At 39.7% G+C, this 286,963-nt stretch overlaps 7 protein-coding genes and 1 long non-coding RNA gene across 15 annotated transcripts in view; 4 read left to right on the top strand and 4 right to left on the bottom strand.

Annotated features, from left to right (window-relative positions):
- The window catches only part of LOC121317895 (protein FAM180A-like), a 64,005-nt gene extending 51,645 nt beyond the window's left edge, over positions 1-12,360 (top strand). The window contains exon 4 of the mRNA XM_041253987.1: positions 11,513-12,360. Coding sequence (XP_041109921.1) covers positions 11,513-11,536 — 24 coding nt within the window. The 3' untranslated portion in view covers positions 11,537-12,360. The remainder of the gene's footprint in view (positions 1-11,512) is intronic.
- Positions 12,361-37,608: 25,248 nt separating this feature from the next.
- Positions 37,609-80,593, bottom strand: LOC121317845 (solute carrier family 23 member 1-like). The gene is made up of 12 exons (XM_041253947.1): positions 80,573-80,593; positions 78,742-78,885; positions 77,265-77,422; positions 68,201-68,360; positions 64,868-65,049; positions 64,157-64,277; positions 57,443-57,599; positions 51,743-51,996; positions 50,946-51,110; positions 39,737-39,845; positions 38,754-38,849; positions 37,609-37,859 (listed from the first exon to the last, which is right to left on the bottom strand). The coding sequence occupies exons 1-12, from the start codon at positions 80,591-80,593 to the stop codon at positions 37,609-37,611; spliced, it is 1,818 nt and encodes a 605-aa protein (XP_041109881.1).
- Positions 80,594-98,245: 17,652 nt separating this feature from the next.
- On the bottom strand, positions 98,246-163,032 carry nup205 (nucleoporin 205). 3 transcript variants are annotated; one of them, XM_041255474.1, is made up of 43 exons: positions 162,787-163,032; positions 160,974-161,116; positions 159,607-159,778; positions 158,952-159,096; positions 156,937-157,096; positions 155,795-156,023; positions 153,198-153,362; positions 152,641-152,816; positions 151,888-152,004; positions 150,717-150,857; positions 150,326-150,476; positions 149,859-150,064; positions 148,700-148,882; positions 147,998-148,048; positions 145,598-145,807; positions 144,891-144,990; positions 143,748-143,885; positions 140,784-140,973; positions 139,543-139,663; positions 138,829-138,910; positions 137,909-138,073; positions 137,144-137,268; positions 134,941-135,055; positions 134,268-134,417; positions 132,724-132,798; positions 130,970-131,127; positions 130,182-130,262; positions 127,647-127,838; positions 114,842-115,049; positions 114,069-114,167; positions 113,099-113,247; positions 111,832-112,023; positions 111,410-111,531; positions 109,581-109,719; positions 108,958-109,084; positions 106,779-106,855; positions 106,039-106,170; positions 104,916-105,042; positions 104,076-104,242; positions 103,023-103,152; positions 102,061-102,189; positions 101,593-101,669; positions 98,246-99,396 (listed from the first exon to the last, which is right to left on the bottom strand). In XM_041255474.1, exons 1-43 carry the CDS (start codon positions 162,812-162,814, stop codon positions 99,244-99,246), a joined length of 5,997 nt encoding a protein of 1,998 aa, XP_041111408.1. In that variant the 5' UTR covers positions 162,815-163,032; the 3' UTR covers positions 98,246-99,243. The 3 variants fall into 3 exon arrangements, with proteins under 3 accessions (XP_041111408.1, XP_041111409.1, XP_041111407.1); XM_041255475.1 differs by having other exon boundaries at positions 109,581-109,722; positions 149,859-150,061; XM_041255473.1 differs by having other exon boundaries at positions 98,247-99,396; positions 109,581-109,722.
- A 265-nt stretch (positions 163,033-163,297) lies between these two features.
- On the top strand, positions 163,298-186,922 carry agk (acylglycerol kinase). Its single transcript, XM_041255482.1, has 15 exons — positions 163,298-163,569; positions 163,981-164,020; positions 167,739-167,818; positions 168,344-168,419; positions 169,474-169,566; positions 171,075-171,107; positions 174,961-175,055; positions 176,285-176,354; positions 176,768-176,847; positions 177,353-177,410; positions 181,250-181,394; positions 182,626-182,723; positions 183,948-184,018; positions 184,117-184,201; positions 184,827-186,922. Exons 1-15 carry the CDS (start codon positions 163,460-163,462, stop codon positions 184,950-184,952), a joined length of 1,260 nt encoding a protein of 419 aa, XP_041111416.1. The 5' UTR covers positions 163,298-163,459; the 3' UTR covers positions 184,953-186,922.
- A 97-nt stretch (positions 186,923-187,019) lies between these two features.
- LOC121318613 (DENN domain-containing protein 11-like) lies at positions 187,020-215,432 on the bottom strand. 2 transcript variants are annotated; one of them, XM_041255480.1, is made up of 9 exons: positions 214,836-215,432; positions 204,372-204,471; positions 203,955-204,113; positions 201,638-201,791; positions 201,051-201,189; positions 200,226-200,357; positions 196,655-196,805; positions 189,729-189,797; positions 187,020-189,083 (listed from the first exon to the last, which is right to left on the bottom strand). In XM_041255480.1, the coding sequence occupies exons 1-9, from the start codon at positions 215,314-215,316 to the stop codon at positions 188,888-188,890; spliced, it is 1,581 nt and encodes a 526-aa protein (XP_041111414.1). In that variant the 5' UTR covers positions 215,317-215,432; the 3' UTR covers positions 187,020-188,887. The 2 variants fall into 2 exon arrangements, with proteins under 2 accessions (XP_041111414.1, XP_041111415.1); XM_041255481.1 differs by having other exon boundaries at positions 188,926-189,083; positions 189,729-189,793.
- On the top strand, positions 215,370-228,668 carry wee2 (WEE2 oocyte meiosis inhibiting kinase). Of its 3 annotated transcripts, none has more exons than XM_041255476.1 (12): positions 215,370-215,457; positions 216,997-217,358; positions 218,953-219,155; positions 219,654-219,702; positions 222,094-222,266; positions 222,699-222,820; positions 223,632-223,778; positions 224,176-224,289; positions 224,417-224,502; positions 224,841-225,011; positions 225,590-225,735; positions 227,783-228,668. In XM_041255476.1, exons 2-12 carry the CDS (start codon positions 217,014-217,016, stop codon positions 227,943-227,945), a joined length of 1,719 nt encoding a protein of 572 aa, XP_041111410.1. In that variant the 5' UTR covers positions 215,370-215,457; positions 216,997-217,013; the 3' UTR covers positions 227,946-228,668. The 3 variants fall into 3 exon arrangements, with proteins under 3 accessions (XP_041111410.1, XP_041111413.1, XP_041111412.1); XM_041255479.1 differs by lacking the exon at positions 215,370-215,457 and adding an exon at positions 215,493-215,748; XM_041255478.1 differs by lacking the exon at positions 215,370-215,457 and adding an exon at positions 215,786-215,997.
- Positions 228,669-235,334: 6,666 nt separating this feature from the next.
- Positions 235,335-260,768, top strand: LOC121318609. 3 transcript variants are annotated; one of them, XR_005950625.1, is made up of 6 exons: positions 235,335-236,054; positions 243,715-243,794; positions 244,998-245,313; positions 251,042-251,175; positions 254,802-255,023; positions 260,683-260,768. It is a non-coding gene; the product is annotated as an uncharacterized LOC121318609 (long non-coding RNA). The 3 variants fall into 3 exon arrangements; XR_005950623.1 differs by lacking the exon at positions 243,715-243,794 and having other exon boundaries at positions 235,563-236,054; XR_005950624.1 differs by lacking the exon at positions 235,335-236,054 and having other exon boundaries at positions 243,527-243,794.
- A 5,932-nt stretch (positions 260,769-266,700) lies between these two features.
- Positions 266,701-286,963, bottom strand: part of LOC121318608 (bcl-2-like protein 13) — a 42,063-nt gene continuing 21,800 nt past the window's right edge. Inside the window, exons 5-7 of the mRNA XM_041255472.1 lie at positions 284,090-284,159; positions 281,699-281,842; positions 266,701-268,706 (exon numbers count right to left, since the gene is read on the bottom strand). Of these exons, the coding sequence (XP_041111406.1) occupies positions 267,783-268,706; positions 281,699-281,842; positions 284,090-284,159 (1,138 nt within the window). The 3' untranslated portion in view covers positions 266,701-267,782. The remainder of the gene's footprint in view (positions 268,707-281,698; positions 281,843-284,089; positions 284,160-286,963) is intronic.

Raw genomic sequence — 286,963 nt, 5'->3', positions numbered from 1 at the left:
GTACTATTGGGAGGATCTCATCCAGCCCAGGGGATTTGTTTATTTTAAGATCTCCTAGTCCCTTTAACACTTCTGCCTCGGTTATGCTAAAGTTATTTAAAACTGGATAGGAACAGGTTGACATGTGGGGCATGTTGTCCATATCCTCCTTGTGAAGACTTGTGAAAAGTAATAATTTAATATATTTGCTATTTCTTTCCTTCGTCAATGATTTTGCCATTTGTATCTCTTAGACATATAACCTCCTCTTTGAATGTTCTCTTGCTGTTGTAATATTGGAAAAAATATTTTGGAATTGGTTTTAGCCCCCTTAGCAATGTTCATTTCTATCTCTCTCTTGGCCTTTCAAACTTCCTTTTTGACTTGCATTTGCAGTTCCGTGTACTCTTTCTGTGTACTTTGTTTTTGTTCCCTTTTTTCACACACTGGCTGTAAAGTACGCTTTTGCGGAATTTTTTTGTTTAATCTGTTCTATATTTTTTTTAATTGATATATTAAACCATTCTGGCAATTTAGTTTTAGATTTAGATTTGTCCACTTTTAGGTTGTAATTGTTTTGTGCCTCTAGTACTACATTTTTAAAAAATAGCCATCCTTTTTCCGTGGATGTTTTCTCTATTTTACTCCAATCTACTTCTGTTAGTCTTTATTTCATACCTTCATAATTTCCCTTTCTAAAATTGTAAACCTTAGCTTTAGTCATTACTTTTTGATTTTTAAAAAGCACTTAAAATGAGACCATGTTGTGGTCTGAGTTTGCTAGTGGTTCTCTGACCTGTTTTAGTTATTCTGTCTTCATTATTTGAAATGACTAAATCAAGGCATGCCTCCCTCCTATTCAGTGCCTTGACAAATTGCATTAGGAAGCAGTCATTTGTCATTTCCACCATTTAAATTTCATCCGTCGTGCTACCCATTGGATTTTCCCATTTCATATGGGGGAAGTTGAAATCCCCCGTTAGTATGGCTTCTCCTTTGCTGCACGCATTTTTAATGTCATTGTATAACAGATTATTTTGCTCGCCGTCTGAATCTGGAGGTCTATAGCATGCTCCTATTATTATGCCCTTTGAATTTTTGTCTGTTATTCTGACCCGTATATTGACAGATTTAACACCTGGGCTTCAAGACGATGGTTGTTGTTTTATGACGTACAGATTAACTGCCTGTGCCTCAGAGATTGCGGGTATTCCTAGTATAAGCGCTATTCCCCTCATTTTCAGACCTGCCAAGTCTTCACAATGCACCTATCACATTCAGAATACTATTAATGTCCCCAGCCTTGACAACTTAATTCAGACAACGATGTTTCAGCAACACCTATCACATATTAATTACTTCTTAGTGCAGTAGCTTCAAGTTCTAAAATTTTGTTTCTGATACTTCTAGCATTTAGATAAACACATTTAATGGTTTTCTTACCTGAGTTGTTGTTCTTGTTTTGATGTGGTCTCCTTTCTGTTTTTTTGTTGATTTCTCCCCCCTTCCTTTCTAGTTTAAATGCTTCTGAACCTGCTCGAGGATCTTTTCTCCAAGTAGACTGGTTCCCTTTTTATTTAAGTGCAGTCCGTCCCGTCTATACAGATATTCCTTGTTGTAGAATGTGGTCCAATGATCAAGATAGGTGAAGCCTTCCTGTGTGCACCATGTCTTCAGCCATGCATTTAGATTAATTATTTCCAGCTGTCCATATGGTCCTTTGCAAGGTGCCGGTAGTATACCAGAAAATACCACAGTTTTGGTCTTCTCTTTTAATTACCTTTCTAGCTCTCTGAATTTGTTTTGCAGGGATTTTGGTCTGTCTCTTCCAATGGGGGGGGGGGGGTTGTTTGTACCAATGTGGACACTACTACCGGGTCGTCTCCTGTTCGTTTTAGGAGCCTGTCCACGTTCTCAGTGATGCGTGTGACGGAGGCTTCTGGAAGGCAGCACACTGTTGTAGTAAAGGGGTCCAAACTGTGAACTGAACTTGCTGTGTTTCTCAACATGGAGTCCCCAACAACAACAATGTTGTAGAGGTGAAATCATTGGGATCCTTATACAGGAATGGGTGGGTTAACCAGGCCATGTTGTAGAGGTGAAATCATTGGGATTCTTATACAGAAACATATGACTTAACTAGACCATATTGTACAGGTGAAATCATTGGGGATAAAAAAAGGGATGAGTTAACCAGGCCATGTTCTAGAGGTGAAATCATTGGGATCCTTATAAAAAAAGGGATGAGTTCACCAGGCCATGTTCTAGAGGTGAAATCATTGGGATCTTTATAAAAAAAGGGATGAGTTAACCAGGCCATGTTCTAGAGGTGAAATCATTGGGATCCTTATACAGAAAGGGATGAGTTAACCACATCATGTTGTAGAGGTGAAATCATTAGGTATTAGGGATGGGACGGTATGAAATTTGCATGGTATGACGACCGTTAAAAAAAAATACTGTGGTAATCTTAATATTGAGAGGAATGGTAGTTCCTCGTACAAGTTAGAAAAACTTGTTTGAAACTACCGTGAGTCTCTATACAGCTCCAAGAGTTTTGCTGTTTTCATCATGTTGCAGCGGCAAAACTAAATCACTTAGAATTACCATCTGTATTAGTACCAAAAGTCTGAAACTTTCTTACATCAAATGTGAAAAAAAAAAACACCTCTTTTACCAAATAAGGGTCAACTCTAATAAAATTGATTGTTACTGTGGTTTTGAACAACTGTCTGCTCACATTCTAGAACTGCTATATTTCCTGTTGGAGATTTCTGGCTTTCAGTTTGGAAACTAGGAAAGTGTAAGGGTGTTTGGTAGAATGTAGTGCTCTGGGCAGAGCCACCTATGGAGTGCCATACTCAGAGCCAGTTTTCTACATAGGTTAATGTGTAGCTGAGGATGCTGGGAGTGAGAAATATGGTAGGGGAAAGCTGAATTATTATCGTTGTGTTTCATTATTAGTTATTGTTAAGTTCCAATATTGTTAAATGCATTACCTTGTAACTGTTATTACCCTTCCGGTGTTATTTGTGTAATATGTGGATGTCACCTTGAGAGGCAGAGTAGTGCTCTAGGGTGGGGAAGGGCTGTCTGTGTCTATGTGGGTTTGTGTGTGGATGGTGCTGATTTGCTGTAGCCGCATAATAAACTGCATTAAATGCAAGATCTTTTGTGTGTGTCTCCAATAATTCTCGTGCTCTCTACAGTATTATAAATGTATAAATCAATTAAGAAATAGTAACTAGAAAAGTACACATCGTAGTTATTGATTTGGCTGATGCGTTTATCCATAGCAATTGACATGTATATACCTATGTAAAAAGTACAAGTTTTATGTAAAAATATATATATATATATTATTAAGAGGAATGGTAGTTCCTCATACAAGTTAGAAAAACTTGTCGGAAACTGTCGAGATTTAGTTATACAACGAGATACTAGAGATCCATTGCTTGCAGCATCTGTGGAGTTTATTTATTTATTTATTTATTTATTTATTTAAGTTATATGATTATTTGCAAATGTTTTGTGTTGTTATGTAAAGTATAGGTTACATAGACTGATTCCAGTAAGCAGTATCATTTTGTTAGGTTTTATTTTAGAATTATTCAAAGGGCAATTTTGCTGTAAAGTTCTAAATAAAATTAAGAAATAATTATCAGGGACAGATGCAAGTTGGAGACAGTCTAAACAAGTGAAGCTCTGAATGTAATTGTTCTTCCAATGGTAAGGCTTACTGTGGGTATCAGTGCACTGAATAGGTTAGTGGAATTTTATGTGTTTATGTCTCATTGACTGTAACCAAATGTAAACCTGTGACTCCCTGTTTCTGCGCTGAACCAAAACACACACATACAAATAAATTGTTTATTTGTTGTTAACTCCTCGATTTTTATATTAGGTAAGCCACTTAATAATCAAAGTAACAGGGTTAAGTTTAATAAATAATAAATAGAATAACACACCTGATGTCATATTATAGGTTTAACAGTAAAGAAAATATTGGCACAGACAAGGAGGAGTTATCTCATTGAATTCGAAGACACTTTATCATTATTATTGTTTGGTACTGAAAACATGCGTACATTTCAAGCTTTGCATATGGTTCGTATCAAATTAGCTTTATACAGGGCTTATTTGTATCTGAATATCTCATAGGGAGATCAAAGCAACCCACAAACACATATGAGTGAGTCGATGGGGCTGACGGACCACTTTAAGAGTGCAGAAAACATATACCATGTTCACAGCGCTGTATGTTGCATAAATGTAGAATTGTATAAGAACAATAACTGCAGGCAGATGGACACACGCACGCACGGATGATGTTTCTCACATTTTTCTATGGCACAAATGCAGCTCCACAATCAGGAATATATATATATATATATATATATATAATATATATATATATATATATATATATATATATAAAAGTTTTAGATGCAAAACGTGATATATGCTATTTGCACCAAAACTGAGCTAAAAGTAGGATCATTCATCAGTGCCTACTTTCTGATGTTCAGTGTCATTTGTACTCAAAACACTATATACACCACGTTAAATACAACTCAAATGATCGTTTCTTTCCATAACTCATTATACACCAGACTTAGTGTGAAGTCATTTTACAAAATTGTGGAGATTTATACTTGGTTATAACCCTGACTGAAGATGTTTTTAGCAAAGGGGGTCGGTTGTATTAATGAGGTCAAACAATAGGTCACGTTTTACTAATAATTTTACAACTAATAAACAAACAATTACCATAATGAACACTATCGTACTATGTTGCTTAAAACATAATAACACAATATTCATAATAAAGTTGAGTTCTTATTTATAAACAGTAACACGTTTAAAGCTTGGGACTCCCTGTCTGTAGCTTGGTGTTGTTTACGTTATCTTCAGCATATTTTAAGTGATTGAAAGCTGAAATTACTTTTTTAAAAACACACTTTTCTTATACCAATACAGTATTGGTAAGCGATAATTAGTTTGTTTGAAAACCAGCCTTTAATCACTGATAATAGGTGCACAGGCGGCAATTCCCTGAATGCTGCGGGGCTCAAGCACCAATGGGAGAAAATAAGGTTCTGCACAGTGCAAATAAATCACCTTTTCTGTCAAATTATAGTGTGAAGCAGAACTGTTATTGCAGCATTTAAAAATATAAAATCCATTTATACAAACACTCACAGCTTTCTAGAAAAGATCTGTGTTTCCCTTGTTTTTCTTTTGTATTTGTTTTGCTCTCATTAGTAAATATAGTAGATACAGTGTCCATCAATTCTGGCAGATTCTACTGTACTTGAAGTGGTTTCCTCCAACTGCTAATTAAAAAAATAGCCACCTAGCTATTTCATCCCGAGGGCTCAACCTGCGTCATGCCTACTGTAGATGCCTGTAACCAGATCCAGACCGTCGTGCTTCATTATATGCCTGGAGAGGACATTCATCTTATGGACTGTGGATTGCCCTTGTAACTTCCAGAGAAATGTGCTGAAAAAAATGAAGGTTGAATGCAGTCGTACTGCTGGACTGGAAACTACCATACGAGTCAAAATAGCCTGCAAACTGCAAACTGGCTGCAAACTGGTGCTTTGCAAGAACATTGACATTGCCAGTGGTCTCATCAATGGGGCATTAGGGAAGCTTCAAGCTGTTTCTTACTATCTGTAAAACATAAGTATGGTCAAAACCATAACCATCTCATTTAACAATGGAGTCACCCATAACTTTGAATGTTTGAAATCATGGACAGGGTCTACATTGTTAGAGAGCAGTTCTCAGTCATTGGTGCTCATTCAATCACCATTCACAAATGTCAGGGTAAGACTCTAAAAACAGTTAGGATGGGTCCTAGTAACTCCATTTCCTCCAATGGACAAAGTTTCGTTGCACTTTCCAGAGTTAAATCCTTAAGTGGTGTCCACCTTATCAACTTTTTGCTCTTTGTTTGACTTGAAGTGACTGAGACACACACACACTGAGAAACACACACACTACAACACACAGTCTCAATGTGTGTGTCTCAGTGTGTGTGAGTCTCAGTCACTTCAAGTCAAACAAAGAGCATTTCAAGTGGAGTGATAAAGTGGAGCCAAGCAATCAAAAAAAGGCACCAAGTCAGAAGCAAGAATTGTGTGAATCTTGGGCCCCAGCATCTTTCCAATTGTGCCTGTTTGCTTGATGCTTAACAAGACTGGCCTAATTGCGAAAACGAACGACATTTTATCATTATACCATGATGCGGTGAACAACCTTGTCAACGCTACATTAAATAAATAAATTAATTATTTAAACAAACTAAATCTGTGATAAGTGATGAATAATTTTACAATAAAGTTAATGTTAATCAATTACATTAAACTGACTGTTGATAATATAGACAAATGTAAACAGACCACGTTCAAAATGTGTTCTGTGCTGCAAGGTTGGAGAAGGCATTTCTAAAAGCTGCACGTGACGTCAGAAAGTCAGCAGCCAAGAGTAGCAAGCTCTGGGTAACAGAACGCAGCAATTGAAGCGTGTATTCTGTGTCGTTGACAGTTTCTTTCAAAACCATCAAAATAGAGTATCAGTTCACAAAAAGATGTTCCTCAGACACTTTGCTAAGGCTGCAAGTACCGTTGCTTGATTTAGAAGAAGCGTGTTTCCTGTTGAAAAAACTGCTGTATAAAGGAATTACGATAATCGGTGTAGAATAAAAGGAACAGTATTAATACCGTAATGTACCTAAACCACGGTAAATCAAAAAACCGGTATACCAACCCATCCCTTCTTGATGCACAAAGTCCATTTTTCTTCTTCCTGGTCTTGCCTTGCTGTGAGCATTGCAGAAGTAAAGCTCCTTCATTGCACTAATGGAGTACTTTGTCAGACACTATAAGCAGACCACTAATAGTCTACCACATGGTTAAACCATGCAATAATGTACCAGAATGCACCATTTTAATCACTTTTTTTTTTTTCAAAAAAGTTCCACTGGGACCCTCCCACATAAACTTGAGGAAGGGGCAGTACCTAGACCTCCATATGCCTTTGGGTGGATGTGGGAGATTATATGAAGAAGAGCTGCAGTAAATTTAAACTGTCTGGTCTGTAAATCTTAATAAAGCTCTGGGACCCATAGTGTTGTGTTCTTCCTTCATTTTCATTTCACTGTTTGTACATTTTGTACTTCCTATTTGGTTAGGGTTAAGGGCATTGGTTTTCCACTTTCTCTTATTAAAATGTAGTTTGTTTATTTCGGAGTGTTATTATCAGGTTGAATAACACTGACAGGTATTTTTCAAACTTATATAGACATGATACTAGCTTATGTATTCCAAATATGACAGCGAAAAGACCTTTTGTTTAAATGTATGCGGGCAGACGAAAGCCGTCCACTATTTAATATTATGTTGATTCAGCAGGGAGAGGGTTAACTCTCTCCCTGCCTTCACATGTGGAATGCAGGTGGTCAGGGGATAAATTGCCTCATTAGCTCCTGACCACCTGCTATATAAGGTCTCGCTCTCCGTGTGCGAGTCTGAGTTGGAGAGAGGTGTGTTGCATGTAAACTGCAAAGAAACAAAATGATTTCTATTTACTAAACCACCCTGAAGGTACTCAAATCCTTTGTTTGTTTGTGTTTGTTTGTTTATTTTGGCCTGCAAGCCATTTTCTTTTGTATAAGTTATGTGTTAAATGAATATACTGCACAGCCACACAGTTTTGCAATGCAGTCCGGTGTTTGTATTCTGCTTCCTGGCCTGACGTCATCCATCTCAAATCAACCTGTTACACAACTTAACAGCAGATTGGAGGCTCCCCTCACAGCTCTGCCATGTGAACAACCCCTGCTATTCACCAGGCCTACAGAAAGATTGCCCATTGTAACAAATGATATTGTGGTTTTGTGATATGAAATAATATCCACAGGGACAGTGTGAGACCACCAAATCCTGAGTCCACTGTTCCTCCCAGACTACTCGGAAAGCATCATTTAAGGGTCTATATATATCTATCTATCTATCTATCTATCTATCTATCTATCTATCTATCTATATATATAAAAAGCACCTCGTGTGTGTTTAATTGACCTGAAGCATCTTTGTAGCACCGGTATTTCAATTTTCTACAAAGTTTATGATTTTAAATAATATGTTTATTACCCTTAAAAATTAGTACTTTTGGAGAAATTACGAAGCTCACAGGAGCAAGAAGTGAATGTCTCTCTGTGACAAGACTAGTGATGACGTCAGACATGGAAGAAACACAGTGCTGTGAGGTGAAATGTGAATTGTGCTGTTGCGCACTTTAATAAATGAAAAAAATAAAAGGTTTAAACAAAAACAGCACAAAGCACTTGAGGCCAAAATAAACAGACAAACAAAATGGACTAACAGACAGACAAACAAACAAACACTGTGAGTCTAAACAAATAAGTATCGTGTTGGTCCTTCAAGCACAAAATAGCAATGGTTAATTATTAGTTTACGTTATCTTTCTCTCCTCTCATCCATTCTTTACTCACCAAACACCCAACCCTGAGCGAGTGAAATGTGCATCTATATATACTGTTGTGCTGGGATTCAGTTATTAATTATTCATTTGAATCCCAGCATGTGAACTAATTTTGCAATCCCGTGCTCACATATTATTACGTACTTTAAATGCATGTGAAGTGAAGTGCAATCCCTGTGCCTAAATACGCTATATATTTTAAATCACTCGTGCTACACAGACCCATTTATATCCCGTGCAGCAATATGATGAACAGGGTGATGATATTATTACACCACATTCTGCCCTATTAAATGATATGAAAGTAATCCCCTCCAATTTTTTAGTTACATTTGATGTCACCGGTTTGTTTACAAACATACCAAATACAGGTATTGACTTGGCTAATTTCTATTTAAAAATAAAATATGGTCGAGCACAAAAGATCAATTTGTGATGTACATTAATTCTGTAAATAGTAATTTAATATGTAAATGTGAATTTGATCTAGATAGGATACAGTTTTTTGGATCTCGAAAGGGGAGAATAAACCCTTCAAACTGCTGTATTCAACAAACCAATGGATCGGAATTCATTGCTTTTAGCAAAAAGTCAACATCTTCATTTGCTTATAAGAAATATACAAGTCAATTATTAAGAGTAATAAGGAATTGTGGTACAGAATTACAATTTAAGATTAAATTGGATGAAATGTACTCTAAATTTATCACCTTAAAGAATCAATGTACAAAGCCAAATAATGTGATCAGAAAATACAAACAGTAATTCAATTATGTGTTTCACCTCTGAATTGAATTATTTGTCTAATGACATGAAGGGGTAGTTTTAAAATACTAGCAGATATTAAGAAGTGACACATCTCTGAATTCAATAATAGAAGAACAACCTTATTTTGCCTTCAAAAGTAAAAAGAATATTAGGGGCAGATTGGTTCATTCATTCAGTCCAAAACTGGACAAAACCACTACATGGTTATCTAATCCTCCAGATGGTAATTTTAAATGTGGGTGGTGTGTTCAAACACAATAAATGCCAAAACTTTTAAACATCCAAGATCAGGCAAAAAGAAAATTAAGGGCTTTATTAACTCTAATACTACAGGAGTAATTTATATGCTAACTTGTCCATGCAGACTGGTCTATATACTGTAGGTCAAACGAAAAGAATCCTGAAAGTAAGGATCTCTGAACATAAAGCAGCTATCAGGAATCAAAATCAAGACTATGCAATAGCTAAACCCTGTAAAACAGCTGGTCATGGATCATCCCCACACTCTATGATTTGTGGGGGTGGAGAAAGTTACTTTACCAACTCGAGATGGCAATCTAATACATTTATTATTATGGAGAGCAGCATATTGTGTATTTGCCCTCCAAACTTCAGAACCCATTGGTCTCAATGAAGGAATCAATCTGTGCCCTCTAATTTGAAATTTCTTATGTACAAAATTACTGTAGGATGGCTTATAGGGAGTAGTTTCTGTATTTTGTTTTCCAATATGAAATTTATAATAGGTTCAGTATATTGGTATGTCTCAACAGTATTTTTTTAATGTTGACATAATTATGAATATTGTATTTTAAATGTTGTTGGGCATGCCTAGGATAATGGATTGATTTTCATAATGATGTAAATTTAATTAATTATATTGTTTCATTCCTCAGTGGTGCAAACATCATATGAAGTATTTTTTTCTTTCAATCCCCCCCCATCAGTTTGCTTGCCTTGGCTTCCGACAGTCTGTTACTGCTTTACCATCTTGGTCATTTCAGCCCAGCAGTATTTTCTGGGTTAAAGCATGTTACCAGCTGAATGAATGTCATTCAATACGGGGAGCGGTTGACTGGTTATTGACAGGAAAGAAGCCAGGGGAAGGGGTGGGGACAATTTTTCCTTCCAGGGGAAGTTTCCCTCCAAATGCAAAGTGGTTAAAAGCACAGTTCATTTTATAATCATCTATTTTGTTAGCGACAATTGTTGGCATGGGTACAGGACAGTTACCTAACTGTCTTTGCTGGTGTTCCCTGCCTGAATCATTTATTTCCTTTACAGAAGTTAAACTTTTGCGGTCCTATGTCAGACCAGATCCAACATTACAATTTTCCCTTTCCAATCCGACACATCAAAAAGATGTAAAGCACAGGTCTGTAGTCGTTTTTTTCTCCGGAAAAAGCAGAGAACCTTTCAATGGCCGAGTGAGACCGATAGGAGCTGAATGAAGCCGGAAAAAAGGGTGTATCTGAGCAATACACATAACCTCTGCACGACAGAGATAACATGGTCATAAACAAAAGAGATAGCTGCTTCTGCACCACTGACATTTGCAGAGCTTTTTGAGATGTTATACTAATAAAATAATGACTTGGATCACATTATTGAGGAGTTTGGTGATAAAACAAGTGATCAGGAGAGGATTTATCAGTATGCACGTCTGTAAAGTAGTATGTAAAAAATGCAGCAAACAAGGGGTGGGGCTTGGCTGGAGAAGCAGTACTGATGGCCTTTTGCTATGCAGGGCCTTTTAAACCTGTTTTACTCTGACAAAATATATATTTAAACAGAGTGTGTGAAAATAAATTGGACCTGATGCGCCTGACAAGCGCTGAATAAATGGATTGCTAAGGGTTAATAATGGTATGTGCTTCCTCTAAAAAGGATGTACTGTCTTCATGGCTCTATCACCCTGGAACTCATTCAGATAATGATTTGCTTTTGTTTTCAGATACTTTTGGCTGGCCTTGAGATGGATAAGACTCACAGTAAAGTCTTAGTTAAAGATGAAGAGCTGTCTTCACTCAGAAAAACCAAGAAACTGGAGGTGATCTGGGAAGACGTGACCCCCAAAAAGATTACCGATATACGGCGTCTGACCTATAACCTCTCACAACACAAGGGGATGCTATGCAAGGAAGAGTTTGAGCGGACTGTTCTGACAATTGTTTATACAGCGTACAAGCTAGCACAGGTCACAGGGCACCAGAAAGAGGTTTGGGCCGAGTCCTTTGTAAACCTCTATAAGGCCATAAAAGACGACCTGTTATAAAGGGAAAAATATGACAACGGACCCAGAGGGGCTTTCTCGAGATTCTATTGTTTATTGTTGAGTGCCTATCCTAATAAAACAAAGTACAGTATAATTAGGGCTTTAACTTTTTGGGTTTTACTTTCCAAATCTCTACCTCCCTTTAAATGTTAATTGGTCATTGTTAAGCCTAATATGCATCCTAATATATACGCCATACTGGGTATTTTATGCTGAACAGAAAATCTGTCAGTACAGCTCTGTTAAACGAGTGGAAATAACAAAAGCACAATGATAAACTAGGCAACTGCAAGAATTAAATGTAATCAGCGATGAGCAATTAATGCCACATGTGTCTGAAATAAAAATGCATCAGGTTCAGTCAATATATGAAGGTAAAAACAAGTGGCAGTAGTAATGAACAGCTTTTTCTGAGTTTAATTAGGAAACAGAATCATCTCAAAAGAAGTCTAAAGGGTCATGTGATCAAAAATAAAACCCAGAAACCTCAAGCCCCAAGTATGATGTATTTCAATAATAACCTAAAGTTGATTGTATTTCAATTAATTGTTGCTGTCATTTAAAAAGACAATACATGTTTTTCATTAAAATAAATGCACTTCTCCTTCACTCAACACTGAATTGATTTTAGCTAACAAAATATTTTAATAAATTGTACCAGTTGTGCACTTCCATTAACTACATAAGTCTGATATTGTGTGTGCAGTGCTGAATGAAACACAAGTTATGTATCTTTATTTTAAAACATTATAACAGGTACTACCAGCCTACCCAGATGGCGCTTAGCCAATTGTGTGCCGCCCCCTAGGAATCCCTGTCATGTTCGGTAACGACAGCCTGGATTCGAACCTGCGATCTCCATGCTATAGGGTACATTCTGCACTCCACACGGAGTGCCTTTACTGGACGCACCACTCGGGAGCCCCATGTATTTGTAATGCATACATTAAATTGCATTGCTAACTCCTCTGAACAAGATAGGCTGCTTACTGGCTGTACATCAAGATATAGTGGAAGATGATCCTCCCAAAAAGACCCTGCAGATTGAGCTGTGGCTTGACCACCTGGATTACTTTGATGATGTGAGCAGCTGTCAATTTAGCAGAAGCACAATTACTCACCTTTGGGGAGAAAGAGAACATAACTGAAGAGAAACTGCTAGAAAGAAAGCTGTTCCTGTATAATGAAAGTTATAAACTCACTGCATGATTTGGATTTGATGTTAGCGAGTTTTTCCAGGTTAAAAAAATATATATATATATTTTTCGTTCCTACATTGATCATGTGCAAAAAGCTAGTACTGGACTTTATATTTTTCATAGGCTTCCATCTACTGACAGAAGCAGCTCAAGTCATTTTAAAGTAAATTAGTCCCCCAACATGTATGTTTACTATTTACAGTTACGCCCAAAAGGGTTGCATCAGTGTATATAATGAATACATTTTGCTTCATAAAGTCAAATGAAAGCTGATGAATAATGTTATGTTAACATTGAATTAAATAACTGCTTTTTAGTTTTTCAATGAAAAACTGACATTTAAAACTTTGACGTTTCAAAATCTCTGTATATATATATTTTTTTGCTATATCGTTTTGTAGTTTTTTGATTACACGATGTTCATATAGTTTACTTTTATTTGTATTATGTCTCAATCCTAAAATTCTTGGTGGTGCAAAATGTTTGGCCATAGCTGCTGAAAATACACATTTGTGTCAAATGGAATTAGTTCAAGAAGTTATATTTTACAGAGATGCCAAGGGTTGACTATCACAAACAGTGAGACTTCCAGGAAAAAAAGAGTAAGAGTAGTTCCAGCTGGTGTCCTGTGCCATTGCTTAAGGCACCCAGTTGTCCAGGTTTTTAATCCAACCAGCATATAACAGCTTATTTTAAAATGTACACTGCTAAATATTGAATATGAAACACTTATTTTCACATCCATATTAATGATTACAAATAACTATGACTACAATAATAATAATAATAAATATTTATACGAAGTCGTCATATTAAATCTTTTCATCTGAACTGGTAAACAGTAAATAAACTAGCCAGGTGGCAACCCTAGCAGCATACCAGATTCAAGCTTACTATTCTCTGCCAATATACAGTGGTTAAAATACTGATTCAATCAATCTACCTGTGTTAAAAAAACAGATTTTGGAGTGATGACAGAAGGGGGAATGTCCTGATAAAAATATCAATGCAAGGGGAGGGGGTCACAAAGTGTATTATCTACAGTTCCCCTTGTTAAGTTTACAATTCAAGCAATCTTGTAACGATCACTCTGTACAACTGAGAAGCAGTTTACTGTCCTCCCTAAGGAGAAACGACCGGCTCAATATCTATAACTAAGTCAGCAAGAGTGACAGACAGCAAAAGCAGGGACCTCAGAGGTGTCAATTTCACAAACGGTTTATTGTTGTAAACTATAATGTAATAAATGAAATATAAGGACAACAGCTTATTGCAGAGAACAGTTAGTGGAAGGTACAGGTGAGTAAGAAAGTAGTGAATTAAACAAACATCCAAACTAACACTAAAGCGAAATGAATGCGGTGTCCGGTGGGCCTCCAATAAACCCACACACACACACAAACACCACACCAACACAAAACCAACACACCGACAGGCAAAAAAGAGACAAAGGTGAATGAATAAGTATATGGGGAAAAGAATTCCAGAGACAGTATTGATGGCAATGGATGAATAAATTAATAAATTAAATTCTGGCCTAACAAGTCCAGTGAAGTAATGCAGATGAAATCCAAAGTAACAAAAGAACAAAACCAAAATTCCAGTAACCAAAGTATCAAAGGAAAGTAGAAAAAACCAGCTAAGGAATAATCTCACCAACAAATAAAGAATTCCCAAATAGAGTCTTGTACTGATGATGGTGGATGAAGGTTGATGAAAAAATAACGATCGTTGAAAATGGTGAGTCTGTTGAGTAGTTCCGAGTTGAGTGGTGAACAGCGGTTTGGAAAATATCAGGAGGATCAGGAACAAAATGGAGACTGAACACACTACCAAAAAACAAACCCTAAACAGACCTTGAACAGCAATTAAACTTAAACAAGTAACAGTGTAAACAAAAATAAAGGTTTAGACAAAGTACAAGCTTTTGAAAAGAGTAAATGGATGCACCAGTAATTATCTAAAATAGTTACACTGACTTAATTAAGTAATATGCTGTTTGTTTGGAAATGGATTCCTAAATAGAAAATTGAATCCTCCTTGGCCTAGCCAGCCAGCTTTAATACTAGTACTGGCTTCCAAGGAGCTCTGAGATTGGAGGAGTAGATATCTGAATGAGCCAATGGGGGGAGAGGATGAACAGAGGGTGATAGCAAGTAACTATGGGAAAATGAGTTTAACCTGGCCAGGCTACTGTCCCTAATTAAAGGGACAGGTGGGTGAAACTTACACCCACTTCATGGAGCAAGTGAATTGCTAAAATCTATAGCATATGAATACTGTTTACAAAAGAATGGCACTTAGAGTAGATAGTGAATTTTTACATGATTACTTTTAAACTATAGTGTCTACACAAACCACAACCAAGTGTGAGAAGTGTATGCTGCTCAGAAATCCCAAATTAACTCACCGTTGAGCACATGTACGTAGGCCTCCTTGTAACACTGTACACCCTTGGAAACATGCTTTTGCCCAAAGATTTGGTTTTAATATAAGTTTCCACTGTTGAAAATGTTAATTCTGGCACAAGACAGATTGCTATGACTAACATTAGCCACCATGATTACTTTGATTTTAACCCTACTAGCCTTGTTCTGGATTTGGCTCATGAATATTCATGAGACAAAATGAAGAGTGGCCTATGAGGCCCCAGGTGTTTTGTTGTCTCTTGCAGTGCCTGAGTAAAAAGATTTTACATTTTTATTATATATACAGTGCCTTGCAAAAGTATTCAGACCCCTGACCAATTCTCTCATATTACCGAATTACAAATGGTGCACTGAAATTTCATTCTGTTTGATATTTTATTTTTAAACAGTGAAACTCAGAATCAATTATTGTAAGGTGACATTGATTTTATGTTGGGAAATATTTTTAAGAAAAATAAAAAACTGAAATATCTTGCTTGCATAAGTATTCAACCCCTGTGCTGTGGAAGCTCCCAGTTTGCACCGATGAAAGAAATTGCCCTAACAAGGAAACAATTACCTTACCATTGGCCTCCACCTGTGAACCATTAAAGTTGCTGTCACATTTTCTGGATAAAAACCCCACTGTTGAAGGATCATTGGTAAGGCTGTGAATCTGAAGGAAAATGAAGACCAAAGAGCATTCTACAGAAGTTAGAGATAAAGTAATACCAATACAAACCAACACACCGACAGGCAAAAGAGACAAAGGTGAATGAATAAGTATATGGGGAAAACAATTCCAGAGACAGTCTTGATGGCAATGGATGATAAATTAAATTCAGGCCTAACAAGTCTAGTGAAGTAATGCAGATGAAATCCAAAGTAACAAAAGAACAAAACTTTTGTTTTGTTACTTTATCTCTAACTTCTGTAAAATGCTCTTTGGTCTTCATGTTCCTTCAGATTCACAGCCTTACCAATGATCCTTGATAGTCCTTGCTGTGTTATATAGGTAGGTAATTATGAACACAGAAGAATCACGAAAATAGCAATCACCAAAGAAAGAAAGAAAGAAAGAAAAAAGCATTTACATTGTGTAATTGTTTTTGGTCAGCTATATAGGCTTTAGATACATAACAGCAAAGCTGTTTTAAACACATAAAATGCAAAACATGTTTCTTTGTTTACATATTATTCTGATACAACATGTACATTGAGAGGTTTGATGCCTTATGGAGTGCCGGTCATCCTGAAGTACACTTTTGAATGCAGAAAATGATCTTTCTGCGTCAACACTATTTACTGGTACTGGCAAGCACCTGACAGCAATTCCAGTAAGTCGGGAATCTTGTTTCCATGTTCTTGCAGAACTGGTAAAAGTTGTCGCACTTCATTTCACTGACAATTTCTTGGTAAGCACGATATTCATGGTGTGCAACACCAACATTAGAATGGCCTGAACACTTCCTTCTGAGCTATGCTTGATTCGGGTCAAAGACCCGACAGCCATTAAAAAATGCAGCTGCAAGTTGACAGAGTTACCTTGTCTTCCTGTTATTTAGTAACTAAGCAATAAATATAAAAACTGCAAGATTGTGGATCTTAATGATCAATAATGCCGCGACTATCATTGCTTATTTTACATGCAACGATATACAGAAGTGTGCATCTTTACATCATTTCGTTTAGCTGCTTGTTTTTACACACACATAAAATGCTGTTCTCAACCACAAATATTAAGATTGTTGATGCACCACAACATTAAGTCAAAGTAGTCAGTGATACTGTATATAGTTTTTTAATGTATACTGTGAAATTGCTACTGTGCTGCATTGAAAAAGAAAATATTAATAAGAAACATCTGCTACAAATCAAGGATTACTGTATATCACGGTACCTCTTCCATTCCGAGTGCAGGCTATCGTACCATTAAAAAAAAAAGAAGTAATTCGCCACACTTTAGGCCTGCTTTTTAGTCACATATATGGACATGCAAAGGCGCCTTAAACCACATTTGCAAATTGAGGGAATACAGTAACAATTAAAATAATATAAACATAATATAATAATATAAACATAATTTTTTGGCCCCTAACCTCTCACTCGCGTGCACTTCCCCTAACCTCTCACTCGCGTGCACTGCCCCTAACCTCTCATTCGTGTGCACTGCCCCTAACCTCTCACTCGCGTGCACTTCCCCTAACCTCTCACTCGCGTGCACTGCCCCTAGCCTCTCACTCGCGTGCACTTCCCCTAACCTCTCACTCGCGTGCACTGCCCCTAGCCTCTCACTCGCGTGCACTTCCCCTAACCTCTCACTCATGTCCAGCACCCCTGTGTGTGCAATTTATTTTCATTTTCGTTTAAACTGAATACTCTATATTTCGGACCACCTGTCTGCCTCCAGACATGTCCCATTTGCATCGTTAGCATATAGGTTTCTCATTTAAATACTGAATAGTTATTCCGCCACCTTTATGTAAATTGCACCCATTCCACCTGTCGGAAAACACATCTAAACACATTACTGGCCGGTAAAATAACCAGGTAGTCGTTTTATAGTTATTAAATATTGCACAGTATTTTTATGGCCGGAAATTACCGCCATCTTTGGCCCATCATATGTTAAAATGAAAATACATGAAATTTGCTAGAAATTCTATCAGAGCTGCACATTTGAGACCTATGTCAGACGAGTCAGAAGTTTTGATTTTGGGTTCTCTGCAAAAACTGGAGTATTTCAATTCTCTAAAACCAGAGTTGAGTGATTTCACTTTTTTAATTTTTTATTTAGTAGTCAGCAATTTGTTTTTGTATTTTCTCCCAATTGAAAATATCCATTTATTATTTAAGCTTGGCTCACCGCTACTGCTCCTGCACTGACTTGCTATTAGGTCTTGTTTTTCATGGCCTGATTCTGAGAAGCTAAGTCATGCTTTTGTCTCATCTACATTCAATTACTGCAATGCTCTTTTTGTTGGGTTACCAGACCATGCCTTTTCATGGTTACAGCTTGTTCAAAATGCAGCGGTGTGATGCTTCGTAAAAAATAAAAATTAAAAAAAAGAAGTGACCACATAACTCCCAGTTGATATTTGATATGCCTAGTCAATTAATCTTTTTTAATCAAGATTAAAAACTGACTTTATTTGACTAGCATTGTACACACATTTTTAAATGTGCTCGCTCCTCTTCTCTTTTATGTAAGATTTATGTTTTTTATTGTTATTTTGATTCATTTTACTATAACTTGTTCATGTTTTTAATTGTTTTAATTAATTGTATTGTAACTTGTTTTTATTGACTTGTAAAATGCCTTGAGATACTGCAGTATGAAAGCCGCTACATAAATAAATAAACATACTTCTGCAGCAGCAGGTAAGATAACTGTAATCACTTTAGAGACTCAAAGGCCTCGTACACATACACTGCGGTTAGCGCGACAACCGTATTAACAAACTGCACTCACTGTGGCTGTTTGTTGTACACGCACACGCCTTTCCTATTTAAATTAATAACTGAACTCCATCACATGACATTTGTTAGGCTTGTGTGGCAGCAGCATGGTGTTTTTGTTTAGAAGAAAGTACAGTTTGTAATCGATCAAAAGCTGATCAAGCGAGATATGTTCTTTTCTGCAAAATCAGCAGAGAAGCTGATTTGCTTTTTCTGCATTGCTAAATACAGTAGCGACAATCTGCAGTACCATGACAGTAGATAGAAACATTTCCAACCAGAAGGCTAATGGGAATGACTTGAGTGGTTTCTAAATGACTGCATTAAAGATTTATACATGTCTAAGGAGTCGTATATGTCATGTACTGAGACCATTCCTGGAGTGCTAAAATACACAGATGAGATGTTCGGTATTGGTGGACTCCTTCCTCAGATCAAACATTTATTCATTTTTTGGTCTCTTCTTCGGAGCAAGTGAGTCCCCGGTCGGTAGCCATGTTTATCACACAGAAATGTGTGTTTGTTAGTTTTATATTAAATACAAACAGCTGGTGATAACGAATGGTAAAGTGTACTATAGAGCAAGGTACGTTTTTTTTTTTTTTAATGAAAAAGCAAAAGATAAAAAGACAATTATACGCTGACTGCACATTTTTTACATTGAAGTGCAACTAGTCTTGACACTGTAAGTAACCCTTAAGTACACCTTTGTAAATTTGTTTTGCAAAGGTATTATTATTACTATTATTTATTATTATTATTATTATTATTATTATTATTATTATTATTATTATTAGAGATGTTCCTGGTGTGAATGCATTATTTTAGTTCTGCTATATATTTTCTAGAATCTTTTCAAACTACTCTATATAACTAATAAGATGAATGGTTGGATTGTTTTAACTTGACCAAAGTTAAATAAGTTTATAGCTACAGGTGAAATTTTGATATAGGTAGCAAAATTTGACGCTAATACATGTCACATTTTGCTACCGGTGTGGTGTTATTTTGACGAAGTAGCAAAAATTGATGTTACACCAGTAACTTTTTTATTTTATAATTAGGATTTGAGTGCAGATTTCTGCATTTGTGTAAGTTCAGTATTTAAGTTACTGTTAGGTCTTAAACTTTATTAGTGAAATATATATGTATATATTTTTTAAGTTAGTAATTAAAAATATCTAGTAGTCTATGTGTTAATGCTGATTGTGCTGTTTGTTCAGTAATTTGTTCACAGTGTGTGTTCATAAAACTTTATTCAAAGCCTCCTTCATGGCTTTGTAGAGAAGAGAGCACTGTCCTGTTGTTACTGTGATATGCTGAAATAAATTAACCAGGCTGCATCCAGTTGTTTGATTTTGACTAGTTGTTATTGTGGTTACTGTATTGCCACCGGCAGCAAACACTATTTTAGATTATTTTATTTATTTTATTTTGTTTTACTTTATTTGCTATACTAAATTTAAATAGATAGATTGCATCCCTGCAAGAAAACCCTCGAGTCGTCTCGACTCCCTGCTCAAAAGATTCGCCTCAACTCGAGTCTCGGCCCAAAAGTCTCCACTTGACTCGACTAAGAGTCTTTATGATAAAATAAAGAACACAATCAGTTTTGTTTTCAATAACCTCAGCCCTTCTTCTGATGCGCACAAGCCTCTTTATGAGTGAGAGGAACATGTGCCAACAGAGAAGGTATTCCTTTTCAATTCGAAGATGACCGCCAAATTGAATACCTTTGGTTATGCCTGCTTGTCAGGTATTCGCTGAGCATTTTATATCAAAGCAGCCGATAGGCCCCTCCACAAAGTGACGTCCTCTGTCCCGCCTCACCGAGGTAATAAATAGTAATTACATAGTCGGTCTCTTTTGCCTTTCACAGTCAGGTAGGTAAGGTGGTGAGTATTACTCTAACCCTTTCACAGTCAGGTAGGTAAGGTGGTGAGTATTACTCTAACCCTTTCACAGTCAGGTAGGTAAGGTGGTGAGTATTACTCTAACCCTTTCACAGTCAGGTAGGTAAGGCGGTGAGTATTACTCTAACCCTTTCACAGTCAGGTAGGTAAGGTGGTGAGTATTACTCTAACCCTTTTTTCCAGTTGTGATTGACTCTTCAGAGCTCCTTCTTTGAGTTTATGTGAGTTCCCTTGCAATTAATTGCTGGAAGTAGGCTTGCCACTTCCCAGGAATCAAAAACTCAGCAACTGAAGGCTGAGCTAATAACGCAACTGCGTTTCATTTAAAAAAAAAAAACCTTTCTTCATCAACCTACATCGCTTGGCGATTGTAGCCTGCTTTCTAACCTCTGCAGCTTGCTGCACATTCCTCAGTACACCCTGTCGTTGTGTGCAACCTAGAGCCCCTACAGGCCACCGATTACTATTAATTTTACTGTTGAAAGGTCTCCATAATTTTTATAAGACATTAAGTGTTATTAAGTTAAGTGTTAGACTTTAGGTGTCAGATTTGCACATACTCATATATATATATATATATATATATATATATATATATATATATATATATATATATATATATATATATATATATATATATAGAGATTTCTTCAAGAATTTGAGGACTTTCAGGAGGGTAATTTCTACGATGAGCTGAGGACATGAACAGGAATGTTTCGGACTCCTGTAAGTGGATTGTTCATGCATGGGGCTTGCAGCGTATCCAGATGACTTTTAATAATCAAGATGCCCACACAGACTCATTCCATTTGAAGTTTTAACAAAACAGGGTATCAGTACTTCTTAAGTTTATTAAATGCTTAAAATGGAGTAGTTACAGACTACTCCAATCCCAACTGACAGGCAATCTGGGCGATCCAGTGCCTCAACACGTATAATAGCATTAATATTTTAATATGTTTGTGGTTATAACATGTTTTGCCCTTAAGCTATGTATGCATAGAGCTAAAAACGCCCACCGCTAAATTATAGAACATCCAATATATATCACTCTCCACAACTAAAACATAAATTATATACTGTGGCAGGAAATGGCATTGCGGTGACCCAGATCAGAAGGAGGAACAACAAAAACGAAAGGTACAGTGCAGTGGCGCGTGGGCTGTTTATTAAAGAAAAAATAAACAAAATATTTAAACAAAAACAAACACTTGCTCACAGAGCAAAATAAAAGGTTTGAAATAAAATAAATCTCGAACACAAATAATGAATTAAGGTCCTTATATTCTTTTAAATTTAGTTTCTCCTCTCTCACTTCTCGTTCGCTCTCGTTCCTCCTCTGAACACCCACCCCGAGTGCAGAGAGCTGCAGGTATTTATACAGGTGACCATCTCCCGATTAACAACAAATTAGTCACTTAACTAATTCGGGAGATGGCCACATTCTGCACAAGTTTCATAATGTGGATGGGGCTTCCCATCCATGCTGCAAAACAATAACAAAACTAAAGCACAGCTATGCTGTCATAAAAAATAATAAACAAACAAAACACAAGGCGGTTCGCCGTCATCTATAAACAAAAATCTAAAACAATAAACAAATACAAAATAACACAGGGGTGGAGGGGGAGACCTCATTCTAAAAATAAACAAAAAATACAAATAAACAGCAGTGCTTTCCTACTGCCCTGCCACATATACCTTATAGCAATACATTAGTATAAAAGAGATATAGATTCAAAATAGTTCTTACCTTCCAAAATATCTATGGAAGTGTAGAATATAATGTAAGGACAGAAACTGTCTTCAAAGGCAAAGACTTCTAAACACGACACCAACAGCAATCAGCTTGATCAGAGATCTTCAGAGGATGGATCACATCAGCTTGTAGTTAGCAGGTTGAATGATACTTGACTAGGATTTTACCTCGGTTATTATAAAGTTTCTGCGTCTCTTTTTATGTCAGAAGTCATAATTAAATCTGAAACATTAATATGCCTTGACAGCTCATGTCCTTCAAGTGAATAACATTTTCAAACACATCTAGTAACTCTAATGGACCATCATCCCATAATCCACCTGATCACAGCATGCAAGTATAGAAGAATACATATAAAGAGATGTGTTTAATAAATAACACCTATTTTGGTTTAATTATTTAACATCAAAATACATCCTCCTTATTAGGTTGGCTTTATTACATGTATAGATATGGTTTAACAATTAACTAAAATATATTGGATAGAGGTTGGTAGAAGGTTCATATTAAACTTCTAAGCCTGCAATTATATATCCAATTATTTTCACTTAAATTCAGTCTATCAAGAAAATATAACAGTCCCATTTTAGCTATTCAATGCTTTAAACTAAACGTGACCTCTCTCTGTTCTTACAAAAATCCCGTTCATTCAAGTTTCACCTGCTTTTCTGCCAAGGTCATTCATCATTAATAGAAGATTCTTCTGTAAGAAGACGTATGGCATTCTTACTAAATGTAAATATGGACCTATGTTATTGCTCCCCCTCACTTGTTTTACCAGGTCTTCATTAATTTCTATGATTTAATGAAGCTATAGACAGTTCATCATATACTCCCTTTCATGTACCAGAAGGTATTTCTTAAAAAGATCAGACATCATAGAAACTTTTGACGTAAAACTGTTGACCAGTAAGTCAAGCTTCAACTGACAAGAGCCTGGTATTGTTTCGTTTCAAGCATAGATAAGGTTAACAAATTAATTACATTATCTTTAGCAGATCCTATTATATGCCTGACACAGACTGGTACCATTATGCTTTGAATGAAGTTTTTAATTTCTGCCAGGAAAGAGGAAATGTTTATTGTTACAGACAGCCATTGATTTATGTTATGTTATGTAAACAATATTTGTACTTTGCCCTCGGTACTTGGTGCTCGGTGCTTTGGTGCCACCGTGTCTAGGTCTCGACGCCCGCAGTACCCTCGGGTCCTCTGTGCCTCAGAGCTTCAGTAGACTCGTTGCCTTGGTCCTTCGGCATCCTCGGTTCCTTGAGAGCTACACGCCTCAGTGCTTCGACGCCTCAAGGCCTTTTGAGCCCTGTGCAGCAGCTCCCTTGGTGCCACACTGCCCCAGAGCCTCGGTACCTCAGTGATTCGGCGTCCTCGGTGCTTTGAGAGCTACACGCCTCAGTGCCTCTGTGCTTTGATGCCTCAAGGCCTTTTGAGCCCCACGCTTCGGCGCCCTTGGAGGCTTCGGTGCCCCGAAGCTCCACAATCTCGGTGCCTCTGTGCTATTACATCCTTCGTATCTTGAGAGCTACATGTCTCGACACCTCAAGGTTTTTCAAGCCTGTGCTGCGGTGCCTTCAGTGGCACGCTGCCCAAGAGCTTCGGTACCTCAGCGCTTCGGTGTCTCGAGGACTCCACACCTCGGCACTTCGACGCTTTGAGGTTTTTTGAGCTCCGCGCATTGCATCCTTGGTGGCCTCAGTGCCTCGGTGCTTCGACACCCTCGGCACTCTGAGGACTGCACGCCTCAGCGCTTCAACTCTTCAAGGTCTTTCTGGCCTTCCACTACAGTACCCTCGAGACCCTCAGGCCCCTGGTGCTCCATAGCCTCAGTAACTCTTTGTTTTGACACCCTCATGCCTCAAGGACTCATCACCTTGGCACGTCAACGCCACTCTAGATATCCTTCGTGCAGAAGAAAGAGAGCTAGAAACACAGACCAGATGAGGCATATTGCTGAGTTAAAGGGGCAAAATGACCCAGATGCTCAAGCACTTAAGCAGGCAGCAAGTCCCCCCTGTGCCTACCCCAACTCCACCAACGCCTGCCCCAGAGCATACGCCAGTGGTTGCTACAGAGGATGAGCAACAGGACGAGATGATGAGCAAAGAGGAACAGGATGCACTCTCCATAGCGGCTTCCTGGGATGAAGAGTCCTTCTTGCGAACGGAGACTCAGGACCCAGACCTGATTCAGGTAACAGCCCACAGCTCAGAGCTCGCCTCGGAACCTGACATTCCAGCGCCCTTGAACTTGGTTCGGGTACTGATGGAAATGGCCACAACTTCCTCCATGTACCCTGGAAGGCAAGTTCTGAGCAGCACAGGTCTGTTTTCAGATAAGCGCAGACTTCGATCCCCCAGCCCCTTCCGGCGTTTCCGGACTTCCTAGAGGAGGTCAAATCCTCTTCGCAGCACCCGGCCTCAGCACCCAGCATGTCCAATAGTGTAGCCGTACTCACCTCAATAGAAGGAGCGGAGGCTGTAGGGCTGGTACAGTTCCTGCCGATAGACCCCACCATACTAGCCCCCAGTAGGAGGCCTGTCTAAGGATACTGCATGCCCTAACAGCCAATGCAGGATCATGGAAGCCCACCTTAAGTAGGTTTACACAGCTAAAGCACAAGTAGTGCATCTGGTGAACACAGGAGGCCTCTTAATGGTCTACCTTGATAGTATGCTGTGCTCCGTAACCCTCCCCGAGCCGCTAGCTTCAGAGCTACGCGCAGTTTCAGGCACTCTGGCTCTGGCTGTCCCAAACGAGGGTCCCAGATGCAGACAAGTCTGCATTATTAGATGCGCCTATCTCCACTGGCCACATCTTTGGACCAGCGGTACAGGAGATCTTATAATGCTCTCACAGAGAGCGAGAGGCGTCCTGGCAGGTAGCTGCGATGCTCCCCTCCCAGGCCTCTGAAAGGGCAAGGGTGAGGCATTGGCGTCCCGCAGTTACCACGGTAACCTGGACTATACCGATCCCTACTGCACTATGGAGCAACCTGAGGCACCGCCTTCAGGCCTCCATGGCAAGAAGTGAGCAACAAATACGAGGGAACGCTGGACGTGGGGCTTCAGCGCACCAGCGCCCAAGGAGGCAGTTCCAGCGGAACCACTCCAGGCAGCCTCCAAGACAGCATCCTCCCCAGCCTCAGCAGACCCAGCTGGGCTAGGGCCTCAAACCAACCATTTGCACAACACCATCTGCACTACTGACACAGTTGCACCTCAGACTCAAAGACAGGGGTTCTACTCAAGGTATTTCTTGGTGCCAAAAAAGGACGGCCACCTTCATCCCAACCTAGACCTGAGACACCTCAATGGGTTCCTGAGGGAGAGGAAGTTCCAGGTGATTACACATCATCACATCCTCCAGTCTGTCCGGCCGGTTGACTGATTTACAACAGTGGACCTGAAGGACACGGATCTTCATGTTCCTATCCGTCCAGGAAATACCTCTGCCTTTCAGGGGAGCATCTTCGAGTTCTCCGTGCTGCCATTCAGCCTCTTCTTAGCCCCCTGCATGTTTTCAAAGTGCATTGATGCCATCCTAGCTCCATTGCGGCTGCAGGGCATCAGGGTGATGAATTACCTGGATGACTGGTTGATTTGTTCCCAGTCCCAGGAAGGAGCAGTGGCCCACACAGTAATTGTGACGATGCATCTGTTGAGGCTGGATCTCACCCTCAACAATGCAACAAGCCAATTAACACAGGTGTAGAGTATGGTCTATTTGGGTCTGCGGCTGGATTCCCTTGCAATGCGAGCCTACCTGTCGGATGACAGGGTAGCTGGTATTCACAACTGCCTGGCCCTATTTCAACCATGGTCCACAGTGTAATTACTGTTGTGTCAGAAATTACTAAGTCTGATGGCCGCAGTGTCCTCAGCCAATCACCTGAGGTTACTTCACATGCACCCGCTTCAAGCGTGGCTCAATGCCTTTCAGTTACACCCCAAGTGCGACAGACACCGTCAGCTGACAGTGTCTCATCTGTGCTGGAAAGCGCTATGCTGGTGAAGGCAAGCCACACACCTGAGCAAAGGCGTAAGGATGGGATTCATTTGCAACCATCAAGTGCTGATGACAGACACATCCAACTCCGGTTAGGGGGCGGTCTGTGCAGGAAGAGGAGTCCGCTGATTCTGTCGGGCCACTGGACATCCCCGCACATAAACGCACTAGAGCTGAGAGCAGTCCACCTTGCGCTCAAACATTTTCTCCTTGTGCTCCGCAACAAACATGTCCTTGTCCACACGGATCTCCAGGGAGGGTCCTCAGCCGTCAGAATGGCAACTGCACCCTCAGGTGGTGCAGCGCATTTAGGAATGCTTTGGGGAAGCACAGGTCGATCTCTATGCCACGGCAGAAATGACCCATTGCCCTCTGTTGTTCTCTCTCCGCAGCTGCAGAGGTCCATGCTTGGCCCCAAGTGCCTTGATATGCTTTCCCGCCTATACCGCTGCTCCCTGCTTTCCTCAAGAAGATCAGGAGAGAGACAGCACGATAGTCCTCCTGGTGGTTCTCAAATGGCCCAGGAGAACCTGCTTTTTGAAGCTCTGCCAGCTGCTGCAAGGCCAGCCCTGGGAGATCCCGCTGCGCATGGATCCCCTCAGTCAGGCAAAAGGCACACTCTAGCACCTAGAACCGGGCAGACTTCAACTGTGGGTCTGGCCCCTGAGTGGAACCATCTGTCCACCCTAGAGCTCTCAGACGCAGTAGTGAGAACACTGCAGAAAGCTAGGGCTTCTTCCACAAGAGCGATGTATGTTGTGGAAATATTTTAAAAACTGGTGAATGACCGAAGGCCATGATTCCGTGTATTGGCCTATAGCAGTTATTTTACAGATTCTGCAAGATCTACAAGAGGCGGGTAAATCTCCCTCTACATTGAAAGTGTAACTAGCAGTCATATCTGCTTGCCATGTTCTGCAGTGACTATTTATTATCTCCTATCGGCAGCTTTGATATAAAATGCTCAGCGATTACCTGACAAGCAGGCATATCCCAAAAGTATTTAATTTGGCGGTCAGCTTGTTTTATTGATTTTAGAAAAGCCTTCTATTCAATCTGGCACAAAGGACTATTTTATAAGTGCCTTCAAAGTGGTGTAGGGGGTAAAGTCTATGATGTTATCAAGTCAATGTACTCAGACAACAAATGCAGAGTGAAAATTGGCAACATAAGAACAGAATTCTTCACACTTGTGGAGTGAGACAGAGCTGCATTCTGAGCCCAACACTGTATAACATCTACATCAATGGGTTGGCTACAGGGTTGCAGCCCCTTGCCTCACCCTACATGACACTGAAATAAAATTCCTGCTCCATGCAGATGACCTGGTCCTGCTGTCGCCACTAAACAGAGGCTACAGCCAGCCTGGCACTGCTAGAGCAGTACTGTCAGACCTGGGCCCTGAGAGTAAATTTGAAAAAGACCAAAATTATGATCTTCCAAAAGAAACCAGATCTAAGGGAAACAGGTACAACTTCACCTTGGGGAATAATACCCTGGAGCACTGCTCCAGCTACACATACCTGGGTCTCACAATTAGTGCATCAAACACACTTAGCCTGGCTATAAGATAAATGAAAGAAAAAGCATGCAGGACATTCTATGCCGTAAAATAATTCATCCACTTCTACTGTGTGGTAGTGAAATCTAGGGACCAATCCTCAAAACAAAAAACTATGAAAAATGCCCAACAGAGATACTACACATGGAATTCTGCAAAAATATATATTGCAAGTCCACAGAAACGCCCCAAATAATGCGTGCCAAGCTGAACCGGGGGTTTTCCCCGTAATAATCCCCATCCAGAATAGAGCAGCCACATTCTGGGCCAATCTGAATCAGGCCAACCCATAGAGCCACCTGATGAGTAACAAGCTTTCCCCAGACAGAACCCCACTGCATTACCACACTACAATGAGACCAGGGACACTGTGCACAATAAAACAACAACCTGGAAACAAATTGACACAACTCTAAAAAATAAATACATTGAAAATTGGAAAAATTATATTATATCACAAAACAAATTAGAATGCTATTGAGCCCTAAACAGAAAATTTCAATTGGCAGATTATCTAATCAAAATTAAAAACACTAAAGAAGGACAAACGTTAAGAAAGTACAGACTCGGTGACCACAGTCTGGCCATCGAAACCGGCCGACAAAGTCCTGGGCAGCCAGAAAGCACAGACTGTGCCTCCACTGTGAATCAGGGGAGTTATTACCAGAGATGCACTTCCTGCTGTCCTGCTCCAAATACACAGAAATAAGGGAGAAATATATCCCAGAATTCATGAGTCTCCTGCCAAATTGCACAATTGTTACTAATACTGAAAAAATAACAATACTGCTAGGAGCCAGTGCAGAGTGCCACAAACTGAGGGACTGTGGGGAGAACTAATGTATACTCCTGAATATTGTTGTGTTCTAATAGAATATAAATGGTTATGTTTCTAATATAGGAAGGGGGGGTTGTTATATTCCTCATTAAGGGGGGGGGTTGTTTAGCTAATGTATACATGGGGGGGTGTTACTATGTATAAAACCTTATTGTGTTTCTATGGGTTATTTTTTTATTGTTTGTTTGTTTATCACACACTATTGCTTTGGCAATATCCATGTCATGCCAATAAAGCAGATTTGAATTGAATTGAATTGAATTGAGAAGAGCAGCAATATGGAAGGCCATCTGGGTCAAAAACGAATGCTGGTTAGTACACCTTTCAAATAAATGACACGTAGTACTGCGATACACTGCTCATTCTATTGTGTTAACTACACATACTGTTTGTACTACACCTACAAATTTGGGCCAATCAGTTCTTTTGAAATGAAAGAAAGCCAATGAATTTAAATAACGTAGCATGTGTATTAAACGATCCAACGAAAAGTTACCTATTCTTAAAAGTTATTTCAAAATATGTTCCCTTTCAATTTGAATGACAACCATTACCGAATGGGAAGAGCCTCTCTGACCGTCAATCACTGAGCACATGTACAAAAGCTGCCCTATCAGAGCCCTGCTGTGAGGGGGACGTCCTCACAGTAGCATATCGCCATTTTCTTTCGAAAACAGAGGTCAGCTGGGGACACGACCTCAAAGGGAAATAGTTGTCATTCTCTTTTCAGGGAACCAGGGTTATGGTAATAACCTAACGTTCCCTTTCAATTCGAATGACAACCATTACGGAATGGGAAAGCTGTACAAAAGCTGTCGTGACTCCAAATTACCGACAGTACAGCCCCACAGCGATAGCAACAGAGCCCACATGACGCCTAAGGGCATGCCGCCTGCAAAACTCTAGAGCCCGGTTTGTAACATCAACACGGTAAAAACGCACAAATGTCTGACTACCTGTCTATGTAGCAGCATTGCATAGCTCACCCAAGGAGGTGCCATGAAGGAAAGCCCACGAAGTTGCCTGGCCCCTGGTAGAGTGGGCCGTAATGTCCCCTGGTAACAGGGAGTGCATCTGTTCATACGCCAAGCGTATCACATCTGTCACCCAGTGCGCTAGACGTTACTAAGATAGGGCCTGACCTCTACAGCGGGACCGTTAGCAGACAAACAGCTGGTTGGACTGTGTCCAGGACGCCGTCCTATCCAAATAACAGCGCAGAGCCCGAACTGGGCATAGCGTGTGTTGTCTACAGCCCTCCTCTGACTCATGCGGGGGAGGTCTGAAAGTTTCCAAAACCACTGATTGGTCGATATGGAATGAGGATATCACCTTTGGCAAAAAGGATGGATTTGTTCTTAATGTTACCGGCGAGTCACTTCCAGTGAAAGCCATACATGTGTCATCAATGGACAGTGCATGAAACTTGCTTACTCGTCTGGCAAACGTAATGGCTATTAAAAATGCCACTTTCAAAGAAACAGGGCGCATTTCTGCTGATGCCATGGGCTCAAATGGGGAAAACATAAGGGCCCGCAGTACCAGTTCTAGATCCCACTTGGGGACCATACTTTTCATGGGAGAACGAAGCCTCCGAGTCCCTTTAAGAAATTGCATTGCCAGGAAATGTGCCACAGGGGACACCGAGTCAGTCTTGTCATGGCACACTGATATTGCTGCCAGGTATACCTTCAAAGTGGATGCTAATTTTCCTGCATCAAACAAGTGTTGAAAGAAGGTTAATCTTGTCTCAATTGGGCAAGTCACATGATCGTGCCCTTTGGCAAGGCAACAGTCTTGGAAAACTTTCCATTTCTATGAGTACTGGGCTCTAGTGCACAGCGCCCTAGCAGACTGTAGTGTTTCTACTACTGCATCTGGCAAACCTCGTCTAAATAGACGGCTCCTTTCAACGGCCAGACCCAGAGTTGGAGCTGGGCTGGGTTCGGGTGCCATAATAGCCCCTCCACTTGGCTCTGGAGGTCCTTGAGCAGCGAGAGCTGCCACGGCTTATCCGACAACATGTTGGAGAGAAGAGCAAACCAGGGGCATCTCAGCCATCTGGGTGCAACCAGCAAAACCTGTGCTCTCTCCACCCTGATCCTTTCTAATGTCAGGGGTAGTAATGGTGAATGCACAGAATAGTTCCTGTGGCCAGGGGTGAGCTAGCGCATCTACTCCCAGGGGGCCCCTGTCTCTCTCCATGGAGAACCATAGGGGGCAGTGAGTGGACTCGGCTGTGGTAAGAGGGTGTGCCAGTCAAAACCTCTCCCAAATCTGTTTCACCACTTGAGGATGCAGCCTCCACTCCGAGCTGTCTGGCGCTCCTCTGGACAGGAGGTCTGCTGCCTTGTTGTCCACACCGGAGAGGTGAACTGCCCTGATGGAATTCAAGTTTCTGTGCGTCCAGGACAGGAGTCTGTGCGCTGTATGGTAAAGGCCTGGTTAGCGCAGGCCGCCTTGGTGATTTATGTAGGCTACCACTGTGGTGTTGTCCGTCCAGACCAGCACATGTTTGTGCGCTAATTGCTAGCGAAAATGGGATAACGCCAGGCTCACTGCTTGCAGCTCTTGTGCATTTATGTGCACTTGCTGCCAATGTCCCTTCCACTGACCTCTTATTCCTATCCCGTTCCAGACCGCTCCCCAGCCCAGGCTGGAGGTGTCTGTAATGATAACTTCCCTTCTGTGAGGGGAGCCGAGGGGAGATCCGAGGAGCAGATTGCCGGGACGGAGCCACCACTCCAATGTATTCCGGCATTGTAGGGACACTCTCACCAGCCGGTACCGATCTCGGACCAGGTGCACCTTGAGAGTATTCACCCAGGCTTGAAGCGGGCGCATTCTCTGTAGCCCTAGTGGAAGGATTCTCGAGGTGGCTGCCATCAGCCCCAATAACCTTTGGTATACTTTGACCTGTAGGAGAGCATCTGAATAGGGAGAGTGTGGTCTCCAACAACCGAATCCTGTCTTCCGACAGTGAGGCAAGCATGCTCACAGAGTTCAGTTTGAATGCAGGAACACTGTGGACTGAGACGGTACAAAATTGTTCTTCTGTTGATGTATTGAGAGCCCTAACTTTGCCACATGATCTATGACCTGTTTTGTGTGCACCTCTGCGCGTGATTTTGACAGCGCGCAATCCAACCAGTCATCCAGATAGTTTAGGATCCGAATACCCCGCAGCCCGAGTGGAGCCAGTGCTTCATCCATGCAATTTGAAAATGTGCGCGGCACCAGCAAGAGACCAAATGGCAGCATGCAGAATTCATACGCGTTGCCTTGAAAGGCGAAGCGCAGATATTTTCTGTGCACGGGATGGATCGGGACATGAAAATAGGTGTCTTGCAGGTCGATCGATGTGAACCAGTCGCCCAGTTGGACGGACTGGAGGATACGCTGTGCTGTGAACATGTTGAACTTCCTCTGTTTGAGGACCAAGTTTAGGACCCTGATGTCCATAATTGGTCTGAAACCACCCTCCCATTTGGGCACCAGGAGGTACCTGGAGTAAAAGCCGTTGACAGCATCATTTGGACTTACCAAGCATACAGCATTCTTCCTTCAAAGATTGGCGATCTCCTGTTGAAGGAGTATCACCCTCACTGGTTTGACGGTGGTGAGGAGCACACCATTGAAGAGTGGCAGACCTATGCGGAATTGTAGAGCGAATTAGTGTCTCATAGACGATAGCACCCAGGAGTCTTGGGTGCAGCCTTGCCATCAGTCGTTGCCATTGGTCAGTCCGGTTGTGGGGGGGGGTTTGGTGGCAGCCGAGGGGCCCCTCTGGGGCGGTCTCCCTTGGGCTTGGGAGGGGGCGGGTCTTTCTTAGGCCCCGGCCTCAGTCTCCAGCCGGAGAACTTGTTACCCATGGCCTGCGGTGGTCCCCTGCCGCTGCCCCTGCCTCTGCTTGCTTGTCTACTCTAGGGTGGAGGGCGGTGTTCAGACCCTTTTACCCCATCAGGCTGTGCATACCACCTTGGGCGCTGACTGTAAGTCAGAAGGCGTGAGAACTTTGAAGCGACCTCAGTGGCTGCCCCGGTGTAATGGGGGCATCCAGCAGCGCCACCTTCTCGCTCTCTATGACCTTGGCTTGAGTCAGCCACAAATGCCAGCAAGTGGCCACCATCGCCGCCAGTGACCTCCCTGATGCCTGACCTAACTCTCCTATTAGGTCAGTCATCGCCTTAGCCACCGCATGGAGCTCCCCTGTGTCTGCCTCTGTGGCCAGCCTCCAGGGCAGCTTTTGTATATATGCACGGTCAGAGAAGCTCTTCTCATTCGGTAATGGTTGTCATTCGAATTGAAAGGGAATTACCTATTCTTAAAAGCGGTCTCAAAACATACGTTTTTAAATTTGCCTTTCCAATTGTTTAGCTTCTGTTCGTACAGTGTTTTTATATGCCTTTTCATTTCCTGTGGTATTTTTTTTTATTTTTTTTTTAATTTGTCACCGGAAAACTTTAAATAATCGCCGGGTCTTTTTTAAACGGCGAGTTATGAATAATAACCCAATGCGCGCTACACTGGATGTGGTCTTTTTAGTGGATTTTATTGTTTTTATTATTATTAATTGTGGTAGATGCAATTCAGTTTTTCAAAGTTTTGAATACCCTTTACTTTGGCTTTATATTTTGGGGGTGTACAACGCAGTGGTATTTAGTTATAAAATAAAACTGTTACTTAGTACCCACTGACACCTTTTAACTATGTTGCTGGAAAGTTGCAATTTAGTTATGTTAATGCTGTAAGGTTTTATGTTAGTGGCTTCTCCATGACTGCATCTGAACTATTTGACGATGTTAATGATGTTATATAATATTCGGCGGGTCCTGGCAAATATTGTAAAGAAATGCCCCCGTCACTCTACAAAATAGAAGAAGAAGAAGAAGAAGAAGAAGAAGAAGAACTAGAACTAGAACTGCCAGCCAGTTTTACGGCTCCCAAGCCCCAGTATCAGTACCCGTCTAAGTGTGTTTAATTCTCAATGTGCCAAGTTTAAAATCAGCAACTTCAACAGTTCCCCCGAATGATTTTGAATTTTTTTTTCCAAAAATGCGTGGGGGGGGGGGGGGTTTAACCCACAAATGCCATTTTTAAAATGTAAGTCTTACCGACACAGGCACGATGGTTTTCAAGTTTGGAGTTAATCAAGTGAACCATTTTTAAACGGAAGCAGTTTTAAATATAAGAAGAAAATGTAGGAGTGGCAGCTATATTGTTCCCAAGAAGGTTTTATCGGAAAATGCGTCACGGCGCCAATTGCAAGGACGCAGCTCCAAAAAAAAAAACCAGCATCTGACAGCCAATGTATCCAGCTTGTTACCTGCCAAGTCAGAACCTGATCAGTCACACAGCTTCGAAGCAGGAGCAGTTTAAAGTTTTGGGGAAAAAAAAAAAAACCTATAACAATAGCAATAGGGTTCCCAGCCTTTGGCTTGGAAGCCTAATAATAATAGATTGTGATGACTCCTACTATTTTTGACAGTAAAGCAGAGACTGAGAGATATCAATTATTAACAGATGTATTATACTTGATAATAAACAAGGTCCCTGTCTGGGCCAGGACCACGCCACGTAAAATAACAAATGCCAAACCTCAATGAGACTGGCTGCACTCAGCAAATGTATGCTTGCAACGCACAAGAAAATGCCTCACTGCCATATTTGCAATATTCTTTATTTATTATTCTTGCGTAAACGATACACCAAAGTTTATTGGCTTCTGTGATAATTACGTTGTGAATAAGAAGCGATTACAACCGAATACGTTGTCATGACAAGATACTAATTTAAAATGACTAGACACCAACATAGGAAATACAGAGCTCGTGTCATTTTTTTTTTAAACACATGTCCAAATGAGTACGTGTAGCGAATATTTGAAACGTGTACTATACCATGCGTTTTTGACCCAGATGGCTTTCCATATATATATGATCAACGCGTGAAGAAGATTGTGATTATACAACGCGTCCTAAAAACAATGGGAAAATCCAAAAGGGCCATAATGTTAAAATCCAACGCGTAGTGAAATATATGCTACGCGTAGCACAACGAGCCAATGGGGGAATAGTGTCGTTTAGATGGCGTTTGGGAAACGCTGATCTAGAGTACCAGCGGCCGTCGAGTTTGCAATAACTATGGAGCAGACAGGGAGAAAAATAAGCAGCCTGCATCCTGCCAGCACTGAGAAATACCAGACTAAATAAACAAGATGACTAAAACAACTGGAATAATTGTGTGTGGATATCGAACTCCCTGGAGTGTTTTATTGCTTTCTTAGAATATGCAGCTATTTCCCTGAAAACACTTGACAAAAAGTTGCTGCTGCTTCCTAGCCCTAATCACTTAATTTATTTCAGTTTTTTGTTGAATAAAGGATGATGTAATGGGAATTTTTTAATTAGTTATGGGCATTTCAATTCCATTTGTTCAGTACAAACAGTATGGGCATAAGTGTGGTTGGGCAAGAAAAGTTATTTGTTCTAGAATGTCACATCTTATGCAGTATTTCTTCAATTAGGAATATTTAAGGCTTGTGAAGTTCTAGATATTGTGTATAGAAACTGCTATTGTTTCTACCATTTGTCTGTGCCATTATTTATATAAACAACATTGTCATTAAAAAGTTTTTTTGGGGGAAAAAGCCATCTTTGCCTGAGGAGAATGCTCAAGACTTTGCATGCAACCTTGCAAACCAAAAACCAAATTGGCACTTAATTAATACAGTTTTTTTGGAACAGTTTGTTATTTTTGGGAACCAACATATATTTTTATAAAATGGCCTGACAAAATAGGGAAATTGACATATATTGGTGAATTTTAATCTTATTACAGTTGCACTGTTGCATTTATATTTATTTTTATATATAGTGTCCAATGTAAGAGACAATGCCACTGCCGGCAAAAACAGTCAACACAGTTGTGTTTTCTTTTACAAGATAGCTGCCTAGTGGGTCACAAACTCATTGTACTGAGCTTACAGCCAAGATATGTACAGTGTGTGTGTGTGTGTGTGTGTGTGTGTGTGTGTATATATATATATATATATATATATATATATATATATATATATATATATATATATATATATATATAAAGATGAATAGGCTCCGATGTGTTTTCCAAATTATGTAATAAATAAAGTACTACATTTTTTTTTTTTTTTTTAATCATTTAAACCTTTTGTGGAAAACACTGCAGTTATACCTCGTGTCAAACTTAGAAATAGAGTGTCTTAGGAGAAAAGGATGTTTGAAAAACAATATATTTTGTTGGCAGAAAGACACAGACATTAATCCACTGGAATGAACAAAAGTGGTACTTTTTGAAGACAAGAAAGCATGATGAAAGGCTTCTTTGCTACACTGTGTGTCTGGAATACTAATTTAAGGTTGTGAGCATGGTAAGTGATTTTTTCTAACCCTAAATACACAATGCATGGGCCATAGCTGTTCAGTGTTATTTTAGGTAGTACCCTACTGCCCCCTAGAGGGAACTCTAGAGGGAGCAGTTTGACTTCAGTAGCAACAGTACCAGTAACAGCCTTCCAATGCTGCAGAAACAATGTTGATAAAGAAGTGAGGCCTAGTAGCTTAGAACTGGGAGAAAATGTGTATACAGCAAGTTGCGGACTGGGTATGTAGGTCAATACACACTGCACTAAAATAAAGGTTGTTTCTGCACTATCATTAATTTAACTCCTGCCACAGCTGTAAATTCAAAATTACCAGGATGATAAAAAATGTTGTACAGAATAGTATAGAATAAGAATTGGAATTGAATTATTTAATCACACTTTGGTATGCTATTTTTAAATCACATGCTGAAATATAAGAGTGACATATAGATGGATGATGATGTACCAACACTTTACACCCACAATCTGCTACTCTCAACAACTTGTGTTAAATAATGTTAATTCCAAATTTTAAACAAGTTGATTAGCAGGTCTCCGGACATATGGGGGAATAAAAGGTGTTACATACACCATGTACATATGCCTGCCTCTACTAAATCCTCATCGCAGGGAGAACATAACACTAAGCTGAACTTTCTAGCTTATGAAAACTACAGTAGCTAATTTACACATTGAAATTACACTTACAATAGAGTATAATAACATATATGCAATTTGCTTTTTTAAAACCAAAATGGGTAAAACTGCCAATAAATAAGGTTTATTTAGAGATAGTTAGATATTGTAAGTTCCTTAAATCAAAGGCACTTAGTTGAAGTCTGAATACAGACCACTGCACTGAAAATTCCAGAGCTGACAGACTCATAACTGTACTGGACACTTGAGCTGCCTGATCCTGTGCAATAGATTACTGCTAGTCGGAGTTTAGTGGATGATGGAGTTTGAACATGGATAAGAGTCCTTGATTTACAAAACTGAAACTCATTCCTGAGGCTAGCTATTCACTGGGTAAACTGAAATCTACGGTCAACCTGTTTTAGTGCAGATGCCATACCATGATTAGTAATTTCTCATTGTCCAGTATGATTAATTAACTGCTTCTCTAGTGGTAAGTAATCACGTATTTTTTACATAATTCATTTTTCCAGAAACTGAAATGTAGTAGTAATTTGTCAGATATTTTTGGAATATAATGTTATTTTGTTCTCTGCAAGATTCAATTGAAGTTATTAAAGTTAGAAAAGGGGGTCTGTTTCAGTAAATGCAAAATATTTGAACCTGTTCCAGAAGTATTGCAATTTTATAATTTTCAAGTGGATGTGCTAAAGTTCTGCAAGTTGGAATTTAAGCAGTTATTAAGACACACTGGACAATTAATCATTATTGCAGGCAGTTTCATACACCACAGATGGTCCACTTTTCTAAAATAGTTGAGAGATACTGATCTACCAAACAAATCCAGCATCATTTTCATGTTAAGCGGATACAGCGTCTATAGCCGAGTATCTCTGTTTGGTAGTGCCTGGCCAGTCTTCTCCATGATTGTGTCCTCGTTGTTTCCTACATTGCCACTGCCAGTCCCAGCTGGTTTGGGGCAGAAGGGTATATACTGAACCCAAGATTCAGTGCAGAAGCACGACCCGATCCCAAAGGGCAAGCTGTACACCTCCTCACTCTCCAGAGTCTTGCCAGACTGCTGCTGCGCTTCCTTCCAGACGAGGATGCCACGCTCCTTCCTTGACCCTGAAACCAAGTGCAGAGAGAGCTTTCAGAAGCACACTGTCAAGAGTACCTCCGGTGGTCTGGGTCCATCAACTGGGTTCAGCTTCAGGATCAGTTCGAGGCCAAGGAAGACACAGACGCGTGTTGTTCCAGTGAAATAAGCTTACTTGCATTATTGTAGTTCCCAGTATAAAACAGCATGTTATACATAACTTTGGTTCCCAGTTTTCAACTTTTATTCGGAAACGTTCACCAGGAGAAAGATAATTTGTCTTCTAAACATCGCATTGTATTCGGTTCATGTTCCCTCCTGCAACAAAGCTGGTGATTGAAATGAGTGGTGTGTTGTGGGAACAGAAAACCTGCAGTGTTTGCGGGAGGGATTCTGATATGGATACACTGGAGATATTTTAATTTCCTCCTGGTGACCGTCCTGAGTAAATGTTGAGAAATATTTGCCATTTGATTTATGACCCATGATGTGCGATTAATAATTTCTGAAAAGTCCACAACATGTTTAAAAATATAACACAGCAATATAGACAACACAGGACACAGCAATGGTAACATAATGCAATTATTGTAAACTTTGCAGGATGTTCTGTAATACTTTAATAGAACAAAATGTTCACTTAACACACTAACATTATGCCGAATTTCAACAGGAATAAAAGGGTAGTTAATTTAATTTGGAAATGACTGCCCTGTTTACAATGTCTCTAAGTTTTTTTTCTCTAACAGCTTCAAATAAATTGCCATTAAAAAATCAAATTCACCTTTACCATAATGTGTGCATGAGATCTAATATATGATAATAATATAAATTAGGTAAGGATGACTGGAATTAACTGGATCATCCACTGAAAGACTTGTCCTTTTTAATGTTTTTAAAAAGCAATATAACTGCCTGCTCACCTGGAATAGTGTTATCCAGGACAAAGCCAAAGAAGCCGCCCACAAACATACTGGTCGTCAGCAGAACCCGAAGCACCTGATCCAGCTCTGTCACACCTGCACGGTGACAGAGGAATGCATTGGAAACCATGGAAACAAGATTAATCAAAATTGAACTTTTCAAATAATAGATATAAGGCTTGGGCCAGCAATGGCCTGGGTGGTTACTTTTCATGAGGAATATCTGAGAACTAAAATCTGAGAACTCAAATATATGACTTGTTTTTTGTTAGAGATTTGCAATAGATCTGTAACATAACTTTAATAATTTTACTATCAGCAGGTATCTACATGGTGACTAAAAGGGTCCCAGAACTTGAGTTGAATTTGAAAAACACCAGTGTGGCAATCTTTAAATCTTGAGGTTAATTTTACTTTGCTGGCTATAATCATCAAATACCCATCTCTTTGGAGTCCACACTCATTTTATCGTGCCTGCAAAATCAAAGTACAGAAAAAACAAAAATGTGTGCATGCCGTCTGATATCAGCATCGAACTCCACACTTCAGAAAGATCCTGAAAGCTGAAGCAACAACTTTTAGTATATCCAGGATTTACACATTACAGGTAAATAACCACTATGTTTAAAAAGCAACAAATTAATTATCATTTTATAAAATGAAGGTGCTGTTTTAAATAATTTAATTGCTTCACATAATTTCAAATGGTGTTTCATTCTTCAGAAGTATGAAGGGGCAATATTAAAATGTAGTTGTAACCATTGCCACTGCCTTTGTGGGATGGGTTGCTTAATACAAGTCTGCCTTATTTTGAAGATGGGGTGATTATCCATTCAGAGATAATATAATACATAGTCAACAAAGAGTGTGATTGGGAATAAATAGGTGTGACATCACTCCTGCACCTGTTTCCACTCAGCCACTTTGCCACAATAGGCAATAGAGGTACACTGAAAACAGCTGACATGCCCACCACCCCCTACCTGTCACAATGGCCCCAGGGTGCTTAAATACCCAATTGGGAATCGCCAGCCCAGTGAACATGGAGAATCCAAATATAAAGATATTCCGGGATGAGTTCATATCAGTACACTGAATGAAAAACAAATGCAAATATGTTATTTGTCAAACATATCCTGTTAAAAGATTCTAAAGATTAAGAAATGAAACAATATCCACTATAAGGATTAATTACGGGTTGAGTCACAGTTTGCCCTGATCATGGTGGAACAGGGCAGAGGTTGGGCACAAACTGATCACCCCACCTTCCGCAAGCGAGCATCTTAACAGAATCCGTCACTGCCCATTACAATGACATAGACTCCACAAGGTGCTGGAATGTGTCTGGAGGGATGTTCATCTTTTCAGTCATTAATATTTCACACAATTGCTGTTAGTAACAGGATTGTAAGGTGCTGTTCAAGTTTATCCCAATTCTGTTATGTGGGTGCGTGCGTGGTCTTGAAAGTAGCCATCACGGTACAGGAGCCGCATTGTTGGGTAAACTACAGCATTTGTTTGGCCTTCCAGAGTAATCAAGGGACCCTGGGTATACCAGAAGAACATTCCTAACAGTGGGGAAATGCCACATCCATTTGGGTAGACATAACAAAAGCACTGAGATAGAGAGATAAATAGAGATAGATCGACAGACAGACAGACAGACAGACAGCCAGATAGATAGATAGATAGATAGATAGATAGATAGATAGATAGATAGATACTTTTTGAAAAAACTTTAACAATTAAATAGAATACACACAATCAATATTTATAAAAACAGATATTATGAAATCAATTCAGATCCACCCAAGGTGAACAAAACAATACATAAAATACTGTGGACACATAAAAATTCACATCACAGATACTCCTCCAGATCACCATCGTTAACAGCACACAACACACTGTCTACACACCAGACTTCCTCAAACATTGCTATGTTATGCATTGCTTTATAGAAATTAAAATCCAATCTAACCCGTGTTAATACAAGCATTCTAAAAATAACAAAAGGATCAGTATTTAAAACGTCATTCATTTTGTTTTTCCTGCTCTTTAAAATTGCTAATTTGGCCTGTCCAATAATAAAATTCACCAGCTGGATTGAGTACTTTCTCTTTTTACAATATGTAAAACCAAAAATAAAAACCACCTCAGAGAACACAAAACCCAATCCAGCAAGCAATTCCTTCAGAGCAGCAAACAAAGGTTTTAATCTGGTGCAGAACACAAAACAATGATAAACAAACAAACAGTCTCCCTCTGTGAGCAAAATGGACAGGAATCGTTCACCTCGGGGTTTATGATGCTCACAAAGGAGTAAACGGCAATGATGGTGTGTAAGATCCTCCACTGCAGATCCCCCGATCTTTTTGGCAGTGGTGGCTTATACAGGGTTCTCCAAGCTGGCACTATCTGTTCCGCCACCCCCAGCCTCTCTCTCCAGTGTGTGTCTGGTAGTGCCCTGAGCTGTTGCTGGTATCGACCCTTTACATACACCCTATACAGCTGTTTCCCCTCTACTGTGCACAGAGGGAGATCTCTCAGACCCTCTACAGTCAGTAAACCCTGCTCATCAGAAGCCTGACCGATCGCTGGGGACACTAACAGTGATGGAAAGGGGGAATCAGTGTGCGGAACTCTCTGATCCCTGAACAGCTGTCTCAAGAGCTCCAGCCCCTCACCGGGGAGAGCAGCACGCACCTGGGTGAGGAAACGCTCAGCAGTGCGGACAGACCGCATCCCCAGAGCCGACGCTAACCACTGAGGAGTCACGCCCGGGCTGTATGTAAACTCCAGCATCACAGCCTGAACCTGTTTTACTAATGACTGTGGGGGCTCCAAGCAGATGAACCTGTGCCACAAGCTAGATGCCACCAAGTTATTAATAATGAGTACCCTACCTCTATAGGAGATCTGGGGAAGCAGCCATTTCCACCGCTGTAACCTGCCTTTCACCTTCTCCACCATCCCCTCCCAATTCCTCTGCACTGTGCTGTCATCCCCGAGATGGACACCCAGATAAAGGAGCCTGCCCCTGCTCCACTGCAAACCAGCAGGTAAAATTGGAGGACGACAACCCCTCCAGTCACCCAGAAGCACTGCACTACTCTTATCCCAGTTTACTTTAGCAGATGACAGCTTCTCAAACAGTCTTTGACAGGTGCCTACACTGTCAACATCAGTTTGGTTGTTAACAAATACAGCAATGTCATCTGCATAAGCTGTTACCTTCACTGGTTTACCGGGACACTGAGGAATGGACAGTCCAGTCAATACCCTCCTCAGCTCATTTATAAGAGGCTCTATTGCTAAAGCATAGAGCATACCAGACATGGAACACCCCTGTCTAATACCTCTCTGAACAGGGAAAGGGACGCTTAAGCCACCATTGATTTTCAATAGACCGGAAACGTCACCATAGAGCAGCTGAACCTTCTCTAAGAAACCGGTCCCAAACCCAAAAGCTTTTAGTACCCTCCACAGATAGAGGTGATCTACCCGGTCAAAAGCCTTTTCCTGATCCAACGACACTACACCTGCATTGAAACCAAAAAGCTTGGAGGCTGCCAGTATATCTCGAATTAGAAAGATATTATCGAAAATGGATCTGTCTGGAACGCAGTATGTTTGGTCTCCTTGCACCACTCACCCTATCACAGTCCTGAGGCGGTTTGCGAGGGCTCTAGAAAGGATTTTATAATCGGCACAGAGCAACGACACAGGTCTCCAGTTTTTAATACTACACAAATCTCCCTTTTTAGGGAGGAGAGTGATGACCGCTCTTCTGCAGCAGAGACCAGAACTTTTTATAAAACTCCACTGGGAGGCCATCAAGTCCAGGTGTCTTTCCATTGTTCAGCCCCTGCAGGGCATCAGAGAGTTCAGAGAGTGTCAGAGGACTTTCCAGCCCCTTGGCTTCCTCCTCAGACAGCTGAGGGAGGTCCTGCAACAAACGCTGTGATTCCCCAGTTTCCTCCACCGCCTCTGCTATATACAGGTCCTTATAAAAACCCACAGCCAGCTTCCGGATCTCTGCGTGCTCCCTGAGCTCCTGCCCAGCCGCTGTCCTCAGGCAATGAATCACTTTGCTCTGTGCGCTCTTCTTCTCCAGCCCAAAGAAATAGTGAGTGGGTGCATCCATCTCCACTAAGCTCTGGAACCGCGATCTCACCAGAGCCCCCTGCACCTTTACGTCCAGCAGATCCGCCAACCCCCTTTTTTTACATTTCAGGCCCTCAATCAGCCTTTCATTTGGGCTGGACTCCAGAGCTCTCTGGAGCTGTAGGATGTCCTCCTCCAGCTCTCTCATGGTTTTATTTAAGCTCTTTGTGACGTTTCTAGTATACTGCTGACAAAAAGATCGAGTCTGCACCTTCCCTACATCCCACCATTGCCGCAACGAGGAGAAGTCTCTTTTTTTACATCTCCATCTCTTCCCAAAAAAATTAAAAACTTTCCTAAAATGCTCATCATTAATCAAAGCAGTATTAAAATGCCAGTATGCACTTTGTATTCTCAGAGAGGGGAGCAACACACTTACAGAAACTAAATTGTGATCTGACAGGCTTGTGGAGCTGATAAAACAAGATTTAAAAATGTTTAAATTATGTTTAACAGTGTAAAACCGGTCCAATCTAGCCATAGAAACATCAGTGCCATGTGTTTTGACCCATGTGTATTGCCTATCCTTTGCATTAATGTTTCTCCACACATCAACTAGTTCCATATAGTTTTCAATCCTAACCAGTTCCCTGGCAGACTGGGGATGTGGCTCAATGTGATTCCGGTCTAATCTACTATCAGCTGTGCAATTAAAATCCCCACCTAAAACTAACCCCTCATCAGTTTTACATTCAACCAACATACATTCAAGCCTCTGGAGGAAGCTTACTCTCTCCATACCATCTGTAGGTGCATAAACATTACGTTTAAACGTTTCCTGAGCAGACACGATTTGCTTTAAACCTCGTACTGAGCTCAGAAACAAATCAATATCGGGAAAAAAATCCTCAACATCAATTCCCCTTCACCCTTTCGTCTGCTCCAGGAAATCTTTGATGCTTTGCACACTGTACCCTCCCCGGGGTTTATACGCGCCCAGCGATTGCGATGCTTGCGAGGAGTCAGTGAGACTGCCTTCATCCTCACTGTCTCCAGCGGGATTGTCTGTCACTGTGCTGACAGCCTGCGCGCTGCTCGGCTCTGCAGCGCTCCCAGGCTCCATACCAACACTACTGCCATCAGACGAAATGCTGCGTTTTTTTGTGACAGCACTGTCCTCCATTTTGCTCACCCTTTTTTTCCCCGGCAGTCTAAAAGCCTCACTATCCTCTGTGAACTTTACCCCTTCTACCTGTATTTGAACATCACCCCACACACTAGCAACCGTCTCTGTGTCCATTTGCTCACCCTCTCCCTCCATTCCGTGACTTTCTATGCTCTCACTTTCTTTTGCGTTATCTTGTGCTTTGGTTTGGCTTTCCGCCCCCACTACAGCATCACTGCCTGCCTCCTGGGGCTCAGCTGCCACCCCGTCACTAGCCTGCTCTCCCTCCGTGCTGCCCGCAGGTACTGATCCGCCATCGAGCCCAGCACCGGCCGGTCCTGCTTTCTGCTTATCAGCAGTCTCGTCTCCCTTACTCCTATCCCGCTCCCCATTCTCTTTCTCGGGACAGTTTTTCACCAGGTGTCCTTCAGTCCCACATCTGAAACACTCCATCGAGTCAGAGGTTGCATAAATAACATAATCACTGCCATCCACCTTAAACTTAAGCGTGATGTTAAGAGCTTCATCGATGTTTTTAAGAATCATAAACAACTGCCTTCTGAACGACATAACATGTTTGAAATGTGGTGACTTGCAGCCTAAAGGGATTCTCTTCAGCCCGGACATGAGCTGCCCATATCTAGCCAGCTCCCTCTCTATCACTTCATTTTTCAGGAACAGGGGAACATTAGAAAGGGTGATTCTCCTAGCTGGGACAGCTAAAGGAATTACTGGAAGAAAAGTATTATTAACAACAATCCCCTTTTCTACAACCATAGACACTAGCTCCACTGTACCTAAAAAAACCACAATCGAGCCGCTCATGCGAGAAGCCGATTTTACGTTTTCACAACCGACTACCTCCCCAGTAGCGAGCACACATTCCTCCAAAGGGATAAACCCCTCGGCGGAAACTTTAACTCCGTGTCGGCGGGTTAACTTTTCAAAAGAAAGAAAAAAAAAAAAGAGGAAAAGACCGACAAGCCTGCCAGCAGCGCTCACGCACACACCACCACTCCACACCGCACTCACTCCGCCAGGCAAAACAAGTCGAGATAGATAGATAGATAGATAGATAGATAGATAGATATTTTATTTAAAAAAAATCTGTATTATCATAAATAATTATACATTAAAACGAACAATTCAATAACAATACAATATTGAACATATTTGCACAAACACTTATACATTGACTGTTATATTTTTATTTATTTTTTATTATTTATTATTATTATTATTATTATTATTATTATTATTATTATTATTATTTATTATATTATTATTAAAAACTCACACCTTCATAATTAAACTTCTTTCTTCCACTACACACACCACTTCACCAACAGCCCAGACTGTTACTAATTTATAATACAGAAAATCAATTCGCACTCTGCAAGCCACCAACACTTTAAACACAGATATTACATCAGCAGTCAGTACATTGGTCAGTTTGTTTTTTCTGCTTTTTAAAATGGCTAATTTAGCTTGACCAATAAGAAAGTTAGCCAATTTAACTATAGACTTATTCCCCTTAGAAAAATTAACCCCATATATGAAAACAACATGGGAGAAATTAATTCCTAAACAATTGACAATTAACAATTGCCTTGGACAGAACAAAAAACTATGAAATACAGTTTCTCTCTGCTGACAAAAAACACACTTATCATCTGCCTCTGACTGGATAATACTGAGAAACGAGTTCACAGCAACAATGGTGTGCAGAACTCTCCACTGGAGATCACCTGCTCTTTTCTGGATTGGTGGATTATACAGGTTATTCCAGGCAGGTTTAACAGAACCTTCAACACCCAATCTCTCCCTCCAGTGCATATCTGGGACATCTTTCAACAGTTTAAAGTTCCTAATCTTAGCACACAGCCTGTACAATGCTTTCTTTTCTATTGCTCTAAATTGCAGGCTGTAGAATGCTCCAAACTGTAAAAGGTGTCCCTGGGAGTCAGCATCCTGATCGATAGCAGGTCTAACCTGAAGCTTAAAAACCTCTGGCTCTAAACTCTGAGAACTGTCCCCTTTGAAAAATTGACTCACAGCCTTTATGCCCTCAGTAGACAAGGCTGCCCACAGCTGTATTAAAAAACCCTTTCTCATCCTAACAAATCTCATTCCCAGCTCAGATGCTAACCGCAGGGCTTTTCCAAGCTCGCTTTTTAAGATCCACTTGCTGCACAATTTTTATCAATCCTTTAGTAGCTAATAAACACTTAAAACTATTTGACTCTAAAATTGGGCATTTCAAATATTATATATTATAGATTATATACCAATGGCTCTTCTAAGAGCCAATACAACCCCACACACCTAAAATCTCGTTTTACTCTAAATAGCATCCAGTCATTCAGCAGCTCGCTATAAAAATCAGGTAAAACAGACAAGTCCAACGGTGCAGTATTCAATAAAAACACCTGTCTGTCTAAACCCAACTTCCCCACCTGTTAGAGAAAAAAAAAGCCAGCGCTCTCCAGGGGAGAGATTCAGGAGCATACAGCAACCTCTGTAGAGAAAGCAGTCTAAATGGCCAGCCTTCTCACAACATCAACCAAGCCCTGCCCTCCCTCTTCAACAGGCAAAAACAGCACACTCTGCTTTATCCAGTGCAATCCATCCCAGAAAAAATCTACTATCACTCTGTGAATCTCTTTTAATAACAACACTGGGGGGTCTACACATCTTACTCTGTGCAATAACATGGAGGTTACTAGGTTGTTAATCACTAAAACTCTACCTCTATTGGATAGTTTAGTGAGGAGCCATCTCCAGCTCTGCAATCTACTTTTGACCTTATCTAACACCCCATCCCAGTTCTCTTTAGCCACCGCTTCCCCTCCCAAGAATACTCTCAGGTATCTAGAAACTGCTTGACTTTCCCAATCTTCCCAATCACCTAATAAAAATGCACTGCTTTTTGACCAGTTTGTCTTTGCAGAGGACACTTCTCCAAACAATGTCAAGCAATCATTTAATGTTTGTACATCTTTTTTTACCAAACATCATCAGCATGGGCCACCACTTTTATAGGCTCCATTGGTACATTTGGAATGGACAAGCCAGATAACAAAAGCCTTAATTTGTGGAGTAATGGTTCAATTGAGAGTGAATATAGCATCCCAGACATGGAACAACCATGGTGAATTCCCCTCTGCACCTGAATAGGAGAGCTAAGCACACCACTAATTTTAAGTGTACTAAAAACATTACTGTAGAGTAACTGAATTTTGCCCAAAAAAGTGGGCCCAAAACTAAAAGCCTTAACTACATTAAATACATATTTATGATCTACATGATCAAAGGCTTTCTCCTGATCTAAAGAAATTAGACCAGCTTTAAAACCCAAGAGCTTGGAGGCTGCTATTAGATCACAAAACAGAAAAATATTATAAAATATTGATCTGCCGGGGACACAGTACATTTGATCGAAATGCACCACACAATTCATCACTTTGACCAATCTATTCGCCAAAGTTTTTGATAAAATTTTGTAATCTGTACAAAGGAGACTTATTGGACACCAGTTCTTTATATTACATAAGTCTCCTTGCTTTGGTAGCAAAGTCATTTCTGCACGTCGACAGCTCAAAGGCAGTTCCTCTTCTGCAATACTCTCAAGTACCACTTCAAACAAGTCTTTTCCGACTGCAGACCAGAAAGTCTTATAGAATTCCACCGGTATAGCATCAATCCCTGGTGCTTTACCATTGTTCAATCCCATAAGAGCATCAGAGAACTCCTGGAAAGTTAACTCTCTCTCCAACTGGTCCTTCTCTTCTTCAGGAACTTGGACCAGACCTTCTAGGAACTGCTGAGTTTTACCAGACTTGTCCCCAGCCTCTGCCGTGAACAAGTCAGAGTAAAAACCCATACTGTACTCCTGGATGACCTCAGGTTCACTCAGTAGTTGTCCTTGATCCATCCGTAAACAATAAATAAGTTTACTCTGAGCAGTTTTCTTTTACAAAGCAAAGAAGTATCGGGAGGGAGCATCCATTTGAGACAAATTAAGGAACCTGGCGCGCACTAATGCTCCTTGTACTCGTGTATCCAGCAGATCAGATCAGCTCTATGGAGTTCATTGATGTCCTCCTCCAGCTCTCTCATTGCTAAACTAATACTCTTAGTAATATTTTTAGTATACTGTTGGCAAAGTAGTTTAATCTGAACCTTAGAGACATCCCACCATAGCCTTAAAGATGAAACATTGCATTGTTGCCTTCTCCATCGTTCCCATAAAAAAAAAACATTTAATAAAATGAGTATCATTTAAAAGCTTTGTGTTTAAATGCTAATATGAAGTGTACACACATGCAGAAGGGATAAGCATGTTCAAATTAACCAAGCTGTGGTCAGAGAAACCAGTAGGCTATATATCACAGGTAGTAAATACATTTAAATGATGCTTAAAAACATAAAACCTAGTGAACTATGTCCAGCACTCCCTTTCACCCAAGTATATTGGCGAGCATCAGGTTTCATCAATCTCCACACATCCTCTAGATCATGGTCTCTTAAGACAGAGACCAGCTCACTGATTGACCTTGGATGGGGTTCAGAGCCATTCCTATCAACCTTGTTATCTACTGTACAATTAAAATCCCCACCCAATAAAACCACATCCTCGGGCTGACACTGTGCCAGTACTTTATTCAGAGTTTGGAAGAATAACACTCTCTCTTTCTCCCATCATTTGGAGCATAAACATTTAGAAAGACAAGAGTCTTACTACAAATACTGACCTGGACTTTTAATAGCCGCCCTTGAACCTCTTCACTCACAATGAAAGAGTCCGGTTTAAAATCCTTAGAAAATAAAATCGCGACTCCTGCACTGAAATTAGTGCCATGGCTCAGTATAACTTCCCCCTCCCATTGTTTAAACCAGTCTGTCTTATTGTTTTCATCTGTATGTGTTTCTTGAAGCATGGAAACTTTTAATTTTCTTCTGCATTAAATATTCAAAAACTTCTGTTCTCTTTCCTACATCTCTCCCTATATTAATGTTTAAAGTACACCAAATTAAAAGTCTGCATAATAGGAGTAAAAGAGAAAATAAACACAACAAACCAATAGACAGAAAAAGAGAAACTTGTGCACATCTAAACATTTTTACTAGATTTAAAAGAACCACACACTTTGCTCATTAAATTCTGCAATCGGTCTCGTTCTTTTTTCTCAATTCCTATAACTGACGTGTTGCGCATCAATTGCTGCGCAGAACTTACAAATCATTTCATGTCAGGAAAGTGATCAACTACACCAACATTTCTTTTACTTTTAATTAGCTCCAGAAAATTACGAATACTTTCATTACTGTACCCGCCTCTCGCGGACTGACTAGCGGACACTTCACAAGTTACTGAGGAGTCAGTATCGCTCTCACTCACATCATTATCAGCGTCTCTGCTGTCTTCCACTTCCAATGCACTCTGAGTCGCTGAGAGATTGGCAGCACTGCTAACACCAACAGAGGCCGCGTCTCTCTTCACAGATAAACTATTCCCAGAGTCATCACAATGAGAGACTATAGTTTCCGAGCACACACTGTGTTTCGCTGAATTAATCTCCTTAGTTTTTATTTTCCTCTTTTTCCCAGGCATTTTAAAATCAATATGTGCATTAATAACCTACCCACTCTCCTCCACTTCTTCCTCTGATCATATCTCTGCACTGTTATTATCCCTTTTCAGATTTCTTTCTATTTTCTCAGTATCTGTATTTTTAACCGTTCTGGTACGTGTTTTGGAAACATTCGAATCATCAACAGCCTCATTAAGACACCCCAATTCTTCCACAACATTATCAGTTTCTTGAACTCTTTGAACTGTCGGCTCCCTTTCTTTTTCAGCGACACTCTGCAGCTGCAAATACGGATCCCCCAGTCTCTCCCAAACCAGGCACAATTGCAGTATTCTGAGCTGCAGCGTCGGTTGCCTTACTCGCAGGCACCTCCCTACTCTCAGTCTGTTCACCAGTTTCTCCCCTTTCATTGTCGTGGTCCTCATTGTTTTCACAGTTGTTTGCAGCGAGCCCCTCACGCCCACGAGTGAAACATTTAAAAATTCTGCTGAGGCAAAGATTACATAATCAGCGCCATCAACACGAAGCCTGAAAGCTACATTTAGTTCATTGTTACTATTATTTAGAAGTACCTGTCTCCTGAATGAAACAACATGTTTTAATTCAGATTCTTTACAGCCCAAAGAAACCATGGACATATCTGACATTATCTGTCCGTGCCGGCTTAGTTCTTTTAATATCAGATCATTTTTTAAATATGGGGGAACATTGGAAAAAGTAACTTCTTTAGCAGGGATCGCAAAAAGCAAAACAGAAAATAACACTCCACTAATTACTAATCCCTGCTGCACTAACTTTTGAACTAATTCCTCATTACTGAGGAAAACCACTACAGCTTTATTCATCCTTGAAGCCGACTTAATGTTTCCACACCCAACTACTTTTCCGAGTTCAACAACACATTTTTGCACCAGTACTGTAGCATCAACAACAATTTTAATGCCGTGCCTTGTTAAATTTTCAAAATTGAACCCCTCCCTCCCTCTGGTTTGGCCATAACGGCCGTCAATTTGTAAAACCCAACTCTCAATCGGATTTAGTAAAACTATAACATAAGAAAAAAGATTTTAATATATATATATATATATATATATATATATATATATATATATATATATATATATATATATATATATATATATATATATAATATATTATATAGAAGGAAAAACTGGGGAGAATCCCTCACTCACTCTGAGCTCCGCACACGCCACAAGCACTCCCGACAGACAGCTCCAACAGAGATAGATAGATAGATAGATAGATAGATAGATAGATAGATAGATAGATAGATAGATAGATAGATAGATAGTTGCATTGCTATACCTGTAGGTTTGAAATTCCAGCAGCAGTGATCATTCCAAACATCACAAAGAACATACCCCCTATGACAGGTGTTGGGATTGTAGTGAAAATAGCCGCAACTTTCCCAAACATTCCTATAAAAATCATCAGGAAGCCACTAGTAACAATCACCATCCGACTGCCCACCTGAAAGAAGAGGGAGTGAAGTGCAGATTATTCACATATCCAATATTGAGAAGCCATAACACTGCCAAAATGGGTGCCATAAGAAACTAGGTTATTGTTTTGACTTTGTGCTTCAGTTGGTGTGGAGGGATATTTGACCATACCTCAATGGGAGTGAAACAAGACTATCCTATTTAGAAATTATGTACACCTTAGTGGCACCCAATTGCCCTCTTTTAATTCACATTTATAAAATTGGACCAGTGTAATTTCCCCGTTCATTGGTGATATTGAGTTTCCAGAGGCGTGGTAAATATGAATTTCAAATTAAAGGCTTACTGAATGTTCACATGGGATTTTGACGTGTGTGTCCTACTACAGTTCTATAGCATTCAGTTCTGGTTACCAAACGTACTTGGAGAGAGTCCCATGATGAGCACCATTGTTTAAAGGAATTAGCTATGAAGGTAAGTTTAGGGAACTCAATTTATTTATCCTTGAACAAAGAAGAATTAGGTTGGACTTGATTGAAGTCTTTAAAATCTTTAAAAAGTTGAATGGCACAGCTCCATAAAATAGGCATTACTGTACTTTTTGCTTGAATCCACCCCCAAGTAAAGCCACCTTAAATTAGCAGTACCCTCATCCCCTACCTTGGTGATGCCCAGCACCCCCACGTTTTCACTATAGGAGGTGGTCCCATTGCCTGTGCCCCATGCTCCTGCCATCAGACAGCCAATTCCTTCCATGCCTACTCCTCGGTTGATTGCATTTATGGGTGGGGGAGGGGCACCTGAGAGATGAGCACAGGCATGGTAGTCACCGACAGACTCTATCATGGAGGAAATCACCCCCGCCAGAATCCCAAACACCCCTGCAGGGCTGACTGTTGGTATGCCCCACTGACCTGAGGAAAAAGAAAGGGGGGATGCATTGAAACAGTGACTGTTGATAGCAATACTAGACATTCCTGATACCCTGGTGTCATAAGGATGGCTGTAGGGGTGACGTCAGACCAGGAAATGAAACAATAAAAAAAGGTATACAGGGCTAAACTACTGCAGCAGTACTTTTACTTAAATAATATATCAAAAACAATAAAACAACTCAAAGAAATGGGCACATTGGCCAAAACAAAACAAACAATAAACAGTAATGCACGTTTACTTTAGAACGAGTACCTTTCACTTTCTGGCTGGTAGCACTCGCTCTCGCTACAATTCTCCTACACTCCAACAACCATGAGCCCAGAGTGGGTGTTTTATATCTGTGGCTGGAGCCTTAACTACCCATTAATAAATGACCTCATTAAGGCTCCAGCCACATTCCCACTGGTTTTACTGGGATGGGGAATTTATCCCCATCCATGCTTGCTATACTTTACGAGAGCGGCTTTTCGTCGGTCTCAAATAATAAATAATAATGTTGGATGGCTTTCGTCCATCCACACATAAACACAATATACATACACAATAATAATAATAATAACTAGAACTGCCAGGCAGTTTTACGGCTCCCAAGCCCCAGTATCAGTACCTGTCTAAACATGTTTAGTTCTCAATATGCCAAGTTTAAAATCAGCAACTTCAACAGTTCCACGGAAGAAAATTTTGAAAGTTTATTTTCCAAAAATGCATCAGGCTGCCACCTTGTTTAACGCACAAATGCCATTTTTGAAAATTTAAATTTTACTGACACAAGCACGATGGTTTTCAAGTTTGGAGGGTCTCAAGTGAACCATTTTTAAACTGAAGCAGTTTTAAATATAAGAAGAAAATGTAGGAGTGGCAGCCATATTGTTTCACGAAACATAACCATTTTAACTTATTTGTATTCTGTCGTCACCGGAACAATGACTACCAAGTTTAGAGTCTGTTGGTCAGACGGTTTTCAAATAAAAGCAGTCTGCTGTTAAGGGCGCATTTCTGTGAAATTTGCGGCAGCCATTTTACTATTGAATTGTATCACAGCAACTTCTGCTTTGCAAGCAGGTTTGGATGGTGATAATATCTGCCAAGTCTCAGATCAATCACTTCAACAGTGCCAAAGAAGAACATTTTGGGAGGTTTCAAGAAAAAATGCGTCACACAACCATTTCAGTTTAACACCAGTTTCTTAAAAGTCAGTTGTATTGCTACAGTGTCAAGGGATGATGCTTCTGAAGTTTCGAGTTAGTCAAGTAAATTGTTTGTCAACTAACACAGTTTTCAATTTCAAATGTAAACGTACAAGTGGTGGCCATCTTGTTTTATAAAACATCACCATTTTCACATATTTGTATCCCATTGTTACTGGGACGATAACTACCAAGTTTGGAGTTTGCTGGACAAACGGTTTTCAAACAGCAACAGTTTGTTGTTAGGGGCGCGTTTCGGTAAGATTTGTGGCAGCCACTTTTACATTAAAATTTATCACAGCAACTTCTGCTTCGCAAACTTGATGAGGGTTTGGATGCTGATGATATACGCCAAGTTTCAGATCAATTGCTTCACCACAACCAAGAAGAAGTTTCACGCAACAGGTTTCCCAAAAATAGCGTCTTATCACCCAAAAGCATTTCCTTTAACTAGCATTTTCTTAAAATCAGTGTTACCAGTAAATTGATCGTGAGCAAAGAGGTAGTCGTAGATTGTTTGTCGGTTACAAATTTGGAACAATGAAAGTGCAGTTCTGTTTTGACAATCAGCTTCGAAGGTTGTCCCATCAGTAGTATTTTAAACACACCATATTTTAAAACAGCAACAGTTTGGGTTTATTGCAAGATTGTTAACAGCAACATTTCTTCAGCATCTGACAGCCAATGTATCCAGCTTGTTACCTGCCAAGTCAGAACCTGATTAGTCACACAGCTTCGAAGCAGCAGCAGTTTAAAATTTTGGGAGAAAAATAATAATTAAAAAAAAAAACTTTAACAATCACTTTGGCTTGGAAGCCTAATAATAATACAAATGAAAACAATAATCATACATAAAATATACACAAGAGGTGGGCACCCCATCAATCCTGGTTACACAAATATTGGACAAGCCAAGATTAGTGCTAGATCTGTGAAGGCAATTGTATTGCACCCTTATGTTATATTATGGTACAGATTGCACCCACATATTATGTAGTTTATTGACTAAGTGTATTTAATTTCTGGTTGGTTTATGTTTTGTTTGTTTGTTTTATGTTATTTTTTTTCAGTAGCTGAATTAGTATATGAGAAAAAAACAAGTGACTGTATTTTAAAAGAAATGTGGCAACAGGGCATAACTAGCCAGCAATTAGATAGTCAGAACTGGTTAGGTACTTACTCTGTATAATTACACCGTGTAACAATTTTTTTTTTTTTTTTTTTTGGTTCCTGGGTAGTAAGTGTTATTTCCTAATTGCTTATGCCTCAAAAGTATAGAAAATGGCTATTATTCCCCACAAACTTTGCTTTTGTGACCAGGACAGTGATATTTTGAAATTTACCTATTTCCAATGAGAAAACGGGCGAATTTGTGTCTTTTTGTTCACATAAAGTCAGAAAAAAAACAAAATATGAATCCAAATTAACATGTATTTATACTAAAGTAATACAAAAATGACTACAAAAGATTTAGAAGCGAGTAGTTTTTCGAGATTTACGATTATACTGTAAATCACTTTCACGAATCAGCCCCCAAATGTAGTCTCCCATCATGTTCTCGTTATACTGTCCTTGGTAGCGGCGTTCAAAGTCCAGTATGTCCGGGTGGAAGCGCTCGCCTTGCTCCTCCGAGTACGCTCCCATGTTCTCCTTGAATTTATCAAGATGAGCATCAAGGATATGGACTTTGAGGGACATCCTACAGCCCATTGTGCCGTAGTTCTTCACCAGAGTCTCAACCAGCTCCACATAGTTTTCGGCCTTGTGATTGCCCAGGAAGCCCCAAATCACTGCGACAAAGCTGTTCCAAGCCGCTTTCTCCTTACTAGTGAGCTTCTTGGGGAATTCATTGCACTCCAGGATCTTCTTTATCTGTGGTCTGACGAAGACACCGGCTTTGACCTTTGCCTCAGACAGCTTAGGGAAGAAGTCTTGAAGGTACTTGAAGGCTGCCGACTCCTTATCTAGAGCTCTGACAAATTGTTTCATAAGGCCCAATTTGATGTGCAGTGGTGGCATCAGCACCTTCCGGGGGTCCACCAGTGGCTCCCACTTGACGTTGTTCCTCCCCACAGAGAACTCGGTCTGCTGTGGCCAGTCCCGCCTGTGGTAGTGCACCTTGGTGTCCCTGCTGTCCCATAGGAAAAGATAGCAGGGAAACTTGGTAAAACCGCCTTGGAGACCCATCAGGAATGCCACCATTTTGAAGTCTCCTATGACCTCCCAGCCATACTCATCATACTTCAAGGCGTCCAGCAAGGTCTTGATGCTGTTGTAGATCTTGATCCTGGAGTGCAATGAATTTCCCAAGAAGCTCACTAGTAAGGAGAAAGAGGCTTGGAACAGCTTTGTCGCAGTGGTTCGGGGCTTCCTGGGCAATCACAAGGCCGAAAACTATGTGGAGCTGGTTGAGACTCTGGTGAAGAACTACGGCACAATGGGCTGTAGGATGTCCCTCAAAGTCCATATCCTTGATGCTCATCTTGATCAATTCAAGGAGAACATGGGAGCGTACTCGGAGGAGCAAGGCGAGCGCTTCCATCAGGATATACTGGACTTTGAACCCGCTACCAAGGACAGTATAACGAGAACATGATGGAAGACTACATTTGGGGGCTGATTCGTGAAAGTGATTTACTGTATAATCGTAAATCTCGAAAAACTACTCGCTTCTAAATCTTTTGTAGTCATTTTTGTATTACTTTAGTATAAATACATGTTAATTTGGATTCATATGTTGTTTGTTTTCTGACTTTATGTGAACGAAAAGACACAAATTTGCCCGTTTTCTCATTGGAAATAGGTAAATTTCAAAATATCACTGTCCTGGTCACAAAACAAAGTTTGTGGAGAATAATAGCCATTTTCTATACTTTTGAGGCATAAGCAATTAGGAAATAACACTTACTACCCAGGAACAAAAATTGTGTTACATAGTGTTATCTGAAAGTGGCCAAGTAAACAATATTTTGTTACCTGATGTTTTTAACATGCTTCAACTTATCTAAGATTTACTTAGAATGCTTTACTACACTTTTACTACACCTGTAATGTTGTTGATGTTAACAACCTGGGATCCTTCAAGAAGCTGCGATGAGATTCTGGGATCAATATGCTACTAACAACCAAACGAGCAAGATGGGCCGAATGGCCTCCTTTAGTTTGTAAATTTTCTTATGTTCTTATGTAATCACTGGCATTTCACAGGTGTGCAAGTATTCATTCTAATAAATGTCAAGAAAGACATTTTCAAAGAGATATATAATGGATATATTCACAATTTTGTGAATTTCAAAAGAATTCAAAGGGCAACTTTACTGAAGAGGTGATCAAAACTAATTCTGCCAATTGTTTGGAAAGGGTAAAAACAAAAAATAATTCAAGGGTAATAAGATTTGACACTAAAACAATGTGAAATGTCTTAAAAACTATACCACATGATGACTCAGTCACTACAGTCTATATTAAAAATAATTTGCATTTTTAATATTTTCTTTTAATCGATCAAAATATTCCCAGGCTGCTCCTTCCGGGCAGGTTTCCAATCCAACCATAAATCCCTGTTGCACAGTATATAAATTATATTTAAAATATAAATTATGATTTGAAATATAGCTAAAGAAAAAAAATTGCTCAGATTAAAAAAATCTGCCAAATATACTAGTGGAGCACCTGCTTTAACAGAGAAAGGGTGTCCTGAACAATTCCCATAGCACTAAATTTAAGTCCTGGTGATTTGTGAGCTCCCTCTTGTGGTCAATGTTAGTTTTGTAGTTTGTTTGTTTGTTTGTTTTTTCGAATGTCATTATTGCACAGATGAGAACAATTGATTTGCCACACAAGTTTTCCAGTCAGTATTTGAAAATACACATTTGAAATACCATCTTAACTCAAATGTTCACACACTCAGTCACGCTTCAAATAGTATTTTAGCTTGTTTGCGAACTGCAGTAGATAAGTGAAGTCAAACACATGCAACAAATTTGTCCCCAACATGTTGATTTGCAGAAAGCATATTTATTGAATGTCGCACTTGTAAGCAGACTTGCATAATTATTCAGAACTCCTCCTCCCACAACTCCTGTTTTACATTTTACTCGCAGGCACAACTTTTTCTCCAAACAGAAATTACTGCCCTTGTGAAACTCATATCTCTTTTGAATATCTGGTCCACAGTTCATGGATATCTCTTTTTGTAATTATTTTTGTATCAATGGGTCTGACATGGGTAGCTGACCTGGGTATGGGAAGCGGAACCAAGGTGCTTGGCCCAGCACATCCCCTTTCAGGTCTGTCCGTGCCCAGTAGCCATATGCCTTTGGGTCCGATGGCAGGACCCTGTATGCTGTGAGGATGTAACAGATCAGCCAGGACATAGTGATTCCTGCCAGCACCTGCAACATAAACACCTTCTTAACCTCCTAACTGCACAGTAACTTTATAACTTACAGACATTGCAATATTGTAAACCAGATCCCATGTTATATAGATATCTATATCAAACACTGCAAACTCTTTGTTCTATAAAGCAGAATTATAAGGAGTCACCAGAAAACATTCTAACAGATAAAAAAAAATTAGAAAGATAAATTACATATTTACCATAATGCATGCAGTTTTTATACTGTATATGTGTATATGAAACCTACACAGTAGAGGTGCCTCCTCAAAAATATCATAATCTTCATACGTATAATAATAATAATAATAATAATAATAATAATAATAATAATAATAATACTATAATAGTAGGATGATGATGATGATTATACCACCTTATATTCACACTATGCAGTTAGGAGGATGCACAGCTTTGTTGGTTTTCCATATCTCCAATACACTCTAATGCAAGTTGTCAACAGTCACCTAACCCTAGAAACTGTTTTTTATTGGATGAATCGCATTCTTTTTTTCACAGAGAAAGGCCGGCATCCCCTGTGTCTCTGGTGCACTGTCATGTAATGATGCTCGTACTGAGCATGGGATAGCTTGTGCCTTAGACAACATCCAGTATTTATACAATACAAACAATGCAATACAGTATTTAGCTACCAGACAGTGTTATTGAAAACTGTTATTTAAAGCGAAATGGAGAATGTGGTAGATCGACTGTTAGAGAATCCACTTAGAACACTAGAACACACCGAGAAGGTTTCCATAAAAGGTGCAAGTAGGCTTCAGCCTAAATTAAACTCAGTCCAAGAAGATTCTGGAAAGAGTAGGTTATTTCAATGCAACTGATATGACAGAGTAGATTGGCTTACTGGCAGCGCTGTTATAGATCACCTTTATTGTTGGCCGCGTTTACTTTTTAATATCTCTTCATCTACGCATACATGGATAAAATACGGATATGCTGATTTTAAAAACCAATGCCAAATCAAAGTAGCACATCAATTCTGAGGTGAAACTGATGCTATTGGGCCAGACTGGAATTAAACGTGTTCTAGATGAAAGTGATCGAATTCAAGTTGCAATACACAATGAAACTAAGAAAAAACAGGGCTATTTAAAACATTTGATTGAAGCAAGACTTAAAGCAGCAGTATCGCGCTCTGTATTTTTCCATTTTGGATAACACAATACCTTAGCTTCGCAATCGGTTTGCATGCATGGGGGAAACGTGATTCTTTGACCTACTAAATTGTGACAATTTTGCTACAATGAATAGGGAATTTCCAGATGAAGCATTCGATTCTCTAAACAGAGTATATGGATGATTCTTTGACATAATGAATGCAGCTTCGGACAACTCAAGCAGTTCTCATTCATTGTCTGTGTTGCTCTCAGTGCTTCCCACGGGACAACTCGCATGCCCCTGTTAGGCTATATTATGATTAAAATTTTATTATCCATTTTCCTTTCAGCCAATTATTGTTGCATTGTATCCTACTTAATGTACCGTGATATAATTAATGTAAGTGTTTATATCTAATAATAATGGGCTCAGGACCACTTCAATAGTTGCCCTTTACTGTGTACTGCGCAGTGGTCCCTGGGACCACTCACATGCTGTTGTTACATTATATTGTTTTCACAGTCTTATTATTCATTTTCCTTTAGGTTCATTATTGTTGCATTGTGTCATAGTTCATTTACAGTAATATCATTAATGTAAGTGTATAGGCTTCCGACAAGTTCTCAGTGCTTCTCACATATGCAATCGCGTTGGTTCAGAACCATTTAAACTAGAAATGAAGGGGGTAGAAATCAACAAAAAAACAGAAGGGAGACCACATCAAAACAAGGGAAACAACTCAGGTAAGACAGCCACTATATGTATTAGAAGTCTCAGAAACAAAATGTTAGAACTTAAAGCTACTGCACTAACAAGTAACTACGATGTGATAGGTGTTACAGAAACTTGGTTATCTGAGAATGATGGAGACGAATATAATATTAGTGGGTATACACTGTATAGGAAAGACAGGACAAAACAGGCAGAGGGGTAGTGCTATACATAATAAACAGTCTTGAAGCACAGGTGTTAAATCTGGAAGAAAAAAAACAATGCAGAATCAATATGGGTCATAGTAATGGACAACAATTTAAAAGGCATAATAATAGGGACATGCTATAGACTGCCAAATTCAGACACCAAGCAAAATAATCTGTTAAACAATGACATTAGAAATGCATGCAGCAAAGGAGAAACCATATTAATGGGGGAATTCAACTTCCCCCATATAAAATGGGAGAACCCAGTGGGGAGCATGACAGACTAAACTGAAATGGTGGAAATGACAAATGGCTGCTTCCTAATGCAATTTTTCAAGGCACAGGCTAGATGAGAAGCATGCCTTGATTTAGCCTTTTCAAATAATGAAGAGAGAATAACTAAAATAGAGGTCAGAGAAACATTGGCAAACTCAGACCACAACATGGTCTCATTTGAAGTGTTTTTTAAAACCCTAAAAGTAATGACTAAAGCTAAGGTTTGCAATTTTAGGAGTAAAATAGAGAAAACAATCAGCGAATACCGATTCACAAAAAGGGAGACAAAACCGGGCCAGGTAACTCCAGACCAGTAAGCCTTACTTCTATTTTATGTAAACTTAAGTAAACTATAATAAGATTCAAAATGGAAAATTACCTATATGGTAATAGTATCCTGGAAGTCAGTCAACATGGTTTTAGAAAAGGAAGATCGTGTCTAACTAACCTGCTTGACTTTTTTGAGGATGCAACATCAACAATGGATAATTGCAAAGCATATGACGTGGTTTATTTAGATTTCCAGAAAACTTTTGACAAAGTCCCACAAAAAAGATTAATTCTCAAACTGAACACAGTAGGGATTCAAGGAAATGCATGAACATGGATTAGGGAGTGGTTAACATGTAGAAAACAGAAAGTATTGATTTGGGGAGAAACCTCAAAATGGAGCAAGGTAACTAGTGGAGTACCACAGGGATCAGTATTAAGCCCTTTGCTATTCCTAATCTACATTAATGACTTAGATTCTGGTATAGTAAGAAAATTTGTTAAACTTGTAGATGCCATAAAAATAAGAGGAGTGGCAAACAATGTTGCAGCAGCAAAGGTCATTCAAAATGATCTAGACAATATTCAGAACTGGGCGGACACATGGCAAATTACATTTAATAGAGAAAAGTGTAAAGTACTGCAGGCAGGCAATAAAAATGTGCATTATAAATATCATATGGGAGATACTGAAATTGAAGAAGGAATCTACAAAAAAGATGCCGATAGTCCCCTTTCCCCTAGTGACCTCCTCTGTCCCGCCTCCCAAGGGTACTTACTGTCACGCAGGGGAAGGAACATCCTCTTTCGCGACGAAACCGTGATGTCGACCGAAGCGACCTCGCAGTTGGTGGCCATCTTCTCTTTCAGGGAACCAGGTTTACGGTAGGTAAACTAAGAAGCTCAGTGACACCTACCAAGAGGCAGGAGTGTATCCCATAACGTTGTTTGGTGGCCATCTTCTCTTTCAGGGAACCAGGTTTACGGTAGGTAAACTAATGTTTTTTGCAGGCATTTTTGCACATTTTGCCACAATTCTATTTTAAATCCTCTGTATCTTAACTGTAATACAGCTTTAAATCCTGCTAACAAGCCTCCATCCTTATTGTAATGTCCTTTTAAATCTTGCAAGCGGAGTCTCCAATAGAAATGTAGGAATGTGCTGTCACTCAGTAGTTGGGGCGGGTTTAAAGTATTCAGAAATTCAGAAAGAATCAATAATAGGTGCAAGTGAGGAAGGCGGGACATTGCCCAGCAGCACTGGGAAATGTATTTATTATTTTTGTAGTAAGTTTTATTTTTAATAGAAAAAGGGTAAAGTCAATGTGAATTGATTAACTATTTCTACAGTTTTTCAGGTGTTTTCCGGTGTTTATTGTCTATCCCACGTTTTCATTTATTTTGTATCGGGGGTGTTTTATCGGGTTTTACCAGTAAAACCGAAAATCAGAAGCCCTAATCATATCACTTTAAAGCAGCAAGTGGTCCTTCCCACAATGATGGAGTGGTTCCAGTGGTCCGGACCACTCTGACATCACAGCACTGAGTGGTCCAGACCACTATGATATCACAGCACTGAGTGGTCCAGACCACTATGATATCACAGCTCTGAGTGGTCCGGACCACGGGCCACAGAATGCTACAACCCCTACTGCAGATCTGCTGCGGTGCTACAAAGATCACAGTCTGACAAAGCTACGCACCAGCTTTACAAGCTCATTTCTTTAATAATAACAGTAGGTGCAACTTCAGCTGGTGTGTGTAACACCCGTCTACAAAAACTAGTGTTCTCTTTATTTTGTGTATTTTTTCGCTCTATATTTTATTTCTTTGCACCTGGCATGCTGTGCCATTTTTTTTTCAGGAGAGTTTGTCAATTATAATTAAGAGTTGTTTTTCATTGATTGCTGTTTAAATTCAAGGACATTTACTCCAGTTGAAATAATACATTCAGTACATTTACATGACAAAGCGTTTTCCGAAAACTGAATCTGAAAACTGATTTTCTTAAAACGTCACTTTTCTGTGCTTACATGATTAACGATAGAAAATCTACTAAGAATTCAACTGTATACAGGGATTGAAGTTTTCAGAAAACGCAGGATATTTTCACATGCAAAGTACTGTCGTAGTAAGTACGATTTGAAGACCGGACATTTCTGTGACAGATAGGAGACCAATCCAACTCAACTGCTTTATCGAAGTGTCAGGTCTTAAATTGAAAGATTATTATCCTATACCTCTGCTCAGATTCTCCACAATGTGCAATCAGTCGATCCAACAGCACATCCTGTTCTGTATTACCAGTTTCTTTTCCAGACATTATTTTAAATTCTCACGTCATTTTAAAGCTGGAAAACATTTGCTGCTTCATTATGAGCTATTAACAAATACATACAGACTTTAACAAATGTATTACTTTATCCCTAACTAAACAAATAGATGCATGCAGATTGACTACAGATTATTATTAGTTTCTTATTTTTTGAAAAGGGTCAAAGTGTGCACATGCGCAGTATGCTATTTCAATAAGTTTTTCCGAAAAGTGAGTTTACATGATAAACGTTTAAACGAAAACGTTATTTTTCGGAATTTATTCGGAAATTTCTAGGGGCTGTTTTCTGAAAGCTGACTTTTGGAATATTCTGATACAGTTTCCGAAAACGGGGTTTACATGACTTTTGATATTGGAATTAGTTTTCCGAAAAATATCGGAATTTTGTCTGTCGAAGAATCCCTGCTGGCATGACTGTGTGATTGACCATTGCACATCCCAGAAGGAGAGAAGTGCAGACTTTACTTACAAGTACAGGTAATGCAACTGTTGAACTGGCAGCTTTAATCATAGTAAGTGTAATATATTGGGAATTCAACGATCAGTCATTTTTAGGTACATTGATTATTTTGAAACACATAGTGATGTGACATGCACTAAATTTGTACTCTTTGTAAGATTGTATGTGGATTGTGACTTTGCTATTTGCGCATTATTATCTAATAACTATTTAGATATTGTAATTGTGTTTACAAGTATTTCCGCCAGTATATTAATTACAATGCGTTTGTGTTTTCAGTTTATGGCACTTTTTCTATGGGTTTATTTTGTTTGTGTGATGTTTGGGCATTGCTGTCATGGTCCACCACCAGAGGTCCTGTCTTTAAAAATGTTTTTGAAGGGGGGCTCCCGAGTTGCGCATCCGGCAAAGGCACTTCACATGGAGTGCAGGATGCACCCTATAGCCTGGACGTCACCAGTTCGAGTCCAGGCTATTCCACTTCCGACTGTGGACGGGAGCTCCCAGGAGGCAGCGTACAATTGGCTGAGCACCGCCCAGGTGGGAGGGCCTAGGTCAGCCAGGGTGTCCTCAGCTCACCACACACCAGCAACCCCTGTAGTCTGGCCAGGCACCTGCAGGCTTGCCTGTAAGCTGCCCAGAGCTGCGTTGTCCTTCAATGCTGTATCTCTGAGGTGGCTGCATGGTGGGTCTGCAGTGTGAAAAGAAGCGGTCGGCCTACTGCACATGCCTCAAAGGACATGATGTGTTCATCTTCGCCGCTCCTGAGTCAGCGTGGGGGTGGTATAGGCTAGCTGAAAATAATTGGCTATTCTAAATTGGCAGAAAATGATAAACAATTGGCAACTACTACATTTTAAGAAAATAATATTTTTGATGGTTTGTATCGTCGGTTTTTCACTGATTTGATTGTATTTTTGTTCCATTAGTAATTTTAAAAAGAAATGAAGAAAAAATCTTAGGAAAATGAGTCTATTAACTGTTAGTTTCTTAATTAGGAGTATATACACACACACACACACAATCTGTATATATCAAAGCCCATCTACCTTACAATGCACCTCCTCTGTGTGTGACCAGCCGCCACTGAAGTGATGGTACATAGTACATATATGATAAGGCTTACTTAAATTATGTATTTGTATGTTTTCCTGTTTTTGTAAAGTATGTACCGGTAGAATCTGAAAGACATAAATCTTGGAAGAATGAAACTTCTTGGTCTTGCTGTAAGCAGGCATCGGTACAGGGATATGATGGAGGTACTGTGAGAACAACACAATGATACTGACAGTCCTGTAAAGAAAAAGAAATACAATGATATAGAATTTATTTTCACTTTAAGAGATTAATGTCATCTTGTACATCTAAACATTTTTATCTATGAGAGAACACTTTCTCTGAGGGAAACCTCTGTTTTTATAATGCAACAGTGTGTATTTACAGAGCATTTGACTTACTCCACCAGTGTTGTGGAGTGCTATGCAGTAGTTAAAACAATGCAGCACCGAGTGAGGCTAAACTACAAATGAGAATATTACCAGAAAATAGGATACTTGCATCAAGAATTTCAAGAAGTTGCAGACACTAAAAAGTAATGAATATTAGTATTCATTTAAAAAACTGTGGTAATTAAAAAAAAAAAAAAAAAAAAAGTAGGTCATTACAAGCCACTTGCCTGACTAATACTGTACTAAAAATCCTTGAGGTATTTTTCATTTTCTATGCATTAATAGGTCAGTGTAGTTTACCCACTTGTTGTTCATTTCTTAACCTTTACCCCATGGTCAGAGCACTAGCACTAATAAAGTGGCCAATGAGTGATCTTGAATCCCTTTTAAACCTGTGCTGTTGCCCTTGGCACCCTAGATTCAATATTAACTCACAAGGCGGAGATCCCCCAGTGTTTGCCTGCATCGTTCCCTGACGAGTCAAACAGGGACAATCCAATGAGAGAGATGGTCGGCGCAATCGTGAGGGGTCCAATAAACCTCATAAAGAGACCGATGAGACCAGAGAATCCCACAAAGATCTGGAAACAGGATGCGACCATGACGGATCCCTGGAGCTGCAGAGCAGGGAGCAGAAGAATGGACAAGATACCCAAGTTACTGTGCTGTCAACAGTGTTGGGGAAGTTACTTTTAAAAAGTAATCTATTATACTTGCAAGACACTTGAGTTGTAACTAGTTACAGTAACTTATGTTGAAAAAGTTAGTTACAAATAGTTACTTGTCAGGCATATTTTACAGAATTGGTTTTTTTATGGTTTGGTCAGGCTGCAGCTTGAGATTCTTTTGTCGATCCAGCTATCGAACCCACTTGTTTCTTGCAAAATGATCTGACAAGCTTGATCATTTGTCGTATAAGGCTTGACTTGCACTTCTTGACTTCCACGTTATACGTTCGCCATAGTCCTTTTTTTTAAATGTAATGAAAAGTAACTTGTAATAAAATGTAATCAGTTTCCACATTTCATTACCTGTCTGAAAAAGGAAGCATTAGAGTTATAAGTTAATGAGAAAGGTAATCAGATTACAGTAGCGCATTACATATAATGAGTTCCTCCACAATGCTGGTTGTCAAGCTGTACACACCCATATAGTCCCAAGATGCCTGTTGGGTCTGGAGCACCCATGTGCAAAGACCTTGTTAGTGCTTGTCCCTCACTGAATGCCTTTGGAATTCAATGGCATTTCTTTTGAGCTGTAGTGTGAAGTTGGGTGATATCTATTGCAGGCCTTCAAATTGAACTAAACCTGATCAATTTCTAAAAGACATGTGTCTAAGAAAGTGGCATCCACAAATAGAAGTATTTATACAGAAGTTGTTTCACCTTTAATGGAATTACCATAGGGTATTTTGCCACATTCTTATTTTTCCATGTGTATCAAATCCTACGTAGGCTTACTTTTGCTCATTGCTAATATGCTCACCATCTTTAAACTGCATGAGATGTATGTATTAAAAATTATATTGTTGAAAGGAAAATAAACAAACAACAATATAGAACAGTTTCATGAACATCAATCTAATTTAGAAAAACAAAGTAAATTTCATAATAGTCATTTGTCTTGTGCACTGCTTGGATGTGTCCCATCCCTTTTCTGTAATCAAGGATCACAAGCATTATAAAGTACATCAGTATATTCATTACTATTATGACAATGTGGATATACAGGATTGCCCTTTTGCAGAGTAACTCACAATGGTTCTAAATTGTTGCCAAATCCTTTCATTGGTTATAAAAAAAAACTAAAAAAAAGTCACTTCCTGATGAAAGAAAATAAAACGTTTTACTGACCTGATTCTACATCACAAAGGTCATTGTCTGAACTCAGACAAGGCAAAGTTTTTTTTTTTATTATTTTCAGTTTAAAGGGTGCATAAAGGACCTTTTTAGTTTATTGTGTATATGTTCCACGTCTTGCTACAACTGTTTACGTAAGGTGTGTGTGTGTATTGTTTACATTTTGGTTTTTTTTTACATTTTGACCACTTTTGTAAATTGCATTCCCTGCCTCAGGTTGTCTTCTCATCATCCTGCTCACTGGTAAATCCATCTCAGTTACATATGTGAGCAGGAGGCTGATGGGAAATGTACTTCTGAGAGGTCCATGCGGGTACATGGGAAGCCATCTTGAGGCAGGGAATGCAATTTTAAATTTTAAAAAGTGGTCAAAATATATTTTTAAAAAATGAATAAATAAAATAGTATACACATCTTATGTAAACAGTTTTAGCAACACGTGGGAATATGTAACACAATAAAATAAAAAGGTCCTTATGTACTTGTGGCAAAGTGGTTGGTAAGGGGAACAGGTGTAGTGGTGATGCGATGCAGGAGTGATGAACAGACAACAGTGATTCAGTGAACAAGTGTTTATTTGTGCTGTTTCCAGGTCTGGCGACCGTCAAATAATAAATCCCCGGCGGTACACAACAATGTGTAAAGCGCGGGGATGGTGAAAAACACAGTACAGTCTCACACACAAACAAAGGCACGGTCACCAGTCCTGGGTGATATTCAAACGTGCAGTTGCTCTGTGCAGTGGTGCTCCGGATAGTGCTTTACATGGCGACAGCTCTGGAGGTGTGCGTTAACTGTCTAGTGGTGCGAGAAAGACAGACAATTATAAACAAAGACAACACACAACACGTAATACACTCTGAGAGCTCCTCTCTCAGTCCTTCTCACGTTACCCAAACGAAGGAAAAGATCAGCGTTACCCTGGCCCCTATATGTAATCCCGCATGATATCTAGGTAAACGGTTGTAGCTGCCTTATTACTTGCAGCTGCCTCTCGTTTACCTTTCAAATCAATACGATCTTACAACAGAGTCTCGCTTCTTTCCAGGCTGACCCACTTCCCTGACCCGGAAACGAACTGTCAGGCCAGCCCTTCGAGATACTTCTCCTCCTGTTCTTTAGCACCCTCACAGGTCGGGAGGAAGATTTATCACCAGAACTCATGTTTCCGTCACAGTACCCTTTAAATCATTTTCACAAACCCATTTACAGCCACTGCACTTCAGACTGTGCCAAATGGCACAATTACAAACAGTTTTAGTGTTTAGTCCTTTCTGTCTTAACAGAAGCGCCTTTTCATTTGAGGTCAGTCGAGGGCATTAAATGTAGGTAGCCATGAGGTAGCCATCCCCATGTATAAAGGTATATTATTGTTCTTTGAACAACCCACTTCTTCAGCTACAGGTCATTATAACTAGTGCCAGGTGGAACACCTTTCTTCATTTTCGAATATTCTCTCAAAATGTGAACTAATATTCAAATATATTTAATTTTAGAATTAGCTGGAAAGCAGTAGTATAAGTCATACCATATTTCAGTGAAATAAATAAAGCGGGTATGCCATTAAATGACCTATTAAAGATAGAATAGAAACACTGCTCTGTACAGTAGGATTTGTGTTATTCATTTCACTTCATTTATACATGGTTTTCATTGCATGATATCATTTTGATACAGTCGATATGATTATTTTTGCACTGGAATGCTTTATAAGCAGTGCTTCTTTGAGTACTCAAGTCCCAGTGGTAATTAAAACCTCTCTATTTCAACCCACAACAACTTTATACTAGGAAACTTAACAAGAGGTGTGCATTAGGCAAGGGCTGTAACCCCCAAGGCTGCTTAGTCATGCTCGCTATACAAAGGGTGCAATTTATATTCCCGAAAATGTCTGGAACACAGAACTCACCTCTCGAATCCTGGACTGCCACACTTCAATGTACTCTGGTGAGCTGGTGTTGACAAGGTTGGCATTTTGAGTCCAGGCTGGGCACTTCCATTGAGGCATTGACAGCAAGGCGAGGGATGGGGCCAAGAAGGTGAAGGTTCCCCCTTGGAGAATAGGTAACCTGGGGAGCAGAGTGCATTTGGAGTGGATTAGCTGCAACAGTCTGGACCACCATTGACCTTGAGATGAATGAGAATTAATTTATTATCAGGAACAGTTTTTTGGAATAAAACACCCTACAGTGTTTGTAATGTGTATTGTATAAGTTTTGATAGTGTTTTAAATTGAATTCAATATACAACATAGACAAAAGTTTTGAAAAATCCCCCAACAACGACTGTTTCAAGTCTGCCCCCCCACCCCCCCCCCATACAAAAATGACATTGTGACCTTCAAGAGAGTACAGCGAAAAGCAGACTAATGCTCGGGCTAAAAGAAATGAGTGATGAAGAAAGACTGGCAACAAAATCTGTGTAGAACTGTGACAAAGTGCCCGCCCCTGTGTATATTATCTGTTGTGTTGCGTGTGGTGTGTTAAATGTTGGTGTATAGACATTGGTACACGGGATATAAACGGGTCTGTGTAACACGAGTGTTTAAAATGTATATTTGTATTTAGGCACGAGGATTGCACAGCACTTCACGTGCAAGTAAAAAGTAATAATATGTGAGCACGGGGAATTGCACTTTATTAATTCACGTGCAGTTGTACCAAGACTCCAACTGAATGATTGATTAGCAATCGAGTCTTGGTACAGCTGCATAAAAGTAGCATGTTTTCACCCACTCGGGGTTGGGTGTTCGGTGAGTGGAGAATGGGAGAGAGAGGAGGAGAATTAGAATTAAATATCAATTGCTATTGCGTGATGGTGGGACCAGCACAATACTTGTTTATTTATCTGCTCACCGTGTTTGTTAGTGTGTCTGTCCGTGCACCGTGTTTGTTTGTATAGTCCGTTTTGTGTATGTATTTATTTTGGCGTAGAGTGCCGTGCCGTGTCCTGTTTCTGTTTGTTTAATCTGTTTTATTTACAATAAACCGGCGCAAGCAAGCGTCCCCATCATTTCAATTCATCTGTCTTGTCTTTGTGTTCATTCCTTCCTTGTTCTGACGTCACCCACTCGGCCGTCTTTGTGACAAGAACAAAGTAACTGACAAAGTTAACCCTATACATTACTTTAAACACTACTGCAGCACAGAGACCACAACCTGAGCCTGCTTTTGATTAAGCAGTTCATTCATAAAACCATAACCTTTAATGTAAAAAAATGTCATCAACATAAATATTTACTTTCATTGGCTGGGTTTATATGCAGGTGAAAATTGACTCTACAGTTATGACTGTGACGCGAATGCATTGTGAAACAGCAAAAGGAAGTTGTGACAGAAATATAATGAATCTTGGTTGTAAATCTCCCTTCCGACCTATGAGAGCACTAAGCAGCGAAAGTAGAGTCCTTTGGACAGGCTGGCCTAACAGTTCTTTCACAGGCTCGGGAAGTCGGTTAGTCTGGAAGAAGGCAAGACTCCGTTGCAAGAACATATTGACCCGGAAGGGAAATGACATGGCAGCTGCAGATTGTAGACAGCTGCACTCATTTACCATGATGGCATAAAAGGGGCCAGAGAATCGCAATCTACTCCTTCGATTGGTTTTACACTTGAACTTCAAGGACCATGAGAGACGCAGTAACCACTTTTGATAGAATATTTGGGAGTGTTTTGTTTGTTTGTGCTTGTTAGTAGTTGTCTTTGTTTGTGAATCACCAGATGGCTAACACATTTCCAGAGCTGTCGCCTTGGGCCAGCACAAAGTCGGAACAGCACTTCACTACAGTCACTGAAATAAATTATTATCACTCACCACAAGCACGACTGCACGCATCCGGACTGGTGATCATGTCCAGTATTATTGTGGGGCGGAGAGTATGTATTTATTATTTGGGCTGCAATCCCTTGTCTTTTCCCTCCATGCTTTACACATTGCTGTGTATTGCCAGAGATTTATTGTTTGGTCACCAGATTGGGAGTATAAATAAAAGACCCCCTTTTCCAATCCGATTAGTCTCCTGCCTTTGTTTGTTCTTGCACTGCATCACCTCTGCACCTGTCCACAATCAGCAGCCACTTTGCCATAGATGTCCATTTGGCAGTGTGACTCACAATGAAAATAGCTGTAAAAACACATGTAAACCGGAGCAGGAATTGTGCTTGCATTTCAGCAGTCAAGATCCTGTTTAACTGGCGGAATCTCACTTAATTCTTCAGCAAAGCCGTACCAAACCACACAAACACACACACACAAGAAAGAACACAAACATGAGTCTAAGAAAGTTTGTGTTCTTCAGCACCCATATTTTGTTTGATGATTTTGAATGACAACATATACACTATACAGTATATCAGTACCCTTATAAAGTTGACAATATGCAATTTTGAGATATTTCTAAATGATCATTTGGCTTGCCATGAATATGTCCATATTACTTCGTTAAGTGAGGCCCAAGATATCAGTAAACATGTGCATCCCCAGTCACTAGGCATGTAAATCCCTCGCCCTGCTGCAGGGGATAGTCACAATCAGTCCTGCATAAAGCTTTCCAATGTCTTTTAAAAGGTTACATGCCTTAGTCACATTGATTCATCAGAGCACCGTGTGATCAAACAGTCCATTCATAAAAGCCACATCACCGCTGAACACTTAAAGAGCTGTATTGTACAATTCTCTAGTCTAGCTCAAGCTTATTTATGGAGATCCAATAAAAATGACAGATTTTCTGCCACGTTTGTACCTCTGACCGAATCTCAAAAACCATTGTAGATTCAGATTTGTTGTTTGTAACATAAATAAGGTACATCAGGAAAATGTGACAGTGGCCTTGAACATGACCTCTTTACCTTGGCTGCCATGTTTGCTGTGATGTGACATTACCAGACTTTAAAATGTTATTTTCAATTTCAATTCCCAGATAATAATATGATTCTCTGAGTCACTTTTGACCATCGGCCAATGGAAAACAACTATTATCTGGTCCCATGGGCACAGTCTTTCATTATCCTTTGGTATTACATAAGAGCATAAGAACATTTACAATGAGAGGAGGATCCCATTGATTTAGCATCAACAACATGACTAGTTACTGTAAATCAATCCATACCCTCACCACTCTGTGTGAAGAAGTGTCTCCTACCCTCTGTCCTAAGTCTATTTGTACTTTATTGCCATTGTTGTCCTACTGTCCTGGTTTCTGTGTTGCTCAAAGTATTGGTTAGAGTTAACTTGTCAGCTCCTTTTCAGATTTTGTAAAGAATGCATCCCTATTCAGGTGTTCTGTTATATATTATATTTCATACCCAACAATACAGTACCCATTTGCAGAATAGTGTTGAAAAGCAGGTATCTTTTTAAATCAATAATCCTCTCTCGCATGATAATGCAACAAGGGTAAAATTCCATGTTTTGCAATTGTTGTTTTTTTTTTTTTTTAAATCATGTTTGATTTTTATTCTGAAAATAGTGTCCAGCCCCCACTCTTGTTACACTATAAGTAGCTTTAACAGGAGTGTTTTTAAGGAAATAAACTATATGAGTTTTTAAAATAAAGAAATGAAGAAGTGTGTATTTTTTTTTTTTTTTTAAGAAAATCTACAGGAGCAAGTGTGTTGTTATAGCACCAATACAACCGCCCACCTGCCTAGTCAGGATTTTGAGCTGGTTATTCTACACCAGGGGTCAACTCAAGTGTCATTCCACATGAAGTTTTAGAGGTTATTAATTAATGAATTAATTTAGCATTAATCAATCAAAACTCATAGTCATTATCCATGTGATATCACTTTCAAAAAAGGGTCTATAAAATGGGAATTGTGGGCTGGCATGTCTTTTTAACTTTAATGGAACTACAATAGGGAATATATTTGTAGAACTTGTCTGTTGCCACATTTAAATGTTTTCCACATGTATTGAATCTTATGTACAATAGGTCCACCTGTGCAACTTTGCTCTTTAAGGTTGCCATATTTTAATATTTATCACATCCCATAAAACTAAACAGCATAGTGAAGTTTTTTAAAGACGGTGCGCACATTTAAAAAAAAGAAATTGTACAAGTGGGCTCTCATAGGATTCTATACACATGGAACAAACCAGAATGTGACAATAAACAAGTTCTGCAAATATACCCCATGTAGTTTCGTGTTGCAGAGCAAATTCCTATCTGTTAGATAGACCCTTATCTGTTTGCTATATGTAGGTGATTGTGAAAAGATTGTTTGATAACAAATTATAAAAAAAATAAAAAAAAAAAAAAAAAAAAAAAATAAAGAAAAAAAAAAAAAAAAAAAAAAAAAAAAAAAAAAAAACAGGAGGCTGCGTTTTTTCAGCTGCTATGAAAGAAAAAGTTGCAAAAAAGGATCAATAAATAAATAAATAATGTACAATCAATGGCATTCTTTTCAGTTTTAGTTATCTTCAGCAATGGTTTGGAGATATTTTGCTCATTAATCTTTAGATTAATGCCTGTAATGCCATACGTTTAAATGGGTCTATCTCTTGTAGCTAACATCTATGCTTTAAGATAAAGAAATATTAAACAAACTTAATTAAACAACTTACTTTGTCTTGCAAGTTAGACTTCTAGTTGAAACATTTGTCATGGAATGTATGAGGTATCTTTGTTTTTCTAAATGTAGCACTGTTGAGTGTGTAACAGTTAAGGATGATCATTTTAAGATGGACATTGTAATACATTATCAACCATCTCACTATCGCCTTTGGCACTAACAAAAAAGCAACCTTACGTTTGTATGTTTGTCCTCCAACATGCTGAAAGGGGGTCTGTTCATGACTGTCTGAAAAGGTATATTGCAGCATCTAAATTAACAATCATGGATCCTTGGCAACATGCATTTCATGAGACATGTTATATTTGTTGTAAAGAACTGTAACAGAGCGAGCAGCCCTGTACATTTAGTTGTTTATTTTTAGAACGGGGTCTCCCCCTCTGCCCTGTGTTATTTTGTATTTGTTTTTGATGATTTATGATTTATTTATTGTATTTATGTATTGGTATATATGACAGCATAGCCATGCGTTTTGTTTTGTTATTCTGTTTTTATTTTTGAAGGGTGTTCTTGCAGTGGTGAGGGGAGTAACTTGTCCTCTGCCAGCAATGAATTATACCTTGTGGTAATGTGTGGCTGTCGGCTAGTGTGTTGTTAAACTAGTCTGCAGTCACACAATTAATAAACTCGTGCTGATTGTGGCCGAGGAGTAATAGAATAATTACGAACTAGTTAAACCCCTCAGCCACGGTATTTAAGCCTGCAGCTCTCCCTGCTCTGGGTGGGAGTTCAGAGGGAGAGGAATTTAAAAAGATATAGGAACAGTGAAGGTGATCGCCCAGCCTGACAATGCCTCATGTTGCAACCAGGGCTTCAAGAGGTTTACATGATAAATGTGCTTCTCTCTCTGCTGTTCTGGCTTGCAGATCTCATAATCCACCATCCCAATCTGGGGTGTAACCTCATAAGGTCCTTGCCACTTCGCCAGAAGTTTAGACTTAGAACTGGGCAACAATAGAAGCACTTTATCCCACAGCTGAAACATGCATAACCAGGCTCCCCTGTTATATTGGGTCTCCTGTCTGCATTTAGCCTGCTGCAAATTGTCATGTGCCCACTTTCCCACAGACTCAAGATGTTTGCGCAGGTCCAACACATACTGGACAATATTGATCAAATGGTGTTGCTGTTCCTCCCACATTTCTTTTATCAGATCACACCCCTGGGTCTCCGTCCATACAGCAGCTTGAATGGTGAAAATTCCATAGAAGCTTGAGGTACCTCTCTGATAGCAAAAATAAGGGGGGGGGGGGGATCAACTAGTCCCAGTAGCGCACGTCACTATTTATAAATCAGCACAACATGTTTTTGAGGGTCTTGTTGAAACGCTTTTTATTAGACTATCGGTCTAAGGATGGTAAACCGAGGTCCTAATGGTCTTAACCCTTTGAGGTCCTATGTCGGAAAAGGTCTGACATTACCATTTTTCTTTTCCGGTCCAATGTCAGGGTCTGACATCATCAAAAAGATCTCAAGCACAAATCCATAGTCAGGCGGATGTGAGCAATACGCATAGTCCCTTCACCTCAGACATAAAACGGGCATAAATAAACATGATAGCTGCTTCCCCATCCAGCGCTCAAACAGTAATTCGGATATTTGCCAGGCTTTTTGAGATTTTATAGCAATAAAATAATGACTTGGATAACATTATTGAGGGGTTTGGTGATAAAAGGAGATGATTTATCAGTATGCAATACTATGAAGAGATATGTGATAAATACAGTGAACAGGGAGTGGGGCAGGGCTAGAGATGCAGTGCCGTTTAAACCTGTTTTACTGTGAATAAAATTACTTTTAAACAGTGCATGTAAAATAAACTGCTTGTGTGAAAATAAATTGGACCTGACGCGCCTGACAGGCACTGAATAAATGGACCACAAAGGGTTTGCATGTTCCGCGGACTAGCCTGGACATAAAGTTGGTGCCTTGGTTGGTTAGTATCTCCATGGGGATCCCAACCCAGGAGAAAACCTTAACTAGCTTGTTAATAATAGATTTAGCAGACACAGATTGGAGGAGAATGGCTACTGGATAACGCATAGCATAATCCAAAATGACCAATAGGTGTGTGCTCATGGCTCCTTGATCAACAGGCGCATCTTACAGGGTTCCCAACCCCTCCCCTACAGGATTATGCATGTGTCAGATAGGTAATAGAAGTGCTCAATATGTAAGGTTTATGGGGTTATTTTGTGAGCAACAACAGTTTCTGTATCACAGTGGCTTTCTTAAACCTCCTCTTTAGCAGACGAAGAGTGTGACCAGATTACAAGTGTAACTGTTCTCTCAGCTCTCAGTCTCAGGACTCGGGGTTTTAAACCCAGGTCACTGGTGAAGACAGAGTTGTCATTTGTGACGATGTAAACACCAGTCTAATCTCATTATAATATTATACTCCTGGTCAAAGCCACAATAACAACCTATATACAGTACTGTTACTGTGTATACACAAACCCTCAAAAAAGGATGCTTAAGCTGATAACATACACATGGGCTACAGACAATAATTTCCTAACAGGGCTTGTGAAAAACAGTACCTTCCACTCAGCATTGTGAGCACAGTAGGGTTTTTTTCCTGCAGTTTTATCATTTATTACATTGGTGTGTTGGTGCAAACACGTAGTATAGTACGAGTACAGTAGAACTCCAAAGTTATGAATCTCACATTTAAAGAGCTACTTGGTATGGGTCTGAAATATTTCAGTTATCAAATTTATTCTTCCTCATCTTGATGGCTTTTTAGAAAGTAAACCTATGGTCTTAAAAAGGTCTCTCAAACATGTTTTCTCACTAGCTTCAGCTGGTGCACAACTGTGTCACCAACTACAGCCCTTATAATCTTGCCTCAGTTGCATTTAAGAATACAACATTTGTCCTAGTTAAGCAATTACTTAAGATTTTCTGACACCCAGTTGCGGTAGAGTGTTGCAGGGGGCAGGTTGACGTGACCAGTTGAAGAGAAAATCCATGCTTGAGCCCTTTTTAAACCACAGGGATGAGTTTTAAAATGTGATGTGATGACTGACAAAAAATGAGAGTGATTCTAAACAAGCAGAAGGATACATTAGTTAAGATTAGTGTAATATCTCAGTCCTGTAGCATATTCTACTGTCCAGTCAACAGAAAATACCATTTGAAACCGGAAAAAGTACTGCCCTGGTGTTTGTGACAGAACTGTTTGGTGAAATTATTTTGTATCATGTTATAAATATGCCACGGCAACCTGCCTTTATTTTAACATGGTCTCAAACATTGCAGCAAGTGTACAAAATATAAAAACTACATCCCATCAGGACATCTGTTTATCATCCACAGACGGATGGTTTGGTGGAACATTCTAATCAGACTCTAAAGTAGATGCTGAGATAATTTCTGAACCAAGAACAAAAACATTGAGTAACGCTTCTTCCCTACCTCCTTTTTGCTGTGAAAGAGGTGCAGCAGAGCTCGACAGGGTTCTCCCCCTTCGAGCTTTTGTATAGCCGACAGCCTCACAGCATCCTCGATCTGTTGACGATTATAGAGGACAATCTAAAATCGTCTCAGCACCGGCAGCAGCAATAGTACAACAAAAATGCACGCATTCTAACTTTTCATCCAGGAGACAAAGTGCTGTTGCTCCTTCCCACGTTGGAATCAAAACTGTGTGCTAAATGGCAGGGGCCATATGAGATGATTATATGAAGCTATACGGAAGGTAAATTATGAAATTACGTAGCCCGATCGCCGTAATGAACTGGAAATTTATCATATCAATTTATTGAAGCCCTCAGGCAAAGTAGATGATGATTTAGGACCCTGTATTGAGCCTCCTAGCACCAGAGACATTCCAATGGGGAACAGTTACTTCCAGATCAGGTAAAAGAACCACGTAAGTTAATTGAGGATTTCAGTGATGTTTTTTCCGACTTGCCGGGTAGAATTAACCTCGTTGAATATGCTATTATCCCTCCCCAGGTATCACAGTTCGAGAGAGACCTTACCAGATCCTGGAAAGTCGACAGGGAGGTGTTAGCAAAGAGATAGGGGCAATGCTCGAGCTTGGGGTGATTGAACCTTCCAGAAGCAAGTGGTGCAGAACGATTATGATAGACGCCAAAAAGGATGGCAAATGCTATCGCCAAGCTATGTGTACTGCTCAGTAAAACTGACAGGGTTCAGTCACAAAATAATAATTATTGTAAATACACACACAGAACACAGACTTGGTCATAAGTCCAAAGTGAGTGCTTTTTAAATGAGTGGTGAAATACATTTATTTGTGAACAGTAGTGCAGTATTGTCCAGGTTCATGCTGGCCTTTAGCGCCTGCTCCTGGTACATGTTAGCCATCTAACAAGAATAAACATTTACAATTAGTGCATCACACAAATGTACTTGTTACACTGGTACACTTACCTCACCCCGAATGTGACCTGAAGCAGAGTGCATAGCCCTGACACAAAGAAGATGGTGCTGATCAGGTGGCTCTGGGTGAGGGTGTCATGCTCCAGACACAACTCCTTCGACAAAATCAGGGGAATGGCAATGATCCCCCCAAATGCTGTCAGATAGTGCTGAAAAAAACACAAAAATAAAGAACATAAGAAAATTGACAAAGAAAGGGGGGCTATTCGGCCCATGAGTGCTTGTCCAGTTTAGCAGCTGGTTGATCTCCAAACTTTGTCAAGTCAGGTTTAAAGGTTCACCGTGATTTTGGTATCAACAACATGACTGCGTAACCCCATTTCATCCCTCTTTAAAGAATTGGCTTTTATGCTCTCATAGTGTTAATCACAAACTGTGTCAGCCCTTTTTAAGATTTTAAGACTGCAATCATCCTGAATTCCTCTTTGCTCAGTTCTCTTAACCAATCTTCATGGCTCATTCTTTAAACCTCTGGGGTCTGTCTGGTTGCTCTTTGTTGGACTATTTCCAAGGCCGCAATTTCCTTTTGGGACTGTGGTGACAAGAACTGAACACAGTATTCTCAGTGTAGTCTCATCAGTGAGCTATCCATCCTCATCATAGCCTCCTTTGATTTGTTCTCTATAAAAACTACACAGAACTAACAAAATATGAGCCCCACAAAGTGATGGCAATAAAAATGTGGTAAGATTTACTGGAATTATTTTGTTAGCACCATGTACTTATTTTTTATTTCTTCTTAATTTTGCCCAAATAGTTTCCCCCAAATTTTTCTCCCCCCACACAGCTCAGAATAACTGAAGATTCAGTGAGCATCCTCCATTCCCACTACCAAGCCAGGTTCCTCTTTTACACACAGGAACTCGTGAGCAGATGTCAATGAGCTACCGGCCTCTGGAGGACAAAGGCCAGCCCTGCAGTTGTCCACTCTGAGCACACTGAGCACGCCTGGCCAGCAGGGTTTGCTGTAGAGCGATGAGGTGAAACAGTCCCTGCCAGTTTTGCCTCTTGAACCCATGGGCATGCTCGAGCCAATGCAACACTCCCTTCGGAATCCCCAGCAAAGACCGACGACTTTGCACAGCCAGAATGTGAACCTGTGCTCCCCTGACTGTATGACTCACCCTACACACCACACAATTGTGCTTTTACCAGTTGAGCCACCCATGTACTTGAATTGCTTTCCACACTCTGGTTGCTGTCAGCATTATTATAAACAGTAAATGCCCCAGTAACAGCCGCTTGTACAAATTAATTAGTGTAATAACAGTGTATTTAGAGACACATAATTTAAAGTGTTTCCTAATAATATTTGAGTGTGATGTGGCTAATAAGATCCCGGCGTTTAGTCTGAGACAATTACACGAGTTGGCATTCTTTTCTGCAAATTGGAGTTCTTGATTTATCCAGATCCTTTGGAAAGTGGCTGGCAGATTGAGTGTGTGCAGAGTAGCAGACAGTATCACACCTGAGTCCCAAGGATGATGCAGAGGTACCAGGGGGGCACGTCAGTTACACTGTAGGACAGCTTGTTCTGTTCCGTCTCCTCATCTGACACCTGCTTCTTTCTCTCACTGTCATCTGCAGAGATCTCGCACAAATGCTCTCTTTTCTAAAAGAAATTATAAATAATTTATGAGAAATCAATCTATCACTCTTTGTCAGATTCCAGTACATCTTACCGGTGTCATCCCATGCATAGAAAATATATTTAAAAAAATAAATACAAAAAAAAAACACTTTTTATGTTTGTAACAAGGCGAGGAGCCCTGTACATGATTATTTGTTTATTTTTAGAAGGAGGTACCCATCCGCCACCGTGCAGTTTGTTATTTTGTATTTGTTTTGTTGTATTGTTGTTATTATTATGAATGTATTTATTATATTTAAATATGATGCCGTAGCCATGTTTTGTTATTGTTTTGTTTCTGGCAGAGATTAGGCAGCTCGTCCTCTGCCAGTGTGTAATAAAAAAAGCCTTGTGTAGAAGGTGGCCATCTCCCAAATTAATTAAGTGATTCATTTGTTGCTTTGCTTCAAAGAGTGTTTAATTATTACCAAAAGAGCTAATGCAGAATTCCTTGTTAAGCGACCTTGATACATGTAATCATTTAACTTCAAATATAATTTGTAACTCAAAAAAAGTACAACTCAGGACTTTTGGGACAGAAGAGAGTTTCATGGCTTACTCAATGTTAAAGGATTGTAGACAATGAAATAATTCAAAGCTTGGCAGTAACATTCCCCCCACCATGGCTGAAAATGTAGAATTATGAGCCAGAACTGTTAATTAAGGTTTTATGGTTAGGTGGGAGGCTAAGGGTGGGTTGCTTAGGCTAGACATATAATCCATGCACTGTGAGTGAACTGAATTTGAGAAAATTATATCTGAGGCCTGTGTTACTGGGGTGCACAACCAAACCCAGTCGACATTTATACAGACATAGAGAAGAGTTGTTACGTCACATTGTCACATGAGTTTAATAAAGGCTGACCAGTCCTGGAATTAACTAAACAAGTTCACAGCAAATCAAAGTTAGGTAAAGGCTCATTTACAGAAACAAGATAACTCAGCGTTCGACCACCAGACCCCAGAACCACTCAGGAGAATGCAAACCCCATAACAGCATACAGTATCCAAGTGCAGCGATGTGCACTGTAGGAATACACTGAGTATGATGCAAGGTCCTCATAAAACAGTACATTTATGTTTAAGCATCCATACCTATGCAACACTCAATTGCAGGATATGTAGTAATACTAAATGAAAACATTGAAGACAGAAAGAATTCAAGACAAAACGTTTCTAAAAGTTTCTTTTAGTATTACTTCATTTGTAGTAAAGTATTTTGTAAATCTCTTAGAATGGAATTTAATTTATTTACAGTTTACACATTTTACAAATTTGCTAGCCTAAAATTTAAATTAGGGACTATACCTCTGTAAATAAACAAGCACATAAACTTCAGAAAATCTTCTGCAATTAAATATTAAAAGCTGGCCCTTTATTGTCTGTTCAATCTTTTCTCCAATTGGATTCTACATTGATACAGAAATTCAAAGTTATGAGTAGAATCACAACAACAATTAAACAATGACCTGTAGGCAGTGAAATAAAACATGGTTTCAAACTATTGCTCGGATTTTCATTATACCTGGCACACACAAAAAGCAATACTTTTCTTGAAACATAGCTTTTGATTTGTTCGTCAAGAATTGTATACTTAGTCTAAGCTTTTACAGTATTCAGTGGTTTACTACTTATTGGAGCAAAATAAACAAAGACAATAAATACTTACAGTGAAGGCACAGTTATCCATATCATTGGGTTATTGGCTGTTCTTTCTATTGCAAAACACCAGGGATTATAAAAGGGGCTGAAGGCAGTCAGCTTCTCATGTGAGGGTAGTTCATGTAGAATGCTGACATTGTGTAGAGGATTTCCTGATTGTGTTTGTCTTTTGCACAGCAGAATATTCTAAAAAAAAAACCCTGCCCTGAGATACTGAAGTAAATCAATAACTATAAGAGGTCATATTAGACTAAATCAAAAAACTCTTTCACGCAAGCAGACTGTACAACACAGAGTAAAGGTTAATAACAGATTAAAAACCTGAAAGTGAGGCAAAAGTTTTTGGAATGTATTTTTAATACGATCTGTTAAAAAAGAACAAACAGCTAATACCTTTTAATAAAATACCCAATGCTGAGTTACATGCAACAACAGTAGAACATCTATATAAACGAAGATGGAGATAACTTGGACATGTCCTAAGGAAGGAAGCAAATGGCAACACAAAGCTTCAATGAGATTGACAATGAAAAGATGAAAAGACCAAGAACAACATGGAATTGAACCCACAAAGCCCAACTGGCTGAGTAGGCAGCCTAGGGTTACCAGATATGGAAGTCTGGAGGACTACATCTTTCACTACATCACTACTTCAGATGCAATCATGGAGAAGCCACTAACATACAACCTTATAGAATTCCATTACATGAGAGTAGATGTTAAAACTTCATGTCGATTTGAACTCGGCTCTCGCCAAGATAAGCACCAACTTAAATTGCATTCGTGCCCGTTCAATGTTACTGAACTAACCGATTAGTGCAGGCTACTGTAGTAGTCATTGTTGTCATGTAATCCATGTATGCTCCAATTGGTGGTAGTGACATTCCAGAAGCCAAGTGCTCTCCTCCCACTACCCATTTTGATGTCCTAATAATTACTTCCATTGCCATGGTAAAAGCCAGTGGAGAAATGGTATTATTCCAACTTCCAGGCATTGCCTAAACCACAGATCTATCCCCAGTAAAATAACAATCACAATAATAAATCACAATAACAGGTAATTCAATATTACAGTGAGGGTAGGGTGACCAAATTTCCCGATAAAATTATTATTAGGGGCTTTGTCCCGCGTCCCGATCGAGGTACTGTCGGGGCGCCATTTGTCTCAATTTTTAGAGTAAACGTTGAAAACCAAGGCGTAACATGGGAAATTATTATTTTCTCGTTAGGAAATTTTAGGTATGACACAAGTCTGGTTTTTGGGATGGAACCGCAAAACAGTCTCGCGTTTTGATTGGTCCATGTCTGTCACATGAATATGTCGTCACACGAGTGGAAAAGCTTGCAGGCATTTTTAACATTGCGATCAGGAGAGAAAGAGAGTGAGAGATCTGGTTTCCACAACCTTCCAATTAAAACATAATGTATTATTTCATTGTACTAACATAACAACCTATGGGTTATTACTTTATATGAATTATCATGTTATGCACGAATGTAAGAAATGTTTTTTCTGTAGTGGTGTACTTTTTTCTTTCAAATAGCATATATCTATGGGCATCTTTTGCGTGATGTATTCTAATATCAAATATATACACTATTGCAGTTTTGTTACAGGATACATTAGTTTACATTTAATGTAATCACAGTTTTACATATAGACTGCCCCTGTTTTCATTTACGTCCCAAATTCTGGGCCTCTTTGCTTTTCAGGTAATGTCCCAAATTCTGGGCTGCTTTGGTTTTTAGATCATTTTCGAATTCAGCCCAGATTCAGCTAACAGACGAGTTTCTAAGTCATGCATGCACAGTTTACCATAAACTGGATCGTGAATTAATTTAAGTAATTAGTAACCCTTAGTACATGAAACAAAGTTAATGTATTTTTTACTTGCCCCCTTTTTATGAAAAAAATTAGATCAAATGTAAATGTTAAAAAAGTATTTCTTATTACAATGAAGAAACTACATTGCACTGAAATAGATACATGCAAATTAATTAAAGCAGGTGTTTTCCTTTATTAAAGGCTAATATTAAAACACATTTTTGACAAGGAACATGGTACACCACCATGCAACCCCTGTACGTAAACACCACCATGCAATCCCTGCATGCACACACCACGATGTAACCCCTGCACGCATACACCCACCATGCAACCCCTGCACGGACACACCACCATGCAACCCCTGCACGCATACACCTACCATGCAATCCCTGCATGCACACACCACCATGCAACCCCATGCAACCTCTGTATGCACACACCACTCTGCAACCCCTACATGCACACACCACCATGCAACCCTTTCAGACATACACCCACCATGCATCCCCTGAATGCACACACCACCATGCAGCCCTTGCACACTACACACCACTAAGCAACCTCTGCACACACACACACACACCTAGCTATACATGCCTTGAACAAAACTGACCTCTTTACACTCACTATAAAGAAGATGTAGTCTTCACTACGCTACACACCGCTTGTATCATAAAATATATACATTCTGCCTGGAGAAGCACATAACAAATGTAGAATTAGCAAGAAACAATAGGGAGATTCATTAGGTGTTTTAATTAGAAAGGGTGCATGTGAGGCGAGAGTGTATTAAATGGAATGTCCAGACAGTAATTTATGTGTACAGAAATAAAATAATTTATTTTTGTTATCTATACACAACAAAATAATTAAATAACAAAAGAAAACAAAATGGTGTGAGAGAAGGAGTGCAGGGGTGAAATCCAAAACAGACCGTGAGAACTCGTCTTTAATCGTCAAAAAAAGACAAAAGAAATGTTAGTGTTTTCAAAAAATCCCGCTGCACCAAACTAGTCTCTCCCTCCACCCGTTACTCCGCCTATTTTACTTTTGGACCAACCCCGAACACAGTAGTACGTTCCCTTTAGTATGTAATGTCCCGCCTCTGTAGTCAGTGGAACGCCAATCCCCAACTGACAAGTGTCCTTATCCTTCACTTGACTCCAGTGGCTGGAATTTACATATTCGTACTTCCGCCCTTCACCAAGGTGCCGCCCCTCAAAAAGATGACTTTTGCCATGGTCACGAGATCTTGGTAAGGGAAGTCCCGAGTTGGTTTGATGCCATCTACTGTCGGGAGGCTGAATCACAGACCGAAATCCTTTTGACTCATCACATATCCCACCCCTCAGAGTGGAGCCGAAGGAACACTCGGAAACCTCTAACCCTTCCCTTTTCCCTCCCTCCCTGGAAAAAAAATCAGCATTTTGATATAACTTACCCGCACGATAACTTATTTGAAAGGCAAAGGGTTGGAGTGCCAGGTACCACCGCGTAATCCTAGAGTTTGAATCTTCCATCGTCTCTAACCACTTTAAAGAAGCGTGATCTGTGATGAGTACAAAAGGTCGTCCCAGAAGATAGTATTTTAATGATTCCACTGCCCATTTCACTGCCAGGCATTCTTTCTCCACTACCGAATACCTCTGTTCTCTGGGCAGTAACTTCCGACTGATGTATAATATCAGGTGTTGTATACCATCTCTCTCCTGGGACAGAACTGCCCCCAGACCAGTCTGCAATGCATCTGTCTGCAGGACGAACTCTCGGCTGAAATCCGGGCTTATTAATGCTGGGGCCTGACTCAAATTAGTTTTAATAGATTCAAAGGCTGTCTGACACTCTGCACTCCACTTAATTTTATTTGGAGCATTCTTTTTAGTGAGATCAGTGAGAGGGGCGGCTATAGTGGAAAAGTGTGGAATAAAGCGGCGGTAATAACCAGCCAACCCTAATAGTGATCTCACCTGGGTTTTCGTGGTAGGTACCGGTGAATCCAACAAAGCCTGGACTTTTGAAACCAACGGTTTCACTCTACCCTTACCCATTATGAAACCTAAATATTTAGTTTCTTCTTTTCCAATAGCACACATTGCCATGTTCGCTGTGAGCCCTGCCCTCCTCAGAGACTGTAAGACGGCTTCTAATCTAGTCAAATGTTCTCTCCAGGAAGAACTATAAATGACTACATCATCGATATACGCAGCTGCATACTCTCGATGAGGTTGTAAAACATTGTCCATTAGTCTCTGAAAAGTAGCAGGAGCTCCATGAAGTCCGAACGGCATAGTACAAAATTGAAAAAGACCCTCTGGGGTTGAAAATGCCGTTTTCTCACGAGAGGCTTTCGTTAATGGAATTTGCCAATATCCTTTCGTCAGATCCAGAGTTGAAATAAACCGAGCTCGGCCCAGCTTGTCTAAGAGTTCATCTACTCGAGGCATGGGATATGCATCAAACTTGGAGATAGCATTCACCCTCCTAAAATCGATCATATAATCGTAGTGACCTATCTGGCTTGTCTATTGGTACTATTGGGCTACACCACTCGCTTCGGGAAGGTTCAATTACCCCAAGTTTCAACATACACTCCATCTCCCTTCGAACAGAATCTCTCCAACTCTCTGGAATGCGATACGGTCTCTGTCTAACTCTTAGACCTGGCGGAGTGATAATAGCATGTTCGATCAAATGCGTTCTTCCAGGCACGTTAGAAAACACATCACTGAACATTTTAATTAGATTGCTTACCTCTTCACGCTGATCAGGAGTTAATTGTTCCCCCATCGGGACCTCAATTGCTGACTCTGGCTCAATTGAGGGTCCAAAATCCTCTCCCTCCTGTACAGGGGATATAAAATGGACTTCCCGTTCTTTCCACGGTTTCAGGAGATTAACATGATAAATTTGACTTTCTTTCCGACGCCCAGGCTGTCAGATCTCATCATTGACTTTACCAATTGCTCGAATAACCTGAAAGGGACCCTGCCATTTAGCAAACAACTTAGATTCCGATGAGGGCAACAATAACAACACTTTATCTCCAGGTCGAAAGTTCCGAATTCTTGCATTTTTATTGTAGCTTTGTTGCTGCTTCTGCTGTGCCGCTTTGAGATTGTCATGTGCCAATCGACCGACTAATTCTAAGCGATCGCGTAACTGCAACACATATTTTACTACATTTTTTGACTGTTCTTCCCAGCCTTCTCTTATGAGATCCAAGATACCCCGCGGCTGCCGACCGTACAAGAGCTCAAACGGGGAAAACCCCGTTGAGGATTGTGGTACCTCGCGAACTGCAAAGAGCAAGTAGGGAAGCAGTTTAGCCCAATTGCGTTTTTCTTGATCTACAAAGCGGCGCAACATATTTTTCAAAGTCTGATTAAATCGTTCAACAAGCCCATCCGTTTGAGGATGAAAAACTGAGGTTCTAATTGAACGGATTTTCAATAATTTATATAGTTGCTGAATACAGTCTGACATAAAATTAGTGCCCTGATCAGTGAGAATTTCTTTCGGGATTCCCACCCTAGAGAATATTTTTACCAATTCATTCGCTACAGCTACTGCATTCATAGAGCGTAAGGGAACAGCTTCTGGATATCTCGTTGCGTAGTCCACTACTACTAAAATATACCGATATCCTGACTCTGTTCCCTCCAGAGGGCCTACTAAATCTACACCAATCCTTTCAAACGGTACCCCAATAATTGGAAGTGGAACCAGAGGTGCGGGGCGAACTGACTTAGGGGCAGCTAATTGACATTCAGGACACTCCGATACATACTTCTGCACAAGACCATAAACCCCAGGCCAAAAAAAACAGGCCAGAATTCATTCCTGAGTCTTTTCAGTTCCCAAATGACCTCAAAATGGAATGTCATGCGCCAATCTCATGACTTCTGACTGAAAAGGCCTAGGAACCAACAACTGTTTTACGAGCTGTCCCGTCCCGGGAGCCCGGGTTATTCTATATAATAAGTGCCCAGATACAGAAAAATGCGGAAATACCACCGGTTGTCCTTCCTGCATATCCTTCCCCTCGACATATCTAACCTGTTTCCAAGCATACCATAACGTGGGGTCATTTTGTTGTTCATATCCCAAGTCAATATCTCGGTCCCAATGGTTAGGTACACAGAGAGGAGTGTCTTTTATTACATGACCTTCCACCTCAGTAACCTCGCAGCCCCGGTTACACTGAATACCTACTCCCTTTCTTTGCCATTTAAGCGATTGGTTTACTTTTGTGTCAGACCCCTCCCCTTGTCATCTCAGAGTTCCCTCATATTTTTCCACCAGACGCTCTCTTCTTGTTTTTCTTGGGCGGATTTTAGGGTTAAACAGATCGGATTACAACGGAAAAATCTCACCAATTGTTTTCTCCTGTTGCTTTAATTGTCCCCTGGTAGAAACTAAGACCATTTCCCGACCTAAAATACGATCAAAAAACGGCCAGTCTCTTCCCAGGAGAACAGGGTATGGTAAACATTGCGCTACAGCCACTTTAACGTAAGCTGAATAATCACCTACAATAAGTCTAACTTTAGTGGTGGGATAAACCCGAGGTGGCTCCCAGGCTACCCCATCCAAGAGAGCTTGCCGAATCAATGTTTGTGCACACCCAGAGTCCGCAAATGCATAAGTACTCTTTCCCCCGACCTGTACTCTTAACTGATAAGGGCCCTCCCGACATTCCCCAGTGTTCCTACCTGTTACTGCTGACCAGGATCTTGTTGCCAGGTCCACCTTCATTACTGGACAATTCCTGGCAATGTGTCCAGGCTCATTACATTGGTAGCACACTTGGTTAGGAGGCATCAACGGAGTTAATCTGTCCTGCGGGTCCGCGACCGGCAGGTTAGGGGGATTCTCTCTCGCCCAGGATGGGGCTAACCTCGACCTCCATGGTCTGAAGGTCTGGTTACCCCCTCTGGGCTTCATTGGTTGGTTGGTCCGAGTTAGTTAAGGGGCAGGAGTGGGGTCTGAGCCGGCGCCTTCGTTCACGTCTTCATAGGCCTCCGCCAGGAGGATGGCATCCTCGAGAGTGGTAGGTCGATTCCTCTTAATCCACTCTCGATTCCCTGGCGGTAGTATAGACGCGAACTGTTCTATAACTATTTTCTGCACCAGTTCTTGGGGTGTATGTTCTTCTGGCCGCAGCCACCGGGTGCACTGATCTAAAAGATATTGTCCCGCAACCCGGGGCCGCATCCCCTTGGACAGCTGGTATTCCCGAAAACGGCGCCGGTATGTTTCCTCCGTGATCCCGAGGCGTGAGAGAATGGCTTCTTTTACTTTAACATAGTCCCCTGCATCTGTGGCCGTCAGGGCTTGATATGCTGCCTGAGCTTCCCCTGTCAGGCAGGGTGCCAATTTCATGGCCCAATGTTCCTGTGGCCGAGGTCATTTTCTGAAGCTTTGGCTGAGCTGCAAACATCTCTCTGATGTTGATATTGATAGTTTTTCCACCAGCTGTCCAAAGAACTGGGCGAGCTGTTCCTGGCGCCGTGTCTCTCTCTCCTCTCATTTCTCCTCCTGCTCCCTAAACATTGCCAAAACTGTAGCTGGATCCATTTTCACTTCTGACACCACGTGTGAGGCAAGAGTGTATTAAATGGAATGTCCAGACAGTAATTTATGTGTACAGAAATAAAATAATTTATTTTTATTATCTATACACAACAAAATAATTAAATAACAAAAGAAAACAAAATGGTGTGAGGGAAGGAGTCCAGGGGTGAAATCCAAAACAGACCGTGAGAACTCGTCTTTAATCGTCTTCGTGACAAACCATACATAAAAAAAAAAAGACAAAAGAAATGTTAGTGTTTTCAAAAAATCCCGCTGCACCAAACTAGTCTCTCCCTCCACCCGTTACTCCGCCTATTTTACTTTCGGACCAACCCCGAACACAGTAGTATGTTCCCTTTAGTATGTAATGTCCCGCCTCTGTAGTCAGTGGAACGCCAATCCCCAACTGACAAGTGTCCTTATCCTTCACTTGACTCCAGTGGCTGGAATTTACATCTTCGTACTTCCGCCCCTCACCAAGGTGCCGCCCCTCAAAAAGATGACTTTTGCCATGGTCACGAGATCTTGGTAAGGGAAGTCCCGAGTTGGTTTGATGCCATCTACTGTCGGGAGGCTGAATCATAGACCGAAATCCCTTTGACTCATCACAGTGTAATATAAATCTGGTGATATGGAGCAATGAATCTGCTAGCAGGGGTCTCCAATCCTGGTCGTGGAGGGCCGGTGTTCCTCCTGGTTTTTGTTCCAACTGTACCCTAAATTAATTAATTAAGTAACAAACACGCGCTAGGCTGAAAATTGCGACAGAGCACCTGTAGTACATGCAGATAATGAATCCAGAAGCACATGTCTTTAATTGGCAAAAATCATACTATTGCCTTATGCTTAAAGCCATCGCTTTTAGTACATATTTCTGGAACAGAAGTACCTAGAACCACCATTCAAATGGTTCTAGACTGAGGGTACCAGCCTGAATGTAACATTCTCAATTTTGTAGCAATTCTTTGCAAAAAAAAATTTCAGGGTGTTCAACCCCATTCATTTCTATGGCAGTGTTAAAAAAAACACATTTTCAGTCATAGCTCTTGACCCAGAGCACCTACAACCACCGTTTCACACCCCTTTCATTGATTTACATACAAAATGTAATTGATCTAATTAAACTAATATTATAAGATACCCCAAATGTGGTTTTAATTGTACAATTAGAAAAAACTAAGATAAAAATCTTGTTTGTAAAATTAAAACAATTAAACAGTATATATAGAAACATGTAGTTTCTAGAATAATACAAAGTGAAATCGGTAAAGTGAGTTAAATACATACATGTACTACATGCATGACAAAGTATGATACTAATCTTGTTTTGTGAGTAGGACGTGGGGCTCTTGTTTTGATACTTAATAGTTGGGCTTATTGTTTCTAGCTTCACGGAAGTGTGAATGGAAGCCATGTTGAACAAAGAATACACAACCAGGGTCACAGGTACAAAACACAGGAAGTGTGGTATAACAATGAGCCACAAGGTGGCACAGACCTGCAGTCTAACATCCATAACATCTCGTCTTTTTTAAGAAAGAAAAACCTTCAACTTGACTTATGTTTAAATGGTACATTTTGAAACAGTTCCATCAATTGTTTTTCTTTATGTAGTGGGATAGTATTGTTGTTAGATGTGGTGTATTTAGTTATATTATTTTATTGCATGTTGTTGCTCATGAGAACCATACCGGCGCCGCTCTGTCTCTGACTGAGGACCCGCCGCTGTTCTGTCTGTGGAATTACTCCCTCACCGCACACACATTGGATTTGCTGCTTATTGTGTTGTGTGTTGTATTGCTAATGAGAACCGCATCGGCAGCACTCCGTCTCTGACTCAGGATCCGCCACCATTCCGTCTCCGACTCAGGAATTGCTGCTTCACTGCTCACACACCGGACCTGCTACCGATGAGTTGCGTTGCCACCCATTCTACCTCTGACTCAAGAATCGCTAGCTGATCACTCTGCTTCCACGCTGGATCTGCTGGTGCGAGTCGCATCGTCACACGTGCAGTCTCAGACTCGGGAATCGCTGGCTACTCACTCTGCTTCCATGTTGGAGCCACTGCAGCCGCTCCTTACCACACCACTCCGTCTCTGACTCTGAAACGCTGGATTCTGGAACTCTGCTTTGCATGCTTGCATTTAATAGAAAGCTCTTTGTCTTGTTTGTAAAATGCTGTATTCAAATAGTAAAAGGTACACAAAATAACAATCTTCAATACAGTAACCCAAAGGATCCCTGGGTCTGACTCCAAGCACAGAGCTCAGTACAACTTTTCATTCACATTTCCCAGGGTTAAATAGCCCTAGTTCCTCCCCTAGTCCCTGTAGCAGGCAACCTATAGAAGGTAAGGCATCCTTATCAACATTCTCTGATTGGTCAAAATCCTATAGAGCTTGGCACCACTCAGTCTGGGCTCACACTGCGACTAGATGGTTGTCAAGTGTACCGCAGCATGTGACTAATGCTTTTGCGTTCTTACATTCAATTTTATTTACATAATTATAACAAACTAACATTCAACAGTGTCTGATTACAACATCGTTCAGTACATAAAAACTAGCATTCAATTGTGTTGAAGGATTACAGATAATACTGCATATATTTCCCTTTTAATGCAGTGTTTTACTGATTATTGTCGAGTGTGTAATTCCTGCACTATAGTAATAATATAACATAGCTAATTTGCTTACACTTTACATCATGCTGTATGATCAGTTCCTACATATTACAGTGCCGAGAAAAAGTGTGTGAACCCATTAGGATTTTCACAAATTTCAAACCTAAAATGTTATTAGATCTTAATAGTTTTTCAACATATATTTATCCACAAATGATTCAACATTTAATATACATGTGTGAAAAGTATGTGAAACTTTAGATTCAGTAACTGGTGGCATCCCCTTGAGCAGCAATGACTTCAAGAAAGCGTTTCCTGTAACTGTTGATCAGTCTCTCTCTCATTTCGACCCATTCCTCCTTATAGAATTGCTTCAACTCATTGACATTTGCTTCGTTGCATGGACAGCTCAGTTCAGGTCCTGCCACAACATTTCAATGGGGTTTAGGTCTGGACTTTGACTAGGCCATTCTAAAACGCAGAATTTCTTCTTCTATAGCCATTCTTTTGTAGATCTGCTTGTATGTTTAGGATCATTGCCTTGCTGCATGACTCACTTTCAGTTAAGCTTCAGCTCATAGACGGATGGCCTGACATTCTCCTCTAGAATCTTCTGATACAATGCAGAATTCATGGTTATGTCAATGATGGCAAGCCGTCCGGGTTCTGAGGCAGCAAAGCAGCCCCAAACCATCACACTCCCACCACTATGCTTGATGGTTGGGATGAGTTTCTTCTGTTCAAACGCAGTGTTTGGTTTTCGCCAAACATAAAGTTTCTCATTGAAGCCAAAAAGTTCTTCTTTTGACTCGTCTGTCCAGAGAACATTGTTCCAGAAGTCTTGTGGATCATCTATGTGCTCTTTGGCTAACTTCAGACGGGGAGCAATGTTCTTTTTAGAGAGCAGTGGTTTCCTCCTGCTTATCCTTCCATGAACTCAATTCTTGTTCAGTCCTTTTCTGATAGTTGAGTCATGAACACACATTAGTCAAGGTGAGAGTGGTCTGCAGATCCTTAGATGTTACTGTGGGGTTCTTTGTGACTTCCTTGATGATTTTCAGTTTGTTCTTGGAGAGATTTTGGTAGGATGACCAATCCTGTGTAGAGTGACTGTGGTCTTGAACTTTTACTGATCTGTCTGACAGTGGATTGGTGGAGCCCCAAATCCTTAGAAATGGTTTTGTAACCTTTCTAGACTGATGAGCATCAATAACTGTTTTTCTGAGGTCCTCAAAGATTTATTTTGATCTTGGCATGACGTGTTTCCACACACCTGTATGGTGAAGACCAAACTCACAATGTTTCTGATCTTAATATAGGGTGGGGTCCCAAACTCACCCCTGAAGATCTACCGAAGTATTTAAACACCAGATTCTAATTATCCCCTTAATTGAGCTGATAAAACCAGGGGTTCACTTACTTTTTCACATACCCTGAATATTAATTACTCATTGTTTATCTAACTCGTACATCATTTTCTTTCAAAAGACATGGAATTGGTTAATATAAACCCTATTGGATATTTAAGAAGGCTATCATGGTAAAACTATGGAATTTCCATAATTATCATTGGAGTTCACCAACTTTTTCTCGGCACTGTAAGCCTTTCCGGCGACTTTGCCTGTCTTCCACTGCAAGAGTAAACAGGGCTCTTTTCTGCAGGGAGCTGCTTAGCTCTAACTGTTGTTGATGAGCCATTATGAGCTCTGCTAACTGACACACTTGGCACTGAATTGCTGACCGATATGCTTGCTTGCTCAAAGTTCTCATTGTTCCTGCTCTCTGGTATGTCAGCTGTATCTCCTCTAACTCTGCCTGCTTGGCCTTGCACTAATTGGGGTGCTGCTATCTTTAATTGCCTTAACATCAGGCACTGTGCTGGGCTACTATCCATGCCCTCTGTTGGCGTGTTTCCAATTGATACTTTTTACAAATGCTGATAGATATTTGTGATATCATCTACTGATATTTATTGAACAAAACATTTGAATAGTAAGGTAAATGCATGTCTTAAAAGAGTGCTTCTATATATGTTTTTTTATTGGTTTGTTACTATACACATTAAGAAAACCAGAACACTTTAAAAGCGACACACAGGCAATTCAGAACATTTCAGGCTGACAGCTATCATAGAGAATGGTGTAGTATTCAGTGTACCCCAGCAACAGTATGTGCCAGTCTTATTTTGATCATCTAATAATTGAATCAACTCTGGTTAACTTCACAAAGCATGAAAACAAAAAAAAAAACATAAAAACATGACATGAGTTGTTCTGACAGATTATCAATAATTGAAGTGTAACATTCATAAAGCCCCCATCCCCCCTCTCCCCCCCTCCAGGTGAACCACTAAAACAGTCTCATCAACAACACTAGCTTGTTGAAATGAATGATAAACAATTTCTGTGGTTACAGTTACAGCCAACATCTTAAAAGTACACATACATTTTTCTTATACTTGACTCAAAATATGTACATCTTGTCAAAATTGCATGTACTGAGTTTTATATATATATATATATATATATATATATATATATATATATATATGATATTTATATATAATTTCTATACCTTATAGCAATGCATCCAATATAAAAGAGATAACATTCAAATATATTCTTACCTTCTAGAATATGAAAGTGTAGTGTAGGATATATGAAAAATAAAAATTGCCTTCAAAAGGCAGAGACTTCTAACCTTGGACCAAACAGCAATCAGTTTTTCAGAGACCCTCAGAGCATGGACTACTTCAGCTTGCAAGATCAAGATCAATGGTGGTGAATGGGGTCTTGCTCTGGGCTTATATAGGATTTTCCCTCCATTGAATACATCAAGAGTCCCAATTAAATCTGATCATCAATCTGCCTTGACAGTTCCTATCTTTGAGTTAAATATATTCTAGAAGGTCAACTCTTTTTAAAACTAGTTGGAGTTATAGAAATATTCAAAATTAATTGGATGTAACTCCTTTCTAAAATATTGGAACATGAATTCATGGTTCTCATTTTCAACCACTCCTTTCTCTAAAAGGTTAGGTGAACCAAAGTTCACAGGATCCTTGCTATAATACAAAACAAGTGTATTAAAAAAGATGCTGTTTTGTATAACATTAATATTCTGTGTGATTATATTAACCTGGGTCTACAATATATTCCCTCTGAACAGCATATCTCATCAATTTTTCAGATTAGTTTAACTGTGCCATTCTTGGACTAAGCCTGACCTCTGTTTCAAAAAATTCACCTGCACTAGTAGGTTCCAGACACTGTTTACTTGCCAAGGCTTGTATTTTAATTAATATGAAACTACTGCAGGTACTTTTCCAAATTTACTGCATGAAATCATTTTTGGCTCACAAACATCATCCCAACTAAAGTTGCTACCTTTCTGATAAGAAATTGTGCTGCATACAACTTTTCTAATTTAAATGAAATGCTTGCTTTAGTTGCCAAGTTTTCATTAATTTCTATGATATAATGAAGAGATTAATTTTGCTCATATAAAAAGGCCTTGGATTCAAAACTGCTAATGACAAGTAAATCTCGCTTTCACTGCCAAAAATAACTTTCCAGGTCTAGCACAGTTCTGCTGCAAGCAGGTAAAGGCAAGGCTATCAGTTTAATTATTTTTAGTAAGTTTACTAAATTTACTAACAATTTTTTTTTTTTTTTTTTTTTTTTGTTCCTGGGTAGTAAGTGTTATTTCCTAATTGCTTATGCATCAAAAGTATAGAAAATTACTATTATTCCCCACAAACTTTGCTTTTGTGACCAGGACAGTGATATTTTGAAATTTACCTATTTCCAGTGAGAAAACGGGAGCTTTTGTGTCTTTTTGTTCACATAAAGTCAGAAAAAAACAACATATGAATCCAAATGAACATGTATTTATACTAAAAAACTACTCACTTCTAAATCTTTTGTAGTCATTTTTGTATTACTTTAGTATAAATACATGTTAATTTGGATTCATATGTTGTTTTTTTCTGACTTTATGTGAACGAAAAGACACACATTTGCCCGTTTTCCCATTGGAAATAGTGATATTTTGAAATTTCACTGTCCTGGTCACAAAAGCAAAGTTTGTGGGGAATAATAGTCATTTTCTATACTTTTGAGGCATAAGCAATTAGGAAATAACACTTACTACCCAGGAACAAAAATTGTGTTACATAGTGTTATCATTCACAGACGGACAGTTTGGTGGAATGTTTTAATCAGACCTTGACGTCGATGCTGAGGCGATTTGTAACACAAGAGCAAAAACATTGGGCATCGCTTCTTCCCTGAATCCTTTTTGCAGTGAGAGAGGTGCCACAGAGTTCGACAGGATTCTCCCCCTTCGAGCTCTTGTACGACTGACAACCTTGTGGCATCCTTGATCTGCTGAGAGAGGGGTGGGAGGAGCACAAAGGCTCATCCAAAAATGTAGTGAAGCATGTGCTCCTACTCAGAGATCGTCTAGATTTGGTCGGTCATTTGGCCCAGGACAACCTCAGATCGGCTCAGCACCGACAACAGCAGCATAAAAAACAAAAATGCACGAATTCGAACTTTTTGACCAGGAGACAAGGTAATGCTGCTACTTCCCTCATTAGAATCAAAATTATGTGCTAAATGGCAGGGGTCATATGAAGTGATTTGGGCTATAAGGAAGGTGAATTATGAAATTAGACAGCCCGAGCGCCGTATTGAAAGTGAAACTTATCATTTAAATTTATTAAAGCCCTGGCAGGCAAGGGAGGTCTTGTTTATAGTCCCAGGCAATATATAAAGGATGATTTAAGCCCCTGTCCAAAGACTCCTAGCACAAGAATTATATAAATGGGGGAACAATTGGTTCCAGATCAGCAATGGGAGCTGCATAAGCTTATTGAGGAGTTCAGCGATGTTTTTTTCTGACCTGCCCGGCAGAACTAATTTGGTTGAATATGACATTATCTCTCCACCAGGTGTCACCGTGCAAGAGAGACCGTACTGGATCCAAGAAAGTCATCAAAGTGGTGTTCGCAAAGAGGTATGGGACATGCTTGAGCTTGATGTGATTGAACCTACCAGGAGCGAGTGTTACAGTTCTATTGTCATAGTGGCCAAGAAAGACAGGACCAAGCGCTTCTGTGTAGATTTCAGGAAGGTAAATGCTATTGCCAAGTTCGATGCGTACCCTATGCCTCGGGTCGATGAACTTCTAGATAGACTGGGAAAAGCAAGGTTTATCTCCACTGTGGACCTGACAAAGGGATACTGGCATATCACCTTAATCCACAGCTCTAGAGAGAAAACTGCATTTTCAACACCAGAAGGGCTGTTTCACTTTAAAACCATGCCATTTTGGCTACATGGTGCGTCTGCTGCCTTTCAGAGACTGATGGACCAGGTTTTACGCCCACATCATGAATATGCAGCAGCATATATTGATGACGTGGTTATTTACAGCTCCACCTGGCGAGAGCAGTTGGCTAGGATTGCAGCTGTCCTTCAGTCTCTAAGGGCAGCCTGGCTGACAGCTAACTTGAGAAAATGTGCGTTTGCCAAAATAGAAACTCAATATTTGGGATTTGTAATGGGGAATGGAAGGGTGAGACCCATAGTCACCAAAATCGAGGCTTTGGTTGACGCAGCGATCCCCAAAACCAAGACTCAGGTGAGGTAACTACCGAGATTAGCCAGTTATTACCTCCGCTTTATCACCGAGTATGCCACAGTGGTTAACCCGTTAGTTGACCTCACCAAAAAGAGTGCTCCAAATTTAATTAAATGGTCAGCTGAGTGTCACGGGGCGTTTGATACTATTAAGCATAGACTTTGCCAGGCTCCCACTCTTATCACACCAGATTTCACCAAGAGATTCAACCTCCACACCGACGCATCGATGTAGTTTTGGGTGCTGTCTTGTCCCAAAAGGTTGCTGGAGTAGAACACCCGATACAGTACATCAGCAAAATGATGCCACCTTGGGAACGCAACTACTCCGTAGTTGAAAAGGAGTGTTTGGCCATTAAATGGGCTACTCACTCTTTACGATACTACCTGCTGGGGCACTCATTTGATCTTGTCACAGGCCACGCCCCATTCAAGTGGTCAAGCACAATGAAGGACAGCAGTGCCCGAATAACCTTGTGCTATCTGGCATTGCAGCCCTTCATGTACCATATGGTACACTGTGTGGGAAAGGACTATCAAAATGCGGATTATTTTTCTGAGTTGGGGGAGTAATGGGAAAGGTAGATTCAGGTGAGTTTTCCTTGGCTCCACTCTTAGATGTGGGATATGTGACAGAAATACAATGAGTTTTGGTTGTAAATCTCCCTCTCGACCTGTGAGGGTGCTAAATAGTGAAAGGAGAAGTATCTGGATGGGCTGGCCTGACAGTTAGTTTCCGAGGTCGGGAAGTTGGTCAGCCTGGATGGAAGCGAGACTCTGTTGCAGGAACGTATTGAACCGGAAGGTAAATGAGGTAGCAGCTGCAGGCTATAGATGCAGCTGGAATCATTTATCAAGGGGTCTCATAAAAGGGGCCAGAGAAACGCTAATCTTTTCCTCGGTTGGTTTTTGGTGAGAAACTGGAAGGGCCGTGAGAGACGTAGAGAAAGTGTATTGGAAATATTCGTGAGTATCTTTTGTTTGTTTGTTGTGTCTGTTTAGTAACTGTCTGTGTTTTCTGATTATAGTACTAGATGGCTAAACACAAATCCGAGCTGTTGCTGATGTCAGAGAAAGGAATTCACACCAGTCCGTTGTCTTTGTAGTAGGGTTAGAACGTTAATCACGAGCCTGGGAGGTAACACAGGTGGTACAGCACAAGGTAAGCTCACTGATCCACAGGTTACAATTCCTTTTATACCTCGTGTGATTTGCTTGTTCCTATTTGTGTTTGTTTTGTTAATAAACGTGCGCATACATACTTAAAATGCAGCTTTCTGTCTCAGGTTCGCTCTCCTGTCGTTAACATCTCCTGTGATTCTACCGTTACAATTACCATTAAAATATACATAACATTGACAGGTTGTGTCCAAGAACCTAATGAAATATAGCCTAATCAAGCACCACATCCAACACTTACTGTATTGAGGACTCCTTCCTCCACCATGACGGACTCTAGCAGAGGGTTGGAACCACCTTAAATCCTCCCCTAGTCCCAAGTAACCAAACACAATAATGTAAAAAATAATTCAAACACATAAATTTAAAACACTAACAGGGATACAGACATATACATATTACACATGGACTACAATTGCTGAAAAGGTACTGGTTATTTTAATTTGGCTTTGGGCCCTTTTCGTTCTTGCATGTAAACCAGCTAGCTAACTGTGCCACCATACTTTTGTTAAGTTTGTCATTTATTGCTGGCGTAGGTTACATCACCCACACTTTAAGGGTGCTATTTGCTGTTGTTTGGTCATTTCCAAGACCCTAAAGTGGAAAAGGGGTATGTGATCAAAGCATTTTCAAATGGGGTATGTCTGCAGTCTGGGACTTTTTTGGGGGGAACAAAACCCACCGGAAAAAACTAAAAATGTAATATAAATTTTAAAATGTAAAAAAATAAAGAAAACAAAACTGAAAACATAATAAAAATATTTAGACAAGTGAAAACATATCCATTTTTAGTTGAATGGCAATACAACATGCTTTTTTTTTTTTTTTTTTTTTGGAGTGAAGTGTACATTTTTGGGCAATGTTGTAAACACTGTCAAGACACTCATATAAGACACTTACAAAAATATTTAAACAATAGAAATCAAAATCAGCATCATGGTGGTGGAACAGAAGGGTCTTCAATCAGTGACAGGTGCAAACGAGCCACGACTAGGGGGTTCATGTTGTCCAGAAGCTGGCTCCCATTTTGGACCTCTCTGAGGCCTTGCTTGTGCCCACTGTGAGGTCTGAACTGCAGCAGGTACCCTGGCCTCCTCAGACTCCCTCACTAGACAGATGCCTGATATTGGACACTTTCATTACCTCTTTTGGAACTTCCAATTGAAATTTGTTTCTTTGATTACACAATATTAGTTAAATAAAATATCTAAAATTACCCCCCCCCCCCAAATCCTCAAATTCATTTGCGTCTTGAACAGCAGTACTTGTTGCCTGTATTTCCTGGACTGACATCACCCACCAGCCATCCTGTCCACCAGGCTGTAATTGAGGTATTTTAATTCAAAGTCAGTATAATTATTTCCTCATCAACATTGCCCACAATTGGTCAGGTAAGTGTGACCCAAAAGTTTTACTTATAACAATATAAAAGTTAAATAAGCTAAACAAGGTATTTAAGGTACGTGTTACAATCAATGCTACAAACAAATCAACTTGTGTTGATTTCAGTGAATAGAAAATTCAAAAAACATTTACAGATTTTTATGAATTCCTCCTGTTTTTATTACCAGTATTTAATACATATTTCGCACATCAAAACCACATACAAGTCATCTCAAGTAACATTTATCTTCACTCTGGGAGTTGGAAGAGGCTTATTATACAATATTTTAATATCTGTTCAAAAAAGAGATACAAAAAGGAAAGTCATAATGATGGATTATTTTGCTGTAAAGACAAACCTAATTTTCAATACAAATAAAGGCATCAGAGCTGCTTCTGTGCTCAGTTATTTATTCTGGCAATGGGCTGGGCAGGTCAGCATGTTAGCTCTTGGGGTTTCTGAGAAGGCCCCGGATGCGTCTCACCAGTGCCTGAATGAATGTGTATCGCGAGCGGACCTGGCAATAGAGCCCTTCCACATCTAAAAGTTTCTTCTGAAGCGATTCCCCAAAACTGCAAGCCATGTCGTTCTGCAACTGTAAGAGAACAGACCATATTGCATATTTAAGTTATATTTATGATTAAGGTTTGAATTAATCTGTTATTTAATCTGTATGTTCAAGATATACCGATTCTGATCTTTAATTAAAATAACAACAACATTTCACTCAGAGCACCAACATTGGATAAACTGCAGATTTACAAATCTTGATATAAGAATTTAAAATGTCACTACCAGCATTCCACAGATCTGTGGTTACAAATACTGTTTTTATTTCTCTCTCGAAATACACACGCAGTCAAAAATTATGAAGCAGACAGTTCACACTTTCTAAAAAATGTCAGAGAATTACTCATTTTTTAAAGTGTGCCAGCGATAACGTTCAAGAACCTGAAAAAGATGCTTGGAAATTACAGGGAACAATACAACCTGAGGCAAAAAAAAAAAAACTAAATTCAAATGTGTCAGACAAAACAAGAACAAACAGCAGTTTCAAACTCTCTATTTCCATGGGCTGTCTATGATGCAGAAAATATTCTAATGAACTGTAGCAATTGCATTGCAGCAAAGAAAATTAAGGCATTTATGAAAGGCTGCTGAGACTTTTTAAAAGAATTTAACAAAACACGGCCATACAAAAGACCCCTTTGCTGCTACTGAAGTAAGAGCAATAAAGCCATGTACAGATCGTGCAGTCGTCAATACTGTCAGTAAAGAAAAGGAAGTTGCTATATCAGTGATGTGGACTAAATATTATCTTGGCAAGAACAGGCCGAATTCAGACTTTGGGGATCTAATTATATTCTAGTGAAGTCAGGGAAGAAATATTGAATTTATGATAAAGTAAAATCTCACTAACAGCTATGTCAGAGGTTACCGTGAAATTAAAAAGCTAGATTAGCCCCGGCCTGCTTTCATTGACTTCATAGATCTCCAATAGTCATCACTATTTGCAGTCCCAAACCAAAACCTGTTCATTACTACCAGTATCTCACTACTGCCACCTACCTTTCCCTGCACAACTGAAATCGTCTCCATTGTTAATCTGGTACTAATATCAACAGTTGACTGTTAGCGTGGTTTCTGCCGTGCAATGTAATAAAAACCGATCTAAGAAAGCTGCTTAAAGGGACACGTGTAAACCTGATAATGCACATGTCTGTGGACATGCCAGATCTTGACAACATTTCTGAATTTGCCTTGAGAAGACTTTCCAATATTAGTGCAGTGACAAAAAGCGCAGGGTTAGGGTTTGAATGTATTGCAGAGCTTTTGAAAATCATCTTCAGGTGTTGGAAAGGTGAAGCAAATGTATATTGTGCCAGACAGCACATGCGTTTTGCTCAAAACAAATGTTATATATAATTTTAAATTTTATCAGTGGGAAAAGTCATTTCTATTTTTTTTTATTATCGAAAAGAAATTTGTATTTTGTCTGAAAATACATAATACACAGGAATGGAATGCTACTCTACACAACACACATTTTTTTAAATACAATTTTAGTTATTGCTTTGTAACAACTGTAATATATTGCACTATACCTTTTATTTAGAGTACGAAAGCCTGAAATGAACAGGATTTTTTTTTTTTTTTTTTTTTTATATGAAAACCACTTGGTAGGCTATACAAATGATACTGGAGTCTTTCTGTTTTAGTGCAATGTTATGGGTTTTATTTCCATGCTATTATTGCAAACGCTGCAAAATAAACAAGGAAGCAAAACATATTGTTTGCATGTATGAGTAATTATTTACACAACAGTGTACATACAATATATCTGTCTATCTAGCTAGCTATATTATAGTAATTTAAGGTGGAGGCAGAATAAAAACAGGATGTCTAACACACTTTGAGGACTGTGAAGTTTTGTACCAGCAATTACTCCTGAATCTCTCCACTGACTAAAGTTTATTGAAAGGATTATTCACCAGTGACTACTAAAATAAAAGCCCCAGAGAAAACACTGCCCGGGTGTCTGTACCTACTTGCTGTTTAATGATCAGTCTGGATTATTAATTATCAGTTTTGTGTGCCTGTCTGCTAATTTAAATATTTACATTTTTATTCAAATATAAACCAAATAGGACGCACTAATAATTTTATAAAAATAATACAAATTTAAAAGCTGCATCGCTCCCAGAACCCCCAAGAAAATAGATTTCTACACCTTTGAAATAACTGAAGATTTTTAAAAGCAAGATTTTAATATTGAAAAAATCAGTCTTACCTGATCCAAGTCCTGTTGGCTTACTCGAGAGAGTCCGGAACTTCTCACATCAGTGGCTGGAAAAACCCCAAAGGAATCTGAGAGTGAATTAACACACATGTAATATTAATATATTTTATACAAATACATCAAAAAGAACAGAACCTGCAACAAATACATTGAGAATAGAAGATGTTCATAATTTTGAAATGTGAAACCATAAACAGCCTACGCCTTTAACCAGAAGTAAAATAAGAACAGGCCAGGTCAGCTGTATAGAATCTGATCTACAGGTCCTTTTTTCAGGAGCCCCGATTTCGGTTTCAATCAGTTGACATGTTAGTCTGTAAGTGTGATCTTGAATTAAAATACTTTCATAATTGGTAAAATTATGAATTGCATGTTAGCCTCATGACCTCTTTCCACATTCTTGGATGTCTGAGTTTTCTCCCAATAACTAGGAAATGAAAGCAGGCGCTCAGCACTCACCCTCTGGACGCCTGCTTCTGAAGGAGGATCGGCCACTCAGGAGGGAGTCCTGTGTGTCAGCAGGGGTGCAGTGAAGCATGTAATACTCCAGGTGGCGCCAGAGCACAAACAGGCAGGTCTCAATGATGTCTGAAAGGAATCGAAAGTCAAGGAGTTTTAACACAAAAAATACACACACAATGAGGGTACCTGTGTGAATATTTCCCATTCTCCTAACGACTCTGTTAATCTTTGGGAGGGTAACGTTAATGTATCAGTTACTCTAGTCCAAATACTATACTACCTTTATAACTTTGTAATTGGGAGCCACCGTTAAGAGACGGGCTATTTGCGTTCCACCTTAAAACAAGAATACTAGTGGAATGACATTATGGGGCAAATGGGAGCCGTCTTATAACCTATTCCACGGTATAACGGGCCGTCTTAAAACAAGGGTTGATAAAATGTTAAGATGTTTTCATTCTAGTTACGTTCCTGTAGCTCTCAACAAGGCCATTTCTGCCATAGGTTAGTTAATCCGAAATGTATAAGAGCCAGCTCCATCTAGTGATCTACCACATTGAAGTAGACCCCTTTTTTTTCTGGCAATACTGAGCTTTGCACATGGCGCTTATATAAAGACTGACTGAATTCAGAAACTGCTCTTCAATAATAGTGGCCTAACACCTTGACAAATAAAAATATACAATGTTTGAGTAATTGTAATAAGAACCATTCTGAATGAATGCAAGTATCATAAAGAAAGGGAACTTAGGAAATATACTCCATTGTCTTTGTTAATATTACCAAAATTATGTGCCACTCATGCTTGTTGGATAAGATAATGAAAAGCTGCAACATGTGCACATTTCACCAGCAATTCCAAGCTAAACTGAAAGTTCCCTGTTGAGGCAGGTGAGAGGTGGGTCTGTGCCCCTCATTGACCTGGGGATTGAAAGGTAGCAGTAATATCTTAAGGATACAGGAGCAGAGCGACAGCAGTTTTGCCCGGTTGTTGATAATCTTCACCAGACGTCGCTTGGCCAGGATGTAGCGCTGAGAGGAGGAGATCTTATCCACCCCCGAGGAGAGGCTGACCAGAGACTGACACAACTGAGAAAGAAACCAGGAACAAGAGATCAAACACATCAAAACAGAAACACACATTCCAGATATTACACCTTAAAGTAGAATACAAGCAAGTCCAAACAGACTTGCTTTAAAAGCCACCTTCAAATGGCACATTTCACGCATCAGGAAAAGTTTAATCTTGCATTAAGAGTCCCTGTGTAGTTATTTCATTTTTGTATATCACTCTTAAGAGCACACATTTTAAATAGTAAAAATGCCAACTGTGTGTGGGCAGTTCTATAGATTTTGCAAGCTATTTATTTACCATTTGTACAGATAGATACCTGTGCAACAGATGCTTTCACACAAAAGCTTTATCGTGCATCTGGGTATCCATCGGGATATCTTACTGTGAGACTGGATATGATACGAAATTTTGAATTCACAACAAGTAAAGCTGCTATTTTATCTGCAAGTCTGGGAAACTGACACCAAACAAGGCAGAACGTTACATTTTTTTTTTCCCTCCACTGTCATAATGAAACCTCCACTCTAAATGTTCGTCTTAATTTTTTTTTTCATAACTGCTTTCTTATGATTTATTGATTTCAGCATTTTCCTTTTGGCTTAGTAGAAAACCCAATTCGTAAAATATTTGCCATGTCACGGGAACTAGTAGCAACACAGCAGTTCAGTACGCAGATTCTGACTGTACGACAAATATGACGTATTAGTTTGTAGTTAGATTTTAAAAATGGTTTGTAAATTAATTTTAAACTTTTTGGCACACTGGTTCATTTTCCTGGATTCATGAAATGGAAGCCATGTGCAATATATAAAATACTAGTTCAATGTAACCAGCCCAGTCGGGCCTGTGGTGCTTCATAACTACCGGCCAAACTTTACCGGCCCCGGGCTGCCGGGCCATGGTTAATGTCGAACCCTGATGTTGTGATGGCCCGTACCTCCTTGACCTCGTCTGGGGGAAGGTGCTCCACCCCCTGCATCTTGCTGACACTCTGCCGGTGGCTCTCATAGAAGCGGAAGAAGTCGGTTGCCGTCTGTTTGAGGAGGTAAACGACGAGCCCCATACCAGAAACGCGGGAGTGTGGGACACCTGTCATCTGGACATCTGTATAGAGAGAGAGAGAGAGAGGGAGAGAGAGCAAAACATGAGACACATGCTGGTGTAGCATAAATAGACTAGAAATATGTGTTGTGAACCCAGACTAAGTTTCCGCTGTGTTATAACAAACTGCGCCATTTCGTTATATAAATTAGACACTTCAGTTTGCGACACAATCATTGGTAAGAGATAGCTAATGCAGTAACTACGGTACATGTTCTTACACAATGCTAGAAAGGACATCAAATCAGTATTAGAACTAGGGCACATTACTGATTCATTAACATGGTTTAATTGCAAAGAAGTGGAATGTCAATGACATTTGGCAATGGAATATCAGTTGACTTGTGAATGTATCAAGTGGAATAAACAGCTCACAGTGGTGAATGGGAGTTCAAATTATCAACAGTGGATTTGTTCCACTTATGCTTTACTCCTTTGAAAAGAGAAAACATCCTATAAAACGAATTCCAGTAGGTACAATGTAACTGCTTTGAAAGAACAACACATGGCATCTGATAATATAAAATATTACTTCAGAACATACATGCAATTGTTTTTTTTTTAGCTTGAACTGCATTACACTTAATCATTGCAGACTTTTTTTACGCATTTTCATTATAGATACTGTTCTGACAAAGGAAGGGTAAAGGTAATGAAGGAGAACTGAGAGCCTCACCTGCTCTGGGTCCATCCTGGCTCGCTGGCTCAGCCATTGTGGGGCTAAAGAGACACACGCTGAACTGGGATTCAAGGGAGCTCTGGAGAAGCAGGGACTGGCAGTACTCCATTACATTGGCGCAAATCTGTGGGGGTGAGAAAGACGGAGTGAGAGAACTGAGAGAGTCTGGACGAAAGACGCTGAAAGCGGTCACCCCTCTGCTGGATTTAGGGGTTGATTTTACCCTGATCAACCTAGGAGTCACAGCTAGTTTTTTTTTTTTTTGTTCACCTAAAAGCATAAAAAGAGGAGAGGCAAGTGAAAACTTAAGAAATATGACTGAATATCCTTCTGGGACAAGCAATTTACAGTACCAGGCAACCTACCTGGATTGCTTTAAGCACTTATTTTGTATAAACCTGGGATAACCACAGATATAGTTGAGGCAATCCAGAAGGGCATCAGATTCGATTTCTTACATGTTAACTTTTTAATATTGTATTACTAAATTGTAGAACCACAACAGAATCCACAATGCTGCAGCCGCTATCAATTTAAATGTTAGTTCCTTGGTGGGTTTGAACAAGACCGTGGTGAGGAGACCTTCACTGCATGCAGTGTCACTCTTCAACGAACGTTGTACCTTTGTTGCACTCTCCACCCTATTACAAGTGGAGACGACACTGAAGGGAATTGTGTCCCTGCCAAAGAACTTTCACTGGCGCACACGTCTGAAATTAGTCCATTAGTCATTTTAGACAATGCTTCACAAATACAAATACAAAAATACCACAGTAGAGCCTGCAATGAACACATTGTGAATGAAAGATGTTCATAGTTCCGAAATTTCTAAATGTGGCTTTTATTTTTTTAGGAGTAATATTACATAAATGTGTTTGTTAATATAAAGCCTACTGACTGATTTTCAAACAGTATTTCCTTTAGCTGGAAGCAGAGCAGGAAGTATACTGAATAAGAGTTAGAAATCATAGAATGACAATTTGTTCAAGGTAAATCGTTCACACCTAAATTTGATAGGTGTTCAATTTTAGGGACAGTTGCACCACACTGCACATTGTAAAAATCAAACTACTATAATTTTCACACAATCACAAAACAAGCAGACTGGATGAGCGATTACCTGCTGGATAGAGACTTCCATCACCTCTCTCTGGTCTGCAGAGTCTCCCTGGGTTGCTGTTTGCTCAGCCAGCTTCATTTGCCTCATTCTCTCTGATCCTGCAAAGCGGCTGAGTAAGGACAGGCACTGGCGCTGAAAACACAGAACAAGAAAGTGGTCTAGAGTGTGTGGCACAGCAGTGGTGCTGAACCAGAACAGCAAGGAGGTTAGAGACACACAGCAGGTGGTACTCAAACCCAACACAGAGCTAACAAAACAACTGCAGTCAATCTTAGCTAATATATATTACTATCACTTCATAGATCTCACATTTTACACTTCTATTAGTGAACACAGAGTTGGTGAAAACCTTCATTCTTGCGACTGCTTTCCTTTATTTCGAGTAGTATACAGTGAAGTGTCTGCATGGAGCAATCAATCGTTTTTCTTCAATAGCTTAGAAAAAATACTATTAAAAATTGAAATCACCTTTGGCATTACGTTTATCATTCATGTGAAATGCAAGATCTAAGAAATGATGGTAATACTTGTTAAGATACGCTGAAATTATTTTGTTAGCTCTGGTAATATTTTAAAATGGAAGCAGCATAAAAAGGCTAAAAATAGGCATTGCAACAGTGGTCATTAATACAAGTGTCAATATACTGTCTATTACAATGTATACTTGCAGGTTTAACCGTATTTGTACAAAACTCTTCAAGTGCATGTTAAGGTACTCGTTGTGATGTATGGAAAGTTACCTGGAAACGGCTAATGTGCCCATTATACTCCATTAGGGATCCACTGTTAACATCCTGGCCCAGGTCCACAACAACACCTGGAACACAAAACACACAAGTTAACACAAGTTGCATTCTGATTCAGAGTCAGTGCATGTTGATTGGCTGAGCTTTCACTCTGATCAGGATTTCATTTTGGCAGACGTCACAAATCTCAACCCGTTTTGCTTTGTGTCACTGCTCATTGGTTTATCAACACGAGGAGGTTTTACTAGTGTGACGGGAAAATAGCGGAATGGAATAATATTTCATTAACTTTGCGGTCCTATGTCGGACAAGATCCGATATTACAATATGCTCTTTCCGGTCTGATGTCGGACCCCTACAACATCATGAAAAAGCTCTCTGGTGATTTTTTTCTCCAGAAAAAGCCGAGAAAACCTTTCAATGCCTGAGTGAGACCGATAGGATCCGAAAAAAGAGGGGCAGATCTGAGCAATACAGTTCCTTCACCACAGACATAACACGGACATAAACAAACAAGATAGCTGCTTCCGCATCCAGCACTCAAAGAATATCACGGACATTTGCCAAGCTTCTTGAGATGTTATAGTAATAAGACAATGACTTGGATCGCATTATTGAGGAGTTTGGTGATAAAACGAGTGATCAGGAGATGATTTATCAGTGTGCACGACTATGAAGAGGTAGCTGCTAAATACAGCGAACAAGGGGTAGGGTGGGGCTGGAGATGCAGTACTGAGTGTCCTGTTGATATGCAGTGTCTTTTAAATCTGTTTTACTTTGAATAAAATTACTTTTAAAAACAGCGTGTGTAAAATAAACAGCACCTGTGAAAATAAATTGGACCTGACATGCCTAACAGGCGCTAAATAAATGGACCGCAAAGGGTTAATGCTGGGAAAAATATCTGAATACTTGAACGAGCATTCAAACGCAAGAATCCAGGAAAGTGAACGTTTTTGTATTTAACATTAATCATTAGTAATGTACTTCAGCATAGATATTGTATTAACATATCAATTTATGTGATTGACCTATTGTCAGAACAATAATAGGTGTACAGGTTATCATTAGATCTGTAATTAAAAGAATTACAGAAAGAAATAAAAAAAAGTTAGAAATGCATATGTCTATATTTTCTTTATTTTTCACACAATGTACTTATTTTTAGGAGAAATGTTGTGCTGGTGGCTATACTGAGGTCACCAAAACATTTGGTTTGAGAACCACTGCAAGAGACGCAAATTGAACGCTCCAAAACAGAATACACCGTTTCTCAGCGAGTTTTATTACTATTGGAATTTCAATGGTAAAGAAAAAATGTACTTTAAGCTGCAAAAAGATGTTCAATTATGCACATTATTATTACCATATCAAGCTATAATAACATTACATACTGTCCAACGTAAATTGTAATCTATTAATTAATACTAAAAACATTTAGTTTATGTCGTTGGTTTTTCGTTTAGGAAATGGGACAAATATATGAACATATGTGTACCAATGTAATACACAAATAAAATACAGGAAGCCAGGAGTGCCACTATGATTTAGATGTATGTATTTTTGTAGATACGTATTTTAGTAATTATGTGCAGACATTATATAAAAGTAACGGAATAGCAGAATGCAGGAAGGGGTCTGCGGAATGTAGGAATGTAACATTGCAGTATCTGTGCTGGACTGTGGACTGACATTTTATTATAGACAGATACAACAACACAATATTTAAAGTCTGATGTTTAAAGTTTTGCCACTTCCACACAATGTGTATATAGCAACTTGCAGGTAGAACAAAAAGGACATTTTAATTTTGTTCTTTCTGTTTTTAATATACTGTACTGCTTTTAAAATAAAGTGGTTAAAACAGTCAGAAAATGCTTGGCTGTCGAGTGACAAGATAGTCAGTACCCTGTGAAAGTCAGATGAGTGCTTATGAAAATATAAATTAAATGAGTTGTTATGAAAATATAAGCAAACATATGTGAGTGATATACAGATAGATTGGTATCTTCCAGAATATTGAGGTCAGCAAGAAAAAATATTTGTCAGCAGAAGCCTAATGCTTCATTAACCCTTTCACAATCAATAAATCACCCCAATTAATTTTCATCCGTTAAAGACAGAACTAACAATCCTGCTACCCTTGACTCTTTCTGAAAGCAAGCCCCTGTACCTGGCAGTGCAGCTTTACTGATGATGCCCGTCAGTAGAGACAGCTCCTGCAGGGAGCCTGCCGTTACCTCCTGGCAGCGCAGAATGGAGTGGATTGTGTCAGAGTGGACAATCAAGAACTGCAGGACCTAGCATTTGAGAAGAGGAGAGATTAGGGAGGTTGGTGTGAGGCTTGAGACACACAGCTACATGTCAAGCAGTTTTACTGAAATCTGTGCATTTGTTTTTTCGTTTAAAAAATCTGTTGTGTAGCTGCTTCAATATACATATCAATAAATTTCTCAGGAAAAATATGATATGTATTATTTAAAAAGACAGCAGTCTGACAGGCCATGTGGTAATTTATTTCGGTGTCCTGTCTTACCTGTGCTGCAGCCTGCTGGTGCTATGCGGTACTGGAGGTGAGGATGTCTTACCTGTGCTGCAGCCTGCTGGTGCTGTGCGGTACTGGAGGCGAGGATGTCTTACCTGTGCTGCAGCCTGCTGGTGCTGTGCGGTACTGGAGGCGAGGATGTCTTACCTGTGCTGCAGCCTGCTGGTGCTGTGCGGTACTGGAGGTGAGGATGTCTTACCTGTGCTGCAGCCTGCTGGTGCTGTGCGGTACTGGAGGCAAGGATGTCTTACCTGTGCTGCAGCCTGCTGGTGCTGTGCGGTACTGGAGGTGAGGATGACCTGGCAGAGGCGTAGTGCTGGGAGCAGGATCTGTCTGTAGCGATCGAGTGGATTTGGAATAAAACCCGAGGGGTCCCTCTGTCCAAACACCCTGCTGAGAAGAGGGACACCACACTGAGCATTCTCCTGCTTTGCATTTGACCTGTACCTCTCTCAAGACCTGGAGCATGAGGAAGGCATAGCCACCAGACCTGGGTTCAATCACAATTGTAACTGTGTCATTCACTGCTATTACAATGTCAATGTAATTAGTTGAACCTTGACACACCTGCATAGTTGTAGTTGCCATACAATTCAGTAAATTACACACCTTTCTAAGCTTAATCATTCGCATTGCCATGTTGTGTTTTACATTGCGCTATAGTTAGTCTCGTATTTTCAACCACTTTCAGTGACCCCCATTTGTTTGAAAAAAATTAAGGTATAAAGCATGATACATACAATAAATAAGAGTAAACAGGTTCATGTGTGTAGCTGTTTATGCTACTCTTTAGTATAACTGGATAGTGCAGCGTAATTGAAATTGAACAAAATATAATTGTGGCTGCAATTGCAATTATAATTGACCGCAGGTCTGGTCCACACTGCACAATATACATGTACTGGGGGCTAGTGACGCCATTCACCTGTCAACATCACTGCTGCATGCTTTTTCTCAAATGGTGAAACATGACAATATGTACACAGTCAAACATGCTCATTTGACCACCTTTATTTAGAGACCATCTGGTCTGTGACTACTTCAAATTCCCCACAATGATATCTGTGCTTTCATTGTATTAAGAGATCATCTGTCCAACGTGACCAGTGACCACAATTCTCTTACCCAACAATAGACTCAAACATCTTAGTCTGCTTTTATATATAATCAATAAACACACTGTTAAAACAACAGCACTTTCTTGTAAAGGAAGAGAGAAAACATGGAGAAACGAAAGGTCCTTACCGTAGATGACAGAATTAAAGTTACTTGGAAAGACAGAAAGTACCAGAAAAATAGCTGAAAATTTTGGCATTGAAAAAAGCCAGCTACAGAACATTTTGAAATGGAAAGGAGAAACTGGTATATTCATTGCTTTCACACAATAATTTGCTTTGTAAGTACTTTATCTAAATAAACGTAATTCAATTACAGTACTTCCTTTTGTTCATTTGTAATTATGCATTTTAAAACATACATACATAATTACAGGAAAGCAAAATATGTATGGGCCCTCTTAAGAGACCACCTGTGTTAACAGGCCACTATTTGACTGTCCCTTGAGTGGTCTCTTAATACAGGTTTGACATATATATATTGGACATACACACATATACATGTAATTCATTATATATATATAATATATATATATATATATATATATATATATATATTATATATATATACACACACACACACACAGAGTAGGCGCGACACTGATGTGATACAACCATCTGACAGGTCTATACCATACAGCTTATATTAGATGGCTTGAATCATATAGTTTGTAGCCACTATAGTGTTTAATTATCTCCTAACTTATTACAAAAAATATAGTATAGGGTCATGTGCAATATACAAACAATAAGTCCTACTCTGACCTCTTGTGGATACCAGCTTCTTTGTGAATTTGGCACAACCAATACAATACAGTACGTATGTTCATACCGAGTTAACTGGATAAATTGATTTAAAAAAAAAAAAAAAGTTGCAAGTGTCTCATATGACCTAGGAATACGTGTGCGAAATACAGCACAAGCTCTTTCAGTCAATAATACCAGTGTAAGAATCCGTCTCTTACCCGTGAGAGTCAGTCTCTGGACGCATGTCATACACTTCACACTCCACCAGCTGCACAATCAGCCCACAGCGCAGTAACTCTGCTGCCCCCTGGGGGTTTTTAGCAACCCGCGTCAGAAGTGCCTGAGGGTAGAGAGGAGTCAGAGCAAGGAAACAGGCTGGCTGTTCTTCTGTCAACCTTCATGAAAGTTTAATAAACTCAATGTGTAAACCATTTCAACAATTCAGTCAGTATACATTAATGCTATAAAAAGCATATCTATTATACACGGACTCATCAAAACACTACAGAATGGCCTTCATATCTGTACTCAGACTACAATAACAAAGCATTGGTTATTATCTCTCTCTCAGGAGGGCCCACACAGATAGATACACAGTACTCATAACCAGCACAGAAGAGCGAACTGCTCTTTCTCTCACCATTTTTGACTCATAGATGTAAAGGGCTTTAAGTAGTGGAGGCTGGGGACTGAGCAGACTCTGCAGGGCCAGGTCCTCTTGCCTTAAGCTTTCCACCAGGACCCTGAGGTAGCCACTGTTAGACATGTACAGCAGCCAGTGACACTGTTTATCGATGGAGACGATACGGTCTAGCACAGCAAGGGCCAGCATCTAGGAAAGAAAGGCATTTTATTACATCTACACTATATTCCAACAATAAGAAGGGCAAGTGTATCCCACAGCTTTCTAGATAGCTGGTTATCCCTGAATATGTGATCTTATAAAACTAGTGTTGAGAGATCTAGCACTGAATAACTTTTGTATTCGATACCTTGCAAAGTTATTTTTTTCTGGATTAGTGGTGTATCCTTGGGACAGAAATACAATGAACCTTGGTTGTAAATCTCCCTCCTGACCTGTGAGGGTACTAAGCGAGGACAGAGTTTTTTTGACGGGCTGGCCTGACAGTTCCTTCCCCAGGTCGGGAAGTAGGTCAGTATGGAAAAAGGCAAGACTTCATTGCAAGAACGTATCAACCTGGGAGGGAAACAATGTAGCAGCCACAGATTACAAAGGCAGCTGCATTTGTTTACCAAGGGGTCATGAGTGACAGCATATAGGAGTGGAGACCCATAATCAGTTCCTTCGCTTGGTTTGTGAACTTGAACCAGAAGGACCGTGAGAGACGCAGTAACCACTACTGAAATGAACCTGTGTTTTAAGAATATTCGTGAGTGTTTTGTTTGTTTGTGTCTGTTAGTAATTGTCTGTGTTTGTAAACTACCAGATGGCTAACACGTATTCGGAGCTGTCGCCTTGGGCCAGCACAAAGCTGGACCAGCACTTCACTTGTATCACTGTAAACTATATTGTACCACAATCACTAATTCATGTACTAAACAGACTTGTGCATGCGTTTTGTGTTTAATGTGGGGATATAATAACGGGACTATTATTTCGGGACCAGCCCAGGGATTATTAATGTAAGTAATACAGTCCGCTGTATTACTTACCAGTATTAGTATTTACTCTTTGTTTCGCCATCATGCACTGGACATAAGGAATAAAATAAAACAAATCTTTTGGACCTGGATTACAATTGTCTGTCTGTTCTTTGATAACCTGCACACTAACCACTTTGCCACAGTCCTCCATATCTCTTCTTCAAATACATACAGAAGCTATCAGCTTTCCTCTCTTATCAACAGACGCCTCCCTAATTGAAAGTAGAAGAACAGTTTAATACCCGTCCAATCTCATGGCCATCGCAGGCATCCCGGCACACCACTTCCATGAGTGCAGTGCCGTAGCTCTCAATGATGGCCAGGTTCTCCCGCTGCAGTTTGGTAAAGGCATCTTCTGGGGCTGTGAGGCGCTCCCACATTGACTTGTCAGCTGGGAGAGAGGGGGATATAACCAAGGTTATGTAAACTATTGGACTCTGCTCATAACTGTTTTATATGGAAGTGAGTTATTCTGTTATTACTCAACAAAATGACAAATAAACATTAATTAATAAAACCTTTTTTAAAACTACTGCTTAAAAGCCTTACACAGACACTCGAGCCCTGCTCTCCAACAGTATATTCAATAGGCTACAATGACTATTTCAGACAAAGGTTAAAGAAAAAAAAGATTGTAGATACAGTATAATCGTAAATCTCGAAAAACTACTCACTTCTAAATCTTTTGTAGTCATTTTTGTATTACTTTAGTATAAATCCATGTTAATTTGGATTCATATGTTGTTTTTGTCTGACTTTATGTGAACGAAAAGACACACATTTGCCCGTTTTCCCATTGGAAATAGTGATATTTTGAAATATCACTGTCCTGGTCACAAAAGCAAAGTTTGTGGGGAATAATAGCCATTTTCTATACTTTTGAGGCATAAGCAATTAGGAAATAACACTTACTACCCAGGAACAAAAATTGTGTTACATAGTGTAATGACATTGCTGTGGCGTGTTCCTATAAAACAAATCAATTTGTTGTTCAAATAATGCCTTTAACCTCCAGTCTTGTGATTTATTATATTGGGGAGATCCTTTATTACCTCCTAACAAGCCAAATCATTGCTATTATCCCTTAAATATAAAACACATTAAAGTGATCACTCCAAAAGATCATCTATTTTGAAAGCACTGAAACCAGTTTGCCAAAGGCAAGGCATGAAAGCAGCTCTTAGGCTGCTGGAGCTCTGCTGTGTGTCTTACCCGTCTCCAGAGTCTCTGGTTCATCTGGCTTCTGTGCAACCTGCAAGTAATAGAGCAGAGCTCCATAGAGGTGAGCACGCAACCGCTGGAAACCTCCACCTGCAAATACAGGAAATACCTTCAGAACAGCATGCGGAAATACTGGAAACACATATCACTGTATATACACACAGGGCCCAAAAATCAGAATCATGAGAGAGAGAGAGACACAAATGAGCTATCCAAGGGCCACTTGAGGCCCTCCACCAACTAAAAGAAGTTGCTAAATAGGGTGTCGGAAGAGGAAAGTGCTTCAGATACTCAGAGGCAAGGAAGCTGCAGTTTAAGCGCTAACAAAACAAGCCACCATCAAAAGAGTACAAGGGCCAAAATAAAGGTTTAACAGACACAATGTCAGGCTTCACTGAGCATACATACATCTATCCTAGCAGCACTGATCACAGAACACCAAACACTGTTTTTATGTAGCTGGCCACTCCCCAATTAGCACCAATTCGCACTAACTGGAGAGTGGCCACACCTGTGATTGCTGGCAGAGACTTTAACCCTGTCCCTGCCACAACGTGTTGCTTTAAAAACTGCACATTTGAAAGTAGATAACAGAAATACAAAGAAAAGTATGGATTATTTTATTAGGTGCAATTACTTTAAGGGTAAGAGGACTACTGAACCAAAGGTCTCAATCTCATCATCCAGGTAACAGACATTGTGACCTATACCCTCCGATGTCTGCAGGCCAGGACACACTAACTGTTATCCAAGCGATTTCCTACCAGTACAAAGGATGAAGTCCAACAGTTTCCTCAGGATAAGGTGCAGCGCAGAGTTGGTGATGGAGGCAAATCCTGAAGTGGTGATCCCCTCTGTACGCACCCCTTGCTGTTGCTCTGTACGCACAGACTGACTGAGGTGGGCAGTGAGGGTGAATACTGCGCCTGCTACCACTGGCATCAGGTCTGCAGCTGCATCTTCAGACAGGACCTGGGGGAGCAGTAACAGACTGGTGTGAGCCGAGGAGCAGTAACACAATGGTGTGAGCAGAGGAGCAAGGGGAGCAGTAACACACTGGTTTTAGCCAAGGAGTAAGGGGAAGAGTAACACACTGGTTTGAGCCGAGGAGCAAGGGGAGCAGTAACACAGTTGTGTGAGCCGAGGAGCAAGGGGAGCAGTAACAGACTCATGTGAGCCGAGGAGCAATAACACACTGGTGTGAGCGAAGGAGCAAGGGCAGCAGTATCAGACTGGTGTGAGCAGAGGCGCAAGGGGAGCAGTAACACAGTGGTGTCAGCGAAGGAGCAAGGGGAGCAGTAACAGACCGTGGAAACTGTGCCCTGCTACCTGCGTAGCTAAAATATTCAGCAGAGAGGACAGAGCGGATGGGCTTCAAGGAACCATTGAATATAATTCCAGTTGCATTTTCCTTTCATGTCACTAAATGAACTAATTGTAACACATTCACATAGAATTGAACGGTTAGTTATTTAGTGCACACTGCACACTTTGTGTGTGAAATAACTTTTAGTGAAACTTAATGAAGTAACTATAAGTAATCTACCTCATATTGTATGAAGAACTTCTTTAAAAGTAAACTTGCCATATACTTAACCCTTTACGGTACTTTATTATAATTTTCTCTTTCTAGTCTGTTGTCAGACCCTGTTCGACATCATCAAAAAGACAAAGCACAGGTCTCTAGTCGTTTTTTCTCCAGGAAAAGATGAGAAAACCTTTCAGTGGCCAAGTGAGACCGATAGGAGACGAATTAAGCCGGAAAAAAAAGAGATGTATCTGATAGCCCCATGCACCACAGAGATAACACAGACATAAACAAAGGAGATAGCTGCTTCTGCATCCAGCGCTCAAAGAATATCATGGACATTTGCAGAGCTTTTTGAGATGTTATAGTAATAAAATAATGACGGATCGCATTATTGAGGAGTTTTGTGATAAATCCTCTCCTGATCACTCGTTTTATTAGTATGCACGTCTATAAAGAGGTATGTGAAAAATACACAGAACAAGGGGTGGGCCTTGGCTGGAGATACAGTACTGAGTGTCCTTTTGCGATTCAGTCCCTTTTAAACCTATTTTACTCTGGGGGGGTTAAAAAAAAAACATATTAAACAGCGCATTTAAAATAAACAGCTAGTGTGAAAATAAAATGGACCTGATGCGCCTGAGAAGTGCTGAATAAATGGACTGCAAAGGGTTAATCTATATACCATTAATAAGCTTAATGTGATATATTCTAAGATTGTCGGCATCATCTCAGTTGAGGCTGTGTGCTTGGATATGTCACAGCCTGCTTGCTGCTGCTGCTGGTGTGTGAGGAGACAGACGGTGTCATATTTCAAATTTCCTGCTAGTCAACTAAGGAAGTGACGATATAAAATTGACGGTATGGTAACCGTCAAAATATACTACCATCATCGTCATACAACGGTATAATGTCATGTTTTTTGTAATCCATTTTTAAATGGCTATTTAAAGAAATACACTACAGTCAAGACATTTTTAAACAAAAAAACTAGCTAAAGTTTTAAAACAAATCTAATATGCAATATGTTAATGCATTTACAGCAAGTTATTTTAACAAGAAGGAAGTTCGCTAGTCAGTGTACTGTCAACAGCAACACGAATGCATACTTATTTTATTACAGAATCGGAGTTAAATGGAATTAAAAATTAAAAGGCGGATATGAAGATTTACATTTGAAATCAGCAATGTTTATTAGACAGTCAGACATTGTCTAGATCTGCATAAAGGAACATTTACAATTCAAATTTCCTCTCGTGGAGGCATTTAAATCACAATACATACTGAATGTTCTACTTCGTAAAGATATAGTGATTCCACTAAAAACAAGTAACAAAAAAAAACGTGGTGAAAACGCACTTTGTGTGCTAACAGCCTGATTTTCAAGAGGCAAAATAAAAACTAGGCTGCAAAGGGAGTAAGGGTGTCTACAGTAATACAGTACAGTTTACACAAGCTACGTAAAAACAGAATTTGATTTATATTTTCCTAGGACATTTGGCAGCTTACTATACATATAATCCTTATGCAGTGTATTTTCTTTATGATGCAGGTGCAATACAGTACAATCTTGGCAAAACCAAACATGCAAAGCAATTGTTTTGTTTAGCAGTGGGACAAATTACGCAGCTTCAATTAAAACATTCTCGATTGTTTTAAATGTGGCGTTCTATAACTTACAGATTTATTTTTTAAGGTTTGTTATCTGACATCACAGTTAGCGCAAGCATAATACAGTAAATGTCATCTCTCGCAGCAGGTGCTGATACGACCAGCGATAGTTTGAAACCATGAACGCCCACCCTTGCATAGTATTGCTTACTGTCAATTGGTTGAAATGATAAATGCCAGCAGAACTCACACAGCAATTGGCTGAAACAGTTGCTGCATCACTGTCTTGCTCATTCATAAACAAATTATCGGGTAACAAACAAACAAAACCCCCAAAAAGCCAGTGCGCTTACTGATGGACAAACGGAGAATACAAAAATGCGGCGATATCGTGAACTTGGTAATCATGGTATAGAAAATTGGTTGCAGTTTCAAACTGGCAGTTTAAACTATGGTTTAACGTAAAACCGGTATACCGTGACATCCCTACAGTCAAGGCGGTGAGAGTATTTTAATTGTGTTTTGTGCTAAGAGACTAAGAGATTTACATTCTGACACTTCTGATTTCTGTTTATTATTTGTGTACTTAACAAAACACTACTATTGATTAAACATTCCTTGTGTCTACGCGTGAATGTGTGTTCATAGCAAATCCTCAATCTCTGTAATACATCAATTAAATATTATTAATAAGAGAACTAATCAACCCAGAGAAACATTACATTATCAATTATTGAATTGTTCCTACAATCCAAAAACACAATTAGTTTTATGCTTTAAGATCAAAAATTGAGATTCCACAAACAGAAGGGCACAAACAAGGACCTGCAGTGCGAACACTGATCCACTTTACACAGTTTTCCAAAAAACACGTCAGGAGGCCTGCAACGTAGAAGAACAAAGATCCGAAGACACACGTATGGTGTGTGACAGGAAGAACAGTGCGTTCAGAAAAAGCGCAATCAGATAGTGAAATGAAAAAGCATCCTTTGAATTAGGGATGCAAGTCGGTTATGATCGGTTCGGTTTTTAATGACTTCTTTCAGATGTTTTTGATGTCCAATAATTTTTCGGTAAAACCGAACTGTATCTGTGCAGCCAAGAGAACAGGACATACATTATTGTACACATGCCCTTTTTAAAAAAAAAAAAAAAAAAAGTGTCAAATAAGCTCCATACAGTGTTATTGCATCACTCATACCCCGTGCTCCAGATAAGGTTTTAGGTCTGGGAGTAAATGACCCTCTAATTTTTGCACTGAGCAAGTAAAATGTATTTTCAGGGGGTAAAAATGCAACATTACTTTGAAGTCATGAGCAATCTCAAGAAATACTGTACAATCTTTAATAGAAATGGGGTAGGCATTAAAAAAAAAAGAGCCTTCCATACGTCAGAATAAATCACAACTTTTGATTTATGTTCCCATCTTAATTATGTTAATATGAACTGTCTACATGCAGCAGTGCGTGATGAGCTCCTGAAAATGCCTTTGGGCTTAATGTTGAAACTGCTTGTCCATGTCATACAGTTTGGAATGTTATGCAAATATTGGTTTCAGTTCAGGAAAATCATAACCTTTACATCCCTTCTTTGAATATTCATATTTTAGGACCCAAAGCAACATGAGGAAAAACTCCTCCCAGTGAAAGATTAATACGTTCTAGTGCAGGGTTCTCCCCAGGAATTCTGTACAGCCAGGTGGCAGAACATTATAGATGGGAGCACTTTTAACAGAAAAATAAACTTACCTTACCTTAAATATATAATACGACAAAGAACTTGAATAATGTGTTGTCTTTTGTTGAATGTATCTGGTTGCGCTTTTTTATGTTCTACATTTTCTTTTTCATTTCTGTTTTTTTAATATGGTAGATTACCGTGTTTGTTTAGGCACTCTGCGATTAGACTGGGGAAAAGTAACAGGGTTACTGGAGTTCACAAAAAAAGGTAACCTTTTCACTTCCTTTTTAGCTTAATTATTGAGCTTATTGATTCATTTTAATTGTTTTCTTTATGTTAAGTTTTCAGGGCAATTTGTTAATCCACATCTATTTTTGTTTTTCGCTGTTCTACATTTTTTTAATGCAACTGTTCATTTTACCAATGTTTTTAACACAACAGTACTCACATACGTTTGGTCACCATCATAACTGTTGCATGAAACCGGAGTGTAATAATCCAGCACTTCTGCACTTCAGCATTTGTAATGTCAGTTGACAACATCATGCCTTTCTTCTTAAAGGCGTACAACCTCTATATATGAACCCCTATATCTCTCAAGCACCTGGGTACACTGTTACGATATCACAACAAAAGGAATACGCTTTTTTTTTGGTGCATATGTATAGCTATTATGTACTACATATCACCTTACAGTACAATAATACGACAGAAAATGGACAATGATAATACCCAAAAATAATTGTAACTTTTTTTTTTTAATAAAGTAGCCGGCGCAAATATAGTATTAGGCAGTGGATTGCGCCAATGTGGGTTATTTTGACCTGCTGCATTCATTGTCACTATTTTTGCTTTGAAGATAATTGGTTCTTTTTTTAGAAGTCATTTTTAACGTTTTAACCTCTCAAAGTGCGTAACACAGAAAACATGCCCCTTCAACTCTCTGATTGGTTAAATGCTGTGTCAAGACATATTGTGTAACATGTGGTTCCAAATTTTTTTTTTTTATCCCAGCAACGCACAACTGATCTAGTCTGCTAGAAGCAAAATCAATCCTTATTGTTAAAGGCACAATAGCATCTGCAAGATGAGCGGATCAGGTTTTTTCAGCCAGGTGGCAACAGCCACTTTGCCGGGTCTCGGGAGAACCCTGTAGTGTGATGGTCTGTATGATTAAAATGTTGGTACAGAATACTAAAGAATTAGAAATGTCAATAAAATGTTTAACTCGCAATTGGACAGAGGTACATACAGATATACACCTCCCCATCAATAACAAGATTCTGATACGCTCAACAACTTATGCCAAATAATGTTAACATCCAGTCAACTGGATAAGAAATTCTCCAGATACACAGAAATGTAAGTGTGGGGGATCACGCGACCTGTTTACCGGGATGCTAGTGAGTAGTTAGAGCTCCTTCTGCCCATTGCCCTTATGGGCTATTTTTGCTACTTCCCCCGCTTCTTTTTCTTCTATTTTTGAACTGCGACTCGCCTACAATGTCCAGCTCCTTTCTCAGTTAATGGAGTAGCAGGCCTTGCTCTTCAAAACTGAGATCGCTACTGCGCAATCCCAGATTTCTGCTGTCAGAGCTGACCTAACTGTCCACATGTCGACTGTTGAGAAACTGCATCTGGTTTCCAGCGAACAACCATATTGTAAACCTAGAGAAGGGGGTTGAGAAAGACGACCCCTTTGGATTTGTGGAAAAAAAAAAATCAATCCATCTCTGGTTTCCTGGTTTCGCACAGCGTGAGTTTGAAACTGAGTGTGCACATCGCATCTACAGCGGCAGTAAAGCTAGAGGCCACAACAAGCCTGTATTTATTTTTACACTGATCCGCTATGCAGACCGCCAAATCATCCTACAAGAGAAAGCCGGTCCTGTTCACTCCGCTTCGGGCTCCACCCTAAGATTTTAGCCCCATGACAGCAAACATGAGAAGCACCTTCTCTGAGGTGAGGAAATCTCTGAGAGAGGCAGGTGTCCCGAACTTTCTGCTGTACCCTGCTGTTCTCGAAGTCCTCCATAACGGAAGCAGGCACTTACTGCAATCGCCACAAGAAGCTAAAGCATTCCTGAATAACAACATCACCTCTCCTCTTTGGCTGGATCAGTGAGACTCTCCTTTGGAAACAGCTATTCTCTCCAATGACTACAGAAAGCTGTTTTGTTTATGGATATCTAGGGTTTTTTTTTTTTTTTTTTTTTTTTTTCCCCCCAAGATGCATGCATCTGACTATACGCGAGTCTGGCTTGTCCTTTAATTTTGACTGGGGATCTTTCCTATTTTGGTATTCTTTACTATCCTAATTATTATAATTAATATTATTATTATTATTATTACACGTGTATTTATTGTTTTTTATTATTATCTAAATATTTAATTTAATTTCCTTTACATGCTTGATTATTTATCCATTTAACTTTATTAATTTATTTATCACTTTTTGTTTTAGGGGCAATTCTTTGCTTGTTTATATCTGCTTGTATTATGGGTGGATTGGCGGTGGTGTTTTGACTGCGTGTCTCACCGGTATAAGTGCCACAGATTCGATACGTTTGGTTGCGAAGGGTAGGTTATCGACAGTATCTCTGTCCCGGACACTCTCTCTCTGTTCTCTCCTAACTACTGCTATATACACTTTATTCAGGCAAACCACTATCTGCTCGATCCTAGCACTGAATTTGATTTCTGATACTTATAACTAATACCTCTATCCTATCAAGGAATGTAAATGGCCTAAACACTCCCTCAAAATGCACTAGTGCTTGGACTTGCGCAGCAGAAAAAAGAGAGATGTTGCAATGACACAGGAGTCTCATTTGAAACAACACAATGTTTCTAGGTTGGCCAATAAGTATTACTATGTGGCAGCTTTTTCTGCTGCAGAGAACAAAATGAAAGGTGCTTTAATTATCTTGCGAAGAAATCTTCAGATTTCTATATTGGGAGCAAGAGGTGAAATCTAGGGAGACGGGAATTTTTTAAAACTACTATTATTTCAGGTAGAAAAATTGCCTTTGCATCAGTGCATGACCCTACTACATTCGATCCCAGATTTTTTTTTTTTTTAACTCACTTTCAAAATCTCTGTTAGAGCTGGCTGAATTTGAGGTCATTCTCAGTGCAGATATGAATGCTGTCATGAATTATATGCTTGACAGATTAAAGTCAAAAGAGACAAATACCCAGTCTTTGGCATCCACAGCTCTAAGAAAATGTGTGTCTGATTTGACCCTGGTAGATATTTATAGTGCGTTCAACCCTACGGCTAGAGAATTTACTTTTTTTTCAGGTAAGCATAAATCGTATTCCACAATTTACTTCATTTTTGCTCCCCAGGCTCTTTTTTTCCTTAGTACACACTGCTGAGATATTGCCTACGTCTTTGTCTGATCACCATGCTAATTTTTCTAAATTCGTACTGGCCAATAGACCTGTGCGTGCCCCCCCGCTGGCATTTCAATTCCGCGCTGTTACAAAATGAACCGTTCCGAATGCAGTTTCAATCTAAATTGGAAGAGTTCCTTGATTTAAAATTGGGGCTCAGTTGACGATCCCTGCATCTTATGGGATGCGGTTAAGGCCTTTATCAACCCTTTGCACTCCTATGTCAGACCAATTTTCCAATGTCGGACCTTGTCCGACATCATCAAAAAGACGTAAGGCACAGGACTCTAGTTGTTTTTTCTCTGTAAAAAGCAGAGAAAACTTTTCAATGGCCGAGTGAGACCGAAAGCAGCCAGAAAAAAAAAAAATAGATGTATCTCATAGCCCCATGCACTACAGAGATAAGACATAAACAAAGGAGATAGCTGCTTCTGCATCCAATGCTCAAAGAATGTCACAGACATTTGCAGAGCTTTTTGAGATGTGTGACGATCGCTCAACTATGGATGTAAAGAAAAGATGTCAGGAAGAAGGGGATACTGATGTCTCGCCTTTGCATTCGTGCATAACTGAGACGACAGTTCATGCAAAAAGAGAGAACTCAATTTCCCAGAATCCGGGAGGAAATTTAAAGTCAGGTGACTTGGCAACGGGAAGGCTGGGGGATATAAGGAACCCACACAGTACAGAAGTGTGGGTGTAGAGGCTGGTTGAGGGCAGACCAGACTCAACTGGAAGAAAAATAAAGTTTGGTGCGAGATTGTGGTGGAAGTACTTTAAAAGGGACAGTACTGCTGTTGCACTGCTGTTGTATTGTTTAACCGAGGAACGGGGTGGATTTATAACAGTTGATGAACCAAAGTGTCACGAAAGGAAGCACAACTTGCTTACCTGTGAGTAAAAACCTCTCAACAATTACCCTGTGTGGATTACTGTTCTAGATTCTGAAATAGAGTATTGTGTGAACCTGGGTGATGAAGACCAGTGTTTAGTGGGGGCATTTGTGACTTGCCTGTATAAATTGTTGTGTGGCGTGAAACACTCGCTCTTTCTCTGTAAATTGACTGTTTTAAATGCTTGTCTGTGTGACCTGTGTGGAAGCATTTTTGAAACCAAACGAACTGAATAACCTGTGTGGAAATAATTATGAAGATACTACACGTGTTTACAAACTGTGTTTCAAACAAACTGTTTCTGGGTTTCAACTTTGAAAAAAAAAAAAAAAAAGTCACTGCTGTGGTTTAAAAGGGAAAATCACAGCAGTAAAGAGAACGCATGACATTGACTGTTTTTAACATTTATTTAGTCCTGGTTTACGGTACCAGCCAAGACATTGCAGCAAGGACTGGTTGTAAAAAAGGACTTCACCAGCAGAGGTCTCCAAAACTCCTGAAAAGGTTAATTTATTCAAAGAAAGGACTGTGTAACTACTGCAAAGACCTGGAGAAATACCTGAAACACCTTCAAGAGAACCAAGTGACTATTACAGCTCAGTCCTGGGTTTGGATTATAAAAGCACCTTTAAAAAACAGTACTTTCCTTTGTGGAGTTCACTGTTGGAAGGGGGTGGCAGGAACTTGTGCCAACCAGGAAGTTCCGAGACTAGACTTATTTTGTGTTTTGTTCTGCAGTAGGGTGGTTTTTGCACTGCAGTATTTTGATTACACACACTGCAGTAATTGTTACTTGCACGGGGCTTAACCTTGGCAAGGAGAGACAGGGATCAAGAAGTGAGCTAGGACTCAAGTGGGTAGGTGTTATTTTGATTTTATTTCATTTCTACAAATGCACTTTGAGTTGCTGTGAAAAAATAAAAGCCTGCCCAAGTTCAAACCATTCCTCTGTGTCAGTGTTGCCTCTTATACTGCCAGTTCGGCTACCACACCAAACAAAACTTTTACAGATATTATAGTAATAAAATAATCACTTGATCGCATTATTGAGGAGTTTGGTGATAAAACGAGCGATCAGAAGAGGATTTATCAGTACGCACATCTATAAAGAGGTATGTGAAAAATACAGTGAACAAGGGGTGGAGCTTGGCTGCAGATATAGTACTGAGTGTCCTTTTGTAATTCAATGCCTTTGAAACCTGTTTTACTCTTGGAAAAAAAAAAAAAATTTAAAACAGAGCGTGTAAAATAAACAGCGCGTGTGAAAATAAATTGGACCCGACGTGCCTGACAAGCGCTGAATAAATGGACTGCAAAGTTTTAAGGATAACTCAACCATATTTGCTTCTCAAATTATATAAATCACGCCTCTTCAGAATTAATGAATTAGAAACAAATTAGCTTTTTTAGAACAGGTCCAACAACTAACCTTTTGTAATACTATAGCCTTAGAAGTTAATCTGGTTAGAAAAGACTTAAATTTGCTACTTAGACATTGTGCCGAATTTCTTATACATACTGTAGAGCTAGACAAAACTATTACTTCAATGGCAGTCGACCTAGTCACTTATTGGCTTTGAAACGCAGCAGCAATGAACGTTTTGCAGATATCCCTGCTGTCAAATCTTCACAGGGGACATTACTGACAGCTCCTATACAGATAAACTCTTCGTTTCGTTTATTTTACTCTAAATTATATAGTTCTGGCATTCAACATGATCAAGAGTGCTATGTGAATTCCTCCAAACACTTCAACTGCCTTGTCTCTCACCTAAAGAATCAGCTGCACCCGGTGCTCCTATGTCATTGGCCAAGCTGTGGGAGGCACTAGGAAGACAAATCTGAAGGGCAAATCCCCTGACACTGATGGTCTCCCTCCTGAATTTTATTTAACTTTTTGGCCCCAACTAGGCCCCCTGCTGCTTGATATGATACAATCTGCTATTGACAAGGGTTTGTTTCGGAGAGATGTTAACATTGCAGTAAGATCCCACTTCCTGCACAAGCTATCGTCCTGTCATTGACTGGCTCGGACGTCAAGCTGTATGCTAAAGTGCTGTCACGTCACCTTGAAACATATACGACAAAATTAGTAGATCACGATCAAACAGGCTATATTAAAACTCATCTTGCACCTAATAATATCCGTTGTCTCGTACTTATTACACATGCTGTTGATGACATTGCTTCTCCATGTGCTGTTCTCGCATTAGATGCTGAGAAGGCTTTTGATAGACTCGAATGGGATTACTTATGGCCTGTTCTGGAATATATGGGTTTGGGTTCAGGGTTCATTGATATGGTTAAACTTTCACATGCCAATCCCTCAGCAACGGTGCCGAAAAGCCAATCGTGTTCTTCCTAATTTGCATCTTCCTAAATCTCCAGGGCACTCGCGGGTTGCTATCTCCAGGGCACTCGCGGGGTTGCCCGCTCTTGCCTTTGCTTTTGCCCTATCTCTTGAACCTCCAGCTCAGGCTGTCCGTCAATCAACAAATAGTAGCTCTATTTCTTTAATAATACCCAACATCACATATACCTTACTGCAGATGATATATTATTATACATAGAAAATGTTTGCCCAATCCCTACCTCATTTCAGTGCAATCTCTGGACACAAAGTTAATTGGTCTAAATCTGCATTGCTACCCTTAAATTATGTAATGGCAAGAACCAACATACCCTCGATAGTGCCACTGGTCAAACACTTCAAATACCTGGGTGTCGAAATGTATCCCTCTTTACATAATACCACAATAAATAACTAATACAATCCTTAAGCAGGTGGATGCGGATTTGAACAGCTGGATGCACTTTCCTAATTCTCTTCAAGCTCGTATTTCCATCGTAAAAAACGAACGTGCTTCCTCGCATTAATTTTTACAGTTCAATGATTCCTTTATCTCCCCCATTAGGGTATTGTGACAGACTGGACACAATAATCTCCACGTATAATTTTTTCCACTCTGCAGCGTGAAAAACCCATGGGGGTTTGGCTTGTCCAAATTTTAAATTCTACTTCTATTTCTTTGTTTTACTCCCAATCCTCTGTCTGGCATGCCCCTGATGCTCCTGTATCTTGGTGTTCTCTTGAGGAAGACTTCCTCTCCTCTTATAGACTCCAAGATTTAATTTACGCCGGTGTCCCCCTTAGACAGTGTAAACTGTGCTTTGGCCCTATAATTTCACATTTAATTGCAACTTGGCATTTGGTAGAGACTTACAAATTCCGAAATTAAATGACATTGTCATTCACCTATCTTTCATAACTACAGTTCTTACAGGTAATTCTCTGGTAATGCCTGTGCACCCATTTCACACTTTACTAGATAAAAGGGGCAAAACAAAAGGTTTGGCTTCGGCCTTTTACACCTTTCTTTTAAAGACCTCTTACAAACCTCTAGCAGTTGTCACCATACAGAACAGGGATTTGAACTTTGAAGATTTGCTGGGGCACTATCTGGGAGAACATATATCTAGGTTCCAGGAATCCTAACCATCAAATGATTAACTGGAAATTCTCACAGGATATATTTATATCAGACACTTTCAAATGTGACTTATCCTCAGCATGTTTTGGGATTGTCAAGATGGGGCTCACTTTTGGGTCCGAGTATCCTCATCCTTGTCCACTACTCTTAATACGAATATTCTGTGTTCTCATTGGGTCCTTCTGCTGAACGACTCTACTCTTGATCTCTCCAATGTCCCTGCCCGCAAGCGGAGGTCCTCCGACTCTGGCCTGCTGTTACCCCCAAGCAAAGTGCACCACACTTGGAGAACGCTTGTTTAGCTTCATGGCTCCAACTCTTTGGAACTCTTTCCCAGTTTTGGTGTGAGATGTTCCCACCGTCACTCGCTTTAAATTAACTCAAGACCCCCCCTGTTCTCTCTTTCTTTCCATGCTTTAGTTGCTAGTAGCTGCTGCATTGCTGCTATTTAATGTATTACTATCATGTATTATGCACTTTCCAATGTATTTAATGTACTATTTCATGTATTATGCACTTTCCACTGTATTTGATTTTTTTTTTTTTTTTTTTTTTTTTTTTTTTTTTTACTGTATATCATGTGTTATGCATTTCTCTGTATTTAAAGTATTATGGATTTTCTTGCTGTTACTGCATCTTGTAAAGCGCTTTGTGATGCTGGTCCACAATGAAAGACGCCATATAAAATAAAGATTGATTGATTGATTGTCAGGTCATTATTGTAAGATATGTGGGGTGAAGTCCATAGGGGAAAGGGGGTACCAACGGGAGGGGAGGGGGTTGGTTTGTGTTTGGGGTTTTATGTTACAATGTGCTATGTACTTCTGTACTTTTCTAAATAAATAAAAAAAAACATTTGTTCATAAAAAAAAAAAAGTGTGCCGTGTAGAAACCTCCATATAACCTCAGAATTTGATACCCAAAGATGTTAGTCCCGAGCTTGAGAGAGTTGCTCTGTGAAACTCACCTTGTCGTGCAGGTCCAGAAGCAGGTCCCTGATGATCAGCTGCCTGTCCTCAGTGGGGATGAGGTCCTGGGGGCAGGCAGTGAGCACCGTCTCCACCAGGTTGCGCCAGGATTGCAGGGTGTGCCGCTTGGCACTCAGGCTCTGCCGCATGCGGTTCCGCTCCACAACGTGCTGCAGGATTGAGTTCACCTCCTTAAAGAGAAAAGTACAGTTAACATCTGTGCTACACAAACAAGGAAAGACAGCAACACAAGCAAACTATACTGACCTTACACCAGAAAGTCGCTCTCAGGGATTAACCACACCTTGCTATTTTTGTTTTCCTAACGGACTACATCAACAGGCTGATTTACAGTGGGTCTCTTTTGTTCCCCTATTTACACATACAATAACATTAGAAAACCTTAATAATAAGTACCTTCACTGCCCTTTACTACTTTATGATGTTTGCAATTACTCCGATGGTTCTTACTGCATGTTTTTCAAGCTGTTAATGTGCTTTCATCTGACTTCAGGAGCAGCTCTTCAGTTCTGCCTAGATTAGTACAATGTAGGCTAGATCAGCCAATGTGTCTTTATAGAAGTAACAGCCTGTACCATCAAGTGACCCGCCACCTTGATTACTTTTGTTTGCTGGATGCACACTAGATGGTCTTACAAGTACAAAGACATTGATATTTCCATGGCAAGGAGCTAAAACTAAAGAACTCAACAGACTTACCAAACATCAGAGAATGGTACAAGGACAAAGAAACTTTCACTCCTTAAAGTTGCTAAAAACAAATTACTAAGTATACACTAAGTTAGATAAATTAGTATTGGATTTTGAATTAAATGTATGGTGATTCTGTTGCATATACAATAAGGTTAAATGATTTCTACTGAGGGACATATTCCCTAAATATGATAATACATGAACATGTACTAATGATATAACTGGACTAATTAATGAAATTGCTGTGTCTTAGGAAAAAAGCAAACTGCTGTGTCTTAAGAAAAAAGGCCCCTTGGTTACTGGCAGACATACTGAACTGTATGACCTACTGCTTAGAGAACCGGTACCTGAACTGGATTAGGCTGAGTGGACAGTTGAATTATGTACAGATAACTCACACATGCAACAACAATCGTTTTGACGCAAGGAAGTCATAAAACTAGGATATTAAAACATCAAAGGACTGCAAGTTTAAAAAAAAGCAAGACATACAAGGGATCTCATGAAAGTGGCTATTTAGCAGGGTGAAAAAGACCATAAATATCCAAGCAAAACTGAACATTTTGCACTCCATATCGAATGCTAAACAAGGTGCTGTCCGGAACTCTGCCTAAAAACAGAATCAAGATGGGAATCTACTGAAAACGGACCCAAGACAAGGAGGCAAGCTGTAAGCGAGTCAATGAACACAAGCAACAAGGCCCAGGACTGCCGTAAAACTTGCAGGGACTTATCAGACAAACCAGTCTAGGTTTGCTGTACACCTAAAACCACAGTATCCAAAAGAAACTGTGTAGCTAAAAGATTCAGCAAAGAGGACAGAGCGGACGGGCACTGTTGTGGATCCTATACCGAGGACTGAAGACTTTGTCGCAGCTATTTGTTGATTCAAATCGAGAATTGAAAACTTTGTTGCCGAGTTTGATCCAACGTGGGATTGAAGACTTCGTTGCTGAGAGTTTTGTACTGGACACTTCAACAGACTGAGTTTCCAAACCAGCAGACCAAAAGTCTAAGCTTCAAGGAACCGTTAAGTATAATTCCAGTTGCATTTTCCTTTCAGGGAATGAAATTCATTAATTGTAACACAGTCACATAGAATTGAACTGTTAATTATTTAGTTTACACACTTTGTGTCTGAAATAACAGTAAAACTTAATGAAGTAACTATAAGTAACTTACCTCATATTGTTGTATGAAGAATTTCTTTAAAAGTAAACTTGCCATATACTTAATCTAGATACCATGTGATATATTCTAGGATTGTATGCATCGTTTCAGATTCAGGCTGTGATAGTATGTGGTGTGTGTGTGTGAGCAAGCTACTATTCACAGCTTGCTCCAGTGCAGTTTGTGTGTGAGGAGACAGCCAGTGTCATACTTCAATTGCCTGCTAGTCAAGCTAAGGCAGTGAGAGTTGAATTGTGCTTTATACTTAGAGAGACCAAGATATTTACTTTCTAACTTTTCTGATTTCTGTTTATTATTTGTGTAATTAATAAAATATTACTATTGATTAACCACTCCTTGTGTCCGAGCGTGTATGTGTTTTCATAGTAAATCCTCAATCTTTGTAACACATCAATTAAATATTGTTAGTAAGAGAACTAATCAACCCAGATAAACATTAAATTATGAATTGTTCCTACACTACAGTGATCTTTTTTCAGGTAAAAATACAATATAATGTATGTTTTAAATGTCTTTTACATGGTCAACAATGGCATATGAGGTCAATTTAAATCTACATTAGCCACTAAGGTATCTCAACAGACCCTGATCCATCCCAATGGATAAGAGTTTTAACCACTCTGACTTGCCTCCAACAGTAGAGGCCGCTGTCCAATGGCTGCCATTCCCTGCAGGGCATTAACTTCTGCAACCAGGACTCTATGAAACAGCTGTCAATCAAAGGAGGAAGAGATACAGCATGAACAGAAGATATTTAAAACACAGAATAATCCACTCACCATGCAAACTGCTTTTGGTGGATGGGGTGAAAATAGTCAAGAAATGTCATCACAAAATTAGGCAAACATTTATGGAAATGTGTTACGGCAAGCTTTTTCTCTGGAATACCTTCACAACATAAACAGCTTGTTTAGACACATTTCCATCTACATCAGGAAACCAGTCAATAAAACTAAACCTCCTCTTGTTCCAAATCAAACTGGGAATGCTGTCAAATCCATCTGCAGTTACAATCCAATCTGCACCGGACATTACACAAGTCAAATATCTCCTATATGTATCGCAATTCAGCTTACATCATTTTTTCTGCTGTTGCAGAGATTTAAAACCTGCTTTTTACACCCTTTGCATTGGAAACTCATTAGTTAACTTCCACTATCAGTTGGAAAGACTGAGTTCTCCCAGTCAGCAATTCAGTTCCAGTGGTAGGTGGAAACCTAGCATTGGACTAACCTCACCTAAAGGCAACTTTCAGTAGTCCAGGATTAGTGTCGACCATAGTCTTCAAAACCAGCCGTTTGACTAACAAAAGGCATTTCATCAAAATCAGACGGCTCCCAGGTTATAGTATTGAAAACAGATGTCTGTAGAGAAGCATACCCTGTCAGCACAGTAAACTGAAGGGAGAAGAGCATACCTTGATGTTGCACACGGTCTGGCCATGCTCGGTGGTGTGCTCACAGTTTGAGATGACCTGTTCAATCTGGGCCCGGTCAAAGAAGTCCAGCTGTGGCAGATCTGGGACCTCCTGGCTGAAATCAATGGAGTCCAGAACACTTAGGATCTTGCGTCGCACTGAGGAGAGAAACAGTACAGTCATCACCAATGTCAAGACTGAAGCGTCAGTGCTGAATCATGCCTGGTATAAAAGAAGTTGTGCAAGTCAGTCGGTATTAATGATAATAACAACAACAACAACAACAACATTAATTTATTAGCAGATGCCCTTATACAGGGCAACTTACAACTGTTACAAAATATCACAGTACGAAGTATCACATTACAAAATCACAAGGGCAGTTATAAAGTACAGTAAAATCAGTGGAAAGTAAGATCACATTCAAATAAGAACAAAATAAATACAGTAATTAATTACCTTTAAGAGCAGTTAACTTTTAGTAAAAAAACAAAAACAAAAACTTTTGCTCATATGAGTAAAGACCATTAAGAGCACGTAGTAAGTACAATAAGTTGATGAGAACAGGATACAAGATACCGGAAGTAGTTCTAATTAAGAGCAGTAGTAGAATCCGGCAAGGTATGGAGCAGTTCAGTGCAGGTACAAGCTGATGCAAGTACTGGAACAATTGGGTGCCATACAGTCCAGAGTAGTCAATAGTTGTGAGGTTTAATATGGTGTCTGAGCAGGTGTGTTCTGAGGAGGCACCAGAAGGTGGTCAGGTGATCCTGATACCTGTGGGTAGGTCACCACTGAGGGGCAAGGGTGGAGAAGGAGCGGGCTCTGGAAGTGGGAGATGTAGGGAGAAATGATGGTCTGGAGATAGGAGGGATCAGAAAGGTCAAGACAGCAATAGGAGAGTACAAGAGTTTTAAATTGGATGCAAGCACAATAGGGAGCCAGTGGAGGGAGCAGAGCAACGGTGTAGAGTGGGAGAAATGAGGAAGGGAAAAGACAAGACAAGGCGAGCAGCAGAGTTTTGGATGAACTGGAGTGGATGGATAGCAGAGGCAAGGAGGGCGGCCAGGAGGGAGTTGCAGTAGTCAATGAGGGACAGGACCATGGCCTGAACTAGGAGCTGTGTGGAGTAGTTGATGAGGAAGGGACAAAGGAGCGTGCCAGAGTAGAGATGTGCTGAGAGTAGGAAAGGGAGGGGTCTAGGAGGACACCAAGGTTCTTGGTGGATGAGGAGATAGAGAGGGTAGTGGATTCAAGAGGAATAAAATATCAGAGGTGTCAAAGGAAGTAGAGAGCTCGAGGAGAATTAGGACAAGAGAGGGAGGTGGCATAGAGTAGAGAGTTGTACAGTTTATGCAGCCCAAGGAGGTTAAGTGACTTGCTCAGGGTAACACAGTGAGTCAGTGAGTGAGCCAGGATTTGAACCGGACACTGCCTGGTTACAAGCCCTATTCTTTAACCACCTCACTACACTACCTCCTATCTATACAACCGCGCCTGAGCTTGATTGCTCGTCAATCATTCAAATCATGCTCAGGGACATTTTACATGTATATTTCTTCTGCAGAAGAGGCAATTAACCCTTCCTTGCCAACCCAAAACAGCGCAAATAAAATATTTTAAAAGACAAAAACAACACAAATAAACACAGGCACACTGACCGCCCAGCACTACAGCATGGGATCCAATTCCAACCCAAAACTGTATCAGATGGGTAGAAATTAACCGGGATTGTGTTATGCAGTAATGCTAACCTTTAGAAACAGTGTCAAAATGGAGGAAGCCACTGACAGATCGAGTTTCGTCTTCTGCTCCAGTCTCGCCCTCACCTATGAAAAAAGCAGATGACAATGTCAAGAAAATAAAGTAATTTAAATATATACGGATGATCTGAATAGTGATAATCTGAACTAAATCCCAACTGGATTTCTATCAGAATTCACTTTCAGCTTTCTTTCCCAGCAAAACCAACATATTGTAGATGTCAGCAGCCATTTAAAGCCTTGAGGACTAAAGTTAAAGACGTAAATCTATGATTTGCGGTCCTATGTCGGACCAGGTCCGACATTACAATTTTCCCTTTCCGGTCATCAAAAAGATGTCAAGCACAGGTCTTGAGTCGTTTGTTCTACAGAAAAAGCCAAGAAAAACCTCTCATTGGCCAAGTGAGACCGAGAGGAGCCGGGGGAAAAAAAAAAAGTACCTATGAGCCCCTGCACCACAGAGAACACAGACACAAAGAAAAGAGATAGCTGCTTCCGCATCCAGCAGTCAAAGAATATCACGGACATTTGCAGAGCTTTTTGAGATGTTATAGTAATAAAATAATGACTTGAATCGCATTATTGGGGGGTTTGGTGATAAATCGAGCGATCAGGAGAGGATTTATCAGTATGCATGTCTACAAAGTATGTAAAAAATACAGCGAACAAGGGGTGGGGCTTGGCTGGAGTTGCAGTACTGATGTCCTTTTGCTATGCAGGGCCTTTTAAACCTGCTTTACTCTGCGTGTGAAAATAAATTGGGCCTGACACACATGACAAGTGCTGAATAAATGGACCGCTAAGGGTTAATAAACTCAAAGTTAAATATCCATTTACATAGGTTTAAACTGTCATGTAGACTTAATTTTCTATTGCAGTAGTCATATTTATAGTATTCTTTTATGCAGTGCTCCCCATAATGTGGAACACAAATAGCACTCAGCTGCTCACTATATTTTAATAAAGGGGGGAGCAGAGTGTTTGTTTAAAATGTTACAGTGGTTTTGACACAGAATTCAATCTCTGTGGTTTACAATGCATCAGGATACTTTAGTCTTATCTGTAAGTTTCCTGATCCGGTCAGCTTTTGTAAATCTGCAAATCAATAAATTATTACTTTTTGTTTCTTTTGTTTTATGTCAAAATCACTGCAATATCTCCATAAAGCAAATACAAAATGCAAATCTGATTAGGCTTTTTATTATTATCTATTAAAACTTATGTAGAAGTCCCCAGAAACTCATTCGTAATCCAAACCCATTACGTGTCAAACCCATTATGTGTACAGAGATGCTTGGAAACCCCGAAGTGCTGCTGCCTGCGTGCAGGGCAATGTGCTGTACCAGTGTACGCTCCGTGGGGCTGCCTGCGTGCAGGGCAATGTGCTGTACCAGTGTGCGCTCCGTGGGTCTGCCTGCGTGCAGGGTAATGTGCTGTACCAGTGTACGCTCCGTGGGGCTGCCTGCGTACAGGGCAATGTGCTGTACCAGTGTATGCTTCGTGGGGCTGCCTGCGTGCAGGGCAATGTGCTGTACCAGTGTACGCTCCGTGGGGCTGGTCGTCCAGCAGGAGATGCAGAAGGCGCTGAGTATGCGACCGCTGGCGGTTCAGAGACGTCAGCCGCAGCTCTATCGCAGCAGTCTTCATCAACCAGGACATCTGGTTCAGAGCAGAAATCTCATGGCCTGAGGAGAGGACGGGAAGTACAGTTAATAACTAATAAAACACCTTCTCCTTGTAAGTTTGCTGTGGTTCTGTTTTCTGTTAATTCTGCAAGTATTTGGAATTTCTAAAGGGTAAAGAGCTTCAAATGACATTTTGGGTTTCTTTGCCTTAACTTTTCATGAAGTTACAATTGCTACATGCAGTTCTATATCGAAATCAACCTGGCATTATCTGGAGAATCCAAGTTGTCTGCTCTTTATTCTAAATAAAATGTAAAAGACTACTATAGCAGCTGTCTCTCAATTAAGCGCAGTGATTGACGGGCACACTATTTGAAATGTTGCACAGGTGTTAAAAAGCAAGTAGTTTAAAAACGTTTGGCCTACTCTCCAGTGAAGTCAATTTAGACATCCAGAAAACAGTAACACTTGCACTGTATGTAACTAAATATTTTGTTGTTTTTCAATACAAAAGTATTTTACACTTGGATACAAATGTGCCAAAAAAAATGGCATAGCTGGATATGTGGAAGATGAACCTTACCTTGAACACTGAAAGGCAGATGCTGTAACTGAGAGAAGAGGAAGTCCTGACTGGTTCTCAGGTATCGCATGGTGGGCCCAGAGGTATCTGAGCATGCACACAGCTGGTAGAGCACCTGCAGAGCGTCACAGAACGGTGTGAGAAAGCCAAGGGTAATAAAAGTGCCCGAACCCAAGCAAATATCCACGCTTTACTCTCACCTGTAAAGGTACCGGATCCACTTTGTTTTTATTATTTTTTGGAAGTACATCTGGATAAGCCAGTTACTCTTCTTCTATCCAACCATCCATTATCATTAACCGCTTAACCCTTTACAGGGTCGCGGTGAGCTGGAGCCTAACCCGGCAGACACAGGGCGCCAGGCAGGACCTCACCCTGGACGGGAAGCCAGCCCATCACAGGGCACCACACACACAGTGGGCAATTTAGAATGACCAATCAACTGAACAGCATGTCGTTGGACTATGAGAGGAAACCGGAGTACCCGGAGAAAATCCACGCAGACACGGGGAGACCATGCAAGCGCCACACAGACAGACCCATAGGCCGGAATAAAACCCAGGACCCTGGCGCTGTGAGGCAGCAGCGCTAACCACCACACCATCATGCCGCCCTACTCTTCTTCCAGCTTTATTTATTTCATTTATACCAAAGTATCACAAGGCACTGTACATAAATAAAATAAAATACAATATACAAATAATAATAAAAAAGAAAAAAAAAAAAGAAATCATTAAAAGCTAGCAATTATGTTGCATCAAAACCACTAAGATAACAATGCAATTTTAGAAAAATGTGTTTTAAGTTTAGACTTAAAAAATACCCACAGATCCAGCTTCCCTAACACATGGAGGCACAGCATTTAGGGGCTCTAAAGTTAAATATCCCATACTGATTTTACTGACCCTGGGAACAACGAGCAGCCCCGCTTCCTGTGATCTAAGAGTGCGATTTGGGAGATATGCAGTCAGGAGCTCCTGCAAATAGCTAGGTGCGTCTCCATTAAGGCTTTATAAAGAATTTAAAATCAATTCTATATTGAACAGGGAGCCAGTGCAAGGAGGCTAAAACAGGGGTGATAGGCTCATTTTTTTGTTTTTAGTCAAAATTCTAGCAGCGGTACTCTGAACAAGTGATAGAAGGATACTTTAGAAACTTCCCTAATATGAGACTCAAATGATAAATCAGGACCAAAGAGAACCCCCACATTTTTTATTTCATTTTTAGGATTTGATAAAAGACTGCTAGGGTCAAACTCATGCAATCTTACATTTTTTAGTTGGTTATGGGAGCCTACAAACATAACCTCTGTTTTACCTGAATTCAACATTAGGACATTTTGAGACATCCAGCACTTGATATCAGCAAGGCAAGCAGCAAATAACACCCCAACAGAAGTATCACCAGGTTTTAAAGAAATACAGCCGGGTGTCATCCACATAGCTGTGGAGTTCACACCATGTTTCCTAACGATACCACCCAGTGGTAACAAAAATAGCAATGGACCCAAAAAAGAACCTTGTGGAACACCACAATCAGCGTTGGTCAAAGTGTAGGTGTAAACACAGTTGTCCTGTTACTAAGCTCTCATGAGTGCCACGTACTTAGTTGCTACACTACTTAATAGGTATACTAAAGTTAGTAGATAGTTTGTAGTTTATACAAAAGGCTCATTGTTTTTATTTTAAAAAACATCCCAGGATATTGTGTGTTTATTTAAAAAAACACAACAAAAAAACTCTGAACTGGTAAAACAGTTTTCTAGGTAAATATCGAATGTCAATGTCAATATTGGGGGCTTACCTCCTATTTGATATTGACTACTGCTTCAGTCACCGTGTAAGTTGGTCAATTTCATTTATATCAGTACGACTATGTTAAACAATTTCAAATTACACTTAAACCCATTTATCATGGACACGAATGTAGCTACCGAATGCAAGCCCATGGATTGATATAAAATCAGTATTTTCACATGTTTGGGCATGGGAACATTGTTGGTGAGAACAAAAGAAGAAAAAAAAAAATCAGTAACAAATGACCAATAGATTTTGTTAACCCAGGAATTTCAGTTAAAAAAAAAAACAGTAACAGAAAATAAAGGGCATTAATTAAAACCTACAGACCTCGAATTTATACATGCGACTGTTCTGAGCTGACCGAATTAAAGGGCGAGTTAAATGATTTCAAAGTGGTGGGGTACCTGATAGCAGAGCTCAGCGAGTTGGGGTGCCTCTCGCATCAGCACAGGCCCTGAGCGGCTGTGCGCCCCTTTCTCCAACAGGCTCAGGATTGCGTGGAGACAGCTCCGCGGGCACCCCAGCACTCCTGTGAAAAGAAGAGCCATGCACTCAAGAATTCAACACGGATTTATTGGCATGGCCATGAGAAAAGTAATGAAGAAGCCATTTGAAGGTAAACCTTGACAGGGCTAGATACTGTACTCTCTGTTTATTGCACAATATGGGTGTTTGCATGCCTTGCAGTGCTGTATTTGGAACAGTAGACAGAAGTGGGTTTGGCTTTCAGTATAGCCAGAGCAACACTGTGTAGTGCAAATAAAAGCAGCAAGACATTTAGTATTGGTGACAATTCCTGTAACACTGAATTTTCAATAATTTCAAAACCATAAAAAAAAAAAGAGGGATATTTGATATCAAGCTACATATTCCTAATATTTAATTTTTTGTATGCTTAATCTCTTCTTGTGTGTATTTTAAGATTCTCTGTTGTTATTCAGATCATTAAAATGACACAACTATTTCAGCATAAATTGCTTTTGAAAAACACTCCCAACTGTGGGGAAGTGAGGTGGGGAGGCATGCACCGAAGATTATCCATTGTGGACTGAAGCCTTTGCAATGCTAATGAGTCATCCAAAATGAAGTCAGTTTGACAATGTTAAGGAATGGATTAGCTGTCTTCTCAGGTGTGTAAATGCTGAAAGCGCCCAGCTAGGGTGCAATACCTGGGTCCTGCAGGTTGGTTGTGGAGACAGGCTTCTTCACCTCATAGCCCAGAAGGTAGAGAGCCAGGTTGGGGTGCTTGAGCTCAAGGGAGGTGATGAGGAGGTTCAGAATATGGACTCGAGTTTCATGGCGGATACGAGCCAGTCTTTTCTCTGGATCCGAGTCTGCAAATACAGCACAATGACAATCACAGCTTTTGGTAACCGAGATTCATTCAAATAAATAAATAAATAAATAAATAAAATTACAAAAATGAATACAAATACAGAAAGTAGTACACAAGACAAAATAAAAGTACCAGAAATAACAGACTGTACTAAAATGTTATAAATGTTTATACTAGGGATGCACCGAATCCAAGTTTTTGGGATTCGGCCAAATACCGAATCCATCTCAAAAGATTCGGCTGAATACCGAATCTATAAAAAAACCGCCATGAAAACTGAAGGAAACTGTTGAATGAAGAACAGACTGGCAGCTACTAACGGGGGGACACACAATCTATAGTTTTGAGCCTTTTTGTTAATAGTATTTATATTACCGAATGGAAATATATCCCTGAAAAAGATTTCAGTTTGAAAACGTTACTATACATTACAGGTTTATTGCATAACTTTACTCCATGAAAAGCATGATGGGAAGCTGCGTGACTGCCTGCGCTACCAGTAATTGAGGGAGTTGAGAGCTGCGACATCAAACGTGTTCTTGTTATTAAATACGTCTTTCTCATGCTTGATTAATCTTCATTTTTGTTATTTATTTCTTTGATAAGAATTATGCCGTATGTTGTATGACATATACACATAAGATTTTGACAAATACATTGGTTTATTACTTGTGATTTAATATATTTTAATGAAGTATAGTTACTGGCTCTTTAAAGAACAGTGTATTACTTTTCCAACCCAGCTGCACTCACCGTCTCCCTCCTGCCCCAGCTCCTCTGCGTCCTCATTGTCCAAACACTCCACAAACCCGGCCATCAGCTTCTCGCTCACCAACTGCAGGGCAAACAAACAACCAGGGAGTGTTACTGAATTTCAAATAATAATAATAATATCAGAGTACTTGAGCACTACAGTACTGAAGAACTCTGATGCTAGTGCAACAGCGGGCAAGAACAGAACTTGTATATGATTCAAATGGAACAAGCAAGTGTGTTTAGGCAGTCAGTATTCTCCAGACAAGCTCACAGACAGGTAAAGTCAGAAAACTTGTATCAGACCAACAAAAACTAGAACCTACCTCGGAGGGACAGCAAATATCATAAAAACAATAAAGGGAAGGGTGAAAAAAAACAATACAAATGACATTTGTATCTACAGTACTTGTATCATTTTCTTTCACAAAAATTGTGCTCATTTTATTCTAGTGTAAAGGCCTTCCTAAATATGCCATCACAGTGTCTGTCTGACTGGCCTGTGCAGCTACTGCAGGTTTCCCTTGGTACCAGCAACCTGGCACAAAGCCAGTAATCACAAATGAACAACCAGTAACAATGCAAATCAAGCTAACATGAATATGGATTTAAAGCGTTTGTTAACACTTCTTTATTTAGAGCTGCCACTGCTGTTGAAATGCAGATGAATGTTGCAATTCTCGGACCCTGCTGATCCGTAGGCTTGCAGTTTACCTGGTCGTGTGTGAAGTCCCCAACGAGCCTGGCTTGGATGTTGGGATAGCGGGCAATGCAACGCAAGATGTTGGCACTTTCAAAGGCTATTTCAGGGTTTGAAGTCCCATGGTAAAGGTACCTGGCGAGAGGAAGGAAGGGCAGACAGTCAGGCTGGGTAACACAACAGCATTGCTGCAGGGCGAGGGAATCTCTCCCGCTTGCCTTAGTTCCTCATTCTCTCTTTCAACAACCAGTCAATTCTAATTCAAATAAACTTGAAATTACACAAATATTCACCCTTGAGGTATGTCCCAGACTTTTTCAAAACAAGCTAAGTGTACTCAGTTTCATCATCTTCAGACGCATGAACCTGCTTTGCTTTTGCATTGCAATTTAAATTTCAGTTAGTTCTGATGGTTCAGGAAATATGAACCATAAGTGATATGCTTTTTTTCACTGAAGAACTCTATTAACAGAAACATGATCTACCCAGATTTGAATTGAACCACCTGGATGCAATTATAGCTTTCTGAACAACACATATATTAATTTAACACAAATTTAAGTTTAGTTTTGCGGCTACCACTGGTAAAAGTACCATTGTACTCAGCTGGAGCCAGACCGTTGTTTCTGATGTTTTTGTTCATGTAAAAGGCTTGTCAGGTATCACTCCAGGGAGACTGCATCCCAAACACTAGGGGTCCCCGAGAAAATTATGAAAACTTCTCTTGTAAAACAAAAAGTCTTTCTCTTCTGAGTAGGAGAAACAGGTGTTCGGACAACATACATTAACATCTTTCACCACTGCAGTTTCTTCTTTGCCATTTTTTTCAGGTCCCTATTTAAAACCGTTCTAAAAAAGGGGTAACCCCAAGAACCTCTTCCTTAGACAACTAGGCTCATCCTGTTCACTGTAACTACTGTAAATATTGGCTTGAAACTCACACTAGCCCTGCACAGAGCCAGTTTACAGAACTTCCCTTGTTTCTGATTATCACTGAAAGGTGTTTGAACAATCAGGACCCTGGCAGTAGGAACTGTTCATGCAACTATATGGAGGAACAACTTATTTAACACGAAACTCCTGATCATTACAACATACTTAATGCAACGTAGTTCTGAAGCCAGAACTGGGTGCAAGGTTAGTGTCAGATTCAAGCCCTGTAAATATTCACACTGGAAGACCAAGAAGAGTGACGCAGACTTGAACACGTCCCCTGTACTGATGTGGTGAACCCCTTCCACTACCCGCCCAATACCTGGCAATGTTGACGACATGGTCGGCCTTCTTGCTCTGGGCACTGACCCCCTGCAGCAGCTGCTCCAGTGGAGTGACAATGACGGAGGACTGGCTCTCTCTCAGCAAGTCCATGAAGAGAGTCTCCTTCTGCAGAGTGAGGTCCAGCAGAGACAGGCAGAGCTGCACCGCACGCTCCAGGTGCTTCTTACCTGTCAGGAGCAGGGGGCAATGTTACAGCTAGACTCTGCTCATAATGAATAAATATTTACATTGTACAAGCCATTACTGCTCATTCCACTGTAAGATTTAGAATTGTGCATGATTCAATTCAGAATGTTTTAGATTAGCAGTGGGCTTAAAGTGATAAAAGAACAAATTACCTTTGTTGTATCCACTGTTTCCCATATACAGTGCCATGAAAAAAGTATTTGCCCCCTGTCTGATTTTCTGCATTTTTGCACATTTTTCACATTGAATTTGATCAGATCTTTTTTTGTGGGTTGTAGTAGTATATAGAGGGAGTCCGAAAGAAAAATGACACCAAAGTTTGGTGCTTCTTTCATTTGTTTGGTGTGAAAGGTAATCAAACATGCAATCCTCAGGTATTAAAAAGTTATTGCCCCCCTAGTTAACGCAACCCAATTAAAGGGATAATTAGGGTCAGCTGTTTGAATACTTTGGTTAACAATCAGGCCTGATTTGGGCCAGCCCTGCCCAATAGAAATCTGACTAACTTTGGCCCTTACCATCAGAGTGAAGTTGTCAGCACACAGGTTATAGAGGCACATCATGCCATGATCAAAAGAAATTCCTGAAGACCTCCGGAAAAAAGTTGTTGATGCCCATCAGTCTGGAAAGGGTTACAAAGCCATTTCTAAGGCTCTGGGGCAACCCCCAAACCACAGTCAGAGCCATAGTGTCCAAATGGAGAACGTTTGGTACAGTAGTGAATCCTTTCAAGAGTGGCTGTCCTGCCAAATTCTCTCCAAGAGCAAGGCGTAAAATAGCCCAGGAAGTCACAAAGAACCCTAGAACAACATCCAGGGGTCTGCAGGCCTCTCTCACCTCGGCTAAGGTCAGAGTTCATGACTCCACCATCAGAAAGACACCGGGCAAAAATGGGATTCATGGCAGAGTAGCAAGGCGGAAACCACTGCTCACTAAGAAGAACATGAATGCTTGTCTCAAGTTTGCCAAAAAGCACCTGAATGATCCTCATGAGTTCTGGAACAATGATCTATGGACAGATGAGTTAAAAGTGAAACTTTTTTGGCCAACATGGGCCCCATTATGTCTGGTGAAAAACAAACACTGCATTCCACAGTAAGAACCTCATACCAACAGTCAAGCATGGTGGTGGTAGTGTCAAGATTTGGGGATGCTTTGCTTCATCAGGACCTGGACGACTTGCCGTCATTGAAGGAAAAATGAATTCTGCTCTGTATCAGAGAATTCTACAGGAGAATGTCAGGCCATCCATCTGTGAACTGAAGCTGAAGCGCAGCTGAGTTATGCAGCAAGACAATGACCCGAAACAAACAAGCAAGTCTACATCAGAATGGTTGAAGAATAAGAAATTTAAAAGTTTTGGAATGGACTAGTCAAAGTCCAGACCTAAACCCCATTGAGATGTTGTGGCAGGACCTGAAACGGGCAGTTTATGCTCAAAAACCCACACTGAGTTGAAGCAGTTCTGCATGAAGAAGTGGGCCAAAATTCCTCCACAGCGCTGTAAGCGACTGATCAATAACTACAGGAAGGGTTTGGTTGCAGTTATTGCTGCTAAAGGTGGCGTAACCAGTTATTGAGTCTAACGGGGCGATTACTTTTTCACACAGGGGCATTGGGTGTTGCATAACTATTTAAATTAATAAATTAAATAAGTATCAAAATGTTGTGTTCACTCAGGGTACCTTTTATCTAATATTAGATTTTGGTTGAAGATCTGATAACATTCAGTGTCAGAAACATGCAAAAATGCAGAAAATCAGACGGGGGGCATTCACAGATCATAGGTAAATCAACTAGATCATTACTATTATCATCTTTTAATTGTATCTGTTTGCCAGGATAATGAATTTTCTTCTACAATGTATTGTCCATTTGATTTACAACCTATAACTGTCAGCAAGATGTTTGAAAACAATGCTGCGTTATGTTCGACACAGCAAAGGTAAGGTAATGCATTTCTTGTAAACTTTAAGTCTTATCTCTGCTGTCTTCCCCACCTTGACAGAAACAGAGAGATGCAGCTTTTATACATTTCGAGGGTGCATAACAAATCAAGTCATAGAAAAGGCAGCTCATTCACACAAAAAAGTGTTTAACAAATCACAATGTCTAGCATCTAGTCAGTTTTTGTGCAATTCCAGATTTGTTTTCTCAAAGGGGAAATTACTTAAGACCAAAAACACTCAACCAGTATGTTTCTGTACATATCCCCTGCCATGGTTTAAGGAAAGTTTAAGGAAAACCACACAAGTAATTTCCAAGAAAGTCATATTAACAAGCTTTTTAAATCGCAGTCCGTGCACTGCATTTAAATGAGTCTTGAGATCAGAGTAAAGCTAAGGAAAATGTTAAGTCTGTAGATAGACAACTAGTCTTTTTAATGTAATTCATCTGACATCTAACTTCTATTGTATTGACACCCTCAATTCATGATACAAATTGAACAGTGTCTATAGGAATATTGCAGATTATGAAGACACTGCTATTTAAAGTGGGGGCTTGGGGATTGGAAGCATTAGTCTATGTTGTGAAATAATAACTGTGTTAATTAGCATAGGGAACCTCTGAAGTGGTGCATTTACTATTTGATACAGTCAGTGACAGAAAAGCCAGACAGTCACTGGCTTACAGCAAGGATGATGCCTCTCATCTTTCATATACTTGGTAGTAAATTCACAATTTACACTTCTATCTTCCAGGCAGACATGAACTCAGACATCACAAGACACAGGACCGCATTGCTGCTGCTAACCTGGGAAGGGGGCGTAGGTGTCGAGCTGCTTCACTCCTTCCTCCAGGAGACTGAGACAGAGCGAGAACATCGGTGAGTCGTTCAGGAGGTGGAACATCACACTGTAACCTGGGGACTTGTTAGCAACCACCAGCTCACCTGGAGACACAGAGTCAGAAAGACATCAAAACATCCATTCCTCTTCATTAATAACGCCTTATTAGCTTGACCAAGAGTATTGCCAAAGCTATTGGGGTCCTCCCTGTTCAAGATGGAAGGTGTTTCCTCTAGTTGTGATTGATGGTACAAATAACAATACAGGTGTTTTGTGCATGCAAAACAGAGCTGTGTAACTGGGTGAGAGTCTCTGAAGGGGAATGACCAAGACAAATAGTGTCTATCATTTTAAAGCCCAACACAAAATTAGAATTTGACAACACAAAACAAGAATTTGAAGTAAGCTGTTAATGAGAGTAGCCTTGTTGTTAATGTTTCATTCCAGCTCAAGTGAACCAGCAAATGTATTAAAGTATATAGATACTATTAAGAGATAAAACTAACATGTAGTTAATACAGGCAGGGAAAACACTGGGATCCTTGAACTAGACTGCATGGGTGAAAGTAGCCAATGATAATTTTGACAAACTCCTGGGTCAAAACTAATAATTTGGCTGGGGGTCTGGTGGCCGCCTAGGCCCCCCAAAGCTCTGGGGTTGTGCTTGCTTTCAGGTTCATTCTGAACCATTTTGGACCACTTTCAGAAGCAAATCTGAACTTAACTTTGTAGACAAAGAAATTCAGAAATTACTTACAACTTGTCATTTTACCAGATTAGGGTTTCTAATTAATACCCGCCAAAAGCGGGTTAATTTGGTCTGTGACAGGTAAATTTCACACTCGTACAGTTCAATAATGTTTATTTGTAAGCTGTCCGTGAATATTAATATTATTAATGGAAATGGCAAAAAAAGAAGTCTGTGGTTATTTTTATTATGTTGTGCTGAATTTCAGAAGCAGCTTCCTCACAAACTCCACAACACATTTTGTGGAAATCACATTGGTAAGAAAACATGCAGCAATAAATATCTTAGCAAGGGACCATCTAAGTTGTCTACATAGACAAATGGGTAGAGCTGGGTTAGAGGGGTGAAGACAAATCCTTACCCTGCAGCTCCACCATCTCCTCCACAAAATCACTGGGCTGGGGCTCGTAGTCCTTCAGCAACTTGTGAAAAACGTCCAGGACAGCCTCAGCTACCTCCCACTGAAATAGAGAGGCACACACGTTAGCAACACACACTCGCATTTATACTACATTATGTCTACGGCAAGCAACCAGAACCCAGGTAAAAGCACCACAATACAGATTATATCAAAAAGAATAAATAAATAAATAAATAAATAAATACAATATTTGAGTTGTTGCAATCAGAACCACTTATGATTCCAAACATCACCAAAAGGCAAAGGAACAGTATATAAAAAAAAAAAATACTAATTATAATATATATGAGAAAATGCATTTAAAAGCTACTTTGTATACAATGGTATGTACATTTTCTGCATTCTGACTGACTGCTAACATTTCAATGCTATATGGTTAAAATAGCACAAGCAATGGTTCACATTTAATTTGATTCCAAATTGGGAAAAGAAAAATCAGTTTTAAAATATTAAATGAGCCCTTTTATAAGTGAGATAACACAAAAGCGAGGGTGGCACTGACACAACCACTCCTGAGGTGGTTGAGGACACTTTGCTTCGCCCCTTGCCTTTCAACGCACTCGAGTACAACTCAGTTCAGCAAATGTCTTCGCACTTGCTTAAGTGTTACCAGGTAGTGCTTTTTGGTCCCACACAGAGTACTGTACCTTCTCCTCTGCACGGCGGTAGGCCCGGGTAGGGAAAGGCAGAAAGACAGAGTCACGGAGGAACTGGAGGTAAGGTTCAAACCCGGGTGGCCTGAGCCCTGCCCCCAGGTTCGTAGGGAATGAGCTCTCCACCAGCGTGCTGATCAGGTGGCAGAAGGAGCGGGTCAGCGGGTACTCCTCACAACGAGACTCAATCTCATTCAGCTCCACCTGAGGAGAGGATCGTAAAAGAAAAGTCATAAATATCAAAAATCTATTAATTGATTAATGATGGCATCTTTAGTTACTTTATGAAGTTGTAGTCAAATAGAACCCAGAATTGTCTACTTCGCCACCTTAACAACTGTAAAGGCCTTCATTTGTGACCTATTACCAAAATAAGTGGTGCTGTTGTCAACATCTCAGACCGGAATGAAAAAGGCTTACTTTCGCTGGAGTATTGCAACACTGCTTGGAGAGAAGCAGAAATGTTTCCTCAAAACTACTTTGTATCCAGAAAATAAAAATTTACTTCAGAAAGCCAGGCTAACAGTGTGTAGAGGGGTTTGGAAAGCTGTGCAGAGAGCAGGGTTTCCCCTGGATTTTAGATTTTTGTAGTCACTGGTGACTAAACCTTTATAAAAACATTAGTCACTCCAGATATTCAGTAGTCACTACTGGTGCACAGCTCAAGTCTTCAAGGGTGTTATGAATCCTGTTTTTACTTTATACCTTAAATCACTGTATTGACCAAAGCAATTATTTAATTAAACCATTTTAATAATGCTCTACAGTTTAAATAAACTGGTCACTTACAGCTGTAAACTTTTAGAACTTTAAAACTCAAGAAACAGATTTATTTGCCCTGAAAAGCTACATAGACACAGAATGCATTATGAAGTACTTATCCAGACTTAATTTTTTGCAATTATTTTGCAACATTCCATATGGCAATGGTACACAAATAAGTCAATATTTCATAACCAACAAACTTATTTCTATATGCATTTCAGGTTTCCTAAATGAAAAGTACAATATTTAAGAATTTTGTTAACGCTTCAGCTAAAATCTACCAGACTATGGTATACAATAACATTAATAATGTAATTCTTTACTGAGTGTTTTTGTGTATTTATGTCTTCTACAATAAAAAGAAAAAAAAAAACATTGTTAGAATATTATATACTACAAATCATCTTCGTTTAACAAAACTGTATGTATTGTTTGGTAAAATATCCTTGCTTCACTTTTCCAACAAGATTTTCAACTCCTCTCTGTAAAACACATAAACGTATAGTTTAAGAGAGGATGCTATCCAGCACAGCAGCGTTGCTCTGGACAACCACATAACAGTATCTATTTCACTCTTGCTGTGGCCGCACTGAAAAAACGAGTGGATTTTCTTCTGCAACATTTTACAGCATTGGCTAACAGTTTTGTTTTTTAATTTGTGTGCACAAGCTTACCAAAGCTGTCACATTGTAAAGAATAATGTGAGGCTGAAAGCTTCAGCAGCACTAGCACAGCCTCTAAGCGGTCTGGGGTAACATGGTAACTGACACGCAATATGAAACTGAGGCACTGACTGCATTTACGTCGTCTACCACGACATGAGAACATTGCAGAGTCAATGAATCGAGAGGCTGAGGCGCTGATCTGGTCAGCAGCAGTGACTCTGGTTTAGCGATCCCTTCTTTTGAAGAAAGCGATGTTGTGTGTGACTAACAAAAGGTGTTTTTTTTTTTATGGTACATACAGAAACGATCATCAATAGTGATGATTCCACATTTCTTTTTGTCGCCAGTTTCAAAAAATTATGAGTGACGAGCGACAACAAAATCCCTGGCAGACAGCCAGGATAACAGTGCGCAGAGGGGTTTGGAAAGCTGTGCAGAGAGCCAGGATAACAGTGCGTAGAGGGGTTTGGAAAGCTGTGCAGAGAGCCAGGATAACAGTGCGTAGAGGGGTTTGGAAAGCTGTGCAGAGAGCCAGGATAACAGTGCGTAGAGGGGTTTGGAAAGCTGTGCAGAGAGCCAGGATAACAGTGCGTAGAGGGGTTTGGAAAGCTGTGCAGAGAGCCAGGATAACAGTGCGTAGAGGGGTTTGGAAAGCTGTGCAGAGAGCCAGGATAACAGTGCGTAGAGGGGTTTGGAAAGCTGTGCAGAGAGCCAGGATAACAGTGCGTAGAGGGGTTTGGAAAGCTGTGCAGAGAGCCAGGATAACAGTGCGTAGAGGGGTTTGGAAAGCTGTGCAGATAGCCAGGATAACAGTGCGTAGAGGGGTTTGGAAAGCTGTGTACACAGCCAGGATAACGGTTTGTAGTGGGGTTTGGAAAGCTGTGTACACAGCCAGGATAACGGTTTGTAGTGGGGTTTGGAAAGCTGTGTTCAAAGGGGACTGGTGAAACTATGAAAGTCTTACTTCAATCCCTGCAGCCTGCCTCTGTCCTGGTGCTCGGACTGTCTGCAGAATCTGTGAAGAAAAAAAGTACATTTGGGAACTGTAGTATCTGTCGTGATTGATACAAGCAAACTCCAGTACCTAATGTTAAGGCTATATCTGATATGACTTGGTCTCTATTGTGAATAAATGAGGATATACGATTTGAAATGTCAAATCAGATTAAATGTCAAAAAAGGACAACATATGACATGCTTAACAATGGAAAAAAATATGGCTAAAACTGAATTTGAAGTTAATTATCTAATCAAAATGGTTTTATATATTCATGACCATCCATAAGGTTGACTACATTTTACACACTATACAGCAGGAGGTACGATTACGTTCACTTTTCAAAAATGGCCAAACTTTAGACTGGCAACAGTTAAAAGATCAATATATCATAACACTGTAAATTGTTCATACTCTAAATTTGTATCTGTCTCATGAGCCTGAATTTGAACTCCTGGGGACCTGTCTCATAAATAGCTGTATACAGAGTTCTGAGACAACAATGTAACTGAGTGATCGCACATAGCATGGAATGAATTACATTTCTCATATGCTGTTGTATTAAGTAAATGCAATCAGTACATTGTGGAAGTTCTCACCAAAGGGTAAACAAACGTATACATATAAAATCAGCAACAAGGGCAAGCCAGGGAGCTGTGTATGACATACCTGGGTGTACTCCAAAGACTGCCACAAAGAGGACGCAATCTCTGGAGATTTTCCGAAGGCAGACAGACTCTCCAAGAGTTCGGACTTCAGGACCGGTGGGATGCTGCACTGCAGAAGGCCCAACATCACAACCACAGGGGTCCACTGGGGATGCTCACACAGCGCCAGCCGGGCGTTCTCACTCTGAAAAGAGACAAACGCAATAACAGCTCAGCCTTATCCCCTCCCCATTCTGTCACTTTCTCTCCTCCGAAAGCAAGAATTCAAATCAAAATAAATAATATCTACCCATAATAAACTTATTTTCCTTTCTTATGTTATTTTTTTTACTATCCACTTACTGTTTCTTTTAGGAGCTGCTTCTCAGTTCGAGGTGCCTGCCACAGATAGCTGTAATGTAGGCTAGATCAGGCTAGATAGATTTTTCTGGCATTACACAGCTGCACCGTGTAGGGCAATGGCACTTACTAATATAATGAAACATACTAGCCTACACTATACAGTAGTCTGTCACGTGTCCGACTACAGTGGGACCAGAGTAAGGGCTATGTAAAAAGTTGGATAAATGAATCCTGCTTTAAATACCATATACACAGCTGTAACAATTGCTATATTCACACAATTACTGTTTAGGGAGCTCACCTAAATCCCTTGTTTAGAAAGATACAGGGTATTAGTGCTTGTGACAGAGTAGCTGTCACAAGCCATGTGGGTGCGTGCATTCTCTGCCGAGTGACAGGCAGGAGATCAAAACAGAGGTTGAAGTTGATATACCCACAGACGAACAGGACTTATTTACATATCAACACACTGAACAGCTCACGTGACACTACCAGCAACAGCAGCACACGGAGTACATACACCACAGTGTACAAAAACTTTGGTACGAGAACTTAAGAGCAGGCTCAAACATGTAGTCAAAGCACCTCATCAAAAAATGCATTGTATAGTTGCCATAAAAACCACTCCAGTTGACTTCAAAACACCATAAAAAGGTGGGGAACAGAACAAAATAAACAGTTCGAAGCTTACTCTATAAATGAATTCCGTTCTTAGGCAAACTAAAAACGCCCCATCCGATAAATGTAATTCCCTGCTGCTCCCTGTCTCTTTGCTTTTCCTGTGACTGTCTCCTTTCTCCTCCTGTGTGACTACGTACCCACTTGATGATGGTGGTAGTGAGCTGCAGGAATGAGACAAGCCCATCCTGCTCCCTCTGTGTGATACCTCTCAGTGACGGGTGGCGGTACTGAGAAATGTCCACGCTAGGCATGTCCCGTCGCAGACTCTCATGGTAAAGCATCAGAGAGTGGAAGAAGTGCTCCCAGGACACGGGGCTGCCTCCAGACGCTTGGATATTCTCTACTAAACAGAAACGAAATCCTCAGGACAAGAGTAATGTCTCACAGTACCAGGGATAGGAATAAGACTTCCGCTGCATAGCAGTTTGATCCATTCCTAGTTTTGCTAGGAGTTTAAGATGACGCAACTGAGCTTGTTACCTATATTGGCTCATTTTAAAACCTGGAATGGGGGAAACTGCTATGCAATATATGTCCATCCCTGCAGTATCTCAATGTCTTTTCTCTTGGATTGCGCTCCTGGGTGGTGATAGTGGGTCCTTACCGTGTGGGGCTCCATTGACTTTGAGCAGGCTGAAGCAGTAGTGGGCACACTGGGGTCCATTGGCCAGCCCTTTCAGCATACTCAGATAGGGAATGTAGAGTGTGGAGGGGAGCAGGTCTCCCATCTGCCTGACAAACTTAGACAAGACCACCTGTAACAAAATAACCTTCCTAAAGCACACTGAAGCATAGACAGGCATAAACTTTCAGCTTGTTTTATATAATAATAATAATAATAATAATAATGTATTACTGAACAGGCTGTAGGGTTTAAAACAACTTTCCCTAGATATTATATTAATAAATGGCTAGTGCATCAATGCTTCCAGCACTGGGTTGTACATAAGAGACGAGAGCTACAGACAGAGCAGGCGTGTTGTGGAGCCCCAGACCTGTTTGTGAGGGGGCCGTTGGTGGGTCACCCCCAGGTAGGACCCTGTGATGGTGGAGCTGTGATGAACAGACTCCGAGGGGCACCAGTACTCCAGCGCCAACTCCAGATTGAAGGGGTCCTTCCCATAGAATGCTCCAATCTGGGGGCAAACACAAAAAAATAAACATAATAAATACTGAATAATCTTACAGTGAACTCAATATATACAGTTCTATGACATTGCTTTGTCTTTTTGTCATTTGTTCTATAGCTATGGATAAACAAATATCAGTAACACATAATATCATCACACCCTTCACCCACTGTGTGCATGTAAAACTGATAGTTTGACAAAGACAGACAGCTGCCTCCCAATACCCCCCTACACTCTGTTGCTCTCAGTAACTTGTGGTATGTCCAAACCAAGTTTCTTCACCATTGAAGATTCAAGTATTTTTGTAGATACATGTAAAAACACTGTCACTGGCTCAATAAAACCCTTTCTGTTTTTTACCATCTTTCCAAAAAAATGTATTGCACAAATCATATGGACTTTAAATTGAATCTCAAATATCTGGTTGGGGGATTGTTTCTAAAAATATGTTGCTTGGATCAATGGAAAGCCATGTCAGCAACAATTGCAGCTTTTAAGGTAACATTGTATTTTAATGAGTGGAATGCATTATGAAAACAGTATGAAATTGTTTCTTTTGATAACTGGAGACATTTGTCAATTATTTTCAGATGCCCTACATTACAATACAAATTACACAGTGCCTTTCATACAATAGAATCTCAATTATTTAATTCAGCAGGAAGTGAAGAAAGACCACCCTAGTATAACTAATGAAATAGCTTTTAGTGTCTTCTACAGAAAAATATAACAAAAATAGGTATATTGGTATATTCGATTAATTTACTGGCCTGGTGTTTTGAGCGGAGTAATCTTTCCAATAGAGAGGTCTGCTGTGTTGAAAGAATTAAGCAAGTAATAGTAAGATACTAGCGCTGCACCTTTTGGTGAATCATTTCTGATTTCATAGTGTACTGGGTGCTCTGATACAATAGAACTATAGTGTCAGAAGTCTCTTTTTAGAATGCATTGCTACAGTTCCAATGCATTCCTATTCTACTTTGGTGCTGCAACCTTCCACAGAATGCCTAATAAATACACATCAGGAAGTGCTCACCAGTGTCATGAGCTGCTCCAGGTCTCTGCGCAAGGCTGCCGGCGGCTCACTGCCCATCTGCATGCTCATGTGCACCAGCCTGGCATCCTCCTCTGCCCGATTCCTCAACTGCTTCACCTGCGACACCGACCCGAATTGAAGGAATCAGTCAGACACTCACGCAGAACAGGTATGCCAGTGGCATACAGGGGCAGAATTGTGTGATCTTACTGATGGGGAGTGGATCAGTCCCCCGAAATGACCTTTGCTGTTTTTAAGAAAACAAACCTGCTCACATGCAATTAAATATTGTAGTTCTAGAAAAGGTAGTGTAGCAGAGCTGGCTTGTTTTACATGGAGACCCTGTCAATTGAAATCCAATGAAAACATTTTAATAAATAAAGGCTGATTGTGGGAAGTGAGGTTTCAGGTGAACAATGCTTCACCTATCAGTGCAATATGAATATGCTTTCCCTACTCACAATCAGCCTTGAGTTGTCTTTTCAGTAGCATTTTTTCCTGGAAAAGTTTGTAATCATGGCAAATAATGATCTAAGCGAAAACAATACACATAACACAGAACACACATAAAATGTAAGAAATTAAGTACTAGGAAAACATACATGACAAAGTATACATTTAACTTCTTAGCTGTGGAAAACCTCTACCATCATTTTCCTTGACTTACACATTAATTTAATTTACCCCTTAAACCACTGTCTGGGTTGGTAATTGGACCCAGGATTTCTTGACACCCAGTAAGGAGTACCTCACCTTCATGGGCATGAGTGCCAGAAAGTCTGTGAGAAGCGAGTGGATCCGCCGTGTGTAGAACTCCTCCTGCCCAAAGCCTTCTGAGCCCAACATCGCCTCCGCCAGGAAGAGAAAGGCATTCTGGCTGATCGCAGCATCTGCCAGGGCTTCATCACCTTCAGTGAACTCCACCAGCGCTGAGAGGGAAACACAAGCATTATTCTGAGAATGAGAAGAGTTCAGGAACATTCAATACATTACAGACGTAATAGATGCCAAGTTCACGGCTTCTAAGTCTTATATCGTGCCTGCTTTTTTATTCATATGCCAAGTGTGTCAATTTGTGCTATAGACAGAACTTCAAAACTTATTTTCAGATGCACTACCTGTACTATTGAAATGCTATATGTTAGACTTACTGGAATCAAGGCAGAAGTAGTAAATGAGTAGGATTCATTATTAAAAAAAAAAAAAAACAGAGCAGACATCAGACCCGTTCTGTAGCTACATTTCTAACAAAGCATTTTAGAACAAGACTGTGGATGCTGGTAAACTGGATTGAAGGTGTTGCTTCATACCTGAGCCCTGTGGGAGCTGGGAGAGACCACGCAGAGCCAAGGCCCACGTCAGCCTCACCACAGCCTGCAGGCCCTGCAGCTTCCAGGGCCGAGGATCCAAGAGCCGGTTGTGAATGGCAGCAACATACGGCTTCTCGGTCAGCAAGGGCAGAGCTTGGATCAAGTCTGAGACAGAAAGAGAGAGGGAGGGACAGAGACAGGACCTGTTAATACAAAATCCACTACACTACCTTTCTGTTGAAGTGAAACACCAAATGAATAATTAGACAGGATTTCTGAATGAATACAACAGCAATTGTTTTTTAAAAAGGAATTGCAATATAAAACAAGCTAAATTAAAAGTTAACAGTCCAAGTTTGATCCCAATTCAGGGGTGTGCAATTTTTGAAAAAAAAACTTCTTGTCCTAGGGAAAATGCTAGGAAATCTACTTGTCCCCTCCCCGTCGCACGAAACACACAAAAGGTGTCCTGTGACCCCACCTCGCCTTAACAAATGTATAACTTACTTTGCTAGTAAATTTAACAACTACAATAAGCAATACTTGGAGTTATTCAAATATAAAAATAGCTTCCGTCTTTTTTTTTAACCCCACTCAAGCTGAATTCAACTCCTGATGTACAGGTGTTTTAGTTTGTTGTATCACAGATACAAAATCATTGCCAACTATTACTGCTGCTTTGTGGAATTCTGATTTTAATTATACTTTCAGTTTTGTAACTGCTGAACCCCAGATTTGCAAAGTGACTTGTGTATAACCTGCCAATTTACCTTTTGCCTGCTATTTACAGTAGGCTCCATCAAATTCTGCAAAGACGAAGTATGTTTTTTCTTTTGTTTATTTCTATGATACATCATCTAACATCTTGTCCGATGATGGCTAACTGGAACACTGCTGCAAGGAGGGTGATCCTGGTCTCATACCCTGATGGCTTTTTTTTTTTTTTTGGGGGGGGGGGGCGCAACATTCTCATACACACACATATATGAATTAATGAGATTGCCATGGGATTTACAGTATTTTATACCAAAATAAAATATTGTACAGAATCGCATATATAAAAACATTTAATTTCTATCATTATAAACATATTTGTCAATCTTCATGTTTTAATAATTTCACAAATTGATGGATTGTGCATGTCCATGTCTGCTCAAATCTAGTAAAAAAAAATTTTAATATAGTACTTAAAAAAAAAAATTATATATATTATGTAAATATGACAAATGGCAAAATAGGTTAGCAACATTAAAAACCGAAAGAAAAGAACAGCATATTTTTTGCAAGGGAAAGGTCTTGAAATGCTTCTAAACCAGGGCTTCTCAGTCCTGGAGACTCCCTGTGGCTGCTGGTTTTCGTTCCAACCGAGCTCTCAATTACTTAACTAGAACCTTAATTGAACTGATAATTTGCTTAATTAGACATTTTTACTTGTTTTCAACTCTTGCACAATTGCATATTTCAGGTTAGCTAAAACATTTGATAAGTAACTTGAACTTTGCAACTGTTTAAGACCTGAAAACAAGTAAAACGGTCTAATTAAGCAAGTTATCAGTTCAATTAAGGGTCTAGTTAAGAAATTGATAGCTCGGTTTGAACGAAAACAAGCAGCCACAGTGAGTCCCCAGGCAAAGCTTGAGAAACCCTGTTCTAAACCGTTTTTAAACAACCCAACAAGTACATGCTTAACCACAAAGTTTCTAATCGCCAATACGTTAGCGACTGTGTTTATTTTATTGATTTACTTATTTTTATTTTTGTAAACTTCACTAGATTTCTGCATTTAAGTGTCAGGTTCATGTATTAAGAAAGCAGTATCACATAAATAATACCTTAAGTTTAAAGACTAGACTGCGTCTTGCCAGAGGCTAAGGGCAGCCGTTTCTGGGTATCTTTGTAACCAATAGAAGATCCGCTTTTTCCCACAGCTAGATAAGTGACAGGGGTGGGACGTAAACACCTTTTAAAATGTTTGTGCAGGTGCTAGACTTTCGCAATTCAAGTTTCAAAAACTTGCGTAGCTCTCTAGAAATATACCCGGAGTGTTTTTTTCTAACAGAACGAAAAAAAAAAAATACATAAAAACGACTTGTCAAACGGGCAAAATATAAGGACAAAACTTGTTGTCCCTGACACAAATGTTGTTGTCCCGGGCATCAGGCGAATGAACTGCACAACCCTGCCTATTTCATAAGGGCTTCTCTAGATATATGTAAAAACTTAATGTGACACACAGATGGATGGACAAACAAAGAGAGCCAGGTTGCCTTCATACATACCCCAAGATTCTGAAACTCCTAAAGTGGTTCCTAAGCAAGTTCTATCGAAATTTGACAAGTGGTTCTCTATTATTATATGTTACAATGTAGAGTTAGTGTGACATACAGAGAAGACAGACAGACACACACACAGACAGACAGCTGACAGACACCCCCAGATTATAATAAATCTATAACTTGTGCTCTTTAACAAGTTTCTTCGCAATTGGTGAAGTAGTTCTCTAGAATTAATTTACTGCCTGCCTGACAGAAGAAGGTAAACCCAAGAAACAATTTTACTGATGGCTGTTCTATTACAGATACGCAAACTGTATGTACCTTCTCTGTCTTCAGTGCCTTGTTCCAGGAAACTGACATCCAAACAATAGAGCAGAGCCATGACCAGGGCCAGATTCACACCGTCCAACGAACCGTCCGCTTCAGCCGTCACATTCTCCAGGTAGCCAATCAGAGACAGCGTGTCGTCCTTACTGAGAGGGGACTGGCAGGTCCAGGAAAAGAGGCATTCTGCCAGGGACTGCCGGCTCTCTTTAATCAAATCAGAGATCTGAGGGGAGGGAGGACAGGTTCATCTTTATTATGTCTGGATTTTTGCTTCGGTAAAAGGTTGGCAGGTTTAAAATGTCTTGTTCGACTGATCTGAAAATGTGTATACAACATTCCTTTGAATTTAAGACACAATTTTTAAACCATTTTTTGCTTCTCAAAAATAGCCTGCAGCTTAAACGAGTACAGTATAGTGATGTGTCGATTAAAATTGCCAACAAAAGTTGCGACAACCCGAGTACACAAACAGCAACGTAACTTACTGCCGAGAAAAGACAAACAAAAATGTTACTGCCTGATCTCGAATCATCCATGACACACAGGCAGCCATTTTCAAAGACGCGTCATTAGCTTCCTGAGGAAATCGAACAGAAGCTTGTACAATTACAGTGTTTCATTATTAGGCTCAGTTCTAACAGTACCAGCTTGGACAAACCGGAAATGCTGATCAGACCCTCATATTTTTTGACATGCCAAGCAATACCACAGTTCACAAATTGGGATAAATACAGGTGTGAAATTGAGGGTAGGAAATTTGGTCTGCATTTTAAATTGAGGGTGTATTAAATTCAAAGGAACACAGTACTTTTGCAAAATAATGGAAGAAAAACAAAATTACACAGTACACAGTTACAAATTATTAAAACAAAGGGTTCTACCGAAACCCCAAAGATATACAGGTTATTAATAGATATGAGCATAACCATTTGTTGCAGTTTATATGCAAGCAATTAGGCAAAGCAAAGAAGGTTTCTCATTGTTGGCTAAACCAGACAAAAGCATTACTACTACATTGGTAACTAATCAACAGTAAATTAAGACAACACACAGATGCTATTTTCAAATTTTAACCACTCCAGCTGTTTAGAAACTTTTCATTTTTTTCGATTTTGCTGAGATTTGTAGAGACTCACCTGCTTCCTGTGCTTCTCATTGCCCAGCCCTCTTGCTTTCTGGAGTTTCTCAAACTCAGCAGTGACACTGATCTCAGACACCAGAGTCAGAATCTTCCGGGTCAGTCCTTGATTCATCAGGTCGTCTGTGAACCGGGTTGTTATTGAGACCAGCTCTGTACTGCAAGCAAACAACGCAAACTGGGCTGAGCATTCAATGAGTAAAGCAAACAAAAAATATATGTTGTACTTATAATCAATTCTAAAGAATACACTTTTAAAATGAGAAATTGTCCAACGTTGTCTGCTTTTTACAATGTACCACCTCCTGCTGTAAATCCATCTCAACTTTGTGTGCAGCTTCGTAGCCAGTTTCAAAGCCACAATTCTGCCTCAGCCCATCAGAAATACGCAGTTGCGAAGTCAGTGTGTTATAAAAGCTGCATGAAGCACGTGCATAAATTATGCAAGTGAGCTTTGTAGCACTGGCAACTAGTAATAAAGTTGTCAATAAGCAGGGTGCAGTTGCTAATATCAGAATTCGTTAACATTAAAGTCTATGGGACAGGATTGGTTCCTGGGAAAATGTTGCTAATAACCAAAAGTTGTCTGTACCAGGGTTGCCAGTAACCGGCATCTACTGCGTGTGTATGTATGTATGTATGTATGTATGTATGTGTGTGTGTATATATATATATATATATATATATATATATATATATATATATATATATATATATAAATATATCAAAGGTATTATTGCACCTCTCAGGAGTAAGCACTCAGCAAATGACCTCAACACAGCATCTTTTTGATACCTTCATTAAATATTAGGTCTGTGCAGATCAGACCTGGGGTAAATTACAAAAATAAATACAATTACAGCAGAATTGTTTGCTGAAATTGCAATTACAATGCTATTGTGTTCAATTAGTTACAATTATGCTGCCATAATTACAATTACACCAAAAAATAGCAACCTACGACACACATGAACATTTAACCTAATTAACCAGCAATAATCACAGGTACAAACACACAAGCATACTACAGAACTTTTGAAAACAAAAGAATAATGATCAAATGACAGAAATGCATAATTGAACTGTAATCAATCAATTATATGGTATAATAATACAATTACACAGGAAGGGCAAGGTTCAAATACATTTACATTGTAACGGCAATTAACTACAAACCGCACCATTACAATTGTAATTGAGCCCAGATCTGGTGCAGGCATTCCGAAAATCACAATAATTCTGTTAAACTTGTTTTTGCCAGCAAGTATTAAAAAAGAAACAAGTATTTTAAAAAATGTGCTAACTTCGTGACAAGAAAATCTGCCTCTGCCTTGTTTGCCTAAATCGATACCACTGATTGCCAATCGATGACAATTAACTTCTGAATTGAGTGACTTCAACGCCAGTTTAAAGCTAATTGTCCTTTCATTGCTGTACAGACAGGTGGTGCCGTGAAACTTACAGATCACATGTAATTTGTCACCTATTTCTTTAGCCCTACATTATTTTTTGTCATGGTTAGTCAGAGGTTAAATGCTGTCCAGGTCTAAATCAAACAATTGGTTGTAGAGATGACGCATTTCTATAGAAATGAGTAAAGTTAAAATCAGGAATTGAAATCAAAATGATTTTATATCAAACAGAAAGAAAAATAAAAAAGATGACACAAAACCTCAGAAAATATGAGTGGTTTTAGTTAGTTTGATCACAAATGGTTCTTTACTAAATCACACTGTCAGATGGTTGATTGGTACAAAACAATTAGACAAGTTCAAACTTTGAACTGTGCAATTACCTTTATATTCCATGTAATTAACGCTAAATAATGTAAAACATGTTAAAGGGAACTGTTTTTTTAACTATCTGCTCAGCCCTACTAAAATAGTTTTTGCATCAAAATATTTGTCATTCACTAACTGTTTGAATAGTTGAATCTTTATCCCAGCCCAAACAAAAACTAGCGCATCCATACAAAAAGGTAAAGTGCAGTAAAAAGTAGGGAGGCGTGCTAACCTGAGCTCCAGGGTGAAGGTCTTGCCACGGCGGGACTGGATCAGGGATCGCAGTGAGTTAGCAATGCATCTCTTCCCATCCCAGTAGAGCAAGACAGCGACCAGACCGCGAGTGAGGCCAGGGAAATGAGGCTGCTGGTGCTCTCCTGAAACAGAGTGGGGTCAAAATGAGAAGAGGATGGAAGCAGGGAAAACACAAGTTAAAAACATACACCACTTTATAAAACTAAAAATAGCAGTATTTTAAAATTATTTTTTATGTAGGTGATGACTTTTCCTTATTGTGGAACATTTGATTTAAAAAAAAAAAAAAAAAAAATTAGAAATTAGAAACTAACCTTAGAGCCACGATTGTGACACAGAATACCGTGGCATTAACAAGCCGGAATAGAAAGGCAAATGCTAGTGTGAATTTCATAACGGTAATGATTTTTATTTTGCTTTACTTTGTATATACACTACAGTTCTAAATAATAAACAAGACTTGATATTTTTTTTGCTTTAAAGATTAACAAGTGTCTTGTATGAAAAAAACTTTATTTTACAGGTCTGCAGTATTGAAGAGTGAAATTAGATTACTGTTATGCAATATGGGCAGGAATAAATTACCTGGTGTGTTCTGGTAAACATAACCCTGCCCTGCCCGCCCCCATTACCTGCCAGCAGCAGCTCCAGCGCGGCCAGCTCTCCGATGTTGAAGAGGTCACTCAGAATGAAGGCCTCGGACAGGAGCTGCTCAGGGAGGAGCCGTGTTCCCTGGTGGCCTTGGACGGAAATGCCATCTGTACTCGCCTTCCGCACCTTTTCCTTCTGCTCACTGCTCTTGGGCTGCCACGACAAACCAGTCAATTCAGATATAACTTACCACAAGCCATTGCTTTGTTACATATAACAATTAGCGTACCTGTTACTTTACCTTAATGTAGGCAGTGAAAATACAACCGACTACCTGAAAGTAACGTATGCGGATATGTCTGTATTAAAATACAGTAGAAGCTGTCATATCCAATCCTGTAAGAGACGATACCTCTAATAATCAATGGACCTCTGGCATGTGTCATTTACACAATCTGCTACCAACTGAACGGTACCAATGGAAACTGATCAAAGCACATTTTATTACAGGTCTAAAACAAGTTCTTTTCGTCCCTTTCGCGGATTGGAAATGGCTAGTTTCGTTTTCGGGGTATAAAGAAAATGCGATATAGAAACTAGCGATATTATCACATAAACACACTTTTGCAAGGGCCATAGACTGAGAAAGCGCGGAAAGAACTGTTTTTGGAATACTTTTTTTGTTTTGTTTTGTTTTATAAATTTCCAAATATTGTATTACAGTGCTTTGTTTTCCAATAATTTTTACTGATGTTCTTTGAACAGTATACATGCACTACTGTACTTGGGTGTTTCAGATACATTGCTGCACCTGACATTGTTAATTTACAAAGTCTGACACAAATAAAGCAACAAAAACGTAGTATAACCGTTCCTTCTGCGATACAATATTTTACATATCCAAGGACCCCTGAAACCAATTAAGGCAGCTATGACAGGTTCTACCATACATGTTTACTGTAACATGCTTTTCAAAATTGCGCATGCAAGACCCATGCAGCGAACTACAGGTAAGAGTACAACAGCTAAGATTTTAGGAAATCGTTAAATAGCACCAAGTGCTTTATTTACATATAGCAGTTTCTGAAACTAACGTTAATAAAAGGCAATCACCTGACTACAGCTGCATGTTGAAGAAATGCAGAATCTGGATAACTACAATCCCCATTTCAGTAAGTTTCTGTCATGATTTATACGCTGCCCATCACTAGGTGATGTAACAACGTTGTACAAGTCAGAAAAAACACATGCAAAGGGAAACATTACCTTTACCCCGGCATGCTTGAGAGACATGGTATAGAAAGTTTGTTATGGTTCACATTACCTGTTAACGTGTACTAACAAATCAAATTAAAAGAAAATGCCTCAACTGAACCCTCCCCTAGTCCCTGCCCTGGGTCAGTCATACCGGGTTCTTGAAGAGGGAGATGAAGTCTGGTTTGTGCTTCTTTAAGATCAGGTCCAGCAGATGCACAGCTTCAGGCTGCCTCCCCCAGATGGCATTAATCACCGTGTCCCACAACTCTTTAAATGGTCCCCACAGACTAGCAGCTGGAAACACAGCACTAGTTAGACCTATAACCACTGTCAGTGCAACAGTGACTTTAACACTTTACATTTCTAACATGCAGAAAAACTATGGCAGTTTGTATGTGCATGTATATCAGGGGTGTAATGTCTTGAAATGCTACGTATTGCGATGCAGGTCACATTACAACAGGGGTGATGATACGAGTCCTGATGGATTTCTTGTATAGTAATAACATCAAATGATAATGTAATCATGGTCTATTTTGTTATAAGAAAAAAATGAGACATGGAGTTTTTCTTCATACCAACTATAAAACGCACTTTTCCAATCAACTGCAAAATGTATTTAATAGATCTGAGTATTAGAGGAAATTCTTTCTAATCCAAACCAGCTGAGTCTTTACCACATACAAAAATGATTGATCTAGTCTGGGCTTTATATTTCATACATATTTAAAATCATAAAATCAGTAAACATCTGAATAAGAAGTTCTCCAGCTCCTATCAGCAAGCACTTCAATACAACAGGGTTTAGCTAGGTCAGCTGGAGTTTAGATTACTGAGTCCACTAGATAACACGCAAGTGGCCTGCCATTCCTATTAAACTTTCAGGCAGTTTGTTGTATGCAAGATTCATGAATACTGCTGTGTGATAATGAAATGACTAGGGATGGTTAGTTGGATATTTAAAATTAAAAAAATGTAAACCTAAAATGAGATGTGCCTGGGCTTGGGGTAACATAGTATGATCTAAGTTATTGCATTGCGATTTAGTGTATATTGTAATGTTTTGTGAGAATGAAGACAGAGACAGGGATTCCCGTTCTCGAATTCACTGTTTATTACAGGTATTTATTTAGTCACTGTTAGCCGTGACCCACGCTTCCAAAATAATAAACCTCGCTGGTTCCTGACTTCCATCTTTTAAGTGTACTAGTGGATTTAACACCCTATTTTGGCTCCTCTCTCAAGAACCAAACCCTTATGCCGTTTTTACTGTTGTCAGCTCGTGCTCCTTTATTTGAATCTGTCAGCAACAAAAAAAAAAAAAAAAAAAAATATGCTGTTCCAACTTGGAACTGTTCAACAGACAAGGTTGCGTGTCTCTCACACAGCACGGTCAAGGCGAGTTCCGCTTGTGAGGTCTCAATCGCGACTGACGGCCAGTCAGTTATATATATATTAATATATATATATATATATATATATATATATATATGATATATATCTATATATATATATATATATAGCTCTCTCTCTTTTCCGCGCGCAAGTAATTCAAATTAAGTTACCCTACAAATACCAACTGTACATGATGAAGCGAGCCGGAGTAACTGAGTAAGTTTCAGCTTGATTATGTTGTTCAAATTTGAATTCTGGCTTGTTCTGGCACAAGACACACACAAATAGTCTACCTACACCTACCAACTCGTAGGTTATTTTTTACATTAACGTTTCGGTTGGTAGTACATTTTAGCTTTTTCAGCTTTAAACAACGCGAATTCTGTACAGTTATCCCCCACCATGTTGCAGACGAAATGATCCACATTAGTCTGTGTTTGATACACCGGTACGGAAGGACCACGCCAAAAAGCAACTAAAATAACCTAGTAACGTAATAAATGAAGCAGAGTAAAATAAAGTAACTAAGGCCGTTTTAATTTAAAACCATAATTTAAAAAAACACATACCCGAATTTACCGCCATCTGCGCTGCCATCTTTGATTTAAGCCTCGCAATCTGACACGGCAGAAAGCTGCGGTTGCCCCATGCGTGCCTAGATAGAAAATAAATAAATCGCCCTTTTTAAAACAATCGCCTCACTGGCATTTCGCTTTAAGTTTACAGTTTATATAAATTATGAGATTGTGCTTCATTTTCAGCAGACGTAATTGCTGGAATTACATGGAGCCAGAAAAATTGTTCACTGCTCGGTTTTTTTTTCCTTCAGGCGAGGTCCTGTGATAGGCTTGTTAGGGGAAATTGTCGTTGCCTGTTGGGAAATGTTGTCTCGATGGGTGTTTTATATAACGCCAATGCAGGTGCACTTTTTGTTCTCAGGTTTTGTAGCAGTTCTCTACAGTTACTTGTCCTTTAAAAAAAAAAAGACATAATTTTTGCAAAAGTAAAAAAACCATATAGGACAAAATTACCCTCCTATTTCAAGATTCTGTGTTTGTGGTGGGAACCGAATTTGTGTCATTCCATGTTTCTTGCCGACTGGTTTTCTACGTACACATGGTGCACATGTGAATGAAGAAAGTCAGATAGAGATCAAAACTGCAAGGCAGCCAGTGAGCCCTGTGTAATGTTATAACCTATGATTATTATTATATATCAATTATCAGTGTATAGTCCCTAACAATGGCAAGAGTGCTGAAAATCCTGCAGACCCTGAGGAATCACTGGAAGAAGTCTGTGTTCGGGGTCTGTGTTGTATCCTACGGGGGGCATTGGCTGTATGGGAAACACTGGTATAGTAATTGAATAATCATTTTGCATTGGTTAATAATTACAATCAACATTTTATTATGTTTTGACAGCAGTTAGTAGTACTTGTTAATTTCTGACAAAAGGTGTATTGCAGTCTTTCTCCTATTAGGTACGCTAGGATTATACTTAGTGGCTGCTTACATACGTGTATATTATTAAGTAAAGGGTCTGAGAGAAAATATTGGCAAAATAATCTGCACTCACTATAAATAGTTTGTGTTGGTACTATATCTCATTTTTAACACACATTCGCCTAGTTGTCATGTATCAGCGTTACTTTAAAATCATTTCTTTTTGTGAGTACGTGTGATGAGACAGTGAAGGTAGCTGTTTTACTGCTTCTCAGAATTGTAAGCTGGCAGACTGACAGGTGTCTTTGTTTATGTTTTCAGTGATAATTTATTGCGGAGAGCAGCATGCCAGGAAGCTTTGGTAAGATGCTTATTTGTTTGTTTAATTTTTAAATAGATGAAAAGTTAAGAAGAGTTTAAGGCTGGTTTCACAAACCCTGATTAGCTCCAATCTTGGATTACATTACCTAAATTGACATTTAGTTGTCCAAGGTTAGGGCTAATCGGGGCTTCTGTGAAACCAGCAGTAAAAGTGTAGTCATCGCATAAACTAATAAATCAGATATTTACATTTACTTTAAGTTTGTTGGATACATTTTGAGTTATTGGAGACCATTTACTTTTACAGTGCCTATAGAAAGTCTATACCCCCTGGAACTTTTTTCACATTTTGTTTCATGCATTTAAATGAGGATTCTTTCCCAATTATCTACACACCATACTCCACACTGTTAAGGGGAAAAAAGTTTTTATTGAGAAAAAATTATATATTAAAAATACAAAACAGAAAGATCATAATTGGATAAGTCTCCACCCCCCCTGAGTTAATACTTGGTGGAAGCACCTTTGGCAGAAATTATAGCTTTGAGTCTGTTGGGATGGGAAACTTTGCACACCTATACCCCGTTCACACTTACTGAGTCAGCGTTGGGCTGTCTCTGGGCCGCCTCAAAATTTCTGTCCACAGTTGAGGTTTTAGGGGGCCTAAGTGCATTCACATATGTGGCTGAAAAGGAAGCCTAAATTGCGGCAAAGTGCTTGTTGGGAATGTAAACAGTGACGTAAACACCGCATTCCCGGAAGTCAACATAAGAGATTGAGCTGGGAAATTTGCATACATAAATATGGCAATCTTATTTTTTGCAACACTGTTGGTACTGTACTTATTGCATAAGATGCGATAAAGGCGTGTGTTGACAGTGCAGTCGGTTACTGTGGAAAGAAGCGATCGTGTTGTATCATGCGTAAATGCAGCAAACAAGGATGTGTACAGAACATTAGTCACAATACAGATTATTATATTAATGGTGACTGGATATGCAAATTTGTATGCATTATTTATCAATATTGAGATTTACAATCTTAGCTACAATCTGAAGTGTGTGTGTGTGTGTGTGTGTGTGTATATATATATATATATATATATATATATATATATATATATATATATTACTTACCATTCATGACTGACCCAGCATCATCATCGTCAAAAGTGTCGGTGTATTCAGTGCATTCCCCATTGCTATTTAATGGGCTGGAGATCGCTGTAGGTTCCATAAAATCCAAGAGCACGTGGTCGGTTTATCTCTGGCCTGTTGCTCAGTATTTCCGAGAGTTCTCAGACAAACTTGCAGGTTTTCACCACAGAGATAACACGGACATAAAGGAGAGAGCTACTTCTGCATTCCTCCAGTCCTCCCATGGCAGTGGATTCACCCTCTGCTGGTGGAGGAGGGCCACTCAAGGCATTTAACTTTTTGTTCTTAGCCAACAGCAGCTCCTGCTGCTCTTGGGTCGTTGCAGGTGAGGCAGAATTCAGGCCCAGGGCACCATTGCAGATCCACCTTCCTCAGTTCGTCGAACCTCAAACCACTGCGACTGAGAACCCACCTCCTCATCTCGTGAGCGACCGACGAGAAGAAAGCTACCACCTTACCACTCAACACCCGTCGAACACATCAGAGGACCGTTGCCTCCAACTTCGCGCGAACATCAGAGGACGTTGACCTCACCTTCGCGCACATCCGAGGAACGCTGCTTCAGCCCTCGGAGCCATCAGGAAGGGAGACAAACGTCCCTGACCACGCGAGGTAGGGAGTGACGTCCCCTGACCACCGCGAGAGGGAAATTTTAGGGTCTTTTAACCAACGACAACAGGACGACTGAACACGTCCTTCTTTCACGAGTCCCAATCACGATGAGACCCCCTCGTTGTCGAGGACGACGAGACAGCTACGCACACCCGTTGATAATCATCTCCGTCTCGTATGGCGCGGAGGACCGAAGAAGAGAGACTTCCGCCCACTTTGCGTCCATAAGAGGGAGCGACCACCACCCTCCTTGGTCGTCGTAAGCGGGAGACGACCACCACCACCCTCGCGTCCCTAGCGGGGCACAACCACCGAGGTGTCGTAACAGGAGACGACCACCTTCCCGCTTGTCGTCGTGACACCAGCGGGTGGCGACAAGTAGTCGAACCCGACAACCTGGACCCCCGAAGAGAAGAACCGCGTCTACGAGCGCGGAGGGAGAACCGGACACTGCAGATCGAGGACGGGGGCCGACCTCCCCTTCCGTCGTCGTAAGAGGCGCCAGACGACCACCTTCTGACGTTAACGAGGAGAGGGCGACTCACGCCTCTGCGCCACCCGAAGGGGCCCGACCCCGAACGGTTGCGCTACCGTCGCCGAGGAGAGGGAGACACGACCTTTGTAATCGCCCCGGGGAGGGTATTGGCGTTGGTCATCACTCGTGGTACCGAGTTACAGACCCTCCCTACGCCTACACAACACCAGGGTCCAAAGACTCGCGAGAGCCGGTGTCCGCCAGCTAGTTTCGAACCCTCCCGAGGAACTATAGGGAGAGTCTAGATGGTAGTCGGTAGGTTTAGGGAAGTATCCCTAAACTGGTCCTGGGGGAGCCTCCTAGTCTACGGAGGGAGAAGAAAACCTCCACCCTTGTCGAGGGACGACCGCGACCTACGTGTCGAGGGGGGAAGACCCGCGACTTACGGGGTCGAGGGGGGTGAGATCATATCTCCGTAAGTCGACGGAGACAGGACCGTACCACCCACAACTAGCCCAGGTACACGGTTGGAGCGTGTAGTCTCCTGGCTCCACTCACCAAACACACAACCCAGACGGAGTCTTGGTACAACTGCACGTGAATTAATAAAGCAGCGTGCTCACATATTATTACATTTTACTGGTGCGGCTCTCCCTAAATACACTTTTATCACATTCACACTTTGACCAGTCTTGGCCATAAAAGCCTGTAGCTCTTGCAAAGTTGCCATGGGCCTCTTGGTAGCCTCTCTGATTAGTCTCCTTCTTGCTCGGTCATCCAGTTTGGAGGGACGGCCTGGTCTAGGCAGGGTCTTGATGGTGCCATTCACCTTCCACTTCTTAATAATCATCTTGAACGTGCTCCAAGGGATATTCAAAGCCTTTGATATTTTTTATACCCATCCCCTCATCTGTGCCTTTCAACAACTTTGCCCCAGAGTTTTTTTGAAAGTGCCTTGGTGCTCATGGTCTTTGCTTTGAAATGCACTACCCATCAGATGGAACCTACAGGAACTGCTGAATTTATCCTGTAATCATGTGAATCACTACAATTTAACACAGGTGGAGGCCACTTAACTTGGTGTGTGATTTTGAAGGCGATTGGTTACACCTGAGCTAATTTAGGATTGCGATTACAAGGGGGGTGGACACTTATCCAACCAAGCTATTTCAGTTTTTATTTTTAATTAATTTTCTACAAATTTCTAGAATATTTTTTTCACTTGGAAGTTGCGGGGTAGGATGTATAGATAAATGCATAATTTTTTTTTTTTTTTTCTTTTTAATTCCAGGCTATAAGGCAACAAAAGGTGAACATTTTGAAAGGGGATGTACACTTTCTATAGGCACTGTATATCCCATTTGTATAATACCCTGATGTTGTTTGTTTTTATTGCCTTTATTGCCTTTCAGAGTATACTTTTTTTATGCACATTCTTTGTACACCTTTTTTTCTGGACCATCTGCAATTATCTTTAATTTTTCTGAACTTTTGGGGTTTTTTTTTCTGTTTAGAAATTTGGACAGGAGCTGATCCCAGCGAATGTGCAGCTTAAAAAAGCCACCGTCATTCTCAACCCCGCAGCCTGCAGTAGGTAAGCCGATCATCACGAGGATTACTCATTTTCAGTGTTTATTATCAAGGAGCGTACAAACTGCCACAATAAATCACTCTGTTTGAAAGCAAATTAGTTGATTGGAAAACTTCTTTCAAATGAAGCCCTCTGTGTATTTAATTATTCAATTAAATATTTACCTTTCATGTTCAACAAGTTCTTAACTAGTTACAAATACAGTATTGTTTTTATTTTTTACCGTGTCCCTACTGGCACAGTTTGCCAGTAAGGACTGAAGGACTTCCTGCATGTCTTTGTGATTCTGGATTAGACATGATCGAAATCCAGCTTGTCTGCTTACAGCCTTAGATGTCTCTGCCTTTGCTACACTCAGGTCAGGCTGTGTTTCACCTGGTCAGTATAGCTAATAGCACTGAGTTTACTTACAAGCCAGTGGAAACAAGTTTTCTGTCTGTTCCACAAGGCTGGTAGTGCAAGGATACCAGTGAAGCTCTTGTCGGAAGGCTCATGTTTTTACTGGAATTTCTGTCTCTCTCTTATCAGGAAAGCGAGCACCCTTTTTGAGAAAAATGCAGCCCCCATCTTACACTTGGCAGGCATTGAGGTGACACTAGTTAAGGTAAGAGGAGATTTGTTTTCTGTAAAAGCTCAAGCATACATTCTTTCCTGTCAGTAATCAACCAGCTGCTTCCCCAGATGACTGACATGCTTTGCAGCCAGTAAGATGTTTTGACCCTGAAGACATTGCTGGTTTGAATGACATAAGAATAAAGCAGTGTAGCAGGGCAGGAGCTCTGCACATAAAGAGTGAGTTTTGTGTATATATTGCATAAATATGTGTAATTATTATAAATGATTAATGAAGTACCTGACGCTCCTAGGAGAGCCTGCCTGCTGTGTGTGATTGTCAGCTGTGGATAATCAGCAGGTAGGTGTGTTCCAACACAGCATTAGGTATAAAGTGGTCCTGTTAGTTGACCTTGGGGCTGCTGCAAATCCAAGGATAATGGGCTGAAGATTGTCCATGCTACCCGAACATAGAGAGCGAAATACATTGCTGAAATCCTCAGATTGCTGTGATGGTGAACCGGGATTGGAACCAAAAAAAGAAGCTAAAACCGCAACGGTCAGAGTCAGGGTTTGTGTTGATATATAAAGATTAGATCAGGGATGGTAGTTCCCCATAAAGTACAGTGAGGTGAGCAAGCGGGACCTCCATGCATTCGGGAGTAGCGCACGCCATTTTTACTGAACCTTTTCTTGTTTTTTGTATTATGTTTATTTAGTTTTTTGTACGCTGGCCGTATGTCCTCAATGAGTGTCACGTGAGCTGCTCACATTGTGTGTGCGTGTGTACCTGTGCTTCCTGTGGGGCATGTCAACTTCAACCTCTGTCTCGATATCCTGCCTGTCACTCAGCAGCGAATGCACGCACCCACAAGGAAGATCCCTTTTACAAGCAGTAACAAGCTTCCAGGCAAGACAAGCAAACTGAGAGCTTTATTTAACCAGATGTAGTACCGTATGTTTTAAAATGAAATTACTTGTTTGCTAAACATGTTTATCTTTCAAAGCGGCACATTTGAGAGCTGTATTATGACATCAAGTGCACGGCAGGTAAGGTTTATGAAATGATTTTGTTAGCTACAACCACTAAAATTCATCTGTTACAGACGGACTATGAAGGCCAGGCAAAGAAGCTGCTGGATCTGATGGAGCAGACCGATCTTATCATTGTGGCTGGAGGGGACGGGACCCTGCAGGAGGTAGCGCATCATGCCTGAATCTACTCATTCATTCCTTGTGTGGTCTACTCCAGTAGAAACCCCCTGTTATTTAGCATATAGAACCCGAGCTATACCAAGGACATCAAATAAAAACGTTGGTATTATGAAATCACCCTGGTATTTAAATTTAAAATTCATCCAAGTTCCATTTCTAATCCTTTTTATTCCAATTGTTACACTTTAAAAAAAATATTATCATTACCTACCTCAAAGCGAAAATGCTTTTCCTAATGTTAGGTCTTCCTGTTGCTGCAAGGGGTGTATCGATTCATTATGTACTTTCTTTACATGATATATCATAAGAGAGGTATGTAAGAGGTTTTGTTGTGATACAAAACCACAAGCACAACATAGCCCATTGTAGATCACCAAATGATTCTTGTATGAAAAATACGTATGTTTTATAGTGGGCATAAATACTCTTACTCTTGCATACTCTCCCTATCACATTAATTTTTTTGTCTTTTGACAAAATAGTCAATTTAAGTGATCATATAAACCAATCAGGAACCTCACATGTTGTATTGCAAACCTACATATTGTGATCCATATTTTTTCGTGACATTAGTGCATCATTACACCCCAAGTTGCTGCATGCATGTCACAGTTTGATGAAATTTAGCAGTTCAAATATTGTGGTGCTCTTGGTACATCCAAGAATTCTAGAAACAAATGCCATATACCAAAATGAATCATAACATATATAATCTTAATCTACATCAGATTGTGAAATATATGATCTTAATGTACATCATAAAATATATACATGTTTTGAGCATTTTTTAATTTATTTTACATTTGAGAAAATAAAGACCGCTTGTATTGGGTGCCAACAGGCCCATATACATTGATTCAGCATATACATTTATTCTGGTGAAAGACAGGCAATTCTTCACAAATGTGTGTATATGTATATATATATATATATATATATATATATATATCTATATATATATAGATATTATATATATATATATATATATATAAAATTTAGTCGTTGCCAATTATTTTTTTATTTTCTCCCAATTTGAAATGGCCAATTATTATTTATTTATGCTCGGCTTATCGCTACCACCCCTGTGCTGACTCGGGAGCGGCGAAGACAAACACACGCTGTCCTCCGAAGAGTGTGCCATCAGCCGACTGCTTCTTTACATGCTGTGGATTCTCCGTGCAGCCGCCCGGGAGCTACAGCGTAGGAGGACAATGCAGCTCCTGGGCAACTAACAAGCAAGCCCACAGACACCAGGCCAGATTACAGGGGTCGCTGGTGCGCGGCGAGCCGAGGACACCCTGGCCGATCCTCACCATGAGGAAGCATTATCTTTTCACAGGGATATACAGGGCTGTTACTTTACAGTATTACCAATGTCAGTAAATGATGATAAATGTGTGATTGTAGGTAATGTGTCCATGTCTAAATGTATCTTATTGGATCTTATTGGGTGGTTCTTCTTCCTCACTTATTTCGTTGTCTGTCCCTTTAGGTTATCACTGGTCTGCTGCGACGAGCAGATGCGGTGAGTTGTTTTGGGGTTTAAATTGAATTTCTGATCTCTTTGATATAGACTCATGTCTGTGATTCTTTTCAAACCTTTCACATGCAATTCTGCTACAGTGGATGGGTACTTTATCATCTTGAAAGTTGCCATCGCCATCAGGGTGTATGGACAGCATTGTTAGAAGGACTTGTAAATGCTTAAGTAAAATATGGAGCACATAATTAACCTAATCTCATCAGCTGCAGCCACACTGGAAGTGAGCGAATCATTTAGAAGTCACTGCAGTCAAAGGGAGTATCCACACCAGCAGCGAGCGATGTTGCTTTGAGAAAATTTTGTGTCACTAAAATAGAACCTGTTCCTATTTTTTTTTCGTCCCGTGACTGGAATGAAACTGACCAATTAGAAGCAAGGTTAACACCCTTGAAACACGTCAAACACACCATTCAAAACATGTCACGTCTGAGAACAAGTTCATCATTTTATGTAGTCCTAGTAGTTGTGGCTTGCAGGTGGTGCATTTAGCAGCACCGAGACATTTTCTTTCCAATTATGCAAGTTGCATATATAAAAATAGGTTTATTAATAAGCAAAAATAAACCGAACCATACATGCAGTCTATATATGCAGCATTTAAATGAAAAATGTGCACTTGTGCTAATTTGACACAAAAAAGGTCCCACATTCACACAACTTGAACATGTGACCTAATTTTAAGCTGTGGCTTTTTTTTTTTGTTTTTATAATAAATAACACTTTGTTCACTAAATTGTTGTGTGGCACAAATCCATGACAAGAAGAATGTCTTTACATATGCATAAAATTAAGTTTTGTAGAGATTCACCAAACAAAGACAAATATTATCAAGGTCCTACTATTCTATACATTGTAAAACAAAACCAGCAACACATTTGTATTCAATGTGACACATCCCAATATTACCACGCTGGTAGTTTTGAAGATTGTGAGCCATGCCTTTTCACCAGACTGTTTGTTTTAAAAGGAAAAACTAACTAAAAGCCTTGTGTCTTGCAATGGCACACAACTTGTTCTGTGTATAATTATTCATAAGTAAATTAAGTCAGAGACGGTTCAAACACTCACCCACGATCTGTTGCATCACAGTCTTCAATAGCATTTACGAGAAACTAAAAAAATAGATTTGCAGAACAGCATTGGCAGTAATACGAGGTGATGGTGAGTTACGCATAATAACAAAGACAATAAATAATAAAAATATAAGATGTTGATTATGTACGCTCAACAACAACAATAATGATAATAATAATAATAATAATAATAATGTTGTAATTTAAAATACTTTAAAAAGTTAATAAAAAGGATCAGTGAAGGAATTTGTAAAGAAACACAATTGAGATTGCAGTAAGTTGTATATATAAATGTATAACAAAATATTTTTATTGAAAATATGAGTTCAACTATACTACTGTTGTCCAGCTGTCTGTTGACATCTGTAGATGTACCGGGCTTCAAATCAGACTACTACTACTACTGGTACCACAAATTAAAAAATTATAATACTACGAGTACAACTGTACAATTACTACTAATATATGACAACAATAAAACTGTTATATATATGTATGTAGGGATGTTCAGTAACCGATTTATAGATTTTACACCAACCTTTATTTTTGTAATGGGACAGCCCATCTCTAGTATCCCCAATAGGAATGTGTGGGTGGTGTTGTGTATTTATTTCTAGTCTTTTGGATTGCTTCCAAGTTGCATCTGGTGTGGAGTGACATTCGCCTACTTTGCTCGAGTCACTCACGTCCAGTCTGGATGCATAATTCAGCCAGATCGGCTGGACGGATCAGTGAGTGTATATCTGTGATTTTATATATGTAGATACACATTTTATTGTGTCAGTGCCTCAGTTTCATTTTTTTCCACTTATCTATACACCGTACTCCACATTGTTAAGGGGAAAAAAGTTATATATTAAAAATACAAAACTGAAAGATCATAATTGGATAAGTCTCCACCCCCCCTGAGTTAATACTTGGTGGAAGCACCTTTGGCAGCAATTACAGCTTTGAGTCTGTTGGGATAGGTCTCTACCAACGTGGCACACCTAGATTTGGCAATATGTGACCATTCTTCTTTACAAAACTGTTCAAGCTCTGTCAAGTTCCTTGGGGAGCATTGATGGACAGCAATCTTCAAGTCATGCCACAAATTTTCGATTGGATTTAGGTCGGAGCTCTGACTGGGTCACTCAAGGACATTTACCTTTTTGTTCCTTAGCCACTCCAGTGTAGCTTTGGCTGCGTGCTTTGTGTCATTGTCATGCTGAAATGTGAACTTCCGTCCCAGTTTCAGCTTTCTTGCAGAGAGCAGCAGGTTTTCCTCAAGGACTTCTCTGTACTTTGCTCCATGCATTTTCCATTCTATCCTGACAAGTGCCCCAGTCTCTGCCGATGAGAAACATTCCCATAACATGATGCAGCTAACACCATGCTTCACAGTAGGGATGGTGTTCTTTGGGTGATGTGCTGTGTTGGGTTTGTGCCAAACATAACGCTTTCCATTTAGGCCAAAAAGTTCCATTTTAGTTTCGTCAGACCACAAAACTTTTTGCCACATGGCTACAGAATTTCCTGAGTGTTTTTTTGCATACTTCAAACGGGATTCAAGGTGGGCTTTCTTTAGTAATGGCTTCCTTCTTGCCACCCTACCATACAGGCCAGATTTGTGGAGTGCTTGGGATATTGTTGTCACATGCACACTTTGACCAGTTTTTGCCATAAAGGCCTGTAGCTCTTGCAAAGTTGCCATTGGCTTCTTTGGAGGGATGGCCTGATCTAGGCAGGGTCTTGGCAGTGCCATACACATTCCACTTCCTAATAATCGCCTTGGCCATGCTCCAGGGGATATTCAAGGTCTTTGATATTTTTTTATACCCATCCCCTAATCTGTGCCTTTCAACAACTTTGTCCTGGAGTTCTTTTGAAAGTGCCTTGGTGCTCATGGTTGCGTCTTTGCTTAGAAATGCACTACCCAGCAGAAGGAACCTACAGGAACTGCTGAATTTATCCTGAAATCATGTGAATCACTACAATTCACGACAGGTGTAGGCCAACAATTTTCTACAAATTTCTAGAATATGTTTTTCACTTGGAAGTTGTGGGGTAGGATGTGTAGATAAATGAAAAGAAAAAAAATAATGCATTTTAATTCGTCTATAAGGCAACAGAAGGCAAACATTTTGAAAGGGGGTGTAGACTTTCTATAGGCACTGTGTGTGTGTGATATAATTTTTTTTTTTTCTTTTTGTGATAGAGGCTTTAGGACCCTGGGGGTTTAGGGAACATCTTGGTGAGGGAGCCTGCAAGAGGCAGCCATATTGATAATATTAATGCAAATGGTTTAATTGTTCAATTTAATTGTATGATTTGTTAATTGTTTTGGCAGTTGGAATGATCATTGTAAATTAGAGCCAACTGCACACGCTTATTACTGTGGGGCATATAAACCTCACAGTTTGTTAATTCAGGGCTGCTGAAAGGCTATGGGCTCTGCTTCCAAGCAGTCATGTAAAGTAAGTACTGTGTGTACTGTGTTTCCGTGTGACAACAGTATGTTGTCCTTTTGTATCGGTAAGCTTAGCTGCCTGGTGGTCAGTCAGAAACTGTACTCTGTTTAGTTAGTACTACTTTGAGGAGTTAAGCTTTTGTTTTGTTTGATTTTTATGAATAAATATACAGGCCCTGTCCTGTTTAACTACATCTGTTGTCTAGTAAATGTTTCTTTTACACACAGCAAGACAGTTAAAAGACCCTGAACTGTGGCAAGGCACCCCCACTTTGTCACAGTATATTTATTTATTTATTTATTTATTTTTTAGGCTACCTTCAGTAAAATTCCCATTGGTTTCATCCCCCTGGGAACCAACAACACTCTGAATCACACTCTGTACCCAGACAGTGACAACAAAGTCAAGTAAGTATGTAGGAATGGGTTGGTATAAAATGTACACGGTATGATAACCCTCCAAACAAATACCATGGTAACCTTAATATCACACTATATAGGCCATCATGCAAAATGAAGGCTTACTAAAATGAGAAATACCTCGACTGTAAATTGTAATTCACAAAAAAACAAAACACTTTCTTTTATGGAATGATTTCAGCGTTGGCATTTCATGTTTTCCTAAGACAAAGCTGAAAAAAGGCATACCAATTTTAACTTTTTTTTTTTTTTTTTTTTTAAAGACAGTTGGAATTTAAAAACTTTAAAAGAGTACCTAAAGTTGTACAATATATTATACTACCACAGTATGTATTATTCTGTTAAGATCTGCAATGTGTTACACTGCCACAGTATGTAGCATTCTGTTATTAAGATATACAATATGTTACACTGCCACAGTATGTATTATTAAGATCTACAATATTGTATACTACCACAGTATGTAGCATTTTGTTAAGATCTACAATATGTTGTACTACCACAGTATGTATTATTATATTATTAAGATCTAACCTTTGCTCAAAGCAACATGGTGCTGCGGTCTGTTTCTTAGAAAAATTCTACTGTACACAAATAAATAACTAAAATGTGCTTTGTTTAGCTGACGGTAAACAGAATGAGAAAGATCAGTCATATTGCTTAAAACACAAACATTTACTACTGCAGGTTATTCAAGAGCAGAGAAAGGTTGTTTTTTAGGCACAAGGTAAATAAAATATGTATAGCAACACCATTAAAAATATATTTTCGTACTAAGATCTATGTTGTTGGATTTATATCTACAGTTCACATGACATTGCACAAGCAGGCTTCCAGTGCTGTTACTAATGATTATTACACATGTGGAGTTGCACAAAAAGTTTTCTTCACTTAGCTAAAAAAAAGTTTTAATACTGTAAATAACTATTTTTAGAATAAGTATGCTTTCCCGCAGTCGCTTGTCTCTGCCAATTGAGACACTGAAACTTGTATTCTGTGTCGTTGGCAGTTTCCTTCAAAGCCATTGTCAAAACAGTACCAGTTCACAAAAAAGTCTTCCTCAGAGACTTTGCTAAGGCTGCAAGTGTCATTGCAAAACCGGTGTATATAAATAACCCAGTGTAGAGTGGTGGGGGCCCTTACTCTACATTTTATACTGGTATTTATGCTTTTGTTTCAGCCACCTGAATAGCCTTGCTTGTTTTTGACATTTTCAGGCACATCACTGACGCTACCCTATCCATCCTGAAGGGGGACACTATCCCCCTAGATGTGCTGCAGATAAAGGTATAAAACAGAGCGAACTTTACAAGAGAGGATACAGAACACGGAGCACTTTCTTGTGTCTGGCTTGCAGCTTCTGATTGAACTCTTGTTTAGACTTGTTATTTTCAACAACCACAACCTTGGAGTTCTATTGTGCCTGATAAGGTGCTTTACCTGCAGATGATACAGTTTTTAAAACCTAGTCCGCGTATACTATAGATAATATTTTGGTTTTAACTGAGTGTTCTGTTTGATTTCAGTGAACTTTGTTATTGCTTTGATCATTTTCTTTCCTTGAATAAGTTTCACACAGATGCCCAAATGATCACAGTTGATAGGTGTCCAGGCAACAGCATCCCATATTTTTGTGAAACGGAATTGTAGTGTGTATTTTTTCTTGTTTGTTGAGCCCTCTGCCTGTTTTGTATCGACAGGGAGAGACAGAGCAGCCAGTGTTTGCCTTGACCTGTTTGCAGTGGGGAGCGTACAGAGATGTAGCTGCCAATATTAGCAAGTAAGCCTATTTTACTAAGACCAAGAACAGTGATTAGTTTGAAAATGGGATGGCTGTTACATCTGATGGGTTTTTCATATAGAAAAGACCAATTGCAGTGAGTTAAGATTTTGTGAAAAGAAAGGATTGGCTTGTAATATTTAGAGTGTTCAAATTGGGGAGAAAATAATTGGACACTCAAAAATTCAACTATCAGTTCAATCCTTTTCAATAGTATGAATGCATTTAATGAAGTAACTGCCTGGGTCTTGCTACATTTTGTAATGTCATTTTTTAAATTGTTTTTTATTATTACTACAACTCCATATCATATAAGTCTTATTAAATATGTATGTGCTTTTTGAATTAATATGTTTTAATAATTGTTTTTTTTAATGACCCATGTGTTGGTATTAAGATATGCCATGGTTTAGATCCTTGAATTAGACCCCATTTTTATTTATTTCTATTCTGTTAATATGTGAAGAGCCTTGCAGAGAAATGTAACAATGTTTACTTTTTTCAGATATTGGTACCTTGGGCCTTTAAAAACAAAGGCAGCTCACTTTTTCAGTACTTTGAAGGTATGCTAATTTTATAAATGTTCTCTTAGCTCAACCATTGTTGGGGGGGATCTGGGGTATAATAAATGGGCACTCTAAATTTATTTAAAATATATATAGTGTCACAGAAAAAAGTATGTGGGCAGTTAAATATATTAAAGTACATTCAGCTTTGTAATAAAACAACACATTATTACATACCATGCATAAAATGAAAAATAACAATGTAAAAACTGATTTCATACTTTGACAAAAGAATTTGGTCAATCAACATATTTCGTAATAAACCCATTTGTTGCTAATTATTGACAGTTGTCATGATTGAAAACCAACACCTGATTATAATTATAGAGTAAATAAATACATAATCATCAAGTGCTGAAAAATGAATTGGAAATTTGTGATTCAAAAAAGCAACAAAAATGGTTAAAACTAAAGAGTACAGCAACCATCTCAAAATGCCTGTGATACAACTAAACAAAAAAGGAGAAACTACCAGAAAAATAGCAGAAAGACTCGGTTTAACGAAAAGCACTGTGTGGCTATTGTTGACAAACACAGGAGAACAGGAACTACTGCAACTAGCTCCAGGTGTGGAAGAAGAAAGATTTCTGCAAAATCTGGAAGAAGATTCATTTGAGCAGCCTGGCAACGTCCTTGGATTACTGCAAAAGATTTACAACATAAGAACATAAGAAAGTTTACAAATGAGAGGAGGCCATTCGGCCCATCTTGCTTGTTTGGTTGTTGGTAGCTTATTGATCCCACATTCTCATCAAGCAGCTTCTTGAAGGATCCCAGGGTGTCACCTTCAACAACATTACTAGGGAGTTGGTTCCAGACCCTCACAATTCTCTGTGTAAAAAAGTGCCTCCTATTTTCTGTTTTGAATGCCCGTTTGTCTAATTTCCATTTGTGACCCCTGGTCCTTGTTTCTTTTTTCAGGTCGAAAAAGTCCCTTGGGTTGATATTGTCAACACCTTTTAGAATTTTGAATGCTTGAATCAGGTTGCCGCGTAGTCTTCTTTGTTCAAGACTGAATAGATTCAATTCTTTTAGCCTGTCTGCATATGACATGCCTTTTAAAACTGGAATAATTCTGGTCGCTCTTCTTTGCACTCTTTCTAGAGCTGCAATATCCTTTTTGTAGCGAGGTGACCAGAACTGAACACAATATTCAAGATGAGGTATTACTAATGCATTGTACGTTTTAACATTACTTCCATTGATTTAAATTCAACACTTTTCACAATGTATCCGAGCATCTTGTTGGCCTTTTTTTTTATAGCTTCTCCACATTGTCTAGATGAAGCCATTTCTGAGTCAACAAAAACTCCTAGGTCTTTTTCATGTATTCCTTCTTCAAATCCTTCTTCTCCCATATTATATTTATAATGCATGTTTTTATTTCCTGCGTGCAGTACCTTACACTTTTCTCTATTAAATGGCTTTTGCCATGTGTCTGCCCAGTTCTGAATCTTGTCTAGAGCATTTTAAATGACCTTGGCTGCTGCAACAGTGTTTGCCACTCATATTTTTGTGTCATCTGCAAATTTAACAAGTTTGCTTACTATACCATAATCTAAATCATTAATGTAGATTAGGAATAGCAGAGGACCTAATACTGATCCCTGTGGTACTCCACTAGTTCTGAGGTTTCTCTTCTAATCAGTACTTTCTGTTTTCTACATGTTAACCACTCCTTAATCCATGTACATGCGTTTCCTTGAATCCCTACTGCGTTCAGTTTGAGAATTAATCTTTTATGCAGGACTTGTCAAAAGCTTTCTGGAAATCTAAATAAACAATGTCATATGCTTTGCATATTATTATAGTTTATCATATCATATTACCTTATTATAGTTTCCATAAGTTTGCATATAATAGAAGTCAGGCTTATTGGTCTGTAGTTACCTGGTTCGGTTTTGTTTCCCTTTTTGTGGATCGGTATTACTTTTGCAATTTTCCATCTGTCGGTACAACCCCTGTGTCAAGAGACTGTTGTCATGATCTTGGTTAGCGGTTTGTACATTTGACACAAGAATTGAGAGAAGATGGTCACGAGCGAACAATTCAAAGATATCTTAACAAGATGAATGTCCATGGGCGAAAAGCAAGATGCAGACCTTTATTAAAAACACTACACAAAATGTTATGGTCAAACAATTCACTTTTTTCACCAAGAAAGTAGCAATATGTTTGGAAGAAGAGAGGAGAAGAATTTAAAGAAAAGTTCATCATGCCCAGTGTTAAACATGGTGGGGGATGTGTGATGGGATGTGCTTGTTTTTCTTCCTAAGACACTGGCGACCTTTGTATTGTAGAAGGATCAATGAATGCTACAAAATATCAAGACATTTTGCACTCTCATTTGTTACCTGGTGCTAGAAGGCTTATTGGACGGAACTTTGTAATCCAGTAGGATAATGACTTGAAACATTCTCTGAAGTCTACAAAGGAATTTCTAAAAAAAAAAGAAGATTACAGTTGGATGGATTGGCCATCTCAGTCCCCACACTTGAATCCCATCGAGATGTTGTGGATTGACTTGAAGGCTGCTGTTGCAAAAAGGAAACCAAAGTCGACTGCAGAACTCAAAGTTGTATGTGTTGAAGACTGGGCAAAATCACTGTGAAGATGCCAGGAACTGGTTTCAAAATACAAAAAAAGACTGCAAGCTGTAAAGGAAGCAAAGGGTGGGCACACAAAATACTAATGTAAGGGTGCCCAAATACTTTTGCCAAAGTATGAAATTAGTTTGTGCATGTTATTTTTCATTTCATGCATTTTATGTAATAATTTGTTGCTTTATTATAAAGCTGAATCGCTAATTTATATATTTCCATAGAACAATTCGTGATTATATCTTATGATCTTTTGTTTTTTTAACTGCCCAAATACTTCTGTCTGCAATATGTGTGTGTGTGTGTGTATATATATATATATTGTGGGCGGGTAGGTGCACACGAAGAAAACAGGCAGTAGTTTCCAAAACAAAGCAAGTCTTTATTCCAGTATTCTATACAGCTGGCTCTTATATTGCAATGTCCAAAAGAAAATAAACAGTTCAAACAAGGTTTCAAACAAAAAAAAAACCAAATCACCAAAGCAAAATTGCTGATGTAAACCAACCGGACCAATAACCCCGTCCAGTTGGTGAATAGGTAATTCCACCTGGGTTTTAGGTTTCTTCTTTAGGAACCCTTCTCCTACCCTTATTCCGCAGTCCAGTCCCTTTGCGAATCTCAGCAGCGGACAGGCCGTTCCTCATAGCCCCTGCAGAGAACAGGGAATTGCAGATGCAAAAGACCACCACGTTATCCCGTTCCGATCTTATTGTAGATAGTCCTCAGAAGTTCTCAGGCAGGCAAACCAAACAAACAACCCAACAGACTAGCGGCACATGCTCCCTTTTACCAGCCAGGCATTTGGCCGTTACAGGCTACAGGTGTGGGCCAATTAAGGCCAATGATAGTCTAACAATAGTCAAACCCTAATTGCCTACCTAACCACACCTGCAGCCTGTCGGTCCGTTAACTCCTTGACATCATGGCAGGCATGTATGCTGCCCACAGGTCCATCTGATCATTTCTGGCAACCTCTGTGGGCTCATGCCATGAATGACTCCTGGTGGTAAACTTGTGAGCTGGCTCACAATATATATATATATATATATATATATATATATATATATATATATATATATAATATTGTGAGGTGCCTCCATAATAACATGTTCTGATATTCTCAATTGCTAAACATTACTTATGCCAGTCATGGCAACTTTACTATTCATGACTCTGTCAGTACATTTGAAATGAATAAGTAATTTAGAATTTTGTATTTTAATTTGAACACAGGAGTGGCCACAGAGTCATCAGGTGTCTCTGAGGTACCTGGGCCCCACAGCACGGCCCCCCGACGAGACCAAGGAACCCTCCCGCCCGCAACTCCTCACCCGCATATTCCACAGGCTGGCGCTTTACTGGTCTCCTCCCAAAGAGGGTATGTATGGCGAGGGGTGACCTGTATTAACCCTCCTCATTTCACCCAGTGGAAGACTGTAATCTCTTTGTTTAAATAATAAAATAAAAAAATATGTAAAAGTAATGCTACATAAATGTCTTTCAGCTTCTTCATTTTAAATATCTGATTTCTTTAAATATCTGGTTTAAATGCCTGTTTCTGTTTCCATCATTATTTATTTGTCTTGCTTACTAAGCGGGTGTAAATAACTCTGAACTCTGTATTAGTCATGCTGGTGTTACTCCCTAGGGCGATTTATTGGCCCACTTAGTAAGATTACCATGTACAAATAGCATACAATGAAATAAGGTCCTCTGAAAATCCGGTCTCTTACAGCTTGCGCACTTCCATTCATTAAGTCACAAATGTCGGGTTTTGAAAGAAATACATGTTATCGTAAACTTGCATTTTTATTTAGAGCATGATATCTGGCAATGCACTAATTCAGAAATCTCTGTTTGCAAGCCTTTCTTTCAGATAGTGTTGCACTTCCTTTGTCTTTTCACCTGGAGGATGAAATTGTCCCCACCCCTTCTATTGCTTCTTTCCTGTTGCCAGCCAGTTTCTCCCCTTATTGACTGCTCCCCCTTTCAGTGTGTAACAAGCTTTGACCCAGGAGATACTGCTGAGATGAAATTACCCAGGAAGTGCAAATGCAAACAGATAACCTAAGAATAAGGCATAGAAACTGAGAACTTCCTTAACCTAAAGTAGTACCAGATATCTGGATATATTTTCAAAGTGTTCACACCAGTCATTAAAGAACTCCTATTTTTTAAAAGGAGAAAATAAGCTGCTGATTTTACAAAACTAGTACCAAATAGCTTAGGTCCCAACTTGATACAACCAAATTGATACTGTTCATCACTTTTGAAGCATTGTAAAGCTTTTTGCTACTGTTTTGTACAATTTACATAGAATGTTCTTCTATAAAAAAATAAGATTTATTTAAATAAATCAGTAAATCCTTAAATATGGCCCATTATGTTTTAAAATGAAAATACATGTGTGCTGTAACATACTTAATTCAAAACTGCCCTTTTGAGACCTTTTTAGCTAATAGAAGTAACACTGATATTATTTGTTTGTTTAGCTACAATTACTTTAAGATCAAAACATTTTCAACCACCTAAAACACTGTTTTTAGAAAACTAGGAAGATTTGTTTAAGAGTCAGTGTTTTATTTTGTTTTTATTATTGTTTTATACAGAGCCTCCAAAAGAGACAGAACCAGAGTCTTGGCAAGAGATGGAGCTGTCAGCAGTGGAAATGTCAATCTGCACTCACAACAGAAACCCTGATCTCCAAGTAAGGGCTGTGTGTGCGTGCGCGTGTCTGTGTGCGTGCGTGTGTCTTGTGTCTGTGTTCATTCTTGACAGTTTTAACAGAATAATTAAAGACCCCCCATTTCATTTGAGCCATTTAAAGTGGAAGTAGCAGGATTCTGAAAAATATAGCGCTCTAGTGCACCGATAGTGTAAGGATTGTTGCTCGCATTGCCAAACAGGTAACACAGCAATAACGATCCATGTTGTGGAACAGAACAAAAAAAGCCAGAGCACTTGCTGTTATGTTTTTTGGTTTTTTTAATCGCTCTTCCTGCAGTGATTTAGAGGTCAGATCTCAAACCCCAGTGCACTAGAGCAGCCATTTTGAAAATAGCTTTGAAGCAAAGTTTAAAGTTATAAGTGTAAAAAGTTGTCAGGATGTTAACAATTAATTGCAGGTACATTATTTAAACAGTTGTACTATAAATGTTATACGTTAAACATATAACCCTATATTTTTCGGAATTCCGCTACTTACTCTTTAAGCTTAATTATTGTAACCCTAAATTGTGTCAAAGTATAAGACAAAACAGCAGGAGTGTCAAGTTCAAATGTGACACTTCAGTTTAGCTACTACATTATCATCCATAACTATTAAAAACAATACATTTAGAAATCCTAAAAAACTTAAAGAATTCAATGACAAAAGTTTTGACTGGAAGTTATTATTTTTATGTCTCATGGAAACGCTTGTCACTGAACTTACTACATTTCTTTTATTAACAACTTTACAATAAAAAAATACACTTTAACACTTTGTATTTTTATATACTTTAATATAGCGTATTCTCAATTGTTTACTGTTAGAACTTTTTATGGGAACATATTCATGTTTGGAAGTGATTCTTAGAAATATTAAACTAAACTTAAATTCAGTGACAATGTTTCGACTTCAAATTTAAAGACATTGAAAAATAATTTGTCAAAATATTTGTCATTGAATTTGGGTTTCCTTTAGTATTTTTATTCAGCGCTATGGAGTGTTTAATAGTTAGGAGTTATTAATAACTGGTGTTAGTGAAAATTGGGTAGCTAGAGGACCCTAGTTTTGGGAATTTTACCCTTTGTACCCATTAAACATCTAGTATGTGTAGGTTTCTATTTTCACATTTTGGAAGTGAACTTGTGCCAATTTAAAATAGCTTCGGAGAAAAGGAGCAAGTTGTTGCAGGGTTTTTTGTTAATAATGTAATTTGCTTCATAGCGCACAGAAGATGCCCTGACAATTTGTGTAGAACCAGACACACTAAGTAAAGGGGACTTCATCGCCATGGGGTAAAGTATTATTCACCTAAGTGTTGCATTTAATTTATTCCGTTACCCTCTTTGATTACATGTAGTGCTTATGCTTATTGTTATGTGTACCTGTATAGGAGCACAAAGCTGACAAACGCGTCCATCTGTCCGGAGAGTGGGGTCTGTGTGCAGGCCAGTAGCTGCCAACTCAATCTGCCAAAGGTGAGCGGCTGTTTTATTTAATTTAGCCACAGTGCTGATATGATCTATTTGTATCATAGGCTATTCAAAATCCAAACAATTTAATAAGAAGTCCAATCGATAGCCTAATAAATCGCTCAGTCCTGCTCGGTACTCTTAACCTCTGACATTGTAGAGAGGTGCTTGTAACTGATGTGTTTGTTGATCATGCACTCGCAGCATCACTTTCCTGTGGTGTGTGGGGGAAGGAGAGCCTTTGCCAGGATTGCACTGTAGAAGGCAATGGATTTGAGGCAGCACAGTGATTGTAATACTGACAGTCTGTGCAATATTTGAGCAGTTTTAACAGTGTGCTGGAAAAAGTAGTGTGTGGCGTAATGTAGTACCAGATGTAATGTTTTAAAATGAAAATGTGTTTCTTTCAAAACTGCTCTTCTGAGACCTATATAATGAATGGATGTACAGTATGCGGTGGAAACAAATTATGGAACTATTTTGGTAGCTACAGGTAAGTTGGTACATTCTCAGACAGTTTTTAGTCAAGTATACTAAAGCCCCAGAATATAGAGAATATATTACCCTGGTTATATTAACTGGACATTAGCAGTTTTTCTGTCAGTGATCCTGCACTTCCTGTCACCCTCAGGATGGCGCTGGTTTCTACAGCATTGACAATGAGGAATACGAGGCCATGCCTGTCGAGGTCACATTGTTGCCACGGAAACTCAACTTTTTCTGCGATTCTGCCCGTAAGCATGACTTGCTGAACTAGGCACAAGGCATGAAAGGAAAGGAAATTGGAAGTGTCTGAAACTGCAGACTTGATCACATGCTTCAAGACATGCTGAAGGTACTGAGATTCAGATGCAGTGGCTGAAATAAGAAGTGTTACTGTACCCGGCTTATGTTTTTTCCCACTGGAAAAATTAGAATGTCCAGTTTGCTTGCAGGGGGATGGGCTTCATATTTTGAATAAAATTAGTTCTATATGAGCCAGTCATACTTAAGACTCAGTTGATTTCTCTGTGTCTGAGAGCCTTACTGGTTCTCATTTAAGGATCTGTAAACGATGGATCCCTGTCCGCTGAGGCTGTAACAGTGTAACAGAAAACGTCTAGTTTCAGACTCTGATCACTAATTGTGGATTATTTTATCTAAAATCATTAATTAATCAGTGACTGTGAAACCAGCTGTAAAGGTTTAAACTAGCATACACAACTTCAATGACAATTTTAAATTTATGATGCCTTCTTTATATTTTACTTTTGTATTTAATTCTGTGGTTTTTCACACTAATCAATTATAGTGGTTTACAGTGCACCAAGACTATAACTGAGAGAACTTTTTGCTGAATGCAAGGTCCTCATGAAACAGGTCATTTTGTTTAAACGCTTAAGATTTTTGCTTTCGTTTTACTGCCTTACAGCCTTCAGATTCCCTCAAAAGAAATTTAGACTCGCCCAAGAATTTTGCCTGAATATTGAATATTAAGATTTTTTATTTTTTTTCTGTGTAACCTAATTTACTTCTTTGTATCGTAATTGAAACAATATATTACCATGGAAAACTATTGACCAGAAGTCATCATTTACATGTCTTATTTTGTAAAGGAAATATCATGCATTGTAAGATGATATACTGTATTTTGTATTCAAAATGTATGTCATCATCCAGCAAGTATTAGGACTGATGAATAAATCCTGAATATCTCGGTATCCCTGAATAGATTTTTATTTTGTGGTACCAGTAATTCCTGCCAGGTGAGTGTCTCGGTGTGACACAGCAGTGTGGTGTGCAGGGTGAGTCGTATTGTACAGTCGCCTTGCAACTATTGTACTGGGCCCCCTACTGGACAAATGCCTGGTGAACTCAGACAGACACCTGCAGGGCTGGCAGTTCCACTCTAGGAGCCGATATGCACTGTCAAGCTCCTGGATATAAAGCTTTGGCTTGCCAATGGGATCGGAGGTTGCCCGCTGACCTTCAGGTCTGAGCTGTTGTAGGGAGTTGATGTGTTGAGGGAACATAATTGGACATTCTAAATTGGGGGGGGGTGAACATTTTAAAACATAATGAACATAAAAGATGCCTGCCAGAAAGAAAAATGTCTACTGCAGCCTTAAAAATAAAACGAAACACACCAGCTTTTAGTATTAAGAAAAAAAAATTCACAGCTTGGATTTATTTACATAACTGAATGAAACAGGTTTGTCTATTCACTTGAACTTTATGAAACTCATCAGCAGATCATTGTTTTTTTATCCTTTTATCTGCTTTAAATATTAAGTTTTGGTGAATTGCCCCCATCTCATATACCATGATATATTTCTGTCACAGTTCCATTCACTCACATACAGTATTACTATGGAAATACATGAATATAAAAACCTACTGGTACACTTTGGTTAATTTGTTTTTAGTAGGATGTTTATTAAAAGTGAAGCAGTCACATAACCTTTAGGCTAGAAAATTATTATTTTAAAGTGTACAGACAGTTATGCTTTGTAATTTAGCTTAACAGCAAAGATTAATTGGACTGACAAAATATGAGTACACAAATGTTTTTTCTTTAATTAAAGTACTTATTAATTATTTTGTGTTTCAGATTAATTCCTACTTTCATCTTGATTCATCCAATATTAGAACTAGGTATTACTAGACGCGAGTGAAAAAGGTCTTTATTGCAGGCACTGGCTACAGCATATAGGGACTTATAACCTTTTGAAATAATTCAGCATTTTTCTTTAATAATGTTCCTCCTCCCCATATTCTGCTCTGATAGATTGCACTTGTGGTTATTTTCTAAGTTGGTTCCCTGGTCCAACGCTATGTTTCTTTGCAGTCAATAAAGGTTGCAAATTCACTGCAGTAAGTGGTCAGTCACAGGGTTCTTGTTTTTGTTATTTACTTTCACACAGAATACCTTCATACAGGCAGCTCCTCTTAGAGTAACATGTTTATGAACCATCATTAAGACCGCTCATTGTGTAACACGTTGGTGCTAATGGCAGAGGCTTTGCTGCTTCACATGATTATATTTCATTTATTTGTTTCTGACCACCTGAAACACAGCCTGATTTGAATGTAGCAGGAATGGAGACATCTCGCACTAAGCAGACAAGCTGGGTGTCAACCAAGTTCAGCGGAAAGACCCTAATCTATGCAAAACAGTCCAAGAGTTTAAAAAAAAATCTGTCCAAGAGTTGAGTGATTTATCACGGTATTTTGTGCACTCCTCCAAAATAAACAGCAAAAACAATGAACCTTAAATCAGCCAGCTAGTAAAACCCAATGAACGTGTATAAAAGAACAACATCACTCCACACACACCCTCCAGCTGGCTAAAATTAAAAATACATAAAGATAACAATCACACAGCAGCAATGATTTTCACTTCAGTGGCCAGATCAGCTGACAACACCACTTCCCCACAGTGAGAACATCAATAAATAAATATATAGATTTTTTTTTTTTTATAACATTAAATAAATGTTTTCCCCTTACACATATTCACAAAAGCCTGTTCCAACAAACGTCTCCCCAAGCTACTTTACAGCTTTTGCGTGCTGCTTGTACAAGGTATTTTACAAAGTCGGTACACATCACATTTTGTGACGGAGTCAAAGGGGGTTGAATAGTACAGTGCTGGCAGTCAGAATGACCTCCATGCAGCATTACTGCAGACAACCCAGATCACGGGTTCAGGGTTTTCATGGTCAATTTATTTATTTACTTTTTCAAGATTGTTTTGAAGAAACCCCAGAAGTGACTATATGGTCCTGACTTTCCCAGAAAGGAAAATTGTGGAAGATAGGAATCTTTCCTACAGGTGACATCCATAAATGAAATATTTATTGTGGAATTTATTTTAACCTCTGATGGAACGATAGGGTTTACTTTAAGTAATGGAATAGTCTGTTTTTTCTGTGGAATTTTGCTAACTTTTCCTGCTTTGCACCATTTTTTAAACAATATCATATTTAGAGATGTATCGCATCTAGCAATGGAGTTGTTTAACGATGACGTTCGCATTACACAAATTACCCCAAAAAAGTGCCTGCATAGGATTCGATACACATGAAAGAAATAAGAACGTTGTAATAGATCATTTCTACAAATGTAAGCCTAGTTACTCCATTAGAGTTGAAACAACTTTCATAGCAAATATTTTATTTTTGGTCGTCACTTGTAGGCAAATGTACCATCTTCTAGACCTTTGTTTTTTTTTGTGTGCAAATGTATTAGAACACCTCACGGTTTGTCATTTATATCCTTTTATATATGTACCTGCAAGAAAACCTCCGGATGTGAGCATTTCACTTTTCTGTTAGTGATATAGAACAACAGGCATGCGTGTGAAAATGTTCGACCGCTTTGTGCTTTAATTAGACATATTAAACAACTTCTAAAAAGTCTCATGCATTTTACCATTTGTGGCTATGTGTTCTTACTATTATAAATTAATTGCATGTGTGTCCTATTACAGTCATCGATTAAATTATACAATCACTAATTTGTCTATTTTGACAATTTTCAAGCTGTTCAGTTACAGTGGTTTGATTTCATATGCACAACAAATAAAAAAAACACAAGCAATGGGGTGTTCTAATACATGTGAACACTACTGTATATCCAGTAGTTGTGGATACAGGTCCCAGACACTCAGCCGCAGTCACACAGAGGCACACAGGTGGACAGACCCTCAGCTCAGGAGCAGCAGGGGTTGTCTATGACAAGCATGACGTCTATGCCGTACACCTCCAGCAGGTCGATGAGGAAGCTGCGGTCTCCCTGGGGGTCCAGCCCCATCCCCCGCACATGCTCCTCCGTCAGTGTCTTGTCCTGGCTGGCCGATACCTCCGACAGCATCTGGAATATCCGGTTGTTCTGCTCCATGAAAAACCTGGAACACAGGGCGGGTCAAAACAATTAATTTGTTCGCAAAGAAATGGCACAAAACCAATCACATGAAAGTCATTAATAGATTCTAGTAACACATTGAACACAAAATGGTTGTGCCAGAAAACCCGTATTCATCTATAAAACTGACACACTGTACATGCTAACAGACGTACAGTGCCTATAGAAAGTCTACACCCCCTTTTTTCACATTTTGTTGTGTCAGTGCCTCAGAGCTTCATGCATTTAAATGAGGATTTTTTTTCACTTATCTACACACTATACTCCACACTGTTAAGGGGAAAAAAAGTTTTTATTGAGAAAAAAATTATATATTAAAAATACAAAACGGAAAGATCATAATTTAACTCCACCTGCCTGAGTTAATACTTGGTGGAAGCACCTCTGGCAGCAATTACAGCTGTGAGTCTGTTGGGATAGGTCTCTACCAACTTTGCACACCGAGATTTGGCAATATTTGACCAATCTTCCTTACAAAACTGTTCAAGCTCTGTCAAGTTCCTTGGGGAGCGCTGATGGACACAAATTTTCAATTGGATTTAGGTCAGGGCTGACTGGGTCACTCAAGGACATTTATCTTTTTGTTCCTTAGCCACTCCAGTGTAGCTTCCAAGCCACAGCTACTTACAGAATGAAGAGGTCCTCTTCATTGGAGCTACAGTCCCGGTCTGCTTCCTGGGAGTAGAGCAGCATCTGCCTATAGAGGAAAGCCCAAGGGCAGGAGCTTGTTAAACACAACCCAGTTACTATACAACCACCTTCCATGTACACTTCAGTTTCACTGCGCTAGTGGGGCAGGCTCAGGCCATGCATATATAGTACACTAATTGTTTAATTACAAAAAATTTATAAGTTGTCCAGTTCTGTTCAGTCAAACCTGGTGTAGCAACTACCCACTGGTTCGTTCAGCCAAAATGTCTTTGTTAGTGTTGTAAATCGAACCCTAACGTTGATAACAAATTGTAGTAACGAGTATCAATCATTATGGGGTTAAAGTGCTTTAAAAAAAAATAATAATAATAATAATAATCCCACACAGTAACAGTTTTAAGGAACAATAAGTCCTCTTTTTATAGAGCATGGTATAAAAAAAACCCCACTCAAACAAATCGCTTTGTTTTAAGACATGTTTGATAACTACATTGGCATTTAAATATAGCACTCTTCAATTTTCATATTCCTGCCATCACTAGCATTTGCCTTGTTTTGTGTAGAATCTGATAAATTTCTAGTGTAAACATAATGGTAAATTAAGAAGAAAAAAAATCAACCAACTGTCCAAAGGAGAAACCAAAACAAGGTTTGAAAACTACATTAACATTAAGGCCTATTCACATGGAAATAATTCAATCTCTTTTTTTTTGTTTTGTTATTGTTGGTTACAATCTACTGCATACATGACTGCATAGCCACTTAGCATATCATAGCAGTATCTTCAGTGAATATAACTATATCGTCATTTTTCCAAGCAGCACATTAGAGGTAGCCTACCCTTTCCTGCAACTTAACTTTCGACAGCAACAACTCTTGCTGGTTGCTAATTTTAGTTTAACACTCCATACTTGAATATGTATAACATCTCTTTCATACATGTATAGGCCTAATCAATCTACATACCTGTGACGAAGTGCCCGCCCCTGTGTGTATTTTCTGTTATATGTTGTGTGGGGTGTGTTAAATGTTGGTGTATAGTCATTGGTACACGGGTTATAAACGGGTCTGTGTAACACGAGTGTTTAAAATGTATATTTGTATTTAGGCACGAGGATTGCACAGCACTTTACGTGCAAGTAAAAAGTAATAATATGTGAGCACGGGGAATTGCACTTTATTAATTTACATGCAGTTGTACCGAGACTCCAATTGAATGACTGATTAGCAATCGAGTCTCGGTACAGCTGCATAAAAACAGCATGTTTTCACCCACTTGGGGTTGGGTGTTCGGTGAGTGGAGAACGGGAGAGAGAGGAGAATTAAAATTAAATATCAATTGCTATTGCGTGCTTGTGGGACCAGCACGATACTTGTTTATTTATCTGCTCACCGTGTTTGTTAGTGTGTCTGTCCGTGCACCGTGTTTTGTTAAGTATAGTCCGTTTTTGTTTGTCTCCTTTATTTTGGCATAGAGTGTCATGTCCTGTTGTTTCTGTTTGTTTAACTATTTTATTACAATAAACCGGTGCAAGCAAGCGTCATCATCATTTCACATCATCTGTCTTTGTGTTCATTCCTTTTCCTGGTTCTGACGGCACCCACTTCGGCCGTCTCTGTGACAATACCACATCGCAACCAAAAGTGTGTCACATACTCAGAGCTCAGAGAAGCGCTTCGCACACGTGGATTCGCTTACACTTACTAAGGCCTTACCTATTTCACGGCTGTGAAAAATTTGACACGGAACGTGAAGTTCATTCTTCACCGTGAAAACTGTCTATTTTGTCTAATTTTACCCTGCACTTAAATCCAATGAAGTTATGATTACTGGTCCGGGTTCCTGGTGTGATTATTAGCTTGTTTCAATTTCAAAAAGAAAACTGGACAGGATTTATTGATTGACACTTAACACCCAGCTAACACACAACGTTCTGGCGACATTGTATTTAGGTAGTATTTGGTTGTGCCAATGTGATGTGCTGTAGATTGTTTTTGATGATGTCATAAATCACCTAGCAACTGTTCTTAACAGAGACGATGGCCATGTTGGTGGGTTCGTGTGAATTTTACCTACACATCATTGAACAGTGTTGGAATCTGCAGCATTTTCTCACTATTTTAGGAAATTAGATTGAATATCTAAGAAAAGATAGTAATAGGATGTGCAATTATTGCCAAGCGTTTGTTTTCTGGACATAATAAATTATATGATTAGTACACCTAGCCCATACACCCTCGAAGATTTGAGATGGACAGGAATTATACAACCAGTTTATCTGTGGATAAGTTAGAGAGGTGAAGACGTGCATCATAAACAACCTTTGTGTCATTAAAACTCAGTTGAGTAACTTTTACTGGTGTTTTTTTTATTATTATTATCTTATTTGTGATACCATGTTATATTTATACAAACATTAAAAAGACCCAAACACTATAATAAAACAAATAGCAAGTTTACAAATGTATCTTTTCCCTTTTGACTTTTTGCTAAGACATGAAACCAATAAAAAAATAAAATAAAATATATATATCACACACACACACACAGGAATTATCTCTTTTCTAATCCACTTTGTGATAACACTGCATTCTGCGTGTTACAAAATCAAACATTATTATTAATATATTGAGGTATTTATAAAAAAATTTAAAAAAAATACTACATTCAGGTATTTACTCATTAATAAATATATGTTGGTCAATTTATATTCTCATATTACTGTAATTTATTTATATTATATTTCTGGAACAAGACATGTCAAATAACTACTATTAACTACTATTCAGCAAAAACGGTATAAGTAACACACCTAATGAAATGTCGTGAACATACCCTTGAGGATATGTAGCTGCACTCCTTCAGGTCTGTCCTTCATATATTAGCTAGCCACCTGCCTAATCTTTGTTGCATTATGACTTTTTTTTCTCCCTGCAATTGTATAACCCTCGGCACCCTATAAAATGAAACATTGTCTCATCCGTGCCTACTGCAGCAGCCAATAACTACACAAGTGTTCACCATTTTTAAGTAATCTAAACTTTATTTAAGGTCTGGAACCGCTTTCAGTGAATCAGAGGTGCGACTTCGCTGCAGGAATGGGATGGTATAAAATTTGCACTGTATGATAACCATTAAAAAAATACCATGGTAACCTTAATATCACGGTATACAGTACATCATGCAAGCTATCAAATAAAGGCTGAAAAGAAGAAAGACTAATGTTAAATTAATTAAACTTAAATTACCGTAATTCACAAAAAATAAAACCAACAAATCACACTTCCTTTCATGCAATTATTTAAACATTTGCTATTTAGTATTTTACTATGCCAAATAACTTTTTCTAACTGTTTCTTTTTTCTAAAGACAATCATAATAATTTTTTTTTTTTTTTTTTTTTTAAAGTTGTACGCTCTCAATGTTATACTACAACAGTATTAAGATCTATTATTTGCTCAAAATGACGTGGTGCTATAGTTTGTTAAAACATTTTAACGTATAAAATTAAATAAAGAAATAAAGAAAGAAATAAAATACTTTGTTTAGCTGATGGCAAATAGAATTGGGAAATGACCGGTCTTATTGCTTAAAACACAAACATGTACCACAGGTTAATATTTAAGAGCAGAGATGAGTCGTTTATTTTTTTAAGTAGGATATAAAATATTGTAATAAAAGCATGTAAAAAAAAAAAAAAAAAAAACTAAAATAGTTATTGATTACATTTTTTGCAGTGTTATTGGATTTACATTTACGACATTGCATAAGTAAGCTTCCAATGATTACACCGTGTAACAACTTTTTTTTTTTTGGTTCCTGGGTAGTAAGTGTTATTTCCTAATTGCTTATGCCTCAAAAGTATAGAAAATGGCTATTATTCCCCACAAACTTTGCTTTTGTGACCAGGACAGCGATATTTTGAAATTTACCTATTTTCCAGAACATTCCAGATGGATTCAGTGCTGAGTAAACTTGGAGTAACTTCTAGAACTTTCCAGTAATATAAATAGTAGTATAAATACAGGGGCCTTAAGCCCACCAGTTCAGTTTAGTTCCAGCTGCCTAAGTGGATACATATCTGCATTTTTCTGAGATGGCATCAAGAGGCTGCAATGGTGGCATTCCTGGTGGGTCTCCAAGGCAGTTTTACCAAGTTTCCCTGCTATCTTTGCCTTTGGGACAGAAGGGACACCAAGGCGCACTACCACAGGCGGGACTGGCCACAGCGGACCGAGTTCTCTGTGGGGAGGAACAACGTCAAGTGGGAGCCACTGGTGGACCCCCGGAAGGTGCTGATGCCACCACTGCACATCAAATTGGGCCTTATCAAACAATTTGTCAGAGCTCTAGATAAGGAGTCGGCAGCCTTCAAGTACCTTCAAGACTTCTTCCCTAAGCTGTCTGAGGTAAAGGTCAAAGCCGGTGTCTTCATCGGACCACAGATAAAGAAGATCCTGGAGTGCAATGAATTCCCCAAGAAGCTCACTAGTAAGGAGAAAGCAGCACGGAACAGCTTTGTCGCAGTGGTTCGGGGCTTCCTGGGCAATCACAAGGCCGAAAACTATGTGGAGCTGGTTGAGACTCTGGTGAAGAACTACGGCACAATGGGCTGTAGGATGTCCCTCAAAGTCCATATCCTTGATGCTCATCTTGAGAAATTCAAGGAGAACATGGGAGCGTATTCGGAGGAGCAAGGCGAGCACTTCCACCAGGATATACTGGACTTTGAACGCCGCTACCAAAGACAGTATAACGAGAACATGATGGGAGACTACATTTGGGGGCTGATTCGTGAAAGTGATTTACAGTATAATTGTAAATCCCGAAAAACTACTCACTTCTAAATCTTTTGTAGTCATTTTTGTATTACTCTAGTATAAATACATGTTAATTTGGAATTCATATGTTGTTTTCTCATTGGAAATAGGTAAATTTCAAATATCACTGTCCTGGTCACAAAAGCAAAGTTTGTGGGGAATAATAGCCGTTTTCTATACTTTTGAGGCATAAGCAATTAGGAAATAACACTTACTACCCAGGAACAAAAATTGTTTTACATAGTGTTATTACACATGTGGAGTTTGTGTGTGTGTGTGTGTGTGTATATATATATATATATATATATATATATATATATATATATATATATATATATATATATATATATATATATATTGTTTAAACAAAACTATTTTGATAATAAGTAGGCTATCCTGCAGCAGTCGCGGGTCTGTGCTAGTTTTGATTGAGACATCGGTCGTGTTCTTATAGATCAGATTTCCGCAGTTCTGCAGTTCTGCACAGGATCTCGGAGATGCGCTGCACTCAACACCCACAGAAATCTGTGCAGATTCTGCATAGCCCAGTGCAGCTTTGAAACGTTATTGCTGGAGGCTGGCTGCGGCTGTGAACCAAAGGGACGATGCAAAGATCATGAGTGACCTGTTCATCGTAATGCAAATAACCACTAAAACTACTGCTGCCACCTTGTTAGCGGAGGTGAACAACATTTTATCATTATACAATGAAGCCGTGAACAGCCTTGTCAATGCTATATTAAATAAATTAATAAATTATTTAAACAAATATAATGTACTAAATCCGTGATAAATGATGTATAATTTTACAATAAAGTTCATGTTAATCAATTACATTAAACTGCCTGTTGATAATCCAGACAAATGTAAACATAGCACGTTGAAAATGTGTGCTTTGCTACAAGGTTTATAGAAGCTGCTTCTCTAAAAGCTGCGTGTGACGTCAGAAAGACAGCAGCCTAGAGTAGCCGGCGCAGCAAGCTCTGGGCAACAGAACGCAGCAATTGAAACCTGTAGTCTGTCGTTGACAGTTTCCTTCAAAACCATTATCAAAATACTGTGTATCAGTTCACAAAAAAGATCTTCCTCAGACACTTTGCTAAGGCACGCTTGATTTAGAAGAAGCGTGTTTGCAGTTGAAAAATGCATTAACCGGTGTATAACCAAATTACGATAATTGTGGTGTAGAATTAAAGTAACGGTATTAATACCGTAATGTACCTAAACCGCGGTAAACCGAAAAACCAGTATACCAACCCATCCCTACGTTGCTGCCCACCAGCTCGAGACACGCAATAAGGATCATGTGACTTGAAATGTCATTTGAAAATTCTATATAGACGTTCTATAGACGTTGCTGGAAAGTCATATATTGCTTGTATTATATACAAAGTTGTATAAAGTTACCTAAATGTCTTCCCTGAACGTTGCAGAATAACGTTTTGTGCACGTTTCATTTGTCTGTTTCTGGAACTTTCATTTAAAAATGGTGAATCAATATATAATACATAAGAATTGGGAGAAGGTTTTTTGCACATTTTATTTTTTATTTTGTTTCGCTAATTTTGAAATAAAGATTAATGCAGTGTGATATAATTTAGTTGGTGTTATTTTTGTACTGTGTCACGCTTAAATAAAAAATATAAATAGCCTCTGCTTTGATGAGAATTGACCATCCATGTAACGTTACATAAACTCAACAAATACAAGCACATACATACATGAATAAGAAAATACAATTAGAGATATGTGATTAAATAATGCAACTGTCAAAATGAACCTGCCTTCTGCCATTTCAAAAGGTCCTTCAAACTCTTGAACATCTGCCTCTCGTGAAATCTCTCGCCGACTCCCAGAAACTTCAGATCAACAGCAGCAGTTGAGTTGAGGTAAGATTGTTCCCTACTGTAATTTCTAAATAATGTTTTATTTCTTTTCCCCATGTATGTATTCTTGTTTTTAAATATTAAGAAGGATTGTTAATTTTCACTGTAAATTATGTTTCCAATAGTTATGCAGGTGGAAAGAAAAAAATCCATTCGAAAAATATTTTGATGTAGAAATGCCCTGATAATGTCGTACCTTTGTTCGCTGAGTTTGCGATACTTGTCTCGGTCGGCACCATTTATCCTCAGCAGCGGCTGCAGGTTCTCATGACGCGTTCTTACATTCTGATTGTCCACATAGACATCATACAGACTCTTTTTCTCCTCAAAAATCTTCTCTGTTGTACCTGAGAAAAAACACCAATAAACATAAATGCTTTAGAAAACTGAATTTCTCAATTATATTGTATGACAGGTCAATCAATTTAATCTACAGTAAAACCTCACCCACAAACATATCAAGCTTCTGTTATTTCAACCTGTGTAAAATACCAACTGCCTTTTTTCAAAACTCTGAAAACCTGAATCAATAGTAATGTAACTCATGTAAGCCCTGGGTGCATTCATAAATCACAGCACCCGTTTCTGTGAAGCTCAAACTATCACATAATCAGAGACCACTCAGGAGAGTACCTGAGGGCAGAACAACACAGTACAGGAATTTGTTTCCTGCCAACAGAAACAAGTCTGGGTAAGTTTGGAGTTTGGCAACTCCATTACATAATTAAGCAGTTCAAGTTTACTGCAGGCATGGTTTTGCATGTATTACCTTTACCCCAATCTAATGAGTAGAAGCCACAATCTATTGCCCAGTGCTTCAAGTGGGTTTGAAAACAATGTCAAATACAATTAAAACATTTTTAACCAGTCTAAAGTTAGAGGTGATTGCTTTATTACTGGGGGGGGGGGGCAACGGCTGAAGTGTATTTACTAAAATTTGAAAAAAAATCTATTTAAAAACCACTGGCCCTATTCACAAAGCTCACCCATGACTTATTTAAAAGACGTCTTAAAGGTTGTTTTAATTAAATAGATAATGTTTGTTATTCATTAATGTTTTCTAGACTCGTTTTACGTTCTTTAACAATGTAATATTTCATGAACATCAAATGTTTGTGTTAACGTGATTCACTCACAGTAAGCGATGGAGGGTATAAACACCTATACAATAACCTGACATTCAAAATGTCCCCCAATCACTAGTACAGTATTCAAAACAATCAAGTGTTCATGCGATTAAAAACCTTTATTAAGACATGCATTACACTAATACTTTTTTTCTATTATTAAAACCTATGAATGTAATAAAAAATGCAAAAAAGTAATGCAAGTGCAGAAATGTACAGTACAGGCAGGCTACATTACTGCAGACTGTTTCCAGCGAAGAACTCTGTGATGGACAACAAACAGCATGGTCAGCGTTAACGCCAGTGTTAAAAGCGCAGTATGCACGCCTATATCATCAACATCATCGGTGTCTGTTTCAGGCACAGCGTCCTGATCGCCACGGGGACACAGCTGAGAATTATTCCTCTAACATCCCCTCTGGTGTTGTCGGAGTTTCAGTTTTGGTTGTATTTTCGTCAGCACTCTCCTCTTCAACTACAGAAAACCCAGCTTTGTTGAAGCAACGTTACATTGTTTTCTGACTGACTTGCTTTAGCAAGTGCACAGCATCTAACAGGGATTTACACACAAAATTTTCATGTTGATGTGTATCGCTTTTCTCTTTCCAGCCATGCTTGCTGTTGCACTCAGTGCTGTTTTTTCAAACTGTAAACCTGACACTGCATACAGGGATTAAATAGCCAAGGAACAGCACAGGGGTAATCGCTCAGTAACGACGTGAAAATAGCTGATTTGTGGATTAGTAAGAGAAATCAATACAGTAAGACAGGCGTTTAAATCTACGTGAATTTGCTGAAAAGCTGAGTTTGCTTGAAATATACAGCGTGCTTAACACAGTATAAACCAGAGGTGGCCTGGTGAAATACTGGATGATGCACACTATGCAGCTGAAATGAACTGAAGAAAAATAAAGATAAACACAATGTTTATTATTTGTGTTCTCTGTATTCATTGGTGTTAATTATTCTTTCTCCTCTCTCGTTCTCTCGCCTGTTTCTTTGAGCCTGCATGTTCACGCATGCGTATTTCAAAAACGGATGTGCAGTTGAAAGTAAATTTCATAATTTTGAATTAAGTTATTGTTCGTTTCGTGGAGACAATGGCATTTCGCAAACCATCCACAAGTAAAGAAAAGAAAGTATCCGAAAGTATGAGGCTTTAAACCATGCTGGGAGCAAGAGTTTGCTTTCACTGAAAACAGTGGTAAACCTGTGTCTCATCTGTAACAGATCGCTTACACACTGTAGGCAGTACAAGGTGAGCAACCTCAAACATCACGAAAATGCATTTTCATCTGAATATCCTCCTCAAGCTTCAGGCAGATGCTGCTTTCGGAGTTCAGTAAAGAAGATGATTTAACGACTCAAGCGAGTTTTGTATGGCAAGCCTGGAATATCACTCGTGGCAAACGTCCTTATTCATATGAATGAATCTTTTTATAAAATAGTGTTGGCGCTAGACTAGAGAATGCATGTTTCAATGTTATATTGCAGGTCTAAAATTAATATTATATTTACATATCTTACGTCTCGTCATGAGCAGGACCTGTAATCCCTTTCAAAATAAATACAGTGTATTTGTCATCGACAGAGCTCAACAGTATTTAAAACACGCAGCAGTCATACCTGTACAAAAAAAAAAAAAAAACTTTTTTTTTTTAAAACCCAGCATTCAGATCATCACAGGAAAAGCTTGTCAAAAAGAATCCTTACAAAAAAGTGTGTTTTTATGTGGTGTTTTTGGTGAAATTAAATCAGTTGTTGTATTTTGCTTCATAATAACTGAATATAAATTACAGTTTAATACACTGTATATCTACAGTACAATACAAATTACACAGAAACTGTGTAGGCAATGTTCTATCTTGTTCTTGTGCGTTTTGCTACTATACTACTGTAGTGCACACAATGCTAGTATTTAAAATGCATACTGTAGTGCACACAATGCTAGTATTTAAAATGTCTCTACTGTACTGCACAACAATGCTAGTATTTAAAATGTCTTGCTCTCGCAAACATTTCATGTTCACAGTACGTGTCTTGCGGTTCTCGACCATATGGAAATTTTGGTATGTGGCTCGTAGGATCAGGAAGTTTGGCCACCCCTGGCATAAACGAAACCTTTTATTATCGAAATCAATGGGAATGGCAAATGGCATACCCTATTTGCCCGACATAAACGGCTGCCCGCAATAACCATGGATGGTGTAAGTGGTGAATACTATAATATACATTTATGTTGTTCAAAGACCTACTTTTGAAGAACTTTTGTTTATTCAATTCTACAGGGTGGATAACATTATTATTACTTTTTGTTTTGTTTTGTTTTTTGTTTTACCAGATCTCATTTTGGTATCGATCTTGCATTCATTCAACTCTTCAACACTTAAGCTGTCTGATTTGGCTGAAACATATTTTTCCATACATTGTACTTGCTATTTCATGAGTGGAATAACCACTTGTATGCCATGAATGTTTGTAGAGTATCTTTTATACATGTGTACAAATGGACAGGTACTAGTGGCAGTGTATTTAATAGGAAGGTTCATATAATTGGCAACCATCAAAGTGGCACCAACAAAGGAGTAATGTGTTGGTGTGTCTTGTTAAGTTAGAAGCTCAGTGCATTTCTGTACTCACAGGCTACATACGAGACCTCAGTCTCCAGCACTTCGATGTCAGCCACATTGATGTAGAAGAACGGCCGAAACTCTGGCACAGAGACCCCGATTCCAGGAAGGGACACATTCGCCAGACAGCAGCAGCAGTACACTGTGAGGAAGAACAGGCTTTATTACTGTGCTCTCCTTTATTTCACTGCACATAAAACAAGAGAAATATTGCAAACATTAAGTATTATGAAGGGTCCTGATACAGGACAATATAGGACTTGTCAACTGGTCTAACAAAGAACAAACCAAATTATCGAATGGTGAGCATGTTTTTTATTTAAAGCTGCTGTTACAGGCTGTTCCTCTAAGAAGCTCACACATTCTTCGGAATTCCTAGTACTGGCAGCAGGCATTTTATAACAATACAAAACACAAACAAATCAGACAAAACACTTTGGTTAAAACAGGTAACAGCAGACCATTTAAAGCAGAACACACATTGCACAAATATCATAAAAAGGTCAAGGGACAGTTCTCTTTAGAATATCATTTAGGGTGCTGGGCTTCAGTGGGAGAAATTCAACTTGTATCTTACTATTTTTACATATAGTTTAATAAGAATACTTGAACAATATAGTTAATTGTAATGTAATTTCAATCTGACACAATTTTTGTGATACAATCCAACTCATACAAAATATCTGATACAGAGACATTTTAGATGTCTGTATCAAATCAATATCAGGATCTATTATATATTATATAAATATGGAAATGTGATTTGAAAATACTCTCAACTCAACCCTCCCACACTGGAGTTGTTTACAGACAGTCCCACAGGAATGGTCCTTACCCCTGTAACAGACGACCCCCACAGGAGGAGGAGAGAAGATGAGGATGCGTTTCCGGAGCAGGGCAAATTTCCACAGGACGATGATCTGCTCCCCGAAGAACTTAATGAACTGGGACATGCAGCCGGCCGGGTGTGTGATCTGTTGGGAGAGACGTTTAAACCCTTGCAAAATGTGTTGCTAGGACAGTACAGTGCGGTTATGAAGGGGAGCCAAAACATCACACACCAACTGCCAGTGCTCGGCTCTTACCGCCAAGCACGCTGCCTCTCAGTCCATAGCTCTACTCATTAATAAACCACAGACTCTCTGCTCTAGTCCCTCAGGTCTAACCACAGTGCAACACTGCCACCCAGACCCTCAGGTCAAGGTTGCCGGAGCTGGGAGGGCCAGGGGGGCCAAGGCCCCCTAATTTTTTGACAGAAGAAGCATGTGCATGTGGTAAAAAGACGCTTGTGTAGCACACAATGGTTACTTGCGTTTATACTCTGCGTCCAAATAAAAGACAGACACTAATTAAATCATACAAAAACCTACCTTACTATCCCTATGTCTAATTCTTGTGCAGATTGCAGCTTTCTGTGCCTACCTTCATTTCAGGATGCATGCATTTGTTGATGGAAGGCAGCCAGTGGACTGGCTGGAGGGAGGTAGCTGCTCCATTCCCAATGGGCAGAACACCCTTCTTGTCTTCATAAAAAGCCTCTAACTGAGTGTAGTGCCCCGGAGACTCCAGCTGATGCCTGCAGTAAGACAGACAAGCATAATTATAAGTAGGGGTCTTAAATCACGATTTCGCAGAAATTGTGAAATTGAGGGGTCACCGTGAAATTCACCTCTTTTAGGGGCCAATGCATACCAGACAAATACAGAGAAAAAAAACCTTGTTTAAATGAACTACTGCACAACACATGCAAACTACGTATCTTCCTTCTGTAGATAGCCCTTTTTTTATTCCTTCGCCGTCCTGTGTGCATTGCACTTAAGCAAAAAACAAACAAACAAAAAAACGTCCACAAATAACATTTGCAAAAAAAAAAAAAAAATCTCCAAATCGGTTAAAGTTGTTGTTTACTATTCAAATGACAATGAAGTTTTAATCAGGCTATCAGTGCGTATTTACTGCTTTTCTGTGACCTGTAGGCTAGGCTACTGTGCAGTAGGGGGTGGGACAAAAAACGTAGCAAAGCTTTGCCTTGCACTTCATACCAGTTCAGTGGATGCAGAACGTGCAGTCTCAATGTATTGGTAAGTCAACTGCGGGGGGATGTTGCATCCTTGCCTTTAACAGATGACAGCACTCTCAGTTTGAGTAAGGAAGCAAGTACCACTATTTTTAGGCTTTATAGTTGTTCTGAAATACTGTCTACTTAGGTTTATTTAGTGTTTAAACAGGTCCGCAAAATGTCAGCAAAATCATAATTTTATTCCGCAACCTACCCGTGAAAAATATGAAAATTTACCGCGATTTAAGTAGACCCCTGATTATAAGTGACTAAAACACTCAATCTACCTACAGTTTTAATCTCAGATGGACTTATACCCACATTGCTGAGCTATTGCCGTCGTCCAATTTTCTATCAGTGATTTAAACACATGACTTCTGTCAGCGCATCCATATTGTTGCGAACTCCGGCAGTGCTTATATAACCTCAAATAGTTAGCTTTGGTAGCTTTGTCAATGACTTAAGAGAAACAATTAATTTTTATTCAAGGCTGTAAAGGTTCTTAAATGTAATACATTTAAACAGCATAGTATTTTACAAAGCGTTTAAGTAAAAATGCCCTTTTTTATGAGGACCAGCTTTTTCAAAAAGATTAATCATTTATAATATCTTGATGCATTGAACTGAATACTGTATGTAAAAAAGCAATGTCAAATTTGAAATAAATATCAAGATAACTATAAACATTAAATTATCTTCATTTTTCAAGTTGATTTCATTGGAAATGTGTCAGATTATTTAAACGTCCACTTACACAAAAGGTTTACAATGTTCATGGCTGGTTTCACAGCCCCTGATTAGTACTAATCTTGTATTACCTTACCTTACCCAAGGTTAGTGCTAATGAGGGTCTGCTAATGAGGGTCTGTGAAACCAGCCATGTACTGTATCTGTTAAACATACTGTACAGTATCTATTAAACATACTTTTACAGCCTTTGTTGTGAAGCCCAAGTGTTCACAGCATATTTTAAACACAGCACAGCATCTCACATGCTTTTACAGAGGTGAGGAAAGAACATCGGCTTGCCTAAAATATAAAAGAGCCCTCTTCGAGAGTCTTAATAATGCAATTAAATTGGCAATGCATGTTTAATCCTTTAAACAAGTTATTTCTGGCTTCACTTCATGACTTCACCGTCAAGAGTGACAATAGATTTACAGAGTGTGTCACACAGTCAGCCCCATTTCCAAAAGCATGTTTATTTGATGAAATTATGCAGTTTGTCTCATACATTATTATGCCATATTATTATGCCATACCTCTTTAAATGTGTACCCGGCAACGATTCAGCTTTTTTAACCTTTAAATTAAAAGAGATTAGCCAACACTATTCTCTGAGATCTCACAGAACCCGAGTTTATTATTATATAAAAAAACAAGAAAATAAGAATGGAATTTGTGAAGTAATTTGCACATAGATCATCAAATCATTGGAAAGGGCCATGCAATGAGCACAAGAGAAAATCAAAAGCACCTTCAATTAAATTATTTAAAAATGGACTGTGTTAGTATGACTTAAATGTAAATGTGTACTGCTTTTATACTGCAAGTGTTACGTATTTGTAATGTTTAGTGATGTAACTGGATTGTGTGTGGCTTCTGGCTGTCCACAGGACAAATGAGATGGAGCACCTTACAGCTTATATGCTGGAGAGCAAATGTTTTTAAGTCACCTACCTGACTTGGTTCTCAAGGAAGTGCATGTATCTGTACAGCAGGGTGTAGGAAGGAGACAGAATCCCCACAGACTTCATCCGAGCTCCTCTTTCCAGCGCACTCTCCACCGGCATGTTCGCGAAGCACGCAAGCCCAAAGTAACTGCCTTTGCGGAAATAGCTGGAGAAGAAGGATAGTAACTCAAACCAGATGTTGTGAGATTCTGAGCGTGTTTCTGAGGGGACATGATGTTACAGGCACGTGGATACTTTCACAAAATACAATTCAAAGGAACTAGAAAACATTGTTTGTAACATACACCCCGTGCCACAGCTGTGAATATAAAAGTAGAAGTAACACTAAAAGAAAATTACTTGACAATTAACTAAAACAAGAAATTAAATGTTAAAGACGTTAAACATATAAGGGTAAACTTACACAAAGTCTGAAGAGATTCTATGGGATCCACTGGCCATAGACTTAAACTCTACTCCGTCCAAGTCAACTTCCTGAGGCAAACACCATTCCACTATGTTACCTGGCAAAATAAAAAAGAAAGCGAACAATCACACCAGAGCTAGCCTGCATAATACAGCTTTCAAACTGCCACATCGTCCAGTGCATTCTTTGCATGCAAGGCCAGCCGTGCTGAATGCAGAAGTTCAGTAGTTAGGTGAACTCACTCCCTGATTTCCTTCTGGTGTGAAGAAAACTATGGCAAGCAGTCCAGCACTAGTGTGCTTCCCACAGTATTACCAGCTAGTATGAAAACAGTATTACAGGAGACGGTGTTCCTCTTTTGCTTGGGCCAAGCATGGACTGGCACAATTCAACAAGTGACTATTGAATTGACTGCTGGTGCTACAAATGCTGATTCTAGGTTATCTGCTTGTTTGGATGACGACATTGTTTGGATGACTAAAAACTTTCTACAGTTGAATTCTAATTCTACCTTTGGCAGGCACTAGGAAACAGCTTCAAACTACATCACTATCTGACCTTCAGTGGTCATGACATTGCTGTATCCACTTCGGACAGGAATCTGGGCGTAATCTTAGATTCTGGTCTTAGTTTTGAGGCATGTTTCGTCGGTGGTTAAGTCTTCTTTCTACCACTTAAGAAACCCTGCTCGAGCTCATTCTTACCTTTTACAGAAGGATGCTGAGATTTTGATCCATGCTTTTGTAACATTATGTATTGATTACTGTAATTCATTAATGTCTCAGTAACTCGTTATAGCATCTACAATGTCACTGCAGCAACTTTGAGAAAAACAAAGAAGGCCTTCTAAAAATGAGTTACAGTATTTATCATTCTTATATGGCCCTTAATTGTAAGATACTAGTAATTGGAAAGGATTACTAACTGCAGTACACTTTAACAATAGGCATTTGCTAACTCTCAGTTTTAAAACAGCTATGGTCCACTAACATAACACAGTGAAATGATCACAGTAGCATTTCGTACTTGTAGGGCAGAATTGCCACGTATGAAAACTTTAACAATAAAACCAAAACGAAAATGTTTTAAATTTAAAACTAGTTAATAAACTAGCAAACACTGGCAACATCAGCTTGGTTTTATACTGTGCAGAAGTAATTTATTTTAACATTTAGGGACTTTGCAATACCTGCACGGTGGGTGTCTTATTAGTAGTATCTACAGTGAATCGGCAATAACAATCCAAAGCAAATATGCACCATTTTCTTACAGACTTTCTAAGTCTGGCATAAACTATTTTGGTTGTTACAGTACTTATTTACCCTCTTTTAAAAAAAAAAACACAAAACTTATTAACATAATAAAGAACAGTCCTACAGGTACCACAGTAGCAGGTGCAATTTACACTCAGAGCTTCTGATCACATCATAAATTCCACATTTTCAAAATCCATTGATGGAAATGTCCAGTCTGCTTTTAATTTTTTCAAGCAAATTGGTTTCATCACTCACTGCAATTCTCATATTCACTTTGACATCGGACACATTCTTTCCCTCGTCCAGCGCTCTGTTCTTTAACCTGTGCTGCATACAACACCAGTCTGTCAGAGGGCGGGATCGCTCACTGTATACCACATTCTCATTGGTGGAAGAATTATTGGCAATCCAATCAAAACCACCAATAAAGCCAAAATAAATTCCTTGCTAAAATTTCCTGTTATACGGTAATTAGAAATGGGAGTGTTTGTTAATAAAAACAAAGCATAATCTAAGGGGAATGTAATATTAGATCAGATGGTTTGTCAACCAGTAAAATTGATATGTGAAAAAGGTCTGTATCACAGATATGTTCAGATGTTTTAACAGAACTATGTTGAGAGAATCATAGAATACAGCAGTGTACTAAAGTGACCTATATAATTAATATGGTCAGAGTTTAAAACAATGTGACTTTGAAACTGTTTATGTTCACTGGACACCATGTGTAGCGGAGATTGAGAGAATCATAGAATACAGCTGTGTACCAAAGGCAGGGCTCGAAATTAATGCCGGCCATGCGGCAGTTGCCGTGGGTCCCCTTATCAACTGCTGCAATGCCCTTTGTAAGTCTACTCGTGGCCGTAATGGCCGCAATGCCCTTTCAGCTACAGCAACTAGAGAGACCCCTGTATTAGGAAGTGTTTGGGTCCAAACAATAAAATGATTATGTGATTAAGTCGCACCAATTCCATACACAACACTTTGGTCAATATTTATAAAATGCGCCGTGATGTTGCCTGTAAAGAAAAAATCCGGCATATCACATGTTTTAGACAGAAGCGGGAGAGCGACGATAAAAATCTGATCGAACAGAAATGCCTGGAAGTCAAGAGGTGCTGTATAAACACCTGCAGAATACGGTAACCCCAGGTTCATGTAGCAGTTGTGATGGTGACCAAACATGTGTGAATACTACTGTTGTGTAAAAATGTAGCTTAAAATTAAACACTGCATTCAAGAAATTTAGAACAAGGACAACGAAAAACTAAAATAAAAAATACCTAAGGTTTGTGTGTTGCACATGTGCCATTAACAAAATTCCCTGGAAACTTAAAATAAAGAAAATAATTATAACAAAAGGCTGAAACGCAGCAAAAAGTCAATTAAAAAAAGGAAGTTAAAAGGTTACCGTGAAAGCTGAAAAAAGTTTTCTTTGTGAACTCCAACAAACCAGTTGACTTTTGCCACTCAGATCGTAGGGTACCTAAATAAAGTTTTGGGTCGGAACTGATTTTTATCGTTTGTTGCATCTTCTTTAGCAGATGATATATTGGGTTACACTGTTTACCTTCTGGAGTCTGAGGGCGATTTAATTGCGCAGAATGTCTCAAATATAAAACGCTAAGTTCATTGCAGTCATCAGCTGCATAGATTACCTATTCAACAGAATGGGGCAACAAACAAGTGATAACATAAGTTACTGTTTTAATATCACTTTAGTGTTTTAACAAGTTGTTGTATTTTAAGCAGTTGAATATGGTAGCAACCAACTTGCTCCAATTTTTTTTGGCCTAGGAGCCACAAAAAAAAATAAACTAAAACTGCATTTTCTGAATAAATAAATAGTTATACTTAAGTACTATTAACTCTGTTGTTGTTGTTTTTTTTTTGTTGTTGTTGCCAGTAGTTAGCTTTGCATCTTCAGCAAAATCACACGACCTCCTACACTCTGGCTTTGACTTACACTGAGTGGCCTTGGTGCCCTCTACACTTTTATTGAACCTAAGCGCATTTTAACCTTGCCCTTTTTGTTGCAAATTTAGAGCCCTGCAAAGGCATTTTAAAACATCACCAGGACGTGACGAGTGAAACAGAATGACACACAAAGTAAATCTAAAGAATAATTAGTAACTGGGATATTTCAGTATATATCCATACCATGTTGTGTGTGCAACAACTTTAGCATGTACAGTCTGAAGCCTACTACAGAGGATGGGCAAAAATAGAATCATCTGGGATATGTTGCATACAGTTTTCTGTAATCAGGACTGAATGATTTGTTTTACCAATCTCTCACATATACATCCACACCAGTATATCCAGCTTTGTCAACGTGTGCAATCAAAAACCTTTTATAAAGTCTAACCCTAACCATCTTGAGTGGTTACCTACTTTGTATAACAGACTAGCCCTATTAACTTGCAAGCAGCAACAAAGAGGAACCACTCGCAACAATAAGGAGACAGGCTTTCTGTGGTGACTGTCGGCCAATAACATGGGTACTTCTAGCTCAGCTTCAGATTCTTTGTCAATAAAGCCTTTAGAACTTTACAATGAAAAAAATGCATGCAGGATGTTCAGAAAGGGGGGTTGAATTCTACAACAGCAACCCTTGTAATCATACAGCCACATCCATTCTGAATATAGCTAGAAATGAGCTAAGAAAGGGTTCAGGGTTCTCCCGAGGCCTTTTCAGCCCGACAAAGTGGCTGTCACTGCCCGACTAAAAAAATCTGATCTGCCCATCTTGCAGATGCTACTGGGCCTTTAACACATTGGATTGATTTGGGTGAAAAAAAAAAAAAATCTTCAAACAACATGACAGCTGTGTTATGTCTTGTTGACACAACATTTAACCAATCACAAAGTTGAATGGGTGGGTTTTCTGTGTTAAGCACCCCAAGAGGCTATGAATGTTAAAAATGGCTGCTAAAAAATGTACCAGTTATTGGTGCCAATTATTTCATGCAACAGGACTGTTGTGTTAAAAAAAATGGTTAAACTGAACAGTTGCATTCAATAAATGTAGAAGAGCAAAAAACTAAAATAGAGGTGCACTGGCAAAATCCCCTGAAAACTTAACATAAAGAAAACAATTTGAAGCAATAAGATTATGAAGCAATAAGCTCAATAAATAAGCTAAAAAGGAAGTGAAAAGGTTTTTTTTTTTTTTTTTTTTTTTTTTTTTTTTTTTTTTTTTTTTTTTTAAACTCCAGTAACCCTGTTACTTTTCCCCAGTCAAATCGCAGAGTGCCTAAATAAGCACGGTAATTTACCATAATAAAAAACAGAAGTGAAAAAGAAAATGTAGAACATAAAAAAGCGCAACCAGAGACAGTCAACGAAAGACAACACATTATTCAAATTCTTTGTCGTATTATATATTTAAGGGAAGGCAAATTTATTTTTCCGTTAAGTGCTCCCGGCTATAATGTTCTGCCACCAGGCTGTACAGAATTCCTGGGGAGAACCCTGGGGTTAATGTTTAGGAAACTGAATTTACCACTGTGACGGAAAGATGAGTTCTGGTGATGAATCTTCCTCCCAACCTGTGAGGGCGCTAAAGAACGGGAGGAGAAGTATCTGGAAGGGCTGGCCTGACAGTTCGTTTCCGGGTCAGGGAAGTGGGTCAGCCTGGAGGGAAGCGCGACTCTGTTGTAAGACCGTATTGATTTGAGAGGTAAACGAGAGGCAGCTGCAAGTAATAAGGCAGCTGCAACCGTTTATCTCGATATCATGCGGGATTACATATAGGGGCCAGGGTAACGCTGATCTTCTCCTTCGTTTGGGTTAACGCTTGGAGAGAGAAGGATCGAGAGAGGAGCTCTCGTTGTAAAGAGGAATTACGTGTTGTGTTTGTTTGTAATTGTCTGCGTTTTTCACCACCAGACAGTTAACTCACCTATCCGGAGCTGTCGACCAGGGTCAGCACAAGCCGGATCACCACTGCATGGAACCGTCACAAAATACAGTGTCTTCACCCACCACAAGCACGTCTGCACTCACCCAGGACTGGTGACCGTGTGTTCGTTTTGTTCGGGACTGTGTCCTATTATTGCTATCCCCGTGCTTTACACATTGTTGTGTATAGCCGGGGATTTATTATTTAACGGTCACCAGACCTGGATTATAAATAAAAGCACCTTTCCACTGGAAACTGTTGTCTGCCTGTCACTCCTGCATCGCATCACCGCTATACCTGTTCCCCTCCACTAGCCACTTTGCCACAACCACACATAAGTTTTAAAATGCTGCTGCCGAGTGCCCTGATTACACAGGCAATGCTGCTGCCGAGTGCCCTGATTACACAGGCAATGCTGCTGCTGAGCGCCCTGATTACACAGGCAATGCTGCTGCTGAGCACCCTGATTACACAGGCAATGCTGCTGCTGAGCACCCTGATTACACAGGCAATGCTGCTGTTGAGTTCAATTATAAATTCACGGAATAACAGGTGGTAAGGGTGTGATGAAAGTAATGTTCTGTGGAAACACCTCTGCTAAGAAAAGAGGAAGTACAATATTGATATTGTAATTTTAACAAAGCGCGTAAGCTTATTTATCTGTCTGAATAAACTGGGAGTACACAAAAGCACTGTTTGAGACGTGCTCCCAGTCCTCCCAGTGACCTTGAAGGTGTTGCCAGCACGCTCCCAGAAGCAGTCATTGAGCTCTACCATATTAGTTTCCTTACATGAAGCACTTTACAAAAGAAAAACTAAAATGAGACAATTCAATAATAACTAAGTACTAAAAACGACAGAATGGCCAATAACAGAAAGCCTTTAATCTAGATTTAAAAACATCTAGTGAACCAGAGTCCTTGACAGAGAAGGGGAGGGAATTCTAGTCTGAGGACTACTGTACAGCAGACAGAAGGCTGTTTAGTTAAGGAAATTCAATTACAGAAAACAGGTACCAGTTACAATGATGCAACATTTAATTTGAAGAAATATCTAAGATTACAACTGACTATATATTGCACATGAGTTTTATAGCATGAAACTTAGAGAAATTCATAGATTTGCCAAAAAAATTATGTGCTCATTGCATGCCACATGATCCACTAGACCTACAGTACATACTGAAAGCTAGGGGTGTTTCTGTTTAATTTCCTAATTGTTTAAACTTCAAGATTAAAAACATTGAAACTTTAACATTGGAAATGTTTGTAACCAACCAGTTACAAACCTTTTTATAAATGACTGCAGAAGGCATTTGTGTAGAAATCGGTGTGTAAAGCATTTCATTGTATATTTTAACTGAAATCAATTATAAACGCTAAGGCTAACACCTGTATTTGACCTGTGTATTTTTGTTAATGAGTAAATGTTTAGGCAACATTTTTAAATGCCTGACTAACGTTTAAACACTGTGTGCAACTGTTCAGCAACAAGGAGGATCTGAGGTATTTCACAAGGGGCATGACAGTGGAAGCCCGTACAACCTGCTTGGCCCTCGTGGCTGCATTGACTAACATGACAGCGTTTGCTGAAAACCACCTTGGTACAGTACAACTGAGTCACAAGTGGACCATGATGCACCAAGCCTGTAGGCTTGTGTAACATATAGTAAAGTGGGCAAAATCACAGATACACTGGACAAAACACAACCGTTTCCACTCATAAAATGTGTCAGGTACTACGTGTTTCTAACCACTGTTACCTACCACGATTAACACACTCAGAACCCCCTCCTCCGCCCCATTCTATCAGGGGTACGAGTCTGATAAATACAGGCAACAAATGTTCAACCCCATTATTCTTGCTTTTACTGTATCTGGACACACTGCTAACCACTGTAAGTGAATACTGGGTGGGAAACTCAATGAAAAGTACTTTGAAATAAACAACAGTATACACAAAAAGTTGAATCTAGTTATTTTTCTGTCTCAGTACTTGGTAGTGTGGAGTATAAGAAAGGGTGTTCCAATATTGCAAATGTTGTCATTTTTAACTTGCTAAAACACTGCTGATCACACCCGTCACACTTGTTTCCTGTTTCAACAGGAGATAGGGGTAATCACAAATAAAAACCAAAGATATACTTCACTTGATCATGCCAAGTTAAATTTGAACCAAATGGAAGATGCAAAATCTGCAGCTGTCTGGCAAGCAACCTTTGTTTGAATTGCTATCAAAGTTTTATTACAAAATACAACTGCATGAATTTTATAAAAACTAAAAAAACAAAGCATACTAAAATGACCAAGTTACTTTACGCAGCTTATATCCTAGTTTGATCTCTGTGCAGCTTCAATGTAACCCGGCTCAGCCACTGACTTATTGTGTGACCCTGAGCAAGTCACTTAACCTCCTTGTGCTCCGTCTTTCTGGTGACACGTTGTTGTAAGTGACTCTGCAGCTGATGCATAGTTCACACACCCTAGCCTCTGTAAGTCGCCTTGGATAAAGGCATCTGCTAAATAAACACCAGGGTAATTACTTATATCCCTCTAGGTACAAAAAATATTAACAAAGCATTAGGGCGTAGGCTTAGTAAACATTCTCCTATTGACTGCAACGGTCCTATCTAGTGAGCTGGCATGAAAACAGTCTGCCAATAAAGTCTTCGGTCTCCGTTTATTAAAAATTAACCAGCTCTCTGAAACCTGTACACAACAACACCTGATACTGCAGCCTTGTGCTGCCAGAGAGTCGTGATGCATAGTTAATGTGGGTCCAGGAAATTGAATACTGGGAAAACAGACTCTACTGTATGTCCTCAAACAAAACATTTCTCAGGACTGGAAACACTGTAACCTACCAGCCTTAAAATCTTGTAGTAAATAAAAAGAGCTTATAGCTTTCAAACTTGGTTTATGCTTGCTTAAGGAGACCGATAAGAAACCAACATGAAAATCCTGCTTCTGGAAAACAATGATGGAATGAATGAGGGTTTTCAGTAGATTAGGATGCAGTCTGGAATTTAAAAATGACAAGAGAATGATGGAAGAAGCTCACACACTTTTGGTTTCATGGCCCTTGATATAGTAATCATTTGGACTACCTTTCCTTACCTAGGACGTCCATGATTACTGCTAATTAGAGTCCATCAAACCAATAGTTAGAGTAGCAATTCAGGGTCCTCTTAGGGTGCAATGACACAACAGCGAAACAAAACTTACAAAATGGGTGATAGTAATGGGTCTGTACTACCCCAAACAATAATATAGTGCAGCCATAAAAATCAGCACTCACACCAATGTGTGCTTACTATGCAGCTGTCACAGTTCTGAACTACAGTATGGACCTTTCTGGGTGATAAATAAGAAAACTGATTAACATCTAAACTAAAAAACACACTCACACTTTGACCGTGCTGCTTCCAATTGTGGTTACCTCAGCAGAAATTACTGTGAATTTGCCTGAAACTTGTTAGATAAGTGGCCAGAATCTAATCTTTTCACATGAGTTATTTCAGGAGTAACCTGTTCCTCTATCACTTACCCACTTCTTTACAGCAGCCACATGCAAACATGTCAAAACCTCTTTATCCTTGCCCTTGTTCATTTGGTTGCTGTCAAACCTCAGCATGTTTGCTTTCACTGACTGGGGCTTCATCAGCTGCATGATTCATTCACGAGGTCTCCTGGTATGTTCAGCACAGGAGCCCGATGGAGTGAGGCAGTGTTTTACTGAGGTAAACCCAGAGAAGCTTCTGTGCAGATGTCATGCTTCTTCAGAAACTCCTTTAGAAAACAAACCTTGGGCAGGTAATGCAGGAGCAGCAGCAGCAGCATACCAGCTTCCAACAGCAGTTCAAAAACCACATCTTTCCTAACTGCATCAGTGCAAGGAGAAAGAAGGAGTTGGAGCAGAGCAAGGTGAGAAAGGAGAGATGCTGCTTCACTCCACTTAGACCACTTTGCTAAGTAAATATCTTGGTATCCCCGACTAGATTATCGTCCCGAGTTATACGAGTTTTCAATGGGCAAGCTGTCTCATCTATCATCTACTACCCAGGCAAAATGAGTGGGTGGGATTTTTGCTCTTTATTCATTGGGTAAAGCAGTAATAAAATCATATCCAGTCAACGGCATTGGCAGTACTGCCAGGGGTGTCAAACTCCAGTCCTCGAGGGCCAGAGGGTCTTCTTGTTTTCATTCCAATTTAAGCTCAATTAACTTAATTTATCTAATTATTTGTTCAATTGAACAGGTTTCATTCTTTTTTCAAGGTTTTTTACAGTTAATAATATAATAATGCACTTGATTCAAGGTACACTACCCGTAACACATTTGAGAAATGTTAAATTTGTCAAATTAATCAAACAATTAGACCAATTAAGTAATTGGGAGATTGGGTGGAACGAAAGCCAGAAGACACAGTGGCCCTCCAGGAGTTTGTCAGCCCTGCTGCACTTGCCCTTTAAATCACTTGTCTATTTTGGATTATTCAGGGATAACACAATATTTAGGAATTTCGTCAAGAGTGAGGTAATGCAGGCAACAAATGACCACACCCCCTCTGCATGCTGCATTTATTTGTCCAAACCATGTTTTTTTAATCCACTTTTTTTAAGGTCATCATTTGTTTTTTTTGTTTTTTTAACACCAACTCATCAAAACAAAAACATAAACAATGCTTTTATTTAACCTCTAGAATAGCACTGGAAAGCAGTTTGAAGTGCTGTTTCCTGAACTAGCCACAAACCCTGGGGGTGCCCAGACAGGAGCACCTTCACCTGTCATTTGGGGTTCACATTACTTCTAGCTAAACTCTCTTCTTCCCAATCCGAAGTGGATGAAAAGTGAAGGAATAAACCCATGTATGAAACATAAAAAATGATGACAAACACTGCTATTCATGCTCTTTGACTGTGCTGGTAGGGTTTACGCTGCAGTTTCACTTTTTCACACCTGTCTGCATTACATTATGGAATTTGGAAATGTATTTCGCTGCAGGGCAGACATGTTTCACTATTACATTTCTGTAAATTACATCGTGTTCCATCTGCGAGTAGCCTAAACAAAGACAATAAGTACTATGCTGCTGCTTCTGAGGCGAAACTGCACAATTAAACTGTCAGCAGCAGGTCTTGGCAACTACATACAGTAGCAATGTGCAGTATTTTTATTTATTTATTTATTTATTTTGACACATTTAATTATTTGCAGAGCACTCTTCTAATACTGCGTTTTGTCTTTCCAATCTACCTTCACACTACTATTGCTATGCAAAAATAAAGAGTCATTTTCTTACCAGATCTGGTATCAAATGTTACAATAAAAACAGCCACGATTTGGTCCTTTTCCTCCCACTCTCGTACACTTGTCGCAAGCGACTTTTCTGGGATTCCCGTCTCCCAGCCTGAGAGTCTGTACTCCCCATTCACGGGACTGTGTGCATCCCAGCACGGCCCCACTCTCACCGTCTCTGTGCTGGCCGCAGCAGCAGAATCTGCCTCCCCACTGACAGCTGCTGATGAAAATACAGCTGGACCTCCGGGGCTCGTGCTCCAGCCAGTCCCCGGCGCAGTACTCCCCAGTGCTCTGCAGTTTGCAGGGCTCGATTCGGATCCCCTCTCCGGTGGCGGTGCTGATGCCGGTGTGTCGGCAGGGATTTCCTCCCATTCCAGCAGTGGAGCTCGGTCTGGTTGCTTCACCATTGCGCGATCTCGGATCAAGTTGGATCTCGTGCTGGAGTGGATTGTGTTATTTAACAGTGTAACAAAATACTGCATATCAATAGAAATAAATAATAAAAAAAAAAAAAAAAAAAAACTGGGAGATGGTGACTGGTGATGCAACTTTTCTTCGATGACGAGTTTCCCTTGTTGTTCAACTCTGTACCCGCTCTGGTCTCAAAACAGATGCAGCTTGAGGTAGTATATCGTTTCCACGTCAGCTGAACACTCACTTCCGTTAACACTAAACACTGTGTTCTGCGTGGAAGGTGTTTCGTTCTATTTATTGTCACTTTTTGTTCAGTATCTTACCTTTAATAACATTTAATTTAAAAAATAACATACATTGCAAATCGCACCAGTAATACAACATATGGATTGCTTTTTGGTTACAGTTTCGGCGACTGCATGCTAACATTAATACTATAAATAAATATTCGGGATTTTTTTTTGTTTGTCATGTGACTTTGTCATGTTGATAATTTTCAGGTAAAAAAAAAATACACCTTTAATTTAATGAGTGTTATACCGGATATGGTTTACTGCCACCAACTTCTGTATATTTGCTGACAGGTCAAAGATTAATCAGCTGATGATAATTATTGATCAGCCATACATTAGTCAACCATTCGTTTAACACAATCAGTAAACGAAGTGGGCGGTATTTAAGCGAGCATTGAAATTTGCGTAGCTCCCGCGAAAATCAAGTTTGATGCAAAGTGAAGCGTGGGAGAGCAGGTATGGAGTTTTAAAACAATTTCAAGTACGCAAAAAGAAAAATAACACAAATATATACCGTATTTTGAATTTGCGCTCAGGAAACGAAAAATAAAATTCTGTTCCTGACTAATCTTTAAATTTGGCAGTGAAATTAGGACAAGTAACGACAATTCGTATTCTAATAACGGGGACGTTTATTATTTTGTTGCTAAATATCTACACGTCTAAATTACGTCTGGTTTTAAATCGTGAAGTCTAAATTAGCTCATTTTAATATAGCGATGTATGTCATACAAGTAAAAATATCTAACCATGGCAAACTAAGTAACACTTTTTTAAAAACATGAAAAAGCACATGAAGGTGTAACGTTTTTGGTGGGGTTTTTTCTGTTTGTTTGTTTTTCTTTGAGATACATCATATAAACTTAAGTCCCCGTTGAGGTGAATTGGCTTACTGATTTATTCATAACTCTGGCAGCTCTTAGAAACCCTGAGAACACTCGACACGAAGGGAGAGTCAGACTCAATTTTTTTTTTTTTCAAATGTAAAAACTCCACTGGCTCTGAAGTATGGCTATCCCTTACTTCACACATTTTAGTTATGTAAGAAATCCGTGCAACCCATAGTGTAAAGATGTTAGATTGTGTACAAAATAGTTTTTTTTGTTTACCCTCCCCAAGTACTCATTTATAGAAAATGCATCTGATAAGTACCTTATAATCTGTAGGCAATGGAATAAATGCTGTTGCATGACAAAATTGTGACCTGACATCTTGGATATTGAGAGTTGTTATGTTTGTTTTTTACATTAACACTAATATGCTCGGGTTTCAGTCGAATCTAAGGCATGGCAAATAAAACTGTAATTACTTTACGCTTGTATTGTAAACATAGCATGTGGACATGTTCCTGTCTTGCAGGGTCAGTGTCAAGTAACGAAAATGCTTCTTGTATGGAAGATGTTTTGAGATGTTTAGAATATCCTTTGGTTTGACACTCTCTCCTGTCAACTGTAGATCTCCACTCTGACGAGATGAGCGGCATCAGATTCGGCGGCAATATTATCCAGCAGCTGAGCTTCTCCAGCGGTGGTGAGGAGGACAGCTGTGACAGCAGCGTGGATGACTGGAGCTCCAGGGAGAACAGTCCCAAAGCGGGATGGCGGATGACGGATTGCCAGTCTCCCAGGGCCTCTGAGAACAAGGAGGGGCTGACTGGGGAGCTCGATCTGGGCCCTGCCTCCCCCTGCACCCCCCGAGGCAGCCGCACCCCCACCAGTGACTGCAATGGCACCCCCACCAGTGACTGCCATGGAACCCCCTTGCACTACGCCACCTGGAGGAAGCTACGTCTCTGTGATTCTCCCAACACTCCTAAAGTAAGGCTGGGCGGGGGGCTGGTGTCTGAGTGGCATGCATGGGTTACTGGATTTACTGGGAAGCAGGATGGTTTCAAACAGATCGCACTTTGCTTAACTGAAAGTAAGCAATTTGCCATGCAAATTGATGGCCATAAAGGAAATTTACTATGGAAACAGTGCTGGGACAAATACAGGATTTTCATGTTAGGATATTTGCTCATAATAGAAATATTCATTGGGATATTTGTTTTTTTTACAAAAAACAAGAAGCCATTTATATTGCTGAGGATGCTTGCAGAGAAAACATAGGGGCAAGGCAGTGTGGCCCCTGTGCCTTTTTTACAGCAAGACTACAATATGTAACATGTTAAAGTAGAGAAATATCCCAGGAGTCAAGAAGTTATGTAGGCATGATTCTCTCTAAAGCAGCACAAGGTGTTTTTTTTTTTTTAGCCTTTCAGAGATCACTGTGTGTGGGTGCATAGTCTGTTTTTGTTTACTTTTTTGCTGTCTAAAACTTAACTAGCAGCAGGAGCTGCTGTTAGTCGTGCATCACACTGAGCTGTTCATTTGCCATTTTTGAAACTGTCACTTGACTTCTGGTGAGCTGTAATAAGTGCAGGGATTTGTCATTTCTAGCAAATGAACATCTGATTTTTTTGTAGCCAAATACATTTTAAAATAAGTGTTGGGTTATTTGTCCCAGCACTAAATCTGATTATTGCCGCAGTAAATTCCCAACCCCCCCCCCCCCCCCCCAACACACACACACACACACACACACACACACACACATCACATCTGTTTCTGCAATTTTCTTCACTTTAAGGTAATCTTTGTAATATTATTTTTAGACCTGAAATTGTTTAAAGATGTCTCTCCAGATTTTAAAAAAATGAAAAGTTGCCTGCAATTTGGCATAATTGCACATTTCACAATATTTAAGAATTGTCCAGAATGCAGGAGTAAATAACCAGAGGATCATATGCGTGATTCGGACAATGGCATTGAAGTATATGTTGCTAAGATCACTGGTGGGTTTCAGTAGAATAGGTTAAGTCAACAAACAGAATTAGATGGAGCCCCCAACTTGCCCCACAGAGCCTGAAGCATCTGTTTTGCAGTAGTGCCCTGTCTAGCAGGGAAGTATCATTTTGGAAATCTCTTGCATATTGGGGTGGGGGGATAGTCTCATTGTGTTAGAAATGTATTCCGTGTTTAGGTGGATAAGTGAGGTCTTCTGATGTCTACAATTTCATGACCAACATTTAATGGGTGCAAATTCATACCCATTTCAGTACTTTCGTAGAAGTAGACTAGCGGCTAATGTGTTGGAATTTTCAGCCATTGTAACCAGTTATTCATAGAATTGAATACAGTATTATGAGCATATTTGACAAAGCAATTATATCTTGGCTTGTGTGTTTATAAAAAGAAACAAATGTTTTTTAAATTGTGTACAATGTAATTGAATATCTTAGACAAAATGGCTGTTTGCTCTCCAAAAGAAGATACTTAATGGATTTCAAGAGTGAAGTGGAGTGAAGGGATTTTTGCAGCTTCCTCATTTTTACTTGGCTGTACCTGAGGAGTAATTGTTTGTCTTCCTCAGAGCTTGTTATCAAAGGCGAGAGTTCACTCCAGCAGCAAATTTTGCCGTGGTCCACGATTACTGAGATTTACTGCCAGGTCAGATCCAGCCCCATCAGCGCGCATACCATCTGTGAACGTTAACCCCTTCACCCCTGAGCCCTTTAAGAAGCCCAATGAACGGAACAAGAGGAAGAGCATGGAGGATGAAGATGAGGAGGGCAGGTACAGTGCCATTTCTCTTTTGCATCAGCCAAATGTCTGGCTTGGGTCGAGTAGACTTGGCCTCCACTGTGACTCATTGGGTCATTCGCTGCTGTATGTGTCAATTGCCTTTTTACCTTAAGCTTATGGCCAAGTCTGTAATTGAGGGTAAACTGGCTTTTACTTTCCCTTTTTTACGCATGTAGGTTGCCAAGAGCTTGAATAATGCAAGGCTGTGCTTAGATTCCTGATCGCCACTGAGACGAGTAATTGTATCTAGACAGTAAGGCTCTTCTAATTTAGTTAGAAACGTGTGTACAAGTGGAATTTACATGCGACATTAAGGTGTCAAAAGAAGTCTAGGATGAAATGCTTGCAGAAGAGGACAATCGCTGGAACAGCATGCTCATCTGGAATGGGTTTCAGAATGGGGGTTATGGCAATGTGTGTTTCAATACTGTATTGAGTCCAATTCACATTGAATTATTTTTCTTCACTAAATTGTGTTATGTTCTTTAGTGATGAACACAAGAGATCTGACCAGGAAGATGCATCTCTGCCTTCTAAGGTAATGCAACTCCACAAGCTCTAAAGCATGATAATTTGGAACTGCAGTACATGATTGAATTTATGGCCTTGCTTAACTTGACCACTACGCTGAAGCCATGTCCATATACAAAGGGTTCATACCGGAGACTTGAATAGCTAAAATGGCCACAATCATTTCTGATCAACAATGACTGCTGTTTATTTACAGGGCTGGCTCAACAATGACTCTACAAACTGACTGAGCTAGCCAAACTGTAAATATTCTGTAGGTGAAAGCTACAGATCATGAGTAGTCAATCTCCATTCACAATACTTTTAATGGTTATAATTAAGGCCCCTTTAATTCACGGCAGTGTCACGGGTGAAGGGTCGTATTTACAGTATAGTACAGCTTGCAAACTGATGTACTACCAGATTCATGTTAAAATTAAATACAAAAAATGTCTGGCAGTGAAGTTTTTTTATGGATTTTTATTTTTTTTTCCTGGCTACAATAATTGCTTACCCCCTTCGCTGCTAAGGGTTTTTCACCCGCAGTGCTAGAAGGTTTTCTTGAATTTGGGACTGAATTGTTTGCAAATCAAATTTCTTGCAGATCTCTAAAGGGAAACCTATATTGTGTGGGTTGTTTGTTGGGGGTGGGAGGTTTTCCTGCACAATCTGAACTTTTTCAATGAGAATTTACTTGGATATATCCATCTACTCAACTAATTGAGATTGCAGATTAAGTGTGGGGGAAGTTGGTAGCAATTTGTCCAATTGTATGCGTCTTGCATTGCGAAGATGTTAACTATCTATGGAGAAAAATAATTTGTGTTAATAAACATTTAAAGCAGAACAGTTGGGTCAATATGTAAACTATACACTTTTAAATGTAGACAAACTAAATTCGGAATATAAATTTCGAAAGACTAAATCCTGCTACACACGTCCTAATGTTTTGTAAGCGATACTCACTCGCAGCCTTTAGGGCGCCGACATAGTTTATAATATTACTGCGGATGGTGGGACAGTATACAGCAATCAATGATTAATTTCAGTTCTGAAAATAACCGTTAAGTAGAATTTGACATTCTCCTGTGGGTCTGCTAAATGTTGCAGCTATCAGGATCTGCTGAGATCAAACCACGATCCGAAATATAAAACTCTTCAGTTTATTTGACTTCCTGGATTCCAAACTGAACAACACGAAGAAATCCTATAGGCCAGTTTAGGGATCAATCTTTCGCTGTTTGACCGACTTAATCAATCCACCATTCACACCTTTCACAGACTAAATCCTCCCACACATCCTAAAATGTCATAAGCGATTGGTCAAACACAGCGTGCCGAGGCAATGAGTTACTACCACATATGCCATGGTACAACAGGCAGCAGTAATCAATAGTGATCGATCAGTTCTGAAAATAACTACTGAAAGTAATAAGTTAGCTAAAATAGGTCCTTGGAGCTCCTAAATGTTGCATCCATCAAAAGTTGCACCAGTCAAAGCACTATATATTAATACCGGCCTTGTTTGACTTGCGCATCCGACGTTGATTGACATGGAGAAGTCATATACAGGACAGTTTACACGTCAATCATGCACTTATTTTAAATGATGTGAGCGATACACCATTTACATATTGAGAGTTAATCTTGTACACACTTGTATTTAAAAAAAAAAAAAAAAAAAAAAAAAAAAAATTGAAATGATTATCTGCTTACAGCTGGTGCTACAGTGAGATTTATTAAGACTCATGCACCCCTAGCACTGAGAATTTTTTAGGGTGTATGGCCTCTAGCATTGAAGGTGCTAATCCGGAATTATTTAACTTGTGGAATGATCCTCAAGGGCTCGAGTTGTATGCCCCATATATAATGGAACTTGAGACCTGGTTTAAATACTTTAAAAGCAGTATCTCAAATTCAAGTGCAAATATGTTTCTTCTGAATTGGGGAAGTACCTGTAATACTAAATCCTGTACAGCCAAAGTTTTCCATAGATAAGATAGAAAGATTAACTTATTTACTATACAAAAAAAAAACTATTTTAGTGCTCTGCAGCTATTCCATAAAGACCTGACCATTTTGTCTGCATCAGTTACTGTATCGTATAATGGTAAGGGTCGTCCTATCTGGACACCTTTTTCTCGTAATCATGTTTGTCAATTTATGAATTTACCATTTATATTGCAATATGGAAGTCCAGGGTGTGTCATTGTGTGATCTTGCCATTTAGCTTCACCTTGTGCCTCCACACTCCTTTGAGTGGTGGTATACTTTGACACACCCTCTTGTGCTATACAGTATTACTCAAACCTGTAGTAGACAGTAGTCTACAGTGATGGTCTAAACCCCCATCAAATCTCATTTGGATGTTTCCAGGTGTTTACTGTGTGCTGAACCTTCTCTTGCTCTTTCATCTCAGCGGTTTGCTCTCCATGAGAACAACATGGTGTCTCGATATGAGACAGAGTTCCTGGAGCTGGAGAGGATCGGGGCGGGCGAGTTTGGGGCAGTCTACAAGTGTGTGAAGAGGCTGGATGGCTGTCTTTATGCCATCAAACGATCAAAGAGACCCCTGGCTGGCTCCACAGATGAGTGAGTGAGGTTTCTGCTTGCATGGAATGTTTTGGAGGAACACAACTCTTGACAGTCTGAAACACCTTTTACCTGGTCAGTTGGATTGCTGTGTGTGTGGACTTTCACTTTTTTTTTTTTTTTTTTTTTTTTTTTTTTTTTTTTAGTTGTTGTAACTAACTTGGATCATTAGTTTCTTCCGTTATTGGTTGATACACCAAGATGTAATTTTAGCAAGGGTTCCTGGGTAGGTTGTACACATGGTGAAGTTTTCTGAAGCTTTTAAAAATACCCATTTGATCTTTTTGACCTCCATTTTCTAACCCTAGACATCCTTTTAAAATACCAATTGACACTTCACATTAACACCTTTTGAAAGGAATGACTATAGTCTCGGTTTTTATGTGCTCTACTGAACTTTCTCCTCTCATCCTCCTTGCTCTGTTTCTGCAGGCAGCTGGCACTGAGGGAGGTGTATGCCCATGCTGTCCTGGGGCATCACCCTCATGTTGTACGCTATTACTCTGCCTGGGCAGAAGAGGACCACATGATCATCCAGAATGAGTACTGCAATGGTAATGCACTCGGGATCATCCAGTGATGTACTGCATCTGCCTTTAAGCGTTTCCCCTTCTAGCATTTTACCTTTTAGTGTTTTCTACCAGATGTAGCTCCAGCCTTGTGCTATTTCCTGGTAATTATCAAGTTATTGGTATCAAGGAAAATACTTGCATTCTTTTGTGAATGAACTGTGTAATACTGGTGAAATGTGTTTGTACTTCAGCATGCTAAACGGACAGACCCATATTGTACTAAAATGTATTTACATAAATATTAGTTTATTTAGCAAACGCTCTTTATTGATTTAGTCACTTGCAACGTGTCACCCGAAAGAGGTTGAGACTTGCTCAGGGTCACACAGCGAAGCAGTGAGTAAGCCAGGATTTGAACTGGGTGACCTCCTGGTTAAGCCCTTAACCACTGTACCATACAGCCTCCACCAGAGTGTATATAATGTGTGATTTTTTTTTTTTTTATATATATATGTTGTGGTTTTTTTTTTTTTTTGGGGGGGGGGATTAGTGTGTTCATGGAAAGGTCTTGTTGTAAAGGTTACCTTTCATTATTTAAAATCTCCAGTAAATTAACACTAGTCAGTCTATATTAAACCCTGGCTTTTTAAAATCTTTTTAAATGTCAAGATATTTGTATCAAATGTTGTGCTGTGTCTGCATATTTAATTGACACTCCCATTCCTGTATTGTCCTCCAACCTAAAATAAATTTCGTTGGAGGACAAGGTTGGTCTTGCTGCCTAAGTGAAATGAATAGCTCTGGTGGAAGATGGCCTCCCTTGACCTCATTGTTTATCTGCTGCTTTTATCAGGCGGAAGTCTTCAGGACGCCATTGCTGGGAATGCTGTAGAGGGGCGCTTCTTCCAGGAACCAGAGTTGAAGGAAATTCTCCTGCAAGTGTCCATGGGGCTGAAATACATCCACAGCTCACGCCTGGTGCATCTGGATATCAAACCCAGTGAGAAGCGGGTCTGGGGCTGTTTTCCCTATCCTAGACACTGAAGGCATTTCTAGCTTTTAGCTGTGCTAATAGGTTTGCCCATTTGGAGGGGGATCTTTTGAAGAAAGCTTGGAGGTTAAATTTAAAAACTGTAACCATTTTCTTAACCAAATATTGAGAACAGTATTGTAAAACCACTGGAGAAAATATGTAGACACTTTACAAAAGCCTTCAAATAAAACTAAACATGTTCATATTATACATTAATATATGCATTGAGAATTTGAACAGCACAATCCTGTTAGGATTAAAAGTAGGGGTTCGGTAGATCGGTCAGTTTGTAAGTTTGGTGTTGGTAACTCTGGGGTTATACTGTATTTAAAAGCCAAAAAAAAAAAACCTCTGTTGCTCACAGGTAATATATTTGTGTGCCGACGGGCTGTGCCAACATCACACCTTCGAGGGGAGGACGGCGAGAGTGAAGAGGAAGATAGTGAGGAATATGCTACAGATGTGGTTTATAAAGTCGGTGAGGGCCAGGTTTTAAAATCAATTTATTGGTTTCGTTCCTCTATCGATCTTGTGGTTTCTCTTTTATATTTTGTTAAAGGATGTGCAAATTTCAAAGTTTTTTTTTTTAATTCTTCCCCCTTCAGGTGACCTGGGTCATGTTGCCTCCACCTCCAGCCCCCATGTGGAGGAGGGAGACATCCGCTTTCTAGCCAGTGAGATTCTGCAGGAGGTAACTCTTAAATTGGTCAAAGGCTGCCTTTACACATTTGGTGCACTACTTTGGACATTGTATTTGGTTCAGTGTTTTATTGTACAATAAAAATGAACTAATTTGATACAGACTTAATGTGTTCTTGTTCTTGACACCGACTTGTGACCAAATATGCATATTGTCATTTTGCATCAACATAATGGCCAAAACACAATACCTGTGTGTAACTTCTATATGGTGTGGGGGTGACAGACTCCTCCCATTGTAATCTAATCGCTGGTTATACCACAAAAATTGAAAGCCAGTTGGTAGCTGCTTGATATAATTGTACCTGCCCTTGCTCCCTTCCTCTTGAGGATTACTCGCACCTCCACAAAGCGGATATCTTTGCCCTTGGTCTGACGGTCCTACTAGCGGCCGGTGCAGAGTCTCTACCCAAGAATGGAGAGGAGTGGCACCAGCTGCGTCGGGACAACCTTCCCACAATCCCCCAAGAACTCTCCATGGAATTTTTCAAACTGCTGAAGGTAAGGGAGGGCACCTTTCCCCACTGTTCAAGGATGTTTGCTTTATCAAACAAATAGTCAAATACTTCTGGTGAGGTAGTCTGTTTCATGGTGGGATTTTTGTTTAAATTACTTTTTTGGCTAAAAGTATCAAGCAACACATGGTGTTGGTCACAGGGGGTTGTAGTATGCCTTCAGCACTACAAATCAATGTTAATCTTGTGAGCAGTTCTGCCAGACTGCAGTAAGGAGCTTGTGGCTTGCAATATGTCTTGCAACAGCTGAATGGGTAATGTCATTTCATTCCAATTTTGGTTAATTTACTGAATTGGTGGGTTTTCCATGAAGGGCAGCTGATTTTAATTCTTCCAAAAACCATAATATCAATTTTTTGAAAGGCCTAGTTTGAAAAAATAACACTTGATATCAAACCAAAATATTTGTTGGACAAGTAAGAATAAAAGGATCAGTTGTTCAAAGATGTAATCCCTAAAAAGGGTAAAGTTGACCAAAATGCAAGTGGTGCACTAACTTGGTCCACCAGCATCCTCCTATAAAGCATTATCTTTTTTTTTTTTTTTTTTTGTTACTGTCCCCAGATGCTGATCCACTCAGACGTGTCTCTCCGGCCCTCTGCCTCAGGGCTGTGTCGGCACCCAGTCCTGAGGAGAGGGACTGGGAAGACTGCAGCCCAGCTCCTCAAGGAGCTCAAAGTGGAGAAGTTCAGGACAGCCATGCTGGAGAGGTGTGTAGCTTTTCTACAGCCTAGAGGTGCAAAAGCCAGTCTTCATAGCTGGGGCCACTTCAGGCTTATTTGTATGTCTGTCCCGTTCCCCCCTACTTGACATGAACACTGGTGGGGTGTTTAGTTCTAGGAATATCCAAGCAAAAACCCTTGCGAGTCACCAACTGAAGTTTGACACGTTGCACGGGGCTGAAATCACTTAAAGGGGCCTTGCTAATATTACTTCCACCGGGGGAGCTCCTTAGTTGGCTTTCCAGCATTTTACCTTTTTTGGGTTTTCATGCTGTGTTTGAATTGTGCGTGGAGTTGCATTAGGGTGGTCAAGCAATTAAAAAAAAAAAAAAAAAAAAAAAAAATATATATATATATATATATATATATATATATATATATATATATATATATATATATATATATATATATATATATATATATATATATAATATATATATATATATATATATATATATATATATAATATATATATATATATATATATATATATATATATATATATATTATATATATATATAATATATATATATATATATATATATATATATATATATATATATATATATATATATATTATATATATATATATATTATATATATATATATATATATATATATATATATATATATATATATATATATATAGCGCTATCTCTCTATCCAAGTTTTAATTTTGGTTTTAATTACATATTTAATTGGTAAAATTACTGATTATCCAAAAAACAACCCAGCATAAAAAGCCTGCTTGTTGGTCCCTCTGTTATAGTTGTATATTTATTTACAATCCAGCATTGTTAAATTTCCTTTACTCAAACTGATATTTTGCATTTGTTTTTTAAATTAAATTCTCATAACTTGCCTAAATAGAAGCAAGCATTCACAGAGTAATGGTTATTTCCTCCATAATTGGAAATTATATTGTTTAAAATGTTGATTTTGAAATCAAACAAAGCTACAATGTTAATGGGTCTGCAGTTATCGACTTTGCAACGGCACTGGTTCTAGTATCGGGTTTGGCTTGATTTAATGGGTTTGCAGCGATCCTGAATTTCGAAGAGTACTGCGTCAAAACCTGACAGGTTTTGTTTGTTGTATTGTCTGTAGCAGAACTACTACTAGAAACTGTTTTGAAGTGAAAGCATGATTAGCATGCAGGTGGTACAGCAGACTAGATGCACTTCTGTGATACTGGAACCCTCTTTCTATCCAATGAATGGTAAGTTTTTAAAGAGGACTTCCCATTCAAGGCCTTCAGTTTGAGTGCTTTGCTATGTAATGTGGTTCTGTGACTAATTTTATATTCCCAATGATGGCTACACAATCAATCCTGGCATACATTTACAGCGAATTACAGTATGCCAAGACGCAAGAGTGCAATTAACATACGTTAATCGCAGAAGTCTGCAGATTTGACAGCCCTAACTTGCATACTGGGGTAATGCCGTACATCAATTTTCCACCATGGAAAATAGGATTTTAGATTCTAATTGAAATTATTGCCCATGATGTACACTAATGGCTTTTTTCTTTTTCTTCAACCTGTTTCATCAGAAAGGAACTGATAGGCCCAGACCAGTTTTAACATACACCTGAGGGGTGTGGGGGCAGCAGTAGCTGATGGTTGTTGACTCCATTTCAATTCTTTACTCTCTGCACTGCATGAATGAAATGTGTGCTTGCCGGATCCTTTATCAAGTGGGACTATTTTAAGGTCCGAGTGTCATTTTTGTTAACGATTTCAATAAACAAATATATGCTAATAGCCTATTTACCTTTTAACTTAATTCCGTATAATCTCACTTACGATGCGCTGCTTGATAACATTGCTTCATTGAATCTTGCTGGGTACTGTCTTGGCATAGGCTTGAACTGGACTTATTACCCAGTTCTGTATTCCATTCCAAAACTGATACTGAAGCTTCCTTCAGACTATCAATCCTATTTAAGTCATGAAGCTTGACCGTAATGTATCATGATCTTACCAGTGTATATCCACAGAGTAACTCACTTGCCCTCTCCCTCCTTTCTCAAGGGAACTGAAAGAAGCACGTCTAGCTGCCTCATCCCCACCTAAAGACCCCCGCTACATACGGCACGCTAATCGGCAGCATGACTCCGCCCCTCGCCAGGGGGGTAGACGCCTCGTTGGTGGAAAGGCTTCACGTTCCATGAGTTTTAACTGTGCTGGATACTGACTTGCTAATATAAAATGCTGTTGTGCAAAACCCATCTTACTTTAAGCTGAACACTTGGCTGGCAGTGCATGTAATGGCAGTTTACATTTAAAGACCATTGCTGGGGACGGACGGACGGACAGACAAAGTATCGTCGCGACCAGACAAATCGCACATTTGTGGAGCATGCTGTAAGTGGGTGATCAAACTGCAAAATGAATGGGGATTTATGTTTGTGTGTTAGCGCTTGCCATAGTAATGTATGAACCACGTGACCTGTTGCCTTTATGCTGAGATATTTAAGGAAATCTAACTGGGAAACTGCAGAAACATTTAGCATTGAGGAGCAGTGTCTTGTGGTTTTAAAATCTCTAATTTTTAATAACATTTTGATTGCTTTTAGATATTTTACATGTCCTTGTGTAAATAAAGTTTTAAATATTTTAATGTACTATTTCTCAGTACTTGCTGCTTTACCCCACGTGACACTTATTCCAAGCCAAACTAACCTCTTCTAACAACTGTATATTGGATTTGAAGTTTGGGTTAGAGAAACCAGTTGGACCCATTCTTGTTACATTTTCATCCAATTAAGTCAAGTCTTTCTGCCTGTGCCTTTTAATCTGCAATGCATTAGAGCTTGTGTGTGGTGTCAAGGCACAGCTACCAAATAAACTTGTGTAACAACTTGCTAATTTGCACATTACTGTATCCAAGGCCTTTCACACAAGTCATGTCACTGAATGAATTGGGGGGGGGGGGGGGGGGGGGTCTTAATTTGCTGACACGATTACAGTTCACATTTAACTGGATCTAAATAGTGTAGTTTTTTTTTTTGTGTATTTGCTAAAAATGTTGGCGCACTGATTAGGCACAAGGATTTTATAATTTCATTAAGTTGTTTTGAGCACTGACTGTTTAATTGCACTATTGGGTGTGTGTTCTTTTTATTGTGTGCGTTGAAGTAGGATTTTCTGTAAATTGGATATGCAACTTGGCCATCAGGGCTCAATTTGCATATTTTAAAATTCACACATTTTGTTTGACTTTGTCTTGGATAATTTTGTATGTTTGCTAGAAATGTATGACCTGTTATTTCTGACTGGGATACACTAGTTTTAGTGATTTTTGTGTTAGTTTTAACTGGAACTGTTAATGTGAGGAGCACACAGCGATGACTAAATCCACAGCTTTGTATGTTGTATTGCCATAAACCCTACTTATTTAAAAACATTTTTAAATGGGTATTTTACTGTCAAAGTAAAAACAATAGCTGTGATGGTTGTATGTATTCTGTTGCATGAGACTTTTTTTTTAAATCTCTTCCCCACCCTCAATTAGGAGTGGTTGTGCTGTGGCATGAACCAAGTGGAAACTTTACATTTTCCACTGCGGTCCAAGTGCTGTGCAATGCTTGTACTTTGTACTAATGTGGTTTTGTCTGCACTCGCAGGCTCTCATTTAGAAATACAACCTTCCAACAGGGCAGTGGCCATCTATATAGTACATCAAATATGTTGTAATTAGAAAAATAGAAAATGAATTAAATGGCAAATCTGTATTAACTTGGCTTTGTCTATACTCACAAACCCTAGCATTAAATACAGCATTCCCTGTGGGTTGTGGGAAGATGAATCTGTACAGCACATGTGCTCCACTATTTATTTAGTTTTTTACACAAAACTTGGTGCTTGATCCAGAATACACAATGCATTGTGTCAGTGTCATTTGTGTTTAACATGAACTATTACCAGAGTAGGGTTACCCAGTGTTGCTATAGGGTAGGTAAGCTGGTCAAAGAGTAGTACCAGTCTGATTCTATGAAAGCAGCTGAATAACAAGTAGGACAAGTTATTCGGCCAGTGAAATGTCTATAGAACGAAACACTACGTTTAAGACAACCTTATTTTACTAGAGACTTCAAAGAAAGTGTTACAATGATCAATTAAAGTGAAAGTAGTAATGTCATTGGAACCTCCTGCAAATGCAAATATATTTATTACTAAAATGTGCTGCTGAAAATAACACCACCCGAGTGCATTTCTATGATGGCATTTGTCTCTGTGTATCTTTGTTTTGTTGGTGATTTTAAGGAAAGGAATACTCGGTAACTTTAGTGTGTGTCCTTTTTTTTTTTTTTTTTTTTTTTAAATGCAATGAATGTGTTTTTAGTTGGTTTTCAGTGTTATGGTATCAGTATACAAAGTCCTAGCAGGACAATCTGCAAATTATCTTGGTCTACTGGTGTGTCCATTGCTTGTGTGATGATAATAATATAATATTTCTTCCTTTTAACGTTCATTTATTCAAGAAGTAACAGTTTTTATTGGTCAGTCTTACCAGTGAGACACTATAGTCATTACTTTGGTCAGTTGTTATCAATGATGATAACTTTAGTACAGTGATAGACTTTGAAGTCAGATACTACAAGATCCATGCTAAAAAGCAGATGGATCACAAGTTTAGAAGTTGGTCAATTCAAAAAATAAAAAAAATTGAAGTTACTGTATATATTAGTATCTGTTGACATTTATTTCTGGTCAGCAAAAAAAGATAAGTGTCTAGTGTATAACATGGGCATTTTACCTACAAGTAATGGAAGAAATGTCATATGTACTATGACAGCTGTTTCATCTTTTATGGAACTACTCCTATCTTATATTTGCTGAAGTGAAGTTGTCTGTTGCTACCTTCTTTCAATATTTATCATGTTCTATATTGCTAAACAGCTTGCATGTTAAAATTGCAAAATTGTACGAGTGGGCCTATAGAATATTTGATGCTTAGACAAAATGTCTACAGCCCAGTTCATTTCTCCAAGCACACCCCAATGGAAGTGCCTTTTAAAGGTGAAACCACTTCCAGAGGAATGTTTTAATTTTAGTCGTTTGTAAGCAAAATCCCCTCTCGTAGCCCCTTGACCTTTTCCCAGCTGTTTACTTACAAAATACTTTTGTATCCTTGAACAGATCATTTGTAAAAATACCAATTTCTTTAATAAGCAAGACATCTTACCTAGGAAGTTGTAGAAAAAATGTTATCAATATTTTTGGAATGGCTATGATTTAGTGCCAATTTAATCCAGCATAAACCCATTCATTCCCCGCCCCCCCCCGAGTAGATAAAAAAAAAAATAGAATTAAGAGGTCCCATAAACCCACAATGCAGTGATTCATTGATCTCCTTTTTGTTACCAGTTCAGAACAACTAATATTTGGCCTAACAGCCATAAAAACATCTATAAAATAAATAATAAATAGAAAGTACAAATAAAGGTTGAATAAGTGGGTTTTGAGAAGACACATTCCTGAGGGTAACCAGTAGCTGGTTACACCACTGGGGGCCAAGCGAAGAGAAGGAGTCGGCACACTTGAACTTTCTAAAAAGAACATCCTCTTTACACGCATGTTGCGTTTGTTTTTTTTTAAATGCTAAAGGAAGTACCTAAAATAAATGAGAGGGGATTTCTTTGGAGGGGGGGGAAGTTCAGTTATAAAAATAACAGAAAATCAAATCTGGTGGTTTTTGGTTCTATATAAAATAGTAGTACTTTGTGGTGAACAGAATATCCTATTATGGATTGTACAGCAAAAACTGTCAAGTTAAAGTGCATTTAATATGCAAGATACAACTTTAAGAATCTGAGTGAAGTAGCCGCTGAAGAAGCCCTAGCTGAAACATTGTTTTAGTTTTCCCTTAGAGTTGTGATTGTTGAAGTTGCAGATGGTATATTGCTGCTGTTCAATATAAAATACATACACCCATAAACACTCAAGTGTTCAAATGATGACAGTAACATCTACATTTCTCAAAGCATAATTGTTGTTCTTTCATTAGATTGTGCGATAAAAAGATTACCTCGGGGATTCTAAAAACTTAATGTAATGTTTTATGTTACCCAAGCAATTTCAAAGTGTGTAACAAGCAGTAACGCCACATGTAATGTTTGTGTCAAGTATGAAAACTGAACCATGTTTTTATTTTTAATTTACTTAAGTTGCATATATGGAACTGTGTCGTGCAAGACAAGTATATATGTAATTACTTTTTAACATACAGTAACCGATTTTTCAATATAGTATAAAAAAAAAATAAAAAGCTAGAATTCTTCATCAAAATTTAAACCCCTACTTCTCTAAATCCATATCATTCAAATTGGGTTACATTTGTTAACAGTAACTTTTAAAGATGTTACTGTAATAATGTTTAACTGTAGTCGGGAGCAGTAGTTCAGAGGACGTGCTATTTGTGTTCTGCATTGTAATGAGAAGTCTTAGTGTAATGTCAAATGGGAGCCATGACCGTACCGCCTTATAACCTGTTCTGCAGTATAATGTGCCGCCTTATAAAGCTCGGTAGGTTGTTCTATATCTGCAAGCTATTAACACAAAGTGAACAACATTTGTTAAATGTAGGTAAGCTGGTTGTTAACAGTAAATACACCAGTGCAGACACAGTCAGAGAGTCTTCAGAATCGCACAATGCTTGAAAGTGTTTAGGTACGGCTACCTTTTTCTAATACATCATTTATTACAAGCTTATTCTTGTTAACATTGTTAAGGAGAGTTTAGGAGCCGCAGCAGCTGTTTTGAATGTAAATGCAAAAGTAAGAATGTGAAAGAATGTACAGGTTAAAACATAAAAACAAATAGTTTGGCTGGGAGTCTATGATAAGAGTTTACTGAAGACGGGTGCAAAATCAAGGCAGTTCTCGCCACATAGTCGGACAGACAGAATCAGCACATCAGAGACCCCATTTTTTTTAATAAGGATTCAAAAAATGTGTCCCTAATAAAACAAGTAAACATGTTCTGTATCGTACATACAACAATTGCACAGCTAAAGCTTCACTTCTCAGTGACCATTAGTACTGACTTTAAATTTGCAGGGTTAGGAAAACTTTCTATGACTTTAGGTTTCTGATGGATAGCAAAACTGTACACATTGAGATACTGTCTTCATATTTAGTACAAAAAACTCCATTGCAAGACTTGAAAAAAAAAAAAAAAAAAAAAAAAAAAACACACATTTTACTGCCACATTAATCCAGATTATTTTTATTTATTTATTTTTTTTTTACTGTCCCAATACCTACTTGTGATTTTGCAGTCATTCTAACTGGTTCTTTTTGCAGTTACTCAAATGCTGTTCTTTGGTTCTAGATTGCTGCCATAGGTATACTGTGTGTAACATAGATCTTTACAAAAGTAAAAGGCAGCACTGTCTAGTGATTTGTAACTTTGGGTCAAGTTTCCGTTTGTTATGATGGCAATGCACTGTTGTGGATGAGAGAGCTGGCACTTAATAGTATAAAGACACTGTACGTAACGTGTAGCTGGCTCTTAATAGTATAAAGACACTGTACGTAACGTGTAGCTGGCCTTTACTAGTATAAAGACACTGTACATAATGTGTAGCTGGCAATGAGAAATGAACAGCTGCTGAACTCAAAAGTAAAGAAAACCTTAAATAAACTTATCAAGCAAGAAAAAAAAAAAAAACCCACTATTTGAGACATTTAAATAAGACCCACTCAGAATGATTGCAAACATCACATCTTGTCTAATAAAGCAGTAAGTGGTTAAGACTGTTAACCAGGGCTTTTATTATTCAGATTGGTTTGTTTCAGGATTTTTTTTCTTTAGATGCAACGTCTTCTTTGCGTAACCTTTCCTGTTTGTAACCGACATGCTTGCAGTGAGAGACATGTATTTGCCACTGCCTGGATGACTCACTACTCTTATCAGGAACTTTCAGCTTTACATTTGACTGTCCAGACAAACCCTGCACCACATTCGTTGAAAATGGCATTCTCTGTAGCATATAAAAACATGGTTGCATCTTATATTTTGTACTATGGATAGCAGACGTTGTCTAGTTCACGGCATCTTAGATTAAGGCAATGTTGTGTATGTTGTAATACAAAATGATGAGTATTACAACACTCTAATACTGTCTGGTGCATAATTCCTAAAATAGCATTATCTTGTATGGTGAAATTCTGAACAGATTATTTAGTAAATGGGTCAGTCTCCAATACTTGCTACCAATAGGCACTGTAACGTGTTCAAATTTATCTTTATTATGAAACCTTATTTTATTAAGATAAATGTTTGGTACATTATACACACACAAAAAAACATAAGTGCATTATTTTTACTTGATGTATATTAAAGAATCTTGACAGACAGTGGACATGTCATGAAAAAAACCCTGGTATTTATGATTGGTACAGTCATCATGTACCTTGAATTAAGAAACTCTTTGCTATGTAAGTTTTCAATGTGTTATTTTACTGAAAATTAATTCTAAAAACTTTTAAAATGCGCTGTTGCTGTTGTGTTTTTGTTGGAATTCCAGATCATCGAAATGTGGGTTTCGTGTGTTACATTTGATGTCAATAATTACACTACAAGAAAAATCCTAATTTATTTTCTAACTCTAAATATCTGTACATTCAGAATGCATTACTTCTTTAAATTATTTTATAAAATGTGCACGTTTGAGTTCTCATCAAATATAAGATATTCAAATCCAAAATAAGAGCATTTTAATTACCTGCTCCACCTTGGAGTCAGTATCAGAAAATGTAACATAGCAGTCTGTGTTGAAAATTGACATTTTTCATTACTGTAATCCAGTTTTTTACCACAATCACATTTTTCAATTTTTATTGCATCTTCTGTTTTCACATAGCTTTCCAACATTGTTGCGTTGGTAAATTTAAAACGTCAGGTTCCCGAAAATAAAGATGGTGAATAGTAAGGTGGCCATTGAATAAAACTGTGTGTCAATTGAAAATTGCTTTTTTAAAATCTTAAGACATGTTACAGAGATGCATACCTTGCACAGTTGATAACTAAAGAAATAAATGCAATGAAGTAATTTTAACATTTTGACTGTGTTCCCACTTTTGGTACCAAGTATGAGACCCAAAACTGAAAAGAATAATAAAAAAAATTTAAAAAATCTAGTTTCTTTAGTAAAATTGGAGTTTACAGTAACTCGCTTATGAATGACTTGCTTTTAAGTAAAAGTGCTCCTCTTTTATTAATTTTAAATACAAAAGTGGTGACGGGTAGCCACTGTTTCCCTTTGCACTTAAGCAATTACTTTTTTTGTTTTTAGATCCCTAATGCAAACTTGAATCACAGAGTAATTATAACAGAACAGCTGTGAAATAGTAAATATGAGGTATACACCACAAACATGTCCATGTTATACATTTAACCAAACTCTTGGGAATCTATGACATATTTCTATGACATTTGTGTTTAAAACATAAGTCATTTATGAGGGACTTCATCTTTAAAAGCACCTCATAAAAAAAAAAAAAAAAAAAACATTGGTCTTATTTTCAGATTAGTTTTATCTGAAGCAGCAGAAAAGAGCAGCAACTGGCTGTGGTTGAGACGGAAATATACTGGCTGGGGATCTCAAGCACAATGGAAAGAAAGCAGTGACAGGATATAGTGGAGACAGCACACTTAGTTTTATATATCTAGAGAAGCATTTATCTAATCGTGATGAAACTTGCTAGAAGTTCATTCTTTAGCACAATATATTGTGTATCTACATCTAGGGATATATGGAGTCCTTGTCTATCTGTATGTAAGTATGTCAAATGTCTAGAGATGTGCTTTTTCAAACTGAGATGAAACTTGGTTAGGAGAGGACATTCTTAGGATGTTTATTGTGGAGAGTATTGGAATCTGAGGGTATAAAGGAACATATCTTCCAATGTGGAACTTAAATAAAAAAATACGGTGGATGTAGGCCATGGTGCTCAACTTTATCATGATACTGTAAGCTGTCATTTTGAACACAACATCGGCAGGGGATGTCGTCACTGGCATGTTTGTTTTCCTCTAAAGTTATTTGGTCCCTTTATATTAGATTTTAAGGCAATTGATATAAACTATGAAATACTTGTGTTTGAGCAATTGAAATACAAAAAAAGAAAGAAAAAGCAAAGAAAAAAACGTGCAGCGAACATTTCTCAACAAGAAAGCATGACACCCATCCACATTAGCTCCGCCCCGCATTGTCAAAACTCCTTGCTGCTTCTATTCAAAACAGGACAAAACAATCCACACTTTCACTCTTTGACGTTGGAGAGTCCAGCATCAGGTACGTTGAGAGTCTGTTCCTCTTTTTGTATAAGCGAATTACATTGTTAAGTTTTTTTGTTTGTTTGTTTGTTTGTTTTTTTACTGGATGTTTAGCCGGTAATTGTATTGCATTACATTGCCGAGGTAAGGGGAACTCCCGTCCCATCCGTGTGTTTTAGTTATTTTAAAATTCAACGTTGTATTTAAAAGAAGAGTTTCACACAAACACACATCGCCAGTCATATGCCGATATAGTCATTGCAATGTGTGGACCGGATCAAAAAACTAAAACGTAATAGATAACGACGCACTCGTGTCTTTTTTGTTTTCGTTTGTTTTGGTGCATAGGACGTTAGTATGCACAGACAATCAGAAACACATTTGCATGGACAGAAGGATTAGTTTTTACAAAGGTTATTTAAACGAATGCATAATATTTGTTTGTGTCATATAATATTACTATGTGTCACTTTGCTACACAGTGCTTAAGTAACTAATACGTTATGCTGTTTGTTTGTGATGTTGAACTATTTTAATTTGTTATAAATAAAATGAACTTGTTAAGCTTGTGATTTAAAAATAAATGAATAGCGGTGTGATTTAGAACCAGCAGAAAATCTACTGGCAGCGGTCTTTTCAGGGTTTCCTAATCTACCATGAATTAATATCCGGACTGAAGAAAGAGAAATAATTGTACTGTATTTGGTACGGGACACTTAACACACACTCAAAAAAGAAAAATTCTGCCAATGTTTTTTTTTGTCGCGAAGCTGTAAGGTAATTCAAATTACAATGAGGAAAGTACAAAAATGATTTGTTTATTTATGAATTATAGGTGGAAACATTACTGCATGTTAACTTTCAGTTCAGGGCGATGAGCGCTGTAGTAGCGAATAAAAAAATATCTGTCCATCTTTTGGCTGGATGTTTAGCCGATATTTGCACTGCATTACATTGCTGAAGTAACTTGCCAAGGGGTAGAGGTAGGGTAGGGGTTTGGTTAGGGTTAGGGGGTTGTTTTGAACTCTAGCGCAGTGGTTCCTGGGCTTTTTCAAAGTAGGGGCCACCTTGATGTTTGGATTTTTCCCACAGACCACTTACTTGCCACGTATGCTTTCACAACAGCATTTCGAAACTATTTGTTACCTGTATATGTATACGTACATGTAGAAAGTAAAGTGTTTATATAAAGTAGAATACCTAATTTATCGTCGCTACCAGGTCAGCAAGGAATGTTGTCATTTTGCTCATTGGAAGTTTGCTGAAGGCAAAGTTCCTGTTTTTTTTGTTTGTTTATTTATTTGTTTGTTTTTCACATTCTGAGTTTTTTTTATGACACAAACTCCTGGCATGCACTGGGGCTTGGGTCGTCCTCGGATCCAGTAAATGTAAATACGTGCTGGTCCCCACAACCGTTACCTCGTGTTGCAAATTATCAAATTCGAATGCAATTTATTGCACTCACTCGGTCGGAAGCAATTTAAAAAAAAATAAAAATATTTGGAGATGTTACCACTTGTGGTGGGCTGTGATGCGTAAATGAAACAAACTTGACGCAGTCAGTATGATTTATATTAGCATGTTGATTAAAAATATGACAGTGTCAGGAACAGACTACACGTTATTTCTAGAAGTAGTATTATTAATAGAATTGCCTTCTGTTACAGTTTTAAGATTAAATCTGGCTGAATAAACCTATATAATACCATGGAGCTGAAATCGATCATTCATACTACACAGCCAAGCAACAAACAGAGCATCTTTGTTTCACGTTAACTTCTATTACTATATTCCTGTTTCCCTGGCAACACTGTAGCACGTATTTTATATTGTTGAAAATGAAAAGTACCAAAACTGGTTTTAATGTTTTTATGTAGTCATTATAATCACGGTCCAATGCACTGTGCAGACTGAAAAGGCGAGGACAGCCAGATTATGTTTCCCTTTCAATTCGAAGATGGCCACCAAACATCGGTATGGGATACACTCCTGCCTACTGGTAGGTGTCACTGAGCTCCTATGTTAAAGCTGCCGATAGGCCCCCTTCCCCCAGTGAGGTACTCGATCCCGCCTCCCGAGGGTACTTAACCATCACGCAGGGGGAGAATAATCCTCTTTCGCTTCTCACACTGGTAAGGTAAGATCTCTGTGTTGCATTGAGCCCTGTTGTCTTATAAAAAGTGCTGCGTAAACTACTGCTAGTTCCCCTGCACATTGTGAGGAAAGCTGGCATTGCCGCTTTCCTGGAATCGGTAGTTTAAAAAATTGTAGCCTTTTTATTCTGTTTCTGACTTTCAGCACCTGCTCCGTGTGTCAGGCTGCTTCTTTCTGCCTGTCCGTTTTAGCAACGGTAAGTATTATTGGTAAGAATTGTTTGTTTTCACCCCTTCTAACTTCAGAGAGCACTGTTAGTCCACGGGACGGGGCTTGCCTTGTTCCCATTGTCGAGTTTTGCCCACCAGCCATCTGCAGGCTGCGGTTTGGCCTTGTTTTGATTTAGCTGAACACGTTCCCGTACTCTCGTAGAGCGCTAGTAGCTCCACAGCTGCTTTCTTAAATGGGCTGCACGGGCCTTCACCTTGGTGTAGGTTGCTCAAATCAATACACAGAGTGCTGTCCCCTATCTGTCCTGTAATATTGAACTGTTTTTTGTATTTTAAAAACTGTTTTTATTACTGTGCGTGTGAGTCAGTCGCCTGCCGCGGCTTCGGCCCTGTCCCCCTGTTGTACGCTACGCGCTGCTCAGGTGTGAGACCACACGGTAGGCACCGTGCACAGCTGACCTGGTGTTTTCAAATACCACGGTGTGTAAGACTCTGCCCGTAAGACTGCCTGTGCCACTTCGGTACTACGGTGCGCACGGTGCTTATTGACTGTAACCCGCTGCGGCTTCGGCCCTGTCCCCCTGTTGTACGTTATGAGCTTCTCAGGCGTGAGACCACGTGGTCAGGCTAGCTGCCCCGGTGTTTTTTAATACTGCGGTGTGTAAGACTCTGCCCGTGCTGCTTCGGTACAACGGTGCCCATTGTCGCTGACCCGATAAATAGGCTAGCATGCCGGTGCGGCACGGTACGCGGTGCACACGGTACTCTGTGCGCGCGGTGCCTGACACTGCACTGTACTCGTGCATCGGTGCATGCAGTACGTGGTGCAGGCGGTAACCCGCGGTGCTCATGCATGTGGTGCAGATTAGTCCGGTGCTGCACGGTACACACAGTGCTTGGTGCATGCGGTACTCTGTGCACGTCGTACTCGGTGCTTGTAATCCGGTGCCACACTGCTCCTGGTGCCCACACTGCTTGGCGTACGCGGTGTTTACAGCGCAGTGATTCTATCCCAGTGTTATTATTGCACGGTACTCGGTGCTTTTTACCCAGTGTCACGCTGCCCACAGTGCTCGGTGCACGCGGCGCACAGTGTTACAGCACAGTGGTTGCTAACCCGGCGTCATGGCTGGTAGGGCTGGCTTCCATGCCTGCGTTGTCTGTGGAACCAATATCCCACAGGAGGACAGGCACGACATCTGTGCGCGGTGCCTAGGCCCTGATCATGCCGACTGTAAATGGTGGCTGCGACATCTGCGTGGCGTTTCAGCCCCGCGTGCATGCACGCGAGCCTCCTAGAAAGAGTTGCGAGGGGCATTCTTTGTCCCACACAGTGGGCCCCTCCCACTCACACCTCCCGATGCCATCACAGAGCCCCTCCGGGGAGATACCCTATGCTCAAGCGTTCCTCTCTACCTGCAGCCGCTTCTCTTCACCTCCGGCTAGGTGAAAAAGACCCGGCAGACGTGGGATATTATGGCTATGAAAGCTCAGATCGGTCACATCATTGAGCTTTGAGAGGCAGACCCCACCAGCTTTGGCCGTGGACCCCTGTGTGGCGTCACCCCCACACCCTGAGCCAGTCACAGTCTCTGTGCTGCTCCCTGACCCCTCCGGGGGAGTACAGGGCGAGCGGATCGACCAAGCTGTGCTCAGAGAAGGACGCGTTTTCCATCTTGCCTTGTGGGGTGAGTCCACGTTCCCTCCGGAAATAGAGGTCGAGGCGTAGGCTGAATTCCAGGCTGATACAGCCCCTAGTTCTGAGGCTACCTTGGTTACTAGCACGGCGCCACTTATGGGGTGCACGGCGGCGTACCTGCAGGTCCTCTGGAAGGCACAAATAGAGCCACACCCTTCCGACTTTCGACTGCATGACATGGCGCCCTGAGCTCAACCTTTCCCAGCGTTCCCCTATTTTATGTAGGAGGTGCGAGAGGCAGGACCCTTCCTCAGCGTGGTGGACGTGGCCATAGCCAGCCCACACAGCAACAACCGCCCACACTAGCCCCCGCCCCAGCCTCATCTGCCCCAACAGGACACCTGAAAGCTGCCGGCATCTGACCTGATTCACGGCACAACAACTGCACTACTGGCGCGCTTGCACCTACGACGTGCTCGTACAATACAGTTACGCTTCAGTTTCGTTTGGGACCCCCTCCTTTTCGCGGAGTCACGACTACGTATGTGACGAATCTGCTTCAGGCCTCAGTGTTCCAGACCGAAGTAGCAGCCTTGCTGGACAAGCGCGCCATTCGTCTCGTAGATCCTACCTCTCTCGGTGAGGGTTTCTACGCGAGATACTTTCTGGTACCGAAGTGGAACAGTGGCTTTCGCCCCATCCTGGACTTGCGGTTTCTATAGCAGAAGGGGTTCCACATGCTGACTCATTGTCACATAATCCAGTCTTTCCGGCCGGGCGACCAATTCACCACGGTAGACTTGCGGAACGCGTATTTTCACATTCTCATTCGTCCACAGCACAGGAAATATCTCCGCTTCGCCTTTCAGGGCAGCGCATACGAGTTTTCTGTGCTGACGCTTGGCCACTCCCTAGCTCCCTAGCTTCAAAGTGGTTAGACGCTATCCTCACCCCCTTGTGGCTGCAAGGAGTCAGAGTGATGAATTACCTCGACGACTGGTTGATCTGTTCCCAGTCGTGGGAGGAAGTGGTGGCTCACACAGCGCTAGTGACGGAGCATCTAGTGAGGCTGGGCCTCACCATCACCGATGCCAAGAGTCAGCTGATGCCAGCACAGTGCATAATGTCTGTGGGGCTTGGGCTGGACTACACCACGATGCGCACATACAAGTCGGACGACAGGGTAGCAGCTTTACAACACCACCTCTCCCTGTTTCGGCAGGGATCGAAAATGTCCCTTGTTTTATTACGCATGCGCCCACTGCAGGCATGGCTCAGTGCGTTCAGGTTGCATCCCAAACACAACAGGCACCGTCGGCTGACAGTGTGCCTCGCGTGTACGGACGCCCTGCGCTGGTGGAGGATTCCCTCTCGCCTGCGCCAAGGAGTCTGAATGGGGGCGGTCTACACCCGCAGGGTAGTGACGGCGGACGCCTCCAACTTGGGTTGGGCACGGTCTGCGAAGGCAGAGGAGTCAGCGGACCCTGGTCGGGTCGCATGACTTCCCTGCATATCAACATGTTGGAGCTGCAAGAGGTGTTCCTTGCCCTCCAGTACTTCCTACCCTTGGTGCGGAACAGACATATGCTGATCCGCACAGACAATACATCAGTGGTGGCATATGGCAGCCACCAGTGTGGCCTTTGGTCCCCGGGGTTGCACCGTCTAGCCTTCAGGCTGCTGATTTGGGCCCAATAGAACTTGCTGCCCCTTCGGGCGACGCATGTTCCAGGCATGTAGAATCGAGCGTCGGACCTCCTCTCGAGGGAGGGCCCACACCCAACGGAGTGGTGGCTCCACCCTCAAGTGGTGGAGTGCATTTGGGAACGTTTCGGGAAGACGCAGGTCGATCTCTTCGCCTCGGTGGAGACGACACACTGCCCACTATGGTACTCCCTCCACCGCTGTGGCGGTCCACTCGGCGTCGACGCCCTAAACGTATGGCCCAGAGTGCTCCTTTACGCGTTCCTGTCTCTGCCATTGCTTTCGGCCTTTCTCGAAGGTCGGGTCAGAGAAGGTGTCAGTTCTCCTTGTGACCACCAGGTGGCCCAGGAGAATCTGGTTTTTATCCATCCGCCCTGGGAAATCCCGCTTCGCCGGGATCTTCTCAGTCAGACGAGAGGCACACTTTGGCACCCGGAGTGAGGCAGGCTCCAGCTATGGGTCTGGCCCCTGAAAGGGACCGCTGGTCAGCCTTAGGGGTTTCAAATGTAGTCGTGGGTAAGCTGCAGAATGCTGGGGCGCATTCCACTAGGTCACTGTATGCCTGTAAGTGGAAACGGTTTCAAGATTGGTGCTGTTCTAATGGTCATGATCCAATCTCCTGTCCCATGCCCGCCATCTTGCAGTTCTGCAAGATCTGCTTGAGGCTGGTAGATCACCTTCCACACTGAAGGTTTACCTAGCAGCTATTTCTGCTTGTCATGCCCCCGTTGACTGTGTCCCCGGGCACGCATTTTTTGGCTTCCTGATTTCTCCGAAGTGCTTGCCAATTGCGCCCTCTTAGGAGGGCCACTCTCCCCGAATGGAGTCTTGAGATTGTACTGGAGGCTCTCACGCAGGCCCCGTTTTTGAGCCTATATACTCCATCGAGTTGAAGCACCTGTCCATGAAGACAACCTTCCTCTTGGCTATCACCTCCGCAAAGCGGGTTAGTGAGCTGCAGGCAGTATCTGTGCATAGCATCTGTATGTGTATTTGGGGTGATGTTAGCAGAGTGTCACTGCGTGCAAACCCTGCTTTTCTCCCCAAGGTGGTTACAGCCTTCCACGTGAATCAGTCCGTGGAACTGGAGTCCTTCCATCCTCCTCCGTTTGCGACGGACAAGGATAGAAAGTTGAACCTTCTCTGCCCAGTTTGGGCATTGAGATGTTATGTGGATAGGACAAGAGCGCTGCGTCAGTCTGACCAGCTCTTTGTCTGCCATGGAACACGGACCCTGGGACAGCCCCTCTCCAAGCAGCGGCTGTCGATTTGGATTGCGGACACAGTGTTGACTGCGTATAATAGTGCTGGCTTAAAATTTGCGAAATTTATGATGCGGCTAGCTGGGCTACCCCGCATACGTTTGCCAGGTTCTACCGCCTGAATGTGGTAGAACCCTCATTGCACTCTATGGGCACTAGGGTCCTCGAGGTTGCATGCTCACGCCGCTGACCTTGGTCAGGCAGGCCTTAGCATCCCTCATATGCTGCCGATCTTTTATCTCTCGCAATGGCTCTGGTACGCATTTCCCATAATGATGTTTTGGTGGCCATCTTTGAATTGAAAGGGAACGCTAGTTTACTTACTGTGAACCTGGTTTCCTGAAAGAGAAGATGGCCACCAACCGCAAGGTCGCTCAGTCGACATCACGGTTTCGTCGCGACAGAGGATTATTCTTCCCCTGCATGACGGTTAAGTACCCTCGGGAGGCAGGACCAAGGACGTCACTGGGGGAAGGGGGCCTATCAGCAGCTTTCACATAAGAGCTCAGTGACACCTGCCAGTAAGCAGGAGTGTATCCCATAACGATGTTTGGTGGCCATCTTCTCTTTCAGGGAACCAGGTTTACGGTAGGTAGACTAGCGTTTTTTCCTCCTGAATAGTGAGCACATTTGAATGGTACATGTGTTTTTTTTTTTTTTTTTTTTTTTTAAATAATGCTGGCTAAAGAAAATGTGCTTCATAATGTGTAAGTTATTTTGTTATCACATTAAAAATAAGTTTACTTACAGACCACAGGTAAGCCACTGCTCTAGCGGCCTCTGTAGTGGCTACTACATCCAACGCTTACCGCCATGAACTGAAGGGTTAGGTAATACGCAGTAGAATGTTTGCATCTCTCTCTCTCTCTCTCTCTCTCTCTCTCTCTCTCTCTCTCTCTCTCTCTCTCTCTCTCTATATATATATATATATATATATATATATATATATATATATATATATATATATATATAATATAATAATAATAATAAATAATAATAATAATTCTGTATTTTCCTAATTTTGTTGTTCTTAAAATGACCAATTAAAGCTTGATGACAAAACATTGGCAACATTTCCTATTTTTGAACATGTGTACTGTAACCCAATATTTTATTGACTAAGTTCAGGGAAAGTGAAATGGTAGTTATATTAATAATGTATTTTGTGCAGCTACTGGCAGTAGCGGAATCAGCTGCCTCAGTGCCAGTACTGGTCATAACATCTGCCAAAAAAACAAAACAAAAAAAAAACATTAGTGTAAGTTTCATGTAGATCGAGTTAAGTCATTGAATGTAATGTTAATGAATGTAAAGGTACATAGAAGCGTCGCATGGTTTATCAATTAGTACTGAGAGGGTCCGGGTTACTATGTAAATGAGTTTTCAATATGTTTACATAGGGAGATTAGTAGGTCACAAGCCCATAAACTTGAAATAGTAGATTTGTAGTTGAGTTTATATATAAGAGTATACAGGGATGGGCAAAACAGTAAACCATTTAAATAGAAAATAGACTTCCACAAGTGCATTTAAAATATAACTAGAAAGAAGGCTGTCAGTAATTTATTTTAAATTGAAAATATTAAATACTGTTTTGCTGACTCTCTCTCTCTCTCTCTCTCTCTCTCTCTCTCTCTATATATATGTAACTGAGTGTCAGAAAGCTTCCAGGGGGGAAATGTGTGTCTTCTGCAAAAACTATGTGTGAAAATACGTGCAAACCCCCCCACCCACAGGCGCGCACACTCAAGCCTACGCAGAGTAGTGAGGATGTGTATGTTTCCTGTGTAGTATATTTTAAATAACTTAACCTGCCTGGAAGCTGTGATGTGAATTTTAAAGCAAGTCTCTTAAACAATGAAAGAAAAGACGATAAATGAAACACATGCTGAAGTCATTTTTTATATATATATATATATATATATATATATATATATATATATATATATATATATATATATATATATATATATATATAAAATGTCTTTATATGTTTGTAATATGCTTTAAACTTCCTCTTTTTGTTCTTTTAGATTAGTACTCATAAAAAGGAAGCTGTGCTTTGGTGCCCAGAGCAATGTGTTGAGATGGGGGAGGGCATTACGACGCAATGGATTCTCCTGTCTTTCCTACAGGACCAGAGGTGCAACAACCAGGAATATAAGAAGGAACTGGACACTTTGGAAAGTGAGCTGAATAAGAAGAGGCCTGGGATTTCAAACTACTGCAGTCTCTGGAGAAACAATCAAGAGCATTTCAGTGATGGTGATGATGGAGAGCTACAGACAGACGGCCATTTTTGTTCTGACATTAGAATTGTTTGCAGAGAGATGCAGCCTGATGTACAAGGTATGGTGATTTTGTCTTTGTGTGTTATTGTGAATTTACCCATATGAGGAACTTTCTTTACCTATGGTTGCCATATCAAGAAGAGATCGCTGTGGTTTCAAAAGCCAGGGAATTGTATAAATCTTTTTAAGTCAATGTTTTACAGCATGTGCCCTGGTCCAAGAGATATTTATAACATATTCCATTACAGACCTATACTGCTGTGAAAAAGTCTTAGACATGTTGCATTTTTCTACTATGATGCATTATGAGCACTAACAATTTACTCAAAGCCTACACTAGTGTTTTCTACTATTATAACAACCTTGACTTGCATAAAGAAGGAAAGACATTGAGTGAAATAGCTTGCATCACTTAATTTTCAAGGTGTTTTATCCGAAGCATAATCAACAAGTACAGAGAAACATCATCTGTAAGTGATAAACCCAGGACTGGGAGACACAAAAAGCTGTGTAACAAGGATGAGCAATACTTGAAGATAATATACTTAAGGAATAGAAAGAAGACAAGCGTTGTATTGACAACAGAACTGGAAGTAGGCACAGGTATCGTCCATCCATCAACAGCCCAAATCACCTTTGACGATTGTTCCATAGTCCAATTTCTGTGTTCTTGTGAATATTGTAACCTGTTAGTCTTGTTGCTCTTTCTTAAAAGGTATTCTTACTGCAACACATCCTTTAAGTCCTGATTTCAAGAGTGACCTTCGTATTGTTGATTTGATGGACAACGACACCTGTGCCTTCTGCCAGTTCTGTTGTCCACTGAACGCTTGTCTTCTTTCTGTTCCTTAACAGGGTTCGACATTAACCACCCGGTGGCCCGAGGCCAGTAGAGCACGCAGTTTGGCCGGTAGTTATGAAGCACCACAGGCCCAACTGGGCCGGTTACATTTAACTAGTACTAACATATATAACATGACTTCTGGAAAATGGGACAGTTTGCCAAAAAGCTGAAAAGTAATTTACAAACCATTTTTTAAAAACATAACTATGAACTAATCCTAACTTTCCCGCCGCACATCATACCTGTTGTAAAGTCAGATTAAGACTGCGTACCGAAGAGCTGTGTTGGTACTTCTTCCCGCAACATGACAAATCTTTTAGAAATCGGGTTTAGGAAAGCGCTAAAATCAGTAAATCATAAAGAAAGTCATTATGTTAAAAAATGAAGACTAATATTTACAGTGGAGTTTCTGTTATGACAGTGAAAAAAAAAGTTACATTCTGCCATGTTTGGCATCAGTTTCCCAGACTTCCCAGAATTCATCATTTCGTTTACATCATATCCAGTCTCACAATAAGAGATACACAGATACACGATCAAATTGTCAAACTTAAAAATTATTTTTTTTTTGGGTGGGGGGAATCCATCAAAAATGCCGTTCACAATCTTTCCAGGACTTGTTGGTATCGCTCAGCAAGAGTGGCGCTGACTTGGGAGAGTCAACACAAGCGACAACGCCCTGAGAAGGATTGTTATTTTGTATTATGAATATTGTTTTAATAGTGTTTATTATTAGGGTTAGGGATGGGAATTTCGAATAGTTTCCTATTTGAATACACAGGGTGCAACCTTTTTGTGTATTCGGTTACTCGAACTGTGATCCCTTACGCTACCAAGAGTAAAAGGCAAATGCGTGTGCACAAGCAGGCAGCATAACAGTGTAAGCTGGTAAAGTTTAGCCGGGTTCACAAAGTGTACAAACAATGTCCAAGACTATTTCTTCATTCAATACCCTGTTTCCTTAGGCACAACATTTTCCTTTTGTTTACTGAATTAAAATACAGACACCAATGAGCAGCAACGTCACAGAGCGTATCTCTTCCAGTTAAAGCAACAGAAGCATAATATTGCGCAAACCAAATAATTTTTGCTGTAGTGTATTCAGAATAAAATAACACCTATCATATAGCAACCTAAATATTCTACATCTGTTTTAATTCTAACAAATATTTATAAAATAAATATAATAGTGCAAATATTGTAACCTGGCCAAAACAATAGAAAATACATTCCAACATTCTAATAGTTTAACATTACTAATTACAACTAGCCATCAAGTACTGACATCAGATGAATCTCAGTCAAGTTACTTTGTTTATTGAATAACCTTTAAATTCAAAACATGTTGATGTTTGTTTTTTTTTTACATTGAACTGCAGTCCAGAGTTTAAAAAAAAAAAAAAAAAAAAAAAAAAAAAAAAACCTTTCCAACTCCCAAGTATCTTTCCTTTATTTATTTATTTATTTTTAAAATAGTCAGTGTGTTCTGCTTTAACATTTAGTATGTCTTTATATTCATCATAATGTTAATTTACCTTTTTAATTTCAATGTTACCCAAGTTTGGATTACTTCTTTTAGCACACGTTTAATGGCTGAAGTAACATATATTGAAAGGGTTTGTTTTAGCCACTTTCTTTTGAGACGCGGGCTTTCTTTGGTAACCATACACAGTTAGAAACATACTGAAAATAAAAATCATCATAAAATATATAAATATATTGGGCCAGATAAAACACTAGCTCAGTAATGTGAGTAATATGAGTTCCTGTACTGAAAATTTTTTAAACTAAAATATCTCCATCACTTAAAGACTTTGTCTAATGTTAACTGGACAAGTGTAACTTTTTTTTTTTTTTTAGATTAACAAAATCTCAAAACCCTGGTGAAAATTACAAAAAAATTAATTTCCTAATGTATATCCAGTATGTAAAAACAGAAAGGAATATAGGGGCACGCCAGTGAATAAGGCGTGAGGTTCTGTTACATGAGGTTCTGTTATGACAAACACACTTCCAGTCACGCAAAAGGCTGCAGATTTAAAATAATCTACATGAAAACTGTTCACATGTAGAAGAATTCCAATGTATCCCAAGTTTATGCTACACAATGTTTTTCAAAGACAACATGTGTTGTAGTTCAAACTCACACCAATGGTTTAGCAGCAATCCGAAAATGTGAGCCACGGAGAACAGACCAGGATACAGCAGACTGTCCGGTGTATCAGAAATGTAGAACTAAAAGATTCTCAGCAGGGGGAACAGTGGTGTTTACTTGGCTTATGAGAGGCAATGAGATTTAAAAAAAAAAAAAAAAACATAAAGGACTCCATTAAGACTGAATTTGCTAAGTTTATGGAAGTTGCACTGAGTTACCTCCATATTATGGCATACACATTACTGTTTAATATAACATACAGTATTTACTTTTAAATTTAGCACTTTTTACATAACTTCTTTAAAAAATGAGACATTATTTTCATATGATGGTGGCAAAATACTGCACAGTACAACACATGACACATCTTTGAAAAGTGATGTTGTGACATACAAGATATAAACCTCATGTCTACAGGTCCAATATAACACTACCGCACTAAAATGACAGATGTTATTACAGCCATTTGTGGTGCAACTGCCATGGGACTGTTTTATTCAAATTGTACAGTATTGGTTGTCTGTTTTAAATTGTGTAACATGGGGCTCTAAAAATACCACCTGCAGCTCTGAAATGAACTGGGGTGACTAATTTAGAAAGGCGCTGAAGAGAAAACAAAAAAAAAATTCATGTCACAACTTACCTACCATGCTGGTGTATAGTACCAGTCTGGTAATATACTTTTACAGGCATTCTACAACCCCACCCACCCACTTTTAAATTTACAGTTCATTGAGTTTATACTCTGAGGCAGATGCATGGGCTTGTATATGAAATCTAAGGGGTAACTGTATTTTCACAGAAAACATCCTACACATCTATTTGAGTAATTACAGTAAATTATTTCAGTTTGGGTGTGTGTTAGTGATGGAGAGAGTTAAACCTCTTGAACGTTGGTCGATTGAAATGTTCACTGATCCACAGTCCAGACAGTACATATATATATTTAGTACTATGGTATTAATGAATGCATTTAACATTCAGTGGATAGCACAACAGAGCATGAAGTGCTAGTAATGCTTCATTAGTTAAACTCCTCCACAGCTAGTAGTGATTTCTGCTGTTTTGAATGGTTGAACTCAGTAATTACTGCTATGGTATAACTTGTATGTATAAGGTAGGGGTGCGCCTATACCCGTAGCCTATCGGCATGGCACCGATAAGCGAGCTTCTGCTGCTTCCAGTCAAGCTGCTGCTTCCAGACATGCATGCTGACCAAGTGTGCTGTCCGCAAAGGGAGGTGTGCACAAGGAGTGTCCACCCGCTAGGGGTGGCTGGGAGTTCGGAGGAACGAAGTGAAGCGCTACACTACTCTGAAGAAAGTTGCAGAGTCATGGGAGCACACGTTCTCAAATTCACAGAAGGCAAGGAAGAACCATTGTTCTGAACAATAGCTAAAATCATCTTCTGAGGAAGGGCCCTGCCATCTGTCCTATGGGAGACTGGATCAGTAAACGGGATACTGCATTAATCGGAAAGCGGGTCTTTGTTTCCACGTATAATTCTGACACGTTGTGTGGATGTCAATTGTTGTCAAGGGAATCCGAGTTCTACATGATATCACTGAACAATTTTGGTATGTCTCAGTTATTAACATTTGGCCTTTCTTAAACAGCGCGCCTAGAGACTCATTTATATATAAATAAATCGGATACCAAAGTCACTACACAGTCATATCCCCAGTGCTGTGTAACGTGCGATCAACCAGCAGTAAAAGAGTGGTGTTTTGGATTTTTTTATTTATTTTTTTTAATATCTGAAGACAACAGGATTGGGAGTTGTGTGCAGCAGAACAGACTTGATGCTGCATTATATCCAATGATGAACTGTGAGTAGAATATTATTGTGATGCTTTTTTTTAAAAAAGCTCTTTTCTTTGAATATTATTAACTCTGAAGTGTTCGCCTGCCCCATGCTGCTCAACATTCTCCCTGTGTCCTGTTAGTTAGCGCAGACGGCCGGGTCGTTACATTATTTATTATTATGATCATACAATGTTCTCCATAATTTTTGCTTAGTTGCTTAATCTGTATTGGTTGCGGGTGTATTCGGTGACACTTTGAAGCAGAAATTGATTATTGTGCTGCCTTTTATTAAGTAACAAATACATGTTTGACTGAATTTTGTCACCAGAATGTATTTTTTTTTAATTAAGTGAACAATTTAAGTTGTGATGCATATAAGCAGTGTATGCTTTAAAAAAAAAAATGTTGTAGTTAACAGCTGAATTCATTATCTGAAGTAAATGCAACAAGTGCAATACCTGTTAATTTATCATAAATACAACTAAACAACATTTATTTTTTTAACATTTATAATTATGCAGTTTAAATATAGGCCATATGTCTTGTTCTTATAGTTTACAATATCTTCTCTGCACTACCTATTATTATTGGTAATATTAACAGTATTGGCCGACATGAGTGCATCCTTGATATAAGGTATTAATTAGTACATCAATGTTTGTGTGGTATATCTGGATAAAGCATGAGGGTTTTTTTTTTTTGGTCACTTTACTGGAAAAAGAAGTGAATACAATATTGATGTCAAATGGGCATACGATTTAAATAAATCACGTTTATATAATTGTATAGCTTGTTTCAGTGGTTAAAAGGAATGCTGAGTGGATTATCAATAATGTGAGGAATCAAATCGAAATCCATTTACTGAATTCACTTCCCACATTTGCTTTTTTCGTCAAAAAGTCTTGGATTAGTCTAGGCTATATATGGAATGTAATTCTCTTTCATGCAGCGCCTTGATTTCGTACCTTTAACTTTTGCTCAGGAAATGCTGTTGATGTCGGTGCGGCAAGGCAAATCGCAGCAAATCTGATTGAGATCGCAGATCAGCTGGACCAAAGTGTGGTTTCACGGGCCTCGGCTAATTTAGCCAGACGCATGCAAGAAAGGATTTCACAAGTAAGTAGCAAAAATGTAGAAATGCAGGTTTACATTTAAAAATGTAGATTAGAATGAGTACCCCGAACAGGATTTGATCTCAACTAGTTTAGACTTGCAAGGGTCTATTGTGCTCAACAACATAAGATGCAGCGAGTGTTAATAAGTAAAACATATTGTGGAAGGGAGGTGGGTAATTCACTGACACAGGAGACAGACAGGTGAATTTGGCAACACCGCACAGGTGCCCAGTTTTATTTCGGGTTGCTATTTTTTCTTTTGTCCCGCAGATGGCACTGTGGGTCCGTGGTCTGATTTACCAACGATGGTAAACAGAACCACAGACATACCAAGCGATGGTACATAATACCGGCGCCCTTGCAGGTGCTTCGAAACAATAATTCAAAACAGAAGGCACAAAGAAACGGGAAATAAAACAGTAACAAAACTACAAAGGTGCTGCACGTGACAGCTATATCCCAGTCGTCGCTACCCATGCAACCCGGATCGCCGTCCTACACTGCCGGCTAACTAGTCTGCTCTTTTACAATGTTTCGGGGTCTGCCCAAGGGTTCCCCGCTCTCACTGTCTCGCTGTAAGACTCTTTCTTTTTCTCCCGGCTGATTCCCGGTCCTGGACCAGCGCTTCTGCACTCTCGACGCGTTTTTAACAGGGCATACCTGAGGAAACAGCGGAGCATTATTTTATAGGGCCAACAATCTCTCAAGACTCGCCTCTCAGCCATTCAGAGAGGGGGAAAGTCCACACACCCACTTTCTCACCTCCCCGTGTCACTGCCATGACTCACAGGCGGTTGTTGGACGACTGTCGCCCTCTTCCTGCAGCTCTGTGAACACGCCAGCAGATTCAGCACAGATCTCCCCCTGCTACATATACTTCCCCTCAGAATGACACCACCGGTTCATTCGAAAATCTTACACCCCCATGCCTTCCCGACAGAAAAAGTCTGCGTTTTGATGCAGCTTTCCTGCTCGGTGGACTACCCTGAAGGCATAGGGCTGCAAGGCCAAGTACCACTGTGTGATTCTGGGGTTGCTATCTTTCATCCGGTGAAGCCATGCTAAGGGGGCATGATCTGTAACCAGGGTGAAGTGTCGCCCCAGGAGGTAGTACCGGAGCGACTCGACTGCCCATTTTACGGCGAGACACTCCTTCTCGATGGTGCTATAATTTTTCTAGCAGGGAAGGAGCTTCCTGCTGATGGACAGGACTGGGTGCTCGCTTCCCCGAACCTCCTGAGACAACACTGCCCCGAGACCTGTCTCTGACGCATCCGTCTGCAGGGTGAACCTCTTACCAAAATCCGGGCTGCATAGCACTGGCTTACTACACAGCCTCCGCTTCAAGGCGAGAAAGGCCCTCTGGCACGACTCGGTCCACTGAACCGTATTTGGGGCAGCCTTCCGGGTGAGGTCTGTCAAGGGAGCAAGCGAGTGTAGCGAAGCTCGGGATGAACTTTCTATAATAACCTGCTAGTCCCAAGAAAGAGCGCACCTGGGTTTTGGTTGTAGGAACCAGCCAGTCAGCCAAGGCTTTCACCATAGCAACCAGCGGTCTGATCTGGCCGCCCCCTACTCGATACCCCAAATACTCCGACTCACTCTTCCCAATGGCACACTTCTTTGGGTTAGCAGTGAGCCCCGCCTCCTGCAAGGATTGCAGCACTGCTGCCACCTTACACAGATGACTCAGCCAATCCTCACTGTGGATAACCACGTCATTTGTGTAAGCAGCGGCATACTGCTGATGGGGCTGCAAGATGCGATCCATCATCCGCTGGAAAGTGGCGGGTGCTCCGTGGAGCCCAAAGGGCATGGTCTTAAATTGATACAACCCAAAGGGAGTCGAAAACGCCGTCCTCTCTCTAGATTCTGGAGTCAGGGGTATCTGCCAGTACCCCTTCGTTAAATCCAGTGTCGTCATAAAATGAGCTGTGCCTAGACGCTCCAGCAACTCATCTACCCAGGGCATCGGATAAGCGTCAAATTTCAATTTCCCATTGATTTGTCTAAAATCAATGCAAAATCGAGTTGACCCGTCTGGCTTATCGACTAAAACGATCTGACTATTCCAGTCACTTTGGGACTCTTCTATTACCCCTAGTCTCAGCATTTTGTCAATTTCTGCTTTTATTACCTGTCTTTTACGCTCAGGTATACGGTACGGCCTCTGGCGAACTAGCGCCCCTGGCTCAATATCAATGTGATGATGGGCTACTCGAGTCTGCCCCGGGACGGAAGAGAACACGTCAAGAAACTCCGCCACCAGACCGTGAGCCTGACATTTCTGCGTTGGTGTCAGATTCTCAGCAATCTGTACCGATCCTTTTCTTGCCAACACAGAAAGATCAGGTCCCAGGTCCGTGACGCTATCTGCATGCGCCACTAACAACACCTCTGGTTGCAACCAAGGCTTCAAGAGGTTTATATGATAAATGTGTTTTTCTCTCCGTCGCTCCGGCTGGCAAATCTCGTAGTCCACCTTCCCAACCTGGCGTGTAACCTCAAAGGGTCCTTGCTACTTAGCCAAGAGTTTCGACTCAGAACTGGGTAATAAGAGAAGTACCTTATCACCCGTCTGAAATGTGCGCAACCGGGCTCCTCGGTTATATTGTGTCTCTTGTCTGTGCTGCGCCTGCTGCAAATTGTCATGCGCCCATTTCCCAATCTTTAAACTGCTCCTCCCGGAATTTCTTCCGGTAGCCCTCCGGGGTGGCTCCCACACGATTCAGGATGGCTTCAACAGGGGGTAATCCAGCATATGCTCCGGGGACAACATCCTCGCAGCTGCTTGAGCCTCCCCGGGGAGTTGGGGCAACAAACAGCTAGCCCACTGGGCTTGGGGCCACCTGGCCGAGATCGCCATGGCCTCGAACAGCGGAGCATTATTTTATAGGGCCAACAATCTCCCAAGACTCGCCTCTCAGCCATTCAGAGAGGGGGAAAGTCCACACACCCACTTTTCTACCTCACTGTGTCACTGCCATGACTCACAGGCGGTTGTTGGACGACTGCTGCCCTCTTCCTGCAGCCCTGTGAACATGCCAGCAGAGTCAGCACAGATCTCCCCCTGCTACACATATATATTTTGGTTTCCTGTAACCTGTCCCTCTGTTTATTTTCAACCCTACCTAAGTACAATTTCATGCATCCTTGAGCAGGGCTGTCCAATCAGTGGGTGACCCTGCAGCTCCAAAGTATGTCTCTTTTGATTTGGAGGGGAGGCTGAACAATCTGTAGTTTGAATGCAAAACACAAATGTCTTCTGTAATGTTTAAAGAGCATAACAATACTGAAAGAGGGTATAACCTGGTTAAATATTTTTTAAAGTCTGTTTTATTATTATCATTATATTTTTATTACAATCCAAGAAACAACCTATACTGATAGTTTCTCCTGGTACAGTTCTCAGTACATTCATTCAAAACATACTAACATACTGTTAACTTGTACTTGAGCAGATAAAAAAGCAGAGTTGGGTTACAGGCTACCAAAAGAAAAATAAAAAAATAAAAAAATGTAATTGGGGGGGGGGGGGGGGGGTTTGAACTAAACTTTCCACTTCCTTTCTCAGGGAAGCTCTGTCACTGTCCCCATACACATGCTGCACCTCTTTCTTTTATGTAGGACTGGACAGGCTTGCTATCCTCCGAAGTGGAGCTCTTGATGCAGCAGGGCATCCCGGGGCTGCAGCAGTTCTCTCAAGAGAAAGTCATGCTCACCCTCACCATGGTGCTAGTGCAGAACATTGGAGTGCATGCTCCCACTTTGCTACGCAGCTTTTTCAGTAGTGCTGTGCAATTTATTAACGATAATCTCCAGAACTTCATAAGAGATCAAGGAGGATGGGTAAGTGCCAGTTTCTGTGTGTGTGTGTATATATATATATATATATATAGCATTTTTTAAATTATAATGGGTCATTGGGTTATTATCATAACCCTAGTTCCCTGAAATAGAAATGTAACCATTATCGTATGTATGGGTGTTTACTTCCTAAAGAACACAAATTGAATAGATTATACCAAAGCTGCGCGCCAGCTCTGTGACGCAGTCATGCCTGCCCCCGAGGACATAAGAAGACTGCATGGACAGATGCCAGCATCATTTTTCCTTCAAGCATGCTGCAATCATTGACAAGGCGACGTTGAAGGCTAATGGTTACATTTCTATTTCAGGGAACCAGGGTTATGAAAATAACTTAACATGGTAGGTACAAAATGTATATTACCATATGGGTGTTCCAAAGCCATCTCGAGGACAGTATTGCATAATGACTGGAATGCTCTGAAGCAGTCCTCAATACTCGATTTCCAAAGCTAGGGTTTTGTGGATCCATGACATTCTGTTGATCGAACCTTGTTATGGTATGGGGAGTAGACCACACCGCTGCATTACAAATGTCCTTGACAGATGCACCCTGGAATGAAGCCCACGAAGTCGCCATACCCCTGGTGGAATGGGCAGTGAGCTTTTCTGGAGGGGGCAAGTTGGCTTGCTCATGGGCAGTCTTAACTGTGTGTGTGATCCTTTTGGACAGCCTCTGCTTAGACAGGCCTTTACTGTGGGACTTAGCCCCGTAACAGACTGCCTCCAACTCTGTCCTATCAAAATAATACCCTATTGCCCACATAGGGAAAAGCATATGGACTTGCCATTCCCTGTCAGACTGGAAAGGAGGTGGATGGAAAGCCTCCAATTTCGTAGACTGGTTGACATGAAATGCCGATATAGAATTTTCAACAAAAAAGCAGGATTGGTATGAAGCGCAACCTTTATCCTGGCTTCTGCAAAAATGAAACAGGATTTCGCAATTGAAAACGCTTGCATCTCGCTCACCCACTTAGTGGATGTGAGTATATGCAAGAAAGCTGCTTTGAGCAATAACAGTTTCAGCTCAGCTCATGCAAGGGCTCAAATGGAGACTTCATAAGTGCTTCAAGCACCATGTTAAACCTCCAGCAAGGAACAATATACTACATAAGCGGCCGAAGTCACCAAGCTCCTTTCAAAAAGTGCAACGCCAGAAGTGAGCTCCTGAGAAGACTGAATCCATTTTGACAGGGCAAGCTGAAATGGCTGCCAGATAGGCCTTTAATGTAAAGGGGGATTTCTCCTCGTCAAACAGGCCCTGCAAAAATTGCAGTATACGGGACACGGGACAGGTCATGGGGTCAAAACCCCAAGACAGGCACCATGTCTGAAAGACGCCCCACTGGGAACACGTGGACGTTGCTCTGGCATGCTGCAGGGTGTCAGTGACTCTATTAGAAAACGCCAGACGATTCAAATGCAGCCACTCATGGGCCAGACCCAGAGCCGTAGGCTCAATGGATCTGGATGCCACAATGTCCCCTGCGTCTAACTGAGCAGGTCGCAGCGTTTTGGCACGTTCAAGAGCAGCATCAGAGCTGAAAACCATAATCTCCTGGGCCACTAGGGGCTACTAATAGCATCTTGGCCCGGTCCTGCCCGATTTTTTCCAGACACAGCGGGAGCATGGCTAGCGGTGGGAAGACATGTAACAGTCGCCTCAGCCACTGGTGTGCCAAGGCATCTATAGCCAGCGGGTCCCCTTATGGAGAAACTGAGGGGACAGTGAATTGAGTTCTGGGAGGCAAAGAGATCCATCTCTGCTCTCCCGAACCTCTCCCAAATGAGGCTCACCATCTCGGGATGAAGGCTCCAATCTGAGGTGCTGCAAACTTTTCATGAAAGGAGGTCCACTGCTGTTTTTCATCCAGGCAGGTGTACCACCCGCAGTGAGAGGAGGTGTTTGTGTGCCCAGAGCAAACGCTTGCAGGCTACACGATGGAGACGGGGAGACCTGAGGCTGCCCTGGTGGTTTATATAAGCCACCACGATAGTGTTTTTCATTCGGACAAGCACGTGTCTCCCTTGAACCTCCTGCAAAAAATTCTGCAAGGCCAGATAAACTGCCTGCAGCTCCAAAATATTTATGTGGAGACCCTGCCAAGTGGGGTTCCGTACCCCCCTTGCAATTCCACACAGTGCCCCAGCCGAGATGATGACCTCCCTTCTGGTGGCACTGCGCAGGGCATCTCATCCACCGCAGGACCATCAGACACTCATGCCTGGGAAAGCCAAAGCTGCCGTCTTGCAGCTATCAAAGCAGCAAGATTTCTGCTCACAGCCTCCCCGTTCAGCTTTGAGATATGAAGCAGGTTTACATTCACCAACCGCAGCTGATGTGGTGAGGGTCAGAAAGAGCCTTCAATAAACAGGTCTGGTAGGCTACCTGTATAGTTGTATTTACCCAGCTTTGCGGCAAACGCACCAGCTGAGTAAGCCCGCTTCGGAATGACTTCCGAGACACAATACTGTTTGTTAGGGCAGGTAGCGTCCTTGGTCAGGAGTGCTAGTTTAGGCGCCTGCGCCAGAGAGGCAATCGCAGCATCTACGGGAGGAAATTGGGCCAAACCCAGCTTCTTCACATCACGCAACCTGTATAATGCCCCGACGTCGACTGGGAAACAGCCAGAGCTGTAGTTGAGTGACCCCAGGATGATTGAACTTCAAAAAGAAGATGGACTGCTTCTGTTTGCAAGTGTCCTGCAGGCCAGGACACTTGCAATCTTGCAGTGGCCCTCTTAATGAATGGCAGAAGATTTGCCGACAGGGAGAAACTAACTGCTGGTAATGGGCTGTATGTCCACTTACTCAGAGGGGAACTCCGGTTCGCTCACCTCCTCGGAGCCGGCGATGGGCAGCATATCCTCCTGCTGCCAGTCTGTGTTGCTCCAAGGGAATAGAGGGCAGGCAGAGCACTGTGCCTTGATGGGAACACGCTGCCCAGAGTTTCTCCATTTGTTCAGGATGACGAGAAAGACCATAAAGACGGCTTCCAGTGTAAAAAAACTGCTGCTTCAGTCTACTAAAGCAGCAACGCCGCTGCACAGTAATGTAACATTGTACTGTATTGTATATAACAAGGCAAGCGCAGTGTACAGTACTATAAAAACTGTAACAGGCGGTTCAAGACCCGAACCAAGTCCTCTGGTACTGGACCAGGGATGTTGTGAACCGGGTCGGTGACTTTGCACGGTATGTAACAGAGATTAATACCAGTACAGTGCCTTCTTACTGGGTGAGAGCAGTTACCTCGATTCCTTGTTCGGAATGGAGCGGGTCGCTGATCTATAGGTCTACGTAGTTGTGTTACCGTAAGAAGCAGTATATAGGAATGTCCACCTATATAGCTTCTGGCAAACTCAAACAGTCTAAACGTATAAACATTGGTGAAGGTTTTGCGTCTGTCGAAATGGCCTTTCCCAGGTCCATTCCTATGATTCATGTAGAAGTGCCCAAAAAAATGGGGTATATGGGGTGTGGGTATATAATTATTGTGTAAAAAGAAATTGCAAATTGCTTGATTTTTGTGACCTAGAGGTTTTTTTTTTTTCTTGTTGAACTGTAGCTTGATTGATACCATAGGCACCTAACCCACAGGGCACAGGGGAGGCAAACCTGTATTTTTCCCCTTATTTTAGTTCCGTGTATACACACTATTGTTCAATGTTTTGCTATGATTTTGCTTTTAACCCTTTGCGCTCCATTTATTCAGTGCTTGTCAGGCGCGCCCGGTCCAATTTATTTTACACGCGCAGTTTAAAATAGTTTATGTCCATGTTATCTCTGTGGTGCTTGGGGCTATCAGATACGCTCTTTTTTTTCTTCGGCTCCTATCTGTCTCACTCGGCCATTGAAAGGTTTTCTCTGCTTGCTCCAGAGGATAAAACGACTAGAGACCTGTGGTTTACGTCTTTGATGTCGGACTGGAAAGGGAAAATTCTAACGTCTGACCTGGTCCGACGTAGGACCGCAAAGGGTTAAAACAGTTTCAAATGTAATAAAAGAAACTGGAGTCATTCAGAAGACGCTAGAAGTCCAACATTGATGAAAGAAAAAAAATTAAACGCACCCTACACAAACATTGGTTTGGCCCGTAGTCCACACAGCACTATTTACAATAATCAGGGCAGTTTGGAAACTACAAAAAATTGTTTAATTAAAATAAGGTAGGTAGTTGTTAGCTTAGTTTGTTTTTATTTTCTATTAATTAAATTATATTCATCGGGGGGAGGCAAGAGAGAACCAGATGGTTATTTATTTGTTTATTTATTTTTAAATGTGGAAGTTAGCAGGTTCTTGTTGCTGCAGGGCCATGAACTGGTTTAAGTTCAACACCAACTCTAAATAAAATGTTGTTACTGATATTAAGTACTAGTAATAATCTGAAGCTGTGGTATTTCAAAGTAACAAAAGCATGTTTTACTTTAGTAAAGTGGGCTAGAATTATTATTATTATTATTATTATTATTATTATTATTAATTTCCAGCTTTCATATTGAAGCTTGTTGTGTAGGTGACGACTCATTCAATCAAACCAAATTGGAATTTGCTTGCATCTTTAAGACGTTTTGCAAGTCAAGTAAGCTTATTTGTGTACCAAAGACGACAATAGTTGCAGTCCTTCTTTCGCAGCCAGCGTCATCTTACATTAAAGGCACATACCTGAAATTGTAAGGTAATTAAAGTATTGTTGCTTATGTTATACTCTCCCTGTCATTCTGTGCACTGTCAGCCCTTGTTAAAGATAGAAATTATTGTACCTGATCCGAAGCAACTGCAAAATTTGTCCCAAAATTAAAAGTAAAAAATAAATATTTAAAACTAGCAAGAAATGACTAGAAGCACAAAGGCAGAGACACAATTTCTTAGAGGAATAAGACCAGTTTAATGGTATAAAACAAGAAACAACTCTTGACTGGTCCTTCCTGCAAGATTGTACTGTTGAAATTGATTTATTCAGCAGAGTGAAGTCAGTTTTTTATATAGTAAACCAGTGCTTCTGACATGGCAAGTATTTAACTGCCTTTCATTAAGGAATACTTACCTGCAACATAGCAGTGCTGTACTTTTCTTTAATAAACTACATGTGGGAATTCTAGGTGCAGCACTGTGCAGAGATGCCACAGGTACTGGTTGTGCCATTTGGTGCTACTTGCATGTATTTGTAATTAATGCGTGCGCAGCGAGTACATATTCAACATTTTATGCTGAAACACCAGCCCAATTTTGTCGGCCTGCAATTAGTAAAACCCTAACTTCACACAAAAAAAAAAAAAACTGACTCTGGGTTACTGAATAAGAAAGTTTACTGGTCCAGAGCTTATCTATACTCAAAGATCATTGTCCACTTTCACCCATGTATACAGTATCCTGTGGCTTGAGATTCACATTCTATAGGGCTACTCTTTATATAATTTCACTCCAGTTGCAAAGGGAGCGTTTAGGCATTATTGATGGTTCAATGTAAAGAATGTTTAAGTTATAATGTAAAAGGCAGGTTGTTGTTTAATTTATACTGTAATGAGCTGAATGATAGTTATGCAATTTGTATGTTTTTTCTGTATTTATAATCTCAAATTGATTTGAATGGTAATTGAGTTTATTCCATAAATTGTGTTTATTTTATTTTGAACAGGGAGGAATTTAACCATGGAAAGGGAATTCAGGCTGCCAGCTCTGGTTATGTATCCAACATTTTCATGTTACATGTTTTACCATGAAAAAAAATGTCCAGTAGTTCAGGGACCACTTTTGTTTGTTTCTTTGGAATTTTTAAAAAAGTGTTAAACACTTAAGTTTTGTATATTTTTTTATTGATAATTCTTAACTTGTACACAGTACATTAAAAATGAAATAATGCAGTTTGTGAAAAAAAAATTAGCATAAGCATCTGTGTTGCCTAAAGTATTGTAAAAGTAATTTATGTAGCGCTGTTTAAAACATTTGTAATGTGCTTTATACTGCATTTTCTTTTATCGTAATAAATACTGCATTGAAAAAAGCTTTTCTGCCTCTGGAATGTTTAACTGGTTTTGTTGTTGTACATGAATAGTCAACACAATACCAAATAATTTAAAGCAGCTGCATTTTAAAGCTGCACACACACACACCAATGTTGATTCAGTTGTGAATAACTTTGAGACAGCTACAACACTGCATTGCTCTTTAAACAACATGTTTTATTGTTTAATCTGTACATTTATGAAATTCAGTAAATGTGGGACTGCTGTTTTGTCAAAATCTGTAGTTACAACAAGGTACCTTTTACAAAGTTTTAAAGGATCCCAGATGGGTAACTGCAGTATCATGACCCAAAGCAACTATGAGCCATGTTAAGCATCATTTTATTCTCTCTTTTTTTTTTTATTCTGCTGCAAAAAGCGCAAACCCCACATCAGTTTAAATAAAATAACTCCCACCATTGTTTCTAGTGGAATTTCACAATTCAAGCGGTATCTTAATGGCTATTTGTCTCTGGCAGGACTGGCATTTTTTCCAAAAGCAAGAAACTGACATTTGGTACCCGTTGCAATCATTAAATTTAGTGACATCAAACATTAAAATCCAAAACTGAAGGAGATCCTCTAACTTTAAATGGTGCTGTTCCATCTAGATGAGGAGATCCTATAATAAAAGTATGTGATGTGGACCTGTAACTCAGAAATCAAGATGTAATGAACTGAAACAGCACTCGCCCATTTGCAACAATGCCAGCAGTTAAGCTGGACGTCCATCTTTAACTTTACATTGGTCATGTTACGCTAACCATTAGACAGGCACGCCATGCTAACACAATAGGCGAGTCAAATTCAAGGCTAAGCCATGTGAGTGGAGATCTAGCTTGTACACAACTCTGACTTTACTTGGTGGCAGGGATCCAGTTCTCAAAGTTTTATATATTTCACAACAATACCAAGTATCTAACAAAAACATTATGGCACCCAGAAAGATTAAATAATTCCAACAAAGGTGTCTGGATTATGAAAAAGAAAATCACCATGATGACATTTAATGAAAAACAGACAAGTGGTTCCCGAGAACTACAGCCAATAACATACTGAAACATGGAAAACCAGACCACCCACCGTGAGCGACACTCACAGGATATGGAATAACTGCCCTGTCCACACTATTGAAATGCATGATCAAATGCATTGAAGCCATGACTGCCATTCACTTCATATTTCAGTAAAGTGAAAAGGGTATTAAAATGTAAGAGTTGCCCAGAAAACAACTAAAATAATACACGTCGGGGTCCATCACAACTGGATGTTTTAAGGAAAATTGTACAGGCACCTCCACAATTAAGTGGATAAGAGTATGTATATAGAGAAGGGAGGGAAGCTGTATGAATAGCCTATGCCTTCAATTCCCCAATACTGTTAACTTCATCAAAGCACAATGTACTTTAAATCTAGAAGCAGACATCACTAACTCATTTTTCCTTTGGCATGTATTTTTCATTAACATAATGTGTAACGCTCATCTCAAATGACTAAATACAGAGAAGCAAGGTGGGTTGAGACTAAGCATAAGTAACTTTCTTCACCTTGGGAAGCTGTAACGATCTACCTCAAGGTTGAACAATCACAACATTGGAATACTATTGGATTAGAGTGCTGAAAACCATGGAAATGAATGTATACAAATGTATATGCATTTTAAATTTGTTTATGAATTTGAAATGTTTTCATAAAAAGGAACCTAGTCCTCACTGTGAAAAAAAAAAACTTGCATAGACCTAAATCTTTCAAAACACACAGTAAATTCGTGATAAGACTTTTCTTTATACAAAAATTATTCTAGTACCTGAAACCCTGTTCATTTTTTTTAATTGTTTTTTTTTTTTTTTTTTTTTTTTTTTTTTATATATGATGATACTAAAGGGTATTAATAAGGATTTTATTTATGGCTGACAGCGTAAAAGTTCAGCAATTTTTGACAGTGCATGATCTGCATAATATCAAACTAGTTCAGTCTGCCGTTGTAATGAGAACATACATGAATCCCCCACCCCCACAGCTGTCTGCTTTTGATCACAGGCCATGTACTAATAGCTTGACTGTGATCCATTTAGATAGCCTCTGCTTAGACAGGACTTTTGCATGGGACTTAGCCCCATAACAGACAAAAAATTGTTCAGACTGCCTATGTGTTCAGTCCACATGATATACTAATGCCCGCACCAGACAAAGCATATGGAGCTGCCGCTCCCTGTCAGACTGGAAAAAGAGGCAGATTAAAAGCCTCCGATTCCACATTCTGGTAAATTTGGAATGCCGAGATAGTTTTCAGCAAAAAAGCAGGATTGATACGAAGCGCAACCTTTGCCCTGGCTTCTTCAAAAATTAAGCAGACTTTTGCAATTGAAAATGCTTGCATCTCACCCACCCGCTTGGCAGGTTTGATTGCAAGTAAGAAAGCTGGTTTGAAAAGATAAATATTTCAGCTAATTTCAAGGGCTCAGTAGGGAGGCTTCATAAATGCTTCAAGCACCACATTAAGCCGCCAGTGAGGGACAATGTTCTTAGGTGGCAGTAGCCACTGAGCTCCTTTCAAAAATTGCCACGCCAGGAAATGCGCTCCTGGGGAGATCAATTTTCAGTTGATTCAGTGAAATAGCTGCCAAATAGACATTTAATGTAGAGGGAGATTCCGCTAATCAATAGGTCCTGCAAAAATTGTAGTATACCTGCCATGGGGCAGGTCGTGGGGTCAAAGCCCTTAGGCATGCACCACGCCAGAAAACGCCCCACTTGTACCCATACAGGAAACGTGGGGACGCTGCTCTGGCATTCTGCAGGGTGTCAATAACCCTGTCAAAGCCCCAGACAGCTCAAATGTTGTCGTTCAGGGGCCAGACCCAGAGCTGCAGGCTCGATGGGTTGGGATGCCACGATGTCCCCCGCATCTGACTAAGCAGGTCGCGACGTTCGGGCAGGCACCACAGCTGGCTATTCAGCAGCTGGAAACCAGAGTCTCCTGGGTCTGTAAAAAGCTAATAATAGCACCCTGATTTTCTCCAGACACAGCCGGAGCATGCAGAGCGGTGGGAATGCATACAGCAGCTGCCTCGGCCACTGGTGTGCCAAGGCATCTAATCGCCAGTGGGTCCCTGGCACCTTTTATGGAGAACCAGTGGGGACAATGGGTCTATCTCCTCTCCCAAACCGTTGCCAAATGAGGCTCACAGCCTTCATTCTGAGGCACTGGGAACTCTCCTTGAGCGGAGGTCCACCATCTAGCTGATCACCCTGGGAAGGTGTACTGCTCGCAGGGAGAGGTGATTGTGCACGCAGAGCAACAGCTTGTGGGCTACTCGATGGAGACTGAAGGCCACCCTGGTGATTTATATAAGCCACTAAGGCACTATTGTCTGTCTAGACAAGCACGTGTCTCCCTTGAACCTCCTGTAAAAATTCTGCAAGGCTAGAAACACTGCCTACAGCTCCAAAATATTGATATGGAGACCCTTACACAGGGGGTTCCATATCCCTTGCACTCCCATGCCATTCCACACAGCGCCTCAACCGAGGCTGGATACGTCTGTGGTGATGACCTCCCTCTGGTGACGCTGCCCAGCGCTACACCTAAGTGCAGGTGGGCAGGTTGTGTCCACCAAGAAACTGCCTTCAGACAGTGACGAGCCACTGTCACCAGGAGACCACGATTCAATGCTGGCTGAAAAACTTTGCTGTTGAACCAGGCTTGGAGAGAGCGCTGAAAAGCTTCAGACAAGCAGCCATTCTCTGCACCATGTTGTCCGCATACGCATACCACATGGACCTAGAGTCCAGGCGCACTCCCAAATAGAAGGCTGTCTGCAAGAGTTGAGCTGGCTCTTTGCACCATGCCCAACCAATGAAGGTGGTCTGTGGCGAGATGCACGTGGGCCTCTACCTGTACTGGAGACCGAATCCAATGAACCCAGTGTACCACATGAATAGCCTGTTCTTGCAGCAGAGCTGTTACCTGGCGAGACATCACAGCGGTGTCCTGTCGGTCCATGACTGATGCTGCAGTCATGCCCCAAAAGGGAGGGGAACCGTGCTTTAACTGGAGTGAGTAGCCAGTCTGAACAGTAGTAAATACCCAGATGTATCTACTGCAATGTACAGTAAAAATGTAAAGTTGCTGCCTCAGCTGCTAAAACAATAACAGGACTGTGAACAAGGCCGGCTTGGTAAAAGACTGGGATGGGAACACTGGTTGGTAGTGGGCCAGAACCAAACGTTACAGAGCAAACTTTGTCCCATCAGGCAAGCGTTCCAGTGGGAAACTGCTGCCCAGATCTTCTCTATTCCCCGGTGTGTGGCTCTCCCTTGGCACAGTGCCATGAGGTAAAGATGCAATCACCTCAAGGCTGAAATAAAGAGAGATAGACATACCAATTTTCCAGTGTTCTGCCGAAGCAGAGCTCAGCAGCTGCTGGTGAATTGGAATGGTAACCTTGTTCAATGTCCAGTGTACCAGTGGGAACGACAGCAGGTCTGGACCCACAGTTACCACGGGAGCGATCTATAGGGAAGCTGCAGTGCTCTTGGTTAATCTAACAGCCTGAAAACTGAGGAAACCTACTATTTGAGGGAGAAAAGTGCAAGCAGCTTTAACCCGAAGTGCACGTCTCGGTCCAACAGGTGCTAGTATTTCTGTGAAAATAAACAGAAAAAAAAACAATTCTCACACAAAACAATAAACACTCGATTACCGTTAATTATGTATAATTTTCGTAACAAAAAAACTACATTTTTATTTTCAACTTCTACGAAGCTAGCAGCCTGAGAAAGAACACAAGTAGCCGACTTAAGGTTATTCTATCCCGGGAAAGGGCAACGGAGCAGTCGGCTTCGCGTGAGGCGCAAGGCCGCTGAGGGATGTGTGTAAATAGCAATTACTATAATCGAGTAATAGAAATCGCATTAATTAATCAAGCAAATAAACAGATACAAGAATATTCAACATTTCTCTGTTCGTAGTCTCTCTGTCTCAAGTGCTGTAGTCTATTTATGCCCTTGGGGACAGGCATGACGTCACAGGCTCTCACGAGCAGTCTTTGTTATATCTATTGAGATTACAGGGTCTTTAAGGATAAAGTCCCTTGAGGTAATGGTTACATGTCATACTTGTTGGGAACCAGTAATTTTTATTATCTAAACGTTTTTCAAGATTTTGCATATTCACATGAAATGTAGACACACTTTAGATCACACAGGCCCTAATTTGTGTGATCCAGCTACACCACTTCAACCCATTTTATTAGGTAAGCAACAAATGTTATCCTACCTGGTTTACAAATTTTCCAAAAGGTTTTCAATTACTTATTACTTGAAGAATAGCCACTGTGTTTATTGCAGCAAGGAAAACATTCCTCAGAAAAGAGGATTTCATTTTGGAACAGCACAAACCTGTTGCTTTGTAAAAATTATACACTGGGATATTTGCCTGCACTCAATCCAGTCACATTTTCATTTATAACCATAAAGACAACTAGAACCCTGAAACCAATAGATTCATTACAAACAACTGTAACTGGTTTAGTGTCCAACTTTTAAAGTATAAAAGGACCGACGATTGTCTTCACTTAAGCAGGTCAGTTTGTAAAGTTGATAAATTATTATTAAGCAATCCAGTTCATTGAGGGGGGTCTTAAAATCAGGTAAAGCTTTAGCTGGAAAAAACAGTGTAATGCAGGGGAGGGGTCATAAGAGAAGAACTAGGATCCAATCTTATTGCAAGTCTTAAACTCTAAGAGCCCTGACCCTCCAAGCAAAAGGAACACTTAAGGGAGGTAATGCCTTAGATTCCACAGCCACACAAGAAGAGAAGGAAAGAAGCCTGTAGTGGCGTTTAGAGTTTGGAAGTGAGTAACAGATCATTCAGACTTTTGGATGAATGAGATATTGTAAGTCAAGTGCATTAGCAATTTCACTACTACAAGGTAACAGTAGTATATTTTGCCTTGACCTCCATGCAACATTACATCACATTGCACTGAGGCAAGTTTGGTGGCATCTCAGGTTTATTCTATCCACTGGACTTCAAAATATACAATGTATACAGCTCTCCAATGTGCAGTTTTGGAAGAAATTCATGTCACTGTAAACATGCATTTAAAATCTGATATCTGATGTTAACTGGAGGGCTCCTTTAAGGATTTGGGTTATCTTTTGGGTTTTTTTTGTTTGTTTTTTTTCATTTCTCACAATTCTAAGGTAAAACTATAAGAAGTCAAGCAGAAGAACGTTCTGACTAGTGCCTTCTTCACTGTACTGGACTTATTTACACTTTTACCATTGACATTAACAACAGTGCTTGTTGAAAAACAGGGCAGGGTGACTGAACCCAATGTCTCAGTCAAATGTGCCCCCTCCCGAAACTTCCCTTAACGCCATTCCCTCAAGCCAACAGGGCTTGAATACCCTGTTAAAAATGCTTTAGAATTATAATAAAAGCAAAAAATGTCATATCATAAGCAATGCATTGCTGCACTATTGAATCCTGGCATCCGAGAAGCAAATTAGGGAAAATAAAAATAAAAACACCCTTAATTCAAATCCAACATATGAATTGGTAGCAATAACATACTACTACTGATTTACCAAAACATAAAGGGGAAAAATAAATCTAAAAAAAGGCAGCCTGTATATAGCAGAATTAGCGATTCGTCCTCTAGACCTTTTTTCGAATTCAAGCCTAGAAATGGTGCACAGCACGTGGTGGTTTAGCAGTCCTAAACTATTTTTTCCTCAAAACCAGCGCTACAGCAACAACCAGCGCCGCCACTGCAGCAGCCGTAACCCCGTAGTACAGGAATGAATTGTCGTCTGCCAAAGAGATGTCCTTCTCCCCTTCTGGTGGCAGAGTTTCTACCTTCTCCTCTGGAGCCAAGGGCACCTTCTCTGCTTCCTTCGTGGATTCAGGCACCTCTATTGGGCTCTCTCTCAAGATATCTTTCACCACCTTTTTTATTACCAGCTCCTCTGCCTGCACAGCAGGTTTGGCTGGCTCCGGTACAGGTTCCACGATTACAGGACGGTTTGGTGGTTCTTCTGCTATTGTCGCTGCAGTTTCAGCTGTTGCAGGTTGCTGTACCGGTGCAGGCTCAGCCACACTGCTTGGCTTCTCCTCTTGAGGGATGACGGCGGTAGCAGCAGCAGCCGGTGGTGACAGATCAGTCTGCTCAGTCAGAGCGGTGGATTCCAGAGCTGCTGGCAGGGTCACTGGTGGCTCCTCTTCAAGTTCAGTCCTCAAAACGGCCTCTTGGGCCTCCTGGATTTCCAGCACTTCCGCCATCGATATGGCCCCTTCGTCCTCTGCAATCTCCTCCTTCTCCACGTGAACCAAGTCAGAGTTGGAGGAGTTATTCTCGCTTCTCTCCTCCCCTCCCTCGTTGCTGTCCAGGCTCTTGAGGTCTTCTGGGTCCATGGTGACCTGCGCCCAGGACTCTGGTCCAAGGGATACTGGCAGGCTCTCTGTCTGCCAGCTCTGGCTCACTGAAAGGGACACGGGCAGGCTGTCAGACCGCCAGGAGCTCAGGACAGCGAGCGACTCGGGAGAGCTCACCTGGCCAGATTTGTCGCTGGTCAGGATGTAGATGTCGTTGCTGTCCTCAGCAATGATCCCTTGGTCCTCCTCTTCTTCCAGGCTGAAAACTGTACCCTGTAGAGAGAGAAGCAGAGACCAGCATATTAACACTAACTGTGACATGACAGATGAACAGGCCTTTCCTTATATCCCAGGACTCTGATTCTCTTTAGAGGTTCACTCGGAGCCACCAGCATATCCCCATCTGCAAGTACATGCATTCCTGTACAAGTGACAAAAGTACAGTTCTGTCCAAAAGTTTGGCATCACTCTGTAGAATTAACTAATTTTGTTTCAAGTTGAATTAATGTGCAGCATAATGTTACGTTAACATATTGAATTACATATCGCTGTAGTTTTCCATATACTTAAAAAATCTGAAGAATGTGACATTTCAAAATCCGACATGAAATAATGTATGGCTTCCTGTAGACACTTGTAATATCACTTTGTAATTTCTTTGATCACATAATTTACATATTTTATTTGACATTATGTAAATGTATACATATGTATTTTTTCACCCAATCTTAAATTCCAAGGTGCTGCAAAATGTCTGGCCATAGCTGTATGTGTATCTACAGATTCTGGTACTCTAGACACAGTTTACAATTGAGTGTTTGCTTTGCGTACGCGATGCAAGACCTCCTTCATTTTTCATTGTGGATGAGTCATTGCCAAAGTGTGTCCATGAAGAGGAGCACTCAGTGAATGTTATAATAAAAGAATTGAAAGACTGCAAGACAACACTTACATTTCTTTTGGTACTACTGAAGGTTTAAAATGCAGATTTATGGAACGTGATGTAATGCTACAGAGCTGTATGGCTATTTGTTTAATGTTTATGATGGACGGGTAGGGAAGTTACTAGCGAATGGTCTACACACACACACACAATGTCAAATCCCTTTATCTGTATATAACATTTCTAGGGGAAGCATTTCAGTGCTGTGAGAATGTAACAAAAAGCAGGTTAATTTCTGTAGTTTTGTTGTTATATGTGTCAGGAAGAGAGATGCAAAAGCAGCTCACTTGCTTCTATTGCTGAAGTGTTCTCTTAAGGGCTATGTGCTCTGGTGGTGAACGATACTAATACAGCAGAGTACATAAAAAAAGACAACAACTGTAGCTAGTGATGAAAAGTAAATACCATATCCTTTACTTCTTTTGTGGAGACAAAATAAAATAAATAACAAATAAATAGATTATGAGATAACAACGCACTGAAAAAAGGAAATTTAACAGTGACTGTTTATGTGATCTGGTTTAACATGTAAATTATTCAAAAAGAATACAACTACACATACTGAAGAAATTTTAATATAATATATTTTTATTGATTTGATTAAATAAAATCGGTTTACTGAAGTGATTATTACTATTGGTCAATATTATTAAAACAAGAAGCGGAATTTTACAGAAATCCGAAACCAGGGTGTGGCGCTCCCCGTCACTGACTAAAATTAAACTGAAATAAAGACAGATAGACATACCAATTTTCCAACATTCTGCTATTTCTTGCCATATACTGTCTTTATAACACTGACACTGGCATCATAAAGGGCATTATCATTTTCGACTTTAATAATTACATTCTCATTGATGTCCATTTTTTAAAAATATTTATTTATGTGGTAATCTCTGCACGAGCGAGACTGTGACAGTCTGACAGCCAGTACCTTTGACTTTATTTCTGATTGGTCCATTGCGACGCGAATCGAAATAAAAAAAATATATATTTCTAAATTCGCGTGCGTCGTTCGCGCCGCTCGCTGCGGCTGCAGTGTGCATTGCTCCATTTAAATCAGTAGGTTTCATTATTTTATATTCGCTCGCTCGCGTCCCGTGTGCACAGCCCTTCAGCCGAAGTGTTCTCCAAGACAGAGCTGACCACCGGACACAACATGCCAAGGCCAATCACTCATTCAGTTTAGGCATTAAAAAAAAACAAAAAAAAAACACACGTTACCTGGTTTTGATTTTGTCTGGAGAATCTTAAAGTGCCATGCACGTTTTAATTATGCTAGCTCCCCCAAGTTGCATGGTCACATGACTTGCATGGAATGGAGAATATGGTTAGTCCGAGCTCTTAGGATTCTTCAGACAAATTCAAAGCCAGACTGAGGGAAAATGATAACTTAATACGAAAGCAACAAAACCCAGAATCACCAAGAATGGTAGTCAACACCCTAAAAAAGCATGTGAAATTTATTAATAGGCTAACATGTTTTGCAGTTTCATATGATTCACCATAAGCTTACCCTTGTCCATTAAAACAACCAGAACAGAGTTATGTAACCCTGACTCTCAAACATCAAAGACATCAGTACAATGTTAAACCAACACTGATAAATTAAGTAAGAATGTAGACAAAAGGTACCAAAGAATACAGGTCCATTTCAATGACAAACAAATGTTGAAAGTTATACCACTGGCTTAACATTTATAAAATATCACTGTATTCTTATTGTATGTAAACATGAATAAGTGGGCCAACAAACCCCCCCTTGGAGAGAACAGCAGAATTAAGATCCACCATAAGAACATAAGAAAGTTTACAAACGAGAGGAGGTCATTCGGCCCATCTTGCTCGTTTGGTTGTTAGTAGCTTATTGATCCCAAAATCTCATCAAGCAGCTTCTTGAAGGATCCCAGGGTGTCAGCTTCAATAACATTACTGGGGAGTTGATTCCAGACCCTCACAATTCTCTGTGTAAAAAAGTGCCTCCTATTTTCTGTTCTGAATGCCCCTCTGTCTAATCTCCATTTGTGACCCCTGGTCCTTATTTCTTTTTTCAGGCTGAAAAAGTCCCTTGGGTCGACACTGTCAATACCTTTTAGAATTTTGAATGCTTGAATTAGGTCGCCACATAGTCTTCTTTGTTCAAGACTGAACAGATTCAATTCTTTTAGCCTGTCTGCATATGACATGCCTTTTAAGCCAGGAATAATTCTGGTCGCTCTTCTTTGCACTCTTTCTAGAGCAGCAATATCTTTTTTATAGTGAGGTGACCAGAACTGAACACAATATTCAAGATGAGGTCTTACTAGTGCATTGTACAGTTTTAACATTACTTCCCTTGATTTAAATTCAACACTTTTCACAATGTATCCGAGCATCTTGTTAGCCTTTTTTATAGCTTCCCCACATTGTCTAGATGAAGACATTTCTGAGTCAACAAAAACTCCTAGGTCTTTTTCATAGATTCCTTCTCCAATTTCAGTATCTCCCATATGATATTTATAATGTACATTTTTATTTCCTGCATGCAGTACCTTACACTTTTCTCTATTAAATGTCATTTGCCATGTGTCTGCCCAGTTCTGAATCTTGTCTAGATCATTTTGAATGACCTTTGCTGCTGCAACAGTGTTTGCCACTCTTCCTACTTTTGTGTCATCTGCAAATTTAACAAGTTTGCTTACTATACCAGAATCTAAATCATTAATGTAGATTAGGAATAGCAGAGGACCTAATACTGATCCCTGTGGTACTCCACTAGTTACCATACTCCATTCTGAGGTTTCTCTTCTAATCAGTACTTTCTGTTTTCTACATGTTAACCACTCCGTAATCCATGTACATGTGTTTCCTTGAATCCCAACTGCGTTCAGTTTGAGAATGAATCTTTTGTGCGGGACTTTGTCAAAAGCTTTCTGGAAATCTAAATAAACCATGTCATATGCTTTGCAATTATCCATTATCAATGTTGCATCCTCAAAAAAATCAAGCAATGGACGTTTCAGACCACTAAACTAGACTTCTATATTAAACATTAACTGCGGTATTAAATTAGACCTCAACATTAAAAACATACTGGATAGACACCATCAAAAAAGGTTGTTTTCAGGCTTCACCTTGAAAGGTCCCAGGTTAAATGGGGTGAACCTCCCTAGGGGCAAAAAACACCCATTAATTACTCATCTCAGAGGGCAGTTACAGCAGCTGTAGGATCAGTGCTGGATTACAGCAACATTAGGAAATGACTCTTTGCTTTCAGAGATTCTCAAATTAAAGCTGGCATGGGCGCTGGGCACAGACTCACTCAAATTCAGACTTCAATATCCGTTGCTATAATCTTCACAAGCAGATGTAACCCGCTCAGGCAGAAGGACGAAGCTACAATTCCAACCAAAACATAAGAAAGTTTAAAAACAAAGAGGAGGCCATTCAGCCCATCTTGCTTGTTTGGTTGTTAGTAGCTTATTGATCCCAGAATCTCATCAAGCAGCTTGGATCCTAAGGTGTCAGCTTCAACAGAGGGAATGACACAGCTTCAAATAATACAACTGACAAGGATATATTAAAAGCAAACAAGACCACTCTTCTATATGCAAGCAGATATTGCGTCAACCCTTACGGATATAAAAATGTACAAGTTTAACTAACCTTCTGGCCAGATTAAATGTATATCTTCTATCATTCGCATTTTTCTACCGCTTTCTGGTTTAATATCGTATTACATAAAAGTCCAGGCTATTACGTATAATATTTAATATCTAGTAAGTGATGCCGACAAAACACCCTTTAAAAGTTTACGGTCATTTTAAGACCAAAGCGTTGAGAAGGGTGACATTTGTCATGCAATCCCCTATTATGTGCTGTAGACCTCTAACAGGGGCTCAGACCCCAGGTTGAAAAACACTGCTTTAATTGATTCATTGTGTGATTGAAACTGTGAATTTATGACTAAGAACACGGAGCTGTTAGTCACCGAAAACTGTGAATTATTTGTTTTCCCTTCTGAAAGTCAATCACCTTGAAAATTGATATAGTACCCGTATGCTTTCTGTATAACACTTTACAAACCAAAAGAACTAGAATTATTTTTTTTTTTTTAATTTGACAGCATTTTATGTGACCATCTTGAAGTCTAATAATAATATAATGGTTACCAGTTCAGTTAGAATAAACTCCAAGTGGTGAATCGGAGAGTATAAATCCACAGTGGATTATTTTCACAGACTGACCACTTACCGTCGTTTATGCTTTACATACTGAATTGGTGATTTAGAGTTGTCAAAATCCATGTTGGTTTACATTGTAAAACAATGTATTCAAATACAATGCTACATCATCCAGGTTATTTTTCACCCACTAACTTGTATCTGGCAGTTTCATCAGTCAACACTCTTTTTAATAAGTTCAGTCTGTAATCAATCAAGATTAGGGGTCACTACTAGGATTTAAAAACCAAAGCAATTCAAAGTGAAATTACCAGACATTCAGGTCTACCTAAAAGTAAGGCTGCAAACAGAGCTTTTTAAAAGTAACTGTAGCTAGCAAAAGTGTTCCATACATCCCCCACCCCCCAACTGCACTTCCGTTCATTATACAGGTCTTAAATATGCAGTTTCGAAAGAAACGCACACATTTTCATTTTAAAACAGACTACCTGGTACTTCTCCATGTTAAAGAAAACTTTAGACTGTTTTGCACTTCCAGGGTCATTTCACCTGGAGAGCGAGTTTGTTCCCAGCCCTTCACCGACTTCTTTCCTGTCAATAAACTTCCGGCTACTTCCCCTTATTGACTGACATACTTGCAGCCAGTAACATACTTTGACCCAGAAGACACTACTGAGTTAAACCTGGCAGTTTAAATGCAAACAGGTAACCCGTGAAAAAAGCATAAAAACAGAGCGTTCATTAAGCTAAAGTAGTACCATATATCATGTTTTTCGCTAATGGAAATGCAAAATGGGTCAGATTAAAAAAATTATTTAGTTTGCTACAATTACTTAGTAATGTACCAGATTATTTCAAACAAAAAAGAACACTAACGTGCATTACTTTCAAACTTCATAGTGAGTGGAAGTGCAAAACAAGTAACACATAATAATTCCATTACCTAGAATACCTTTCAAGTCAAGGATAATTTGGCAATTAGTTCAAGTTCATGCAACTCTCCTCATTTGCACAGCCTTGTTTGACATGCTCAGTGTTTTCTTTCCACATTTTGCTAGAGGCAGATTTTTATAAATTACACAAGTGAAGAAAGTTACCACGCAAGCCCCCACCCAGGGAGCTGCTATACTCCCACTCCCAGAAACAAACATTCCAACAATCACACAATATGGACCACAAAAACCAACACTCACATAATATGGACCACAAAAACCAACATTCACACAATATGGACCATTACAGCAGAAATGTACTTGCAAAGTTTAATCAAAATGCAGATGTCAGCTGTAACTTGGAACACATGTCTATGTAATGCTTAAAACTAAAAGAACTAGGGCTTAGAAGATGGACATTTTGCCTACAAGTGACGGCCAAAATGTTTTTTTCTTCATCTTGAATGAAACTACTCTAGGGTGCATTTCCCCTCCCCATGGGTATCAAATCACATGCAGGCTCTCGATTTTGCTCATTTTAAGGTAATTTGTCCTACACTGAAACCAATTTTCAATACCGTTTGAAACAATATCATCTTTTATTATCACATCTTAAATGCTACACACATACTGAACACTGAAGTTGTTTAACAATGGCGACAGCATCCAAAAATAGGTGAGAAGTAGGAAGATTTACTTAAAAACGAATACAACTGCACAAGTTGCGTTGTGTCTGAAAATATCTTCACCTCTCAGTACCCCAGCCTATCAAAGCATAAATATTAGACTTAAATGCCCTTACCAAGATTCATAAAAAGTCTATGGGTAGTTCTAAATACACAGGTAAAGAAGTACATGGATACAAAATATGATAGATCTAGGGCTTCTGTTTTTGAGTAACCATTTCCAATATTGGATATACCCCGATTTCATTTTCTTCTGTATCGGGGGTGTTTTATCGGTTAAAAACGAAAATCAGAAAGAAGCCCTAGCTATACCATACAGATCAGTCTATTTAAAAAAAGAAATCTCCCCAATCATTCTCTTCTGAACAAACCAGATTCCATTTTTAATTGCCAGGCTTCGGTGCCAGGAATCAGGTTTACTTTAAACTGATTGTATCACGCTGCCTTTATGTAGGTGTTTCACACAAGACAATGTAAAACTACACTTCTGCAGACAGGAAGGCATTAAGTGGCACATTGCAATTCTTTCACTCATGCACACAGTCACATGCAAACCAGCTTCTTGAAATACATCCATGTATAACTCAACTTGTACCACAAGCCATACAGTTTTTTGCTTCCATAATTGGAGCTTGAAGTGAACAATCAGCTAGCTCAGTTGTCACATAAAACTTACAGCATTAGAATGAATGTTTAAATGTACAAAAACAAGGGTAGAACATAAGACAATTTGAAATTATACAAACGAGAAGAGGCCACTCGGCTCATCTAAGCTCATCCGGTTTTAGCAGCTGATTGATCTCCCCCCCAAGGAATATTTATCTTGAGGTAATAAAAGAAGCAGCATCACAATCATTATGGAGAAGGTATTCTGACTCCTATGTGAATAGGAATAAAGCAGAGCAATCTAAATCTGGGATCTGACACTTCGACAGCAATACACATTCCAGAACAAGAGGCCCGTGACACAGGCATGTGCCCTCTTTCATTTAGGTCTACCCGAGGTTACATAATAAATCTGAATATAAAATATAAATCTCTTTTTCAGTGTTGGTGGAACAAAACAACTGATTAAACAGTGTCCAGGAAAATCTTGACTGGTGATACAGTACAGTAATTCTGTAAAAACTGTGGTCCCTTTGAAAAATACTGGGAATTGAAATTAGCGAGAACAAAACAGAAGGCTAAAAACTGGTCATTAAAAACGGTGTATTTAAGACATTTAAGATAAATACACAAAAAATAAGAGTGCCACACTTTAATTTTCTTCAGTCCTGGACTGAATTACGATATGGATCTCAAATTCAAGTGGCTCAGTGGGTTTAGCGCTACACTAACTCACACTGGTGATGTGCTACTTTAAAAATGCTCTGGAATGACAGCACTAACATCTAAATTCATTAATGCTTTATACAACATTTAAGAAGATACTGCTGCTTTCAGATATGCCAGTATTTTAAGGTTCTCTTACAGCATTGCTAGAGGATTAGATAGTAATATTATTATTATTAAATATGTTTTAAAATCATTTTACACACACTTCACTGTCCCACATTCTTCATGTTAGTTCACATGTTTTGCAGAGTTGAAAGAAAACATTGTTTTAATAGCTCTGTTACCTCATTCAAGGTACCCAATTCTCATATTTCTAAGACAAGAAGTCAATGAGACTTACAATAGTGTTTTATTACAGTACATGTGTATGCATGGTGTGCGCTGTGTACATTTTGTTGCCACCATCTTCGTTCTTTATATCTGGCCACACTGTAGGTTAATTTTGCACCTGGTATCAGAAAAACAAAACCTGCTTTCAGAAAGGGGCACAGGAACAGCCAGAATTATTAATGCCCTATCTCCACCTAAGGTTAAATTAATTGACTCTGTATATAAAAAAAAAAAAAAAAAAAAAAAAAGTTATTTCAATTTGATAGAATCCTAGCCTCAGCAGTAATCTCCTTTGTGCTCAATAGTCTGCTAACATCTTCTCTCCTGGCCCTCCTCAGTGGAATTCTCTGTGTGTGACAGTGAGCTTACACTGGGATCTCTAGAGACTTAGTGACATATATTCTTGCAGGGAAGCATTAAAAAGAGAATTTACAAACATGTCTCAAAACAATTATAAAATAGCTCTGTGCCAGTTAACCACACGTATCCACACACACAAATAGTAAATATTATTGTGCACATACTTAATTAATTTCCTGGAAATGTTTATTTTAATATTAAAACAAAGGTAAAAAAGGGAATACATCTAAATTGAAATATGTATATCAAATAATTATTTTGAGTTTCCATAAACCTAAATAACCAATAATAAACAACTTCACTACTGCCTTTTCCTTTAACTCAATCATATTAGATTAGTCTCATTAAAACTCAAAACTTCTTAAAATGAATCAAAACACAGCATGTAAATGCTGAAAAACAATTCAGTTCTAGTTTTGTTTCTAGTAATTTGGATGTGTTCAGAATTTACCTTGTGGTATTTCTCTGCTGTTGTTAGAGTGGTATACTAGATTTTGTGCAGCTAATTCAAATATTTGTTTCTTAAATTTTTAAGTTTGAATATGAAAAATCACCCTGGTACAAACATGGACATGCTACTGTCCATATAACTAAAACGTTAGTTCATATATCGATTGTTGTGCTACAGAAAAAAAAAATTAAATTAAATTAAATACAGAAAATGAGATGTGGATAGTGGATTATACTGTAAAAAAGCTAAAATTAAAATAATAAAAAAAAAACCCACAAAAAACCAAGGTCAAACAAGTTAGACTAGCCATTTTTTAAAGACGATCTGTAGTGCCAGACCCCCACCCACATTCCACTATGGAAACATAGTTAACTTTTGGACTTTAACATTCTGCTCTCTGTAAAATAATACATTTCGAATGTACCTTTAAAACCTTACAGGTCCACTTTCAGAATTCCTGTTGTCTTTAATTCATTATTTATTTTATTATTATTTATTTATTTTTAAAGAGAATTGTCCAGAGAAAATGTAATCTGAGCTGATCAATACGCACAACCTTAAAAGCATTTTGGTTTCTTTATAGTATTGTAAAAACATAGCACTACTATGTGCAATATGTTTTTATAAGCCGTAGAGGTATCTTTTAACCATACAATGCTTGAATGATACTGACCTTTAAAATTTACCAGAATGACGTTTGTCACTGAGGGAGAGTCTGCCAAAAACATAACCTTATTAAACCATTTAAAATCAACAAATATGATCTTGAAACCTTGTGTCAGTGCATTAACCAATAAAAATCTGTAATGCACTTACAACAAATTCCACCTACAATGTAAATCTTTGATCCAGATCTTAAATGTTAATCCAGCATAACTAACACGTCCAGCAATTCAATCTTTTATTCTGACTGCCAACAAAAAAAAGCCCAACAAGTTTACCATATAACATACAGTCAAACTGAACACTTTTACTTCTGTGACCATTCATGAATAAACTGCACAATTTACAGAATATGTATTTTGCAACATTTCTTACCCAACTTCTTTAACCAGGATCCTCTGAAAGCTGGTTTCGAATGCTGGCAGTGTAAGCAGTGAGGCAGTGAGAGAGAGAGTGTTTGTGGCGAGGGCACAGCTGCAGGGTTCTCTAGCAGGCTTCTGCCAGATTTGTCTAGTTCAACAACATTTTAAGCCCATCCCAGATATTACACAGTGACTCGATGAGGACACAGCCTTGCTTTATATGTACAGACCTCAATCTGCCTGGAAGATATACACGCGGTTATACTGTCAAGTAGGTAACACTGAGCACTTGACACTATTCTGGCATTTCCCATTGAGGAGATAAGTCCTCAAAGCTTGTACAAGTTAGGGCAAGTCTTCCACTGTGTTAATTCATACCACAATTTAATAAACATAACCTGAATGGGTTTTGAATGAAAACGTTCAAATTGTTCTTGACAGATACCTGACTATTCCTCAATGATTTCCTCCAAAGAGAAACTAAGGGAACAGCCTGATCTCCAGAGAGATGACGACTTTGAAGCCATTCCTTGAGAAACATAATTTGTGGGAGAATACAGAAGCACCTGCCAATAGAGCACCTCCTATCAGCCCACTATCATATAATCATGTGAAAACTGCTCTCTGAATATGCAGCTTTCATACAGTCCACAACATATGCGAGGGTCATTACACAAAAGCATGTTCCACAAATACTGGGTGCCTATACTCAAAAGGGTACTTTGCACCATAATTACAAAAGACCCATCTCTCACAAACACACAAAATTACATCACTTTACAAAACATATTTACACGCTACCAAGGTGCAGACTTTACTTCTTCTCAGACCTGTTGCCAAGGGTGATGCTTTCCAAACATCCTGGTGCCTGAAGACAATTTTTGTCTCTCCACCTTTTTTAAAAGTAACATAAGGCTTCCCACAAGTAAATGTGATTCCAGTGTGAGGCAAAGCACTTGATTCTGGGGTGATATTTTTAAGTAGGTTTTCAAACCCAAACATGGAGACCAACTTACATTAAACCAAGTTCTGTAATGTCTTGTGGTTCATGCACAGACAATATTGGAATAACCTCTCTACCAGCAGGGGGCACTATCAGGCAGTGCAGTTTTAGAAAAACAAGAAACAGAGAAAGAGGTGTGACAGTAATGCTAAACCCCCAAAATTAAAACCAGTGCACGCACATACAGAAGGTCCTCATAACTTCGTCTGCACCGCACAGTATCCGAAGGGTTAAATTGTATACAATTGTGATGGGGTAGGAAATACAGACAGTGACTGCTATCTACCTGACCGCTGTGCCAGCACGGTACTTGTTTTATGTTTATAGTGTCTGTTTATTTTGGCACTCGTGCCATTTTATTTTGAGTTCAGTCTTTGTTCCTGTTTTGTTAAATCTTTTTATTTATAATTTAAACATGCAAGCAGCACACTCATACCCCAGAGCCGTCTGTGTTTATCTTCCTGGCCTGACGTCACCAGCCAAGCCAGCCTGTTCACAACAATCAAAAAGCTTTCTGGATTAGTCAAATTCAATCCTCAACATCAACAGGAGGAGCAAAATCAAGGCAGTTATCGTGTTCACTGTGTCATGTGTGACAGACAGATAAACAGATCAGCACAAAAGGGTTCCAATTTATTGAATGACAACCTAAAAAACTGACCTGTCCAAGTGAGGGGAAGCTATGGGAGCTATCCATGCCTAATGGTAAAACTGTGGGCTTCACTAAATCCACTTTTCCACCCCAGTAAAGCACACCTACCCTTGAAAAGCCTGATCAAAACACACATGACCAAATTTACTGCATCTGCTGGCAGATGTGTTCCCCCAACAGCCCTCGGTGCTGAGGAGATTGAATTTGTGCACTGATGTTATTTTTAGCCCTGCAGCTACCCCAATGAAATATTACAGAAATTACAAATTATTTTGCCGTTCTGCTGCATCAGGTAAGAATGATCCCAACTGAAATAGTGATTTAAGACAGCGAATATAATGTATTACACACATATCTATAAAACTAAGTATAGTCATATCTAGATCAGTAGATATTAGTAAGCACCATTAAAATTACATTTTGTATGATGTTTGTTATCATTCTGACAGGTTCTTTTTGTAATGACTTAAATACTGTGCTTTGGCCCAGTTCATCAGGAGCTGCTCTTTAGTTCCAGTTAAATATACAACTAATATTGGGTAGGATCAGCCTAAGTGTGTTTATATTAGTTACCTAGTGCACTGTTTAATCTTCAAAATTCTCAAACCTTCAAGAACCAAGAGCTAAAAATGTTCATGTCAAGTTTCATTCCATTGGATGAACAGTTCAAGACATAGTGTGATATAGATATGTACAGGGACTCCCAGTTCTAAGCCCAGAGTTTGATAGCATGTGCAATGAAAAAAAAAGTTTTGATGCAAATATGTACACAGATGGACAGAAAATATAACCCTGTATTGACTCTAAATAATTAAACACAAACAAGGAATTGTGACGTACGTACCAACGTATAGGCGTCTCCACTATATGCCCCCACTGGGGAAATGAATACATGAAAGATTTGTAATATTTAAATAACCTAAAAGTACTATAACTTCAAAACGACCGCATTTATTTTACTTCCCTCTCTTTTATGATTTTTTGCAGTCGTTTCGAGAATCATTGCTAATATATTGATATTTGAATATTTTCAGATGTCATCAATTTGTTTTGAAAATGGTGCCTCTGAAGCCGACTGGGCTTCAGTGGCTACCAGCAGTGTCCTTTTAAGTAGCTTTTTTGAAACTGTGCATCACTTTCCAGGACAAGGAACCTATAAAAGAAACTATGATGGTTTTTAAAACGGCTCAAAGCAGCCCCACAACCCTGACCCAAAAACAAACAAAACGGTTGTTTCAGTAACGGTTGCAAATATTATAAAAAGCTAAATGAAAGATAAAAACCTGTTAACAGTGTTATTTGAAAAGTACTGTGTATGTAGGCTCAAGGTTTCAGTGCTGGCACACTGGTGAACTCAGAGAAAGTAAGTGAAAGGCCTCGCTCACCCAGCCGCCCTGCTGGATGATGTAATCGGCTGCAGCCTCCTCCAGATACTGGACTCCGAACTGCAGCAGGGGGCCGAGGGACTGCTGGCCCTGCCTCATCCGCTCTTTCAGCAGCCACTGCAAGAGCACCAGAGGCACCAACACCTGGGAGAAGAGAGACAAAAACAACCAGTCAGACACATGGTCCTTCAAAACACCTCACCACAAAAAATACAGCATTGCACTTAAGAAGGTACAGAGAAGGGTAATCCCTGGACTCAGTTGCTTGAGCGATGAGGACAGGTTAAATGAATTAAACTTCTCCAGCCAGGAAGAAAGAAGGGAATGAGGGAACTTGATTGAACTTAATAAAATAAATGTTACAGATAATGTTAACACAAGTTTCACACTACATGGGACTGTGACCTGGTTAACCAGGACCCGGGTAGGAGTACCAATGTGAAAGGGGCTTTAGTAGGAGTAAATTGTGTACTAACAAGGGAAGGGTGTTTATGGGGCGATCAGCCTCTTCTACAGCACTTCCTAAACTGTTCTTATTTTAAATAAATAAATAAATAAATAAAATAAAAATTTCACATTTTTTCATCTCTCACACCAATGGTATGGTTGTTGCACGTCACCCTGACTATACAGCAGTCATGTATAGCATGGGTCCTATTCGAGCTTCTCTACATTACTCCATCAGTTAACTCCAATCCTGAACTGAACAAACTGTATACACAGTCTTGGGGGGGCCCTCGGTGCAGAGATTGCCATTGGTGTACAATTCTGTGGGGTTTTTTTTTGCGATGTGGACTGCTGGTTTACCAAGGTCCAGTTCAAACCCTTATATAGTAGGCCACAATCACTCCTGTACATTTCTTCTCTCAAGTTTCCTAATTTCAACATGTCGGTTTGCGTTAATCAATATCAATATACTTCTTGGCCAGCACTTTATTTATTAAAATCTGATTGGACGGTAGTTTTTCCTGTTTTCTGCATGCACCCTGGCTGGATCCTGGGTGCAGCTAGAGAACGCCCTTTACCTCTTGTTGCTATGCAACAGTACTCTAGCATGCCGTTAAGCTAATCAAACACGAAGACATTCTGATATATGGATATCTTTGGCAAACTGCACTTTTGTTGTACTGTAGTGTATGCATGTGAATAATAGAGAGACTGAACTCAGCAGCAGAAGTCTCAGCATATTAAAACATTGCTATATTGTTGGGTACAGATTTACAAAGCAGACAATACTAACATGTGTGATGTTATTAACAAACAACAACAACCTTCCAGGTTACCCTCTTTTTCATATTTCTCTACAGTACAGTATTCAAAACTAGAATAGGGCAGTCATGTTTGTTATTCTCTTAAGTAAATCTTATTTGTTTCAGAATTAAAAAGTGAAGTGGCCCCTCACTATAAGGCGCCCCTCTATACCACGAAACAGGTTACAGTGGCAGTAAGGGGATGGCTGTGTTTGACCAGATAATGCCTCTACAGTAGCACCTGCATTCTCGTTACACGGTGCAACACAAATTGCATTGTCTTTTACAGTACCTATGGCTTCCGACTGCAGCATTATAAAAACGAGGAGCATGGAATGTATTTTTATTTGAAAATAAATACAGAAAAAAAAACTCACATAGGGAGTTCAATAGAACACCATTTTTTCTTTGGTCTAGTAATGTTTTAAAATACACTAACAATTCAATAGTTTTCACTTGAAATAAATGACATACCAGATGTTATGCAAGACCTACAGTAAACGAGCATTAGATTGGAATGGATCCACTGACATTCCTTTCACGTTCCACATGGTATTTATCTGCTTCATGTGTCTATATTCAAAACACAGCACACAAATAAAATACTGTCCTCGTTTATTCATGTATTTAAATAATCAACTGACAGTTAAGCAAGTTAATGCAGTATGCATGTCAAGTATTAGTCTCACTTATGAATGGCACAGTACATTAAATTATATAATTTCACTGTGTTGAAAAATTAACTGAAGGCTTTGTTTTATTTGCGTCCAATTATAAAAAGGCAGGTTGGTTCAAAACCCCCCAAAAAACACACCTTGGAGATAATCTATACATGTACTTGGCTTCAAGACAGACAAATACAATTTGGTGGCAATTTTTTTTTTTTTTTTTTTTTCCCCCCAAAACTTGTTTTTGCCTGTACCTTCCCTTCAACTTTGCCAAACTCTGTTGGGAACTAAAAACACCAACATGGCAGAGCTCCTCAAACTAACAGTGTAATATTGACTAGACACATCATAAGGCCCGTCTCTCAAAAACTGAACTGCTGCAGGTGGCTTCACCCTACTGTGTAGAACCCATGGGAGACAATATAGCCTACTGTCCGCTTCACATACAAAAGTTAAAAGGACGTTTGGCATACCGTACTCCATCCGCGAGAATGAGATGCGACTTGCTGAACTGCTTCTTTGTAGTGTTTGTAGTTCAGGGGTCTGCAAAGACAGAAAGGAAACAGGGTACTTTAAACAAACAGCGCCACAAAGAAGTAGGTCACTGTGACAGGAAATGGCGTTGCGGTGACGTCAGGCCAGAATGCGGAACAAAAACAGACCGGCAGGTGCTGCAGTTCAAAGGCGCGGCATGTGCAGTTTATTAAAGAACAAAAATAAATAAAATATTTAAAAACAAAAGAAACACTGCTCACAGAGCAGAAAAATAACGACACTTCTAAGTTTTAGTTTAAATATCTCTCCTCTCGCTCTCCTGTACTCTCCTCTGTACACCCCATCCGGACTGCAGAGAGCTGCAGGTATTTATACAGATGACCAGTTCCCGATTAGCAACAAATTAATCACTTAATTCGGGAGATGGCCACCTTCTGCATGAGTTTTAATTAACATGGATGGGCTTACCATCCACGCTGCAAAAACAAAACAATAACACACACATGGCGATTTTCCGTAATACAAATATACAATAAATAAATACAATAAATAATAAATAAACACAAAACACAGTACAGCTGCTTACCCTGTTACAGTGACCCTGATGCATTTTCACAGAACAGGCAACACTGTCCATCAGATTTGGGTTTGTTGTTTAGAAAGTATTATTTTTTATCTCCCTCTACCTGGCTTTGAACTGCTTTGAGCTTATCTAGAGAAGTGCTGGTACTGAACAGCCTTCATCCTACAATGCAAGTTTGATCCTCTTATTTTTCCTGAAAAACACAAGCCAAGTTAGTAGAAACAACTGGGTCAACCTTGGTCCCCATCGGTTGTACAGTTGTGCCTATTGGCTTTGTGCTGGGCAAGGTTGCCCCAGTGGTCTCTTGAAACTTGGCTTGTGTTTTTGATATATCCACTTTAAATGGCTGGACACTATGACAACTTGGCACTTTTTCACATTTTTAATGTGTTGTTTTTCCATATATCACTTCTTTTTTCAATTAATGGATAATAACACACACACACACACACACACAAACGGGAATAGCAAAATTTTTCATCCTATATTGAGGCAAAGTATTGTCGTTTGGACAGGGTAAATGTAAATAGTAGCCTAGTCTGTTAAAAGGGTTAAGCTGTGAATCTGTGTAGCGCAGCGATTATGTAGTTGGAGTTTTAGGCAGGTGTGATAAAATGCTGTAAAGTAAGAATGCTTTCAAAAATAGACATGTTAATAGTTTATATTTATCAATTAGCAAAATGCAAAGAGACTGAACAGAAGAAAAATCTACATCAAATCAATATATGGTGTGACCACCCTTTGCCTTCAAAACAGCATCAATTCTTCTACTACACTTGCACACAGTTTTTGAAGGAACTCGGCATGTAGGTTGGCCCAAACATCTTGGAGAACTAACCACAGTTCTTCTGTGGATTTAGGCAGCCTCAGTTGCTTCTCTCTCTTCATGTAATCCCAGACAGATTCGATGATGTTGAGATCAGGGCTCTGTGGGGGCCATACCATCACTTCCAGGACTCCTTGTTCTTCTTTACGCTGAAGATAGTTCTTAATGACTTTCGCTGTATGTTTGGGGTCGTTGTCATGCTGCAAAATAAATTTGGGGCCAATCAGATGCCTCCCTGATGGTATTGCATGATGGATATGTATCCGCCTGTACTTCTCAGCATTGAGGAGACCATGAATTCTGACCAAATCCCCAACTCCATTTACAGAAATGCAGCCCCAAACTTGCAAAGAACCTCCACCATGCTTCACTGTTGCCTGCAGACACTCATACGTGTACCGCTCTCCAGCCCTTCGGCGAAAAACTGCCTTCTGCTACAGCCAAATATTTCAAATTTTGACTCATCAGTCCAGGGCACCTGCTGCCATTTTTCTGCACCCCAGTTCCTGTGTTTTCGTGCATAGTTGAGTCGCTTGGCCTTGTTTCCACGTCGGAGGTATGGCTTTTTAGCCGCAAGTCTTCCATGAAGGCCACTTCTGACCAGACTTCTCTGGACAGTAGATGGGTGTACCACGGTCCCACTGTTTTCTGCCAATTCTGAGCTGATGGCACTGCTGGACATCTTGGACAGCACATCTGGAAACCCCTGTCTGCCTTGTCAGCCTGTTCCTCAACCAGTTTTATTCCTCCTACACAGCTGTTTCTGTTTCAGTTAATGATTGTGTTTCAACCTACATACTGAATTGATGATCATTAGCACCTGTTTGGTATAATTGTTTAATCATACACCTGACTATATGCCTACAAAATCCCTGACTTTCCCCACAAACTTTGCTTTTGTGACCAGGACAGTGACATTTCAAAATATCACTATTTCCAATAGGAAAACAGGCAAATGTGTGTCTTTTCGTTCACATAAAGTCAGAAAAAAACAACATATGAATCCAAATTAACATGTATTTACACTAAAGTAATACAAAAATGACTACAAAAGATTTAGAAGTGAGTAGTTTTTCAAGATTTACGAATTTACTGTATTTAGTAACTCAGTGAACCTCTAACAAAGACACTTTTATAATAAGGCCAGTCTTCTAACACCGTGTTATACACATTTCAGACCTTTAACTGACTTGGGCTTCAGATTGAAATTCCCTTGCTTGGGTGACCATTTCACTGAAATTGACAAGATTTACATTTTCATTTAAAAATTTAATTTTTGAATGCAATTCCCTTATGATTATCAGCTTATATAAGTACTTGTATCATATAATGAAATATTAAGTGTTTATAGATAAAGTTAAAAGCATAGATAATCATGAAAAACCTGGTTTCAAGCAGGTGTACTCAAACTTTTGACTGGTACTGTGTGTGTGTGTGTGTGTG

This window comes from Polyodon spathula, chromosome 7 (assembly GCF_017654505.1).
Source record: "Polyodon spathula isolate WHYD16114869_AA chromosome 7, ASM1765450v1, whole genome shotgun sequence".
Classification (NCBI taxonomy): domain Eukaryota; kingdom Metazoa; phylum Chordata; class Actinopteri; order Acipenseriformes; family Polyodontidae; genus Polyodon; species Polyodon spathula.
This window is presented reverse-complemented; position numbering and strand designations above follow the sequence as displayed.

What these genes read in the sequence shown, in the direction of transcription:
- wee2 (XM_041255476.1), top strand. Translation starts at nt 217,014, where the DNA reads ATGAGCGGCATCAGATTCGGCGGCAATATTATCCAGCAGCTGAGCTTC. An exon ending in ATTCTCCCAACACTCCTAAA is followed by an intron (nt 217,359 to 218,952) that starts GTAAGGCTGGGC and finishes TGTCTTCCTCAG; the next exon opens with AGCTTGTTATCAAAGGCGAG. An exon ending in AGATGTGGTTTATAAAGTCG is followed by an intron (nt 224,290 to 224,416) that starts GTGAGGGCCAGG and finishes TTCCCCCTTCAG; the next exon opens with GTGACCTGGGTCATGTTGCC.
- LOC121318613 (XM_041255480.1), bottom strand. Translation starts at nt 215,316, where the DNA reads ATGCAGTATTTTGTTACACTGTTAAATAACACAATCCACTCCAGCACG. An exon ending in AACATTTGATACCAGATCTG is followed by an intron (nt 204,472 to 214,835) that starts GTAAGAAAATGA and finishes TTATTTTGCCAG; the next exon opens with GTAACATAGTGGAATGGTGT. An exon ending in CGCAAACTCAGCGAACAAAG is followed by an intron (nt 189,798 to 196,654) that starts GTACGACATTAT and finishes TTTCCTCTATAG; the next exon opens with GCAGATGCTGCTCTACTCCC.
- LOC121317845 (XM_041253947.1), bottom strand. Translation starts at nt 80,593, where the DNA reads ATGGATAACTGTGCCTTCACT. An exon ending in CTGGAATTTCAAACCTACAG is followed by an intron (nt 39,846 to 50,945) that starts GTATAGCAATGC and finishes TTTTTCATTCAG; the next exon opens with TGTACTGATATGAACTCATC. An exon ending in CCCTGGGGCCATTGTGACAG is followed by an intron (nt 38,850 to 39,736) that starts GTAGGGGGTGGT and finishes GTCACCGTGCAG; the next exon opens with GTGTGACAGAGCTGGATCAG.
- nup205 (XM_041255473.1), bottom strand. Translation starts at nt 162,814, where the DNA reads ATGGCAGCGCAGATGGCGGTAAATTCGG. An exon ending in AACGGCCCCCTCACAAACAG is followed by an intron (nt 150,477 to 150,716) that starts GTCTGGGGCTCC and finishes ATTTTGTTACAG; the next exon opens with GTGGTCTTGTCTAAGTTTGT. An exon ending in GCCCCACGGAGCGTACACTG is followed by an intron (nt 132,799 to 134,267) that starts GTACAGCACATT and finishes CTTTTTTCATAG; the next exon opens with GTGAGGGCGAGACTGGAGCA.
- agk (XM_041255482.1), top strand. Translation starts at nt 163,460, where the DNA reads ATGGCAAGAGTGCTGAAAATCCTGCAGACCCTGAGGAATCACTGGAAG. An exon ending in AACCCCGCAGCCTGCAGTAG is followed by an intron (nt 167,819 to 168,343) that starts GTAAGCCGATCA and finishes CTCTCTTATCAG; the next exon opens with GAAAGCGAGCACCCTTTTTG. An exon ending in TAGATGTGCTGCAGATAAAG is followed by an intron (nt 176,355 to 176,767) that starts GTATAAAACAGA and finishes TTGTATCGACAG; the next exon opens with GGAGAGACAGAGCAGCCAGT.